The 260884-nt window shown below is 38.6% G+C and overlaps 4 protein-coding genes across 5 annotated transcripts; 2 read left to right on the top strand and 2 right to left on the bottom strand.

Moving 5' to 3' along the window:
* Nucleotides 1-11629: 11629 nt before the first annotated feature.
* On the top strand, nucleotides 11630-79899 carry SMCHD1 (structural maintenance of chromosomes flexible hinge domain containing 1). Its single transcript, XM_036406690.1, has 48 exons — nucleotides 11630-11824; nucleotides 23497-23572; nucleotides 24023-24184; nucleotides 26792-26874; nucleotides 26980-27110; nucleotides 28636-28750; nucleotides 28903-29022; nucleotides 31536-31702; nucleotides 33915-34008; nucleotides 34262-34472; nucleotides 35312-35429; nucleotides 35517-35700; nucleotides 36209-36406; nucleotides 36490-36603; nucleotides 37053-37159; nucleotides 37438-37520; nucleotides 37673-37786; nucleotides 40055-40132; nucleotides 40210-40329; nucleotides 45436-45580; nucleotides 45797-45893; nucleotides 47471-47543; nucleotides 49188-49327; nucleotides 50297-50431; nucleotides 51246-51473; nucleotides 52191-52339; nucleotides 53043-53131; nucleotides 54233-54351; nucleotides 54985-55152; nucleotides 56205-56330; nucleotides 58243-58322; nucleotides 59623-59780; nucleotides 61388-61503; nucleotides 61942-62003; nucleotides 63687-63774; nucleotides 64194-64325; nucleotides 65492-65641; nucleotides 69041-69167; nucleotides 69338-69457; nucleotides 70744-70829; nucleotides 71772-71894; nucleotides 72104-72294; nucleotides 73053-73162; nucleotides 74487-74557; nucleotides 75426-75597; nucleotides 77531-77689; nucleotides 78372-78495; nucleotides 79474-79899. The coding sequence occupies exons 1-48, from the start codon at nucleotides 11645-11647 to the stop codon at nucleotides 79574-79576; spliced, it is 6096 nt and encodes a 2031-aa protein (XP_036262583.1). The 5' UTR covers nucleotides 11630-11644; the 3' UTR covers nucleotides 79577-79899.
* A 17879-nt stretch (nucleotides 79900-97778) lies between these two features.
* EMILIN2 (elastin microfibril interfacer 2) lies at nucleotides 97779-135287 on the top strand. The gene is made up of 8 exons (XM_036378707.2): nucleotides 97779-97906; nucleotides 98009-98131; nucleotides 111698-111870; nucleotides 113671-115605; nucleotides 121160-121492; nucleotides 122106-122144; nucleotides 128368-128505; nucleotides 129087-135287. The coding sequence occupies exons 1-8, from the start codon at nucleotides 97779-97781 to the stop codon at nucleotides 129422-129424; spliced, it is 3207 nt and encodes a 1068-aa protein (XP_036234600.1). The 3' UTR covers nucleotides 129425-135287.
* Nucleotides 135288-137268: 1981 nt separating this feature from the next.
* Nucleotides 137269-181356, bottom strand: LPIN2 (lipin 2). Of its 2 annotated transcripts, none has more exons than XM_036401659.2 (20): nucleotides 181191-181356; nucleotides 167162-167362; nucleotides 164738-164833; nucleotides 161048-161346; nucleotides 156917-157024; nucleotides 152859-152982; nucleotides 151905-152226; nucleotides 151565-151664; nucleotides 150586-150773; nucleotides 149297-149390; nucleotides 148887-148956; nucleotides 148694-148783; nucleotides 147889-147971; nucleotides 146634-146778; nucleotides 145746-145894; nucleotides 145199-145285; nucleotides 143694-143846; nucleotides 142531-142645; nucleotides 141747-141850; nucleotides 137269-141433 (listed from the first exon to the last, which is right to left on the bottom strand). In XM_036401659.2, the coding sequence occupies exons 2-20, from the start codon at nucleotides 167351-167353 to the stop codon at nucleotides 141289-141291; spliced, it is 2664 nt and encodes an 887-aa protein (XP_036257552.1). In that variant the 5' UTR covers nucleotides 167354-167362; nucleotides 181191-181356; the 3' UTR covers nucleotides 137269-141288. The 2 variants fall into 2 exon arrangements, with proteins under 2 accessions (XP_036257552.1, XP_036257544.1); XM_036401651.2 differs by lacking the exon at nucleotides 181191-181356 and adding an exon at nucleotides 172341-172403.
* A 9903-nt stretch (nucleotides 181357-191259) lies between these two features.
* MYOM1 (myomesin 1) lies at nucleotides 191260-259908 on the bottom strand. Its single transcript, XM_036407034.1, has 37 exons — nucleotides 259788-259908; nucleotides 255713-256204; nucleotides 247403-247540; nucleotides 242999-243209; nucleotides 241938-242095; nucleotides 238264-238356; nucleotides 237282-237370; nucleotides 237101-237160; nucleotides 235535-235699; nucleotides 234793-234954; nucleotides 231507-231648; nucleotides 229140-229339; nucleotides 227545-227601; nucleotides 227049-227173; nucleotides 225247-225430; nucleotides 224039-224213; nucleotides 221656-221777; nucleotides 218671-218867; nucleotides 217804-217930; nucleotides 216898-217082; nucleotides 216038-216152; nucleotides 211445-211601; nucleotides 210391-210497; nucleotides 210221-210265; nucleotides 206522-206658; nucleotides 205542-205686; nucleotides 204947-205006; nucleotides 204629-204696; nucleotides 203937-204050; nucleotides 203302-203389; nucleotides 202558-202596; nucleotides 202359-202464; nucleotides 200398-200561; nucleotides 198820-198856; nucleotides 198482-198504; nucleotides 196853-196908; nucleotides 191260-192225 (listed from the first exon to the last, which is right to left on the bottom strand). The coding sequence occupies exons 2-37, from the start codon at nucleotides 256138-256140 to the stop codon at nucleotides 191953-191955; spliced, it is 4752 nt and encodes a 1583-aa protein (XP_036262927.1). The 5' UTR covers nucleotides 256141-256204; nucleotides 259788-259908; the 3' UTR covers nucleotides 191260-191952.
* Nucleotides 259909-260884: the final 976 nt, after the last annotated feature.

Here is a 260884-nt window from a genome sequence, read left to right as displayed (position 1 = left end):
CAGTAGTTTGAAAACCAAGCTTTGTCTTTAGCTGCTCATACTCCCAGAGGAAACTTCAGTGAACTTCTTGAATATATGTACCAGAGAAAGCTCTAAATAGGACATCATATGAATTCTGGCTGTATATCTTATCACTTGTAAGTTTGGTGCATGTTAGATACATCAAAATGGTCTAAAATGTCTGTATTCTTCTTTTTAGGCCAGTTGGACAACCTTTGATGTTTCCTCAGGAAAGTAACAGTAAAATTAGTGCATGGGCAGCTCTGGTCCAAATACTTTAAAGAAAATGGATTAATGCTATGTGAAAGTAGTGTTTTTATCTATTCTGTGTATAATTTTGTGTTAAAAAATAAATAAATAAAACCCAGCATTCATATCTTGGATAGTTTATGGTGGTATTTCCTATTAAAAGCATTGAAGTATTTGAGTGTTGTTTTTATAGGTCAAACATTCAAATATACAAAGATAAAAACAATTTTGCAGTTGTTTAAAGGCATTTAGCAGCTGATAGATAAAGAAAGCTGCTCCTTAATTCTACAATATTTGAATGCAACACGGATCCCTAGGATATACAACCAAACTTGAGTTAGACCCCATCTAAACACAGACTGAATTGTCTAATTCTAGGCTATTTTTGCAGAATGAGTTTAACACTCAGTTGTTCTTAACATAGTGCATGAATCTTCTGGCCCTGGTACAAGTATTTTGTTTCAGATATGATAATGATGACATTATTTAAGATTCTAATTTTCTGTTCTTTTTTATACTCCAGAATTCTAATTTGACAGCTGGAAAAGTCTTCCAACAGCTGGGAAGTTTTTATGCTTTCTTTTGTTGTCCTCTTTTCTCTTACCTCTACAGACTTACTTTTTGTCTTGTGTAACAAATGAGTCTTTACTACATCCCAGCTCCTTCTCTTTAGAAGTTTTGTCCTTTTGTGATGTCTTTAATACTTTTGTTATCTAAAGTGAGGTAGCAATCTAATGGAGCAAAACTGAGCTTTTGAAGAGAGCCACATTCCTTTAAACTATGTGCTTATTTAAGGGCTATGCTCTCTCTTGACTCCCTCATACCTGTTTATCTCTGCTCCTATAACTGACCTTGTGTTTTTAGCATCTGTAGGTTCTTTGCCATGTGCAAGGAACAGTAGTCAGTTGATTAAATGAGAGCAAAATAAATGGCATTTCCAAGGGCTTTATATTAACCATAATGAAAATGGGTCAAAATCAAAATCACGATGCCTTTGCTTAATGCACTGGCCAATATAATATTCTGAAATTAAAGTGGTCCAAATATTTTTTAAAAATCCATGTTAGTAACATTGGCAATGTGGTTTTGTTATTGGTCTGTATGTCAGTTAAGCTAAACTGCCTTTAGAACTACCTCAAATTTGGATCTAGGTTCTGTAAAATACTGTGGGGCTGTGTGTTGTAATCTAACAGATCAACACCAGGCAATGTTTACTAGGTACCATGTCTTCGCAATTTAAAAATTGAGGGAATTTTTTAATCCTTGTTCAACATGTTTTCTCTGTGATATTGAAAGTCAGGCAGTTATTTTTGATTTGTGTTCTGTAATATGGCTTCTGAATTTAGGCAGTAGGCACTAGAACATAATTACTGCTCTTGGTTTTGGTTTTGTTTCTTTATTGGGATATAAAGTCTTAATGAGAAGGTACCACAGCACTTGTACATTTCAGTAGTATGAGTCATTTGTAAATGATGCCTCTTGTATGGATACAGTTGCCTCATTTAGTGATAGTGTACCTTTTGTACAGTTTAATGTGTCAATTTTTGTATTCTTACACTCAATAAACTTTCTTTTGCCTGTTTCTAAAAAAGACTGATCCTTACTGCAAGTGTAGAAATATGACATAAAATCCCAATCATCTGACTTTCCTTGAGGAACTAGATAATCATTTTAGCAGCAGATACTAATTCCCTGGCTCTCCTTGCTGTTGAACATGCATTGTGTAGGGGAAAACTAAAATGCAGAAACATCTTCATGTAAATTTTAGAGGAATAAAAATTGCTTTAACCTTTTTAAAAATAGATGGCTTTTTAAAAATTCTTAGTAACATAGGGCCAAGCTGCTTTGACAATGATTTATGTAGTGTCCTTTTGGCATTAAACTCACCAACCAGCCTTTTGCTATCTTCATGTTGCATAAGTATTTCCTTTCCATGACCACTCTTGCATCTGCTTTATTATTATTATTATTATTTAGCTATAAAAAAATAACATTTGATGCTATAGAAGCATGCTGGAAGTCTGTAGCTTTCTTCTTTTCTCTAGGGTATGTTGTATTTTTCGTATTTATTTTGTTGTCAGAACTCTCATCACCATCAAGAATGTGGTAGTTCTTTTTTAGTCCTTTTTTTAGACTACTTCTTGAGTGCATCATATAGATTCATTCAGGTTGGAAAGGGCTTCTAATTTCATTGAGTTTAACTGTCAGTCTAACAGTGCCCCATCCACCACTCAACCATGTCTCTGAGTGCCACATCCTCATGACTTATAAATGCCTCCACGGCTGGTGATTCAACCGCTTCCTTGAGCAGCCTGCTCCAATGCTTGACAACTCCTGCTGTGAAGAAATTTTTCCTAATAGCCAATTTAAACCTCCTCTGCTGCAACCTGTGCCTGCTCAGGCTTTAACGTTGCAGTGTCTTATATGAGGCTTCTGCAATGCTCTTCATTGATTTTGCCAACATAAAGCATGGCATGCCTATGCAAGCCTTTAGTTCTGAGCTGAGCAACAATTTGTGCTCTGTGGCTCTGTAATACTTCCAATAGTGTGCCTGCTCTGGCCTTTTATGGGAGCTCTTAGCCCTGCTCCAACTTATGTGGTAGAATTAAAAAAACAGCAATATATTTGTTTTATGTTCTTTTTTGAAAGAGTAAGGAAGAAGAAAAAGTCAATAGCTGAAGACATTCCCTTTTCACTAACAGGGGCAACTCCCTCAATGCAATGCTCTAGTAAAAAAGGAAGACTGGCCTCTCATGCTAAATCACTGTAAAGCAATGGAGATTTTGTTAACAAGGGTGTTGCCTATTCATTGCTCATCTACAGGTTATTTGGTATGCAAGTATTTTGAGCACTGCAAACAATCTGAAGAGACTATATATATAATCTTTCCACTCTTCTTCAGGATGCTCTTGTTTGCTTTAATACTGGAAACGTTAATGCGTCCTTCAGAGCCAGTTAACCTTCCTCTTTTGGCAGTAGTACAGAACAGGGAATTTACCTGTTTTTTCAGTACTTCCTGTCTACAGATTTTTGGCTTTGAAAACGTGCTGGTATGATGAAATCATGTATCATCGAGTCTTTTATGCTTGCAAAGCTCTCCACCATATAAGGCTATTGAATCTTCATCAGGATTTTAGATTTTACGTGCTTGTTTGAAGTTTTGATGGTATTCATTCCTTTTTAAGAAATGGAAGAAGCACAGAAGACACAAAGGCCTCAGTGTCCCCCACTTGATGAGGGACACTGTCAATGTCTTAGTCAATATCATATCTAAAGGATGTGCACTGACATCTTCAGCATCTTTAGTCCTCTATCAGGAGATTCACAGAGTTCTATCACTCAGCCTGAGGAAACTCCTAATTTTGCAGGCTTTTTTTTTTTTTTTTTTTTTTTGTAGGACTTGATCTGTTTACAGGATTTTTCTAGACATGACAGATGTCAAGTCTGTTGCCCACTACTGCCCACTGGACAGTGGACCTTTTGTGAACCCTGGCTCATAAAGGTCTACCAGTCCCAGTATTTGCCTGAGGTAGACAGGATCATTTGCTTGTCTACAGGATGGTTGGCTGCACTGTCCCTCCATTACAGAAGCTCTTATCAACAGCTTCATGATAACAAGGAACCTTTGTGATATGTGGTCTGTATTTTGTTGGAAGGGTGTTTCCTCTAGCACCTCATGCATGAGACCACAGTTTTAATTGGCAGTGACCACAATTTTAATTGGCAGTGACCTGATAAGCATTTTAGTCTCAAGAACCCTTTGCACAAGGCAAAGATTTAAAAGAACGTCTGTTACTCTAATTTCACCTCTAAAGCAACATTTATTGTTCTGGCAAGACTCCAAAGCAGAAAGAAAGGTGATGGAATGTGTATAAGTATTTTGAAACAAGCGAGATGTGTGTAATTTTACTTCACTTTTCCTACAAGGATTCAGAATAGTGCATGCCTTTGTATTGTTAGAAGTCATGTGGTTTGGAGAACACTGAACACTAGCACAGTCATGCATGACAACTGGTATGCCCAGCTGAAAGGCATTCGCTATTCTGCCTGGAAAAGAGCATCTGGAGTTACTAGTTCTAATTATCTGGAAGGTCTTGATTAGCAATGGAAATTACATTACATTTGAAATGTAGAGTGGACACCAAATAATGGGGTCTGCTTGACTACTGCTGGGTAGTGACTTACCATCTTCTTCCCCCCTCCCAAGGCTTAGGCCATCACTCATAACAAAGTCATAAGGAAAGCTGCAGAGTTGAATCACACAAGACAAGAAAGGGTTGCATGGTTCAGGCAAGTTTAGGTATTTTAAGAGAAAACCACTCACTTGAAAGATATAGAATTGTAAAGGTATAAACAAGAAATCAAGGAATGACAATTCAGCATTAATGAGGATCTCTTCCAGCAATTGCTGGATGGTTTGACTCTACAGAAGCTACTCCTCAGGTTTTTTATTATGGATTTTGAGAACACAAATACTTGGCCTAGAAGCTCCTTAAATACCATCTGTCTTTTGTGTGTGCTTGTATTGGGGTTTGCATGGCCAGGTTTTGGTAGCAGGGGGGCTACAGGGGTGGCTTCTGTGAGAAGCTCCTGGAGGATTCCTCCAGCAGAGCCAATGTCCAAGGCAGCTCCACTCCAAGGTGGACGTGCTGCTGGCCAAGGCTGGGCCAATCAGAAATGCTGGCAACACCTCTGTGATAACATATTTAAAAAGAAAAAAGTAAAGGTTATTGTACAGCAGAAATTGTAGCCAGAGAAGAGCAGAGTGGGAATATGGGAAAGGAACACCCTGTTAACACCAAGGTCAGTGGAAAAGGAGGGGAAGGAGGTGCTCCAGGTCTGAGATTCCTCTGCAGCCCATGGTGAGAACCATGCTGAAGCAGGCTGTCATCCTGCAGCCCATGAAGGTCCATGGGGATGCCAAGATCCACCTGCAGCCCAGGGAAGAGACCAACACCAGAACAGGTGGATGCCCAAGACAAGGCTGTGAACCCAAGGGAAGCCCATGTTGGAATAGGCTCCTGTCAGGGACCTGTGCAGAGAGGAGCCCACACTGGAGCAGGTTTTGTGGTATGACTAATGACCCTGTGGGGGGCCTACACTGCAGTAGGCTGTGCCTGAAGGACTGCACACTGTGAAAAGGTCACCTACATTCCAGCAGTTTGAAGAGAACTGTTTCCTGTGGAAGGGACCCCACACTGGAGCAGGGGAAGGACTGATCAGCATCAGGAATAATGTGTGGATGAACTGACTGTAACCCCCATTCCCTGTCTCCTTGTGCCCCTGAGGGAGGGAGGTAGAGCTGGGAAGGAGAGAAGTGTGGGAGTAAGGTGTTTTAAGGTTTATTTTACTTCTCATTTTACTTCTTACCTGCTTGGATTTGGTTACTAATAAATTTAATTAATATCCCCAATTGGAGTGTGTTTTGCCTGTGGCTGTATTTGGTGAGTGATCTCTCCCTGGCCTTATCCCAGCCCATGAATTCATTGCGTTTTCTCTCCCCTGCCCAGTTGCAGAGGGGAGTGAGAAACCGGCTTTGGTGGGTGCCTGGCATCTGGCCAGCATCAACCTACCACAGTGCTACAACAAAAACTGTATGATACATGCTTGAAGAATTTCAGCATGGCAAAACACGCCCATAGTGACAAAGACAGGGCAATGGTTACTGTGTGACTATCCCAAAATCCGGAGTATGAGGCAATGCCATGCAGAGACATGTCACAAATAACTAAGCAGTCAACTGGGGTTGCCTGGGCTTTCTTGGAGTCCATGGTGCCACTGCTACCGGAGCTTGCGATAAAATCACTCCTTGAACATTCAGGAGAAAGCAGCCAGGGAAAGGAAAAGGGTAAAAAGAAGAGTGTAAATAAGAGTGTTAAAAGCAAGGTAACAAGGTGATAGGAAGAGAAAAAGGAGGAAACACCCTTCCAAAAAAAAAAAAGGAAATGCTAGTGATGCTCAGCTATAGGACACCTGGAAGACACTCAGCTAAGACTACAGAACAGCAATAGCAAATTGAATGGAAAAGCATAGGGTCTTACATACGAGGCAGGATCTTCTCTGTGAAAATGTATTTATCAAGTTTTCCTATTTCTTACACATTTTACAGGACAGAATGATGTATTTGATCCCAGTTTTTTAAGAGTGTGATTGGAGGGATTTCTTCAGACATGATCTTAAAAATCATGGCAATCATAGCATCTGTTTTATTAGAACAGCAATGCTTGAAGACATAAATCTTATACTGCAACAGCCTTTCAAATTAAAAACTGTTTTCTCCCATTGTGCATTTGCCAGATACGTGTCCTCATGTATTTGTTCAAGAATCATTCATGTTTCTTTGTCTACAGAGGAAGAAAGTTTTTATGGTTGCTATATCCTCAATAATTTCCCATGAGAAAGTTGACTCTGGAACTCACAAGGTGCAGTGGATTGCCATCGAACTTATTTCACGACCACTGAATATTTGGCTGCATTCATTTGCCCTTGTCAGAGGTGAATGACAAGAGCTTCTTGCTGAGAACAGCTTCTTGCTGAGCTTTTCAGTGAAGTTCCCTGCTATTGCCATGGTTTCCCTCAAATAGTTACATGACAATCCTAGGAGAGCTGACATGCTAAATCCTACAAGTATCCATCTAGTGTGGTGTCTTCCTTCCAAATACGTCTTTGGAAAATAGTGCAAAACAGTACAATGATCAGATATGGAATAACTTGTTTTCCAACTTAAACTCTTCCTACTCAGTAATATTTGGATATTTATTCTAAGGTGAAAGTATATGATTTGTATGTCTACCGGGAATAATTTCATTCTTTATTTTTCTAGTCCTTTATCTCTTTTGTATTCATAGGAAGAAAAAATTGTTTTAAACCTCACTAAATTATGCATTCTCATTACATATTTCATAGCTCAATCCAATGTTTTATGAAGAGTAGATCTTCCTGTCAGCTCTGCATGTTTCCTAATATAACTCCATGTTCCTTCTTTCTTTGTGAGATATACTAGAAGTTCCTGATTATCTGTCCTATTTTTATACTTTTAACCATAATACTTTCTTAGTTTGATAATCCCAGTCCTCTTAGGCATGCTTTCCACAACTATTTATAGCCTATCTGTAGTCATCACAGCCTTTATTTCTACTGGATTTTAATGAGCATGTCACTTCGTATTTTTCTTAATGAAGTACACAATGAGCAGTGAAAATTTACATGAGTTTTACTCACAAAGCCCAGCTGACGGACTTAATTTGGACCAAAGGAGATTGTACTAATGGTTTGTTGTACCTCCCCCTTCTTCACCATCTCTCTCTCACTTGCCTTCAATTTTTTAAATTTAATTTAATCTTTTATCACATCAGTCAGGTATTTCAGAACCATGGACTGTGTTTACAGTCCTCTCAACTTGACTAAGTGGATTGTGTTTCACAAATTTTATCACTTTATTTGCTCACTAATTTTTGTCAAGCTACTGAGAAGCAAATAAAAAAAAAATTAATTACCAGATAGGTAACTCACTTCAGTAACTCACTTCTCTATATCTATCTTAGTTTTCAATTTATGATGATAATTCATTGTTTAATTCTATGATTTAGTTTCTGTCTCTCAGATGGCTTGGTTTTCTGAATAGTGATGCTATTGTTTCACACCTCAGTGACTCAAATAATGATCTTCTTTTATTTCACACCTCAGGGGTTCTCACTAAGGTATTTTTTCTAACAGGCCAGGTCAAAGGTCCATAGAATTCTAAATCCAAGATGCCATGTCTTCTTACATGTAAAACCTTTGTTAGCTTAAGGAGGAACAGCATTTTTATTGTATCATTTGGAATTGGCAGCATTGCACCTACAAGGCAAATGTAGGCAGTAGCATCCAGTATCACTCAATAGACTGCAACAAGCTACTAGAGAGGCTGTGCACTTTCTTCTAGTGAAAACACAGCATTTTTCATTATGTGTATACAAAATATTTACTATCTAAAAATGTCCAGTCCTGGAACTTAGTTAATATTTGCCCTCAGTAAAAAAAAAAAAGAAATCAGGAATTTAATTTATTCCTTCAACAAAAAAAAAAAAAATTAAATACACTCAGGATATAACAATAAATACATCCTTGCACACATACACAAAAAAACCCACTTTCCCGAGTATCATCTGAAATATCAAATTCCAAGATGAACAAATTATTGGTTACTCTATTGTTACTATTAATTTTGAAAAACAACATGATATCTGATCTTAAAATATGGTACATGAATATTAATTCCTTTTTCAAGATAAGAAATTCTTTTTCACATGGATTAAAATGATTATTCAGTTGTTCAAGAACAAAAAACTTCATACTGCAAAATGAAAACTTTGCAACTGCAGGCACTCTTTAAACCAGCTTGGAGATAGGCTAATAGCAACTTATTTTCATGTAAATTAAGTGCCTGCATTTCAGGCAGAAACATCCCTTCCTCCTTGCAATATTAATTTTGAAACTAGATTAAATAGTTCATCAAGTTTTTTTTTTCCAAAGCACTTAGCATTCCAAAATGGAAGTACTGTCTCAAGTACACTGTAAAACTAAATTTTGTTTGATGTACTCATAAAGTAACAAGGTTTGACACACTCTTCCAAATTTTATCAAGTCATCATTTAGAGGAGCTCAGAGTCACAGCCTACATAAAAACTCTCAAGAGACTCTTCCTCTCTTAATCAGTCAGGGCAAATGTTCTTCATTCTCACAGAACTCCACACTGCTCAGTTCCACTATGCAATTTGCTTTCTTGTAGTCTAACTGAGCCCAGAGAATGGTGGAGTTACGTCCAGATGATGGCCAGTCACAAGTGGTGCTCTGCAGGGCTCAGTGCTGGGGCCTGTCCTGTTCAGTATCTTCGACAACCCAGGTGATCAAGCAAACCCTCAGTCACTTTGCACCAAGATGTGCAGAACTGTTGATCTGCTGGAGGGGAAGAAGACTCTGCAGAGAGATCTGAACAGGCTGGATCGATGGGCTCGGATCAATGGTCTGAGGTTCAACAAGGCCAAGTGCTGGATCCTGCCCTTGGGTCACAGCAACCCCAGGCAGGGCTAGAGGCTTGGGGAAGAGTCATTGGGAAGCTGCCCAGAGGAAAGGGACCTGGGGGTGCTGGTTGGCAGCAGCTGAACGTGAGCCAGGGTGTGCCCAAGTGGCCAAGAAGGCCAATGGCATCCTGGGCTGTGTCAGCAACAGTGTGGCCGGCAGGACCAAGGAGGGGATCATTCCCTTGTACTGGGCACTGGGGAGGCCACACCTCAAATCCTCTGTTCTGTTTCGGCCCCTCACTAGACAAAGGACATTGAGGGGCTGGAGCATGTCCAGAGAAAGGCAATGGAACCTGTGAAGGATCTGACACACAAGTCTTATGAGAAAAAGCTGAGGATGCTGGGGTTGTTTAGCCTGGAGAAAAGGAGGCTCAGGGAGGCCTTATCTCTACAACCACCTGAAAGGAGGCTGTAGCCATGTGGTGGTCAGTCTCTTCTCCCAAAACACAAGTGGCAGGACAAGAGGATATAGCCTCAAGCTGTGCCAGGAGAGGTTGAGGTTGGACATCAGGAAGATGGAAGACCTTGGAAGCGTTCAAAAGGCAAGATTTTTTTTGTTACTCATTTGTCACCTCTATTGATTTACAAACCTCCCCTACATGCCATCACAATCCTTTCCTCAAAACCAAGACTCCTTGGAACAGAAGCAGCTATGCTTTTGTGAGAGTTGGATGAGTGGACAGTGGGGTAGATTGAGAACTGGGTGACTGGCAGATCCCAGAAGGTCATGATCAGTGGCACAGGGGAGGCATATTTGGAGGCCTGTCATTAGTGTTGTCCCCCAAAACTCAATACTGGGTCCAGTACTGTTTAATTTGTGCATCAATGACTTGGATGAAGAGACAGAGGCCTCCTCAGCAAGTTAACTGGTGACACAAAGCTGGGAGAAGCGGCGGATGCCTATCCCAGAGGGCTGTGCCATCCTCAGAAGGACCTCAACAGGGTGGAGAAATGGACAAAGAACCTTCTGAAGCTCAACCAAGGTACAACACAGGTTCTAGCACGGGAAGAATAACCCCCTGCACCAGCACAAACTGGGGGTCGACCTGCTGGAAAGCAGCTCTGCAAAGAAGGACCTGGTGGTCCTGGTGGACAACAAACTGTCCATGAGCCAGCAGTGCCCTTGTGGCCAAGAAGGGGATCCTGGGGTACGTTAGGAAGAGAGCATCACTACCAGGTCAGGGAAGGTGATCCTACTCCACAAACCCCAATGGGGCCACAACTGGCGTTCTGTGTCCAGTTCTGGGCACCTCAGTACATGATATGGAGCTCCTGCAGTGGATATAGTGGAGGGCAACAAAGACGATTGAGGGACTGGAGCACCTCTCTTATGAGGACAGATCTGGGCCTGTTCAGCCTCAGGAGGAGACAAGTGAGAGATGACCCCACCAACGTGTGCATTGTGTATCTAAAGGGGGGTGCAAGAGGATGGAGCCAGGCTCTCCTCTGTGGTCCCAAGCAGTAGGACAAGAGGCAACTGGCAGGAACTGAGGCACAGGAGGTTCTACCTGAACACGAGGAAGAACCTTACTGTGCCGGTGACTGTACACTGGAACAGATTGTGCAGAGAGGTTGTGGAGTCTCCCCCACTGGAGACACTCAGGAACTATCTGGGCACAATTCTTTGCTCTGGGATGACCCTGTTTGAGCACAGATTTGACCAGGTGACCCACTCTGGTCCCTTCCAACTTGACCGTTCTGAGATTCTGTGATTGTGTAAAACAACACTGTTGGGATCCAGACTGGCCGCTTTGTTTTACGGCAGACGAAGCGGGACTTCACACCTCTGGTCCCTCCCTGGCCGTTGTCCGGTGACAGGAGCGCGCCCGCCGGTGTCAGGAGCGCGCCCGCCGGTCCCCTCGCGCGGCGGCTCCCGCGCCACCGCTCGCAACGGCCGGCGGGCCGCGAACACGGGCGCAGCATGCGCTGCCATGGCCCACCCCGCCTGCGCTTTCTACGGCGACGATGACGATCCCGATCCTGCTCTACCCGGCGGCGGAAGTGGCACGAGGCGGAGGGCGCTAACTCATTCCGAGATCACACCGCCAAAGTGGCGCATTTGTTTCCAGGCCCTTCCCACCCGCCTGCCCCGCGCCCCCTGGCACTACTCCGTATGGCCAGCGCAGTTATCGCCGTCCCCCTCCTTCCCTCACTCCCACCCTCTCCTTCCGGGCTTCCACGGCGCCTGCTTCCCCAGCTTCCGGGCCGGCTCCGCCTCCTCCTTCCCCTGCCGGGACGTATTTTGCCGGGCGGGGGCGCTGGCGGGCCCGGCAGCAGCAGGCGTCGCTGCCGCCATCGCTGCAGGACGGTTTCAGTCTCCTCAGCTCCCCAACATGGCAGCAGCGGCGGGAGGCGGCCGCGCATCTCGCAGGCCGGCGCTGCTGACCCCTCGCGGCAACGGGGACCGCACCGTGTTCCTCTTCGACCGGCGCCGTGAGCAGGCGGACCCCGACGAGAAAGTGCTCAGCTACGGCAAGGACAACTACCGCGCTTTCCGCAGCGCCGTCTGCCAGGTACGCGGCAGGGCGGGCGCGTCGGGCGCGGCGGTGGCGTTGTTTCACTAGTGAGCGTCCGTCCCTGAGGCGCTGGGGCTGGGGGGCGGCCGGGGCGAGGCGGGGGTGTCACAGCCTGCTCGGGGGCCGCCGCGCCCGCCGCCTGCCCGCCAGCTTTGTTGCCGGGATAGATGGGCGGCCATGGCGGAGAGCCCGCGGCGGCCCCGTCGCCGTCGCCTTTCTCCCGCAGCCCGAGAGGCCGGTGCGGGGCGGCGGCGGGAGCAGCCCCTGCCGGCGGGCGGGAAGGCAGCGAGCGGCCCCCGAGCGCCCCCGCTCGGGGAGCGGCGGCGGCGGGCGCGGTGCCGCGCTCCGGAGGGCGTTTGTAGCTGACGCGGTGGTTGGTGCTCGGTCGCAGCGCCGGCTCGGGGGTCTCACAGGCCGCTTCCAACCCAGGTGGTTCTGTGGCTCTGTTTCTGCTGTCCGAAGTGTTGGCGATGAGCGCCGTTTCCCGTCTCCAGCGGTGGCTGCCATTTAAATACCGTGTCTGGCGGCGCCTTTGCCTGTCGCGTGTCCTTTCGGTTCTTTTTCTCTGTCGTAACGCGAAACGAAACTTACTCTGTCTTCACAGCTCGGGAAGGTGGAGATTGTTTTCCGCGTACGGGCTGTTCCAGCAGTTTGCTGGCGCTGCCAGTAGGCATCGCCCGTTTCTGTCATGGTTTCGTTTTCTGAGCGAGTGGTAAATGCCATAAACCTCTTAGCTGCCTGCGTGTTTTACCATGTGAAATGCGCAGGAAAATCAGCTCTGAATTTCTGTACTAATTTAGTCTGATAAAAAATTTAATTTTAATTTCTTTATCCAGTATAATTTGCACTTCGTTTTGAAGCATGTAAATTCTATTTTTTACATATTGATGGGATATAATAAATACCTGTTTTACATTTTAATAAATAGAATTATTTCTAAGTATTATAAAAATGTATCGATTATTTATGAACAATGTAAGTACTACGAAGTATTACTTTTATATGTAATATAACTATATCATTATGAAATATATAATTAATATAATTATATGTGATAATAATTATATATAAGATACAGGCAAAATATTTATTGAGAAAAAAATAACTAAATAAGTAATGTATAAATTGTTCTGTGTCTGGACAGTGTTTCATGTAATGGCTTCCTACTGTGATGGAAGCTTTGAGTTGCCAGTGTCAGCAGGGATAGCTGTCACTTGTGATTGCAGAGTTCTGTGTCCAAAATGGCATAGCCATGGCAGAGTCATCTTCCCTAGAAGTGTCCAAAAAAGGAGTAGAGGTGGCACTTTGTGATATGATATGGTTTAGAGGGTGTGAAGTCTTGGAAGACTGGGAAGTCTTTTCCAGCCTTTTTGATTCTGTACTCATAAATAAAGGGGTTGTGGAGTGTTAGCATATTGCTTTGTCTGATCAGTGCCCGATAAAGACATGAATACACTACAGTGTAACATTCTGAGAAGCTAGACAGTAGGGTGGGTTCATGACCTTCCAAGGGTTTGTATCTCCTGTGAGTAATTTATGAGTGTTAGATAATTTTCTTCTAGAATTGTCTTAATAGATACAACTGCACCTAGCAGATGAGCTCAAGAATACTAAGTATTTTCAGTAGTTGAGGCAAATATGTACCTGATGAACCCACACCTCTTTCTCTTAATTTTGTACTTTATCGACAGGCTGAGTTTAACACTAATTTACAATTTGTTCTAGAATGGAGTCTGTCTTTTCTGGGTTTTTTTACATATACTCCACACTCCAGTGACTTAATGTTTCCGTACGTCGACATGGTGTTCAGTTCACAGAGCTTTTGGCATATTTGCAGTACTAAGCCATCATCACCAGCTGTGACAGATCTCGGGTACAAACATCTTTGGGGATTTTTTTTACCAGAGAAACGTATTGATGTTTTGAAGTTGGTACCTTAATGCTGTTAGGCAGACTTCTCGCATGGGCAGCTGAGCGTTTGAGAAGCCTGATGCTGCAAAGCAGACCTTGCTGTGTTTGAATGTGCTGCCTGTGAAAGTAAAATTTTCAAGTATAGTTTTTTTACTATGTTTAGTATTACAAGCCTTGTCACCAGTCCTGGTGGCTGTTTTGCGTGTTGAGGATAACAGAGTCTGTGCTCTTACAAACTTATGCAGCAAGAACCTCAGCTGATTATTCTCTTAGAGAAAGACCTTCTCCAATAATGTGTTTACTGTTATGAATATGAACAAGGCCAAACTTTCTCTGGAGAAAGAGGTTCTCGTTTATTAAAATAGCTGCAAGGAATGGAGTACCCAGGATAAGCCCAGGCACCCACACAGCAAGCCAAAACCAGAACAGTGCGCTAACCCCAAGTGCACTGGGTTCTCCCCACAAAACAAGTATCCAAAAAGAAGAACCCTGACCCAACCCAGCTCCCCCCATTTATAGCCCCCTTTGAGTCCAGGATTGGTCCATTTTGGATCTGCGCGGTGATTGGTCCATTTCCAGGCTTCTCTTTGGTCTTTAACGCCTTTCATTCTGGACCGAGCATTTCTGCAGGGCTTCGAATGATTCCAATCCTCTTTGACGTCTCCTTGCCCCACCAGACCAATGTTCCACCAAACCCTGGACCCTTCTCCTAGAACATTCTAATCAGCCCCCCCCTTAACATAATACAATTAATATAACATAATTAATACAATATAATTGAACTATACCCTAATTTAACATAACTTAATTTTTCCCTATAACATTTACCATCGGTGAGTGTGGTCAGAGATGCCTCTGTCACTGCTACTTTCAGTGTAATGACTCTTTGCACTTTGGAACTGTCATCATCTAATATGTGGGGCATCTGACTCTGAAAAAATGCTGAGGCAGGTGGATTGGCATGACCTCTAAATGTTGGTACAGTGAAAACTGGACAGGCAGAGGGTTGGGATGTTTGCTATCTCATGTCTCCCACACCAACAATATACAAGTTCTAGGACTTCTGAAAGAACATTTTGGCATCTCAGTGCTCCAAGAGCTTTGTAAACTTGGTTGTACTCCAAAGTTCTCCATTTCTGGCATCTCGAAAGTTGCAACTAATTACTTTTAGGAGAAAGTGATGAATGGGTTCACCGGCTTGGGACAGACTTTCCTAGGTTCGTGGTGCTGAAAACAGCAGGGAAGTGATGAAAGCTCAGGAAGAACAATTCTTTTGTTAAGTGGATTTTGAGTTAGTTCAAACTAAGGTGAAGTGGAATGTTGTAGTCACTTTTAGACAATTAAAGCTGTTAGGCACTGTCAGACTGCTTGATTGGGCAGATACCAAGTATGTAGCAGTGTTGTTTCCACGGGTCTCCTGTCTGGTGGCTCAGCCTCAGTACAGGCTCAGCTTTCAATGGACTTTGATTGGAAATTTGTTGTACGACTGAATGATGTGAGTGTAGCAGCAAAGGTGCTCCCACATGGCCATGGCTGACAAGGATGCCAGAAATATTAAGCTGTTGGAACTATTTATGTTGTGAACGTTTTCCTATGGCACAAGAAAATTCTTCTGGGTAGATGTGTATGTATAGGAGTCAAATCCTACAAAAAAATTATGAAATTAAACCTGATTGTGGTATGCGATGATCCTGAATTGAGAAACTTAAGTACCTGAAGGCATGGTCTTAGGCTGCTACTTCTGAGACTTAGGGATTTTTTTTCATAATGCAGAGAGAAGGTATTTTCCTGTTTGTGGAGCAGAATTGATTCAGCCACTTCAGAGGCTGATTTAGGAGCTTATGCATGTTGTGTCTGTTGTCATATAAAATATTCCTCTATAATAACTAAAATATTCTTAATTAATTTTTGAAATGTTGGGAGGGGGTTTTAAGCAAATTTTTGGTTTTTTACTATCCCATAAGTAGTTTTAATACATGTCTGTGTAGTTGGAAGTGGCTTTATATACTGATAAATTAGCCTTTCATTCTCAGTGTTGCAGGAGGGAAGATTTAGGGAAAAAATCTTATAAGAGGGTGGAGCTTATATGGTCTTCGTTCTTCATCCTTGTAGTGATCAATCCTAAAGTAGAAAGCTCTTAATTAAGAATAATACTAGCTTGAGTATTCAGTTTGTGCCCATGTGGAGCAGTCATATAATTTCAGTCTACAGAATCATGAAGTTTTAAGGTGAATAAGGGCATTAAATGCTGTGTGTTGCTTCTTCTTGGCAGTACTGTTTCTTGTGCTCCTTATTGTTGTCTTCTGTTAGGTCTGTACCCTACTGCTTGTCCTGATGTTTAGAGTATAATTCAAAAATACTTAGTAGCAGTAAGCAAAATGTAGCTAAACTGTTGGCAGCTAATCTGAGATTCCTTGCTCACCTTATCCCGGTGCACAGTGGAACTGGAACCCTTCAGTTTGTTGCTGGGATGGCAGAAATCCTTCAGTCACTTAGAGAGGTTATGCTCCTTTGATAGCAGAAAGGTGTCTGGGCTGGAAACTGCACAGAAGTTTTGCCATGTGTGAAGGGATTTTTAAGAGGCTTTGAGGTGAACTACCAGTCTGAAGACAGTTAATGGTACTAAGATTAGGGTTACTACTTGTATAGGATCCAAAGTCATTGGTAAATGCTTCCTTAGTTCTTCTGAAGCTTCTCATTGTTGTGATCTCCTTGTGTAAAAAAAAAGAAAGCATAGATCTGTAATCTGTATAAAAAGTAATTATCTGTAAATATCAACAATCACAATAAAACAATATTTTTTGCTTTTAGTCTTTTGTTGAGCTTCCTGTTGTATCCTAACCTACTTACTATTTAAATAGATATTTAAATAGATTTTGCCAATCCACCCAAATAAATTCCAATGTCTCAATGAGCCAAGAATCAGAAAAGGATATTCATTAAGATGGTGTGTGGAAAATAAGCATAAGTGTAATATCAAATCAAGACAAGAAATAAGTGAAAATTTTGGTGAATATTTGCTTACAGTGCATAATAAATGAAGTATAATCAAATTATTTGCAATCAAAGAAAAAATATTAGGAACTTCTGCAAGTTTGTATCACCAAAACATCATTCTGATAAATGCTTAATAGAGATACTTCCATTAATGATAAAATCAGTCCATCTTGCAATAATTGTATTTTTGTATTATAAGCCCTATGTTTGTTTAGCAATTTTAGCAATTCTGTGTAACCAGAAACTAAGAATAGATTTATTTTAAACATGCTATGCATATGCAAAGCAAGTTTCTCCTTGATTTTTAAAGACACTGCTGGAAATACTGTAAGATGCAGCAATGCTGTAAATTTTTTTTCAGCACTATCACACTGTATTGCAGAATTCACTCAAATTGTTACTGATGTTTTGATGGGAAGAAGGATGCAGTTTGCCTACCTTTGTGCACTTAGGTACAGCCTTATGTGTATCAGTTGATTTGGAAAGCTGAGTGGCTTGTAGGTTCCTGGTCAAATTCAAGTGTTGGCAACACAGTCACATGAAGAGTACCTGCAGTCTTTAGGATTAGTTATCCAGGTGCAGTTGTTAGATGTGACTAAATATTTTTGGTTTTGAAGAGTGGTTTCTGAATTCTTGTTCATTTAAGAAGTGGTGCCATACAAAGTATTTTGGTAGGAGAAGCTGGCATGAAGTTAATGTTCAAATTTTGGCTGATAGCTGCACTGAGTATTTGTGATTGTGATTTTAGACATGGTAGTTTGTGAAGGTCTTGTGGAAGTTACTGTCTAGACTCAGACTAAGTGTAGTAACATGCTCTTTGTAGAAATTCTGGGGTCCCAAGCTTCTTTCTGCTTGCTAAAAGTTGCATATCTTGTAAAGATGTCTGAGTTAGTGCATCATTCTGGACAAATACACTTGTGACTTCTGTAGAGATGTTGTGTCAAACCATTTGCCTCTTTTTTTCTCTTTTTCCATCAAAATTTTGATAAAACTTTAAGGCACCTCAAAAACCTATTCTATTACTGAATCTTGTGATACATAGCAATGTTCTAAGTGTTTCTGTTAAACTCTTAGTTCTTAACTTCTTAACACCTTTTATTGATTACTTTTCGTAAATATTTAGAAGTGTATCAACTGAACTTCTGAAAGTAGTGAAGCTTTTAAGTATGACTGAGGACAAGGACCTTGAAGTTCTGCAAATGTTATCCTCTGTAATTTGTTCTTTAGATGGAGATGGTGCTGTCAATAAAGGATGGTTGGAAAATATTTTTAGAGTGTTAGTGTTCATTACTAGTTTTTGTCTGCAGATAGTCTCTAAAAACCATTTGACCAGAAGACATGGGCTCCTGTGTATTTCTGTAATATATAATAATAATTTCTGTAATATATAATTTTTGATTTTAGCTCTAAGAAATGCTTAGAAATAATTTCTACCTTTATTTTTAATTTTACCTGCTTTTCTAGAGATTTTTGGATTCCTCTTTGTTGGTGTCCAAATATATTATATATAAGTTTGTGTTGTGACATTAGGGAAGCTTATTGAGATTATGATTAGAGATGACTGTTATCATCCTGCCCTGCTACCATGAGTGCTTAGTCCCAGGTCCTCACTAAGACATCCTCAGCAAGTTGTCATTGTGTTGAGAACTGTCCTAACAGTGGATTGGAAAAGTTTATTTGATTAGCATTCTTAGGAGGCACATACAGTTGTTCTTATATACTTCCAGCAAGGTCTCCACTTAATCTTTTTATATTTTAGTTTTCATATCTGCTACTTCTATTAATTACCTTAATATTATATAGCTGTATGAATAATTGAGAGAGATGATACAAAAGACAGTTCTTGGCTTGAAAATCTGGGATTTGAGAATGAAATAGTTTCCCTTAAATGAGTACTATCATTTCATCCATTTGTTGATGTAAGAGATTTCTCTCCATTTGGACTGATAAATCTTCATTAAGTGGGCTGATTAACCGATAAATGCATGTCTTTCAGATGATAATTTGGTAAATAGCATGGGATATTCAGTTAATCGGTGCAAAATTAGAGAAGGCTACAGCCTTCTCAGTGTTGGGATGTGGCTCTTAGCTTCATATTTTCAGATTCCTGGACAAGTTTTTGTAAAGCAGCTGCTGGATCAATTTGAAATACTTTAAAAGCTATTTTGCCTTTTGCCATGTTGGGTCACTAAGTGTATAACTATGAAGGAGAGCATTGAAAATGACATTATCAAATTTCTTTATGTTTAACTAATACAGTTCAGGTTCCCCTTTAGAGGTTTGCATTGGCAGTACAGTTGTAGTAGTCAGAAAAAATACTTCTTGGATGTGGAAGGTGACTCCATGGATGTTATGTCTCTGTTATCCTTTGGCTGCATCACTAAGGCCTGCAGCCATTTATTCTCATTATTCTCATGTGCTGTCTGCTTGGATTGGTTACGGTCAGAGGATGCAGAATTTTAAGGGTACAGAAGTTGCATATTGTAGGGAACAACTGTTTGTGTTGGAAAGGTTTGGATTCCAAGGGGTTAAACATCTTTTCTGAAGATATTGTAGTCTTGGCTTCACTGTTCTACCTTTGTCATGTTGGAGAGTGTTCTATTCCTTCAGTTTTAAAAGTCAACACCAGGAGGAGCAGAGGAAGTGGGCCAATGACTCTGTCCTTACAGCATGTTATTTCTCCTTCACTTACCGCCTCAAGCCTATTCATGTGACTGCTAGCAGTGGTGGTGCACACACTAAATTAAATATTTGTTCTTTGAGCACCTTTTCCAAGGCAGATAGTAAATCCAGAGGCAAAATCTAAGTTGACTTCCTGTTGAGTGTTTTAGTTGGCTCAGTAGGCAGGTAAGACTTGCTGTGTGTGTGTAGATCAAGTAGCAGTAAAACTTTTGAGCTTTTGTGCTCGTATGTGAAAGAGAAAAGAAACAGAGGCCTGTTTAAAGTGTAAGCTGCTGAGGAGTTATCTATGGTTTGAGGGGTTGTGTTTTTGTTTTGAGGTTTGTCGGGTTTTTTTTGGTTTATGAAGAAAACCTGTGACTGAAGCTGGTACATAAACTGAACCTTGCTTCTTGATTCAGACTTAAAGGTTAAAGATACCACAGTTCATTCACGCTTTCATGTGTCATACCTGTAAAGTGCTCTGCTGAAAGCTTCTTGGGCATGTGACATTGTCTCAAACTCCTTTAGCATTGTATTAATCTCATGTCATAAACATCTACCAGCAGGTTGAGAGCTATTAACTTTATTTATCATTAAACATAGGTGGTGCTCCAGACTGATCCTCCAGTTACAAGGAGGGCATTTTTCTTGTTTGTACAGGCAGCTTTTTTTGCATCTGTGTCATTCCATGGGTTTAAGGATTGATATCCTGCTGTGTGCAAAGCAGGGTAAACTCAGGGGTTTTGTTTTTCTTAATTTGACTTATTGCCTGTTAATACAAACTTGTGATGATTGATTGTGGGGGAAATTAATCACTTAGAGAAGTGATGCATTTCCTTCCCCTCTTCCAAACTCATCTTCTGTCATACACCATTCTTTTCATTCCTAGTTTAATTTGTCCTTGTTCTCCCAATGCACATCTCATGGTCAATCCCAATTCCTTTGGTTAGGCAACAGGTGGTGTGAGACATCAGGGCATGTTCGGGGCTTTATTCTGCTGCTCATACTGTTTGTTTTCCTGTTATGATGAATTGCCATAGGTCTCAGCTCCATGGGAGTAGGAGGACAGAGAGAGGAAATTCTGTGCCCTGATGTGGGTCCTCCATGGCCCTCAGCAGCTTTGGGACCCTCCCTGCCCTGGTGTGGAGAACATCCTTTCAATGGGTCTGTCCTGGGCAGTGTCTCCTGATGCATCTCCTCTGTTGCTTCTCTTTTGTCTCTTCTATGTCTTCCCTGATAAGTTAGAGCAGAAGCACCATGTGCCCTTCTGGTGGAAATTTGGGGGAAGAGTGAGTTATTTCCATGGATTTGAGAGCTATCTGGAACTGGCTATGGCTGTCTCAGGGCAATTGATTGCCTCTTCTCACACTGGTCACCCCTACAGCTCTCTGACATCAAAGCCTGGCAGCGTACGCTCAGCATGCTTCCAAGTGTGGTTTAGCAACTAATTTGATTTTCATTCAACAGCTATGGTTGTTTTCCCAGAATATTAAAATTTTGGTTTGTTGACATAATCTATACTTCTTAGGCTTTTGGTGTAATTTTTCTCTTCTCTATGCACATAACAGTTCATCTTTGTACTATTTTAACTCTTGCGTTTGCATGAAGTGATAATATGTAACCAACAGTTTAGGGATCCTTGCCTTTTCACATGTCTGCCTTTTCTAGGTTGTGGATTTATTTGAAGTTTGTGTCTTTTTTTTTTTCCCAACGTCTCTTCTTTTGTATACAAAAAGATAAAAGCTTTCACTTAGTTGTTTGAACACAGTAACCTCCAAACATGCTTTCACTGTGAATGTGCAGAGGTGTTTCTGAGCATAGTGATTGTACTCTTGCAGATTTTGGTGACAGTGAAAGCTTCATCATGGTTGTGTGTCTGGATTATCATAGAATAACTCACAGATTTATTGTATGAATGTGTTTCTGGGTCTGAATCTTATCAAATTGAGTTGTGTACATCTTCAGTACTTACTTGGAAAAGGGCACCATGCTAGGCTGAAAAAGACATGGCAGTGAAACCGGAATTTCTTACCAACAGAAGATAACATGATATCTCTTACATGCACAAATCTTACTGAGAAATTAAACATTTGACCAAACATTGTCTGTTAGAACTGAATGGAAATTGCCAACTGTACAAGTAAATTGCCCAGTAGGTTCACTTTAATTCAGGAATGACCAGCAGCTTCTCGTTCTGGAAATCAGATCCACATACTGGCACAGCTGTCCAGCTGCTTCACTGCTACCTGGCATAGTGGGAAGAGACAGGGACTAGGATAACCAAGAATGTAGGAGAGAGGGAGGGGGAAGTAAAACAAGTAAGTCTTATATAGAAGTGAAGCATTCAAACTGAGTAATTCCCAAAGTTTACAAAGGATATGGCCAGTCAAACCGTGGCATGGACAAGAAAAAACAGTAATCTGCAGTCCAGACTGCCAAACTTGGTCTGTGTACCTACCTAGTAGTTGGTGAAGTGGAAAGGACCTGCTGCCAGTGGATGCTGAAATGCTGGGTTCGTGCAGGAAATTAAAGCATAGCCTGCCAGGCTGTTTGGGTTGGTTTAATTGAGGCTCTCCCATGGAATGGGGGGGAGGACCAGAAGGATGAGGCTGCCCCTGCTTCCATAGCAGGCTGGTGCCTTGTACATGCACTAGCTGATCCTAACTTTTTGCTGCCTTAAAGTAAATACTGCACTCTTCATAATGGTGTGAGAGGAGAAGAGCCTTTGGGAGAGTGAGAAAACAAGGAAGCTGTAGCTATAGCTGGAGGGAAAGATGCTTGTCTGTGCTTTCAAATGTAAAACTCTACAGTTACTCTCTATTAACCACTGACCTCAAATGCACTGTAGGGTGTTAGCTTTTAAAAATCCATATATTTTAATGCTTACTTTTCTTGCTCTCAGCAGTTTTATAGTTTTTCCTGTACAGATTTGCTATGTGGAATTTTGTGTAATGTGAGAGGTAAAATTGAAGTGATCTGAATTCAGAAGAGTTAAAAATATTACTTCGGGTTCTTAAGTCTGAATATCAGTCTCTGTCATCTGCATTAGTTTCACTTGCACCAAATACTATGAGAAGTTCACCATTTTTTCTAATTTTGCTGATGGATAATAACTGTAACTTTAATGTGGTCACAGGGAGAAAGTAACTGAAATATGGAAAGTAGGCTCTTAATGAAACCATAAGTAGTGTTTAAAAATATTTTCATGAGTCTGAGTAATAGGGATGGAAAGAGAGATGTGGGAAATGATGAGGGCAAGCTGCTACAGAGAATGCTAGAGCTTCCTTCAGGGAAGAATCTGGGTAGAAATGCATAAAGTACTTATCTGAGTTTTCACTGCAAGACTGACTGGGTTGATGGAGTTTGATGAGACCAGGGTTGACTTTTATTTGAGTTTCAAAGACTGGAAAGGCAGGAGAAGGTACAGATATTTATTTTATTATTTTGGGAAAGAGATTAGTGTTGATCATCAGGGTGTAAAAATGAAAGCAAAAGTAGAAGCATTTGAATGCATGTAGAAAGCAAGATAAAAAGTCTAAAGCTACAGTAAACACATTCAGAAGAAGGCATCAAAGTGGCAAAGATTGTTTATGTTCAGAAAAATAAACTTCAGTATTTTAACAGTAAAGAATTTTTCTGAAAGAAATCTTTATTTTTTTTTCAGATGTATGATATAATTGAAGAACAAAGACTTTAATATCCAACGTTAAGAAATATTAGGTTGGTTTGATGTCTTAGGAGTGCAGTCAAATATGGGACACCCTCTAGATCATAACTATTGTTATTGTAGTTTCACAGTCTTGTTCCTCTGCCCTCAAGGGGGTTATCTGTAGGACAGTTCTTCCTCCTTAAAATTCCTGTTGCTCACTAGAGCATATTTTTCTTTTATGCAGGTAAAAGAGCAAACCACCCTAGTATGAACAGATTTGGCTAAATTGAGAAAATAAGTGATCCTAAGTTCAACCGTGTTCTAAGAGATTATGTGATTACTCACCAGTAGCTTGTGACAAAGTAAATAGACTGTGCCTTTTTTTTTTTATGTATCTGAATAGTTTTTGGACTACTTAGTTATCATAACTAAATAACCTTCAATTTTATAGGCATTTGGCATACCTTCTGATGAAAGCTTTGTTATCACCACAACAAATAGGAAGGAAATCTCTGAAGATAACTTCAGTAAGTATCTTAGATGACAAAATAATTACTGTTATTTCTTATATTGGCCATAAAGGTAACATGATAACTGTTTGTGCTCTATGATATACAGTAATTAACTGAAAGTACAAATCTTGTAATAGTTTGCCAAAAATTGTTTAAAAATTATTTTCAAAAGCATGATTTTGATGAGTTCATATGATGACAGTTATACTAAGTATTTTCTTTCACAAAGTCTGTAAATGATAGAAAAAAATTATATGTACATAGCTATCACCTGAGAAAACTTGCATTCTAAAGCTTGGAAATGTGAAAGGATATTAATTTAAATGTAGTTGTTGTTAAATGCTGAACAGGCAACGCCTAGGACAATACACAGATTACCTGCGGCTAAGCCCGTACTTGTTTTGAGAGCAGAAGTTGCCTGATGCAGTGCTCTTCAATGTACTTTGCATTTCATCTTCACTGCAGGCGAGCTTGTTCACGATGGAGTTACTTTATATCTGCTGCAGTCAGTTGATCAAATGTTGCTTTTGGCAACCAAGGAGCGAATTGACTTTCTGCCCCACTATGACACACTCGTCAAAAGTGGCATGTACGAGTACTATGCCAGCGAGGGCCAAAATCCTTTGCGTAAGTACCTGCAAAAGTAATCTTGTGTAAATGATGTTTATATGAATATAATGTGGTTATGAGCAGTTCAACTTAAAATTATAGCTGCTAAAAAATAGTCCTAACTGCAAAACAAAAATTAATGTGTTCTTTATATAAATTTTTCTTCTAAAAATTATTAAAAGTAGCCACCTAAGGATCCAGATTTATAGAGATATCTTCTCAAATACTTGTTCAAGAAGTTTGAGTATTTTAGAAGTAAAATAACTTTAGCCTGAATAATCTTGTGCATGTCATTCAGACAGGTCAGCATTTGTGTTATCAGTTTTTTTGTCTCCTGTACTAAACTGTAGACTTTGTGTTTGAATTTCATGAACGGTTTTTGTGTGAGCTACTATAGAACGTTTTGTGCCCTCCCATCTGGGGTGCTACAGGGCTTAACTTACCAACAAGAGCAAGTATTTCTTTAAAAAGATGCTGCTTTAATCAGTTTTTATCTAAGTGGTGCATGAAATATGTGACCAGCATTTTGTATTGTTTTATTGAATAAATTACTTTCTGTTCATGGCTTCTCTGAAAATTCTGTCTGTGGCTGTGATTACCTTCTAAGTACTATGTAGTTCAAAGGTACAGCAGGTTCAAAATTGCACAGGAAAAAAATCCAAAAAATATCAAGAATCAAGCATCATACCATTCCTGTTGTTTTAAAGCAATATAAAAAATGTTTATAAATAGCAGCTGTTATTTTTAAGGACCAATCTTTCCCCTTTCCTCTTTGTGCACATCATTTGTTCTGTGCCCCAGCAAAAGCACTATTTTGGTTCGGGTTTGGTGGTACTGTTGAGTCAGTGGTACACCCATCCCTGTGCACAGGAATTGCTGTGTAAGGCCACTCAGAGCAAGCGTTCTGTGGAGATCTGTGCTTTATTCCTGCCAGCAGCCAGTAGTGGACCTGTGGCTTTCCAATACAGAGAAACTGACTGGAAAGGCCAAGCTGGGCATGGTCTGTAGCAACCACATCCTGGTGGAATTTGATTATATAGGCAAGTGTAAAGTATTGTAAGGACTCTAAACCTTAGGAAAAGACCTTTCAGTTGTTAAAGGATGTTAAAGGGTGTGGTTCATGGGACACCCGGAAACACCCTTGGGGATAAAGGAGTTGAAGAGTGCTTGCAGTTGCTTAAATGACTTTTCAGAGCACAATAACTATTGATTTCTATGTGGAAGAAATCGGGTGTAGAAGGCAGGAGAATAGCATGGCTGAGTAAAGACCTCCTGGTCAAACTGAAGCACAGGAGAGAATTGCACAGCTGGTGGAAGCAAGCTATAGAATAATAGCAAGCTAGAGAATAATATAGCAATAATAGCTAGCAAGCAAGCTAGAGAATAATGCAGGGATATTGCCTGGGAATATACAGATGAGATCAGGAACGCTAAGGCACAGCCGGAGCAAATTTGGCAAGGGATGAGAGGAAGGTTAATAAGGGTTTTACTGATACATTAGAAAAGGATGACAAAAAAAGTTGCACCCTAAATAAATGAAATGTGAAGTGAGGAGGTCTAGGGGCAGCTGACATGGGGAAGGCTGAAGTACTAAACCAGTACCTAACCAATTCTGAGTGTTGATGAAGGACCATTGTTCTTTGCTATGGAATAGTAAATATGGATCACATAACTGATGCTCAACTACTCTGCAATGAAGAAAGTTGCAAAAAAGTGCAGAACAGTTTTTGTACTTCGATAACAGCTTGAGGGAAAATGCCACGTGCTTCAGTGTTGCTGTGTTACACTGATACTCAAGGGTTTTCTTTTACATGTCTGAAGTATGTGGCCAGTGTAAATTGCACTGTAGCATTCTGAAGAACTCTGCAAGTTGTAGGAAATAAGGTTTCCTTTTTAAAGAGACTGACTGGAAATGTCTGTTCACTAAAGCTGATCAGTCAGATTGAGTTAATCTGAATTTGATGTATTTTTTTCAGATTAAATGCAATTTTCCAGTAAACTTAGGTAGTTTTACTTTAATTAGGTAAGTGCTCCAAGCATTAATGGTTAGAAATGACAAATTTGTGCAAATAGTTTGCCTGACTATTTCTGCAGTGTATTGCCATGGACCTGACAGAAATTTGGCTGTATTTACAGCCAAATCCTTCAACCATTTCTACAATTTTCTTTGTTTTCTATAAAAAATTAACATTGTAGTTTTAAGTGTTTCACAAAATTTCAATTCAGTTTTCTTCAGTTAATTCATTCTTCCCTCAATATTTTAACAATTCAAAGTCCATTTTTATGTACTTTTGACTCACATATGAATCATAAAAATTAATTTCTAATCGTGAAAGGGACAAATCTGTCTTTTGTTAAGGAGATGGTTTATCATTGTTCTTTCTAATAATTGTGATATTGCCATTAAGAGATATGAGAGACTTAGTGATGAAACAAATCATAAAGTACATGTAGAAAAGCTGTTTTGTTTTTTTAAACAAGATGTTATGTGATTTTGATTGTTCTGACTGGGCTTAGGTCTTGTCTGTGTTTAGGTAATGTGTTTTCCTAATTGTTGAAAGAAACTACTATAAGTGCGTGTCTGTTTTCTGAGCACTAATAGGGTTTTTTCGTCAATTTCTTTAGCATTTGCCCTTGCTGAATTGATTGACAATTCTCTATCAGCTACCTCTCAAAATACTGGCATTCGGAGTATACAGATAAAATTGGTAAGATAAAAATACTTCAATGTTTTCAGATGTAGCTTGCATTATCCTTTTTTTTCCTGTTGCTCCTTGTTGATTTGTGCTGTTTGTTTGTCTTTTCCCAAACAGCTGTTTGATGATTCCCAAGGAAAACCAGCTGTTGCTGTGATTGATAATGGAAGTGGAATGACTTCTAAACAGCTTAACAACTGGGCTGTATATAGATTGTCAAAGTTTACAAGACAAGGTGACTTTGAAAGGTTAGCAAGTTCTAAATATTTCTACAACAATTATCAAGCTCTGCAAAGATCCATAAAATATGCTTTTAAGGCATACCTGTATACCAACACTCAGCTAAACCCTGTCATTTTATGATTACGTAAATAGACCCATACTTTTTCTAAGTAGGCAATAGAGAAGCTTTATAACACAAAACTGCTCTTCTATTGTTGTGACACACTGAATACTCTGAATATTTTTTTGTTCTTGAGACCTTTTCTAAACTGTCTTTTGCTTGCCTGCATACAGTTTGGGGCATGCTACGTCCTGCAAGGGGTTTTTGTACCATGTTCATCTCTTACCTGAAAGCCTTTCAGTGGTGCATTAAATGATACATTCAATATCTGTTAAGCTACTGCAAAACAGATGGTTTTAGTTCAAATTTTCTTTTTTTTTATTTAAATTTTAATTCTGTATAATGTATTATAAATTATACCTGGAGATGTCTTATTTTTTGATGCAGGCTACACAAAATAAATGTTTTGCATTTAAAGAAGAAAGTGGAGGTTCTGTGGTGGGTTTTGTTATTTATATGAATTAATTTTACGGTTTTGAGTCTGTTCTTAAGAGATGTTCTACCTGCACAGCCAGGCTTAATCCTAGTGTATAAAATCCCACAAAATCAGTTATGTACAGTTTTTGAGCTTTGGTCACATTTTAAATACCTTAAGCCTAGGATCGTAAATGTGAAGATGATAATTACAGTCTCAGTCATAACTACTTTGTCATATGAGCAGGTAGTGTAAAAAGTAATATGGTTGTGGGAAGTGATAATATAGCTGGGGGAATTGAAAACATCTCCAAATGGAAAGTCAGTGTTTTTAAGCATCTGGAGATATGTGCATAAAAAGTGATTCTGGGTCATTTGTAGAGAAATTCAATGCTTTTTGAAATTGCTGTAAGCAACTTTAGTAAATTTAGTATTCCTAAAATGCCGATTTAAACTGTGGATTACTACCACTTAATGGAAACAGAGGTCTAAATTATAGTAGGATACCATCTGCACCTTATTTTCATTTGGGACTGTTGTGATTTAAAGATAAATGTTTTCCTAAACTAGATAAGGCTGTTCAAGGTGACTTAGAAGACATGGAATTTCACTACTGATAGCATATGTTATCTCTCCAAGTCTGCATTTAATAGTTGGTTGGCATTATTTACCACTTTGACTTAAAAGTATTTTATGAAAGGATGCTGTCAGAAAGATCAGGCTTGCTTTTTAAGCCATTTTTATTTAGTAAGATTTGGTTTGCGAGAAGGGGCAGAAATGTTTTATAAGATGACTTAGGAAAATACTTACTCTGTCATTATCCTTTTAAAAAGAGTACATCAAGAATTTCAGGCACATATGTTTTAAGCTTGCAGTTTTAAAAGGTATAAAGTGAAGGATTTTTTAACAAAATGCCAGGAGGAAGAATTTAGTAGAAGCTTTAGATCAAAAGTATCTTTGGGTTTTTTAATTACTTTTGTCTTGAAAAATTTTATTAAAGACACTTTTATTCTCAGTGATCACTCAGGATACGTGCGCCCTTTGCCAGTGCCTCGTAGTTTAAATAGTGATATCTCATATTTTGGAGTTGGAGGCAAGCAAGCAGTGTTCTTCGTGGGACAGTCTGCCAGAGTAAGTCAATGTCTGACTTTAATTTTATTTTAGAACGTTGGCACACAATCAGATTGTTACTTCCTAATTTTTAATCACAGCATTAAAGTATGTTATGATGTTAATTTTAAGTCTTATTTTGATTTTAAATGCTGTTTCTTTAATAAAATCAGATGATAAGCAAACCTGCAGCATCTCAGGATGTTCATGAACTTGTCCTTTCTAAAGAGGATTTTGAAAAGAAGGAGAAAAACAAAGAAGCAATATATACTGGATTCATTCGAAACAGGAAGGTAAATACCCTTAAGATTCTCACATTTGTAATTGAAAGCCTTTCCCAGGTTAATGTGATTTAACTGTGTAATATTCCTGTAATACTTACCTGGGGATATCTTCACATTAGTGAAACATTTGCACCCTGTAGTGTAAAAGGCAGTAACCAAGAACTTGAAGACACTAAAGACAATTTATGCCTTATTTTTTTATGTGATGCTTTTTCCTCTTTTCAGTTAAGGTTAAATGACAGAAATGCTTTACAGTTTTGCATGTCAGGTTAAGAAAAATACTTTAAAATACTTTTCCAAGCACAGCAAATTTTTTTGTTGTGTATGAAACAAAAATGAATTTTCTCTGAAGCAGTAAGGAATAAATTAGGGAACCAAATTGTACTTGTTTAGAAATATGTACGACTAACCTGCATATGGGAGAGAAGTCCAGCCAGACCAACAAAACCCAATGATTTTATAAATATTCATAAAATATTGTTGTAAAATAAATGAACTGTTTAGCTGAAAGCTAAACTCAACAGTCCTGATGCTTTTCATGAAGAAAAAGAGCCTAAGTAAAAAAGCTGTAAGATAAGGAGGAAGATTTAAAATAACTAGTTTTTGGACATTTTTGGGCAAGGAGAGAGAGGCAAAGATGTAGCTAAGGGTGCAGATGGGAGGAAAAATGGGTGGTGTGTATGATAAGGTAGTCAGACTTGAGCCCATATCTTGTGGATTATATCAGTGTTCTTGATGTTTCATATGGATGAGAAAGGAACAGTAGGTAAATAGGGTTTTATCATGCCAATTCTGGGTCAGTGAGTTGCAACAAAACATGAATTGCCAGTTTTGGTTTTATTCTCTCTACAATATCAGACTCAAAAAGTAGAAACTGAAAATAAAAGCTGACAAAATCTGCTTTATTGTAAAGGGTACAAATGCTTTCCCTCCCTGCCTGATACTAAAGAGAAAGGTTGGATGATACAAAGTAGAAGACAAACTAAGGCACACATACTTCAGCAAGAGAATACTGTGGATACTGTGGCAGAAGTAGAAATTGTAAATGGATTACTAGTGTGAGAAGAATAATTGAGCCTTTGAGCCATTCAGTTAGTGAAGGAAGTTACTTTTGCAAAGAAATTAAGATGTAGTTAATATGAAACAAAAAGAACTTTAGAACATGGCCATAACACTGAAGAGAAGTGATATTAATGGTATCCCTGCTGGTCATCTTTCCTTAATGGGTAATAGGCACCTCTCTTCAATGCAGTCATTTCTCTGGACCATTGAATATTACAAAGAAGTAAATAGTAATTTTCTAGTTGAGATAGATGCTAGGAATGTAGGGGAAGGTGCCATGGTAGTTTGTAATCTGTAGTGGGAATGCAGCCAGATAATTCGGGAGTGATATTTTGGAGGCTCTTTTGGTCTCTAAATTTCTTCCATGCTGTACAAAGTGGCAATTGTTCAGCATAAGTGTGCAGCTTCTAGGTTTGTCAGATCACATGGGGATGAGGACCAAGCAGCTCTGGCTTTTCTTTATTATTGCCAATCCCATCACTAGCATAGAAGAGTCCAGGCTATGCTATGGGCAGGCAAAAGAGATGTAGTCTTCTTTGACGAAAAGTCTCAAAAATTGTTTAATTATCCTTTTAGCTAAGGAGAGCTCTTTGATTCCCTGGGGAAAGTAAGTCTTGATAGAACACCCTTAACTATTTCACCTAACTGGTTAGGTAGGACATGTCTCCTTTCATGCCTTAGTGATATAGGGTTTGTCTGCTTTCCTGCAAAATAAGGCATGTAGCTGCATTTACTACAACATGTCTTCTCAGTTGTAGCAATTGATTGAATTCACTAGAAAGATCTTAATCTTTGTTTTAAAAATAGGGTTTTTTTCTGGATGTACCAAATGTAAGGGATTACTCACTGGTCCAGTGTGAAGCATGACATCAACCACTGTGTCTTCCTGCACTTTAGAGAACTGTCAAAAGAGCAAAGTGCATCCATTCAGGAAAAGACAGTCAGTAGTTTCTGGAATGAGGAATCTCTCTTTCTTTTAGACTACTTGACATTTCATCTGGAATTGAGGATTCACTTTTTTTTCTTTTATAACAAAACTGTTTCTTCTGCTTGAGTTTCTGCTATAGAAAGCAGCCTATCCCTTTAAAAGCCAATAATTTTTTTTGGCTTTGTTTTCTTAAAGTGGACTTAATGTCTTGCACACTTAATGCTTCCACTTGATGGATGAGAACAGGGATATTACACAGCGCTACATTCAGCGTGCTTAAATGCATTTTTAGACGGCACACTTTAAGTGCTGTGGTGAAAGTGAGTTGAAAATGAACTGGATTGGGGTTGTCACATTCTCAGCTTGTTGACTTTAATTTGGAAACCTTTATTTTAAGCTTTAATCCTTTGTGATACTTAGCATCATGTGTTCTGTATTACTTTTCTCTTATGTTTTTTAATCGCTTTCAAGTTGATGGGAGTTCGGAAATTCAGTTTACATCCCTGATCTTATTATTTTACTCTTTTTGCAGCCATCTGATTCTACTCACATCACAAGTGATGATGAAAGATTTCTTCATAATCTAATATTAGAAGAAAGGCATAAAGAGAGTTTCACAGTAGTTGTCATTACAGGTGTACAACCAGATCACATGCAGTACTTGAAAAACTACTTTCCTCTTTGGACAAGGCAGCTGGCGTAAGTTGGTGATTTAAAAGATTTGAATTAAAAGTGGGCTACTAACAAAGTCAAGTAATTATGAACTGCTTCTTTTTTGTACTTTGACATTGGCCTTATTATTTTTAAGGCTGTTAAAACTTCAATTAGCCTCCCTATCTAACCAATTTTACAGAAATGAACACAACTGAATGGGGCACCCCCAACCAAAGATGTGATTTGATGATTAATACATAATCCACTGTAATTTTTACATACATATCCACTGTAATTTTTAGTAACCTGTTAATTTAATGGTGTATTACTAATGTAAGAAGTTGTTTATCTAATTCCTAATACCTTCATCAGTTACTTTGCTCACAGCCGTGCTCCTAACCTTGGTACCTAGCATTGTGTTTACAGTTTTAGGGGATCTTTTGGTTGGTTGACTTTTTTAAACAGCAATAAAAGAAGGTACTGCTCTTCATCCCAGTTCAAGAGGGAGAAGGATATATGACACTATCTGCTCTGTACTGTAATAGTGTTGTCAGTGGGCCTGCAGAGCCTGGAGATACCTGTGAATAGTTTGGGCTTACCTGTTATGATGATGGATCCATCTGTGAATGTAAACTGAAATACAAAGGCCTAGATCAATATTGAAATCTGGCAAACTACACAACTTTGTTTTCAAACTATGATTTTATTTTTGTGATACCTATAATCTGATAATAATAGATGTACTTAAAAAGAGGATTAATATAAGAATTAGGTAATATCTTACTATGTGAAATATCATTCAGTGTTGCACATAAAAACTTGTTGCTGAAACCATTTTTAACATCATGAAAATATAGGGTACATCTACCTGCAGAGGATAATTTAGATCCCTCATTAGCTTCCAGGTGCTCATCCAGTTAACACTCACACATTAGTGTGTGTTAGTTCTTTCCAACCATCTCTTGAAGTGAAAGAGCTGCCTCTGTTTGAGATGGAACCCAGGTGCAATTATTCAGATATATGCCCTGTAGCTGTTACAGTAAAACCACTCACTTAGCCTTCCAGTGCTACACAGTCCTGTGTCACTGTTTCAGCTGTAATGGCCCTTTCCCTCAAACACTTCCCCATTCCCTTCTGCCATGCCTTTTGCCACACATGCAGGGTACCAGTTTCATTCCGCTTTCATGCGCTGCAGCACAGCCCTCATTATTGTGGATGCTTTGAAGTGGAGATGAACCCCTAAAATAACAATGTCTTAAGGCCAGGAGACTGCCTTTTGAAGTCTGGAAGAAATGCACACAAAATACTAGGCAGTTTGGACATACTATAAAATCCTGAGCAATGAGACCAGGAGGAGCTTTTTTCTGGGAACCAAGATTTCTCTTTGGGGAACATTTAGTGTAGTGGAGGTCAAAGACAAGTAGCTATAAACTTGCAGGTGCATTTGACTTTAGTCATGCATTCAGTCCCCTTGACTAGTACAATCTCATTTTTCTCCAGACCATCCCCCAGAGCTTTAAGTATACAGTCTTTGAAGTTGGAAGAATTAGCTAGCTTGCTGAAAAGTTGAAGTAAATGGAGTTAAGTTCCTCAGTTTTCTCAAATTGCATTTCTCTGTGAAATTATTTAATCTATTTGACCACATGGATTTTTTGAAATTTCTTAAATGAGGAAAAATGCCAATTAGAAAGCAACGTTTACAACTGGAAAACTATTTATATTATGCAGATCACGTCCATGACTCCTACCTATATTCAAATTTATGTAAATAATGTAAAGATAGTGATTGTATGTTACATATTTCTGTTACCATTAGATGATTGATATAAAACTGATATCAGAGACAAAGTGTGGAAAGATTTGTGGCTCTAATTCTGATTTCCAGACTGCAGAACAATTTACAGTAGTTTTTTTTTTTTTTTAGTTTACCCTTTAATGTAAAGGATCTGTAGCCATGTAACAATTGTAATTTTTTTCACTTATTCATTTTTTTTCAAATTTGTTTCCAATTATTTTACCCAAAAATTGGTCCTGGTGTGATTGTGCATGACAGAGATGAGAAGAATGAAAAGGAGTCACTCCCTTTAGTAAATCTTTTGTACCAGATATATGTTGTCAAGGAGTTGATTTATAACAGTGCAACAAACCAGTTATATTATAATAAAAATAAAAGCTTATTTAGATTTTTTTAAATTATAATGTGCAGTTTTTAAATTTCACTTGCTGGTTTGTTTTTTTTTTCTGAAATGTATTTCAGACATATCTATCACTATTATATCCATGGACCAAAAGGAAATGAAGCTAATGCTGTAACAAAGGAAATAAGCCCTTTCAACAACATCGATATTCAGGTAAGAGATTTTATACATGTGAGTCAGAAGTCCTCTTTAATGCCAACTTATTTTATATTGTGCCTGTTTCTCTGTAATAATGCATTTTAAAATACAGCATTCAAGATGTGTATGTAGTTTAATTTTTTGAAGTAATTCTGTTTAGCATTGCAGTGTAGAAACGAACTCCTTTGCTAACAGTCAATTGTCAAAGTGCTTATTACTATAAGTCTTTTTGCTTTAAGGAAAATCAACTTGTTTTCCTTTTTTCCAGATTTCAATGTTTGAAAAGGGAAAAGTACCAAAGATTGTCAATCTGAGGGAGATCAAAGATGACATGCAGACATTGTATATAAACACTGCAGCAGATAGTTTTGAGTTCAAGGCACATGTTGAAGAAGAAGGTATAGTTGAAGGCATCATCCGATACCATCCCTTCCTTTATGATAAAGAAACATACCCTGATGATCCATGTTTTCCATCAAGTAAGTGAAATGTTTTGCTGCTTGTCAGTCCTATCATAGACAGTCCTACTACTGTAAATATTTTAATGAAGTAAAACCAGAACAACTTTAGGTTGAAGTGTAAATATTACCTGATTTAGGTTGTGACAGAACAAAAAAGTTCACATTCTTTTGGATGAACAGATCTTGTGAATTGTCTGTTGTGGTAGCTCATTCCTGTAAACTTAATCTTTGGCATACCACCATCTGATTCCAAATTATAAACTCTTATGGAATGTGCTCCAGTTGAAATTTTGCACTTTCTTGATTACATCTTTGCTCCAACAAAGTAATAAAATATGAGCAGTTGATTCAAGAGATTTTAAGAGATACAGATTCAAGAGATTATAGTATTGAAATACTGCAAAGGACAACATATAGTCTGAAGTCTTTAGTTTAAAATTTGTTTTACTCAGTTATGAGTTTTCAAATGCTAGGGGTTTTAAAATTCCTTGTGCCTTTTTTTTTTGACAAAGCAAATCTTGAGTTAATTGGGACAAGATTTCATGATACTAGAAGAACATCAGTTGAAACGAAGGAAAAAGTAACACTCAAAATTTTTAAGTTTTGATTTGGTAACATTTAACTTCCATTTAGAATTTTTCTTTACCTTCCTTAGTTTTTCTGCTTGGTATTTCTAAAACAGGAAAAAAAATGTAATATTGTATGTAATGAGCTTGATATAATGTGCGTTGCTTCTGTGCTGAATGTAATAACAATAGTACTTCTTCATTAAGTTTGCAATGGGTTTTGATATTACATTAGTTTTTTAAGGAAATTTATTCAAGAGACTATCTTTCTTTTTTTTTTTTTTTAACAAGGATTAAATGATGATGATGACGATGACTGTTTTTTAGTAGAAAAAGGTGCCAGAGGAAAAAGGCCTATTTTTGAATGTTTTTGGAATGGAAGATTAATACCATACACAACTGTGGAAGAGTAAGTGGTGATGTGTTTGTACATTCTCTTTCTGTAACGTAAACCTCTCTTTATGAAAAAGGATTGTAATGACTTTCTCCTTTTAAGTTTTGACTGGTGCGCTCCTCCAAAGAAGAGAGGATTGGCACCAATTGAATGCTACAACAGAATTTCTGGTGCATTGTTTACCAATGATAAGTTCCAGGTCAGCACAAACAAACTCACTTTCATGGATCTGGAGCTGAAGCTAAAGGATAAGAATACTTTGTTCACAAGAATCTTCAATGGACAGGTAATTACTGCATTCTGTTAAGTGTTTCTTCTTGGTGAAGTTCAGTGCATGTAATACAGAAACCTTTGCTTACTGGTTATTTGTTCATGTCTCTCTGGTTTAGTGAGCAGTAAAGCTGAATCTTTAAATCTGAAAACTTAAGACTCAGTATTTTTCCTTTTATTTTCTTGAACAATTACTTTATTTAGTTGTTATATGTCAGTATTTGTGGAAAGACCCTCTTCCTAAAGGAATATGGCTGCTGGGGGAAGCACTTTTTTTTGACTTGAAGTGTAGCTTTCCTTGAGTTTTTTAAAGTTTTCAGACTGAAGAATCCTTTTTTTCTTTGCTTCTGTTCCTGTGTTTCTTTTTCTTTTCTGTTTGTTCTTTTTGTGTGTGTGTGACTTTTTGGCTTTTCATTTGAGTACAGTATCTCTGTACTCTTACAACTGTTCGGGCTTCTGATGTGGTCAGATTCAAATTTTATAATACATTGTTAATATGTAATTATTTTGTAATCTCTTTATAGGAGCAGCGAATGAAAATTGACAGAGAATTTGCTCTGTGGCTCAAAGACTGTCATGAAAAATATGACAAACAGATAAAATTCACAGTCTTTAAGGGAATAACTGTACGTACTGATGTATTATCCAAAAGAATGCAGAGCCCTTGGACAATGTATGCTGCAATAGAGTGGGATGGAAAAACATACAAAACTGGACAGCTGGTATGTTAGTTAAACCCTATGAAAGGCAGACACTGTGCATTTGATGCAGAAGTAATGAATTAATTGGTGTCTTCTGCTTATAGGTGAAAACTACTAAGACTCATCCAATATTCTATGGAAGCATTGAGAAATTTTACTTGTATGGGGACCATGATGGGGATATATTTGCCACTGGGGGAGAGGTTCAGATTGCTTTGGTAAGAAGAAATACAGAAAGGATTCTCACAGCTAGTGTGGATATTAAATCTTTAAACATAGTCCCTTGTCTGACCTGATTAAATTACTTTAAATAACAGTAAATACCTTTAATGTAATTTTTTTACAATCAGCAGTCTAGAAATACTCAACTTGAGCTTTAATGTGAATATATTAAAATTATTATTCATTATGAACAGTCTGACTTATTAAGATTTGTGTATGGAATAAAGTATCACAGTTAACATCAACAGTATATTGTGCATCCATTTGTAACTCTTACGGTTTCAGCAAATTTTAAAACAGTATCTTGTAGTTTTACCAGGTAGTATTTGTTAGCATATTGCATTATGTCTGTGTTGACTTGTTTAGTCCCTTGATTGGGAGGTCTTTCTCATCTGACATATTATAAAGTCTGGCCACTTATAACTGCACTGAATTTTTATTTCAGGAACCACAGGCATTGTATGCTGAAACAAAAATTATTCCAATCTCAAAACTTGACAGAACAGTGTCTGACAAAGTTGTTAAAAAATACATAGAGGATGAAATGGCTAGGTAAGCACCAAGTAACAATTACATAATTGTGGAGTTCCTAATTATAGTTTTTGTATTTAATCAGGAATCAAACAAAGTTCAGTTTTATTCCCAAATGGGAAAGCAGTCAGCTGTTTCAGTAGAAACCAAAAAAAAAAAAATAAGCCAAGAAGAAATAGGTTGGGATTTGGTTTTTCTTTCCCTACCACAAAAATAGTTTCACATGTATTTAACTAAAGGTAAATTGCTCTTTATTTTAACTTACTGAAAAAATGTTCACCCTTTTTTTTTTCTTTTAGACTTCCTGATAAATTATCAGTAACATGGCCTGAAGGAGATGAGTTGTTACCAAATGAAACAAGATTTGCTGGTACACCAATAGGTATATTTTTTTCTTCCAAATACTAAAGTATTAAACGCCAATTAAAAAATACATTGTGCACCCTTGTTAAAAAGACAAGCATACAGAAATCTCTGATCACTTTTAATTCACAACATATTTTAAAAGTCTGTCATCTTTCATTTTAAATTCAGGAGCATTAAGAATAGAAATTTTAAATAAAAAAGGAGAAGCAATGCAAAAACTTCCAGGTACAAGCCACGGAGGTTCAAAGAAACTTCTTGTTGAACTCAAAGTTATTTTGCATTGTGAGTATTTCATTATATTTAATTGTATCTTTATTATTTTTAAAGTGCATAATGGATAATAAGGTATTTAATTGTATAATATATGTATATATTTTAAATATATATGTATATATTTAAAATACATATGTATATATTTAAAATACATATTTGAATGTGACAAATGGCTGTCGTAGTTAGACAATATTCCATCAGTTCATGTAGCATTTCAAAGCCACTTTTCATGAAATGACAACTGCCTCAATACCGTGTATTGTCTTAATGCTGTATTTTGATTACATCTTCTGTCACAAGTAAGGAGGGCCTAACAATTCCAGCCTGTTCTACTTAACCTGCATAAGAACATGGGTAAAATGGGTAATGTTTCTGTAGTTCATGTAGCAATTTACATGAGATGCATAAAAGTGGGGAATCAGACTTGTTTAGTAGCTAACATAAATTCGCTTCAGAATTTTTAAAAAATCAAGGGGTTTTTTTGATTTACTGGTTTGTGGTTTCCATTTTGTGTGTACTTCACTTGATGTTCTCACATTGCATTGTTAAGAATTGCGTTCTGCCCAAGTTTTGTTTTGTTTTGAACACAGAATTAGAACACCAAATTCTCTGAAAACTCCAATTCTGCACATGTCAAATGTATTTGAAACTTGTAGAAACCTAAAATCTTCTTTCTTTCCATACACCATAAGCAATTCCTTTATCTGTTAGGAGTTGTAAAAATGGCTTTATGAGCACTGAGGTTATTGTAGTGGTACATGTCAAGGAAACCAAATTAAAGTATCTTAGCTACAGTTTAATGCACGTGTCATGAGGCTACATGTGGTATTTTAATGGCTCTTGTTCATGGGAGCTGGCTGCTGTGCATGACCATTGTCCAGCATAGTGTGCTGGGGCATAAAGAGGTTGGAATTGAACAAAAGCTGTTCATTTAATCTAGATTATCAAATTGTCACCTATCAGCATGTGTGACACACCAGCATTTTGCAAACTTAATGAGATAGGGCATCCTGATCTCAGGAAGTATGGACTTGAGAGAGACCTGGTGTTTCTGTTGTTCTGTTTTGTCAGGGTCATTCCTAGGATCACTGAAAAGTCTGCCTTCAGACCTTTCATGTCTCCTGACCCATTCATTGATGGAAATTTGTACTTTTAACTGTTTCTACTACTTCCTGTGTTAGCTTTTTTTCTCTACTCAGTTGAAGAATCAGTAGTGTAATCCTCATCTTCTTCACCAGAACAGTGAATCCTAAGTGATGATTTGGGCATAGCACACCCAGCAAAACTCAAACACTTAATTGTATAAATGAGAGAAATGTGGTTACACCCATACAAAGGCCAAGAGCAAATATAATGTACAAAAAGTTTCTCTTCTCTTCTGAGGAGTGGAATACTTGGTGAACTGTAGTGTGGTCTACTAAGAGACCTGAGCTATGAGAAACCTGATCTGTTACTGGGGAGTCTTATTATACAAGCTTCAATTCAAAATTAGGGTTTGAATTAGGGTAAAAGAATGATAAAATCTTGTTGACAGCTCTTACTTTATCTTATGTATGCCATTTGGTGTAAGGACAGGGTCTTGAAACTGTTTTGCTTAGCTATAAAACAATTTGTATTTCTACTGCATTTCTTTTTATTCTGTGTAGTCTTATTGTAGTCACATTCTATATTTTGAAGTGTGTTTCAGTGGAAAATAAAAAGTATTACTACCTCTTGACACTTCCAACAGTAAATCTTACTTCTGTATTTATCTTAGGTTATAGAACCAGTCACTAAAACTGCCTCAGAGTTTCAGTGTGTTATATTTTTGTATATGTCTTAATTCTGCAGAGGTTTATAAAGACAGATAAAACAATTTGGAGCAAAACAGGAATTTTTTTTTCCAGTTATGTTTTCTGTCAACTGCACATTTTTATCATTGCTCCCATTTAAGCAGTTTTGCTACAGTCATTTGTCAGTTTGATCCATTGCCAGCATGGAGTGCAGGGTGCTCATAGTTACAGGGAATGTACAACCAAAGAGCTAACAAAATTCAGCTTTACAAACCTGCTTCTTTCAGTGCAATGTGCCTGAGGCTAGCAAGTTTTAATTAAAATGGGATTAGACAGGGAACTCATTTGTTTAGCTGTGATCATTGTGTTTAGTTGTAAAGCTGAATCGATGTTAGTTAGATCCAGAAGTGATAGTAATACTAAATAATAAGTGATGCTAATGCTTGAAAAAGTTAAGAACTATGGTGTAAAATTTAAATACATGAGCTAAGTGTTTGTTTTGCAGCACCTACTGAGAATAAAGAAATAATTTCCCATATCAGTCAGCATGGAGGCAAGTGGCCATACTGGTTTAAAAAAATGGGTAAGTTGCATATTCAGTATCTTCAGTTTATTTGTAATTTTTTTTTTCTTTCTAATTGTACTTTTATATCTGTTTAGAAAATCTTCAGAAACTTGGTAACTACTCCTTGAAACTGCAAGTAGTGTTGAATGAAAGTAATGCAGACACTTACGCAGGAAGGCCTCTGCCATCTAAAGTATTTAAATTTACTATTGTAGGTAAGAATTCCCATCTTTTTTCTTACTTATAGTGTTTCTGTTTGATTCATATTATATCAAAATTTGTCATGTCCTAGTTGAGACGTGGTTTTCAGCACTGAAAAGTAGCATTTGCATGTGAAATTTGAAGAATTTCCAGGAAACAATGGGGTTTGTAGTAGGTTTTGATCTCATGTGTAATGTGTTGGCTCTGTGGCAGGCAGTTTTACATAAAAAATAAAGCTCCTTGATGTGAACTTTCCTAAATGTACATAAAAAAAGCCAAACTTAAACTTCATTAGAATCCCCCCTTTTCCACATGCCATTGACATAAATATTCTTTCATAAAACTAGTATTCATCAGGCCAACTTTCATGCATAAACCACAGAAATGCATTCAAAAACAGGTTATATGTTTAAAATAAACACGTTGAGATTGAAGTCTTTTTTAAATTAATTAATTAAGGAAGAATCCGATGCAAAACTAAATTCTCATTTGGTTGTAATGGATATGTCTCTTTACTGCAATGCTTACTAGAATACTCATTTCAGAAAGGGTCAGTGTGAAAGGAGAGGTGGTGAGGTAGCCTGAGAGGGTTTAGACTTTCCAGAGCTTGATGATGGTGACAGTTATTGTTGAGTGTTTGTGGCTGAGAGAATGGAGAAGGCCAACAAGGCAGATACTGTGGTGGGAGTCTGTTACAGACCACCCAGCCAGGATGCAGAGGCAGATTAAATACATAAACAGCTGGGAGAAGTGTCACAATCACTAGTCCTTGTTCTTACGGGGGACTTCCTCTTTCCCAGATGTATGCTGGAAATATAACACAGCAGGAAATGGTCTAGGAGGTTCCTAGAGTCTGTTGAAGAGAACTTGCTGAGCTGACACAACTGGTGAGGGAGTCAGCTGCGCAGGGAGCCCCATCTCCTTTGTGACTTTCTCTTTGTGAAGAGAGAAGGACTGGTGGGTGGTTGGAGGCTGTCTTGAGCATATCAGTCGTAAAATGGATGTTTACAGTGTTCACTGTTCTTGAAGTAAGGAGAGAACTGTCACCTTGGACTTCCAGAGAGCAGGATTTGGCCTGTTAGGTGAGTGGTTGACAGAGTCCCTTGGGAGGTAGTTCTGAAGGGCAGAGGAATCCAGAAAGGCTGGAAGAAGAAGAGCAAAAAGGAAGTTCACAACCTGAACTTCAGGAAAAAACTCTGGCCTCTTCAAAGATCTGCCTGTTAGAGCTCTATGGAAAGAGGCCCTGGACAGACTGGAGGCCCAAGCAAGTTTGTTAGTATTCACAGTCACTTCCAAGCTCAGGTCTGGTTCATCACACTGAATAGAAAGTCAGACAAAAATTCCTGGAGTCTTACATGGATGAACAAGGAGCTACTGGCAAAACTCAACACAAAGAAGTATACAGAAGGTGGAAATGGAACCAAGTAACTGGGGAGGAATACAGACACCATCCAAGCATGCAGGAGGGATGGGGTTAGGAAAGCCAAAGTCCAATTGGAATTGAAAATGGAATCACTAGCAAGTGATATCAAAGTCAAAAAGATAGACTTCTTTAAATACATAGGTGACAAAAGGATGGCTGAAATAAACATGGGCCCACTGTTGAATGAGGCAGGGAACACAGGATGTGGAAAAGTCTGAGATACTGAAATCGTCTGCCTTAGTATTTACTAGTAAGACAGACCTCAAGAATCCCAGACCCCAAAGACCTTCCCCTGGTGAAAGGTCTGGAACAAGGAGGATACACCCTTGGTGGAAGATGATGAGGCCAGGGAATACCTAAGGAAACCGGTGATACCCAAGTCCATGGGCCATGATGGGACACACTCATGAGCCAGAGAGAGCTGACTGATATCCTTATGAGGCCACTCAATTGAATAATCATGGCAATTGAGAGAACTTCTGATGTTTTGAGGAAAGCATCACTCCCATCTACAGAAATCAGGAAGAGGACACGCAGAGCTACAGGCCAGTCAGCCTCATCTCAGTGGGAAGGTGATGTTTGTGGGAAGGTGATGGAGCAACTAATCCTGAAAACCATTTCCAGGTATGCGAAGGACTAGAAGATCATCAGGAGTAGTTAGCGTGGATTCACCTTCTATGATGAAAGGACTAGCTAGTAGATGTTGTCTACCTAGACTTCAGCAGGGTTCTCATCAGTAAGATCCCATAAGATCCTTACAGAGAAGCTCATGGAGTTTGGACTGGATGAACAGGGTGAGGTGAATTAATGAACAGTGAGCCCAGAGAGTGGTGATCTGTCTAGTTGGAGGGCAGCAAGTAGGGGTTACCCCAGGGGCCAAACCAGGGTTTGAATCCTGCTCAATGTCTTCATTCATGATCTGGATAACAAGAGAGAATGTACCTTTAGCAAGTCTTCCTGTTAACACAAAACTGGGAAGAGTGGCTGATACACATGAGAATTTGCCACCATCCAGAGCGACCTCAACAGGCTGCAGAAATTGGCTGTCTGGAGCCTTAGGAAATCCAGCATGAAGGGCAAAGTCCTGCACCGTGGAAGGACAACCCCCTACCTGCCACCCAGGTATCTGGAAAGCAGCAGGAAAGGACCTGGAGGTCCTCGTGGGCAGCAGGTGGACACAAACCAGCAATGTGCCCTTACAGCAACAAGCAGCAACAACTTCTTGGGCTGCATTAGAAGCTGGTCAAGGGAGGATTGGTGAGGCTAGCTGGGGTACTGTGCCCAGAACTGGACACATTTCATTACAACACACAGACATGGATATTCTGGAGAGAGTCTAGCACAGGCCCCTGAAGCTGAGGAAGGGACTGGAGGGTGCTGAGGCAGTGAAACAATTTTCCCAGAGAAGTGGTAGCCCCACCCCTGGAAGTGTTCAAGACCAGGTAGTATGGGACTCTGAGCAACCTTGTCTAGTGGAAGGTGTTCCTGTCCACAGTGGGGGGGTTGGAACTGGGTGATGTTTAAGGTCCTTTCCAACTCAAAGCATTCTAGGATTCCGTGATCTCTTACCTGAAAAAAGTCTGGGGGAGCAGTGACTGCTTTGCCTGAAGATGACTCATGGGGGTCTTACCAATGTCTATAAATAACTGAAGGGAGTGTAAAGAAGGTGGAGCCAGGCTTTTTCCAGTGGTGCTCAGTGACAGGACCAGAGCCAAGGGGCACACACTGAAACACAGGAGGTTCTCTCCAAACATCAGGAAACAGGGGTTTTTCACTATAAATGTGACGCAGTGGTGGCACAAGTTGCCCAAGAAGTTGTGGAGTTTCCTTTCTTGGTGATATCAAAAGTTGTCTAAAGATGTTCCTGGGCAGCTGACTCTAGGTGGTGCCATTTGAGCCAGAGGCATTGGATAAGATGACCTCCAGAAAACCCTTCTGACCTCAGCCATTCTGTGAACTTTATCTACAAGAGGGACAGGAAGAGGGAAAGAAAAAAAAACTAATTTCTTTGCATTTAATATCAAAATGGTTATTTTTGTCACAATTTTGGGAGGTACAGCTAACATCTGTTTTCAGAAGATCAAAGCGGGGGGAAAAAATCAATGTTTTCTATTTCTTCCACAAAAGAGAGGCTTTGAATGCAAATTCTTGAGGCAGAAAATAGTTCTTTGTATGTAGCATATTTTTCTAATAGTTTCTACGTATTGGCAGAGTATAAAGAGGTGTTCTTGTATGACAGTAAAGGAAAAGAAATGTTTGGCATTACTTCAAAAGAGTAGTTATCTAAACATATGTCTGAAAACATGCCATGGAAGGCTCAAGATGTTTCTGTGAACTTGCAAGTAAAGAAGAGGAAAAAAAAAACTTGTTCTCTGAAGAAAAATGAACCTTTCCTCTTCTTTTATCTCTTTATCAAAGTGAAAAGAGAATCTTACTATTTTCCAATAGTAGTGTCACTTCCCCCAGTATGGCAGCATTCAGTTAAAGATTCCTTCAGCTATAACAACTGAAATGAACAAATCTCAATGGAAAGGAAAAAAACTTTGAAAAACTAATTTAGCTAATAGTGTTTTGCAGAGATAAACAAAACTCTACAACTTTTGTGAAAGTTGTAAAGCTGGTAATGTTTATTACAGCGCTGGACTGAGAAACAAATTATTCTATTTCTCTAACAGAAGGGTGTCACTGAGTGTTTATAGTTGTTCTTGATAAGCTAAAAAATCACCATAAATCCTGGTTAAAACTGAGCTTCCTAAGTCAATCTGCTAGGTTTGTGGTTTTAGTTCAGACATGTTCTTTTGGCAGTTACTCACTTAAATATTGCAGAAGTTATTCTACTGTTACTTTCTCAAATAATTTTACGGTTTTATCATTCACTTAAAATGACAAATAAAGTTGTAGACACTGTGAGGTTGAGGTCTTTCTCTTGTTATAACCGGTAACTAATTTTGGCCAATACAAGATATCTGTCATCTCATGTGCAGAGGAAGCTCCCTGATAATGGACACCCCTAGGTTGTATAGATAGTTGTTAATTTGAGTTTGAAATTTTTTGATAGGATATTAATTTACCATGTAGCTCAGCATGCATTGCTTCTTTTTTCAGAGGTCACTTGGTCAAGACATTTTGTTTCCACAAAATATGATTCTTGATCTACGTGCTCCAGTTGATAGACACTCATCTTATTACCACTGTTTGGTCTTGTTTGCTAGTGCCTAATTGGAGGAAGTGTAGTGGGACCAGGTTTCACAGGAAAGATACACTCACGTTTCTTTTTCTAATACTCATCATTATATATCTTTATTTCTCAAATTTGAGGCAGTTGTAGAACAAAAATGTTCTGTTGCATGAATGATTTATTTTACCAGAATTAAAGCAATTGAATATTTAGGAAAAGCTGTCCACACAGAACTTTTTCACTTTCAGGTGCTGTATTGGTGTTTTGAATACTTTGGGAATTTTGACTATCTTGTTATGTTTCTTATACTGTAGTTTCCCACTGTTACATTTTAACCATTGTTTCTATTTTAGCATAAATTACAAAAAGAACATAAGCATAACTTTGGTTATAACAGTATTCTGAACAGCCTGTTTACTTTGTGTCTGAAAACCTCTTGACTTAATTGCAGCCTTAATCAAGAAAAAGCCAAGGAGCGCACATAATTCTTTCTCAAAATGTATTATTCTTTTCTCTTAGAGGGCAAACCAGAGAAATTTTTGGTGGGTCTCTTGGAGCTTCCTTTTCGAATTGGAGTACCTTTTAGTATTCCTTTGGAATTGCAGGATGAATTTGGTCATACAACACACTTGACAAATCGCATTAGACCAATTCTGGAAGCTAGGTAATTCAGCCATCTTTTTTCTTTGCCCTTTCTTTATATGACAATAATATAATAATACTTTAGGGTTTATCTGAATGATATTCTAGCAATTTCTCACATAAATTAACTGATATTTTTTCCTTTTATTTTCATAAGAATGTCTGCAAGTATCTTGTATATTAAACACTGTGTTTGTTTTTAAACTGGTTCTCTTGTGTTTTCTATATATTTTTCTAGTGGATTAACACTGAAGCATGACGACATACCTGTGGCAACAAAGTGTGTCATTAAGGGTGTTACTGCTAAAGGCTGTGTAAATAGTTGCCAGGGCAAGGTAGGCTAATAAATTTAAACTTTAAGTAGCATATTAAGAGACAGAGAAAATAATGTTTGTGTGAAATGAATTGTTAAGTTTGGTCTGCACTAATGACTACAGATATTTCTTGGGATATTTTTAAATTATCTTTAAGAGCTCTACTTGGAGCAATTTGTATTTCCCATACCTGCACTCTTTTCACAACTGATGGGACCTGGAGCTAGAAAGGTTGAGCAACACATGGATGTGTGGTAGAGTGTACCCAGCACACCAAATCAGCTGTCTTAGTTTGAACTAGTGCTGAGATTGGTTTAGACCAAATCATCCTGGTGACTTTTGCACTGAAAGATGATAGGGAGCTAAAGAAAATGAAATCTTACATTCTCAGTTCAGATGAGAGTAGTAGCAGCTAATATGCAGGGTGTCTGCTCAAGCTTCTTTAATTTTTTTAATAATAAGTTTCCACTGTTCTTGTTGCACTTACACAGTTATGCTTATCCACTTAGACACTTATGTTATCTAAAGCCAACCTGTTACTGATGGATTCTCAGCACCTTGTCAAGCTTCTGCTTTACTGTAAAACCCAAAATGTACATTCCATGTTAAAAAGATTTTTTTCATAAAACAGATCTTAATGCTTTTGATGAATATAGATTTAAATATTTTAAAAATATTTTTTAAATTATTTATAAGGCATATTTACAGAGTATTTTAGCCAGGTCCCTATCCTTTCATTTAGTCTGATAGTCTAGTATATTAATGACAAAGCTAGGAGATGAGGTATCCCATTTTACTGTTGATATTGTTGCTTAGAAAATAGCAAATAATGTTGCTGGTGGAAAGATGTATGAAGAGGAGAAACAGCATATATACCTGCTTATTGAAAATTAAAGGGTGTTCAGTGTAGTAAATTTTGTAGGTGAAGTTCATAATCTAGGGTGAAGGGCAAGAACAATGGCATAAAATGGAGTGGATTATGAGAAATAAAGTGTATAGGAGCAAATGTGCCAGACTTTAGCAAGAGATAAATTTGGTGAGGGGCAAGACCAAGAATCAGTTAGGGAATTTGCAGTATAGAAATAATATTGTACCATAATAATTAAAAAAATTATTCTTATTACTATTTTTCATTTTCTGATTTTAATGTGAAAATTTGTTTTAGTGCTGCAGTTTACAGCAGTTATTTTTCTTACCTCCTTAATCAAAGATAGATGGATGGTGATAGTGATGCCTTGCTAAGGAATAACAAACACAGAACTTGCAGACCTTTATTTTAAAACTGTTTTTTTTTTTTAACTACTGTATTTTTCCCCCATTAAAACAACCTCTAAGCAGGAAATGAAAAGTTATGACCGCCACTTTTCGTAGTTTCAGAATCATGTAGTTTAACATATAAATCCTGAATTGACATCTCTGATTATAATAACATGGAAAAGAGGTTTCAGTATAGGAAAAAAAAAATCTTTATTTTTTGGAGCACTGCAAGACTATTTCTAGGGGCTTCTGAAATTAACATATATACAAATTGACATGATTATGTGAAACTAATACCTGGTTTTATTTAAAGTTAATAATTAAAATATTCTTTTCATTAGAACTTTAATCTCAAGATTACTCTTCCTGGTTTGAAAGAAGATACACAAGTCATTAAAATAAGATTGCAGCCTGGTAAGTATCCTTAAAATATTTAGTGAAATTCTGTTAAATTTTATTCTGACACTATTAACGAAAGCTTCTCCCAAGAAAGTAAAATATTTAGTGAGGCATAAAAAAGGATTCAGGTGATGACTAGAAAGGAAATAAAGCCAAGAGCATCTCATTCTTGGCAGGAGTATCAATGTACTCACAGTACAATCTTATCTACTATTCTAGGGGCTGGAATATTGCTCTGCTTATTTGAGATACATTTTTGTCTTTTAATTACTTTAAATCTTTTTCTAATCTAGCACCACTGAACGAATGAATTTCTTATCTTCTTGTTTTTCTTTAGCATTAAGACTTTTAACCTGTACTAATCAGTATTGACCTGCTCTCTCTGCAGAAAACCTTTTATGAATGAATAAGTGGTCATTCAGTTTCTTAACTGAGCAAAGGGGGATGCTTTGGTAATTGAATTGTGTCTGAAATTTTTATGTTACATGAATTTATCATAATGCAAGACAAGAACATAGAGGTCTGTAAGGACACTGCCCTTACCAGAATTTTATGTTTTCTGGATGTCTTGATTCAGAGAAGTCCCTTATATGAGATCTTGTTATCCCTTGTTACCTGGGTTTTTCTGGATTTGGGATATAAAGTATAGTATGAAAGCTAAGTTTTGGCCTCCCAGATTACCAAACTTCAGGCTTGCCCATCTCATTTTGCAGAGATACTGTCTTCTACTTTGTAAGACCAACAATGCACAGTTTAGTCCATTAATCTTTATCCTTTGAGGAGTTAAGTGTTTATGTAGAAAACAGTGAAATGATTGGACTTGAGACAGACAGACTGTGTTGTGTGTTGCTGTTATTTACCTTGGACTATTATTTACCTTCGTCCTTCATTTTGCTTTCGACAATGTAGAGATGCTTCACTGCCTCTTTCTTCTCACTTGAGTTAAATCCTTGGCTTTGTAAGCTGGTTTTTGAGGAAGGAATAATTAAAGCTATTTCAGTCTCATTCCTCAACTAGTGAGTTTGAAATAGAAGATTTAATAAGTCATGCATAAAGGATGCTTCTGAAAAATTACCATCTTTGTTCTTTCAGAACCTATCTTCTAATAGTAATCTATTACTTCCTTCTCTTTTTAAAAACTTATTTTATAAGTCTATCTCCTGGAACACATAATTATCTGAATAGCTTCACTTTCTTATCTAAGTAATGACAACAAAATTTTCTTTTGCATTTTTTTGCATGCAGATTGTAGCTGTGATAGCTTTGGCAATTAATTGGATATCTCAACATTATTTTTCTTGTGTTTATCATGTCACAAGAAAGCTCGAAGTTTCTTTTTTGATGAATGTGAATCCATATAATATGTAAGCAGAATTATATCATGTGTTTACACCTTGTATATTCTGAATTTCATCGTGTTTCTCTAAGGGTTATCTACTAAGTTCAAAAGATTGGCAGATGGTATGTGTTGAAGGACAGAAAGTCTAGAACATGTCAGTACAAACCAACATATATACCTGAATTGTTTGAAATGGTTTGTTACCACAAATATCTTAGTAGCTTGGCTTTAAAATCTCTGAGATAGCAAAAACTTAAATTTAGTGTCTCACAAGTTATCCAGAATGTAACTATTGTTCTGCAATTGTGCATTTTTTACAGGCCCTCCTCGTCAATTGAAAGTAAAACCAGATTCAGAAATTCTAAAGATTGAAAATGGTACAGCTTTTCCCTTTCAGGTTGAAGTACTGGATGAATCAGGAAATATAACAGCACAGCCAGAGTTGATTGTTCATTGTAAGGTAAACTTCATTTCATAGTGTGCCATAAGGATTTTTATTCTTGCCTTTTAAAGGGTTGGAAGAAGAATCTGTGTTGGAATCTACGTAGAATTTAATATCTTTAGCAATGCTTTTCAAGTTTCTACAGCTTGCTAGCCATAACTGTGACTGTCTTACCTCTTATGTATTACGAGCCATTCAGTAAGTTTTAGAATCAGTGGAACATGACCTTGGAAAAGGAGGAGAAAATTATGTGAGGATGTATAGGTTCAATTTTAAGGCATTTTAGACCATATTTATCATATACAATGTTAAAATTTATACAGAAAAATAACTTCAGAAAGCTTACTTCTGGTATTTATAAGTTGAAAATTCAAGTCTAGTGCCTAATAATAATATTAGAAATTATCATAAGCACCAATATAAGCTCAGAACGGAATGCGTATCTTGCTCTGACTTTAGGAGGTAAAAAAACTTCCCCTTTTGGCCATTTTTTTTGGTCTCAAGAAAGTGACTTCCCCAGTTCTAGTGAAATCCAGCAAGGGGATATAGAAGTGTTTCCCCACTGCAAAATAGGCTGCATTCCATTTGCACTTTATATGGGTCTGTAGACTGGGTCTGCAGTGATATGATGAATGTGATGTTTAAATTCCTTTAATGTGTGATGTTTAGTAAATTACTCCACAAGTTAATTGAATTTATTGCATAATGGCAGAAGAGTCTAATTATTGTGTGTTATTAAAGCAAGTGAGTAGATAGTATACTTTATTTCTATAACTTACTCCTTTCTCCCACACATCTCTTATCACCTGCAGAAAAATACAGGCTCCAGTTGTTTCCAATTGTCTTACAGTTGTTGGAAAACTGAAATATATTGTTTTTTTCTGGAAAGAATTATATATATATTTGGACTTTGCAAATAATCATTTCTGAAATAATCATGGTAGTTCTGTAAAAGAAACTTGATGTTTAATCTTACATTTTCAATAGTTTTTAGGTGCTTCAGACCTTCCTGTGTATTCTGTGGACTGCAGTAATGGAGGAACAAACATTTTAACTGGTCCAGTTATACATGTACAGAATATCAAAAAAGACCAGATACTGAAAGCAAGGTTTGAAGTACTTGTAAGTATTGGTAGGAGTGTTTGGATTAACAAAAGACTGAAAAGTTTATTGTACTATCTTGCCAGCATTTTTTATGAATAAGCTTAGCTCCACCAAAGTTAGTGGTATCATAAACCTCATAATCAGGTGGCTACGCTTTTTTATCACTAGAAAATAATAAAAAGGCAAAGAGTTTTTTCCATTTTTTTATTCACTTCTAATTCTATTTGTTAAATCCATGAGGTGTTTCAGAAATATGCATGTTTTCTGGGATTTTTCTTGCCCTTTTTAATTCCTGGATTGTTTTCACAAACTGCCCTCATTGCATAAACATTTTAGTGTAAGAATAGGTATGGCAATCAATAGTTTTTTGTAGCATTTCAGTTTCAAAGCTCATGAAGTATGAATTTTTTTAAATACTGTTGAACATTCTAGTTCTCTGGCAGTCAGGAGAGTCATGCTGCTTGAGAAAATAAGACCTGTGTGTGTTTTACTCTGGAAAATGTGTGAATAAATACTAGTATGGCAAAGTGAATTATGTGAAGGGATACTTAGGATTGCGCTTAAGAAGTATTTTGTAAATTTTATAACCTACTATTTCTGGAATAGAAAAAAATCTAAACAGCTAGCATCAATTCTAGTATCTGTTAAAAGTTGTAAGTATATTGACATATCTTTTTGATTTACTTTTGACAAATCAAGCTGATTTCATGTTTGGACACCTGGTCATACCTGGTAGTTCTGCGTAGAGCCATAGGCTATTATGGTGTTATGTGTATGCATATCTAAATTTAGTATCTTAATTATTTGTCTTTTTTTTTTTATCTATGAATAGAATTGCAAAGATGTGCCACCAGTGGAAAAGATTATAAAACTTCTTCCTAGCAGTCATGTTGCAAGACTACAGGTCTTAAGTATGAATGGACAAAAAGCTCTTCAGATTAAACATCAGGATGAAATCAGTTGTGTTGCTGGCCAAGTCATGAATAAACTTATATTTCAGATGTATGATGAAGCAGAAAGGGAAATACCCATAACTGCAGCTGCTGCAGAAAAAATCAAGGCAAGTACTTTTGAGTAAACAGCAGCATAATATGGGGGAGAAACACAAAGCTGATACGCTTAAGATCCATAAATGTCAGACTACTAAATAATATTCCTCAAAACTGTATTAATAAACATGGAAACTTAACTCTCCTTTAAATTATTTTTAAACTATTTTTATTAATTAAATGTCAAGTAATGCTTCAGGGTAATGAAAAGCAGATTAGTATTTTCAGTGCTTCTCCTAAATGCATTAAATAATTATCACGTAGTTATAATTCCTCAGATCCAGGTTCTTCCCAACATTTAGGAACTTTAAATAGGCATGTTCCCCATGAAGGCTTGCTTGCCTATCTTATCCCCCTGTCTTATGTGTGTACTTATGTGGAGTCTAAAGCAAACAGAGAGATTCACCAAATATATGACACTTGTATCTTTTCTAATTCAAGTTCAGTGAGGGAAACCTAATGTATGTTTTGATCTGCTTGTGGTTTTTTTTCAAGTAATTGACTGTATTTCAGCAGATAGCATTGGTTACTGCTGGGAAATGTCCAGGCTTCCCATTGAAAGCTGCCATTGCCTGTATGTTACATCAGCATATTTAGAGCATATTTAATATGTTATATATGCATATTTAGCATATGCATTTTGAAGCATATTTATGGCTTCAAGATGCATTATGTAGCTAGTCATTTATAATTTAGCTTTTGATTAACTTATAAAATTTTAATTTTAGGTCAACTGGACACCTAAAATTGACAGAGAGCTGTTGATGCAGGGACTATTACCAGATGTAAAAGTACCAACTTCAGTAAAAGATGCACGTTACTGTCTAATTACTTACCTTGATGAGCATGTGTCTTTGGAAAGTGCATTCACAGTCAGGTTTGTTCATTTGGTATATTTCTTTATTAACCATGTTATTGGCATAGCATATAGATCTCATTACTTTGGGGTAAAACAAAAGTCTTGAGCTGAAATAATGAAGGCGGTTGGCAAATTAACAGGAGAATGTCAACTGGGGAAATGGGAAGGGTTTGTGTAAATTTATTACATGTGAGAACATTATCTGTGTGAAAGACTCCATTGTGATTACTGACTTGCATCCAGCCCTATAATCACTTGTGTAAAAATACATACACTGAAGAAGACTATTGATTTTTTTCTAAAGTTGAAGTAAACATTAGCTCACAGAATAAGGTGACTGAGGAGAAAGAAATATCCCTACAAAGTTAGTTCTTATCTGGTTTCTCAGTCAAAACTGACAGGCTGTAAATTGAACTTTAAAATTACCTGTTTATCGCTCTTAGTGAGTTTAAGACTTGTATCTTATAAAGTTTATGAAGAGGAATCTCATTCTAAATTACTTCAGTGTTTTTCATGTGATTTTAATAGGTTATAATTAATTAATTCACAGCGCTCTGATGCCAGGGGTAAATTTGCAGCAATTAGTCATTTCACAGATCTGCAGTAGGAAAATAAAATACACTGCATGACAAAGCATTAAGATTCTTAAATATATTTATCATGCCTGCTATGATGTTATATTTACTTTATGAGAGAAATAAATCAATTTTCATGTACTCAGACCAGTTCCTGATGAACCCAAACACATTAAATGTAAACTAAAAGGCTCAAACACACTGCAGATGGGTGAAGAACTGCAGAGTGAAATCGGTAAGTTGTTTGCATATTCTTCATTTTCTTTTAAGATATATTTCTTGGCAGTTTGTTAAGACTTATATATGTATAGATGTCATCAAGAGTAAATTACCTTCAACCATTTTAATATAAAAAACAGGTTTACATTCTCATTCACAGAAAGATGTTCAGACTTCTGAATTGCCCTTTTACATTTCTGGAGTTACTCTCTGATGAAATTTGCCTCTTACTTTGTACATCAGGACATTCATCACGCTTAATTAAAATAGCTCATAATTTTTTGTTTAGTTCATGTATTCTGAAATCTCAAAGGCTTAACAGCATTCAGACTGTTGCTAAGGCATGGACTTCAGAGGAAGGCATGTTAGGGATCAGTCTTCTCATTCTTTGGTTTCTGTATGCAGTTGCCACATGACATAGTGAGAAATTAAAAATTCTTTTAGTATTGGAACATTAAAAGCTTGGGTGTGAATAAAGAAAGCACATAGAACAAAAAGAGATAGAAAAAAAAACAGGTTGAAAAAAACTTTCAATTTTAAGATTTTTATTTTCCTTTTAATTTTTGGTAAGAAATAATCTTTTTATTCAAAGAAGGGGGTAGCACAAATATGGGATATAACTAAACATTTGGTTTATACCCACAAGACTGGGTGTTCTTATCAATGTGTATAAAAACCTGAAGAGAGTGTAAAAAAGTTGGAGCCGGGCTTTTCCTAGGCATGATCAGAGACAGTAAATAGAAGCAGTGGGCACCAAGCAAAACACAGGCTGTTCCCCCTGAACATCAGGAAACACCTTTTCACTGTGAGGGTGACTGAGCACTGGCACAGATTGCCCAGAATTTGTGGAGTCTCCCCCCATAGAAATACTCAGCAGCTGCCTGTCTGCAACAGGCTCAAGGTCGCCCTACTTGAGCAGGGGTTTTGAACCAGGTGACATCCAGAAATACCCTCCAACCTCAGCCTGTCATGTAGTGATAGTTATTTGAATTTTTTCTATATTGTGTCTCTATGTTGTGTATGTTTATATTCCATATGTTGTATAATGTTTTGTTAAAGCAGCTGCTGAGGTGATCATCCTAATAATCATTTTAATCATCATCATCTTTTTTAACAGATGTAATGATTACAGATCAGTTTGGAAATCAGGTTCAGACAGTGACATCTGCATGTGTAAATTCCCTAGGAGTTTCTGGGCCTGGACTTGATAAATCAAATTTGAAAATAACTTGGCAGGTATTTATAAGATGTCATATAGTTTACTCCTTTGTGGCATTTGTGTGGTAATTGTCTTAATTCTGTTACATAGAACTGAACCAAAAATGTGGAAAGGTAGTCAAATTACATGCTAGTTGGTTGCTTAAAGCATTAAAATTGTATGATCGTGTTCTAAGGAGCACAGCTGCATCTGTTAAAAACCTTATCACTGCTGCAGCTGTAAAATGTGGAGGCCAGTTAACTCTGTGCTTGAGTGAGGGTTGCTTTGTTTCTAGGTTCATTGTTCTATATGTTTTCTTCTATCTTGCTTTTAGTCTTCTGTATTTTTTTATGTTGGTACAGTTGATTTTAAGATCTTTTGAAGAACCTTGTAGAATGGACTAGTATCTTGCCCTTTTAAAATACACTGGATATAACCCTGAAAAATAGGTTTCTGAGAAATTCTTGAGTTTGAAATGTGTCACTTCTTACTCATGAAGTTCATTTAAATTTAAGAGAAGGAATCGAACTTGTAGTTTAATTTTTAGTCCACTGTCTCAGAGTAAAAATACCAAACAGTTATTTATAGCATAAATGCTATATTGAAAAAATACTAATAAGTTTTAGTTTGCTTTATTTGTTCTTGATAAAATCTTCTTTGTTTCTCAATAGGAAAGTACTCAGACAATGAAAGTAAAAGGTATTCGATACAAACCCTGTTTACTTGGAAGCAAAGAATTGTGCTTTGCTTGGCGTGAGTTTTCTGACTTTATCAGAGTGAATTTGGTAGCAGGATCCCCAGCTAAATTGCAGCTTGTGGATTGGCCAGAGTTAGAAAAGGTAAGTTGGACAATTTTGCTTTGAAAAAAAAAGCATCATGGTCTCTAGTCAGGTATTTTAATTCAATTTTTAATGCAATAGCTATCTACATTAGACTTTTAAAAGTAAACTTATTTTGGAGTAATCTAACTCATATGTGTATGTTTACAACCCTAAGTACTGTAAACTTTATTCTGCCCCATTTGCCTTTCTACAGATAGTGTAACTTTTCTGTGGTGCAGTAATTTTACTGTGGGCTGGATCTTGACACCCATCTTTCACTGCTGTTTTCCAAAGATACAGTCCTTAGTGGTAGTAATGGCTGGCAGCTCATCTCTCTGTCTCTTACCGGGGTTTTTTGATGTTCAGGATGTAGGATGGCAGTCCCAGATTTACTTCAGTTTACAAGTGTTTACTGTCAGAAAGTAAACACTTAGAGACAATGGAATACAAGACTTAATGGAAATGGCTGGAGATTTTTGGTGCTGTCCATCTATTTGCCTTAGGTTTTTAAAATTATTTTTCAGTGTTTACTTTGGCTATTCAAAGAACAATGCTTAACATCTTGCAGAAATCAGAACAGAAAATTGAAAGCAGAAAAAAGAAAATTGTCTGAATAGAGGACAGGAATCAAGATTGGTGTTTTGGGAAAATGGCAAAGGAGGTTACTGAAAAAATTAAACAAAAGGTCCTGGAAGTTGCATAACTATTTTTGTTCTGTTAGGCAGCTGTTTAAGTATATCAGAAAATAAAATTTTTAGGCCATAGCTCTTCCTACAACAAGAACATTGATAAGGCCCTTCAGAATCATGTCCTTCCTTTTAGTCACATCACCCTGAGTAACCCATGCCATTGAATTCAAGTAGTGCATTTTATTCTAAAAAGAGAATATAAACAAACTCTAGAAATACATGCCTGCATGCCATTTAATCATGGTCTAGCTGTTCTGAGAGATAAATAGTATGGGAAAGGTGGACACTGTTGCTCTGGGGATTCCTGAACTGCTGTGAATGTCCAAGATATGTACAATTGATTATCATCATTTGAGTATCATGTATTTGTGTCTCTTCTAGCCTGTTGCGGTGATTAATGGTAGAGAATTGCAGAGGCCCCTTATTGTTCAGTTGTGTGATCAGTGGGGAAATCCAACTCCTGAACCTAATGTCAAAATCAACCTTACAAAGAGTAACAACTTAAAGGTAAGCATTGGCCTTATTGGGTAAACCTTGTTTAACACAAGTTCTGTTGGCATGTCTATGGTATGTTACTTTTCAGGACATTTTTGGAAATTTTAATAAAATATTCTAAGAGCACAAAAGAATAACTAATCTAGTATAAGAACTGTGGCAACAAATATTATAAACTGGTCCCAGGACAAAAATCACAAATACAACAAAATTCAGATAGGACAGGGTCTGAGTACAATTCGAATACATTCCAGATATTCTACAGAACCTTTTTCCAAATTTTGCGTGCACATCACACCACCACATCCCCCATGTTATCAGAGGTAATTTACTGAATGATAGTAATGACAATGGTACAGTCTCAACTGGCAACCAAATAATTTTTATCTGCTGGTTCTTTGATTTTGATTCCTGAATGTGACTTACTGGTCTGTATGTAAAGCTGGTCAACAGGTTTGGGCCCTACTTGATTATCCTGTGAAAAGCAGGATAAATGAAATTAAAGCAGGATAAATGAGATTAAAACAATAAGGATGCAAATCTAGCCCAGATCTAAGTGGTTACTGTCTGTTCCATAAGTGAGGTATGAGTATCAGATGGTTTTCACATCAGTCTGTACAAAGGAAGGACTTTGACAGAATACTCCATTCATTAAAAATTTATTCCTGTGTTTGAACAAAAAAGGAAAGTCAAGCTGTCAAACATTCCTACCTGTCATTACAGAGACTGTTACATTGAATATATATATTATCAACACAGGATATATTCATCCACCTCTGGACATAACATTTTTTCATTCAGGACAGGTCCTGTTCCCTTTTTGTTTTTGCTTGCTGTCCATTTGCGTTCCTCAATTTTCTCAGAATAAACAACAAGCCAAGAATCTTCTTTTGCTCATTCCACCAAAGCTGTGCCACAACCTTAGCTTTTGCCCAATTTAACTATGCTATTATTACTTTTTTAATTGGATATTTTGAAGTAGATTTCTTGATATCCTGAACATTTTTTTTCTGTCTTTTTTTACTCTCTTGCCATAGAAGCCTGCCTCACAGTTTGGAGATTTTTTTCTTTGCACCATCTACTGTTTTTGTGATGTCAGCTGAAGCTCGCTGTGGGTTCTAGTTATTTTATTCTTGAGAGAAGACACAACCTTGGCAGTAGCACTGTGTGATTGTGCTGCCTGGTCAAAGAGACATTGTGGTAGTGTGCTGTGTCTTCTCAGATTTTTTGCCTTCTTCCAGGGAGCACCAGCAGCATGTCTTAGAGTCCACATGTTCTTTAGCTTAGTGGGATGTGTCCAGGACAAAGTGCTCTGAAAGCCAAGGTTGAACATTGTTATAAAAGTGTTTATTACAGCATGCTCTGCCTTGGCATTTCCAATAGGTTGTATGCACAGTCTCCCAAAAGAAATGAGAAGATTTTGGGAATGGAAATTCTCAAATAAGATGTCTCTATATTTCAGATTCCACCCTCTAAGTCTCCAAAGCCTGATACTTTGCAGTTGTAGCATGTGCTCCCATACTCCTTTATCTTACAGATCCAAAACTGAGTAAGAACTGGAGGAACACTGTAACAAGCACTAAATAGTTTGTAGAAAGTTTTTGGATCTGAAAATACACTCAGATTAACATCTCCTGTGGATGATACGATAGCATCAGTAGCAGTTTAAAAAATAACATAAAATATTTGAATATATTAATGAAGAAAAATATCCTAGTTCAGATGAAGTGATAGCTTTTAAAATCTGGTTGAGAATTTGAACCTTCTTTGTTAATATTGTCCTAATAACAGTATATCTTTCCCTAACTTACAGTACAAATTTTAGCTACAGCTCAAATTAACAGACATATGCAGGCAAATGAGATAAACATTTTATCCTAAGACTATTTCTGGGTTGTTGAAAGATGTTTTTTTTTCTTGACAGCTTGTTCCTTCAAACCAGCAGCATAAAACAGATGACACTGGTAGGGCTAACCTAGGAGTTTTTAGTATTCATGCACCGAGGTAAGTAGTGAAAACCAGATGGATTTCATAAAGTACTATTAAGTATTAATCTAGAGCTAAGATTTACTATTCATATGCAGGTGGATGGCCAGATAGTAAGTTCTAAAAATCCAAGTGCTTAACTAAATAAAATTCAGTAGCTGCTTCTTTTGATCTACTGAGAAGCTGCTGCTGTAATTTTCTGAATCTTGTTTTATTGTGCTAGACATTGTTTTAAAGGATTGGGTAGAGTGTCCAAAGGAATTTTAAATAGATGTATTTCATTTTTCCTATTTGCAATTCAACTGCTCAAGTCTCATTTCCAGCAGATATGTGTCCTGTGGCTCCTGCTTCTTCATCTTGTGCTTCTTCATGCTCACTTCATGTATAGCTTCCCTTACACACTTTGGTCCCATATGGCTTTTCAGTTCATCATTTCTGTATCTTCCTCATATTCACAGTTCTGCAACCCACTCCATGTATCCCTGAGGTTTTGGAGCAAGACTGGGTTGGCTTTTGGTTATTTGAAACTAGCAAAAAGTGCTTGTTCTTTGCATTTAAATATGGAGGATTTGACTCATAGTACTCTTGCATTTGGAAATCTAAAACAGCATTGCTTTAAATGCTGTTGATGGTGCTCAGTGTATTTATAATGTCTGTGACTTGGTAGAAGGATGATGAATATTAGTTATCAATTTACTACTGGAGGTTAGAAACAGGTGTGGCATCATACTATTTACAGCATAATCAAAACTGGCTGGGAAGTACAACCTCTGTGCAGTTAAATATTATATACCCAGTTATATTTTTAAAAGACTGGGAATTTTTGAAAAAGCTTTTAAAAATTAAACTTAAAAATTAAACTTTTAAAAATTAACCTTAAACTTAAAAATTTAAGTTTTTAATACTGTAAAGAAAATCAGTTATTTGATAGCATTGAAGACATTATATACTTTCAGTGTACTTTGTTATATGTGAATGCTACTTGGATTCACTCTTTGGAAATCTATCAAAGTGGAATGCTCCTCACCATTTTAACTGCTTTTTGCTTTACTGTCTTCTGCTACTTGAGGCTATAGTTGCTAGTGTCTTACAGGCAATGAAACGTGATTAAAATAATGAAATATTAACACAAAATTAACAAGTTAATATCTTAAGAATGACATTGCATTAACAGTTCCTTTTTTTCTTCTCTTTACTACTACATTACTAGATATTGTTTAGCATGCTTTCCTGTACATTATTCAGACTTGAAGCCAGTCAAAAATTGTCTTTTCAGAAGAGATTTTACATCCATTTTTATGATTTCTGTATATTGCAGGGGAGAGCACATTTTACAGATTAAAGCCTCGTACAACAAGGCCATATTAGATTGTCTTGTAATCAAAATAAATGTCCTGCCTGATCCTGAGAAACCTATCTGCTTGAATGTTAAATATGACAAAAGTCCTTCTTTTCCAGCAGGAGGTACTTTTCCTGGTAAGTATATGGATTTTTGTGGAAACCAATCACTCAAGAGCTTTGAAAAATTGTGGAAAACAATTTTGGTGGTTTGCCTACTGTATTTTTTTTATTTTTGGGTTTTCTGGTCTTTTTTCTCAGTTCTTTGTAACAGCTGTGTCTAAGATGTAACACTTGGACAGAAGAGATACGTAGGTCAACTTTGGAAAGCATTTCAAAAGACCTCTTATTTATTTGTTCTAAATTGCTCCTTTTATCCATCTATAAATGGTAAAACTACAGAATCTCTTTTCTGTCTTACTAAAATATGATCTGAGCCAGTTCGTGTATGTTTTCCGTCATCTGTCTCTGGAATAGTAGCAAAGGAAGTAGCTATGAAATTCTAGGTCAGCTGTGAGCCAAGACAAACCAAAAGTAATCAACAGGAGGACAACACAAAATATTCTTTTCTCCTGCTGTAGTCTCTCACAAAAGAGTTTGGTTCTTGGCTGTCATAACTTGATCAGCCAACATTTTTATGGCAAGAGGTTTTTGTTTTTTAAAATACTCCATACAGTGTTATGACCTTGATTAAAGTCATTAGGAGGAATCCTAAAATGACAGAGTGGTTTCGGTTGGAAGGGACCTGTAAAATTATCTACCTCCAACCTCCCTGCCAAACAGACATTTTTCAAATGTAGTGTGTAGTGTAAATCTGTGAGGTTTTTAGTTAAGAAAGAAAATTAAACAGCTTCTTCAGGACAATATATATAGTATATATGACATTAAATTATTTCATAATAAGTTCTGTATTAACTGCCTCATATTATTAAATAAATAACATCCTAATTATTTGATTTACTGTTGATTTCAGGCATACCTGAGGGCAGGCACTGTAATCTTGGAGGGGGTCATGCCTGAACTTTTCATGCTCATCAAATCATAGTCCTTCCTTAAAGTGCAAAATTCAGTTCTGCACGAACAGTGCAAGTTCATTTACATGCATTAAACCCATTTGCTTTGTTCACGTTTTGAGCTAGAAGAAGGGTAACTTTATTCCAATTTGGATTCCATTTCCTTCAGATCACTGCACTTCCTATGGGACCTACAGGAAAAGTGAAATTTTTCATACTGGGTTATAAAATGGCAGGTAGTTTGACTGCAAAAGCTGTCACCAGAGTGAAATGTCCTCCTATAGCCAACTTCTAACAGATACAACTGTATGATCCTAGTCTGTAAGAAATAAAGCACTTGTGAAGGAAAAGGGAGATTTGGATTTCTTGTCCTTGAAGGAAGGAATCATCTGCTTAACTGCTATTGGGACGCATTCCTGAGAGCAAGAAGCAGCCTGGTGTGCTGTTTTGATAAGAATGATAATTTGAGAAAGGCAGACTTGAAATTTTAGGATTTTTTTTTAAAGCTGTCATAAAGTACATGTTTGGTTTTTCCTAAGGATTGTTACCTGGTCTAGGAGAAAAGGTTTTTCATACCTGATTTGAAATTCTTAGTGGTTTTGGCTCTTTGTGAAATGCTTGTTTTTTAAGTTCTTTTTTCTCTTAAGTATGAGGGAGACACAGAAATAATGAAGTCTGAGCTGCTTAATTCTGAATAAGAATAATCTTCAAAACATGTTTTTTGTCCTACAGATTTTATGGTTAATGTTCTTTCTGAAGATGACACCATTATTAAAAATATTAATCCAGCACGGATTTCTATGAAAATGTGGGAAGCACAGAGCAGCCGGATTAGGACACCAGTTGATGTAAGTCATCAAAATGCATTTTCAAAATGGCTATGAAGATGCCAGCAAAAGACAAACATAGTAGAAGCTGCCTTTCATTTGACTTAGATCTGCATCCTGTTCTAGATTTTAAGTAACAAATATTACAGATCAACCCTATGTGTTTATCAGTATCTGTCCTGTTACAAGTTGTCAGATTGATCATCTGTACCACAGTAATGACAAAAATGTTGCTGTTCTGCAGAAGCTAACTCATAGCAGGGAGGATATTAGAAGTAGTCATGTTGAATTTTGCAAAGAAAAGACTGGGAGAAGTAAGAACATGAAATTAGTGTCTAAAATACAGGCAGTCTCATTGATTCACTGTGGGCTATCAGTACTGCAAATCATTTAAACTTGGTAGCATATTGCAAGTTAAGTACTTTAGTACATTGCATTAAATTTTTTGCATCTTTACAGGTTACAACATTTAGCTGTAGTAAGGTGAAGGATGACAAGGAAGATGGCTTCTTTTACTTCAGGTATAACAGCATTTATTCTATAAATACTCATGGAACTTACTATACAAAATACATAGTTTGAAGTAGAAGAGTTTTATGTTTTGATAATAACAGTCCATCACAGAATTAGTATGATACAGAAGAGGTGAAAGATTCTAGCAAGATACATTGAGATGAAGATTGAATTCTTTCCTAGATGCTTTTGACATTTGTATAATCTGAGAGTAGAGAAGAAAGGAGTCTAATAAAATATATTAGAAAACATTTTGAGATACGCTAGCAATGAGGGAACTAAATCATCAGCTTGTAACTTAGATGGTAACTTTAATTCTTTTCAATATTGCTTTAACTACTGTAGAATTGCAGGCTGGACAAAGCAGATTTAACTCTTTTTTTGCTACCTTCTTTAGCTGTGCATCAATCCTGAGCCATGACCTTGGTCCTGTTAGTAACCATTCCTTGTGATACTTTTTCAGAAATAGTGTCTTAAATGGAAGGTGGTGCCTGAATGCCATGTTATTTCTACATCTATTTCTAGTCTATGGCATTAGCTAAATAGTTATGGTACTGGCTGTTGATTTAAGCCATTACACAGTCTTAAACAACTTCCATAGCAATTGTGTAATTTCTTCTTCTTCTAAAGCCTGTGTCTGTCCAGCCATGAGATCCTTAGCTGATTATTTACTAATTAGTGTTTTAATGTATCCTGACAAGGCTACTGTCAGTCTTAAGCTCAATAAAATGCAGAAAAGAATTGTTACTTCTGTATGTGAAATGTAAAAAAGGAAAAGTCATGGTCTGTTCTAGAAATATTAAAGCTTTGGGATTTCATTTTTTCCAAGCTAAGCATTCCAGGGAATCTTGTATATTGCTACTTCCCAAACAAAATCAGAAGAAATAAATTACTTAGTATTGACAAAACAGTTAAACTGCTGTATGTTGAAAACAAGAATCATTAATCAATTCAGGAATGCCATATGTCATGTTTGGAGAAATACCTGCATCTTGGCTGTTTGCATCTCTTCAAAAGTTTGTAAGCACTTTTAAGTCACTGGTATCCCTTGCTGAATACTGCAGAAGTCCTCTGCATGCCATATGGTCTTCCTTGCTGGGTGAAATTATAGCAGCAGAACCTCAGGTGTCTGGGCTTTTCTTCATGTTTTGGTAGTAGGGGTTCTTTGCCAGTGGTCTACACCTGGAATGCTATAAGGTAGAAGGAAAACTATTTCTCTCTCACTATACTCAGCCTTGACCAGTGATCCAAGTTACACAACTTTGTACCATCTGACTAAGGAGGGAATTAGATACTCTGATTTTATGAAAATTTTATTAAATTGGGAGAGAAATGGTGGTTGTTCTAGATCTAGAGATGTCTATGTTTTGTTCTGGTAGCTGTATGAAAATTCTGAACAGGAAATTAAATGGTGTAGACTTGCAGATTTCTGAATAGGGCCATGACAAACTTCCTGTCATCTAGAAGAGAAACTCTTGCAGGAGACTTCCCTCATTCAAGCTTCCAAAAGCCTTACTCTAATTCTCAAGGACGTTTGATGGCCTTCTTTCTGAAAGAGAAGTATTATGCCTTAGTAGGGCTTTCTGAGTAGTTTGGAGGACTACTCAGAGTTTGAATTGCTTGTGTACTTACATACTTCTGACTATAATATTGTCTCATGTTTGCTTGGGTTTTATTTTTGATTTTTTTAGGGATAAAATGGTTCCAGAGAGGGTAGGCACTTACATGATCCAGTTTACCTTTGCAATGGATAAGACAAATATGCTCAACAGTGAACAGGTTTGTATCTATAATTAATTGCAAGTAGCCAAGAACACGTAATACAGAATCATCTGGGTAAAGTGTTAGGATACTTTTTAGGTTCAGAATGAAAATACTTTCACTCACAATTTTTTTAAAAATTGTATTTTTATTTTTGATAGTTACTGATTTCAAACTGTTGATTATCAAAATATGTTTTCGTTAACTTCTGTAACCAAAAGTAACCAAAAATTTGACGGTATAACAGAGGTGCATAATTTGCAACCTAGCAGAACTGCTTTATGGTTGTGCTAATATATTTCAGGTCTGTCCACAAATTTCACATACATTTGTTTTAGTGGTTTTTGAGCAACCCAGGTGTGCAGGTGATTTGTAGTTAATTATATCAGTCTTTATTTTATTTTGTTTTGTTTTATTTTTCCTTCTTTTTCTGCTAGATTATAATTGAAGTTGTACCTAATGACCCTGTACGCTTGTTACCTGATTCTTTACCAGCTACTCCAGCAGTTTCCAATGTTCGAGCTCTTACCAGCCGTACACTGGTCAAGGATTTATACCTCCATTTAATGGTAACTATACTTCCATAAAAAATCATAATTAAGGAAAAGTAGAAGACTGCTGAAACTATGTTGAATTTTGCTATAAGGCATTGCTACTGTTTCTTTGCAGATTCACTTCATTAAAAAAGATGTTAATCAGTGATTTTTCAGCACGTGACAGGTCCATCTTCTTAGATTTACATACGGATGACCAAAACTGAAATGTTTTGTACTTGCTGTCAGGTATCTCTATTGAAATCCATGTCTTGTTGCCACACAAAAAAATTGTTTCAAGAATAGATTCTAGTGGGAAAACACGTGTACAGCAGATGTTTCTCTCCATGATTTTTATTCCCAGGTACAGTTTCTCTTAGAAATCTTATATTACCAAAAATAAGGTTTCTTGAATTTTGAGTGTTCCCAAGGAAAAGGAAATCACTTACCAGCTACCACAACAGCAAAGCAGATTCAGCTTGTGGAAAAGTAATTTAATTTAATTTCCAGTTAAAAAAGATTTGTGTAATAAGAAACAAAGACCAAAAATCTAAAGCAACACCTACTGCCCCACCCTTCCTAGGCTCAGCTTTGTTCCAAATTCCTGTACTCTCCCCCAAGCAGTGCAGGGGAATGGAGAATAGGGGCCACAGTCAACCCGTAACAGCCCCTCAGCTCTTTCCTGCCAGTGCTTTTTCTTCAGTTTCCCTGTTCTAGTGCAGGTCCCTTCGTGGGCCACAGTCCTTCATGAACTGCTCCACTGTAAGCCCTTGCCACAGGCTGCAGTCCAGGAATTATCAGCCTGGTTTAGCATGGGGTCCTCCGTGGGCTTCCATGCCGGTCTCTGCTTCACCATGGTCCACCATTGATTGGCTACAGGGAAGTACTTGCTCCAGTGTAGTTTCCCTGTGAGCTGTAGGGGAATTTCTGCTCCTCCTACTGTTCCTTCTCTCACCCTCTGCTGTTTTCCCTTTTTTTTTTTACCCATTCTCACCTGCCTGTGCATTTCTACCTATTCTTAAATATAAAGAAACACCATTTTGGCTCAGTGCTCAGTTGGAGCACTGGCCATGTGCAGTCTCTCCTCACAAAGGCTGCCTCTGCAGAGACTGCTAGCACCTTGCCATATAAAACCAGGGCAGTGCAGGAATGGATTATTTAGTTCAGTCCCAAACTATCTTTAATTTCTTTTTTACTCACAGGATGAATACAACAACCACACTGGACTTGATCTAGTTGGCAGAGTAATAGCAAAAATTAAAAGCCCCAATGAAGAAGATATTGAGATCCCGCAGTTTCAGGGGAAAGTCAATACAGTAGAGTTTCCATTGGAGAATGGATCAGCTGAAATTGTAAGTGATTGAAATACACAGCTCCATGAACACTGTATAATAAGGCTAATTTTCCTGCAGTTTTAAAGTTATCTTACATCTCATTGTGTTCTGTAGAGATTTAGTTTATATTGTAGGTTTCCCTTAGAACTAAGTAGATAAATTTTTTCTTCTGTGTTTGGTTGCTGATTTTCAGAAAATCTGAAGGAAGGACCTTCTTTAAAAAGTTTATCCTTTCCAAGTGAGGGAATTGCACAAGTACTTTGTTAGGGACCAGAACATTCAGGAGAATCCAGGAAAAATATTTTCTTCATCTGAATTTCACGTGTGAACAACACTTAACCAGTTTGTAGTTAAACCATTAATATTACTAGTATTTTACATTTTTATTTATAATACTCTCAGACTGTTATATCTTAAAATCATTTAGACTGACTTCTTCATATATTTCTAATTAAATTTTGCTAGGCTCTCCTTTTGTCTAAGTAGTGGGCATATATATACTTTGTAGAAAGGCATTCTACCCTCATTTGAAGAAGATAAAACTACCATTTTTCTTTATGCTTTGTTTCACTCATTAATGCACCTGGCTGTTAGAAATGCTTTCCTTATTTTGGTTTGAATCTCTGACATCATGCATACTCTGAAAATACTGCATATTGTAGTCACATCACTGCAGGCACTTTTTCTACAACAAATGCAGATTGAATTTTTAAAACCTGTAAGTTCCATCTTTCACAGTTGATATAAAATATGATACAAAGACACGGCATAAAATGTGCACCTGCACAAAACCAGGAACTCTTCAAAACACACCAAAGAAAATCCAGCTGAATGTGAAATTTCTTCTGAGTGGAATGGTCACAATCTCTGTCTACATTCTCAAGCCTACACAGGATTTCAGTCAGTAGTATTCCTGTGGTGAAACAGTTGTATATTGATTTTTGTTTTCAACTTGAAATATATAAGAATGGCATAGCAAAATTATACCCCTATTTCACTTGGTTGTCACATATTTTAAAAGTAAGACTTCCACAGAAGTCTTCAAACAGTTAGAAGATGTACCAAAGGAGGATCCAACTTTTTAAGGACATTTTCTCAACTACCTTTTCTAACTCGCTCTTTGGAACCAGCTTTATGACTGACTAACATCAGTGTGGGCCAAGTGGAGACAGACACTGCATAGCAATCCAAACAAATTCTCCAAATACATCTTGGAAATCACCACCATAAGACTACAGTAGAATCCTAAAAACTACAGGTCCTACATAGAAACTTCTTTATAATATATATCTTATTCAGTACATTGACTGCTTTTATGGAGCTATATATGTGAAACTGAATGACACAGCCTAAGTTATTCTCTGTCAATAACAGTCAGGAACAGAAACATCTAGTTAACATGGCCAAATGTTATTAATGTGCCAGATTCTTGTCTACTCTAATCCATACAGAAAAGTGACAAAATATGTATGGAAAACAACCTAGTAAAATAAAATGCAGAGACTGAATAGAGGTATCAGATAAAATTAATATACTGATTGATTTACGGTACACCCTTGGATTTCTCTGGTTTCCATACCTTGTTTCAGGTGTAATTAACTGGTTTGTGAACACACTTTCCTCCAGGCAGATGGGGTTAAGAAAACCTAAAGGTTTTAGCTTTAGGTAAAGGATCAGCTAAAACCAGTGGTCTAACAAAACACTCTGCAATTCTTGTATTTACACCTGTGGTAACAAGGTGTAAATTGAACACTTTTATATGGGTAACAATAACCCCATATACAACCTGTGACAGTTCAGATAAAATTACTAGATAATTTCAAAGACTCCTTGCTAATGCAGAAATAAGTTTTTTTGTTTATCTCCATGTAGTAACCTCCTGTTGCATAATTGTGACCTAAATTCTCCAGTTCCCCATCAGTGACAAACTAGCCAATGTAATGGAGGGGAGAGTGTGATGAGCTTCATGGCGTTTAGGGGGTTGGTGGTTTATTTGGCTTATTTTGCCCTTTACCCCCCCCTCTTTTTTTTCTTTTTTTGTAAGCAGATGGGGTGGTTTTTTTCTACTTAGGTATTCCTGGTTTGGTGGGAGGTGGGGGGTTTTGCATGCTTCTTCCTTTTTATTACGATGATCTAAAGAGGTCCTGCTGCTTTTGACAGTAACTTGTGTTCCCCAGTCATCCATGGGGACGAATTGCATTTCAGTGAACCCAGTATCTTTTCCCCTCTTCAGGCAGATTTCAGTTCACTGACTTCAGACTACTCACAAAACCCATGTGGAAACTGTGCGAGTCTTATGTGGAAAGGATTTGTTGGTTGTGATGCACTGTCCTTTTCATATGACTTGTCATAGGGAGTGGAAGGGACATACTTGTGTTCTTCAAGTATTTTGAAATTGTTCCATCTTGTTTGTAAAGACAGATATGTGTACTTAGCACAAATAATGAAAGTGATAATCTGACATGTTTACCCTTAGTCACAAGTTCAGGAACTTGTTTAATGAAGAAAAATGTTTAGATTTTTGTTGGCATATATTTTCTAAGGAAAAAATATTTCCACTACGGACTTCTCCTGATAAAATATGTAGCTACAATATTTTTGAAAGCTATGAAGACTATCTTTGAAGGTTATATATCTATCTCTTCTTTTAGGCTGCAACCACTTCTCTCTTGATTTGGCCAGTTGAGTAGCAATTCCTACATGTTAAAGGTGGAAACAGTATGAGTTTTATTATAAGAATTATTTGTTTTACGCATGATACCTTTCCCAAAGTAGCAGCACATTTAGATAGTACCTTTACTAATTTTATTTCTGTTTACCTTTATGATTTTATAATATTTCTCACATTTATAAAGAAAGGCAAAGGATTTAGTATGTCTTTTCCATAAGGAATTGATAAGAAGTTAAATGTTTATGATAGTGTTTGGATGTATATTGTTCATTGATTTGGGATTTGCTGTCTGCTTCCATGGTAACAGCAGTAACTTTATCTAAGCACTGGGAATAGTTTGTTCTTCCTTCTCCGTGTTTTTGTTTGGGTCTTTCTTTTTAATGATCTGTTTGCATTTCACATACTGAATGAAGTACACCTGAGGATATCTTGCTTATGAGACAGTGCAGAGGATATTATTTCTAAGCGTGTGTCTCTGAAATAAAATACATAGCAAAAAATACTGAGACTTTTTCAACAGGTAAAATGACAATCTTAATTCCTAAATAATGAAATAGCTATATCTTTGTGTTTTACTTTTGTTTAATTGTTATAAAAGGCTGTCAACTGTATAGATATCATGTGTTATGTAACTCACAAGATTCACATTTACACTTATGTAACTTATGAGATTTACATCTGAAGAATGTTTGGTTTGTGTGTAACCTCAAACATGGGCATAAACTTATGTTTGTTTATTTTCACAGAATTTAGTGCTGGCTGAAGACAGTCCTGGAAGAGATAGCACTGAATATATTCTTGTCTTTGAGCCACATCTGCCAGTTTTGAAAAAACCTTTGGAACCATATTGTCTCTCATTTATGTTTTACAATGGTATGTTTCAAGTGCTCTAAAATACTTGCTTTTTCTTAAAATCAGCTATTTTTAGATCCATAATACGTTTTCAGAACTATGTAATAGCTTAATAGATTTTTGCTAATGCTTAAACCAATTAAGCATGTTGCTGTGTTTTCTTTTAAAAGTGTTTATGTGTATTTCTGTAGATTCCAAGAAGCAGCAGCTGATGGCAACACTGACCAGGGAGAAAGACCAATTATCTAAGTCCATAGATCTTTACAGAAAGATGTTTGATACTACAAATCAGCTAGTAGCTGAAATGAAATGTAAGTTCAATCAAATATGTAGATAATTTTTCTGTAAATTAAACTTCTGTCCCATAATGATTTTCAGAATAGAGAGAAGGGGAGAAAAATCAATATTGAAATCATGAGAGATAGTAATTAGAGGCTAGCAGACAGGGTGTATATCTTGCAGGGAAGCATCTAATTATTTAGCATCTATCTATTTAGCATTAGGATGTTCCTATCTATAAAGGTCTTTGACGTAGAATGTCTTATGTCAGGATTATCTAAAGTAGAAAAGGAACATTGAAGTTGGTGTTCTTTTTATCCGTGACTGCCTTTCACTCCCATCTTTGCATGCTCATACATCTGGAAATTTAACAGTTGCCTAAAAACAGTTTGAGGAGAGTGAACTGTAGATAATCCTCTTTAAAAATGGTAGTCTTATGTTTTCAAAATGTTACTTTTCCACCTCACATTTGACCCTGTGTACATTATTCAGAAGTGTTGTGTCATTGTTTATGTTCTTCAGCAAATGTAATTCTTTATGAATGAGGGAAATGTTTTCTTTGCCTTTTTTTTTGTTTGAATCATCCTGCCTATTGATTGCAAAGTTTGTTTTAATAGTTGCATTTTGAATTTTTATTTTAAATAATCACCAAAAGTAAATAAAGTGGATTGGCATAGAAGATGCTGCTGTTTGTTGTAATTTTAATACTACATATTTCCATTATGAATAGAAAATCCTGAATTGCTGTGAAAGGCATAAAATCTTTGTTTCATACGCATACATCTGTAGAGAGCAAGTTAGCATAAAGTGTAATGCTGTTCTCTTAAGTAACATTTTCAAATACAAACTTGTTGTCAATAGAGGGTAGAAAGCAACTCACCTGTTTACTCATTTGTTTTTGGAATTAGTTCAGATATGAGAGCTGAGGAAGTAGTGTCCAGAAAGTGGTGTCCCATATAAAAGACAAAAGAAGGTAGTGCCAGCCACCACTATTCTCTCCTGTCTTGCCAATTCACCCAGTGGAGAACCATTTACAATGATAATTGAGGATGAAAACTAAAACCAGCTAATGTTCTCAGATTGATATAAGGTCTGGGCCCCTTTGCTTCTTGAAGCTGAAGGTGTGACATCTGCTGAAATTGTTTAGAACCTGGACAAAATCACAAGATCTTTGTGGAAAAATTCTTATATTCTGTGCTGAAATTAAGAAGTAGATAGGGTCAGTTGCAGCTGGCATAATTCTGAAAAGTTATAAGAAATTCTCTAAGTGTTCCATTGCTTCCTATCACTTCCTCACTCTCTTTTGATTTTGTTTCAGGTCAGGTTAAAGAAGCTGAAACACGAGAAGCTCTCCTGAAGAATGAACTGAAAAAGCACCAAATTGAAATACCACAGACAAACACAGTATGACGTGATTCTTACTAAACTCCATTAATATATCTAAAATTGATATCAATAATATTGCTGAATCATACCTGTTACCAAAACAGTGAAAATTTAAACTGTAGAAAAATTCGTGAATCAATGTCAAACTTAAAATACTGTTAAAGAACTAACAAAACCCTTGTCTTTTAGATCCTGGTCTTGTGTTTCTGCTGGTCATGTTTCTGCTAAGGTTACGAGTGTTACTGGTACTGCTAGATGTTAGAGTAGGTTTTTGGATGTTGGTCAATATATATTGGATGTATTCTGGCATAAGTAAGCCAAAGGAAAGCACTTTTTTTTTAGAGAATCAGAGAATTACCTATGTAACTGCCAAAGTTCATGTAAAAATAAGTTTGGAAATATTCAGGGCAATGTACCTCATTACTAATTTCCTTTAAAGATACAATTATGTTTTAAGAAACTTTAAAAAAGTTTTCAAACTACTGACATTTGGGGGAAGAAAGAATTATCTTTAGATCAAATAAGGCCAAGTTATAGTCATTAATCACAAATCAGTAGAATTAAATTGCAGTCACAGTACTGAAGTTCCCCCTGCTGGCTAAATTTTTCAAGCCTGGACATAGTCACTCTCTGAAATGGTTTCTTTTTGTGCATTCATGATTGTCTCTTCCTGCTGTTTTAAACTTTCCTCATATTTGTCTCTAATCAAGCACTGATAGTTCTTTGTGAAATGCTCCTTGAAGTCCTTAAAAATTAAAAAAAGGGGAAAAAAAGTAATTAGAAAGTTTGGTCACAATTGCAGTGATTTTTCCCTTTGCTCTTCTCTGAGATTGTGGTCCCTTGTACGTTAAAAGTCTGTTTCAGGTTATTACTTTCAGGTTAGAAGTTAACTGATGACAGATTACTTCTGCTGCTCAGTCCAATGTTACATGCTTGCCTATTTAAAATTTTCATTCTCAGCTTCAGTATGTGGATTCTCTTCTGAAAAAAAAGATGTTGGAACAAGAAGGAGTAATGAAGCAGCCAAGGAGAACTTGCACCCTCCCAAACTATCCAAAAGGCAACCAGGATATTCTAGGCAAGGTGAGTTTTCTTGCAGGGAGCCTTCTAATGAGTTTTGTTGGTTCCACAGAGTGGTAGTGATGAAAAATTACCCGATGACCAGCTCCCGTAACAGAGCCATCAACAAGGGAATTAAATGTCTGTCTGAAGTTGCAGGATTATTGTGATTACTATGAAAAGGGGACATAGTCTTGGTTTCTGTTTTGACTGTTGTAACTTCTGTGGTACAGATTGCACATTTAGCTCAAATTGAGGATAATGAAGCAGCAAAAGTCATCTCTTGGCACCTGGCAAGTGACATGGACTGTGTAGTCACACTGACCACGGAAGCTGCTCGTTCTATCTTCGATGAAACTCAAGGTCGACAACAAGTGTTACCTCTTGATTCCATTTACAAGAAGACACTTCCAGATTGGAACAGGTAGGGAAAAAACAATGAAAGTTCTGCGTTTGTATTACATACTTCTTCAACTCTTTTTTCTTGTCTAAGTTGATTGTTAAACTTCAGTTAAAGATTTGAAGTATAAAATTTCTGGGCTTATTATTATAGCAACAGTAATGTCTCTTGAAGCATTAGCTGAAATCTCAGCTTTGTCGTCTTTAACGACTGTGTGATGTTCAGGTGTTTCTATTAAATAAGATAATCTTTTTCTTCATGTCTACATGTTTTCTAGAGCAGGAATTTATTTTAAATAATTATAGTGCTTCTAATCAGATTATAACTTTCAAAAATCCAGTTTCAAAATACATTCCTAAAATCATCTGTAGTAATAGAAATTCATTTTACTATATCAGCTGCCTGAATAATAAAGTATAGTAATTCTGCTCCTGAAAATCATTTGCTTATGAATGTGTCTGCTAATATAATAAGAATGCCTTTTAGAAAAGATCTGATGTATAAATGCATTTATAATGTTCAAATTCTCAGTTTTCATAATACAGTGCATTAAAACTTGTCCATAAATTAGTCATATGAATTTGTTGGAAATAATGTCTCATAACAAATCGATATTTCACTAACACACCTTTAATATAACTGGCATTTCAGATAATGGTGGAGTCATTTATCTAACGTGGAAGTGTTAAGATGCATTCAATTCATTTGGAGATTCCTGACTAGAATAAAGACAAATTGCTTTCTTCTTTTCTTCTCCTTCGCTGTCCTCTTTCTTTAACCAGGCCTTTACCTCACTTGAGAAATGGAAGAACCTTCTTCAGACCTATTGGAAATCCTGTATTTGCCAGAGATCTGTTAACATTTCCAGATAACACAGAACACTGTCAAACAGGTAAATGATAAGAAAGAAAGAATTAATAACTTATTTCTTTTAAAGAATGAAATACAGAAACATGACAAATGATAATCCCTTCAATAATCTTCACTGATACGTTTGCAAATACCAGAGTACATTCCTCCTGAGTTCTGTTAGTAAAAATAGGAGGACATTAGCATTAATTATTTTTAAATAAAAGTGAAAATTTCAACCATGACCACTTTCTTCTGCTTGTTTTCTTAGTTTCATTTTGTCTACTTAGATGTATGGCAGGTTTTTTCTTTTTTAAATTCCTGCAACATTATCTTATTCTCAAACTCTTTAGAGCAGGAACTATCACAAGATTAATTTTATTATCTCATATTGCAGAAGTTACTCCTTTTGTTAGGCTTTGTTTCTAGTTTGGTTCTTCTCAGAAATGTGAAATGCATAGATTTAAGTACATGCAGACTGAACTGTACATGACTGTGTATGTTATGCTTAAACAGCTTAATAGTTGTGAGAAATCTTTCAATTTTTACATAGATTTTAGTTTAGCAAACTATTGTCCTCTTGCTCTTTCTAACAATGTAGCAATCCCTACCTTACCTACACTTTTTTTAATGAAGTAGATCTGCTCCTTTATATGGAGAGTTGGCATCTGTAGTTACTTCAGTAAGTTTTGCATTTTATTTAATGACTTCCCACTATTGAAGTATTCCTCTCTACTCTTAATAAAGACCAATTTTTAATCCTGTGCATTTTCAGAAAGTTAGATATTGACAGACTTTTAACTATAAATTCTTCTTCATGCCCATTGGGGAATTGAAAAACCACATTGCATGACATATCCCGTGCATGACTACGTTGTTAGATTTTGTATGGAACAGACTTTTATTAGCAGAAGAGTCTTAATCTCCCTTGGATCATTGCATGTGAATGTTTTTTTCTTTGATAAAGCGTTGAATATGAAGAAAAATATTAAGAAACTGAGAGCAAAATTCAACATTCCAGGAAGATTTTTAAAAAGATAATGTTTATATAATTCCATGAAATTTATTATGTGTATCTTGATCAATGTAAAGTATCAAGAGAGTATTTTATTGAAAAATACACTCAATTATGCCAAAAGGCACTTAAATGTACTATTTTTTTCCCTTATGAATTCACTGATGAAAGCAGAAGATTGCATATCTATCTCAACCTCAAGAGAATTTTTTTGAAACAAAAATTACTTACATGCTGTTTCCCTTGCACTTATCTTAGAAGATGTTATAATGATGCCTCAGAATTGACTTTTCAAAACTCAAGTTATTTTGTTCCAGAGAAATTTCATAGTTCAAAAATTTATATTTTTCAGTGTTTGGTATGCTCTTGGGTGATACTATCATTATAGATAACTTGGATGCTGCCAACCACTACAGAAAAGAGGTTTGTATCAATTTTTTTTTAAGTTTATGATACAGATATATTGCAGAGCTACATATTTAATGCATGAAAAACTTAGAGTAATTTCCTAGTTTACTGCTGTGTTAGCTGTAAGTGTACTTACTGTCTGTGGGTCTCAAAGCACTTAACAGTGAATGAAATCTCTGTTACTGGCACTGACAAAATTACCTCCATTCTACAAATTCCATTATGTGAATGTTTCTATGGCACATGGGACCATGTTTCCAAAGATAAGCATCTTCAGTTCTGATGTGTTAGTGTTAAGCACAGGTTTTTTTGTACTTTCCTAGTCACTCTGTCTCATAAAACACAGGAGTCTAAGGCATATGGTGAAATTTCAGGTCCACTTGAATAAAAACTTGATGTGAAACTTCCTAGATGTCTTTGAGACCCATTTTATTTAGGTTTAATGGTATATGTTTTAGCAGGCAAGAGTCTCTGAGGAGGTGCTGATACTGAGCACTTTTACTTTCAGCTTACGACTTTGCTAGAATCAAAATAACGATTGAGCATAAAAATGTAGAACTGTACTTATTGCCACTGCTTCCTAATACATGTTGATAATCAGCTTTTCCCAGTTATAGATCTGTATTCTGCCTTGAGAGTTCTGGTAAAATGTGAGAACACAAACCCAAAAAAACTGGTCATCATAATTATTGACAATACTGCTTAATTTTAATCTATGCATTCTATTGCTTGAAAGCAAAGTCATAATTTCATAAAATATGTTTTTCATTAGGGAACAAAGTTGCATTGCAGTTGAAAAATACAAAGGTTCACAACAGCATTGATGAATACTTAGATTTTCTGTGGAGTTACTAATTTATTCTCGATTTTTATACCTGTGCAGGTTGTAAAAATTACACACTGCCCTACCTTGCTGACTAGGGAAGGAGACAGGATTCGCAGCAATGGAAAATTTGGAGGCCTGCAGAATAAAGCTCCTCCAATGGACAAACTCAGAGGAATGGTATTTGGAGCACCAATGCCAAAACTTTACTCTACTATCTCTGCACAGATAGGTGGGTTAATGAAATCACAAACATACAAAACTTACAAAATTCTATTGCTTGTCCTATGTTTTTTTATTCTCTGATGTAATACAGAGAGGAAATCTTCAATTTAGCATACAGTTGTTTTAAGGAGTAGGAGCTGTACAGTGTTCTGATTATAAATTTGCCTTTTCTTAAAAGCTTATAGCTATTATATTTCCTGAAATAAAAAATAATAATAATGAGACAATCCCCTTTATTCTTAGTCTTATTAAAGGAGTATAAGCAGTAATAATCATTCAAATAGCCAGCATGAGAAGCTTGAGCTGATTGAATTCTGGCATAACTGAGAAACAAGTTTTAGGTCTTTCTACTCTGGAAATACTATAATCAATTTAGAATTTCTTCTGTGCAAGTGAGCTCTATGAAACAGTGGTAGAAAAATTCATATTCTCAAGAGAAAATATCTCATAAGTTACACTGTTTCCTATGGGATCACTTCCATTTCTTTATGTGTTTGGATTCTTCATTTCAGAATAAAGGTTAGAAATTAAGTTAGAAGATGCAGTTTCTGACATGTAACAACTGACCTGACTGATGAGTAAAACATTGAAAAGTCTTACTTACAAACAAGATTGTTCTTAAATACTTAACTTTAAAAAGAAAGGACATGAAGTTTATCCATGACAGTGAAATGGAGGGGTGTGGGGAGAGAACACACATACCTATTTAAGTAGCCATATATATGAAAAACTACTTAGCACTGACCAATTGAATAGGGGGGGAAATAAGGACTAAAAAGATCTTTTCTCAGCATTTTAGTAAAAATATATTATGCCTAGGGAAAACACAGTAAGCACGTCAATCACAGACTAAAATACACTGGGTTTAGCACACTGTCTGTCAGCATGTTTTCAATTGTTGAGCTCAATTATTACCTAATACAAATGAAATTGAATTTTTTTATAGTTTAGTACTGGCGCAATCATGGTAGAAGTAAAGGGCATGGTTTAATTTCACTTAGATAGATACTAGACATTTAAAGGAAAATCATAGTAAAATTCCATTTAAAGGACAGCATCTCATTACACAGGGCTTGTTTTGAACTTAATTTTACACTTAGCATTAGTTCTGACATGCTCTTTTTGAATGTTTGTAGGATAAAAGTTGCCAGTGTAATAACAGATTAGGCAAGGTACTTGTAAAATAAGTTGTACTAAGAGTCTGCAGACTTTTGTCAGTCTCTGTATGAGAGCTTTCACCCCATAGCAAACTTAAGGTCATTTAGTGTTCAGTTAAGCTTTGTGCAAGATACCTCATACTCACCTGAAAGTAAAATGAATGAGTCCAGGCTAATATGCTTGAACCCTTCCTTTATTACTTGACATATTTATTCAATGCCTGGACATGGAAAAATTTTTTTATCTCATATGTTTAAAGAGGAAAAAGGATTGTCAACAAAATACACTTTCGTTTATCTGAGTCTACTTGATTAGATTTCCATAGTGGGACAGAGTGAAACTCAGTAAATGTTCACTTGGTCCACAAGGTGGAATACAATTCAAGTCAATAATACAAGCTTCTGCTTTGTAGCACTGAAAACACAACATGCTACAAGCACTTAATGTCATCAGAGGTAGAGAATTTCACTTGGAGCACACAGACAAAAAGAAGTGTACAGTGATACCAGTTTCCCACATCATTTTCAGAGCTTGCAGGTACTTCACTGTCATCTAAGATGTGGACTCAAAAAGAAAAGAGGAGTCAAAATATTGGATATGGTTTTCTTTTTACAGTCATTTTAAGAACAGCCACTATAAGTTTGGGTGGTTTTTTAAGTAGTGTTATGAAAGGTATATTTTCTTGTGGATTTATACATTGCCTAGTTTGTATTGGTAGCATTCTAAATCAAAATGGTCATTTACTTATTGTTCTGTGGCTTATTGTTTTATTTCTCAATTAGATCTTCTTCAGCAATACCGTGCAGCAGTGATTAAATTTGATAATGTGAATAAGGACCTGGATTTACATTTGCAGTCACTGAACACTCCAGAAATGCAAAAGAGAAAACAGGAACTTGCTGAACAAGAGAAAAGCCTCAAGCTAGTAAAACAAAAATTGGGTAGGTTATTGTTCTATAATTTTGATGTGCTATAGGAAGAGAACAGTTAACTGCAACCAGATGTATTTTGCTCTTACAAAGTAAGAAGTTCAAACTATGAATGAAAATTGTTAACATTAATTAGTAGCTTAGAGATGTCACATTTTAAGGAAAGAATAGAAAAACTGTATGTGGTAGTATGATGCTGTGGATATTGCCTAAAGCAGTACTGCCCTGTATTGTGTTCAGATAATAAGAATGTGGTCAGTCTGTATCTTGTGAACATGAAACTGTGATCTCACTAATAAGAGATTACTGTGGCTGGCCCCGTGCTACAGAACATTGGCATGGTTTTTGAAATGACTGGAGTAAAGAGCTGAATTGCTTTTGCTAAGGAAACACAATCAAAACATTGTGCTATAAAAAGAAACACCCTGAAGTCTGCAAGGATTGTCTGAGTAACAAATTTTTTTTATGTCAATATCAAATAATATTTTAAAAATCAACATTTACTCTGCAACAGTTATAAATAAATCATTTTAACTGTCATCTTTGAACTCTATTTTAGATATAAGGTAACCATAAAATTCATGACATTTCTAAAGTCTTATTTCAAAGGTTTAACTCTATTGTTATAGCACCCATTTATAACCAGCAGGTTTAATTTTTCTGTTATTGGTTCTTACTTGCAACTTTTTCATAGGTATGACTCCTGCTTTATCAGATAAAGGTGCTGAATCGTTACTTCAGCCTATAATATTAGATATATCTGACACCCCCATTCCTCCCAAAAGAATGAGAAGAGACACAGTGAAAAAATTGTACAGGTAAGTATTTTCTGAGTCTAGTCATTATTTTCCCATAATCTGAATTCAAAACCAAAACTAGTTTATTCTGCCTATTTTTAAATTCATATTTGTGTCTAATAAGCAACAATTAATAGAGTTTGCATAAATCTGATTTTTGAGATAATTTTTAATTTCTTCTACAAGTTTCTGCCTCATTTAAAAGTTAAATCTCATATAGAGATTTCCTTATTAATTCTAATTCTGTTTCTCTTTATAAACTGATTATTATCTTTGTGCATCACATTCCCCATATTTTCTGGTATATCCCACACTGTTACACCCAAAACTATTTGAGATGGCTCGGTCTGTAAACTCTTTTAAGGTCTGCTGTCAAATACTGGATAGATGAACACAGGAATAATTATTCTTATGTAATAGAATCATTCTTACACCATTTTTTCCAAGTAACTCTCTGAGGTGAACTGGTGGTAAAGTGTTTTACCCATGCATCTGTTCTCATTCCCTCTGTGCTGATGAGTGTTTGAACACACACAAACACACACGCACAAATTTAGGAAATCCATATATCTGTATCTTTAAAGTAACATGAAACTGTCTGCTATTTCTCATGTCTCTCCTCATGACTACATCATTGTCTTTGCTGAACTATGGTAATTTTTTCTGAAATTATTTAAATCTTACCCAGTACTGTTCTGTGAATCTCAGAACAAGTGTTCACTATATTGCTATGTCTCCTTATTTTTTATACTTGTTACTGTTTTAATTTTTATCTACATATAGAACTAAAGTGGTTATGTAGTTAAAGTGATATTAGCCTGTTGCTATTCTTCATTTTAAAGAAATAAATACAGTAATAAAAAGCTGTGTACAAATATGGGGGTTATACTGTTTATACTTGTGGGAGCTCTATGTTATATAAATATTATATATAGATATATATATATCTATAAAAAAGAAAAGCTTTGTTTATAAGCCACTGTGCTATGTTTTGTTTAGCTCAGAAGAATGGATTTCCTCTTCTGCAAAGCAGCAGCAACAGCAAGAGCTGCAAGTGGCCCCTTCAGAACTTAATGGAACTCCACGGAAAAGAAAGGCATAGACTGATGAGACTTGCTGGGAAAAGCTGTGTATGGAAAATGTGAATACATTCAGTTAAAGAAAATACTTAGGCGGTATTACCATTACTCTGACAATTTTTATACTGATAGAAGATACAAATGTATTTCAGTTAGTAGGAACAAAAGTGTAAGTATTTAACATTGATAGCCCAAGTTTTGTATAGTTAATTTTCATTTCTAAAAGCTTTCAGAGTTTTTATGTTCGTGTGTGGAAAAAAAAGGTTTTAAATATATTCTTTTTTATTTATGAAAATAAAAGATCTTTGCAATAAAACCGCTTCAGTACAAAGCACTGACAATACAATTGCTTGTGTTGAATAGATTGTGTCATGAAATGAGATTTTAATTTAAAAAGCATCCCAAGCTGTCTTGAGGAAGATAGTCAAAGGTCGCTTTAATGATCTGCATTGCAAAGATTTTAGTGATGAACAGGGCAGAAAAGGATCAAGCATGATTAAAGACAGAACTGCAGCCAGAGTCAGAGCAAGCAGCTGGAAACAGACTTGATTGAAAGAAAAAGATAGGGTGGGAGTAGGAAGCTAACCTTGAACAGTACAGTAATTAGTTGAGGCCCTGTGAATAACATAGGAGACAGTGTTCAGGGGTGTGGACATGTGGGTTCACATCTGTCTCAAAGAATTTCTGCCTCGGAGTGAATGTTGACACCAAATCTACTGACCTGTACTCTCAGCAACATGCATTTTATATACATACTCTGTTTCTGAAAAAGGACTTAAAAAGACATGGTCGTCACCTGCTAGAAGTTTTAGAATGCTGATCATTGGTGCACATCTCTGTGACACTTCTAATAAAATGGAATTTCTCCAAATTAAGGAGAAATAAAGCAGTGTAATTTTTGGTTGAAGGTTTTCCAGAGCTTTATGCTTTAAAGACAGGTTAAACATCAAATTATCCTACTCTTAAAGCAAATAAATATATTCAAGTATAACATGTAACACCAGCAAGAAACTGACCTAGCCCTACCTCAGCCCTTTTTTCTGTTTTTTCTCTCTAAATTTAGACATCAAGACTTGAATCAGGTAGCCATCATGAAGGGTTTGCCATGTAATAATTTGTCCTACCACAAGTTACCTGATTGTGCTTCTTTTAAATGCATTTATTTTAATTCTGACATCTGCCTAGCCTCAGTCTCCGGCCTCTGGATAACCTTGAATCTTATTGGATTAAATATGTATTCCTGCAGAAATTTAATCCAGAATTGGATTAAATACATATTCCTGCAGAAATATGTATTCCTGTTGGAATTCATCTCTTGCCTTTGGTAGTCAGTGTAGGCACTACTAGCATCATGTGATGGATCTCCCTGGTGGAAGAGGCAAACAGAAAATTAAGGATGGTTTCCAGCATTGTGCAATAGCTATCAGAGATTTCAGGAAATTTCAGCAGGGAACTTTCAGGATTTTCCAGCAGAGTGATGGCAAGTTACTACAGTGCAAGTCACTGCTTTGCAAAGCTATTGAGGGCAGCTGATTTGGTCATGACAACAAATTGGAGCTCTGAAGGTAAGTGTCAATTTTTTTCCTCTACCCACTCTTTATTCTGCAACAGAGCAGAGCAGGGACCTCAGCCATGCTGGGCCGTGTGTGTTGTCCTCACTGATTTGATGTGGGGCTGGTGGAAATCCATGCAGGAAACTGGGAGGAAGTGGTTGTGGTTTTGGTCTGGGCCTGCTTTTTGACTAGCACCCAAGGATGCAGAGACTGCTTGTCAGGTGAGTGGGGATGGACACCCCTTGTAGCCCAGGGAGGTAGGTTGGATGACAAGTCCTTTCTGCCAAACCACACTTGTGGTGTTACAGCTCCACCATCAGTATCATGGCCCTGACTCTACATCTCTACAATCCCAGTATCACCAGTACTTCTCTAGCCATGGGACTTGCTCTCCCTCCTCCAGGGCCAGAGTCCCCTTGTCAGCCAGAGCTGCAATTCAGGGAAAGAGCAGTGAGAGGGAAGGAGGAAGGGATGATGCCCAGGGAGCAAAAGGGGGGCAGGGAACCACTGCAGGGTGTTGCTATGTTACTGCTACAGCAGTAGCCTGGGTGAAAAACACACATTCCAAATGTCCATTGAGACATTGTGAGACTGTAGCAGTGTAATTACTGGAAGTTTTCTGCTGAAGCAATCCAGAGTAGGTGCATATTTGATTAAGTTAGCATTATATTGCTATCCTGAACTCCATTTCAGCTAAGCCTTTAAAGAGATTTGCAGTCACCATTGGTGAATGGTTCATTCTTCAGTTGGTCACAATGGGAAAAGAAAGGTAAGTTGCTTGCTTTTTAACAGCAAAGATATCAGCTGTTCTAAAGACTTTTATTATAGTACATTGCTGCAGTTGTGGTGTTATTTTGTGGATATTTAATAAAGCATTATTAAGGAGCTATCATTAAAACATTATCTGCTTCCATACACCAACATTTTCTCCCAATAAATTCTCCTCCCAAATTGTTCTGTTTAGGAGTTTGTTTTTTTTTAAATACTTAGGAAACAAAAGCTATTAAAGTTGCATTTCATGATCACAGAGAAAAGATAGGCAACCATCACAGACCATACCTGCAGTAAGTTCCTTTTCACCTGCCAGAATGCAATACACCATAAGAGATGCCCAAATCACTTTCAATGTTTTCTTTTTTAAAAGTCAGTTTGCTTATTATCTAGGAAGTAGAACATGTCTTACTGATGGTAGCAGTACCAGTATCAGTAAAAAAGCAGCTGTTTGCCTCCCTTTCTGCCTGTGACTCCACAGGGTGTATTCAGGGATTTTGACATTCCTGCCACACCAGATCATCTTCCCACAGGAACAGGCATCATTTCAGGTTCATAAAAAGTACGGACTTGTGGATGTGCATACACATGCCAAGTTATATATGTACATGTGTACATATAGTTCCTCTAGTCTATATTTCCATAGACGAGCTCTTCCACACCCACCGTGACTGTGGAAAAATTCCAAGAGAGCTACTGTGTTGCCTGGATGTGCTTTAGCTGCTCCTATCCTCTATCTCTGCCTCTGTGGCATGTCTTCTCTGCTGTGAAATGGTTCTAAGAGCAGAGAAGCCCTAGCTTTAGCAATGAAAACTGACTTAGAAAAGGTACACATGTAAACTAATTGAATGCAATTTTATTTTAATCCAACCTATATATAAAACTAAGGAAAATTTTCAGTTATTAGAGGCAAAAAAATACAGTATTTTCAATTTGTAAATACATAAATTCCACAAATTTTATAATATATGTTAATGGATTCTTACAACTCTCACTAGCTTTTATAGGACTCAGTATTTATGAGGGCTCTAAAGAAATCCCCACTCACTACTTTGGGGTTATTATTTTACAGTAGTCTTGCTCTTTATGACTACATTATTTAGGCCCTATTTGTATGCATATCATCAAGCACAGGTGAACTTTGCAAGAGAAATAGGGCTGCTAAGACCTTCCTTCAAAAAATTGAAAATATTATGTACAACAGCAAAACTATGTGTTTCACTGTCTTACCTAGGAACAAACTATGAAAGATTTTTTCATCTAATAACACGGCCCAAGAATCTTTGCCTAAATCATATAGTATTCACCCTTTTTAGAAAATGAATGTTACTTTCTAGTTACTGGAAAGACATTTAGTGGGCTGTTGTTTCTTATTATTCACTCCCTCTTTATCCCTCATCCTGCAACTTTGGTAAATCAATTAAACCATATCATGCAGCAAATATTGCAGTGAAGGCTGATTTCAAGAACAGAAAAATTATTTTCCCTTAGTGTACTTAAAAGTTTCAAAGAATGATGAACCAACTAACTGCAGCAACCTCTGATTCATCATTTTTCACACACACAAAATAAATTGGTAGATTAAAAAGTTACTGAATAAAAAACGGAGCTATTGAATTAAAAGTTGCTGCTACTTTGTTTAATGGAAAATGGGAATTATCCCAAAAACTTAAAAGTTAACTTTCCCCAGTAAACAGCTAGTGAAAACAAATGTTTCATATTAAATACAGCTCCTGCTTTTAGCTGTTCTTATAAACAAAACATAGTAGAGAAATGAAATGGCAATGTCATAAAATTAGTTAAAGGCTGCCTTACAAAAAAAGAGAAAGGTGGACTGTCATGTTCCTGCCCTGTCTTACTTCCAGGAGCCTGTCTTTGTAATTAAGGGTCTCTTAGCATGTGCATGCTCCTGCGTGGTGGTATATTAACCTAAACTGATTCAGAAGATGCAGATCAAAGGTCAAGCTCTGCTCTACAAACTGGAAGAGCTGGTTTAGCAAGAGGAAGATTCATGACAGCCTGAGGAATGCAGTGAAAAGAATTCTGAAACAATGGAGGAGGCCATTCTACAAGTTGCTCAAGAGTTTCTTTTCTTCAGAAAAGAAACAGAGTCCTGGGGCAATTCTAGGACAGAGACCGTCCTGGGAAAAGTTAGAAGGGATGGTTGGAAGTCTTCTTCATACTAAGGACTTCTGGCAGATGCAGTCATGAGTAAATTTGGTAATGCATGCCAGAGCTAACCCAGCAGTGACGGGAAGTCAAAGCAGAACTGCTGAAGTGGAAGCACACTGAGGGCTGGGTCACAAGTGAGAGGCCTCACCATGCTGAAATTGAGCCTGCTGCTGTTGCAGGTAATTTTAGAGAGAGCTGCCTTCAGTGTAACAACTTCATCTTGCATCATTCATACCTGAACTGACCTGAGACGTACGACACAGCTGGTGGAGTCAAACTGCTGCAGGAGCATGATGAAAATGGGGACTGCTAAGATCAGTTATTGAGTTGTGGCGTGGTGCTGTTGCAGTGTGGTGTTACACAGACATGTGCAAGCTTGCAATTAATCACATCCTTCACTGGCATTTAACCACCATTTTGAAGTTTGTAAGTGCATTCCAAGTGGAGAGCCCTTGGATGCCAAAGGCAGTTTGTTGTCATGCAGAGTTTGAAAGGATAAAGTCCCTCTGAAAGTGGGTGGTCAGACCAAGACTGATTTATCCAGTTGGTCTCTTGGTCTCTGGCTGGCGATTATATCTTCCTCCAGAACTGAGCCCTTCTAGGAGTCCACGTCAGAGCATCGGAACTGTACAAGATCTGACCATTCTTGTCCTCCTTTCTCTGGAAACAAACACTGGGAGGCCAGCCACAGTGCTGGCAGAGTGCTGTACTTGTCTCATGCTGCTCAAAGTCAAAAGGGTCTTCTTCTCCTTCTTAACTGTTCCTGGAATAAGCTTGTGATGCTGGTAGAGTCTCTCTACCCTACTAATCTTTAGCACCCTCCTGTGCCAAGATAAAACAAGATTCAAAGATAAGCAAGAGTTCCCAGAAAAATCTGAATGGAGGAGTGTGGGCTAGGGAAGGAAGCAATAAGAGCACAAGGAATCAGACATATTTGGCTTTGAAATTTGGGTCTGAAGTTTCACATCTACCAAAAGGAGGCTTGAGAGTTTGTTAGGCCCCTGTTGTTGGGTGCTTCCAAGACTGAAGCAGTTTGGGATTAGACATGAAGCAGCTATGGAGGCTACTGGCACATGACTTGAGAGTCCCTAGGAGACTCAGCTGTGTGATAAGAATTCCCTGCAATTGGATGCTGATGGCACAGGGAAGATGAGCAGAAAGATGGAAACTGCTGAAGCTGCCAAAAATAGAATACCAGGTAAGCGTGCAAGGAGTAGCAGGAGAGTTGACCAGTCTAGCAGGACAGATGGACACATCTATCAACCTTAGAGGGAGAGATTTATGGCAGATTAAGGATGGTCTCACCAGTGCAACTCCTAAAGCCTGTTTCTGTTTCTACACTGACAGGTAGGCATGGATTCAGGATTCTAGTGAACACACATTACAAAACATCTTTGCAGTGGACTTGAAACTTATGCCAAATACCCTGTTCCAGAAGATATAATGGGTCATTTTCCCTCACCATTGTGATCAGGTAATTTCCCTGGGTTGGTGAAAGGTCACAAAACCAGAATTAACTTTAAAAAAATGGTTTGGTGATAAAATATTTTTCTTGTGGGAAAGAAAGCACTCTGAATTTTTTAGGTTTTGTATCATCCTTTGAGGTATTTTGTGGCTCCCAGAGCCATCTAATTTCCAGTTACTCAACCACCCACCAAATCACAGCGTGAGAACATGTCTTCTAGGCTATGCAGGCCCGAGTCATTTTTGATGTTAATATTTCTTAAGTATTAGTATTTTCTAGAAAAATAAGCAGGCTTGAATATACACAGATCTACTTCATAAGCTTCACATATAAATTGCCAAGTACACTGGAGAATAGTTGCTCCATATATATTGATACACTGGTTGTTAAATGCCATAAATACATTTTAAATGTTTATGTTGAATTTTTTCCCTGAACTGCTCTACTTTCTCTGATCTTAGAATTGTAATATATACCACTTCTGGTGTTAAGAAAGATTGGAAACATTATTTTAACCAAATGTGTTGAAGTGCAAATAACAAGTGAACTTTTGAACTCTTGCATTCTCTGAGGATCTGGAGAGGTCTCTGCCAGGCTTGGAGAAAGAGCTGAACATGGATGTTTTGTTAGAATTTTGGCAAATAGAATTATCTGGAATTAGCATGGTTTATTCAGATTCCAGCTTATCACTTCAAACTAGATTTCTCTTAAATAAGAGTTACTCAGTTTCTCTTATGAAAGTTTCCTGTATGTAAGAGGGTAATAGTGACCTGTGTCAAATGCATGATAGCATTATCAAAATAGAGGAATTTGGGGTCAAAGAGTTTGCTGGTTAGCTCTGTTGCCAAGACTGACTGTTCCAGATCCTTATAAAGACATGCTGACACATTGGTGTTATGTGTCAAGGACCTGATGATGTGGAACTTTTTCCATGACACCACTTCAAATGTGAGCCTTTCCTTTGTTGAAAAACTCTCCTGCATGTGCAGAGATTGCATGCAAAAAATAATAATAACAAATATGCCATCGGGGTGGGGGCAGGGGGAAAGGGATGGGGCAAGAACTGGAAAGAAATTTGGTGTCCTTTTCCTGAGTCGGAAAAGCACAAAGCATTCAGTGTTCTGCATAAAAATGCAATTTTTTGCAATACATTTATAATACAGTTAGAACTTTGGGAATCAGAACATTTAATAATTGTTACCTGGTTCTCTTGTTCTCAGTTTTCAGATGTTTCAAAATTACAGCTATCACTTTTAAGTCTGCTTTGTCTTTGGAATGTATTTGCCACATTTTTTATGGACACTAACTGTATATCTGCCTCCACTCTTTCCAGTTCTTCTGATTCCTGGGAAAGAGGGAAATTTGTGAGAACATTCCTCAGGTTTTAGGCAATGCCAGTTATTGCTCTTGGAACACTTTGACAAAGCAACTACACAGAGAGATACAGAGGTAGTAAAATCCTGTTCAAATTTTCACTTAGGTGAAAAATAAATAATGCCATCTCAGAATCCATAACATATAAAACTTTCATCTGCATTATTTCCCCTGTCAGCTTACCTTTTCAAAACCAACTGTCTTCTATGTATAACATATATATTTATTAAAGGTTGAGAAATGTTTGTGAATAGAAAATGTAAGCTTCTTCTCAAAAGAAAAAGGAAAATCAGACTCTAGTATGAAAAAAAGAGCTATTAGATTATCTTCGCCAAAGGATCTAAAACTCTTTGAACATGAAATTCTGGATGTCACTTCATAAGATGTTTTTTTTCCTTCCTAAAATTCAGGTTGTGTCAGCTGGTATAAATTTCTCTAGGATGTAAAATAAAGATGATTAAATAGGATTCATTGCTGTAGGCAGAGAAGCAGTAGACTTCTCTGTGACCTGCTGGCTATTTTGTACTGCTGGACTTGAAGCCATTGGATTTCCACCCTTGGAACACAACATTGTGGCTCTTCCAGTATTCATGTGTGTACATGATGGTGATGGCGAGTAAATTTGATCTGCTCATCATTGACTGTTAAAGTGGCAAAATCTGACTGCTTTGGATGGTATAACTCTCATTTAATAACCTGCACTCAAAGTTAAGTTTTGATAACCAAATGCTTTCTCCCTTTAATATAACAGAATACATATATCAGAAAAATATCCAAGTTTAATATATCAGAAAAAGATCCAAGGTTCCAACAATGACTAGAGAGCAGCTGCATATGGGTCTTTTCTTTTTTAACAGTCTGATCCCTCTACTACACTGGATCAAAGTCTTACTCATAGGCAGAAACCATCATTCATTTAAATGTGTACAATTTTGACTGCTTCAAACATCTGTGTTTGCAGCAGCAGCAGGAACCCACAGAGGCCCTGCACCTTCAAAAGGCCCAAGCCAACCTTGCCCTTAACAGTGGTGAGATTTTGCTGTCAGCGTAAAATGTTTTGTAACCACTTTTTGCCAATTGAAAAACAGGACCAGACCCTAGAGACAGTCTGTAGAAAAGAATTGTCTTGTTCTCACCCCTGGATGTGTGTCCAACCTATGTTGCAATGTTTGGCTGTGGACTTCTGCTTTTTTTTTTTTTTTGTTCCCCCTTTTTTTTTGTTAACTGCTTGAAAACAAGAGTATATCCATGCAAAGGATCTAGGCTTGAATTTTAAGTTAGGTCCTCACATTGAAATTGCTAAAGCTTAGGAAAAAATTATCTACATTTACATGTCTCAGAAGAGTTTTGCAAGTCACAAGAAATGAGTCAGGCATGAAGTGCTGTCTGTAGGTTGAGGGGGCGACTGAAATGCAAATACCCAGTTACCACAGACAGAACTGAGGGGAAAGAAAGAGGCTCACACCAGTAACTTAATCCAGATATATGACCCTTACCAGAGAAAGCTTACACACAAGGAAAATGAAACAAAGTAATTGTAAGGTTGATAAAAGAGTGAAGAACTTTGATTCCATAACTGGATAAAGAATCTAAAAATAAATAAATTAAAGTCATTGCTGCCTTTCAATGTGCCACATAGCAAATAGAGCCTTAAGGTAATCTGTGTTGCGAACTCCAGACAGCAACTCCAGAGGACTGCTGAAAGTCAGAAGCAGTTGGACAAAGACAGTGAATTACTGAAAAGCACTACTAATAAAAAAAAAAAAATAAATGAGAAGACTGTCTTAAAAGTCAGATTTGAAAATGATACCATTATATGTATTTTCCTTTTTGTTTTTGAGTCTGTAGGATGGGTTTGAGTCAAATTTTCAAATTGCTCTCTGCAAAGGAATGCCAGAACTAACTTTCTCTTGCAATACAATCTGAAGTGCTCAAATCATGCTGGAATTCCAGGAACTGGAACTTAAATGAAAAAGCAAAATGTAGATGCTGCAATACTAAAAAAAAATGTAAGGACAAATGAAGCACAGTAGGTAGAGAAATTATTTTTTCTGCCTCAGTTTTAAAAGAGAACACTGATGTAACAAAATACATCCCGTAATCTAACAATGATAAGTCATTCCTTCTCCATCGAGATTTCACTGTTGTAACTTGTAAAGTCCATTGAACTTAGCAGACCTCTCTAGGAATAAAGGTCTTGGGAGCATTCCCATTTTTTCAAGGGAAAAAGGACAACTCATGCATGAGGCAGTGAAGTTTTGGCTGTCTAAGGATACACTCATTGAAGTGGCTCTTTGTGAGTTATCTAAATCTCTCCAGTTATGCACAGCTGATATTTCTAGACATTTGGCTTAATGTTTCTGCTCTGGATATGGATGTCTTCTCCATGAAGGAGAACTGTCCCCATAATTTGTGTTAATCTTCAGCAGTACACAATTTGCAGTGAAATTACAGTTTAATAATTTGCAGTGACTTCCCTGACCTCCAGTTAGGAAATGTCCTACTGTGCTTCAGGCAATTTATTTTCCCCTAGTGCAGTTTAAAAATATGTCTACAGGCACAGCTTCTCTGACATTATTTCTCTATCAATGACAAACTTCAGGGAACAGCAGGAATGAACTGGTGAGATTTGCTAATTGAATGTTTGCCTTCAAGTGGCCTATTGTTAGTAATGCTGGAAACGTGCTCAAACTGAATGTGTAGACTGAGAAGAAGCAAGGCAGCTTCTTAAAGATTGTCCTATTTCTCCAAAATCAAAACTAAAAGGAGCAAAATAGTAGCCAATGTATTTCTAAACAGCAATGACACATTTAAGCTTTTAATTTCTTTCAGAAAGAGAAACACAAAGCAAAAGAAAAGACTAAAAACCCCTCTTCTTTTTCTGCTTTCTTCCTACTCCCTCCCCCTCCATCCTAACCTCAGCTGCCCTATGACAATTAGTGTGGGTGCTGTTATTACTGGAATACAGGGATTTTCATCTGGTACAGTTAAACCACTTCCCAAATTAAAATAGGCTATCTCAGCATATGCACAATAATCTGTATCTACAGAACTTTTGCTGGCTTTAACACTGTTGGTGTAATCGGAGTGGCAAAATTCCCTAGAGAGACCAGGCCTCAGCACAAAGCTTGAGACTGTAACACTGAAGACAACAGAGTTCTGATTTTGTTCATATTTTCTACCATCACTGACAGGTACCTATAAAATAACAGGATTCCTTCCTTAATCATTTCTCATCCTAGAGCAGTAATGACTCCACCATGTTGTTCTGTAAATGGCTAAAGGGAAGAAAGAGAAAAGCCCATCATCAACAGGAGCAGAGAGTACCAACAATTCCTGACAGAGTTCATCCTAAAGTTTAGATTTCATTTAAGCTGTTATAAAAAAATAATTTAAATAACATTCTACAAGCCTGAAATCCTGTGCTTGTTAAAGTAAAAGCAAATGCTGTAAATAATGCCAGATGCCCTGAATTGAGTCCATGACTGAGTTGAAAATATGTTTGAAAATAAGCTCCTATACATAAATTCTTCATATCCTATGTTCACTGAAGTAAATTCTAAAACCATGAGTTCATTTTACCACTACTGCATACAGACTTGTCCAGTGTAAGTACTACTGTCATTTGATCCACCAGTTCTCAGTCCCCCACACAGGGAACACACCAGCAACGTTCATCTTTCACTTCTCCCACAGCCATCATCCCTGTAGCCACTGGTCTTCCAAGACTATATAAAACCACACCCTCTTTTGGCAACAGATATTTCCTTTTAATAATAAAAGACAAATTAAAGAGGATACAAGTCCATGGTTGATCAAGAACACTCGTCTGTACAGCCTGCAGCAGGAAGGATGCTGAAGTGTAAGATGTGTCTGAAAGAATCAGAGGAAATGGTGTCACCATCCTCACCAGGAGGTTTTGATCTCAGGTGGGAAAAGGAAATTCAAGACTAGTCTAATCTCATAGACAACTTTAGGATACTTCTGAAACCTCTGAGATGTTCTAAGTTTTAAATATTTACCAATTTACATAAACACTCAGTTAACTGAAGGATATTATGATACAGAATGGAAATGTCATGGTGAGTGAATTTAAATACATGTTTAAATACTCCTCACTGTCTACCAGTTGTAATTAATTACATGGCTACTGGTCATTAGGAGGCATGTATTTAAACCTAGCCAGTTTCTCCCAGTACTGGAAAGAAAAAATCAACAAGGCCATTATCTGTGGAAAACCTTTCTGTACTTCCCTGTACTCCAAGGACTTTACTACCCAAGTAATGGAATTACTTTAAACCCGCATGTCTGAAAACACAGTATTTGGTGGTTTTAAATAAACTATTGATTCTTGCCTGAGGTTTTCAAGATGAGGTGGCAGAATGAGGCAGAAAATGCACAGAGATGGTATCCAGTCATGTTATCCAGCAGAGGTTTGACTGAAACAAATCTTGGGTGATAAATTCCTAGTTTTCACAGAGGTGAGGGCTGTTGATTCCCACTGACATTGGTGGCAGTGAAGTACTTACCTACTTCGAGTATGTTGCCCTTGGCTCATTTAGATTTCTCAGCTGATCAAACCAGAGCACTGCTGTCACCAGTTTATTTATTTACATAATAAATAGAGAAATCCAACACACATGGATTGCAGTCTGATTAATACACAGTTGGACACACAATTAGGATACAATGCAAAACATTTATCAAGAATAATTTATTGGAAAATCTGTAGAATAAAAAAAGGTAATTATAAAGTAATTTTTTTGAATGTAAAATAAATAAGAATCAGATGAAACGTTGAGAAAGTTTCCTTCATTTTTTTTTCATTGGGAAATAAGCCAGGAGTTATTTTTTCCAAGGAAGCAAGACTGATCTTGTGAATCACAGTATTAGGTCTTACTGACATAAAGAATTTCCGCCTCTTGTTTTCAGCAAGACCTTCTTATTTTAATTTTCAGTGGACTGACTGCATTTTTAATCAATTTCTTTAAATAAACCAACATCTATCATTCCTAAAATGAGATTATAATGTCTGCATAGAAACTTGACCCTATTGTAGTTAGACTCACTTAAATTTCTTGCTTAATTCAAACCCCAGGAACTTCAGCATGAGACTGACTGGTTAAACTGATGAACAAGGAATTCAAGCTTCAGAATCACGTGGTTTTCTATTAAGAGCAATGTAATTGTTTAAAAATCTGCTGACAACTTTGTCCCAAACACTGCAAAGCCATGTGCCACTCCCTTGCTCTCCATTCCAGCTCATCTTTAAAGTATCATGAAAGCTGAAATCTGTCACTTTCAATCAGAGGGCAGCATGCTGAGAAGGGCAGTGCATGCTGTGAAACTCTGAAAGCTGCCCTGTACCACAGGAGGAAAGGACTGCACAGTAATTAATGCCCTCAGTTTTATTCTTTATTCTGAAATATTGTACTACCATCAAAAGTGAAATATCAAAATAAGTATGACAACTCTTCATTTCATAAGAAGCAAGATTCAAATAAACTCTTTACAGCAAGGGTAAACAGTGTATAGTTTAAGGCTCAGCCTTTTAAATACCCTTCAGCAATTTGCCTGCAGGTTTTAGCAGGGCCTGTGCATAGGTAGCAACTGCAGTTTTGTACAAACCAGCTTTGTCCTACTGTATGTGCAGGTTAGAGAAGCAGTAGCTGTAAAAAGAACAAAGGAACTTTGTGCATCTTTTCCCTTGAAGTCACCTGGCAATTTCATCAAATCAAAGATAAGCTGACACAAAAGAAGTCTCTTCCCCCTGCCTCCTCTACCCTCCCACCAACATCCCATCTGCCAAGAAATGCCAATCTCCTCTGATTTTATTCCAGTATTCATTAACTTCTTTGCCCCTTACACGTGTGTCAGCCAGCCTCGGGCTCTTCACTGAAAGGTCTTGTGGAGCAATAAAATGTTCTCTTCTGACTGTCATCCCATATTGGGTGTCCAGACTTGCTCTGCTCACAAAACCATGGTAACCATATCAGTGGATGATATGTCAGTCAGTCCTCTCACATTATATAACAGGTAATATAAGAGAGCACTTACCTTTTGTATGGCAGGAGTGTAGACCTTAATCCCACTCTTTCTTTAGGTGTCACAACCATTCAGTATAAAGCAGACAGGCTGTTCCACAAGTGTGGCATACTTGTTGTTTACCATGCTCCAGCACTAAGGTCATTCTTCCAGGTGAATAAGGTAGTTTGATCTCTTCTGTCCTGCCTTGAAGCCTTGAACAGATGCAGTGTTGTGCTGAGATCTTCTCCCAAGGAATAGTCTTGTTTCTTTTGTTCTCCAGCCAAAACCATACCTGTGACAATAAAGAGCATCAGTTTCAACACAAACATTTGATGCATGCCACAACTAGGCAATGTTTGGGCTCTTTGTAATACGCCAATTTGTTTTTCTGTTTAAATAAATGAAATTAGCACAAATGTTTTTCCCCAACAAGGAAATAACACCAGAGAAGAAAGGCTGGAGTTGCCAGGTTGCCCACCCACGCACTGAAACATCCTCCACACCACACTGCCAGTGCCTAGATAGACAAACATGGCATTTCAGTAAGGAGATGTGGCCAAGCACTGGTTGGAACCACATGGGCTATTTCTCTGCATACTCCAGAGCTCCCAGAACGGTCTCTGCTACAGACCTTTTGTTGTGGAATGAGCAAAACCCTTGTGGTTGTGTAACTGTTATGGCTCTCCAAGGTGGCTCTCCAGTTAAGAGAAAGCCAGAATACTCCACTCTCCCTTCTCTCATTTATTTATTGATTTATCAGTGACTAGTGCTGCTTGGATTTTAAACTAAGTTAAAGTGTTTATAAATAGTAATTTTATTAACATCTGTTACTTACTTTTCATTCAGTCATTAATTTTCATTAAGCATTCACAGCTAAATATGTGTCTGACAGACTTTAGTGAGGTGATTACACATAAAAATTTGGAAATTGAAACCCATCACTTCTTGATGGGGAATATTTTTTTAAAGAAATTGCAAACAAAGCTCACGCTCTGATCTGAGAGTGGAAAAATTGCAAAACACCCATCCTAGATTCAAATTAGGATTTTTATGTTCATGTTAAGATTACTATGTAATGACATATAGGCCAAGTGAAGGGACAGGGCTGTGTCATGTCTCTACAAAACAGTATTTAAAACCCTCTTTCCCCAGTAGAGTACTTTTCCTGGTATATCCAAGCCAGCATGCGTCATACACCTCCATCCAAGCTTTCCTCTTTTAGCCTGCAGTTTCCTACAACTTCCTTTCAAAATTTTCTTTGTTCCCTAATGCCAGTTTCATCTTTCCAGAGGGATGCTGTGACCTGCTTTGACTCATGGACCGAGTTAGCACAGCACCAAATGTACGCCCAGATTACTCACAGCTGTAGGCCTCACATCTGATGGCCAGTGAGAAGTACCTGAAAGACCTTTTGTGCCACAGACAATATTTCCTTTTTTTTTATTAAAGACAAGCATCAAGGCAGTACAAACACCTCTCTGAAAACCATTCAACTCAGGTTATTTTGGCAATGTTTTGAGACAGTAAACCTGTCTCAATTGGTTCTCCAATTGAGATTCTCCAACCAATTCACAAAGCAATTTGTTGCTGAAATCTACAGAAAAGAAAAGCTGATAGATAAGGGATGCAAATTCCCGGTGAAACACCATTTCTACCCCATGCACCACACCATTACAGATACCTTTCTCTCTTGAAGTTCTGCAGTAAATATCTGGTAATGTTTTTGCAAATTATTCTGCCCACCTGCTCTGTGCACTCTTCTCTCTCTGGCAGCCCTTGCACATGGCTCTTGCTGTTTCCCCATCATTATCCCTTTATGAAGTATGAAAGTACGGTTGATCTTGGTGCTAGAAACACAGCCAGACTGCTCAGCAAAGAAACAAGAACTTTAAAACATTTCAAAGGATGTATGGACTCACGTTTCTGAACTGCATCTCCCAAGGATGTGAGCACTGAGCTGGCCAGTCACTGAAGCTCTCAGTGCACTCACAGACTGCGTGCTCCATTTGTAGGGAGGGGTGGAGGGATGCTTTCCATGCACTGTAAGAATCATCTGTCTTGGGATTACTGTGAATTTTGGAGATGAGATGACATAGCACAGAAATACAAAATGTGAACATTTCTGTCTCCTTGGGAACACGATTAACCCTCATACTTACACTGTGAAATAAAACTAGTTACACCCACAGAAAAAATTCAGCCATGCACAGAGCTTGGACCACATCTTCAGCATGCACCTGAGCTGAAAATTCTCCAACCAATTTCTCTACTGGTTACTGTTGAATCAGCTGATATCACACTGATAGGCCCAGTGTGAATATCAGAGGAGCTGAGGTCAACTCTATGTACCCACCCAAGTTCATCCATTTCTTTTCAGCTCAACACTTCTAGCACAAGTCATCCTCTACTGACATTCCTTACTGAGCCATCCACCCAAAATGCAGCCACCCAAAAACTTCTCTCTCTGCACCAGCACTTGTATTCAAGTTCCAACAGAGCTCTAGTTTCAGGGAGAAGATGAGACTGGTCCTGCAGGATTTTTTTTCATTGTTATTGGTTTATTTTAAATGAAACAAACTCCAAAATGCACTGTGCTTTGCAGTGGAAGAAGACTTATATAGCCTTTTAAAGAAATGGCAGCAAATGCTGTGAAAGCCTTGTTTCATAATATTTACAAAGTAGTTGATCCAGACAGTAAAGGGACAGCTATATATCAGAAATCAGGAGAGATTTTCTTGCATAGTTCTCGAATGAACAAACATTGACAGAGTCCTGAAGTTGCAGAAAGCTCCTGACTTATTATCTGTCATATCCATGGGATAAGCAGGGGCTCTAACAACTCTCCTTCTGATGGTGTCCCCATGTTACATTTGGTCAGGCAATTGACTCTGGGGTTCACAGGTAAATTGGGCGCCCTCATGGAAATTAGGTAACATCTGCTTTGTCTTCCTTCACCAAAATGTAAGCTCAGTGTTTAGCATATGGAAATATTCTGTTGTTTCATGCTCATTTTGTTTAAATCAGTCTATTAATTTTTGTACTATGCAGTCATTCTCAAGACAGGCATGACCTCAGCCTTTCATTATTTAATGACTTTCCCTTTGTGGGATAATGTGCAGCTCTTCCATGTTGCTCATCACTTTTGGAAAAGGACAAATTTCATGCGTTCCTTGGCTGAGTGAGGAAGGGGGAAAGGAAGAAAAAGCCTTCTTCATTGCTTTTTAGGAACTGAACTGTAGTCTTGCTCTCTACATGCTTGGGAAACTCCAGATAATTTCTGCCAGCACAAATAATGAAAACCCAATTACATGCTGCCATGAATGCAAACAGTGGCACAGGAAATTGTTTAACCCTTGAGAAGGTTAAAGCATAATTTCTTAAGAGAGTGAGGTGTTATCCTCTTCAAAGCATCTACAGAGCATTAGAAGGGTTTCAAGAGAAATAGGACAGATTTGAAGCAACATCTCATCTTTTTCCATTGCTATTTATTGCCAATGAAGTGTTCCGATGCATCTGTAATGGCACACATTTCTCTAGGGGACAGGAAGCTTTAGTGTATATTTCCAATGAAAGAGTTCCTAAAAACCAGTCTGAATGCATCATTTTGACCTCAGCATTTAAAGCTTATTTCCCTGCAGACTTGCAGAGGGAAGCTGTTGGGTGAGACTCCCAGTAAGACTGGCAGATGAAATTTGCCTGTTTCAGCAGGTCAGGGCAAATGATGAGGTCAGCAGGCTGCTGCCTACAGCAGAAGGAAGAGCCCTGCCCTGCTGCTGGCTCTGCCTGCAGTGAGAGCTAGGAAAGCCTGAGCAGCTGCTGTAGGCCATGGGAGGCCTTGGGAGCAGGGCTGGGGCCAGTAAGGCTCAGCAGGAGCAGCTCACAATGTTCCCAAATCTCCACCCAAACTATTCTCCACCCAAAGATCGCTCTCTCCCTTTGCCCCTTCCCACTGGTGGGAGCAGCCTGCCCTGGCTCAGCCTCCATGCTTTTGTTCAGTGTCACTTGAGCCCAAAAATCCAACTCATAAAAGAGCAGGAGCTGAGGATGATAGGAGGGCATCCATGCGGCCCTGGTCTTGGTGGGATGGCTTCACACGGGCAGGCCACTCAGTCAAGGTGCTTGCGTTGGATTTTAACAGCCAGGTGAAGCTGAATGCCCATTTCTCACTCTGCCCAGTGAACACCTCTCCTTACAATTAAAGGCTTACATCCCTCGCTGAGGTAGCTTCGGCACCCTTCCCATGACAGTGGGTGAAATGAGCCGTCATCGGGCCACGAAAGGAACACCACCACCTCACGGCACGGGTGTCAGGCAGGACCACAGGGCTGCCACAGAGCAGCAAACCAGCCTCAGACACCGGGAGCTCAGCACGTCCGCACCGGCCCCACCTGAAGAGCCCGGTGTCCCCTTCCCCGCGGTTCGCGGGCTGCCCTCTGCCCCAGCAGCCCGGCTCTCTGGGAGCGGGGGGCTCTTCCCCAGGGGCCCGGCCTCTCCTCCCATCAGCTTTCCAGGGGGAAAATCTGGTACGGGGGCTGTCGGCTCGGGCAAGGGCCGGGGAGCGGGGGCTGCCCGAGGAGACCGGGGCGCCACACGGGGCCGGGGGCTGCCGCAGGGCTCCTGCCCGGCCGGGGGCTGGAGCGGGGCGGGGGCCGGGGCCGGGGCCGGCCGGGCGGGCGGAGGGGAGCGGCGCCTTGGCCGGAGGGGGGTGCGGAGCCGCCGTGGAGGGCGGAAACGGGGTGGGGGGATTTGCGTCAGTGAGGGAGCTGAGAGCGGGCGGGACGGACGGAGGGACAGACGGACGGAGGGAGCCGGCGGAGAGGCACCGGCCCGCTGCGCTCGCCCGCCGCCGCTGCCCGTCGCCCCATGGAGCTGTGCCCGGGGCCCGCGCCGCCCTCGGGATGGGCTCTGCCGCTCCTCCTCGCCCTGGGCGCCGCCGGGCTCAGCCACGGCACCCCGCACCTGCCGTACTCGCGGCCGGGCTCCCGCAGCAAGTGAGTACCGCCCGCCCGGGGCGCGCTGCGGGACCGGCCGGGCCGGGCCGGACCGGGCTGCGGAGCCCGGCGTGCCTGACCGACATTGTCCTTCTCCCCCAGGAACTGGTGCGCCTACATAGTGAACAAGAACGTGAGCTGCTCGGTGCTGGACGGGACGGAGAGCTACGTCCAGGCCCAGTACAAGTGCGCCTGGAACCAGTTCCCCTGCGAGCCCACCCTGGTGTAAGTAGCGCAGGGGGCGACCTCGGCAGGGAGAGCGCTTGGTGGGGAGAGCCCTTGCTAAGCCCCGGGGGAGCGCAGGCCACTCCGAAAGGCACAGGGCTGTGGCAGGGGATGCGGAGCGCCCCTGGTCCCCAGCGCGCCCCGAACAAAGCGCTCGCTCATTGCGGACATCGGGCTAATGCCGGAGCTAATTGGAGCCAGATTGAGTTGCTGCTCCGCGCTGCCGAGAGGGAGCTGCGCTGGCACACCTCGTCGGCTCGGAGAGGCGTGCAGGCGGGCGGAAAGCACGCGGGCTGCTTTCCATGGGCACCAGGAGCGCACCTTGGCGCTGCTGGGAGCGCGCCTGGGCCGGAGCTGCCGGCGCACCGCCGCACTCCAAACCGGTTTTATTGCCGCTCCTCCGAGGTGCTGGATCGGCGCGCAAAGGGAGAGCCAGGAACGTGAGCCAGCGCCTTTACAGTCTGCGTGTCCTTGTAATCCAGCAAGGGGAGAGGCCAGGGCAGATTTTATGGGGGGTAATGTAAAGTTACTTGTTTGATTTTAATCTTCGTGCGTGTGACCACGTGGATATCTGTGGAGTGGCTACCTACAGCAAGGTGTGCTATAGCGGGCATTAGGGAACAGATGGCTCTCACCTGCTGGCTAATCACAGGGAAATCTTCTTTCCTCATTTTTCCACTTGAAAGGCACTAATATTTACACATTTCTGTTTGAAAGCTCTAGGCAAATGCACTCTGTGAAACCATTTCAGCATCCCCAAGAGGTTGCTGGAAAGACACGCGTAGATTGTCATAAGCTTAGACTTGGGCTGAGGTGGTGATGAAGAGTGTTTTACAATAAAGCTACAGTAACTAGCTTTTATTTTGGCATGAAACAGTGATGATGAGACAGATACTGCTAGATCCTGGGTACTACTGAAATAGAACTTCAGACACCGATGATGCTGCCACCCTGGGGTCGGTGACAATAGGTGTTGGGTGTTTGGCATTCAAATGTGCTGCTTTCTGTTTGTTTGGGTTGTTATTTTTGTTAAAACCCAGCTTTTCTCTATATAAATACTAGAATTGGAGGGGAAAAAACAAACACAGCAGACAGCTGAGTAACACTGTCTTGTGTAACTTCCCTTGTTTCCCTTTGGAGTCTGGAACTGGCCATTTTGGACTTCTGACTGAGTTTGTGGATGTGTAATGGGGTGTGCCCTCTATCCCGAGAAGTCTCTTAGTGGAGCTACAGAGCCATGAGGAGGGGTTGAAACTGAGCTCTTTAAATACATAAATCACCAAGCATTAAGATAAGGAATTTCAGAGGCGGTAAATTAGGACTTTCATGGACTATCTGCTAGCAGATAGTGAAGAAAGTGCAAAGGCATTGCTTCTAGCTCAGGAAATTCCTGCACCAACAGTGTGAGATTATTGGCAGGAGTGACAAGGGGAAGCCCAGCATGAGCAGGGGGCTGGATTGCACAACCTCCAGAAGTCCCATCCCTTCCAGATTTCTCTGTGGTTCTCTGAAATGGCATTGTCTGTCCTTGTGCTTCTAAACATCTGGAGTTGGCTGCTGTCAGAGGGAGAATGTGGGGCTGAACAGACATTTGGTCTCACCAGATGTGTCCAGTCTCACGGGGTTTTTTTGTTCTTTTGAGAATGGAATTAGATGCTTATCATAAGACTTTGTTTCCTCTGTTTGACTTTCTTTGGTGAACATCGCTGTTATTTTCTTCATAACCATAGTGGCAACTGCAGAACAATTCCTTGTTCTTAACAAAAAATATTCCTTATTATTACCATGAAATATATTTCTTCTGTCATGGCACCAGCTGATTAACACCAAGAAAAGGTGGAATATCAAAATCTTGACATTTTATTGTGTTCAAAACTGTTTATAGGTTGTCATTTTACTTTTGTGTCTGTTGCATATACACTCTCAGTGGCAGAGTAAGGAAGGTGCTCATCCAAAAAGTTTGAAATACGTGCCTCAAATCCTGAAAACTCCTAACTTGATTCCTGTGAAAAATGTTGTTTAATTCAGAAGGAGTAGCTGCCTGAATAACAAAATGTGTTTATATATGTTTGCTAGTTGATGTTCACAAAAATAGGAAAGAGCTGTAAAACAACAAAGAAATGACTGTGAGGACTTTGTGGAAATTATTCTCTTTTTTTTCTCCTTTATACACTTGAACAGAGAACTTGACATGAGCTAAATAGCAGATATTCATGGGAATAAAGTGCAGCCCCTGTGTAGTTTCCTCTCGATACCCATGGTTTTTCTAAGAGCTCATTCAGCTGCAGACAGTGGGGACAGTGAGATCCAAACCAAACAAAGAATTCCTTAACTGTATCATGGATGTGTCTGTTTTATTAGTACTTAAGTCCTATCAGGTCTATTTTTTAATCTACTGTTGGTTTATATTAGTTTAAGACTAGATTTAAAGAGCCCATCTAGTGTAGTCTGGGTTATGTATAACAATTACTTAGATTGCAGTGTACAGGGGAGCATTTCACTGCCTTAAACTTGCAGTGTACTCCTGAATTCCATGTGTTCTTTACAGACAAGGGAGTGTGTGTTGCAGATATGGATTATAGTCAGCCCTGATTTGTCTTTGAATTTTTAATTTTTTTTTAATAGAGAGATCTGGTGATTAAGCCTAAAATCATATGCATGCATGAACCCATTTTATCTACCCTTTAGGCTCATTAAAATATAATTTGTCTGAAGACAAAAACCCTAAAGCCCCCTGTTGGAATGACTACACTTCCATGATTGTTAACTGTAAATTCACTTTGCCTGCAGGGTGTATTTCCTGAAAGGTTAAGTTGAAATTCAGGAAATTATTACACTTCGTTGTTTAACTGTTTTATAGGTACTTGGGCTCAATAGTGCATTTCCTTGCTCAAAAGTTGGTGAATACTTTGGCTGATTAAGGTGTCAGGGATGAATGTGAGTTGAAGTGTGGCTGCTCAAGAGATAGGAAGAGAGTAGAAAGAAAGAGCAGAAATGCCCTTTGAAGTATGTTCCCTTTGAAGTGTGAGAGGCTCCTGATTTATTTTTCTTAAAACTGACTAGCAAAGGAAAGAGAAACTTTGTTATTAATGGGTCACTGGGCTGAAAGGTACAAAAATATTAGTGTTTATACTCACTAGAAAGAGCTTGGATGTTTTGAAATTTAATATTGCTTCATAAATAATTGACCCCTCACCGCTTCTTTTGTCATGAGTTTCCATTCCTAGCTTTCTTATGAATGGTTTGGTAACTTAATTAGCAATAACACCAACTTGTAACTAGTAGCATTATCTATTTCTAAAAGAAAAAACATGTTGTCTTTCTGGTTGGATCCTACACACTCTTTAGGGTTGTGGCTTGCTTGGGACAATCCTCTATTGTCACTATAGGTGGTTCAGGGTAGGATGCTGTCCTAGCAGTTGTTTGTTTTGCCCCTTGTTCTGTAGTGTGTGGGTACACCTGGCTGTACCAGAGGTGCATCAGGTTATGGCCCGGTGCTTTTGGGAAAAGCTACTCCTGCTAGTAAGGTTTTGATTTTAAATTCTGAAGTGAACTGAATTGGCTGAATGTTTTCTGGGACGTTTTCTGTTTCTGGACGTTTTATGTCTTTGCTACAGAACTGCAAACAAGACTTTCCCCTAAGAGGTCATAAACAAAACAAAACAAAAAAAATCTTGGTAAGAGCCTCTGGAGGTCATGCAATCCCCTCATAGCCCCCAGCTAACGCCAGAACCAGCTTCAAACTTAGATAAGGTTGCTCAGGGACTTGGAGGAAGGATGTTTTATCAGATTTCTTAATTCATGTACCAACCCCCATTAATTATGCTGAAGTGAGTGTGTGCTCAGGTCAGGTCATCTGTCTTCAGCATGTGAGGAGTGAATTTCATGATTTAGTGTAAACTTCTCATCTTAACACTAATGATACATGTATACTAAGCAAGCCCATTATTTAATTTAGAAAATGACCCAGAAAATGATGAATGAAGCAATAGGTAAATTAGCAAGACCCTCCAAATCTCTCACTGAGCAATATTTTCCAACTTCTTGTCATTTTATACTTTCAAATTATCATTAATAAGCCCAGTGCCAAACTAGTCACGATTTTATTCATGGCCCAGAAGATTCAAAGCACAAGATTGAAATTACTTTTGAGAATGTTACTAAAAGTTTTCTGCATTCACAAACATCAGAACAAATTACTACTTATGAGCAAAACACTGCTTTTAATCAGCAGTATTTTGCATTTATTAACAATATATTACTGGGTAAAAGTGGAAATTTTATAACTGAAAACCCTCACATGAGACATCCAGTTCAAGTTGAATGGCTTCATCCATCTGGCATCTCCAGAATGACCTGGGTGGAGCACATCAACCCCAGTCTAGGAACATATAGGAAATCCCCATGTAGTTTTCAACCTTCTAGCAGTCCCAGAGTAGTTTTCTCTGGGAGTGTTCTGTTGCTAGAAATCAAGCATGCAGATCAGTGTCAGAGTGCTCAGCACCAGGCAGGAGCAAACCCCAGATATACAAGTCAGCACAGGTTGAGCCTGTGTTTGCCACTGGTTTCCAGCAGTACATATCTTGTAAAAAAAACCTTTCAGGATGCACAAAAAACTTGAAGGGAAAGCGAGAGCTGTTTGATGTTTCCCCTCCAAGTATCTATAAAGGTCTTCAGGACTTTCTTTCCAACTTTGTGTATTTTGTATGAAGCAGAATTTCTTTGTACAGGCTCCAGCTAGCTGACTACATAGGGAGGTTAGCCTAGGGGCTTGTGCATTGAAAACAGTAAGGAAACTTAAAAAACTTTAGTCTCCTGGAGTGCTTGTTTGAAAATTTTTGAGATCCTGCTGGGTGTGGTAAGTTTTCCTGGCTGTCTCCCCAAGCCTGAAATTGTGCATCTCTGTCTCCACACACTGAACGCAGCAGAGTCTTTCTTTGTGAACTGGACAGGGAATTCTCATTTCACACATCATTTGAGTTTGTTGCAATAATGTAAAAAAAAAAAAAAATCCCATGCTGCTCCTCACTTCCCATTAATGTGATAACTCAAAGTTTCATGCTTTTCTGGTTTGAGAAATGTGTGACCTGGAGGTCTGGGGCCTCTTCTGTTAAGCACCAAATTGTTGCCAAAGCAATAAATTTTTATTTGCAGGGAGCTGCTAAGCCATTTAATGTATTTCATCATAAATCACCCAAATAATCAAGGAACATTTTGTACCATTAGACAGTGGGCAGTGCCACTTTTACACATTGGGGATATTATGACTCCCATCTGACTTCATTTTTGCATTTGCATCTCATCTTTCCTTTCCCTTCTGGTTCACTTTTAACTTGGTGTCTTGAAAAGTAACAGCTCTCAAAACAATGCCCTGTTTTATTCTCAAAGTTGGGGTCCCACTTAATCCCACAGGTTAGCTCTTGTCTTCCTGAAAGTATTGGTTATTTGTTTCATCTGGGTATATTTTCAAATAATCTCTCAGCAACAGCTCTTTGTAGGGCATTCTAGAAAACAGCTTATTTCATGGGCAGAGAAGCAGAAGAGATACTGTTGGAGCTCAGTTTTTCAGGCAGCTTTATCAGCAGCAGTGCTCTGCATCCTCACTTCATCTCTCCACTAGTGTAAGGTGAGAAACTTGGTCCCTGCTGTTGGGAGAGGCAGGTGCTGATGTTGTAAACATATAACCTGCTGCAGAGTTGTTCCTGTTCCATCAGTGAACACATCACATTGCCACTCTACAAAACTTCCCTGAAATCCTTTTGAAAGGGCTGTCTTTTCAGGGTTCTCCTATCCCATTCTATTTAAGTGGGATTTTAATAGCTTACTGTTGGTCTGTTACCATGTGTTTGTCTGGCATTTCAACATTGTTAATCCCAAGATTGAAGCTGTGCTTTGAGCTTTGCCACAGGCTATCTCTGGCTTTGAGTTACTGAAATGCATCCTGTGTCCTTCTTTTGCTGCTCAGAAGAAGAGGATGCCTACGTAGTGATAATTTATGAACATTAGGAGTATTAACATTTTAAACTTCTGTGCATTTTCTACTGGACTTTAGTGGTCAGCTTTTTGAAAATAAAATCCTTGGCAGCTAAGAGAGAGTTAGATAGGTAGGTATTTGTATATGTGTGTGTGAAGATTTATGTACAACAAGAAGAAATCACTAGTATGAGCCATGAGGTCATATTTCAGAGTGTGCAGCCCCTTGGTTCTTTCTTCCCACAAAAAACCATTTATCTCCCAAGAGAGAAAATTGTAGTTTGAATCTCATCTTTTTTTGATAGAAGAATTCCAGCTGAGTGGCATAAAATCCATTGTATAAGTAGTGAACAATGGCAATTTTGGAGACTTTGAAATGAAACCATGTGGCGTTGCTTGAGAATAATTGAATGGTTTTGTCTTCTACCAGTTCCTGTAATCTTATGTCCTTCTTACTGAAGAAAACACAAACTCTGCAGTAAAATTCAGCCAGATTCTCTCAGATGTATTGAAACAGTGTTCAGTGTTGAAGACAGCAAAGTACCAGAGACCAGGCTGTTGTGAGCTGACTGGGGCAACACAGTTGGCTGCTTCTTCCCCGGTACCACTAGATGAGATGATAGTTCTATTTAGGGATAGACAAATACAACTTTTTCCTTCCTTGAATGAAGGAGTAATACAATCACCTGTGCCAGGTCCCTGCCCACTTAGCAATTTCTTCCAGATGGAAGGCCATCTTCTCCCTTCGTGCTTAGTGTGAAGCCACCAAGTAAAAATAACCAATGGAAAAAAGTACTGAGTCTCTAAATGCTCATTCCTGTTTTCTGAAACATTCAGTAAAATTACAGTGCCTTCATAGTCAGATACTAAAGCACTCTTTGCAGTGACCTGGATGGGTGATTTCTTGGGTGTGTACACAGCAGGTAATGGTGTTCCTGTGGATGCAAAGTGCTTTGACTCATTCCCTTGCTTTTCTTTAGTTTCTTCCCTGTTTATCCTCTCAGCCAGTAGCAGTTTTTTCTTCAGGATTTAGCTCAGTACAGATCTGGTACAAATGTTGGCCATGCTATACATGACTGCAAAATTTATTAAGAACTCCCTTGTGGGTCTGTGCAAGCCTGGAGAAGCTGAACCTTCATGGTCATTTGCACCAGTGATGCTTGTCATAACTTAATATTTTCCACAGGAGTGCCTCAAAACTTTGTTTCTCCCAGCACAAAAAAAAAAAATTAAAATACTTTCTTCTTGTTTTTCATTATATATCTTTTATTTTGATTATTATGTTATCCAAAGGCCTTTGAGGAACTTCAGTCTGGCTGTCTGTGAGTGGGCCAGTCACTGGACTAGTGTCTAAGGTCAGTGGCATTTTTTTCAAGAAAATGTAATTGCCCAGACCCCAATGCCTGTAAAGACATTTACTAACCTACTTTATATAAATTCTGGAAAGAAAAAATGTCAGGTAAACGAAAAATAACAGTGTAAAGATAAGACTTGCTTAAGTCCTTCTGTAAGAATCAGCTTAGTGTCTCTAATGCCAGATTGAAATGGAAAATTATTTTGGGGTGCAATAGAATTCTTTTTAAATAGACGTTTGCTGCATTGTATAATTGGGATTTATTACAGCCTTGATGGCTTGCTGTCACACAATACTTAGACTTCTGTAGGTTTTATCTGTTTGCATCAAAACATCTTTTTGCTGCTTGCTATAAATGCCTTAGGATAAATTCTTGGGAGAGACACATTTTTTTCAAATTAAACTCATCTGTGGGCTGAAACACAAGCTAGCTGCTGCTGCTGCTGCATAGTGACAAGGTAATCAGAGAACACAAAACAAAGGTGGGATTTGATTCACCCTGACCCAAACTGTCTGCCCTGTATGCAGAGGGGTGAATCTGAGTGTGGGAGCTTAGACGTGCAGTGATGGTGACACAGATGCAGGTCAGTGGTGTCCAGCACACTCCGTAGGTAACAGGATGTAAATGATGACTTTAGGGTGAAATGCAGCTCTGTTTTGACTCTGCTGGGTGTGTGGACTACTGCTGTTGGCTTTCATGGAAATACAGACAACTAAAACCTATCCTTACCTACACATGGAGCACCTGAAATCCAGGTGAGTGCTGAAACGCACGGTGACAGACAGCTGCAAAAACCTACAAAGATTTTGGTGGAACTTGGATTTCTGCCACCATTTGTAGGGAATACAAATAAGCCTGCACGTTTGGGAAGCAGGAAACATGGGATCAACGGGTTCTAGTTCAGTGTTTGTGTAGCATAAACAGCCAATAAGGTTACCTTTATTTTCAGCAGAAGTATTTTCAGCCTACAAAATAAAAAATGTTTAGTCAAAATATGATTGCATTTAATTACATCTTCTAGGTAGTGTTTTTGGATGGTGTCTATATGCCAGTTCTGTGCTCCCATTGCAATACATTGGAGATTTGAATGCCTGGGACTATATAAATATAGTATAACTGTATAAATACAATTACCAGATGATGCAACTTACAAAGAATGTGTCTACATGCAATAAAAATGTTAAATAGTGTAGATTTGGTATCTTCTATTTTATAAAGACAGAAATTTGCAGGCTGCTGAAGTCATGGGAATTGTTCCAACCACTACAGAATTTTGGACCAACCTTGAAGCTGTGTGCTCAGAGTAAACATTTTGTACACTGCTTATGTAGAAACATGCTGATTCTGTGGTCCCTTCCTCGCGGTGAGGAGGTGGTGGCACTTATCTCATTGCATTTCCCAAAAGGTTGAATGTTAATATCCAGTTTCAGAGCTGAGCCATATGTTTTCCCACCAATTTCGTCCAAATGTTTCTGATTTGTTTTATCGCTATTAGGTGACATTCCAAATATCAGTGTTAACTGTTTCCTTCTGTGGTTTAGCACCGTGAGAATACTATAGCTCATTCCCCAGTGAAAATGTCCAGCATTTGCAGCAAACATGGACTTTTAATTAAAGCATTTTCCTATGGAAGTACTTCTCTCTCAAAGAAGAGGAATATTTGAGAGCTGTTGTCACCCTGTACATCTTCATTTCAACTTAAGATAATAAAAGTGCAGGTTTGTATTAATGTTCTGGGTGTGTTTTCTCATTTGATCAGCATGTTGAGTTCATGGTGAAGGTAGTAGGCGTGGGTAGGTACAAGCCTGTTGTGGAAAAACTCCTAAAAACCAGCTGTTCTTATGTTCTCTGTTGCAATGAAAGATTAGAGATGGTTGAAATTTAACCTTTATTTATGCCTTATGAAATAGTTATTTCAGTATTTAGCTCAATTCATCAAGAGATTATGACCATCATCTTGGACTTGAAGTCCACACGAGAATGGAATGACTAGGCACAGTAAATGCTGGTGTGTTATATGCAACTTCTAACCACATAAGAAATTACTATTTTTAAAGAATACTTGTGAAAGTAATTATGTTTATTTACATTTATTTGAATAGCAGAAATCCAGGTCAGCCAGAGGAAGATTTGATGTTTTACTGGTTTTGAATTGCATCGCAGCATATAAAGGTGTAAAAGTGGAGCCTCCATTTTTAAGATAATTAGGAAACTTTTGTGGACCCTTTTGACAAAATTGCCTCACTAGGTAACTCTGTAAAGATTGGCACCTGCCAGATAAACCATGTGGAACTTGATGTTACATTCCAACCAGGTATCTTTATCCAGCTTTATAGAGAAGGAACGTTTTGTCTGTCTGGCTACCTTGAGTGCGTTTTGTGTGTTTTGTATGTTTGTGATTGTGTATTTTAAGTTTGCTGTGACTATGAGTGAGTAATTGGATTCAGAATACTGCAGATTTAAATAAAGACATGTCTAATTTGTATTTTGTGATAGTTCCCAGTCTTGTGTCTTTCACGTGCATAGAATCATAAATTAGAGATGTGGTCCCTAGGAGACAATTATGGTTTATTTTGTTAGAATTGTAACCAACAACATAATTTTGTTCAGTGCTGTTAGACTGCTATATCCTAGCAAAATCCTGAAAGTCTCCGGCTCCTCCACTGAAATTCACTGAGTGAGCAAAGTTCTGACTTTAAAAAGCTTTTGTATGATTGAGAAATCCCTGGGGCTGGATGCATGCTGGTGGCTGTCATTTGTCAGTGCGACTGGATGGTGCTGTCACAGTGACACCATTCCTTGCAACTTGCACAGCAGTTGTGCTTGAAGAATGTCATTGGTAGAGAAGCTGTAACAGTGAAGGTGTGATTTTTAAGAAATTTTTATGTGACTGTATTCAAATTAGAGAAGTGCTATGTAAGTTCCTGTTTCCTAGCCTTACATGTCTAGTATTCCTGGAGGAAATGGGAGTAGATTCATTCTGCTGGACTGGCAGTACAGAGAAGTAGTTCTTAGTAAGTAAATCCCAGTTGAATTTTTGAGCAATCCATCAAGTATAGCTGTCTTCTCACCAGAGTTCAAAGTGTGAATATGAAAGCTGTTCTAGATCCAGATTTTGAAATGTTCTGATTCTAGCTTATTTTGACTCTAGGAGAATTGTGATTTAGGATTCAGGTTAATCTGTATTTGATGTACCATATCTGAAAACAAAACAGTTCCAATTTGTGTTGTTTCAAACTTGAAAGAATTTTTTAGAAGTTGACTGTTTTTCTTTTTTTTTTTTAATTAAATCCTATTTAAGCATTTTTTGCCTATTAGGATCAGGATGCGGTAAAACAAAGAAGAGTGAGAATGTCAAACATGCCTGTTTTTTATTTTTGAGATAGAGTTTGGAAAAGTTTTTAATTTTTAACATTGGAAAAATACTGATTTCTTTTTATTTATTTATATTCCTCTTTTGTATTTGGTTGTTTCTTAATATTTTTCTGACTGTTAAGTCCATCAGAAAGTGTCTATATTGATGAATATGACTACAGAGAAGGTGTTAAAAGAGAATTGTCAGAAATGTGATAGAAAATCCTCACCATGTAATTTGAGTGAAGAAGAGCACAGTTTGCATATAAGTAATTCTTACTCATTTTATAAAATTAGTTTCAGCTATATTCTTAAAACTTTGCTGGGAAAAAAGAGAGATTTGGCATTAGAAAATAACCAAAATACTGTATTTTTCAGGAAGGGGTTTGGCCCTGAAAGTAAAAAGAGGAACACACACAAAGCTAGGAGCAGTTAAGTGTTTTATGGAAATCATACAGAAGTATGTACAACCATTTCCGGCATGGGAAAACTGATCTGGAAGTTCAGAGTTTGCATTTCAGTAATGTGGTGGTTGTGAGAGAGGTTGTAATGACTTTCAAAACCACTTCAAAACACTAAAGTATCTAGCTAATCCTGTTTCTCCTGACTCTGGCAGCTAGCTGGAAGGAAAGGATTCAAACCCAAATTATCTACAGAAGATGTGGGAGATCTTTAGATAAGGGAGAAAGAAAAGGAAGTTCCTGGGTGGCCGGGATATTGTTCTCCCCAGTGGTGCCCTCTACATTGCACTCTTCTATTTAATTTTTAAAGCACTTTGCCATTGGGATTTCTGTACTTTGTAAACAGGATTCAGCAGATGTTTAAGTGAAAACTGTAGAAGAAATGATGAGCTGGAGTGAAGTCTACAGCTGTTTCATATATGGTGTTCAGAAGGTATAAAAGGACTGGAAACCCTGAGTTTGCATGCTCCAGCTTTTCAGCCAGAGTCGGAAAAGCTGACAGCCACAGCAAACCACTGCAGTCATTAGAGCTCATAGGCAGAGATAAAGCACAGACCCTGCCTTCCTCTGCTGATCCACAGAAAAACTGAATCCAGAGAGGCTTATTAGTACAAACTACTCTGGCCCAGAAATAGTTGGAAAAAAATATGATTGTCTCTAGTGAAAGTAGCTTTTACCCCTTAAATGAGAAGTCATAAACCAAGTAACAATGCAAAATAACACCAAGTATTTCCCAAGTGCAGAAATTAGTCAATGTTGTGGCAGAATTGGGAAAGATACATTTGGAAGAGAAACAAATTCATAATTAGTAGTTAATATTTTAAGCACCCCACTGCAAGTTTGTTAACCAGCTTGGCAAAAAGGGACAGCAAATGGCTGTCAATGGGGGACATTATATTAAGATTGTGTATCTGAAATATGCTGAATAAAATTGAATAAAATTTCAGCAACTATTTGCATGCATGGCAGGAGAAGATTTGAAGAGTAACAGTAAGCTTACTCTCACTCTGTGACTTCCAATAGGAAATGTTTCACAGTCTGTAAGATTTACTTCTTTCCATTTGGTAGCTGATTACTGATTTTTTTTTTTTTTTTTTGACCAGTTAGGAATTTTGGATGTTAATAGCATGCCATGTTCAGTGAAATAGGTGACTTTTCTGGGATAGCATGGCTGTTTCTGGTGCTGTTTTGTCCTGTGTTCTCTCTGTCCCAGGATACACTCCCTGTGAGCCCAGCCAGGCTATGGCTGAAACCTATTACAGAGCTCCTGTAGATTCCTTTGCTGCTGTCCTGATTTATTCTGCTGGTATAACTGTTTAGGGACACTTCAGCTGTGAAATGAGCCTGCACACTGTTCTAATCTGAAATAATCTGAAGGACAAAAGATCTGAAAAAGCTTTAGGGAAATGAGTAGCATGATGCTAGTTTAACTGAGAGAAAGGAATTCACATGAGAAATTGGGATGACTTACTGTTTCTGTGTGTTCCAAGAATACCATTTTATAGAGCTCAGGTGGCAAATCCCTGTTTTCCTCATTTTCCTCATGTCTCAATCCAAAATGAGCTGTACCTTAAATTGATTTAGGTTTTATCCAATAGCATAGGCTCTGCTTATGCTCTGCTGGGATACCACAGTGTCTGACCGCAGCTGAACACATGGGATGTGTTTCAAGGCAAGCTATGGAAGAAGTCTATGGTTAAAGAAAGTTGCACAACCAGAATTAGTTTGTAATTTATTAACTTTTGAGTGGTTAATCAGAGAAGCTCAAGGTTGTATGTACATAATGGGCGTACAGGTTTGTCTGCCAGACCCTCTTCAACTTAACTGATGAAGTAGGAAAGAGTTGATTTCTTTGTTGGTTGTAGTGTTTCATCTGATTCCTTCTTTCATGTCCTTGTCTGACTCACACTTCTAGCATTTTGTCCTTCTCAGGAATATCCCTCCCAGCTCTGACTGTGCTGTACATATGGGTTCTGAGGAATGGTTAAGTGGAGACTGTGGAAATACAAATGGGGAAAAGCAGGCAGAAGCATTTTTTGATGTTCAGAAGAGCCCTGGGGGAAGGGTTCCAATGAAAAGTTAGAGGAAAAACATTTTGAATTTGTAGTCTAAGACACTGGTGGTCACGGGTACTGTCAGTGGTGTCTGATGAGTTGTACCTTCACTTGCCGTAGTATTTTATCCCTCTGCTCATACATGAAAGCCCCTATTCCATGGCTCCCTATCATGACTGTGTTGAGTGGAGGCAGCTTTAAAACCCAGACAGAAACATTTTTTCATTTGACGTTTAAAGCAGAAAATGAATAATAGCTGTAAGTATTTGATTTTCATTATAAAAGGTCCCGAAACCTGTTTTATTTTTAACTTTAATCTAACTAGCAGCTTAGGTTATGGATTGTTTAAAATGCTCTCTGTTTTGGCAGATACCGAACGAGTTTCAGACCTCGGTACACAGTTGCATATAAGACAGTGACAGAGCTGGAATGGAGATGTTGTCCTGGCTACAAAGGGGAGGACTGCAGGGAAGGACCTGCAGAAAAGCCAAACACTGCTCGTCGTCCCACACCAGCGAGAGCTGCCGTGAAGAAAGGCACAGGTAACTTTTGTCTGAACTTTGGTATGCACAGTCATGTCTGGTTTCTTCTTTTGTCTTCTAATCATTATGGTTTCTACTGAACTCAACTGCTGTCAGGTACAAAAGCCATGTGAAAGACTCTGTGAGGTGGGGAAATAATAGCCAGGCAATAGCAGGCCTGATACAGAGAATTTCCTGAAGAATAACAGAGGAATGGGCTGCAGAACACTGGCTGGAAATGCCAGCTGGCTACTCGTGGTTCCAGAAAACCTTTAGGTAAAGACTGTGGGTTTTGTAAGAATTTACAGGGTTTTTTTTTTTTTTTGTGTGGTTTCTCCAATGTTCAGGTAAAAAAAAAGGAATATTACTAAAACAAAACAAAACAAAACAACCCCCCCCAAAAAAAACAAAAAACCCACAAAAACCCCCAAAACCACAGATACTAATTTTAATGATGCATGAGTTCCTAGCAGTTTCACAATGTTTTGTTTGAGATTCTAAAGATTTTACAGATTCACATTAGATTACGTGCTTTAATAAGGAGTAAGAGAATTAGTATGGATAAGCCTGAACTTCTGAAAAAATATTTTAAAGAATGAATGATGTTTGTTTGTGTAAGATACTGTCTTCTGAAAGGGCAAGAAGGAATGCTGTTACTGCCATATGCCTTTTCTCCATTCAGAAAAAAATGATAAACAGATGTTTCCTTCCGAAGGACTTTTTCCAACATAATTGGAGATTAGTGTCACATATAACACTTAGTCAGATTTCCACATGTGTTTTCTGTGTGGTGGAATGTATTGAATGACTGAATATATGGTTTCAAACTAGTCCCATAGATTATATGCCTGCTTCAAGAACAAGCTTTTAAAGTATTTTGTTAGCCAACCTAAAATATTAATTCCAAAAGATGATAATAAAACTTGGTGATATCTATACCCTTTTCCTCTCTTCTAGGCAAAATTAAAAATTACTTTTGACTTTTTCTGCAGTTTATCCTTTCTTGACCTCTGATAATGTTTGTTTTCTGGGTTTTTGTTCTGGATTTTCTGCAGTTGTTACACATTTTGTGTGAAACTGAACATCCAGATTTGTACATGGCTTTGTAAATGAGGTCCTACCAATGACAAGATTCAGATTCATTAATTGATTTATGATAGGTAAAAAGTAGATTGCAACTAAAAGTCTTCTCTTTCTGATTTTCATACAAGGAGGATAAGTTATTTTAATCTAATAGTTTTGAATGTGTAAATTTTACAGTTTTATACATGTTTTTATTGCCTACTTAGATATATCCCAAATAATTAGGTATTTGTGAAACAAGTGTGATAACTGGAGTGTCTTGCAGAACCCTGTGTCATGTATGGGATGTACATTTGGATCCCAGGTCAGTAAAACACGGAAGCACAAACCCACTTCATGCACGTAATTGACTGCCACTGAAGTTTTCAGTGGGAATTCAGGAGCAAATTATTGTTATAGGAGATGCAGTGGTTCTAAGGTGATGTGTATGGACCTGTATTGGTCTGTTATATATGCCATAGCTTAGATCCATTGCTGAACAGGAGGGATGGATGCCAGTTTCTTTATGGCCACTGTACCTTGGTAGGAATTGGTCACTGTGCTAAAACTTTTAGTTCTGAGGTAGTTTTGATAACGTATTAATTATAAATGACTGAAAATAAAAACAGAAAAGACAACAAGCATTAGGCGGTTTAAACCATTATTTCATTTTAAAGAAAAGTGAAGTCAACTGCAGCTTATTAAAACAGATACCACTGGGAATATTTATATCCACATTTTGTTATTTCTGGGAAACAGATGCAGAACCAACAGGAGCACCGGCGCCTCCACCATATGAGAAGAGAATGCAGTTTCTTGAGGATGAGTTGTTTAGACTAACACGGTCTGTGATTGAACTCCAGTCCTCCGTGGCAGGTGTGAATGAAAACCTGAAGCTGACTGTACAGGAAGATGCTAGCAAGATGTTGGTCACTTGGCTGAACAACCTTTACGACCGCCCGGAGCCTGACAGTGCAGTTGGTGGTGAAACAGACACTATTCAGCTGCCAGGCCTCCTCAACAATAAAGATCAAAAAGACCCTTTTATTGATTTTGAAATGGAAGATATAAAAGCTGAGCTAGCTGAGGTGAAAGAAGCCTTGAAGATGAGGAATGATGAGCTGGAGGAACTGAATGGAAAAGTAAAAGGCTATGAGGGACAATTAAAACAACTGCAGGAGGCAGCACAAGGACCTACAATAACAATGCCCCGTGACAATATATATCAGGACTATATAGACTCAAAATTTGAGTCCCTCAGGCAAGAAATAATGGAAGGATTTGAGAAGAAAATGGCAGATCTGAAGAACTCCTGTGACTATAAACTAGAGGATATTCAGCAGCAGTACGACGACAGTGAAAATAACTGTGTAGGGATAATGGGTGTTATAAGAGGAAAAGAGAATGACTTGAGGAAAGAAATAGATACTCTCCGCACTCAGATTCCATCAAACAACTCCAGCTGTTGCAAGAAGGGTGAGGGAAATGACTTTGACCAACAGATGAAAGATTTAGATAAGAAGATTGACAGAATTGTGGAAGCACAGAGGATCTTGAATGTCAGAATAGATAATGAAATCATTCGATTGTCAACTCCAGATCTAGAAGATGTGTTGGGTGAGAGGCTGGAGGAGCTGGATGCAAGGATGAATATTACAGAACGAAATGCTGAAGAACACTGTTTTTACGTTGAGGAGACTCTCCGTGGTGCTATTGCTGCTGAGGTGGATGAACTGAGAGACTTGTTTGACCAAAAGCTGCGGGCGCTGGAGGTCAGGCTAGGCGGGACTATTTTGGAGATTGCCAACACCACGGACCCGGATGGAATGTTTGCTAATCCTGGGCCTATCTTGCCCAGCGATGCTGGATTTGCAAATGAGCAGTTTGCAGCAGAGATGAGTTTTGTGAAGGACAAACTGCTGTCGCTTGAACAGCTCTGTGGGCAGAAATGTCAGCCTGCACCGCAAGGCACCGAGGACCTTCAGAAACAGCTAGAAGATTGTAACGACAAGTACAATCACTTGCTCTTGAAAACAGAGAATAATTCTGTTGTCCTGAGGTCTCTAAATAGCTCTCTTAATGAGAAACTCAACTTAATTAAGGGTAACCAGCGTGACATCCAGAAAATGCAGAGAGATGTACGTGTATTCCGATACAATCTAAATGCCATTGATAAGGATATGAAAAATCTTCAAGATGGCCTGAGTAGCTGCAGGGAGCAGCTTCTGGGTGTCAATTCTACATGCAGAAAAACACAAAGAGGTGTCTTCCGAAAAATTGATCAAATGCAGAGGACATTTGCGAATCAAACTGCTCATTCCAGTGAGAATTGTTGTGGTGAAGTGAAAGACAGACTAGAACAATTGAATGACCATGTCCTGAATGATCTTAGCAAGTGCAAAGAAAAGACCCAAGGGGTCCAGGAGGGTGTTTCAGATGTTGAGAGCAGAGTCTCACATATTGAAAAAGTCTGTAGCAAGCTGGACTCTGTTTCAGACAGCTTGCAGAATATAAAAGAAGGTCTGAATAAGCACGTGAGCAGCTTATGGAACTGCATCCGTGAAATGAATGGAACTATAGCATCGCATTCCACTGATATTTCTGGCCTCAAAAACTCTGTCCAACAGTTTCATAGTCAGGTTTCCAAAATCACCGCAGACATTGAAAGCGTGCTGAAATCTCAGCCTGACACAAGTAAGTTTCTTGCTTATTTTTTTTTTACTTTTTGCTTGTTTGTTTGTTTTTTAACTGGCTTTCCTTTCTGAAACTCTTAGAAAAGAACTAAACAAGGGAGGAAAAAATATTACACAATTCCTACTTTATTTTCGCAGTGACTAATTTTGGCTCTTTGCTGCAGAACACCACAGAGTACTTTGAGTGCTTTTAAAAGTATCCTCCAAAAAGAAAAAAAAAACAAAAACAAAAAGAAGTTGTACATGTTTTTATGTTTACTTTGAGCTAGAATAAAGATAGTGGGAAAAGTAGTGTTTTCGAATAGTGATTGTAAAGTGAATTTTTTGTAATAATTGTCTGTATTATGCCAATTCATTTGATTTGATTTTTTTTTGTTTTGTTTTGTTGTTGAAGATTATTCTGTATTCCTCAGGGAAAATTGAAAAGCAAGTAGAGAAAACTGAAGTCAAATTAATTCAAATTTATTATAAGAAAGATTTCTTCTAAGTCGTGTTCTTAGCATGAGTTTATACTTATAATTCAGCACCAACTCTTTGATCTAGAAGTTTCACAAATGAGCTCTGGCATATCTTGGCATGGCAATATAAGACTTCTGCTTCGTAGCTCTCCCAGAAGCTTGCATTCCCACAAGGTCATTGGCAGTACTTGGCACATTCCAGCTGGCAATGTTTTAGCACCTCAGCCAGTTCTGTTAATAGTCCAGCATGCTGGTGCAAATCCACCTGCACTTTGTTTAAAGTTTGCATTAGAGCAGCTGAGAGGCTGGGACACATTCCCTTTGTCCCGGAACACTGGGAAATGGTAACCTCAGCGTGCTGATGAGCCTTGCAATGAAGGTTTAGAGACCTTGCCAAATGCTACTCTGTTCCCTCTGCAGTTCTTGCTCCAAATTCCAGCAGTGGGTTGTTTTCCTGAAAGTTGAAGTTTACAGAAGGAAGCTGAGTTGCTGTTTTCCTGTTTCTCTTAGCATGATGCAAAATCATAGGAATTGGAGACTGTTTTGAAACTGCACTCTTCAGTTGGTTGATGCTTCTGGTTTTAATTCTGTGCACGTATGAGATAAGTAAGAGGCCAATTTCTGTGACTGGGTAAAATTAGAAGAGGTGCTGAGGGAAGAGCCTGTGCGCTTTTGCAGCTGATGGCGGTTGGGAGAGATCAGATGTGAGATTTTTGAGTGTTCTTTCTGGAATGGCCAAGTTGTGCCTCATGAAGGGAAGAATATCCTTCTCACCCCAAGGCAGAGACTTGAAAACCTGCAATAGGTGTGTTTCTTTTGTTTAATTGTTTAAAACCAAATGTATAGCAGTACTTGACACAAAAAGTCTTTCTGAAGTGAGAAGCTTTTGTGTGAAATAAATTCTCTTAACTTTAAAGGAAGAAGTAGAGTGAAGAAGGACTGTAAATTTCAGATAATTCTTTTGCTGTAATTTTGACTTAAATTCATCAGGGTTAGGACCTTTATCCCTAGATCTTGCAGAAACATCCCAGTTTCCATTAAAATGGAACATGGTGTATCTGTGTAATCCTGTTTCTCATCCATCTTCCCCAAAATTAACTATCACTAAGGACCAACATTGGAGAAAGGTCCAAGATACATACAAGTAGTAATCTTTCTGCTGCTGTTTGAAGCAGTTTCTCAAGCGACCTCATGGGTTGCATTTATCAGCCCCTCTTAGAGTGTATTAAAGAATTAAAAGCCTCTGCACACCTAGGTTTCCATAAAATAATGCCTTTTCAGGGCAGACCCCTCCATCCACCACTGGGTGTTAAAAGCCTGTGGAAGGACAGTGCTGCTGGGTGTGGGGTGCAAGCACTCTGAGCATCCCTTGCTGCTCTGGGGTGCCTCTGGCCTCTGAGGGATTCCTGAAGCACACACTGCAGTTCCCAAATGTTTCCAATTACAATAACACTGTCTGGCACAGCAGCCTGAGTAAGTTTTGATGGCAGGAGTTGCAGAAAGATTTTGGCAGAAGAGCCTTTTTTGGAAGTGATTTTGGGAACCCTGTTACGTGAGTTGGGGTATGGCTTTAACTATTTTTACATTTGTGATCTGCAGCCTTGTCTGCCATACCAACATTATTTGACAGGAAGACCTGAACTTGGATCAGTGGAGAGTTTCTTGTGCACAATTTGCCAGCACATCGTAGCATTCAAATGATGTCATTTGACTTCAGAGGGGCTGAAACAGAAACAAGTTGTTGCTAATAAAGTTGTTGAGGGCAGTAAGGCAAGGATGTGTTGCAAGAAATAAAACATAGAATCTTACCAACAAGCAGTCTAAGCCCAGCAAAGTCAAATGACCCTCATCTTAAAAATATGGCTGTAGTATCTTCCATGTTTTTTATTCAGGGGTTTCAAATGCCTCAAGCCAAACTAACAAGCCAGTTTAGCAAATGACTGTGTATCAGATGCAAACTTAGAGACTAGAAAAGTGCTTAATTTGTTGTAATTCCTGGTGAAGGTCGTGAAATGTGAAATGCAGTGGTGACAGCAGGCAGTGGTCTGCTCTAAGCATTCAGGGAACCATGCATGATGTGCTCTCCAAGGTAAAATGATCCAGCGGCTTTCCATCCACATTAAATGGTGCCTTCCCCCAGCTCTGTGTCTGGTAGTCTAAGTTGTTCTCATTGCACTCTGTTCCTCTCTGAGGGTATGTTTGCTCTTCACATGGCATGAAACTGAAAGCCATGCTAAAGTTGGTGGTCTCTATTAAAGTACTGCCTTTTTTATATATATCCATGAAGTTTTCCAGGAATCAAAAGTGGGGTCTTGCAGCCAAATACAGTGCTGGGAGTGCAGTTTGCTTTGGTTGTAGGTATTTGACCTGACCTGCAATTCCTGTGGTAGTTGTCCGAGTAGCAGGGTGTTGAAACCAACAACAAAATGTTTTCTGATGAAGTTGTGGCCTAAGAAACCAAATGTGTGCTCTGCATTACAGCATGGATAAAATGCAACATAAAATTTTTAATGCTGTAGTGTGAATAGTCATACAGTCTAGGAGTCTCTGGGCTCCCCGTGAGCTTGTGCACAGTGCTGCTTTCTAACAGAATTGTTAAATCCCCTGGGTGTCTATAACAAAATTCAAGTGAGGTCTTTTGGGCTTCTTGTGAGAGCAGTCACAGATTCCTTTACTCTCTAGTTAGCTTTATGCACTTCATTTCTGTGTGTTTGGGGGGCTGAGGAGAGCACCAGAGGATGCTGGTATGTGATGTGGTAATCACATTGTCACTCACAGCAGCGGTGACAAGCAGAGCAGCAAGGATGCTGCTGCTGAGAACAGTGTTCCTGTTCCTAGCCGTGTAATGATCTCAGCTCTGTCCTTGCCTTCCCAGATAGATGGGAGGATGATGGGAAGATTGCGTTCATGGCCTGCTCAGCAAAGTTCAAGCAGATCTCTACTCACATATATCTGATTGCTTCCACTTGAAGTTGAGCTTTAGGCCAGTGATTCTGGAGATAGTGTTATGGAGATGGGACAATTCTGAATATTGCAGTATTCATGTTGCATGCAAGGAAGCAGTTTGCTCAGGATATGGGATTTCAGCAGTTGATTGTTATTTAAAGGTCTAGAAAAGCAAGCAGAGAAATGTATTCATTCTCCCAGTGTCATCCCAAATAATTGTCTTAATGAGGCTTAGCATAATTGACTCAAGAAATGACAAGTACATGCATCCCAAGGTAAAGTACTTTGCCAATTTGTTTTTTCAATGAGGTTAATCTGAAGATTTTAGTTGAAGGTCTAAATCAATGTTTCTGTGGACAGAAGTTGTCTTACAAAGCAAATAATTCTGTTAAAAAAAATCACTTTGATATTTTCAGGGTTTTTTGAAATTTTTTTTAAGATTTTTTTTAATTTTAAGGTTTTTATGAAAATAGTTTTAATCTGCATAAAGCAAACATTTCACTGTTTAGGCCTCTGCCTTGTGGACAGAGTTACTGAGTGAGCTTCAGACCAGCTTTGTGGTGCATTGCCTGCATGAGTTTCAGTTCTCCTGATGGTTAAAAGTCAGCCAGCAAAGATCAGGGAAGTTTTTTCCTAGCAGCCATATCTAGCAAATGAATGCAGGTGGTGTGAGACTATGACTTCAGACAGCCTCCCAGTACTCCTGAAGGCTTATGGAGGCTTTTAAGGCTTTTATGAGACTGAAAACAAGAAATGAAATTCACAAGGGTAAAGTGCAGGTGTGGAGTAGTCACAAAACAGCACGTGGGTTGCCAGTGATGCTGTCTGGACCCCAGCCACGTGTTGGAGACAATACCTGCACAAGTTTATTGCAAGTTCTTCCTCAAATGGGCAGAGTAAGGCTCTCCTGGGCTCCCCAGACACACACCAGAGCCAGGGGAAGCCTCACACCACATCTGCTGCTTGGCACAGCCAGGTGGGTTAGCCCTAACCACTGGTGAATTTGCCTGGGCTGATTTTGGAGTGTACTGAATTGAAATGTTTCATTGTGAGCACCACTCAGAGAGGTGGTCTGTGCTGGGAACCTTGGCAAGCATCTCTGGTATGTGACAAGTTGTATCAGATAAATTTTCAATGGGATGTTTGCCCATTTCCACAGAAACTCACATCCATCCCTGCACCTAAAGACATGTTTTAGTCTCAAAATGCAACCAAAGTAACCTATGCTGAAGTTTAATTTAGCATGCAATTCTCTTTACTCTGTGTAAAAGGTGTCATGGCATCTGCTAAACTCTACACATTTGTAAATTTCTGTTCTTAATGTAAATGTAATTCAACTTTACTCTTGGGAGGGCATTGCATCTAGGACTTCATTTTTATGAATAAACCAGAATTCCTATAAAGAGCTTAGATCTTGACCAGATATACAAATGGAACCATGTTAGAGCTGTTCAACCCTGATGTCATATGGGTTGGCTGCCCCAGTGGAAAAGTTTTTTAATGGTATCTCTTCGATTTAAACAATAAAGAATTTTCTGGTAGATTATATCTTTGAGTTCTGCCTTTATTGGCAGAAAATATTAGTCATGGAAGTACTAGGACGTTTAAGCTTGTTGCTTTTTAAGGTAAGGGGAAAAGCCTCTTAAGTCATGTTCATTTACTGATGTTTTTTGCTCTGGGTAATTTTCTTTATGATCATGCTAGAGGGACAGCCTTGTGCTGAGAGTTGTGGGAGTGCAGTGGGTGTGGTGGGCTGGGGAGAACTGAAGTGAGAGGAGAGAGAGGGAGGGACAGGGAGAGCTCACTCTGGAATGAAGGTACTGCTGGGATAAGTGTGATGCTCTGCCTGTTTGGGGCAGAAAAGCCAAGCTGGTGTAACAATTGAATGAATGTTCATAGGTTATTTGATTGCTTCTTGTCCTGTCTCCAGGCTGTCTTCATTCCTTTCCCTGTGCCATACAGGCTACTGTAAGGAGTGGAGTCTGTAGTACTTCAGGAGTGGAATGGTACTTAACCAGTGCAGTCTTGGATCTCAGGGAACAACTGAGTCCTGTTTTATTTTGAAGTATTTGTTATGCAAAACCATGCAAGCTCATGTTCTATTTTAGGCAAATAATTTTGTATTTTTCCTGCTCTTTCATCCTGTCAAAGGGCGACCAGAAGTACCGCAGCATCCATTGCCACCGAGGCCGCCCGTGCAGCCCCAGCCTGGCATTTCCCTGCTGCCATCCTGGCCCAGGATGCACCCCCCGCGACACAGGATCCCCCTCCTCCCACCACAGCCGAGACCTCCCCCACGCCCAGCTCTGCCAGGGTCAGCAGTTGTGCCACTTCTGCCTGGAACAACCGGCATCATCTTGGAGACTGGGGAGGCAGGACCTCCTGGCACGGTTTTGATGTCTGGGAGAGGGCGTCTGAGGAGTGTGGATGGCCAGGCTGGCCAGAGCACCATGCCCATTGCTGAAGGGTACGCTGGAGCACCAGGTGAGAGAACCAAGCTGGTAATTCATCACTCCTGAGTGCAATTGATGTGTCAGGTCTTGCTGGAGAGCTGACACTGAGATCTGGTGTGCTTTACCAGCCCCCTTTTGGCCTTTCATGGACACCCACTGAGGCTGCTGGGAATGGGTTTTCAGCAGAGATGATTTGTGAATTGGCCTCTGCAGCCTCCAGCTGGCTGCAGGAGTAGGGGAAACTCACTCAGTGCCAGTTTTGCTGCCTTTCCAAGGATGCACAAAGCATGAGGTCAACAGAGATGATGTAAAATCCCTGGTAACTACAGCAGTCTTTGCCGCTAGGGAAACTCAATTTCTTTTTGTCTTTCCGGAATGCTTGCAGTGGATTTAATACATTGGAGTAATAGTTTGGTTCTTTTTGCCATGACCACCCCAGTTTAACAATAATTGAGCATTTCATAGGGGACACTATTTAATAGCTGTTTTGGTAGGTTGCTCTTAAGTAAACCAAGAGGGAGTGGAACGGCGTGCTCTAGAAAGCATCCATGAAGAAAGGGCTGCTTTCTAGAGCACTGCAGTGATATTTGGTCATAATGTACTCTGCTGTGTACTGAGTCACACATATTACTTTTCCTTTGTAGGATATCCAAAGCCACCTCATTCTACCACGGATTCACAAGGTAAGGCAGTTGTTTCCTAGAAATATTTCACATGGGTTCTTAATGTTTATTTCAGTCCCTGGAAGGTCATGGCTGAGAGAGAAAAATGTGTTATTTTTTAGTATTTAAGTTTAGCATTGAGGAAAATCTGATCAATTTTTGCTAGACCAAAGCATTAAAACATAACCTGTATCTTTTGAAAACCTAGAGGTAGGGAGAGGAGTTAGGTTTTGAAAAATCATTTTGGGTTCTTGCTACTTACTTCACTGTGTGTTTTTTAAATACAGAGAGTTTGTATTTTCTAGCTAATGTCAGTATGCACCTTTCGTATGCCTTCTAAATTAGAAAATAAAGAGATATTTATGATTATTTTATTATTTCTTTATTAAAACATTAATAAGGCCAAAACTAAGATCTTGAATAACTGCTGGCATCTTACCCTATTGCATGAGGTTGTTCTCCTCTTGGGAGAGCTTCTGGCTTTGTTACAGTCACCAGGGCTCAAGTTCTGACTTCAGTGAAAGCAGAAGTGCTGCCACTTACAGTCACTGATTAAAATGATTCAGAATGCAGTTTTCTTGGTTGGCTGGGGTGCTTTTTTAAAAAATTTGTTAATATCACAATTTATTTAAGAATTTGTATGATGAACAGGTATAAAATTTATGTGGGACATGCTGGTTGGCCTAGATAAATATGTTGATTGGGTGCTGCCAGCAATGCAGTCTCATACTCAAGATATTATCAAACCCTGGGGAATGGTATCCTTGATCAAAGTATTTCCACATCCTCTTCAAAAAAAGTTATTTCATCTAAATTTGTTTGAGGAAATAATGGGCGATAGATGGAAGTAAAACATAAGGGCTTTATGGAATTCAAAAACCTACTGCCCCAGGACTTAATTTGATGGCCATAACAAAATCACAAGTACACTTCATGAAGAATGGTCTGGGGACTGACAAAAAAAGAATTGTAAAGAGTTCATGCTCTCATTGTGATATTTATACCTGCTAATTAAAATTCCATCATAGCCTTAAAGCAATCTTTTTGCATTTGAGGATTGTGGTGGTAAGAACAGGCAGCGATAGATGAGGTTTCTGGAAAAGGATAAGAAGTAAAGAAACATTCGTTTATCTTGATGCCAGCAAAGCCAATATAGATGTCTAGATTTCTGTGATAAATGGATTTCCTGGGGGTTTTCTTCCTATTGAAATTTATAGAGAGCAGTGTTTTAATAAGTTTATGCTAAAACTGTGTGAAACAGTAGGTGGATGTTAGAAGTGTTGAAAAGGCAGGGCAAGGCAGGAGTGCACCCATCTGCTGCTTGGTGGAACATGTTGGTGGAACAGTTACCACCCTGGGATCCAGAGGGAGGTGGGCTTGACCAAGGAGTTCATTTTCCTGATCCATGCCACTGAATACCTATCTAAATACAAGGTATTCCTGCTGATCTGTCCTTAAAATCCCCACAGTGTGCCTTGCAGACCTCAATGGCAGATAGTCAGGAAACAGAGGGATAAGGGTGGTACCAAAAGCTGTTAAGACTTTTGTGGAGTTGGAACATTTACATCCACTGTCCCTAATCTGGACTGGCTGGATTGATGGGCTGAGGACAATTGGATGAGGTTCAACATGACCTCAAATACCGGATAAGTACCAGGTGCTGCACTTTGGCCACAATAACCTGCTGCAGGGGGCAGAGTGGCTGGGAAGCTGCCCAGAGGAAAAGGACCTGAGGATGCTAGTCAGCAGTGGCTGAACATGAGGGAGTGTATGCCCAGGGGGACAAGAAGGCCAATGGCATCCTGGCCTCTATCACAAATAGTGTGGCCAGCAGGACTAGGGAAGTGATTCTTCCCAGCATTTGGCACCGGGGATGCCACACCTCAAGTGCTGTGTCCAGTTCTGGGCCCCTCAATCCAGGAAGGACATTGAGGTGCTGGAGCATGTTCAGAGAAGGGCAGTGAAGATGGTGAAGGGTCTGGAGCACAAATCTGATGAGAAGCAGCTGAGGGAGCTGGGGGTGTTTATCCTGGAGAAGAGGAGGCTCAGGAGTGACCGTACCGCTCTCTACAACCACTGAAAGGAGGCTGGAGCCAGCTGAGAGTTGGCCTCTTCTCCCAGGCAAGCAACAGGACAGGAGGACATGGCCTTAAGCTGCATTAGGGGAGGATTAGGGTGGACATGAAGAAGAGTTTCTTCACAGAAAGGGTGATTAGACTTTGGAATGGAGTGCCCAGGGAGGTGGTGGAGTCACGGTCCCTGGAGGTGTTTAAGGATGTGGCACTCGGTGCCATGGTTGACATGGTGGTGTTCAGTCATAGGTTGGGCTTGATGATCTCAGAGGTTTTTTCCAGTCCAATTGAGTCTGTGATTCTAGTTGTCAGTGTCTGATGAAGAGAGAGCATTCTGGGACAGAATTCAGCAGTTAACAGTGCTGTGGAAATTAACAGCTGGGGAAGGGAAGATTTTTGGCTTATCAGAGGAGGAACTTACTGTGTGAATAGGGCATCAAGGAATCCTTACTGTCTCATTAGCTCTGGACCACTGCTTGTGATGTCTTTGACAGTCTTCACTCAGTGCATTTTGTAGTACTGAAATTCAAATTTGAAAGATGACCAGACCTTCTTGTACTATAATTCCTAATATAAGAAGCTTGTACTCTTAAAATGGCCTTCTGAGTACTCTCTTTCAGTTCTGTTTCTGAATAGCTTCTGTTACATAAAAGCATTGCTCAGGAAGAAGGGCAGATTGAGGGCTCCAATGCTCCAATTCTGTCTTCTGGGACTAAAGTAGCCCACTTTCATGCTTTTCTTGAATGTTGAGGCATGATTTGCATCTTTTCAGTACCAGAGTATTTCTTGATTTTTATTTTTTTTTTATTCCGTAGCTATTAGGAACAGTAGGTAAGTGCTGGAGCAATATTCTCTTGCTGCAGTGTGAAAGGATGGAATTGTAAGAGCAGACAGATATTACTAACAGACTCAGCAGGAAAGTATGTGTGTCTTCATAAAACACCAAGATATCATCCACATCAGAATCACTGTGACTTAGCAGAGCAGCTTCATTGAGCACTGGCTCGTGGAAATCAGTGTGGTGCTGTGCTGCATGGCCAAGCCATAGGCAGGAGGAATGTTTCTGAAAATGACACGTTAAGGTCAAATTGGAGAGCTTAAAAAAATAGGGAAGTGACAAATTGCTTGTATTTTTGTCCTATTTGCTCTAACAGAAATTACACACTTTGCCCTCATTTAGATTTAGGAGTATTGACCATATGTGAGAGGAAATTTGGCAAATCCTCCTTACTCCTGCTGTATCCAAGGGACTCAGGGACTCATAAGTGTCCACTGACATATGAATTATGTACTTAGGCTTTCTTCTGTGTCAGTTCTTGAAGAATCCTCATTCCAGTTGCTGAGCAGTTGTCCACAGCCCCTTCATATTGTTATTTTTTTCTCCTTTCATTTGATAGCAAATGCCTATGCTGTGTGCTGTTTTGTTTTGCTTAATGATCTTTTTTTCCTTTTCTTTCCTTCTGGCCCTTGGGCTCTGTGGGAGGCATGAACTGTGCTTGGAACCAGGAACACAACCAGCAGATAGGTGGAAGTAGATGTAACCTAACAAGGGCCACCCATGCATCTTCTGTGGTTTTTGACTCCCCAGAATGCATTACAGTAGCACAGATTGCCAAGAACAGACTTACCTGCTCCTGCTTACCTGCATGTGTAATATCTCGAGTGAAACCTTCTTGAATGCATCTGAAGTCAAAAGAGCTTTTTCCTCCCCCAAAAGGGGGAGTAAAACTGCGGCTGAAACTTCCGTGAAACGTTGTCTGCCTGGCAGTTTCTTCATCAGAGCTTAGCCTGTGGTTCACAGCTTTAAAATGCTTTAATTTTTTTTTTTTTTCTGATGTTTATACTTCCACAATATTGACTGCTTAAGTGAAAGTAAGTGTCCAAGCCTGGACCTTCCTTCAGGAAGCTGAACTTTGCATGAAGAAAAGTGTTTGCAAGAGGGGACATGTAGGAGAAGGTGGTGCAGCCCTCTGTAAAGTTTTGAAAAAGCAGTGCTGAGGTGTTGGTAGGAATTATGAAAACTTCAAACAGGCAGCACAACTCCATCTAGAAGGTGGGAAGAGGGGAAGAGAGCACAGACACACTGGATCTTTACTGTGTGACCTTATATCACCCCCTGAACTGATCTACAAGATATTTAGACAGGTTTAAGATTTCTCCTTTGAATAGATACATACGGTGTGCTGAACTCAGCTGCAGGTCTGAAGCAATTTCATCAGCTTAGCAACAAATAGTCACTTCTAATAACTACTCTAGCAATTAGTAAAGGAAAATCTTGAAGGAAGCTGTGAAGAGTGAGGGCAGGAATCACTCCTTTATTCAGATGACACCAACCCAAACAGGGCTGTTACTGCTCCAAAGCTGGCAGTGTTTCTGGGCAGGCAACACGTGCTTTGTTCCATTTTGCGGTGTTACTGCAGGGGAAAGAAACCTTTTGTGTGAGCCAACAATTTGAGGTGTGTTTTCAGTTAATTTCAGTCTCAAGGTAAGCTGAGAGTAGCTTTCTGTGTAAGCAGCATTGTGTTAAGGTGGTGGAGCTTTACAGAAGCTGTTTAAGTAACTAGGCTTCCTGCAATTAATTTTGGTACTTTCAAACAACCTCATCTTAGCTTGCAGTTGCACCTGCAGGCACGTTGGCAGGTAGGAGTAATGAAAAAGGGCTTCTGTCTATCTTCTGAGCTTGAGACAAAATGCTGAATAAGAAGATTTCCAAAGATACATGAGGCAGCTGGTTAACAGCCCCTGAGGGAAATCAACGTGGTTATCTGCCAATTCTGAAGGTGCAGGCATGTCTTCCCCTTTGCCTTCTCCTCCCCACCCCCCAGGCTGAGTTATTCAGAAAAACAGTGGATAGCAGAACATTTGTATATCCACATTTTAGGTGAAGTTATGTGACTTTTTAAACTTCAATTTTAAGCAATATCATCTGAATTAGATTGGATTTTAAGAAAAGTGTTTTTACACTGGTCAGGCACTGCAATGGGCTCCCCAGGGAAGTAATCACAGCACCAAGCCTGAGAGAGTTCAAGAAGAGTTTGGACACTGCTCTCAGGCACAAGGTGTGATTGTTGGGGTGTCCTGTGCAGGGCCAGGAGTTGGACTTAGATGGTTCTTGTGGGTCCCTTTCAATTCAGGATTTGATGAATTTAGCATTTGTTGCTGATGGGCATCTCTGATTGAGAGGGAGAGGACAAACATTAATTTTAAGGAAGGCAGAAGGAGCAGGGTGAAACAGCAGCTGTGGACAACTCTAGGGCATTTGTTGTTTAGCTACTTGCCCAGACAAAGCAGCAAGAATTGACTCTGGCAGTGTGTACTGCCTTAAGGAAAATGTTTAAAGGGAAGGTATTTGGAATGGGACTAATAAGTGACTGAGAACTGAACACTTGATATTAAGTCAGTCTGTTAAAAGTAAAAGTTTGTCTTAATTGTCCAAATTATATTTCATCCAACTCAGTCTAACAGCAGTGTTCATCTAGCAGCTGGATAGCCACTATAAAATACCTAAGTGTCTGTTTGATCTGCTGAGAAAAGAATTAAAAATCGTCAAGTGAAAAGTCCCCCAGAAGAGAAGTGATGGAGAGAGACCAAAAGTTCTTTTTGCATTAATACAGAAATGTTATATATTCTTAAAGGCATTTTCACTAGGCTTTGGCAGAAAAAGTGGGAGATCTAAGCTGTGCACAGCTTTTCAACATGACAAGGAAAGCTGGCACGAGCTATAATCTTTGGCATTCCTATGGCCATTGTGATAGTGATGGAGAGTGGAGATGTTGAAAGGCAGCCTCTGTCCTGAGAAAGGTCTTGGACAGAAGCATTACTGAATTGAAGGGTGCTAGGATTTCTACTGCCAGCCTTTGCTAGCCATGTACTATTTCCTTAGAACAGAAAACAAAAACAAACAAACAACAACAACAACAACAAAACAAAACAAAAAACCCCTGTGGCCAAGGCAGGAGCTTCATGTTGCTCAGTACATTTTAAGGTGAGACACCTGGGGCCTGGGCTAGCATATGTGTTCTGCTAATTCTGGCATCCTGCAATTGGCAGGATTAGTCCAAGTGGAGTATGTGCAAGAACAGATGAACAGACAGAGGATTATAAAGCATCATAGGGACATGGCTGTGTTATCATCTTGATGTGATTCTGACTTGTGTTGTTACCCATTTCAGGACCTGCCACTGCTGCTGTGCCCTCTCTGGTGTCATTTTCTGCTGGGCTCACACAGAAGCCTTTCTCCAGTGATGTTGGCGTGGTTCACTTCAACAAAGTGCTTGTGAATGATGGGGACTATTATAACCCCAATACAGGTAACAGCCAAGGAATGCACCCCAGATATGCTGGACAGGCAGGAGCATGGGTTACCAGTGTTCCATGTTACCTTAGGCCTTGCTGGTACATTGAAACCAAGTCCATCTAAACCAGACACATGGGGGTAAAAGCTTCCTGTGGGTGTGGACAGGCACATGCTTTCACAGCTGGTTTTCCATGACTGCCCAGTACTGCTGAGGCCCAGCTCACTTCTACATACACAGCTGGGTGTGCTCCTCAGCCCACCTGAGCCCAGCTGAGCCCAGGTAGCAGAGGTGAGGTTCCTTACTCATCCACTTCACTGTGGCTGGGGCACGGACAGGGGAGGGGAGAGGGAGAGGTTCTTCTATTGTCTCTCCAAGGTCCCTAACTGGGAGCTGCCTCCTTCTCAAGCACAGAGTGCAAGCTGTGCCTTCGCCTCCATGACACTGATCAGTTGGTCACCTGCCCAGGCTGACCTCGTTGGGTGCACGAAGCAGTGGCTGACCCACGTGGCTTTATGTTTGTCACTGTGCTTAGGGCAGTCAGGTGTCCCCGTGTTGAGTGACTGTGGTCAGTGCAGGCTGTCTCTGTTCCGCAGGCATTTTCACGTCGCCGTACGAAGGGCGCTACCTGATCACGGCCGTGCTGGCCCCGGAGAGGGACGAGTACGTGGAAGCGGTGCTGTCCGTCTCCAACGCCAGCGTGGCTCAGCTCCACACTGCTGGCTACAGAAGGGAACTGCTGGAGTATCACAAACCCTACTCGGGGAAACAGACCTGTGGTGGTCCTGGGACGTTCCACCTTGTTCTTCACCTCAAAGCAGGAGACGAAGTGAACGTCGTTGTAACGGGAGGCAAACTGGCCTACACAGACTCTGACGAAATGTACTCCACGTTTAGTGGAGTTCTCCTTTATCCTTCCATTTCTCATGTTTAGGTTTACCTTGAACAGGGGAGAAGGGTAAGATATTCAGAAGAAATTAAGTGTAATAAAATTCAAAGCTTTAATATATTCAGTTTATATATTTGATTTCAGTGATGGGTTTATAGTCTATATGGAAACATTTTCCTTGTCCCTTGTTAACTGAGGTAGCTACAAAACACACATTTCTGTAGCTAAATGAACTCCTTCCCAAGCCCTTTACCTGTACAAGCAGAACAATTGTTTAAACAAGAAGTGTGTTCTCAATAGATACTTCTCCACTGTGCTCCTGCTATTCCCTAGTCAATTGCCTTTGCAATCTTTTCCCTAGTTTTTCAAATTGTTCCTAGTGTATCAAAGTTTACATCTTTGCTCAAGTTTACAGTTGTGGTCAGCTATTTTCATGTTTTCAGTAAAGCAGAGCCGAGAAAGTGAAATTGTAGTGGATATGGTTGATGACTTTTTATTCCTTGTAGTAATGTGCGTTGGCATAATCAGTTTGTTCAGTGCAATTGCAAACTGTGGTGGTGCAAACCAAAATGATATTCACCTGCATCAGTTTTCTTTTTTGCCTTTAAGGGCCAAACACTGTGCTAGGAGACAAGGTGAGTGACTCAGTCAGGTGGAAGCAGCAGCACAGAGAGAAACTTGCCTCAGCTTTCCACTGGGAAGATGTGAACGCAAGGTGCAGTTGCTACTACTGAAAGATTCAGAACAGTTATTGTCTATTTATGGAGTAAAAAAGATGATTGGTTATTCATGACACTCTTGAGATTAAAGCTTGCTGCTGGAAATTAATAAAAGAGGTCACAAAAATCAGACTCAACTTTGCTTAGCTAGAAAAGTGGTGATTTTGAAAAATTTTAAAAATTTTACAAGGCCTGTTTCTGGCAGTCCAGCAGTACTTGCATTAGAAGGGAAGTTTGTGTCTTTGGTGCACTGTAGAAGACAAATCAGAGAAAAAAAAAAGGTTGATAAAGGAAAATAGTTTTATTAGTCAATATTGTCAAATGCACAAACCAACCCTCTGCCAGAGTTGTTGTGACGACCTCCTGCATCAGTGCTTTCGAGTGAGGTTTGTTTTAACACTCAGCATCTGTTTATATGGATAAAGCAGCCTTCTTAGCTTAAACAGGTAAACACATCTGAGGCAGCAGTATTTTATTTTGCACACTAGCCACTTCTCAGTGGAGGTAACAAAAATGATGCTTTGGCTCTTAGGAGTTAGCATTTCGATCACTTCTGTGGCTGAAATCCAGCCATGTTTAACTGAGAGCAGGACTGTATATTCATTTTTCACATGTACATATATTTGTCACTTGTACATTCTTTGTATCGGCTGACCTTTTTAGTAGTCTGTTCATGCCACATAGAGCTGTATTTATCATAGTGGTTTGTGTAGTGTATTTTCCTTATTACAAATGCAGAACAGCTGTTTGTAGCCTCAGAACAAACATTTTTTTTAGGTGAGGGAAGAACTGCCTGCGCTGTAAAGCAGTACATTGTATTTAGCTGAAGATCTTCCCATCTGAGGAGATCAGATGAAGACTTGTGCTTTTGTTACTTAGTTTTGGAACAGATACTCCCTAATAACTGTTTCCAGGCAATGAGTTGAGGCCTTCCCACAACAAACTATCACATCCTGGAAGCTGAACTGCTTTAAGAAGAGCAGGCAAAAAAAGCTTTCTGTCCACAGGGGACCTCTGAGTCAGTCCTAGTGCAGCTAGGGTTGCACTGGGGCACTTGTGAGCACAGGAAGGAAATTGTGGGTGGAGTTTAAAGCACCTGATTTGGGAAGATCTCTTGACACCTGATTTCCAGAAATGACGGTGTTAGAGATAAGCAGGAGCTGGGGCAAGCTGTGTTTGCAGGGGGAAGGCTGTTTCTGACAGAGCAGCTGGCAGGCAGTAGCCAAAGATGTACAGTGAAATTGCACTGATGGAAGGAGCCGCCTCCATCCCGTTTCCCTGCCTGTGTTTCTGGACCTGAGCATTAGCACACAGTCAGCAACTGCACACTCGTTCAAGGGGTGCTTAACTTTCTTTTGTCCTTTCTGTCCCATGCCTTCCTAGGGCTCAGAATGGTAGGGACAGACAGGAAGGGTTGTTTTCTGTGTTTTCAAAAGCCAAGCGTATAATTCGCTTTTTCTTCGTTTTAAAAACATAATTTCTTGTTACGTACAAAAGCCAGAGAAGCACTTTTCCTTTCAGGATATTTTTCACTCTCCTCCAGAAAGCTGTGTTCTCTAAGAAGCTGGCTCCAGACTATGTATGACTCAAGATTATTGTTGCCTGTTCTAAAAATGACTCATGGAAACAAACAAAATGAGCTGAGTGCTTAGGGAGACCTAGCTGGCAAACACAACCTTTTTGTTCCACCTCCCCCCAAGTGAGAAATTTTTAAGAATCATCAGTGCAAGTTTAGTGCTGAGTTGCAAATCAATTATTTAATTATTATCGATCATTTAATTATTACCTAACTGCTCCAGGAGATTCCTAAATCCAGCTCACAGATCTTCACATGCCCAGTTCTGCTAATGGGACAGGGCCATCCTACACCAGAAAGTTTCCCTTTAGACCCAGGATCTGCTGCTGCCTGTGCTGGGACAGTTTAAGCATCAAAATGCAGCGTAACTGGTACTTGTACACTGCTGTAGGGCATTCCCTAAACTGAGTCACAGCAGGGCACAATCTCAGCACCTTATTTTGAGGGCACCTTTAGACTTTTGAGGGACAGCTTCCCATTCATCTCGAGCTGTGTGGGTGGGTAAAGCTATGACCTTTTACAAGGAACCTCTATCTAAGATTCCCACCTTTGTTGAGAGGGATTTGACCTTAATTTGCACTTCCTTGGTAATTGCTGTAATCAGTGTAGGTGGTTTAGTTCCTCCTAATGAGGTTATTTTCCTGGAGCTAACAAGTGGAATATTCACTCACCTGGGAAGACCACAGGGATGTAGCCCATCAACAGGGAAAGGGAGAATAAAACCTGAGTTTGTCTCTGCTCCAGTCAGTGCTTGGATTAAATATTAATAATGCAAGAGCTGGAAGAGACTTGGGCACAAATGCATTCATAGCCCTGACAAGGGTTGGCTCCACACAGAGCAGCCCAGCTTCAAAGAAGGGAGTAAGAGCTCTGCTCCAGAATACCTGAGCCTACTGACAGAGCATTTACATCTGGTGAGAATCAGCAGCAGCACACGGAAAGACCTGCACTGAAAGGAGAATTTCTCACTGTGGGTTTATGATTTGACTGCCACATCCAGGAGAACCCACAAGCTCAAATAGGAAGCATCTGTTAACTGAGAAAGCCTTAAAAAAAATCCAGGAGGTGGGAGCTCTAAGATAGGACTGGTGCCTGTCTCACAGATCACAGTGCTACCTTTTAGAGCTGCATTGTAGGTAGTTTAGTAATGCAGTACATGAGAATTGCAAAGCTCTTAGGCAATACAGTATCTGTTGGGCCCAGTGCTCTAATTTGACATCAAAAGAGGAAGAAACTCAGGAAGAATAAACTCACCTACCAATGCTGTACAGGCAGATGTGTGTCTGACAGTCCCTCAGCCAGGCACGAGGCCCCCTGGTTCCTAGGGACTGCAAATATACAAACCAGATGAGTCTCCAGGGCAGCATCACTTGTGAGACAGGTGAGTTCCCAGAGGCAGGGCTTTAGCAGCCAGAACATCTGAAGCCAAGCCAGCATGCTGACAGCCAGAGAGACTTGCCTCTGGCCAAATGTGGCAAGCCTATCCTAAAACCCCAATGTGACTTATAAATCAGTCATATCCCCAGGAAAGACTGCAGCAAAGCAGGAATGCCAATTTTCACTGCAAAAAGTGTAAAAAAAATTCTACCTCGTTATTTTAATTTGCTATTAAGACCTCTGGAGACAGCAAAGACATTTTTCTACTGTCCACTTTGAGAACACTCAAAGCTATGAGGACTTTCTGTGGTATTCTATCACATTTCCTTTCAGTGTACACCAAACTAGTTGCACCAGGCTAGTTTGTGCTAGTGTCACTGAGACTCTAGTTGGTTTGATGAAACCAGCTGGCCCAAAAAGAAAAATTAAAAATAGTCAAGCAAGCTGTAGGTGGAAAGCATAAGAAAGCAGCTTGAAACAACAAGCCCATCACCACCCCATGCAGCTTTAAAATGTGCTGGGAATGCAAGGTAAAGAGTTCCCCAACTACAACCAGGAGATTCAAATCAGGATTGAACTCTTTCCTGAGAATACAGCATGCATTTGGAAGTGATTGCTTGCTGATTATCTAAGTCCTTGTATTACAGCCCAGTAGTGGCCATGGGTTCTCTCACTAAAACTAGAAATGCATTTACAGTCTCAGCTGGAGATGGGAGGAATCTGCACTCCACTGAGACTTGCTCAGCAGGTACAGGTCAGCTGCTGGTTGCTCCTGGATGATGGCACAGAGTTCAAATCATCCAGCTACCAGGAATACCTGAGGGCAGTCTCCTGTCATCACAAGACAGACTTGTGCTCCAGCCAACATAACCTTTTTGCAATGTACCCTGCAGACTTGGGATGCAGAACAGCAGCTCTGCCAATTTTTTGTATATGGGAGATTTCAAACAACACCCTGTAACATGTTACTGCATAACCAGGTTTTGGCATTTATTTCACTGTCTTGATTGTGAAAAAGGAACATGACTAACATTTTTCAGCAAAAAGAACAGTGCATTTCAAAGTATGCTTCAGGGTGTGCATGTCTATACATATATTCATGCATATATAAAAATAATCTCAAAGGGGGAGAGAAATATCCAGGAACATGAACAAACTGTGACAGAAAACAACTGCAGATTATGTCCAAATAAAGCCTACCTCTTGTGTAATGCCTTGATGCTCCTTTTGCTTTCCAGGGAATACAGCAGCACTGTAAGCCAAAATTTTTTTCTCTTCTCTGCCTCCTTTAGAACTGCAGGTTCTGGCTTCTCAGTCAAGCTTGCATGTAGATTTAAAATGATTTTTCAGTGTCAAGCACTGTGTCACATAGACTTTGTAGTACATAGAAGTTCTGCCAACACAGCTCTTGTCCATCTCAGTTGCTCAGTCACTGTACTGATTCCTGGTATTTCAGTTGCAAGTATTGCAAGGGACCTACAACCATCACCTACTCCAAGTGCCTGACCAATTCAGTGCTGGACAAAAGCTAAAGCATGTTGATCAAAGGCATTGTCCTTTGCCTTTAATGCCTCTTAAACACTGACAGGCTTGGGGATCCTGAGATGGCCCCTCCATTCCTCCAGCATGGCAGGGGCAGAGCCCACAGGGGCAGGATGTGGCATCTGCAGGGCTGAGCCTCCTGCCACTGCTGCAGTGAGTCTGTGCCTGCCTCACAGCAGATGGAGCAAGGGCTGTCCATGCCTGGGAGTGCTGAGCAGCTGCACAGAGCACTCAGGCTGCACTCCCCTCCATCCATGCTGCTGGCATGGGGTGTTTCCCAGTGACTGAGAGTGCGGACAGCCAGCCATTCCCATGGCCCTGGCAGGACCCCCTTCTTTGTGGTGCATCAAAGCAGCTTCAAGTTCAAGAGCATGGGGAATCCAGGGTGGCTTCCAGGGAAAAGGAAGCGTCCAATTCCATGTGGGGAGAGCACCTGGCTGCCTTACACACAAGAGATTCCATGAACACTGTAGTTTGGGGATCTTTGAGGGTTGTTAGTTGTCTGGAATTTGTTTGGTTGTTCATTTTTACCAATCGCTGACCTTTGCATTTGTCCTGGTTCTGGGTTTGGACAGGGTTAAGTTTTGCAGCAGGGGTGAGCAACTGGATATGAATTGTACACTCTGCTGTTCCTATCACTGTTGTTACTGTTCCTTATTTCACTGCTGTTTCTAGTAAATTGTTCTAATCTCAACCTGTGATCTTCAGCTCTGTGTGCCTCCAGCTGTCATTTCCAGCCCTCCACAGGGGAAGAGAGGGAGCTGGAGGAAGGGTGAGAAAGCTCAGTGGTCTGGGGTATTTCAGTGGGAATACAAAATTGGGGAATACCATTCCTAAACCATGCCAACACTGCAGAGCAGAGCTGCTCAGAGCTCCTGTACATCTAGATCTCTCTGCAAGGCCTTGTCCCTTGAGAGTGAACAGCATCTCCCAGCTTGCATTGTCAGCAAACTTGCAAATGGTGCATTCAGCTCCTGCATCCAGCCCATTGATAAATACATTGAACAGAACTGGCCCTGGAATTGAGCTTTGAGGAGCACCACTGGTCACCCATCACCAGCCAGCAGCAGTTCCTTTCCCTTTCACCACAACCCTCTGAGCCCTGCCCTTCAGCCAGTTCTAGGCTGAGCAGCTCATGGTGTTGCTTGTGATCACCAGAGCAGGTACACAGGAAGTATCATCAGAAGTGGGAAATGTAAGATTAGAGGCCAGCAAAGTAGGAAGGTGAATTAAAAAGAGAGGGCAGGGAAAGGTTGGCTAAAAGATACAACCAGAAAGAACAGGAGGTGTACCAGTGCTCAAGCGTGACAGAAACACTAGTGGGGGCTTGATTAACTTAAGGCAAGGGAAAGGAGCAAAAGCAGCAAGGGACTGCTTAGGAAACACATTGCACAGGAGTGGCCATCCCTGCCAGGCAGAAGACCCTGAAAAACCCTTGCTGTGTCCAACAGTGAAAGCTCTGAGCACACACAGCACAGGGGACATGTGCCCAGAAAACCCAGCTGAGCTGGCTCTGTGCTCACCGCTGGCACAAGAGCTCAGCTGGCAACAAGTGGGAGCATGCACACACTTCCCACCAAAACAGTGCAGGACTGCAGGTCCTCAGTGCACCACATGCATGACATAACTCCAGGCACAGTGTTCTGCTCCTGGAAACAGTGATTCTGTTCTTTACACATTGAAACCAGCTGCTCCAAGACAGAAAAATCCATCCACCAAGAACAAGACCACCCTAGTAGGAGTGCATTACAGTAAGATGGATACAAGAGAAACAATGCCAACTCAGAAAAGTTTTTGCAACAGATTCAAACATTTGGCATACATTTGGCACAGGACACACCACCCTTCTGTTGCTTGCAGAGGCAGAGTCACTCACTGCAGCACCAAGGATGCAGTCGGACCCAGGTGTGAAGGATGGGCAGTGAGCAGACTGCTGGGAGGAATGAGTGCAGTGTGTCAGCAGAGTCATGGGGGAAACCTGGCAGGAACACAGGAGGTGATAAAACACCAGCAGTAACACCAATGACACCACAGAAGGACCAAGAGGCACAGCATCACTGACCTTTTCATGCAGATCCATCATAATGTGACTGAACAATCAGGTTTTCTATGTAGGCTGCTAGGTGGTTGCATTTACCAAGAGCAGCAAGAGACCAGAGAAATTAATTTCTATTGAAAGCTTGAGGCCCCTTTTCCAAGACTACCTCACAATATTTGCTTCAAACCATTTAACAACTGCTATGGAAGACAATATTCTTTGCCTTGAAAGGGAAAAGTTAACTTTTATTGAAACAGGATAAAACTCCAAATTAGGGCAGATTTACAAGAGTTCAAACTGCACTTACAACTTTTTCTTCAAGGCAGCTTGTAGATTCCCAAGTCATGCCTCTGTTACCTGGTATTTTATATTACCAAGTGCATGTCTGCTTTTTATTATAGTTGTAACCCAGTATTGGTACTGGCACAGAAGTTAAGCTTGATGACAGCAATGTCTTATCAGCTGTATAAATATTCTGAAAAAAAAAAGTAAATCAAGCCTGAAGGAAAGCAAATATACTGTATCCTGAGAAGACCAACTTGAATTCTATGCTGAACATAAACACAATTTTAATAGCCCCATGTTTAGTCATTCAGCAGTACAATAAAGGAATTGCCAAATACAAAGTAAAGAGAAATTTTACTTTAAGTCTGTTTTTATTGTGATAACATTGTTCCGAACACCAATAAACATTGCACTGAAATGTGGGTTGCTGTACCCAAGACAGTCCAGTCTTAACAAAAACCACTGTATTGGTATGATCACAGATTTGACATTTTAAACACACTACCTTATTAGTGATTGGGTTGCTTAATAATCAAGTATTCCACATCTTCAAGATAAAAAATGAAACAAATGACTGAAGAGAGTTTTCCCACCCTCAAAATAAACCAACATTTTAACTTTCATCTGGAAGTAATTAACACTGTAAAAAAGTCCCAAACAATTCCTTTCTATTTAGCAAATTTTAACTCTGGAAATTAAAATTTCTTCAGGTAAAAGTGACACTTTAAAGGCATCTCAAATTCTCTATCTGTGATGTTTCACTAGGAATTTGCATTACAGTCATTTAAACAACTCATCCATATGACAGCATTTTCTAGAAGACTTGCATGAAATATTAACATGAAATCTCATCTCTTTCACGTTTACCATAAATGGATTCAGAGTTTGCTTCAGAAGTCCCATAATGGAGTTGACACAAGTGTTAAAACTTTTCCAGTTGAAAAGAAAAAAAAGGGTTTTGGAAGGCATATACCGATGACAGAAAGTTAAGACGACATGAGCCAGGATTGCACATGCACTTGTACACTGTTGGGAATGAAAGCCCAATCTTCTGAAGTACAAACATGCTTGGTACAGTAAATAAATTTTAAAAAAATTAAATCCAGAAATGCATACCCTTTAAATTGCTGATCTTTAAATCATTATAGAAACAGGTAATGTCCAAGTCACTAACAAGTTTTGAATTGCAATGTTCCTTATTTACTCCCAGACAGGTGTCATTGACTCAGCCTTTGAGGGGTTCCAACGCTAAGAGGATCTGCATCTTCAACAACACAGTCTTAACAGGGGTGTGTGTGTGCCCACAGCCAGGCACACTTAGAAGTTCCTCTTTCACAGAAAGAATGATGTAGCTTGCGCTAATTTTACACCAGTATAGCACAACTTGTTCTCAAACATTCGTTTCAGGCCACTTCTCTCCACTAAGGTAACAAAGGTCAAGCTAACACATAATTCTTATTTACCCCCGCCACGTTCATGTTGTGGCACAAGCCCACAGCTTGATAGCAACGAGATGTCTGCTCTAGAGTCAGTAAAGTGCCCAGCAGCCCCGAGAACACAGGTACACAACGACAGGCCCCATATTCTGTCCCTAAATGGGGTTAACAAACAATCTGAAACGCTTCAAATACAAGCCAGAGTTAGAAAAACCAAACCCCCTGCCCTGCTCGTATCAGAAAGACTCAGCAACATTTACATTTTATCAAAAAACAAATATCAAACTGTAGCTGTTACAGAGAAAAACAAATCTGTTTTTTTAATTAAGCAACCTTTTGGACACCCCTACAATGCAAAGTGACATTCTAGCAGAATGAGGAGCTCTCAACAAAACTCACACAACCCCCATTTTCATACCAGCTGAAAGTACATGTATTTGGAGATATACCTGATACTGTTTTTCCACACTTCTCATTTACTCAAGACCCCACCTTGAAATCCACAGCTTATCTTTATGACAGTCTGAAAAGTTGAAGGGAATTGAAGGAAAAAAGAAAAGTGAAAAAAGAATATTAACCCAAAAAAACACAGCCAAACCATGGTAACAATCTGTCCCATTTGGGAACTCATCATGGTTTCATGAAGTGCTTTTATGTTTAGAAAAGCTGTGTAATACCAGGGCTACCAAGAGTAGACTTAAGCATGGTAAAGCAAATTTTGACAGCCACAAAAAGACTGTTTTAGGAAAGGCTGCTTCACTTCCTTTATGCAAAATAGAATCTTTAGATATAATATTTAATCTTGTAATTAAAATACTTTATTACGTTGGATTCTTATTTATTAATTTTAAAGTATTTAAGTGACTTAAAAGCTCAAATCACATTGATATTCAAAGCACTTGGTGATCATGAAAATTTTAGTTTCTAATGAAATCTATGGGATAAAGAGTAGGAAAAGTGAAAAAAAAAATACACACAATGATGTTTGCAAGCTTTTAACATTGAAAAAAATACGAGAAAAAAGCAGTAAAATATCCTTTGAGTTGAATCCTGTGAAAGGATTCAACTCTCTACTAAAAGACTGAGTAGATTGGTGACCAAGAACCACAGAAGTTATTTTGTTCTCACAGTACAAAAATGAGGATGCCTTTCAATTCACTGACATGCATGACACACCGTGACAGGTAAGTTTTTTTATCCCACTCTCCTTCTCCTGCTCTGAAAGAGATTCCAGGTTGATTTTGCTTGCCTCCACTCATTATCCAGTGTTTTATAAATAGAGGAATACACTAGAATTTTATAACTGTGGGGGGGATAGTAATTTCATTTTTAAAGTGATTTAAAAATGCCCCCTCCTCCCCCGAGTAGTTCACCAATTGTCCAGAGTTAGCTGATGTTACATCAGAACTGAGGGTTAGGACAGCCTGAAAATTGAGAAAAAATTACTCCTGGAGAGATGTAAAATCCTCTAAATGTATGCTTTTGCAGGTAGTAAAACTGAGTGATCTGGTGTTTAAATGACTGTAGTCCTTAAGCCCTTTGGGCTGGTGGAATGATATATTCTCACATAGTTTGTCCAAAAGAAGTCACATGCACTAATTCAACTTAAAAAGCAGCCACCTTTGCCTTCAAGTACTTTTGGAGAAAGTCAATTAGCTGCTTTTATAGCTGATAAACACCAGAACTGGAATGTAATTTGTTCACAGGCTCTGACTGGAACCTGAGGAATGACCAGCATGATGTTTGCAAATAACCCAAAATTTCTTAAAAAGAAAAAAAAAAAAAAAAAAAAAAAAAAAAAAAAAAAAAAAAAAAAAGGAAAAAAAAGTTTTATTCTGCTCTGCAGCATTTAACCATTCTCACAGCTGGAACCTCACTACTGAGTTGCATTTTCTTCCAGCTACTGAAAACCTGCAATACAGAACTCTGGAGAGACCTGCAGTAGGCTATTAAAAAATTAAATACATAATTATTTTTTAGTATTGCAATTCCCTGAATATAATCTATACATACATTTTACTGGCCTACACAGCTTACACACACATACACATTATATCTGTGCTGAAAAAGGAAATAAAAATGCCAGTTCCCCAACCCTTACAGAAATGCTCCAAGATTTTTCTTGATGAAAATTTAACATGACACAGCACAGCCTGAAAACAACAAAAGCCATACAAGTGTCTGAAGACATCTTTCATTTTAGCAAACTCATGAAATAGTTTTAACATTGTGTGTAAAAAAAAAAAAAAGTAATAAGCAGAATTAGTACGAGTGTGATTTGTACAAGCCCAGTCTTGTGCATGTAACAAAAGGCATATTTACATTTAAAGAGGAATTTCATGTCTTCAGAATCTGCCAGGCTAGCAAGGTCTGTACATTTTCTGTATTCTAGCTGAGAAAGAGCACAGTGGTCTTAGGCTCTGGCTGCTTTCAAAAATGGCCTAAATGCCCATCTGAACATTAAACCACATTTTCATTAATAGGTCTGACATTCTATTTGGCAGTTTCCATACACTTTTTGGCTTCATTTTAGAAAACATACTTAAGACAACATAAAAAGAATAAACTATGTTTACAATAAGGTCTGTATTGATGAAAATGCAAAGTCATATTTAACCTCAGTATCTAGTTGCCCTGAAGCACTTGGGTACCATGACCATCAATGACAGGCCAATCTCAAGTGCCATAGAACAGGTATACAAAAACAAACAATAAACAAACAAACACAAAAACCAACACACCCTCCCACAAAAAAAAAAAAAAAGACAGTAGCTTTGCATTTTCTTTGTTTTAAACCAATGAAATTAAAGTGATTTCTTTAGTAAGACTTACGGTACCAATATATAAATTAGCATCCTCATTAAGAAAGTTCTTCACATTTAAACTGAAGTTGTGTAGCTCAATATGAAATTCCATCTCCTGGTGAGAAGTACTTTTCATGCCAGGTCATCCATGTTAAGGTCAGGAAGAGGCTCCCTCCAGTAGCAAAAAGAGCTGAATTCTGGGCATGGAAATGCAGAACTCTGTTCTTTATTAATCAATGGGAACACATATTCCACAAGCTCGCTTAGCCTGTAATACCTGTATTAAAGGAGAAGAAAGACCATTATTTAACAGTCTAGTTACTGTTCAGCTGCAGTCAAAAGCAGCTTCAGAAGTCCAGACCAGAAAGTTCTAGTCAAATAAGGCCCTACTACCACAAAAGTGATTTTCAACTCTATTTTTCCAATTTTCATTTTGAAAAGTCTCATTCAAGTATCAAAAGCTGTAAGTCCCCAGCAAATAAGATTTTCCACATTTCACATGTAAAAGGAGATCACAGTCATAAATGCAATTATTTTACAATCCCATTTCTAAACACTTTGTTTAGCTGCAATAACAAAAATGGTCTTACGAAGATTTGTTTCCCTTCGTCTGTTCTTGGATCAGTTCACCCTTTGGATTCACAGTAAATATTCTGCAGTCTGGAACTCCCACTTGCATGTAGGCATATACATCCTGCAAAAGCACCAATACAAGTACATGCTTCAACATTTTCTTATTGAGTGTGGTAACAAGCAATTTATCAAAGGAGTGAGAAAAGCTGATCCAAAAAGGCTACAGTAAAACTGCCCCTTAAAAAAAAGCCCTCAAGCAAGAGTAAAGAAACCCCAACCCCCAAAACATACACACACACTATAAAAAAGTATTCCCCCTGCCCCCAAACACTTAATTCTTGTGCCCAAGCCTAGGACCACAAACATGCACAAAGTCTACACCACACCACTCCCTGTGACAATATTCTTCTTACAATACCCCCCTGTCACTTAATTACAGAAGTACTGAACTGCAGAGAAAATAGAGGAACCGTACAACCGGAAAAGGGATTGAAGACTGTAAAGCACTGAATTAATGCCCTTAGGTCACAAAGCAGTCAAAAATACTTTAAAAGAATTCAGAAAGGTGGGACATATTTATTAAAGTGAGACTCCTAATACATCTTTGTAACCTTTCTCATATAAGCAGTTGTAGCAACTTTTACTTAAGGTATCTGCATGTGGCTTTTCCCGACCAAACCCATAAAAGCAGCAGTGTCCCATTTCCATATTCAAATTTTCATAAACACAAAAAGAAAAGCCTGTTTGTTTTGCTTCTCAAGTACATGCATTTTAACCATTCAGTTAGAAAGGTGCACTTACATTGGGCCTGTTTCCAAAAGCAGCATAAAAAGGCTGTTTGCTGGGAGCAAACAAATTCTTGATATCATTCAAACATTCAATTTTGAACTTCTCAGGCTTCTTTTCTATGACTTCCCTAAAATAAAATTTCAACAGTCAAACTCTAAATCATGATTTGATAAAAGGTATCCTCCTTTCCCCATTTATCCAGTATTTATATTCTCATTGCTTCCTGTTGCTAGCACTGGTAGATTGAGAGACAGTGCTAAGTAGGTCTCCAAGAATAATACAAGAAACAACCAAACATTCCCTCTTTTCCGACACCTACAGTAAAAAAACCAGATGAATACTGTGCATAGGCTAAGTATGAATGGAAATGGAATTCCCAGCTGTGAATGCAGCTGTGAACTGCTTTTCTGTAGCTGACTATCTGAATCAGAAGATCTAATCAAGTACACATAAATGTATTTGTTACAACTCCTATCTCTGACAGAAGTGCGTAAGGCCCATGACATTAATGGAAGCTGCTGTCATTGCTACGGGTGACAAAATAAAAAAAAAATAAACAAAAAAGCCCTACAAAACTTAAACAGACAAAATCCCCTCCTCAAACAACCAACCCCAAACACCTGTCCATTATTAGCTCCTCCCATTAAGAATAGGCAGACTATGGCTGGTCCAAAAGATCAGCTTGGTTGAACCATGCCTAAACTCCATACTTTTTTTTAAGCAGCTGTATATGGAGCAATCCCAACACCACAAGATTATTTCACATTACAGCCTATATTCCCCAGATTTTTTTTCTTTTCTTTCTATCTTGTGTAGTAACAGTGCACTGCAAACCTTGAAGATATGCTTCAAAAAGACAAAAATGTACTGATATAAACAGAACCTAAGAGTCATCAGTCATGGACTAGATGAATAAAGAGAAGGGAAAATGAGTTCTTCTTGGACTAGTATGTTGTGTTTTGTAGCCATTTCTAACATGCCCACAGGAACAGAAGTATACATGTGAAATTCAGACAAAACAGAGTTTTTAAATGATCACTAGAGGGACATCAAGTCTCTGTAGCAAATATAGTCCAGAGTGGAACGTTTTGTTACAGCTGTAATGCCAAATACTTTTAATCTTCTCTTTCTCTGAAATGGGGAGGGAACTGATATAGGAAATCCCACATGCTTACCTATGAAAGGCAGAAAACAAACTGCTGGGGGACAGCATGAGAGGGCCCCTGGGGAGAATTGTTCCTTTGTCATTCACCCAGTGCAGGTATCCTCTGGTGATATCTGCCATCCCAATGGCACGGGCAGAACAGTACAGGAACTTGTAGCCATTTCTAGAAAATAAATCATCAACTTAGTTCATACTCCTGCTGAAGTTTCTTTGCAAAGGGAAGTACACAATTATAGCAATGTCCAGAGGCACCAGTTTAGGTACTGAATAGCTGCAGAGCTCTGCACACACACAAGGAAAAGACTTTTCTATTGTTAAAAGAATCTGCAAGGCATGTAGTAGTTTAAATACACAACTTAATCAAAACTGAGAAACAGGAAGTGCAAACATAATAGGGATGGTAAAAGTCAGAGGACACAATTAGGTAGACTAGACAGTGTTTAAATAAGTGCCACACTGGTTTTATTCAGCCTCTTTCAGCCCAGCTGTAGGATGACAGCAATTATTTAAATTATCTGCATCACAAAATAATGGGTGCCAGATCTCCTGTCTTTTTCACGTTGTTGGCAGAATTTGCAGTGCACAGTGAACGATGGGTAACAACAAGCATTCATTAAGCCCCTAAATTCTTCCTGCAGACTTTGTATGTTCATCTGTTACACAGATTTGTATACAGTTACTGCATGCACAAAAGGCTTGAGTGTTTATGTGCATTTTCAAAGACTTGATTCAATTTGGCAAATAATTCCAGAACTGCTCTTCTGTTATGCACTGAATAAACAAAAACACCCACCCCAAGCCACCCAAACAAAACCCAACAAAACAGTAACATTCATGTTACCTCCCATGAAGCACAAGGGGCCACATGAAGGCCAACAATACATCCTAAGACCCCAAATATTTTTTGGAAAAAAGACTACTAAAAAACAAAGACAAAAAGTTGATTATTTTAATTTAATTCTGAAGTTTCTAACAGTTGGTCATCCTCGGTTAGCAAGTTTTATTTCTGGCATCACTGTATTTGAAATAAGTTGTTCCATAACATAAAATCTAACCTAAGGAGCACTCACCTGACTTTGGAAGCAAACTCATTAAACCAGAAAACACTAATGCATTGGAAGGACACTATGTAGTTTAAAATTTATGCCTTATGGTATTTCTGAAAGGCTTAGTGACCAACCTGAGTCAGTGGAAAACAGACATGCATGCTTGAGAAATTATTTCTATTATGGTTCTCTTTAAGTAATGAAAATATTACACACAGTTTTTAAAAGCTACAGTGCAGAACAAAATGTCTGAGAAGGGAGCTAGTAAAAGTGGTGGCTTGCATTCCTGTAAAAGTATAGATCTGTGGAAAGAGCTTAGTTTCATTTGTGTATGACACAAGTTGCTCACTCTAGCATTTCAACCAGTTAATTTTAATAAACTGAGTAATTTTTAACAACTATCCAATTACTTGTACATTAATTCCCATATTCCAGAAAATCCTATTTGTTTCATAGATTGCATACTCACTCGTTTATGGAATGATAGAGTTTTGCAATGCCCTGATGAGTCCAGTCCTTGCCAAACTGAGGGAGGATATGCCCCAAAGCATCAGACCTAAAAGGAGAATCAAAGGTACCTGACACGTGGTACATGAATTTTGTTAAGGACAACGACTAATGAACATACAATTTAGAAAGAATATTTACAGAAATATTTCTGAAGGTTCTAACTATTTAAAAAGAGAATTAATAAATAGTCTAGACAGAGCAATTAGTGGGGTCATACAATACAAGTCAGTTTCCAAGTTAACCTGTGGCTGCTAAACCTGGAGAAGTTGAATAGAGGGAACAATCACATGGTAAATGTTATCATCTTGGCATTATTCTTTTAAAATATATTTTCTAGTTTGCTTTAAAGGCAAGTACAAATTAAAATAAAAAGCAACGTTATTAACAAACATCCTTTAATAGTTGTCTTAAATAAAGCTTCTTTACCTTGTTTTGAAAAGCAGGATAGGATCAATAAAGCAAGATTGAAAAAAAAAAAAAGAAAGAAAATCCCCTAAGATACTTACTTGGTTATTGTTCCATCAATGTCTGATATGATGATTTTATCATTCCAGTTCCAGAGGTATATTGTTCCTGCACAACGGCAAGTCCCTTGATACTGGGTTGTAATACTAAATACAACATCATTAGGGCCATCTCTGAGCTTCAACTTTGCCTGTAGAACAAAAGTAAATGAAAATGTAAGTTGCCCGACCTTTAAAATTTTTATGATTTTGGAATCATAAATGAGCTGCACAAAATGGCTCATATATTCTTCCTTGTCTATCTTGATTAACTCATCAAAAAGTGAACCATGGTTTATCACAGGCACAGTTCTGCTGTCCAAGTCTGTTGCAGCCTGGGTACATGTGTATGTCCACAGTTCTTGTACTGCCTACAGCAGCAGGTATTTCATCCTCTGCCGCTTTAATTCCTGCACTACAGCAGACTTGCAGCACCATCAAACTGAACTCCCAGTTTGCAATGGGACACAACAGTGTTTTCTACTTAGTGGATGCTTTCCTCAAAATTCTTCTCTGATGAAAATCATACATTTAGACAGTAGCAGGACTAACTTTTAAGTTAAGTTAGACCAGTTAGTGAATAAACTGCACACCAATTTAAATGTATGCTATCACACAGACGTGCAGATCCCAGAATATCCAAATTGCAGAAGCAAACAATGCCACTTTTCTGGCAACATCTTAACATAGAAGTTTGATTACAGAACTTAATAAGAAATGACTATTTCTTAATCCAAACAGATTCTTAGGAAAAAAAAACCAACAGAAAAAATATCAGAAATTCCCTGTAGCTGCCTACCCTTGCACAGGAATACATGTTAAATTTCTTTTTAAAGAAATTTTTTTAAGGATTTTGAACCATCCTACGCACAAGACAGGTATGTCACTTACTATCTGGTCTGAAGACAGTCTAAGTGACTTCTTATAAGATGGAACGTTCCCATGGGGTGGATGCTCTGCTGGGGCAGAATCCATTTTCAGGGATTCCTTCAACTCCTGGGATGCTTCATCACTAGAAGAATCATCCTCTGGAGGCCTAACGTGACATCAACCAGAATAAATGTAAGCTACATAAAATCCTTCTTTAACAGAGTAATTTTATCTTATCTTATGCCAGAGTAATTTTTGCTTATGCTGAGGGTTTGCTGCTACCTGATAGCACAAATTAAGGAAGTCTATGGTCTAGTGAATGCCCAGATAAAGCCAGTACATGCCAGTAAGCAAGTAAGACTTGGAATGCCAGTACTGGTGGAGCTCTAAACATGACTATTCCCAGCTGGCTCCATACACAATGGGTTTAGTAGAGACACAGTGTCAGGTGGTCACTAATACTGTGTTGATGAATTAGGCAAACTGCATATGAAAAGAGACACTGAATGGGTAGCAGTGCTTCATTTCTACAAAAAGCTGCCTCAGTTACTATGGCATTTAAACTGTGGGTGTTAGTGGTGTAGCTCACCTTTTAAGGTTATTCACAGACTTACTTTCCTGCTCATTAGAGATTTCAAGATTAAAAGAAGCATTTAGTTTCTCTGAAGTATTAAATCACAATGTATTTAGTTCTTTTAACTTTTAAGAAATGAACATTTACAAGTACCTTTGCAAAATCAAGCAGGAATATGCATATGCATATTAAATACCCTAGAATGGGAGAGTTTTGTGCTTTTAAGCACTGATAGCTATCCACCACAACTTGGGCAACATGTGAACTGTAATGAATACTATTTTATTGTTTCAATTATTTAATGTTACAAAAAATTCCACATGGTTCAAATTATTAATACAATATTAGGCCTTCACAAAAGAAAAAAAAGTATTACAAAGTGTATCAGAAACAATATCACTGTATCTACAGAGCAGTGGCCTATTGATAAAGGTACCACGTATGTATTTGTTCTGTCACTTCTGTTATGATTTAAGAAATAAACACAACAGCATTTAGGAAATAATTGTAGTGTATTTGTAGTTCCTACAATGTTTGCTGTCACATTATTTTGCTGTGTTTGCTATACACATCTGGTTCCTCTTCAGTAGCTTACATGTTTTTTCCCACAGTACATTACTACTGAATTCTTCATTCAAAAAAAAAAAAAAAGGAAAAAAGGCACTATTCAGTCCACAGATAAGTCTTCAGACAGGAACACACCTACTATTAACTTGCTCTTTTATAGTTGCTGGCAGTTCATTTGCTCTTTGCGTCTCAGTTTTCCCCTCTTTTGCCTCTGGTATCTAAAGCAACATGATAATAAAGAATATATTGACATTTTAGGCATTTTAAACAAATCCAAGTTCAAAACAGCTACCAAATTAGTATATAAACTATATTAAGTCTCAGAATTAACATTCTATATAATAATTTCTAAAAGTTATTTTAAAAAAGGATGCTTATGAAGAAATTCTCTATTAAAGCTTTTTCTTATTTCAGGAAACAAAACTCTGTGTGCCAGAAATTGGGAACTGCTAGTTTAACATGAGAAATTTAGCATTAAAAGGAGCTGTCAGCCTTTGAGTTATACATCACTTTTGTGGGGAAGTAAGTTGAGGGCCCATACTCAAGGTTTAGAAAGCTTAATTTAGTCTAAAATGGGGTGTCTCAGCTTAAGTATTATGCAGTGCAGCACCTACTTACTTATTTGTGTGTACATTCCTAAAATATACTGCAGTGACTGAAGAGCAGCTCTGATAACTGCTTATGGCTTAGAAGAAAGAATTTTAAGATTAATGTGCAATAGGTGGATACAATAAATTTTGTTGATGCAACTAAAGCACCAAGCAATGATGCAGTATTTGAGGCTAAATAAACAGATGCAGCTACAGCTGCTGCAGCATGAGCCGGCCATCAGTGACACTAAGCAATATGAGCAGTGTTTTGAGGTACTTCTGACAAATAACTAGTTTTTTATCTTTTAACATCTAACAAAAAAAACCCAAAACCAATAGGCCTCAGCCACCTGCTTAGTCATGCTTTCTTTCTTGCGCCAGAACCACCACCTTCCAGACTTCTTTGGCATCTTTTCTTTGACCCAAGACTCAACAGTAGCCTGAAAAATTAGACGTGTTTTAAATTAGTATAGAAAAACAAAGAGATAATCAGGTGTTACTACATACAGAATTTTCAGAGAAAGTATGCATTTATCTATTTACCTTAGGCAAACTCTTCTGAAACACCTGCAAACTCAGAATCATCGGAGCAGCCAATGCCCAGTTATAATACCTGTTTTAAAACACATTTTTGGTAAGATATTACAAAATCTACAGATCAATAAATATCAGCATGAAAAACTTGCCCTTGTGTTGATGAAAACATGTATTTGCTACCGACCACTAACACTAACATTTTCTGCAAGCAGAGTAATTTTAATATATACGATTCAACATCAGTGGCAATTACAGGAAAGAAATCTCACTTAAGCTAAAGCTGAATTTAATGCAAATCCTTGGTTCAAACAGATTCACACACAAACTGCAATGGAAGTTGAGAAACATGCTCACTTCAGAGACCAGCTCTGAAATGGACTTTTATATAACCTAATTACAAGAGACAGAGAATTTACCTGTTATAAATCCGTATTACCAAATTAGGATTGTCTATGAGCCCAGGATTTTCAGCAAATTCATGATAAGTAATGATATGTTCCATGAACTTTTCTGCAATAGAAAGAGATTTTAATTAGAAAGTAATAACATAAAATCCCAAGATGTCTGATTAGTTTACATCTAGGCAAATCCTTTCTGTCATTTCAGAGTGCTGATCCTGCAGCATCACTAAAGATGTGCTAATTGAGGCCTACCTGTCAAGGGTCCTGTGACTGCCTCCTCCCTACAGAAAAAGCCTTGAATCACTTCAACAGTCACAGTAAAGAGCACTAAGAAATTAGAAAAGGAAGGATAAGGAGGAACTAATTCAGTTCAAAGGCTGGAGAAAGAAAGCCATGCTTGTCTAGGCAAATTTTCTTCCAAAATTATGACTGCAGGTAAGGGGCCTACATACTACACTAGAAAAAAGAGGGGGAAGGGTGATGCCAGCTTTTCAGGTTTGAAAAACTACTATCACTAAGTAGCCTTTTCACAACTAGTTTCTATATATGTTTGCAGAAATCCATGATTCAGTGGAAGATCCCTGCAATCAAGACATCCTTCTTTCCAATCAAATCCAGTACTGCCACCATGTTACCACAAGAACAGTCCTGAGTCTTTATTAATAAGGACCTAAATGTCACTTAAAGTATTAGAGACTGGATGACCATTTAAAAAAGTAATGTTAAAACACTGCAGTATATGTCCATGAAGATTTCATGCTCCTAAAAGCTCCTTCAAAAATACATACAACTTCAATAGTAAATAGACTAAAGTATTAAGAGAAAAAAAAAAACCAGCTAGTAAAAATCTAGAGGTTAACAATCATTTAGGATAGAAGTAGATGAGAAAATATAGTCCAACACAAAGGGGTTTTTTATCACTTCAAAAAAACCTGAAAAATAAGAAAAATTGTCAGGCAATTGGAAAGAAAATGAATTGTGAAGATTTACATGGGACTAAGCAAGGATGGGCAACCAGAAATCAATGTAGTTGGTCAGATAAATAATATATAGTACGAAAAAGGAGACACAAAGATTCTCAAGACATCAAGTGTCCTTGATCAATATGAGGTTCAATTCTGCTATCTCTGCTTGGCAAATGCTTGAAAATTTTAGAAAAATTAAAGACTTTCTATCCCCTTTTCTCAATGTGAGCATAGGTAATAAGCCAAAGTTCTGTAAGGAGGAAATCTGAGCATTCAAGCCACTTCATTTGTTTAGCTACCTGAGCTCTATTCCTGTTTATACTTTAGTCTTTCACATACCTTTAGAAATCTCTCCATTTTCATTGAGACCTCCACAAAGTGAAAGTGTAACATCAGGCAAGTCCATAGCAGAATCAGACATGCACTCTGTACCACTATCAGCAGCAGCACTTCCCACTGACTGGGGTGACTGGGAACCAGAAAGGGTATCTGACTCTGTCCACTGCCTGAAGCCAGGATCAGAATCACTAAAGGAAAGTGAAAAGTATTTTACTTGCAAAAAAATGTAGCTCTTAGGTTACAGAACACACTATACGATTACTCCCCCCAAAAACTCTTGCCTTTAAATTTTTTACATCATTTCACAATATAAATTTAAAACCAACCTAACAAAACCCCAGAAACACACATCCAACACCAACCCTTCATAATATTGGGAGACTGTTTCCAGTTCTCCTAACATCCCCTCAATTTGGCAATAATTGCATTTCTTGCCTAAATTGGATTTGAATGAAAAAAACATCCTCTGTATTCTACTTCTGCAGAATAATACTGTGCCCTTGAATCTTTACCACAAAGTTGTAAAGTAAGAAAAAGGAAAAAAGGGCACAGCTTTTTGTGTTTTCAGAACACTGTCTGTTGCAGAATGTACAATAGAAAAGAAAAATGACCTTTTAAAAAAATCACATTGTCATTTAAGGCTGGAGTCACTAGTTTGATCCAATGAAAAGTTTACAATATGGCTGAACAAGAGTATTTGTACAAAAGCAGTTTAAATGTACTCCCCTCTATGTCTGCAGAACACGCAGGTTCCACAAAGAGGAAAACTCTCAGTAGTCCCCTTCCATGTCATCTTTCAACGTGTTTCTTTGTCAAATTAGAATTTTCACAATGAGGTAAGTACTGAATACTTCACAAAAGCCTAAACCCTGAAGTCCAATTCTTTTTATCAGAACTGGCACATAAATAATACATGTAATGATGCAAGTCATGCAACTACAGAATTACCCAGATTTACAGCATTTTACTTCAAAATTACCTTTTAGGAAAGTAGAGTGCTGCAACTTCAGGTTCCAAAGCCTTTAGGTCATCCAAGTAAATATCATCAGGGCCTTGATGATGACTTCGCTTGTGCACCCCTGTTAATTTTAATACTTAAGATTACTAAGATGAAGTTACCCCGACATGTTAAATACAAATATAATCATGGAAGATTCACACTTATTTGTATGCTTTTTAGTTCCAGAGTTTCATTATAATTTTAAACACATAAAATTTTAAATAGAAAAAACTGAAAAGGCACATTTATACTTTTTCCACTATGACCTCAAGTTTGGTAGATCACACTGAGGGTAAGAAAGAAGAGCTTTATTCCATACCTTTCTTTTTTGAAGGAGAGTCAGTTTTTGCTGTTGGTTTTGTTTCTGGTAAAGGATCCATCAATATTCTGGACTGATGATCACCATCCATTGGCAATGGAAGTTGAGGTTCTATGATTGCAGAAGCAAGAGAGTCTTTAACATCCATCTGCTTTAGGAGAGGATGAGTTCTTGGCTCAGGTTTCAGTACTGTACAGACAGAATCTTTCACATCATCGTCATCTTCAACTTCATCAGAGCTGAGGATAACCCTAAAATGAGTCTTCTCTGATGGAGTAATAGTAGCTGTTCTGCAATGTTCCAGTTTTTCCTTCTTACTTATCTGAAAAACAGAAGTCTAGTCAATCCTTTCACTCCACCTGTTTGTGTTATTCCATTCTAAACATTCAATTTGTACTCATGGTACAAGTTCTCATCACACAAGAAAGCCAGAAAATAACTGTAAAAAGTATTGTAGCAACATAAAACATGTTTTACCATATTAGCAAAATTCCCTGCAAAAGAATTTTCATAGGAACTTATTTACAAGTTCAGTAAAGAAACTGGCATAGAGAAAGCAGTGACTTCATCAAACCACAGCAAGGAGAAAGTTGAAGTGTGGATTTACCAGGGCCTTTGTTAGATACCGAATTTACTCTTATCAAGGCTACAGATCCTCTAGAATGAAACAGAATTTACTCTACAATAAAGAAAATTAACTTCTTAAATTTTTTCCTTCAGGTTCTGACTAAAAATTCAAAAATTTCAGACTTTCACTGCTAGGTTTTCTGGGATTACTTTGTTGAGCAACTTTTGAACTCATCAAAGCTGACTCTCTCTGCCTGCCACAAGGGGCTGCTACTTCCCCATTTCAGCTATATCTGAAATACAGGAGCAGATTTCCAATCCTCTCCTAGCAAAGTCTTAAATATGCCAAAAATCAGTTACAAAGTTAGAGACAATAAAGACATTTACCTTGGTTGACTCTGGGAATCCTCCCCATGTCCATTCCATGTGAGATTCAGATCTGAGTAAGCTCTCAGCAGGCTTAACTTCTAGTTCTGAATCACTTTTAGGGCAGACTTGCTCAGAGAAAGGGCTACCAAATCAATAAGAGTGAAAGAAAAAAAAAAAAAAAAAGAAAAAAGAAAGCCTGTGTTTAAAATGCATTAATGCATTTGTTGTCCAGCTACTGTTGGTAGAGTTTTCAACAGCTTAACAGAGCTTCAATTATTTGGCAACATGGCAAGAAGCCCAGCAGGGTTTTCAAACGGTGAGAAATTAGGTTAAAACCAAAATCACATTAAAGACATTAAAGGACTTACATAGTGATCACACAAAACAGATTCCTCCACTGCATCTGCAGTGCAGGAATAGCTCTCCCTTCAGCCCATGTTCCATTTTTCAAACAGAAGAGGAACAAAACTAAAAAGTTCATCGAAAAGACAGAAAATAGTTTTAAATTCCTTAGCTCTGTAAAAATACAGCATTTCAGCTTGCTATGCAGAGACTTGAATAATAAAAGTCCTGCAAACATAACTCACAAGTGCACAAAACAACATCAATTCCCAGTGCAGGAAAAAACCATTCAGAAGATAACTTTGGAAAGGAAAAGGAGATTACTTGGAAACTTCCTTCAGATGTGTTTGGACGACATGACCTTTAAAATCCATCTTATTTTTCCTACAGTGGTTATTATGAATAAATCAGAAACAGACTTCTAAAATTTACTCCAGTCAAGATTACTTTGTAGCCAGAAGAACACCCTACAAAATGTTAGAAAGGAGCGATTTCAAAATCATTTAGCACTTAGGATGTTAGAGATTAAAGGAAACTCAAGGTTTTGTCTACCCTTCCTTGAATAGGGCAATTATATTCCATATTATAGAAATGCTGCTCTTTTTACACTTTGACATTCATAACATATTATGGTTTGGGTTTATATAAACAAACCTCAGTATTTGAATTTAAACTGTCGGGACCAGAACTGGACACAGCCCTCCATGTGTGGCCTGACCAGCACTAAAAGGAGAGGGATAATCACATCTGTCTCTGCCACTAATGCCCTGTGGATACAGCCCAGGATCCAGTTTGACTTTGTTGCTGCCGCCGTGCTCTGCTGCCTCAGGCTCAGCTTGCTGTCCCCAGGTCAGCAAGGCTGCTCCCAGCCACACAGATCCCAGCTTGTGTTTGGCTTTTTGATGGTGGCATCCCAGCACGCGATTGCACACTTGGCTTTGCAGTTGCTGCGCTTGTAATTTGTGACTGATCTGGGTGCTAGACAATCTCTTTGAGGCTCCCTCTCCCATGAAAGCTTGGGCCAGATGAACTTTTGTGGTCACTTCCAATTTGGGTTGTTCAATGATTTAATATTGAAAATTTTAAAGTAACTCCCTACAGGTATTTAATTTATGGATTTTTTTTTCCATACAAAATTCCTGCGAAGATTAGTTACCTATTTCAGCACCATATACCAAACTTTCTGAAGGTTTGAGGAACCCATGTTTTCTAGTATCATACAGGACTAAACTATGATCATAATTCAGATTGCAAAAATTGACATTACACAGATCACAATCCAGACAGTAAGAATCCCTCATATTGTTCTGAGAGGACATCCTAAAAATCCAAGATATCAGGACATTTAAACATCTCTACAATGGTGAGTTGTCATCTCAGTTGACTTCCAGCCTTCATCACCCATGGACGCAAAAAGAAAACTGGAATCTTTCCCCTCAGTTCTCCATTAACAATGTCATACAGGAATGACACTTTCTGTACTGTTGAAGAGCTTGTTTAAAGTGACACACTGAAGAAAATACATGTACACCTTTGTTTTCAGGAAGAACATGAACTAACTCTCCCTACATGTCAAATAATTTGTTCCACCTACACCACAAGTCACCTGGAAGCTATGCACAATATTAACCTCTTTCTAAGTCTAATTCTTAATATTCAACATTTTCTGCAAAAGACTGAATATTTCAGGGCTTTGGGACTCTAAGTCTATTCTATTTCCCTCAAGGTATGTTTTTCACTGTCACTCTCAGGCAGAAGTGTTTAATCAAAAGGCCCATGCTTGTAATAGTGACCAGCTGTGCCAACATTGCCAACAGGCAGAATACTGATGGTATCAGGTATCAAATAGTTAATAGTTGTACTTTCCATCTTATTACACTGAGTAGGGCAAAGAGAAGCGTCCCCACGGAAAGGACTTGTGCTATTTTCTTCCTTGAGCTCCCTGCAAGGGTTCTGAAGAGCAAGACAACCAACCAAACTACAAGTTAGAAGTTAGTTAGCTTTTTCAGATCTCCAAAAAGGAGGTTATTAACACCAACCATTTCTCTTCCTCTGTACGACAGCTACATGACAAAATCTTTCTTTGATGGCTTAGGAGAAGTAATTTAAAGCAAAATTTCTCCTCCTAGACGGCTTGTGTCAGAGAATCCCTGACCCAACATCTCCCCCAAAGACAAAAAGGAAAATTGCCAATTTCTCTGTTGAACTGCAATCTGGACTGGATAGCTTTTTGTTAAAAACAACCCCAGAACTGTGAAAAGCCCCGATACCTCACATGAGGCACAAACAAGTTATTAAAGATGGGCCCCATAACACATAAATGAGAAGAGATGCATGAACCTCTCCCAGATATAACCTGCTAGTCTGTTAGCTCAGAGTTTTATAAACTGAAAATAAGTACCAGCCTCCGTGCTACAGTCATCTTAGGTGATATAATCCATACAGCAACGTGTCAGTCCTAAGGGTCAAACACTGTGACTGCTTTTCAGTCACAAACCACAAACCTTTGGGGAACATTTCAGGACTGTGTCTCATTAAGTGTAATTGAGGATGTGGTTGTCAGCCCAAAACATAAAAAGGAATGATAATGGGATTTCCTGTCCAACTGCTTCTGTTCATTAAGAAGCTATGCGCTGGGGGAATTAGCCAGCACCAAGCATGGTGTGGTACGTTCTGACTCCACTGAGGCCACAGCCCTGCAAACACCTGAAGCAGAGAGATCATACACATTTTAAAAAATATTGGCTGAAGGTTGAACTTTTCCATTCTGCACCACCTATTGATGCAGAAGGACATGTACCCGTGCACTGAGCAGGTAACAAGCAACAATGGCCATCATAGAAGGCTGACCAGTAATCCTCACTGACCTTGTGAATGTACCTGCTATGAGGCAGATTCCTCCATCAAACTGAAAAGCAGTACAATTAGACACTTGCAAAAGAGTGCAGATGAATCAAGATACTACTTAGCATGCTCTGTGAGACATATATGCCCTCTCCTGTATGTCCAAGGTTCAGGAAAACTACAAAATTTACCTCAAGTACTACCATATATGCACAAAATGCTTTCTTATGAATCTGGAAATTGAGGTTAGCGTGGTGAAATCCAAAGTGTGAGCCTTGAAAAATTACAAACTGAATGCAAGAGGAATAGCATGAACATCAGACTGTACTGAAGAGTGTACTTGAATGTATGTACAGAAGAGCCCTGGCCACTGAAAACTGACTGGGAAGCTGTATTATGCCATTTTTAAGAATCCACAGTCAACTGGTGATGATTTCAGTATCTCTGGACAAAGAAAGATACCAGAACTCTAGCAAATCCCCTGTTCTGAAGTGGAATATGATTCAGCTTCAGGATCTGGCTTTACCTTGAGCAATTAGGATTACTTCACCCAGTAAAATGTACCTTAGCATACCCATCACTTTTGTGTTCTGGCAGATCAAGTATTGCTTATGCCAGGGTGAATCATAGGGAAAATACAAACTTTCCATACCCTTCTCAGCTTGAGGGAATCTTGTTAATTGTATTTCCTCTCTTTAACATTGAAGTAATACATTTTGTAAATTTCCCAAAGTTTCAAATTAGTATCAAGTGTTGCATTTGATATCACAGAAGTTGGGCAAGTTTGATAGTTTTACAGATGAGGGGGAAAATTAGTAAAAAGACATAGTAATTTTTTTTTATATAATTACTCATCATTACACAAATGATGACATTACAAAGTGACTTACTTCTCCAGAGGGGACCAGTCTCCATCAGATAAGGGGTAATGGTCTTTCGAATGATAAATCAAAGATTCTTTTTGTTCTTCGCCCTTTGGTGATGAATTTGAGGATCCTCTGTGGAGACACATAAGACATTATTAAGTCAGCTATAAGAAATCTGTGTTACTAATTCAGTAAAAGAAACTACATAGATGTTATTAAAAAAAATCTAAGAGCAAAAGTAAGGAGTGTATAGCTTAAAGGATTTGTTGTTTGCAAAACAACTTTATGTAACTTTAAAAGTATTTAAAGACTATTATTAATACTTGAAAATACTTCAAATTTTAAAATCTACTACTCCTGAAAGTTAATACTGAAGAAATCACAATAGCATAAATGATACTACACTACATGAGTAACAGTTAGTGATTTTACTCTATACAGGCAGATAATATAATATTAACAAAACACAAAGATGAACATAAACTTTTACACAGTGAACTTTACTATGTGACTTTTACAATCACTGGAAAAGTTGAACTAGAAAGGTTAGTTTTGACAATGTACATTTGACAGATTAAAACAGTAAGAAACCAGGGGTAGGTACTAGCATCACAACTTACCCAAGAGCTTACAGATTAACATCAACTACAACAAGAAGATAAAATAATGCACTTTTCTGAACAGTGGGCTTTGTTTGCTTTGTTTTGCACTGGGAAGTCTACTCAATATCTACATCAAAGACACACACCCAACCAACAGTAAGGCTCACTGAACAGGTATACAACCTATTTCATATAGAAGTCCCCTTGAAATATTACCATCATAAAGTACTTCAGATCTTTTTATAGCTTTCTGAATTAAACTGAATAAATACCTACTCTCAGGACACAACTAACTTGTCTGAGGTTAGATCAAGGGCATCATGGCTATACAGTAGATAAGAAAATAAGGAAGATATGACTGGAATTTGAGTGCAAAATGCAATAGACATTATTTAAAGCCATTATTATGAAAGAAAAAACTATTTTTATTCCAGTGCACAGTTGCACTGGATTTGTTTTGGAATGCTAATGCTCGTTTCTCTTATGGATGGAGGAAAGAAAACATTCTGCTATTATCAAGTGTGTAAATATTTATAATTTGCATGCCTACTCAATTAGACACTAAGCAGTTACAGTGATCTACCTCATTTGCACAAGTCTTTCATTTGGAAGACAGTCTAGGTTATGGTAAATGCTGAAGTCTAAAAATGTTTTCTTAGCTCCACTTCTTATTCTGCAGTAGTATTCTTATGAAACCTGATGATGCTGCCTGACTTAAATGGGAACTGCAGAGACTGTACATCCTTTGTGTTCATAAACTAAGCTAAATTTGACAGAAATGTGTTTCATGCTATCGTTGTCGGCAGTACTAAGTATCTCCAAAGGAGGAAAAAAAAGTATGATTAACAACTAAGTAAACACAAAAAAAATATTAGAGGACCTTAATATCTTTACTTCAGTGGGGAGGGAGGCAGGATGACACATGGGTGGTACTGAACAAATTTTATTCACTGGAAATTAGCAACAAGAAGGATTCATACAAAGGATGCAAAAAATCAAATTTAACTGATAAGTGGATAAACACAAAAGTTAAATATCTAAATGTAGTCAGAGATTATTGAAAATACAAGGGGAAAAATCAGTATGCATCAACTTGTAAGTTCAAGGTGGACTATCAACTTTAAGCTATTTATTTTGCAACATTTATAAATAGCACTACCACATCTCCTAATTGTTGTCCACTTTACATATAGTCTAAATAAATGTATACTATTTCAGAGACAGATAACGACTTTAACCCTTTAACACACTTAGCACTGGAGAAATAACGCCCCCTATTTCTGAGTTGTACATACTGTAATCTCAGTTTTTCTAATATTATTTTATATAAGTCTAGCACTACTAACATATCTAAATCATAGCTGGAAAATACAAAGAACATTGAAAAAAAGCTGATAAAACACTTGGTAATAGATTTTCCCAAGAAACAGGAAACAGCTTGTTTTCTGCTTTATAAAAAACCAAAGAGATAAGACATTATACACTGGCACCTATGACTGAATTTTTGACCTTCCTGTTAAAACATCAGCCTCCCTTTTCCTTTCCTAGTTTCACTTTGAAACCTGAAGCCATGCCTAAGAACAGTTAAGTTTCTAATTTCTTATCTTTCTTCTTCCTTTTCAGAGCCACACATTTATAACTAAAAAAAAAAACCACCCAAGAAACAACCAACCAAAACAACATAACCTCAAACAAAACTACTGATACCACCTTACGCCCCCACAGGGTTTGAAGAGAAAACTTACAAACACTTTTTAACAGCCTTATCTTTAGCTGGGAAGCAAACAAATGCATGCCTGTTGCAAGGCATTTTATTTTTATTTCCTGCCCTGGTAGCTCGCTGAAATGAGTTTATATAAACTTGACTAACTGACAGAGAGCCACAAACCTAATGTATTTGGGCCTTCACCATTACAAAGTTTTTTTTGTTTCAGTTCTGCATTTACTTGCTGCTCACAAGAAAACACCCTTCTTTTACAAAATCTTCTTTTTGCTTTATAACACCCTGTCTGATAATGTACTTCTAGTGCTGTTTCTGCTTACACACATTAAAAAAATGTTTAGAAATAAAATGCCTTGCTAAACTTTCATTATAAAGAATAGACAAAATAAAACCAGAGTAAACTTGATGAAAACACCAGGGTCTGTTCAGCTATGACTAAACATTCAACATTCTGATCAAACACACCATTTTTTATTCACCTCTAGACAAAGATAATTGCTAGAATAGCAATCTGAATCCTAAACACTGCATGAAAGCAGTCGTTATTACAGCCATTACATGACATTCTTAAATACTTCACACATTTGTAATGGCACGTTAAATAAAGAAAAAACAATTATTGGTTTTATATTTTCTCTCTTCCTGTACTTGACAATTATTTTTATTTTTAATAGTTTTTACTATGACAAGTTTATTGTTGTCTTAATAACTGCATGCTAAAGACTAAGCAAAGGTCTTCCTTTATTTAAACTGAAAAAAAAAATTCAATCAAATCCCAAGACTTAAACAGAGCAGTGAATATCTAAATGACAATTCAGTGACATAAATATGACACTAATAAAATAAGGCAAATTAACTAAGAAAGCCACAGACACTCTAAAAAACACTTTAAAATCCAGATTTTGTTTGTTGTGTATTACTGGTCATAGGCATGATAACAGATTCATATTTTTCTGTTACACTAACCTTTTTGTCTGGTGCTTACTAAATTTGAGACTCCTTTGAAGATCCCACTCCATACTTGAAGGAGTTTTTTCAGTTGCTTTTTAGTCTCTTACACCAAAACATTCTTTCTATTCTCAGACCTGATCTTGAATTTATTCAGCCAGTATTGCATTTAACAACAATGCCATCCAGTGAAACACCTAACTTTCTTGAAAACCAAGTCCTGATGAGTAGACTTTTCCTGGATTTGAAGCATTTATATGCTTGATAGCTTTCCTTTATAACCTTAATCTTTCCTACCCTATCTTACCCTATAGACCTCTTCAGCTTATTAGTATGTGCTACCACTTTAGCACAAGCTCCCCTTTACTAAGAATTTATCCCCCTCAAAATACAGGATTGATTTTGTTTCCTCTTTCGCCCTCCCCACCTTATTCACTCACATATAAAGAATTCTCCTTACTAACATGAAGGGACATTCATTTATATAATTTTCAGTTGCCATGGTAAACTTCAGGTTACAGAGAAGCCAAATTCAGATGTGGTGGGCTACAGGCATTCCACTCTGCAGTCTATCTAGAGGCTACCAGACACACTAGAAGATCACTCTGCCTCATTAGAGAAATTCCACTGAAACTTTCTCACTCACAACAAATCATTGCAACACTTCTTCACCAAAATGGGCTTAACTGCATTTCATGCTCATTAAAAAATGGCCCAATTTTAAGGCAAATCTGCGAAGATTTGGAAGATATCTGTTTGGAGTTTGTTTGTTTGTTGGTAGAGCCTACCAAAACTTGTACAATACTTCCATGGAGGAAATAAACAAGTCACCTTTTAAATGTCCAGTGGTACAGTGAAAACAGCCACTACCTAAGAGCTTACCTTAGGGGCTGTACACTTTTCTCATCATCTGAGCTTATTTCCATTTCAAAAATGTCTTCAGTCCCAGCAGAAGAGATCTGATCTTCTTTCCTGCTATCTTGTTTGTATTTCTTTCTTCTTCTTTTTTTCTTTTTCACAGAACCTGGGGTGAATACAGTCTCTGTTTCTCCAGAATGTGGAATTTCTGAGTTTGCACATGTCCTCTCATTTTCTCCTGATTTCAAATGACTGTCAGTGTCTTTAAAAAACTGCTCTTCAGTGGGTATTGGAGATGTTGCCAAATAAGCGGGAACTTTTTCCTAGGGAAAAAAAAAGAAAAAAAGAAAAGGCTATTTTTTTCTGCTTTGTTTTGTGCACACATGGTAGTTGTCAGCTACAGATTAATCTTTGGACCTATATTTAGACACAAAGATGCCCAATGGTATGAAGATGATATCTAGAAAGGAACCAAGTTCATCACAAGAATGATTACAAAAAGTTCAGAAAAATGCATGCTAGTATTCTTACAGTTTTCACACAAAAACAACTGATTTTGCAGCAAGGTAAACACCCAGTCAGTGGAATGTTTTTGAAGTTATCTGCCCTGAGCATGCCAGTTCCAGGCTTATTAAATGTGTTAATAAAAAAAAAAAGGCTAATTAAATCCACTGCTGTTTATTTTGAAACAGATTCATGGGAAGGTACAGGTTGAAAGGGACATCTGGACACCATCTGGTCCAATCTTCTGTTGAAAGCAGGGCCTCAGGTTAGGTTATCCAGGACCTTGTCAGGCCAAAGGCTGAGTATTTCTGGTGAGGGAGTCTATCACTTCTCTAGGCAACCTATTCCTGCTTTTGTACAGAAGGATTTTCCTTATATCTAGCTGATATTTTCTCCATGTCCTTTGCCCCATCTTATGACTAGACAGCTTTGTGAAGAGAGTTCTGTAACTACCTTGTAGGTACTGCAAGACCGTGGTTAGATTCCCCTGAATCCTCTTTAGGCTCAATAGAGTAAGCTCCAGCAATTTTTTTTGCTATTTCAATTTCTCCAGCTCTCCACTGGGCTCTTTCCAACTTTCCATGTGTCTCTTGAACTGGCAAGGCCAGAACTGTGTTCCAGATTTATCTAACACACACCAGGCTGAGTGGGACAACCCTACATCCCTTCACCTGCTGGCAGTGCTATTGCTGATGCTGCCTGGGATGCATTTGCCCTCACTGCAGTCTGGGCATGCTGCTGGCCAGGTGATGCAGAGCTGCATTTCATCCAGTCAGATCCAGCCTGCACTGCTGTGTGTGCCAGCTCACACTCCCAAGCCTTACGTGGGACTGCATGTGCATCTTGGTTAAAGCTTGGTGTGAATCTTGTTGGTCCAGTCTCCCAGCCTGCCAAGCTGGCTCTCTGTGGTGGCTTTTTCTGACCTGTCTACCTCTCCCCTCAGTTCAGTGTTACCCACAAAATTATAAAGGTGCCTTCAGTCATGTCATACATGTCAGACATTATTTATGTAAAGTATCTTTCAAAAAGAAAAAGTCAGCTATAATTTACTCACCTTAAAACCAACATACAACCAGCCCTCAACTAATTACAACCCAGTGCCCTTTGAAGGAAAAGCTTTAGCTATGGACTGCCTGAGGTTTATTTACATTGTAACAAGACACTGAAAAGACACTGACACCTAGTCTGAAAGAAACACACTGTGTAGGGACAAAGACAAGATGGAACAAAGGCAGAAGAGAATGGAATTTGCATAGTGAAGAGAAAAAGATATGGAACTCAATTTCGTGGTAGAGAATAGAAATAATTACAAGATGTCTGTTATTTTACTGGACTCTTGTGCAGAAGGTTAGTCAGGAACACTGAGGAGACACAGCCAGAGCACTGACACTACTTTTGATGTGCTCTAAGTCTTATCTGCTATTTAAAACTAAATTCAAATTTTCATTGAATGAAGAGTTACAGAACAAATTTTGTTCCACTGACTGTAAAGTAGAGTGAAGTAGAGAAAGGAGAACAAAATACAGCCTTATGCAACATTGATGACACCCAGATTTTGCATTGTGAGAAACAATTGAAATCAAAACCATTTGATTTCAATTTTGCATTGAAATCAAATGCCTACACCTAAATTGAAGTTAATATTCTGCAAAATTAGTGATCAGTAACCAAGAATAACAAAATAAATTTTAAAAAAACACTCAGGAAAAGTTAAAAGAAAACTGGCTGGAAAATTGTCCTGATTTACAGGGATAGTAGTATTTATATGGTGAGTGGTATTACTTCTGATTGTCAAGATGTGAAAAATGCAAAGACTGATCCCTTAAAGGACCTTTCTGAATGCCTCCAAAGGGGCAAAAAAGAAATCAATGAGAGGTTTGTGATTTATCCCTTAAGCAGAGCTTCAAGAGGCAAACAAAGATGTTGATCAGTTGCAGGGGAAAAAAATGCCTGAAAGCAGTAAAAACAACTCAGTTTTGCTTTGTAGGAAGTTTTATCTATATTTTCAGCATGAATTACCAGCTTTCAAGAACACATTATACACAGATAAGGCATTCTTGTTATAAATCAAAATGTACTATGCAGGTGCAATAGCTCCTTTAAAACACTCTACTGGGGACAAAGGCAGTGGTTATCACCCTTCCTTTCTGAAAGTCATGAGACTGATCAGTTCTCATCATTGTCTGACACAGCCCAGATCTGTAAAAAACTGCTTTCAGTTTTTATTTTAATCATGGTGTACACATGACACAGAACCCAACCTTCCTCTTGTGAAGATGTTACTAATCCCTACCCCAAGTTCATTTGGTTATTTTTTTCTTCCACTTTAAATTGTATTTAACTCCTTTCAGTATGAGAGCTTCCTCTCATCCCTCAAAGTAAACAAGTAGCACCCTCAACTAAAAACTGGATCAATCTCATTTCCTTGAAAGACTGATTCCTAATAAACAGGAAATTACGCTTTATCTTTTACTTCTCTGAGAAAACTTTTTTTCCTCTCTTTTCTGACTGTTTTTCATTAAACCTTTTGGAACCTTGTATTTAGAACTACTTTTCAGACTTTTCAGACTTGCTGAAAAATGCCAACAGACTCAAAAGCAATGCTCAGGACTGACCAATACTGTGATTGCATATCTCCCATATCCTTGGGAAATCAGAGTAAAAATGAACCATTATTCCTGTTTTTCAGAGGCTCATTAGCTTCCAGTTGCAAAAGATTCTTGCAAAATAAATTCTCAAGTCAAAGAAGTTAGTGTTACCTGGCGAAAGTTTCATAAATAAAATCATGAAAAACTAGGCTAAAATTTGTAAGGCAAATTAAAAATTTGCCCAAAAAACAGACTACCTTTATTAGTAGAAGCACAAGCTGTAATAACTCAAAGCAAAAATCATTGTAAGACACGGCAATAAGTATAACTGCAGTCAACAAGAATGAATTAACTAAAACAAACAAACAAAAAAAAAAACAAACTTCAGCACATCTTCCAAATAATGCTCTAATTAATGAAAATAATTAGGTACTTTATTCTTACTGGCAGCAGAATTGTACAAAGCATCAAGCATCTTGGCAGCATATGAAAGAGATGTTAAGATTCAGTTACAGAAAATCTAGCTTTCACAGAAGTGAGGATATTGACAACACTGTATGAAACACTTTTAACCCATTACTGTGTTATTACTACATTGTAATAAGAAGCAGGAAGTCCTTACATTTTCCTCCTCGGTTTCTTGCACAAAGAAAGCTTCTCCATTGTCACCCAATTTCATATGCAGATCAACAGCATCGCCATTAATTTCTATATCAATCTGTGGAAAGAGACAATTTATTGTAAATAATTCATCGTGGGGAAAGTGCTGACCTCACGGTCCACTTAGCTCTGAGAGTAAATTTTGTTTCACTGTATAAGGGTGCCCCTTTCTCCTCTTTCTGACACAAGTCTGTCATAACAGTCTTTAATTTGTTCACCGGCAAAATACATCATGCTCCAGGCAGAGAGCCTAACACCCACAAGAAAAATAAGAAAAAAGAAATTGATATAAAGATGGAATCTTGTTAATACAATTATTGATATAGTCTTTATTTGATGGAAAAATGACTGAGACTGCTCAGATGTTTAAATCTCAATCTGAATTGGGGCCTGGTATGAATCTGAATCCTGAACACCAGAAGTTCCACCTGGAGGCCTCCTGGAGGCAGGCTTTGTCTGAAAGTGATAGGAGACTTGCCACAATTATTTCTGCAACTCAGGTTAGTGTTTCAGATTTTCCTGCTCATATGGAGGTATGACATAGGGCCACAACCCTTTTCCAATCATAGTGTTTTCATCAGAGAATAATGTTTTTATTGTACTAAAAAGGTACTTTTTAGCCAAGAAAACCCAGTATTGGTAAATAACCAAACATGCACGGGGATTATACCTAAATTGTTAAGATAACCACTTTTCTTCTTCTCCACAATAACAGACTGATTTTGATCTGAAAATCATATATATTTCACTACTGTTTATTTTTAAAATACTTTCTTGTATTTCCAATTCAGCAACATGAGTTTAAAAAAACTCACCTTTTCTTTTTACTGGTTTATATACAAACCTGTCTCAGTTTAGTACCTATACCTCACACTGGTTTCTGGAGACTTCCATATTTACCTGAAGTTGAAGCACAGATACACATACTTTGTGCTCCCACACATCTTGGGACTACAAATTGATCTTGGCCTCATAACATTCCAGAGAAAAATGCATCCACAATGCAGCAACACACTATTGAAAGAGCTGTGTGAACAGTAACTCCCAATATGGAGGAAACAAGGAGCAGCAGTCATTGACACAAGCAAAAGCTGAGAATTACACTGACAGTCTGGTACAACAGGAACCAAAAGTAGATGCTTCTATTCAACAGCTTTTTAGAGGTATCCAGAAGCTAAAAACCTCTCAAATTTGGTTCAGCTACTCAGAAGTGTATACAGACATTTAACAACCTCTAATTTCAGACACTTGTTGTAAGCATATCTCACTTGCCTAGATGTCAGAAGAAGTACAGATATACCACCTCTTTTGTACCCTGTTGAAAACTGTATTGTAATCTGTTACAAAATTGTTAAGGTAAATAAATTCTTTGTCATCAGCAAGCTCATTAAAATAAACACTAACAAGTGGGAAATCAAACAAAAAATAAACACGAAACTTGCTACTCACCTGGGTTACTATGACAAACATACAACTTTAATGCATGTAATTCTAACTATTGACCTTAAACAAAAAAATGCCCTGACCTAATTGCTCATTCAGTTTCATTTTATTCTCTTTTTACAACCAAAATATAGAGATAGGGGTAGCTTCCTACAATAACCATTTACTTCTTAAAAGAGCAGAATATAATCCTGAGGGTTTATGTCTTGTTTAAATCAATTCATCTTTTGGTAGCACACCCACATGCCATACACAGTATTCCTTACTGACAGTAAAGTCCCCCTACAACAGCTCCATTTTCCAGCCAACCCAACCCAACTCACTCTCCTGGCATGATTAACAAAGCCTATGGGAAGGGGATGGAAGGACAATCTGCTTGGGTAGCACCATCTCAGAATGGCTGGATGGGATACTGTACCAGGTTCTCTTTCAAACACGCCCACAAAGGAACAAAGCTTCAGTCTCAGTTTTCACTTGCTTGTGGATGTTAATAACTGCATTTTTTATTGCAAATCAGCCTTGAGCACAGCTACAAGAAGCAATATTTATAACAGGTCACCAACACTTAACATATGCTCTGTTAGTCCTTCAGACATTCCAAAAAGAGTTGCTTACATCAGGGATCAGTCAAATAACATTAAGCATTTCTTTTCCAGCATACTTGGATAAGTAAACAAATAGCCCCATGTAAACATTTTAAAACTGTGAAGTCTATATAGTGATATTTGTCTTTTTGCATAGGCCTAGAGTTGTCACCGTTTTTCTTTCACAGTATTTTTGCAGAGTCCTTAGATAACCACAATGTTTTGCACTCAAAAACCACCACCCTGTACAGCATTTATGAGCAACAGTTCTGGACTAAACCAGCCTGCTAAGTGGGAATGCGGGGGAAGGGAAGGGACTAGTTCTCAAAACTTTGTTTTGGCCCACTTTCTGAACTCACCACTTTCTCTTTAGAGCGCAGTACACCAAGCTTCCCGAAGCGGACATGGAAAGGGGAACACTGGTATGTCCCATCCTGCTGCCGGACCACAATGACATCGATGCATCCCGAAAGGGTTGCCTGATTAATGCCTTTGTACAGCTCCTTCACAGTAACCAGGACTTGTCCTGCAAGTTGCCCCACGTAGTTCATAGTCTGAGACTAAGGGAGAGAAAGACAAAAAAAGTAAGTAAATTTAAAACACAGCAGGTTTTTTAATTTTTAAAAAAACATTTATATAGATGAGCAATGACATTTATCAATTACTCTACTGTAACAAGCTTTATACAAATGTTTTCAAGAATCAACAGAACTTTGAGGCGATCCACATAACACTAAAAGTATCCAGTTATAAAACTTACTCCTAATGCATTATCAACTTGAATCTATGACTAATTAAATACTTCAAATAAAATTCTGAAAGACATCATTTTTAGACCTCAAAGCCTAGATTTAAGTGATGCTTAATAACTCAGATAAGCTAAAAATAAAAATTCATTCTCCAGAGGACTGCCTGTTTAATACAACCAATGCTATATGGAAAATGGAGATAATTGTACATAAGGATGCAAAAAAAAATCTTACAAGTCAGGAAAAGGTATGTAGAACATACTGCATGTAACTCTTCCTTTACAGCTCTGTATTTCAGAAAGAGCTTAGTCATCTTAGAGAAATTATCAAAGTATGTAATGGGAGAAAAGAGATGCATACATTAATAAGATTATGCTACAGTAAACAGGATAAAGAGCACAGAATCACTTACTGAAAATTCTATCTAATCAATTAAAAATACTTAAGTAAATGAATGAATTCTGCAAGTCTTTCAGACTAAGAACACAATTTGAACTAATAAGAAATGGAAGTCCAAAGATTTCTCAGAACATCTGAGCTTGAACAGGAAGAGGAGGGAAAACTGTGAAAATGTTCTGATAGAAACCTAAGTGCAACTCTTCCTCATTCTACCTACCATCTTCTCCCTCCCACCCAAAAGTCTGCTATGAGCTCATTTAAAAAACATCCAAGCAACTGCAGCCTCTGAAGTTAAGGATATTTAAGAGAACAAAGAACCACTGCCAACAAGCAAAACCCATAACACTGAACACATAAAAGAGCCTAAATTATATATATTTTTTTAAAAAAGTATTTTGGGATATTATTTCTAGAAAAACTCTACAATGATTTTTTTTCCTGTTTGCATTTCTATTTTTATTAGTCATTGAACAAGGTTTAGGATTCTTCTTAATACCTCTAAACAAAACCAGGCTGCATTACAACAGTTCTTCCTACTGATAATGTTTAATTGTCTATATAATTAATCAGTTATTCTTTTTTGAGCCTCCAAAGTCTTCCTTACAGTAACACAGGGTATCTTACACTCACCCAAAAGTGACCATTTTTGTGGCATGTCTATACTGACAGAATTGTAAACAGGCAAGAAATCTAAAACTACTTTCACACAGCAGCTATGGAAACATTTTTCTCAATCTCAGGCTTCTCATACATTCCTGAATCATATTAACGTTTTTTAAAAATAATTCCTTCCTCTTCACAAGACTTACAAAGGAAGGTGGAGGGTTTCCAATACAGGTTTAACACTGTTTTGAAATTATCCACAGAATTACTATGCTAGGTAACGTGCTAGAGAATTTTTTCCCTGTAGCCTGTTGATGAAGACAAAAAGAACAGACTGTCATTGAGTGAGTCATGAGATTAGGAGGATGGACTCTCTACCAACATTAGTCATTAATTTTCATCTGTAATTAGCTTCACATACAACTATAAAACTGATTGCTTGATAGTGAAGTAATAGCTCACTCCTGCTAAAGAGGGAAGGTCTCACTTCAACCTTTCCTCATCTGACCCTCTTAATGAGCTGATTTTAGCTCCCTGACACAGCTGGAAAAAGTCTACCATGTTTTGTTGTTGTTTGTTTCAGCAGGTTGGTACTAAGTTAGATCAGCTCATTAAGCAGAACATGACAAACACCTGAGTCATGAGACCCCGAGCAGCACCAGAGAGCTAGGGGGAAAAAAAAAAGTCAGGGAACTGAACATCTTTTCGACAAGTGAGGTATTTGCTGCATCTCATGGAACTGTAACCCAACACAGAGATGTTACAGTATCTCTGCTTTCCTGTTGAAGCAATTAGTCTTCACCTAATATGACAGTCATGTTTAAACTTAATCTCATGAAAAAAGAAAATCTTTAATGCATAATCATTATCATTCATGGCTCTAAGTTGGCCACTTCCAAGAACTGTCTACAGTATCAGCTTAGAAAGAAAAGTTTATTTTGTGTCACCAAGGAGACAGTATTTGTTAAAATAAATGTTTGACACAATCAGGAATAAAAGTCTTTAACAGGATCCCCATTCCATGTATTTCATTTCAGCAAACAGGACTAGAGAAGTGGAGATTAGCAAGAAATTCTCTAAGATTTAAGCAGTGACTTCTTAAAGGATCAAAATTTCACACCTTCTGCTAAGAACTGAGTTCAGATGATAAGTAACCTAGTTTTTCTCACATACATGCTAACTTGACCATAGAAATTTACCACATAACCCACACAAGACCAAAGCATTCACCTATTTTACACATATTCTTGCCTTTCTGTAGCAAAATTATCCTGTAGCAATGTTCTCTCCTCTACAGGTATCGGTTTCATTTCTGTAGCTCATAGCACAGCCACTTTTATGAACATACATGCACTGAATAACCTGAACATTTGAAAGTTCATAACCAGTTCACTCTTACATCTGGAAAAGTCATGAACTTTTGTACCCAGTGAGTATTAAAAACATTGCTTATAAGGAAAGTAGCTTTTTATGATCCAAGCCTCAATGTAAATGTTGTTTTGTACATTGCAAGTAAACCAAAGTAGATAAAGGTAATAAACTAATGCACATTATTGCTTACCAGGCTGCAATTCAGCTTTTAACATAATGGTTCACTTTGCAAGATAAACCTGTTATATAAGAAAGTTCAAAATGTAGCAAGAAACCGATCAAATAGAAATGAAGTGTCACTACATACCTGAGAAACACACCATTTTATCTCAAATGTCAATAGAAGCCCAGCTGGGAGATTTTAACATTTGCAGGGCTAGGAAGGGGTTGGAGTTTTGTTTGGGTTTGTTTGTTTTCCTTAAATGTTATTGTATATTGCTGGAAAACTTGTGCTGAACAAGTACAGAATCAGACTACAGCGAGAAAGGAACAGTGTAAAATGTTACTGTGTTAGTTTTTGCAAATGCAATAGAAATATCCTGATCACAGCATAACCAATAAAACAAAATATTTTCTCGTTAATATTTTTTGTTTCACGTTTAGTAACCATTTCTTAAATATCACTGCCTTGAAAGCAGAGAGCAGTATGCCTTCCTAACCTCCTATAAAAACCTAAAAAGCATGCTGATTGCTAGTTTAGAAATTCAGGACAAAAGCCTGATGGAAAAGACAAACTAAGAAAGGCAAGGCAGTAATACTTCACAATGCTGTTTAGTTTTAATTTTTATTTCTTTTAATATCCAGAATCTATACATTGCCTGATGCAGTGAAATTCCAGAACTCTGCATAAAAACTGAGATTAATGCAGCTCACTACTACTTACTCTTCTCAGACAGCAAATTAAAAGGCTATGAATACCTGAGGTATATGAAAGCAGACACATTCTTTGTGACTTCTGAGGCTCCAGAAAGACTGATTTTTGAATATTTATGCAATGCTACCTAGTTTACAAAAATTCTTACAGCTGAATATATTAATACCACCAAGGTAAGTGCAACTGTAATTGGAATGGGGGAAAGAATCTCTATGCCATATCATGAAAATATTTTTTTCTGGCAATAAGCCATTGCACTGGCAAAAGCTGAAACTGAAACTGCTTTGGTTTTATAACTTTCTTTTACTGAGAGAGCATAAAAGTAAATACAAAATAAAAAATATCTTCTTCAGCAGTTCAATAACTAAAACGACTCCACTTATAAAATACTCAAATCAGTGCAACTAAAATTAACCCTGAATATGCTGTTTGACTTTCTCATGTTATAGCAGTGGCTCTCAAAAATAATAATTAAACACTACTCCACCTCAAAGTATCTGATATGCTTTACATGACAAACAAGACAAAGTTTCAAAACTCATTATCACAACATGCTTACATTAGCATAACCTGAGCAGGAGGTTTTGTGGGTAGGAATTATATCTCTGTACCATTAACAAAGATGCTATTTTAGCTGCCACTAGACCAACATGTTTTCTTCAACATTTTTTTAGTGTTATTCAGTAATATCCATATAGAGATGCAAAATGTAATCAAAAGTCTGTCCACAATAGGTGTTTTCTGTGCATATGGAGAACCGCTTTACTAATGGTAAACTGCATTTTTTGGGTTCTTAAAGCCATCACCTTTTATATAAGTGCACCCATATGAATGTGCCTAGCTCAACAGGAGAAAAAAAAGAGTGCAAGTTACTCAAAGGCAAGGTTTCAGATTGCTCTAGAGAGCTACAACTTTAAAGGGCACGAATTTTAACTATCACTGGAAAAAAAAAGTTACTTAGAAGCAGATCTTAGCTTCCAGTAGCATAGATATTCATACACTCCATTTATTTTGAGATACATTTAGAGGGTTAAAATGTGCCTAATGCCACATGATGTAAACAGCAAAGAAGTTGTATTTGTTTCAAGAGATTAGGCAGAATAATATAAAAAACATGCAGAGCAGTGGTTTACCTCAATTTATCTCACTTTGTCTATATTTGCATACATATAAATTTATGAGGCAAAAGCTTTCCTTAAGCAGAGAAAATCTTCAGCAAGTGTTTTACTAGTTTCTATTTTGTACTCTGAAAAAACTGGGGGGGGAAATGACCCTCCCTGTCAAACAGGACCACTGTAGCATCAGCTCTACTCAACAAAAACATCTTTGTGCCCAAGTAAAGATTTTAATTGGGGGTTTAGGATTGCTCCTAGTACTGCACAGAGCAGTTATGGAACAAAATCAGGAAACAAAGTAAGCCTGTTGAATGCCTAATTAAAGTCTTCCACATACTATTAAATATAGGCAGCCAATTTTTATATATTTTAACTGTGTTATAGGAAATTATATACCCATATTTAGCAATAAATCTGTCGAACTCACCAAGATTCCAGAAGGAACCTTTTCATGGGCAGCAACATCACTTCTATTTGAGTCATCTTCAAGAACATCCTTTTCTGAGTTATGCATCTCAGAAAACAGAAAACTAACTTTCCACAATACAGGTAAATGAAAAAATTACATCCATAAGAAAATGTTGTAGCAGCATTTCTTCTCTTCTCATAGAAGCAGAAGAACTATGTAAACCTTCTGGTCTCTTAGAGGAAACTGCTTGGTATACATTCCCACGCAGAATTACGAGTAAAAAGGAAGTGCTTCTTTAAGAAAGCTCACACAGAAACTCCCTCACCAATAGGCTTTGCTTGAAATGTCCCAGCCCCCTTGCGCCCTCCGAGATAAGTGACAACACGGGCTGACTTTGCCATATGTTTGCACTGATAGGTGATGATCTTGGTTTGCATCACATCACATGACTACAGCTGAAGCTCCCATGAAAACAGGGATTTGGTTAATGATTCCTAAGCAAAGTCTACATTAGCTCACTTGGAGACTTTTCACCCACTGTTGCAACTCCAGCACTGGCAGCAGCACTCCAAGTCGTGGTTCAGCCTAAGTCAAGACTGCCTGCTGACACTCCATGCGCTGCTCCCTCTGCTGATGGCGTCACTGGGGCAGCCAGGCATGTTTGATACAGCAAATTTCACAACGCTTCAGGGTCTGCTATTCACGGACTTTTCTCCCTCCTTCTTGAAATTGAAATTACATAATAATAGCAAAGAGACAACTGACGTGGTGTCAAGTTTATACTAAACCATATAAAACCAATGCACACCAAGATGAGCATTTGTTTTCCTGTGGAAATTTTCTTGCTTTCTTCAAACAGAATTGTAAAGCAGTACAACGTGAGTGTGTGGACAAAACACACAAGCTTTTTAAATAACTAGCTCCATGACTCAGAACAAGAATTGATTTTTTCATCTGAGGAATTCTGAAATTTATCTAAATAAAATAATGGATAGGTGAAACAACCTGAGGGAGAGAAGTAGTAAAGAACCAATTCTGTCCCAGAATGTGAGAGACATTCTCTGAGGACCATCAATATTTCCTCAACATCGACAAGTTCTCACCACCCTAAACCCATGCACCTCCTTCCCACCCTCACTGGGTTACTGTGTGTCTGCTCAGAAGACCCTGGAGGATTACTTCTTGAATTACAAGCTTAAAAAAAATTATCCAGGACTACGATTTATCCCACTACTATTCCTCCTCTAAGTTTTGTAAATTCATGTAAAAGACTTTGATGCAAAGAGAGTGAACCACGTAAGAGGATGCAGCAAAATAGCTTGTAGGTTTCCAAAATGATTAATGAACTACACTCAAGTCCAAAACTGCATCAGTGTCAATGACAAAATCCTAAATTGAGTGTTGGGATTACTATGTCTGCAGTAAGGTTGTAATAAACTGCTACCATCTCTGAGCCCTTTTCTATACATTGAATAAATTCATATTTCATCTGGCTCTTACAGGAAAAACTAATGGGTTTTTTTAGCAAACATGACAAGAATTTTTATAAAATATTGAGAATTACTAGACACACTCAAATTGTCCTTCCTTTTCATCATTCCTTTATCCTGTATCTTCCATTAAAATATAGAATAAAACATACAGTTATGTGCAAAATGGAAGCAAAATTCATAAGCCAGTGCTTCTTTTCCAACACTACTGACCTCATTTTATGTTGAGACTTTTTTCTGTGATATCTCTACTATTTCAATATTGTTCAGTATTTCAGATGGACACTATTTTCTTCAAAGCTTATAAGAATGTTTTACACAACAGCTTTTCTGGAATACAGATAAAATTGTGTCACTGCAGTAAGGTAAGATTTAGGCAGGTAATAAGCTTTGCACATTTTGTGAGCCCTCCTGTCTTTTATTTCTCAATATTAATAAAGGTATGTAAAATATAATTCCTGCTGAGTAAGTTTCAGCACTAGGTTATGTACTTACAAGTTGCACAGGAAAATTAGCTTTTATTTTGAAAAGCAAATACCTCAAATTTGGAAGTGTTACAAGCAATGTTTTCCATGCAACCTTAATGAAGCTCTTAGGTGCAGGTAGGTTTTCCTGTGGGGTAGTCTCAAAGAGCACTTACAAGTTTTCTCTCTAGACTCACAGAAGTTAATAATGCTGACCAAGATCATTCAACATCCTGTGCTCTGTCTTTGACCTGCTCTTTGTGAGTCTACACATTTTATCCTGTTGCTCATTAGTCAAAATCCCTGATGGAAAGCATGATTCCATTTTTAAAACAAGGTTTCTGCAGCAATTGTCATAATAAATTCAATTGCATTTCATTTAGTCTTATAGCATCTCAGAGATGTAGTATTTTTTCACCTATACAATGAAAAATTCAGTACCAATTAGGAATTAAACATGCAGGGAAGTTTAGCACATTTAGAACTTGATCTTTCAGATTTTCCCTGTTTCTTTTACCTCTTTTCACGTTGCCTCAATAAGCTACATTTGCAGTTGCAAATCAGATTTCTTTTTAATGACGATCTGGGATATGTAAAAGTCTGACCACCTTTGAAAATGACATTTAAGCAATTATTGGACTGTACTGTATAGGAACTGTAGAACAAACACCACCAGAAAACAGCTACAGGGCATTCCCCCAACTCTCAGCAGTGCATACCATTCTGAGTTCTGGAAGGAAGGAAGCACAAATCCTACACACATAGATTCTATCAGCACTCTATCCCAACTCACTCAGAGATCAGAGTAAGTATGCCAAGGAAAACGAATGGACCAAATCCTTCACTAATTAACATACCCTAAGAGATACAGCAAGTATGGGACCTTTGTTCATGTTCCAATTGTCTCCTTCACCCCACCTTGTCACACATAATTTTACCTGCTATCGACCAAGAACATACACCACAGTTCTCAAAGTAAGGATGGGGTGTGACAATTTTTAGTCTCACACCCCATCCTGACACTGGAAAAGGTCCTTTCTCCACAAGGCTCGACTCCAGCTCCAAAATTCCAACACTTCTCTATTTTCACACACTTTTACACTGTGCTTATTAGGTGCAAAAAAAAGTGGAGGAGTTGCCCACTTCTCCTACACAGATTACAAAAATCAGACTGGGGCTGAAAACACTCTTCTGTGCCCAAGTTCTTGGTGCCAGCCCTGGTCTGAAGCATCTGCTTACTGAGGCTGGAAATAAAGCTCTGCTCATTCCACATTGTGCTGAAACACACTCAGCACAACATCTCTGATACTTTTAAGTGCAAAAGTCTATCCATGCTGTATATGAGCCTAATTCAAAGGTTATTAACTTTGCTAAATTAAAATAAACTTTGACATGACTAAAAGAAAACATACTGAATTATCTGCCTGAGATGCATCCTGAAAAGGACACACAAATTTTTTAAAAAGAAAACAGCTAGAATTTTTCCTCTAGCAGAGTGGAAAAATAACATCAAGTGTCACTTATTAAAAAAATAATATAATTGCTAAGATTTTCCATACAAAAGCTGAAGGTACTTAAAATACAACATGGAATTACATTTTTAATTTTAGCAAGTTACACGCAACTAAAAAAGAAATTCTGTTCAACAATGTTGAAAAATACTACTAGGCAGTACTACCTGCTTTTACCTGCAATTCCCAGCTCTCAAAAAAATAAAAACAAACAAAAAAATTTACTATCACATGTAACAACAGCAGATATGAGAATTCAAGCAGTTAACAGATGTTAGAGAAACGATATTGATATAAAAGTAATGTATTGTTCACTAAACTGGTGGTTAAAAATAAAATCAAATTCGTTTTGTACCTATGATGCAATATGGTAAATTCAATGCCTTCAAGATCTCCTGTCAGGTGGAATCAAGAGCCATTTAAATCAAAACATTTTGCAGTGCAACTTAACTACTTTTTATCACTGGGAAAAAAATAGCAAGAAAGGAAATCCACAATTTGTTTGGAGTTAGTGCTTTTGTAATTGTGTCAGCAGTTTTATCAGTACGATCTGCAATGAATCATCTGATTTCAGTGTTACAGTATCTGTCCTTGTATTAATTTGAGCATTTTCTTTTTTAAAAAAGTTACCCTTTTTTTCTGTTTACAAAAGAACATCAGTGAGGACAAAGAATACTTTAAGAGTTCATAACTTGAGTTTTACTGGCAAAATCATTAGTTCATTTAAAAACTGAGGTTACACATACACAAAATGTTCTTATGCACGTGGAGACCTCAACTTCTTTCAAGGTACTGGAAAAAGTAACTGGCTAATCCAAGAGTGCAGCCCTTTGCAATCTGCACGAGCATATCCCACACCACCCCCTGCCACGCTCGTTGTATTTCCAGCAACACAGACTCTTGTAAGGCCACATTATCTTTGGCTGAACTTATTTCCAGACATGTAGCACAGAAACCAATGCTTCTGAACAGAAATTCTATCAATCTCCTTTTTGGATGAGATGAAAGAAAGCAGATGAAGCTTTTCCTTTATGTTTCTACAAAACACTAAACATTTCCTTAATAAGCAATCCAGCAATCCCTTATCTTTGTTTCTTCTTTTTAACAACATTCTTTCCAGGTGCTTATCTGCCCCAGGTGCATTTAAATTTTCTTGCAGCCTCCCAGGGTTTAGAAGTCAAAGCAAAAAAACACAGTCGTGTGCACACATGAAATCTAACTATATCTAATCTATCTATTCATGGTAAATAATTTGGTTACATTTAGAATGGATACACAAAGGCTAGTACAAACCTTCAGGCTGACGAGAACAGAAATAATGCTTATTCTGAGAAATACATATATGGAATACTTAAAGAGCTCTAAATATTGCATCTATAAACAAGATACCTTTTTTCCCCACTTGATAAGACACTTGACAAGATTCTCCATATTGCTAAACTCATGAACATATACCAAAATAAAGCAATATCCCTAAATTTAATTTGCATAAGACTTGGCTGTATCACCAACAAGTTGGGTAAGAATGCTAGTCTTACAGAATTCCCACACAGATGTATTTACATGAGATGTTGGGAAGAGAAAAATTAGATACAGCTGAGCAAAGTGGCATAGGCTTACTCTTTGAGCAAAGCCAATCCACTGCATTATTGAGCTGTAATGACCACAGAGGTCACATCTGGCTGAGGGACCTGCTTGCCCCTAGCACACAGCAGCGTCTGCATCGTCTATATATGACACAACACACCGGTGTAGTGGCCTCACAGATCTCTTGTTTGTGTTAACAGGCATACTTTTTCCTTCAGGGAATGAATGGCTTGAAGTCACCACTAAGTACTTTTCTTCTTTAAATCACTGTATTTCAGTTCACATCACAAACTAAATTCTAGTTAGCCAAGGGAGTCAATTACTTCCATTTCTAATGGAATCACAGCTCCAAGTCATTATCCGAAGCACTTATTTGAAAGAATTTTGAAAAAAATCCTTCACACATTTCCTTTAAAAGGATTTTCATAACCATCAATTCAGAAGAAGTGTATTTCCTGAGGAGACAGCTATGCAGTCTAAAAAAAGACAGGTAAACCTAGAGACACAGCCTAAGACCAGCTTAGCTGGCTTCAGCCACATACACCAACAGAACTATGTCACCTAGTACACTGCAGACTTTTCTATTATTACTTTGCACATTTACATTTCTGGTATTGAACTTCAGCACTCCGGATAAAGAAATGGGCCGATTCATCAGCTAAAAATCTCAAATGCTCACTCAGTGCATACAGAAGCAATGAGGAAGTGTCCCTTAGTCCTGGGAAAATAAGTGACTCAGGACAACTTCTGACAACTAATGTCAAATTACAAATTACATTCGTGCAAAGGTGAAAGAAATTGATTAAAATACTTAGCTAGGAAGGGGAAGCTAGCATCTTTCTTTGATAATTCCCTTGGAATAAAAATACAAGGAAAAAAATCTCTACCAAGTGTGCTTAAGCTTTGTCCACAAGCAGAAAGACAATCTGACTTGACTAAGCATGACAGTTTCATATTAAATCAGTCTGCCTGCCCAAACTGAAATGCAAGCATTAATGTAACAACCAAGATGAGAGAGCAGCTAGGCAGATTAAATGCATTTTAAGTGCCACATTCTTTGCAAAAGCACCAACATTTTTTACTATGCTTAAAGTGGATAATTCTATTTTATAACTTAGGAAAAAAACCCTCTGCTTACCTATGTGATAGTGAGATATGTCCAGAGATGACATCTTTGTATTACTGAAGAACCTTAAACTGTAACTGCAACAAGACCATGAAGAACATTCTCCAGATACAAAAGTCACAGGGATACAGTTTGCTACTATGCTATGTTCTCAGAACGTGCCCAGTATGGGATGAAGACATCTAATCTATACACTTCAGACTTGCATTTGATCACAAACACACCACACACTGTTGTGCATATGCCTGAAAGCTTCTTCACTGCGGATATCTGTAACACACAGCACTGAATCTCACACCTTTTGAGACAGTTACATAAGAACGTATTGCTAAATCACGATACAACCAATGATGAAAAGTTATTTCATAAATAATCCAAAGCTATTTTTAAAAAGTCCAGTTTGTTGGAAATTCTAACTTAAGCACAGATTCTGCGTTCACATAGAGACTCTGAGAAACTGTTTTCCTGTATGCTGTGATCTTGCACTTAAAAGATGCAAGACTGGAAAACAAAAAATTGTGATTAAGACTATAATTGTGATCTAGACTATTAACTGTGTAACCATTTTCCAGGAAGAGAAGCAACAACTGCAACTAAATTAACCTCTGGCTTTGACAAAGGTTCCCAAAGTGGCTTTGAACAAAATCCTTTCACCTCTATCTGATCTAGGTTGCAAATTCTCTGAGGCCGAGACCAAGTCACACAGCATGCAATGCAAAAAAGAGCTGCTCGGGGCCTCAAGGTACATACGGAGGTGTCAAGTGCCCTACGTGCAGTTTGGATTTCCCCTTAACTGATCAAGACTTTACACCAGTGGAAGGAAACGCTAGAGGCAGAGAGAAAGGACATAAAATTCACTGCACTGCAAACCTGAAGCATTTTATGTGGAGGTCTTCCAAGTAAACAATAACAAAGAATTACACTAACTTTTGCAACAACCCAAAATATTAAGAACCAAGAAAAAGATGAAGTATTAAGTACCAAGAATAAATTTAAACACCATCTCTGTTACAGGCCACTAAAAAACTCAAACTTTCTGATATGCTTAACTGAAAAGTTATGATACAAGCTTAAAAATTAATACTCTAATTGCTGACGAGAGCCATTCAGCACTACCCTAGTTATTCCTACTGCAACTAAGAATAAGACCAGATAATACAGCATTTCAGTCAAAGTTCCTGGCATCCTGAGATTATTCAGAAACATTTGAACTTCAGCATATCTGTTTAATAGTGTATTATATAACAGTCATATACTTTTACGGAGCACTTTGCTTTACACCATTCAAGTAAAGAGGTCTTCCTTGATTTTTTTAAGGGATGGCAAAACTCTTTACATTCCTGTATGTTCTGGAATGCAAAGGAACTGTAGCAGGGACTAGAAGAAAAGGAACAACTTAGGGCCCTGGCTGGAGCTAGCTGCCTAGTCTGCGTACAAAAAAAGTTGCTAATGTATCCACGAAGTGATAGACATTCCCACACTTAAAAAAAAAAAAAAAAAAAAAGAGAAGGCATTTCGTGACTTACAACTAATGAATACCTATACGTTCTTAAAATGCATGTAACACTACGAATTTTTCTTCTATTTTGCAAACATTAAATGCTCAGTATGCAAAACTGTCCCAAAAATTCTTGTGAAGTAAGAAATCCCAACCAACCAAAGAAAACCAGAATAGACCCCAAGGAGTTGTATTTTAGTGATGCTTGTGGGTTCCTTACAACCTGGGATACTCTATAACAACTAAATTTTATAAGGTTGTCTGTCATCTTCTCTGACAGTATCCTGCACAATACAGTATACGACTAGCAAATACCTTCTTGTAACAACAGTGGTATTTTGTTTGGGGTGGGGAAAAAAGGGAACCAGATGACGGGCGTGTACAAAGTGCAGCCACAACACAGGTATATTTATGACATCATTTTTCTGGATGGAAATGCACAGGTTTATACAGCCTACTGCCCTGCTCTATCAAAAATCATTGATGCCTGCTTACATGTACTCAGTAACCACTTCAGGAGAAAAAAAACGCAGCTCACACCAATTAAACCAGACACACACCTGGCAAGACCCCAAAGAGAGGCACACAAAAAACTGAGGGCAGCGTGGCTCCACTTCAGGCTCCCCACACCAGAGGGACAGACGCGGGAGGCAGCGGCGGAGCGCCCGGCCGGAGCGAGAGTTCAGCGTCCGGGTTTAGGGGAAGGCTCTGGGCAGCCAGGCCAGGCGAGGCACAGCACGGCACGGCACGGCACGTATCCCGGTGTGCCAGAGCGGCACCGCCGAGCGCGCCGGGAACACCGGCGATCCCGCCACCCCCGGGCTGCGCTGGAGCGGCGGCGCCGGCTGCCAGCCCCGCTCTGCCCAGCCGCACACCGGGCAGCCGGGACACGGCAGGGGTGATTCCCCTTCGCTCCGCCGGCCTGGGCTGCGGGGAATTGCGGAGCGCTGGCAGTGCCGGCCGGGCGGCCCCGCTCCGCAGCGACGGTTCCGGGGAGGTTCTCGTGGTTCGCTATGGGGAGCGAGCCCGGGCCGGCAGCCGGGGCAGGGCCTGCGCCGCCCTCCCTTCCCCTCGCTCTCCCTCCTTCTTTCCCTCCCTGCCCGGTGGCCGCCCGGGCTCGCCCCGCACGCCGGCAGGGACACCCCGCGCCGAGCCGAGCCGCCGACAGCGACAGCGGCCCCTTCACGCTTACCTCGAGCGAGGCCCGGCCGGAGCCGGCGCCGGCCGAGGAGGGACGGACGGTGGCTAGACGGAGGGATGGAGCAGGGGAGGGACGGACGGCAGCGGGCAGCCGGGGGAGCCGCGCCCGGGCGGGTGCGAACTGCGCCAAGCGGCGGCCGTTGCTGCAGCGCGTGCACGCCCGCGCGCGCTCCCGCTGGCGGCGGCGGGGGCGCGCCTGGCCCGGGGAGCCACGTGACCTTGGAGCGGCGCCGGGTAGGAGGGGGAAGGGGAGGGAAGGAGGCGCGCGTGCGCGCGGCCCCGTCAGGCGCGGCCCCGGCTGCACGTAGCGCGTCCCGGAGCCTCCCGGCGGGATCCCGCCCGGGCCCTCGGGAGCGGGGATCAGCAGCCGAGCCCGCTCGGGAGCAGCTGCTTATAGCCATGGTCGGAGCCGGGGCTCAGCATTTACCACCCCGTGACAGCGCGGCGGAAAAGACGCGCTGCCCTCACGGTGTTTGCCACTTCATACGTCCCTCGCTGCATCCTTCTTCTGAAAGTTACCGGCCCACCCACAGGAGGAGGGAAATTTTTATTTTTTTCGTATACATATACGTATCCTTATGCATACAGACATACATAAGTCATATATGCGTTCTGCCATAGTATATCTATATCTATATATCTATATCTATATCTATATCTATATCTTTATATCTGTGTCATCTATCTATATCTCATAGTCCCAAGCTGTGCCCGAGGAGATTTCAGATGGACATTAGAAGGATTTTTTCACAGGAAGGGTGGTTAGACGTTGGAATGTCTAACCCGGGGAGGTGGCAGAGTCACCATCCCTGGAGGTGTTTAAGGAAAGACTGGACAGTGGCACTCAGTGCCATCCATGGTCTGGTTGAGACAATGATATTTTGTAGGTTGTAGTCGATCTTGGAGGTCTTTTCCAACATAATTTATTCAGTGATTCTGTTTTATATTTATTTTGTAATGAAAGTGTAGAATTGCAAAATCAGAACATGTCCAGCAGGCTGTGTATGCATTTCAGGACAGCAGCTTCATTTGCCCATTGGTTTTATGATTCACACCACTGCTTGCTGCAGTCGGTTTGGTGATGTGTTATTATTTACCTGAGTCACGCTATTGCCCAGAGGCCCCAGATGATGCCATGACACAATATGTACTAAACCATGGTAAAATTCTCACTTCAAACAACTTGCACCATAAAAAAGGGTAAAGAAAAGGAGAAGCAGCATAATTGGAAATACAATTTGGGTTTCACAAATGTAAATTTTTATCACTATCCATGTTGCTTCTTTATTTTATTCTTCCATTTTTCTACCAACTACTACTTCCTCCACCAGACTGTTGACAAAAGTTTGTTAAAAGTGGGGCTTTGCCCCACTTGGTGTTAGAGCCATTTTAGGTTTTCACATAGGTTTCGTGTTGTTGTCACATAATGAGAAATCAGGCTGGTCAGCAGAGCATTCAGGGCATCTGACAAAAAGGCATCTTAGCATGCAAAGGGATATATAGACAAAATTTATTGTGATAGTCTATGTATCTCATAAAAGATGCCTGACAATCTTTTTTTATCAGTGCTACACAGAGATAAGATCTGTTTATTCATCTGTACCTCCTGGGACAAGCTGCCTAAAAGATTATAGCCAGTGAGTTTGCTTATTTGTAGATAATATATTTAAATCCATTTGAGCATGGAACTAATACAAATCTATCCTTGCATAATGTGCAGGCTAGGTTTTTGAGGAAACTGGTTCATGGAAGAAGGCACAAACACAGAATTACATGGATAGGGTGACTGTATTATGGATATGTAAAAAGGGAGGTCAGATTTCACACCTGCCCATTTAGATTATGTTATTGTCATGTCAGGAATTCTGAGTCAATCTTGGAACACTTTCCAGGACTCAGGATACATGGAAGCAACAAAGAGTAATGGAGCAATTTGCCACCCTTCAGCACTACCATTTTTCAGCTGCAGCAGTTTTCTGAGAGGCCTCCTGTCTGAGTATAACATTGCAATAATAATTACCTAGCCACATTAGCATAACATCTGTCACAAACACACAGTCTGCAGATCATTTCCCTGCTTTGCTGAGTTCCTTATTTGGCATCTTTGTCTCACAGTTTGGGAGGGAAACCTCTCCAGCAATTGCTCTAAGAGAGTATTTTCATTTGTATTTCTGTGATCTTATCTTTGCTGGTCGTAACAAGAAGTTATTTTTTTTATTGGATGGGATTCTCCTTTTCAACACCAGGCAGCCCTGTTCACAGGGAGATAAGAGGAGGCTAAATCTGTTCCATGTCCTCAAATATTGACATTAAGCTAAATGCTATTATAAAAATAAGCCATAAAAATCTTTCCTTGAAAAGGGGTAACAAATGGGTAGTTCATACTTTCCTGTTTCAAACCTGGAATAAGTTCTTCTGAGTAAAGAGCATTTATTTGAAAACACAGTGTCTTTCTTCCCTTTAGGTAACATTTACCATTCCAAAATTATCACCTCTGCACAATCAGGACTACTGAAGCAGGCATCCCTCAGTATTCTCCTTTTGTATTCTTTGCTCTTTTGCACTTACACATAGAAGATTACAATCAAGCTGTAGAATGGTTTTCATTTTCCACAGCTGTATCTATAAGTGGGATTGGTTTCTGTTGTGAATGTTGTGAAGTGGTGTAGCCAGGAGCTCTCTACATCGAGGCACCATTTGTGGTCCTTGTTGAACCAGCTCACTGCTGGTTAATCCAGGGCCTCCAGGGCAAGGTAACCTGCTACCTCACTTGTGTTCATTTTGCCTTTTCACCACAAATGTCACTATTGTTTCTCCCATCCGGGAGAGGGGAGGGTGTGATGAGAGCAGCTGCTTACTGGTGTGGTTATTTTGGTGGAGGGGAGGCAATTTGAAAGTGTTACCCAGTGCCATATGTAAATCAGTGGCTCTCTGGCTCTTCAGCTGGGGATCCTGTCTGGCAGCAGCAGTGTGTGAGAGGGGTAGCCTGCTTAGGGCTACCTGCCCATAAGGCAGAAAAAGAGCTGGCATTAGTGATGAGTTATAGTTCTGTCATTTTGCCTGTTTGTATGCATACAACACTCAGAAGAAACCACTCTCTGGAGCAGTCATTTATTCCATACCCACCATCAGCCCTGCTCATACTACAGCAGACAGGATGATATCTTACCCTGTAAACCTATGAGAATCCTTATCTTTGCCTCTTAGTCACAACCAACACATGTCCCTCAGAAGCATTTTCCATAACATCTCTCAGATCAGAATGACATTATGACAGGATGTTATGATTTACTGAAGTTTAGTTTTATTTTTTATTTCCATTTAAGAAACAAAAAACCCCAAAAAAAAAAAAAAAAAAAAAAAAAAAAAAGAAGGTAAGTTAATAGCAAGGATTCAGGGCTGTAAGGAACTGTATCCTGATGCACCAAAATTTTTAAGCACATCAATAGTCCCAAAAGTTGATGGACTTTTGTGTAGAGTTAACATATTTGGTTAAGCCAGCACACTCAAATCAAGTCTCATATAAGCAATATTTCTCCGTTCTTTGTCAACCATTAGCAAGTGTTTTACAAACCACTTTCTGATAACAGATAATTATAGGATTTCAGGCCTTCTGTTAAGAAGTTCCTTATCCTTGCCAAAATCACAGCCTAATTAAGCAGGAGGTTTTATTCTGGTCCTGTTAGGATAAGTGATGAAATGGTGAATGGAAGTAACTGTGTCAAATTGGATGGCAGAAGATGCAAGATTGGGAAAGAAGGAAGGAAAGGTGTTTCATTTGAAAGCTTGGAGAAGGAGATTGCATGAAAGAGCTCTCCCATAATGAAATGGGAAGTGAGACAAGGGCAAAAGTCAGCAGAAGATTGCACCCAAATCTGGGGCCTTCCTTCTTCTCCATCAGCCCCTTATTGTCTCTCCCACAATGCCTTTATAAGGCTTTACCTTTAGAAGCCCTTGTGAAACTAGAGTTTTTTCTAACGTTTTTCTCTTTACAGCTTTTGTGGCTCTTTTCCCTGGGCAACATTTTGCTTCAATTCTTAAAACTTAATGTCCCTTTAGCAAGACCAAAACACACAAACAATCAAACAAAAAAATGTGGGGAAAGACTTGTTGCAGGCGTCTGTCCCCTATAAGTGCCCTATAAGATTAAATGGGATGTCATTTATGCATTTACCTTATAGTAGCTGTTCAAGGGCAAAGAGCAGAAGTGCAGTCTATGCTAGTTTAAGGATGATCTCAGTTTACATCCAGCTGCTTCAAAGATTATGGCTTAATGTATTACCAAATTATGTCTGTCAGTCTCAGAGCACAGACAGATCTTCCTCAATAATTGGCTAACAAATCCAGAAGAATTCAAGGGCAGCTGGAATCACAGTGCCTTTACTGCAGTGGAAGTCAAAGCCTATTCTTCTCCTCCTTTTTCATCTTCAAAAATCATCCTTTCTGGTTTTAGAAGGTGACTGGATAATATAGCTTATTGCAACACTTTCCCTTGTTAAATATAATTATTATTACATGAGAACATAAATTTCTGAAAGAGTTATGAACTTGAATATAAAGAGTAATGTGTGCTGAAAGGGAACGTGTAGTTGAGAAATAAGAAAATAAAGAGAAGTGCACTTCAGATTAACATGGTATCCAGTGCCTGAGTTTAAATGTAGTCAAATGATTCTGTGTATTTGATAGGAGCTCCTGTTGCTACAGAAATAATTTGCACTCTATCGTTGTGTAGTGCACAGAGACTGAAACAATTTTTCATACTTATAATGGAGAATAGAATATAAATAATACATTTAAAATGCAAGAAAGAAATTATTCAACCACAGTAACACAATAAGCTTTAGCATACTCAACAGTTTTGTTAATATTAATTTTGAATATTTTGTTACATAATTGTGAACCACCACAGCTTAAATAATCGAAATAAAAAAAGGAGGGTAATCTTTTGTATGTTTATCTCATTACTGTGCATAACTACACTATTCTTCTGGATAGCAAATGTATTCCTGTAGAACAATACGGATGTGATTCCATTTCCAGCTTTATGAGGAACAAAAAAGCCCCTAACTCTAGTGCATTTTAGTTTAAAATTTTAAAGCTATTTCCAGTAGGTTTTAATTGAAATATCAGGAAAACAGTGATTTTTCTTGCAGCAAAAAGCTAAGACCTGATTCTGCTACAATGACACCAAAGAGAAATCTGCTATTGGCTTCATGGTGAGAAAAATGGGCTTTGTAATCTGAGATTTGGGACATTTTTAGAACATTCTTCTGAGATCTAGCTAGATTTCTATTAAAGCTAATGCAGAGACCCCTGCGGCATTCTGCAGGAATTGGATCAGGCTCTCAGTGGTACAGTCTGTTCTATTTATAACTTACTCACTGCTGCTGGTGTTCATGGCAGACAGGCTCCCCACCCCAAGGAGCTGTGCGAGGTGATGGATCTTTACAGATGGAAGGCAGCTTGAAATAATTGCCAATGCAAAATGCGTGTGTGAAATTGTGTGAAACAACCTGCAGCTTTGTGCTGCTTTTGAAGGGCCACTCTGTAACTCTGACAGAGTGCAGAATTGCACATCTCTAGATGTTTATCATTTTGCTGTAATAATTGCATAAGAAACTACATGCATTGGGGTGTCCTGCCATGGAGATGCTCCTTACTGCATTTCTCTGAAGGACCTATGTCCTTCACTGCAGGGCTATAATACATAGATTTAGAAAAAGATGTGATGGAGAACTGAATCAAGCTCAATGTCAAACACTACCTAAGTGTAGTTGGATGATTTTAGTTGTAGTTCAGCATGCTTTTAAGTTTCTTCAACACCATTTTGTGTAGATGTCATCATTTTGATTTCTACAATTTTTTTCTCTGTTGCATCCTGCATCGTTCTGTCACTCACTATGGACCATCCAAGTTATTTAAACATTATTTACAGGAACATTATTACCGTACTTGCCTACAAATAAGTGTTCTATCCAGTATTTCAACCAGCCAAAAAATTTCTGTTGGTTTTAAAAAGAGTTGAATAGAATCCTATTGGAATTCTGCTAGAAAGAAATTAATTTCTTCTCATCTGGGATATCAGTGTCCTGACTTCTGTGCATTTACATGCTATTGAGACTCTTCGCTTTCTTATGCTAACAGTTCTGTAAGGATGGATTAGAAACTGGTATTTCTTGTGTTTTCACACAAGAAATGTGTGTTTCTACACACATTTCTATTTCTACATTAGTAATAGATCCAGCACCTAGAAATACCAGTGGAATTCAGTGCCCTTTCATCAATAATCCCTCTGGAAAAAGACAATACGATATGATCGAGTCTTCTTAGAGTTTAAAGCAATATGAATATCTTCCTAGTAATTAAAATATTTTATTTTAATTTCTTAGGTTTTATAACTTCTGGTCACTTTAAAGTGGAACTTATCTTGCATAGCAACAAATTAAATTCTGACCTTTATTTTTATTGGTTTGTTTTTCAGCTTGAACTCTGCTTCTTTCATGGTATCTAAGCATTTGCAAATGAGTCATATTTTCCTATATCCTCAGTACATAAACATGTGAATGAACACAGTAATGAACGTGGATGAGCACAGCAATGATTTAATGCAGAGATTCTTGCCTTGCATTTATTCCTTGCTTACATGACCATGAAGCTACATTCTCTTATAAGAAACCAGTGGATTTGATGATAGGGAGTGGATGAAGGGATAGTCTTGGGCAGAGCCACTGAGGAAGAAGAGCAGTGGGTTTATCAGAAATCTGAGTGCTGTGGCAAAAATTGTGGACGAAAATTAGCATTTGGGGGTAGCTGATACTTCATGGGTTAATGATTTATCCACAGTAACTCATGAAGGCTTTAATGGAGAGGACTGGAAAGCAATCATGTGAGTCTTGGTGATAAGAAATGGCCAGATGTGGTCCTGGTCCACCTGATGAAAAAGATTTGCAGGGAAGAAACTTGGATCAAAAGAAAATTACTTATGCCCCCCTGCATTCATAGGAGATAGTTCTGTTTCTGGAGTTCTTCCACTGTGTCCAGACTGGTCATGGGGAAAAGTAGAGCCCCCATGGCATGAAGAGGACTGTATATATCATTTCCTTGAAAATGTAAGCAGCATCTGCCTCAAGCTGTGATGGCCTATAAATATTGATTAACACATCTGTGTAAATGATACCAATATTCCTTTACACTGTAGTAAATGTGTCAGTTCTAGACAGGATTTGCTGTAATGAACTCTGCTTATAATGGACATTTTTTTAGTAATTAAATTCACATTGACAGTACATGAATCATTATTCAGATACTTAGAAATTCCTGCAGTGCAGTGCAGTTATCTGGTACTGAAACATAAGTGCCCATCTACTATGCATTTAAATTTAAAGTTAGGAAATATTACAAATGCTACACAAAAAACCCTATTAATAAACTTCTGTGTTAAAATATTATGGTTAAGATACCACTCACAAAATCTCAGGTTGAACTTATTATCCTGCTGGTGATAGGATCACATTCTTCATTCAAGTTCAGTGGGGTTTACCCAAGGCTGCTTTTTCTGGTGTTTTCTTTCCCTGCTTATCTAGAATTTCTGTGGGTTGAGGAACCTTTTCTGCTACTCCTGCCTTTCCAGCAGTCTTCTTTGCTGCTTGCTGGTTGCTTTTTGTATCCTTTTCTGTTTCCACAGGGGGTACTTCATTTGGATCAGGTGTCTCTTCTGTAGCAGTAATTTCTTCTACATGTGGCTTAATAAAATCTGATTTAGGAGAAGTAATAAAATTTCTGAGTAATCCTAAGTAACAATATTTACTGTGCTCAGCAACATTTCTTTCACATTGGTTATGACCTTATCATGTTCCTTTCCTCTTTCCCTACCCATATAAAGAGGTTCAGTATCACACACAATATTATTATTTATTATGGAACCAAAACCAAGCCCAAGTCTTTATGTCTCTAATTAAAACTATTTAGAGGTAGATACTGGAAAACATTTACAGGTACAGAAATAATTGTTTCCTGCTTAAGTCACCTAATTTCCAGGACTGCTCAGAACAGTCTACCATACCAGTAAGGCAAGAGAGGAAGGAAATGCTGTAAAATATTTGTTCTTGCCTTAGGAGCAAAAAAGTGGGGGAAATAAAAGTATAAAAATGTTCTGTTAGAAATTATATAACATGTATACACACTATATACAAAGAAAAAATACTTAGGCAAAAATATGTAAAACAAATGTTTTGATATTGTCAGAATTTAAGACTGATTTGGAGCTAAAATGCTGTATATGGGAGAGATGTGAAGAATAAATCCTTGTCCAAATAGCAATTCTACAGGTAGATTCTAAAAGTACAGTAAAATAATATACAAGTAATACATGAGAATGCTGAATCACCAGAGAGCTTTTAATTTTCGACCCTTCCTATAAATGAGACCAAAAATGGTCACTTAAAACTCCAACTTTACCATTCAATATGGACATAAAATAGGGAGAGAATAATTTATTAATCCCAAGTAGTGGCTAAAAGTCAGGGTTTTCTAAAAGGCTTAGGCATTTAGGGTCCCTGAATTAGCAAGGTCTTATTTTTGGTGAAATATTAAACATCTAGCTGCTGAAAAGAGTCTCACTTTGGAAAATAACACCATCTGTGTATGTATACATGCTTACAAAGTCTTTCCTCTGCATCCAGAAATTTAGAAGTATTTATTATGACTTTAAAATCTTCCATCATCCAGGTTAGTCAAGGTGACAACTTGCAGTGGAAGTAGAAAAGGTAGTTTGAAAATATTGATTTAAATCTCTTTCATTTAGGCCTAACCTGGTAATTCATAATTTGCATCTGTTGTTGATTAAGAGCATCTGTACTGTAACCTGGATTGATTGGGACCTATGAAATATTGATTGGAACAGACAATTAACTCTGTAACAATTTAACAATTTTTTTCATTAGAACAGAAGACTCCAACAGTGAAGGCACTCTTACCTTTCTTTCCCCCTTCCTTCTGTTTGCTTGCTGGCATTGCTTTTTTCTTTTTAGATACAGTTTTATTATTTTGATTGTGTCCTTGGACTGTGTCAGTCTGTCCTGACACAGGCATCACAATCACCTGAAGCAAAGCAAGAACAAAACGTGCACAAGCAAGACGTGGATGCATCACAGATTCAGCCTGAAATCCCTATAACTGAATGCCTGGAAGTGATCCCTTTTGAAGCAACTTATTACTCTAACTTTCAGGGACACATACATCTGCCAAAGCAAAGTAAAATAGAATCCAGCCTATTGTCTGGGAGGTGACCCACTTGTATTCCCTGCCTGTTCTGCCAAAAGGAGGGAGGCAGGAGGACAGAATTTTGAAAATGAAGTAGTAGAAATAAACTGTTGTCAAAATCCAATCACTATTAAAAATAATACTGAGTAATAAACATTGGTTATTGCAAAGAGCAGGTCATATTCTTGTTTGCACTCTGGAGGATGGAAGAGCTGTGACTCTGTTGTTTGTATGTTGTATGTCATGGGACAAAGATGGAGCCACCTGCATATCAGACTTGAATTGGCTTCATGTCCTACTAAGCAAAATTGTAACATAATTTTGCATTAGTCCTTCAAACTCAGGAAGCTTGCTCTATTTCAAATTACAGATCTTATCGTGATTATATCTTGAAATTTAAAAATTAATTCTTGTTACTCTTTTGCTGTTTTACTTAGCTGCTGTGACTAGATAATCTGAACTTTTTTTGGTAACAGATGTTGATTTTTCTATCTAACAAAATACTTACATATCACCCTTAAATCACAATTCATGCCCCCGGTGCATTGAAAAGCATAGGACTACTCCTGTGACAGGATTTGCAAAAATACCTTGTTGACTTAAGGTGTGAAGCAGTGAAGGTCTGGACAGAGAGGTGTGAAGAGATGCCATTGTGGTTTTGTTGCAAACAGCAAAGAGAAGATTAACAGGGATCTAAAGGAAGCTGGAGGTAATTACAGTGGTGAAAGCATTAAGACACTAACATACTGTGCATAACTACATGAGCGGTGACTAATAAAACAAGACACAGTGAAACAAGCTTGTGATTGAAGGAAAGAAGTGAATTCAGTTTATTTGTGAACATAGAGCAGAGTTCATACACTTTTATATAGACACACACACACACATATTATCATCCTGGCCTCCTAAGCCTTATTTTCATTTATGTTACAGTACTGTTACCCTGTCTGGGCAGATTAAACAATATTTAGAGCTGTAAATGACACCCATATTAAGGCCTCACTAAATTAACACAGCAATACAAAGGGGCCTTAACAAAGACAAAAGGCAGCACTCATTTCTCTGTGATCTAACATTTATGTAGCTTTACCAAAGCTGGAACAAATGCTAACTCTGCTGCTCAAGTATGCCCCGATCTTTTTGATCTTTCCATCTACCTCATTAGTTGCTTCCACTGAAACAATTCTTGACCCTTCCCTTCCAGATGCTCCAGGAAGAGGATGAAATGGTGAGCATGTGTTTACAGACAGCATGCACTTGGCCTTGCTTAAAATGCTACAATTAGTTTCTGTGAAGTTAGCATTAAGAAAACATTCAGGAAAGGCCCTGTTTTCCCTGGCATAAATAAGTGTATTAGAAGCAAATGTGAAGTGAATGGAAAAATCCAAGGCTGCCTGCTGAAACAGAAAGCCATTTACACACATGGATTATATCAGCCTAACATCCAAAATCTCCTCTGTACTTCTGTCTTCTATACTTAAATTTGTTTTATCCTACTGCTTTTTCTCTTGCTTAGACTCTCTCTCCTCCTCAGGTATGTACACACTTACAGTGACGTCGCTGGTCTCTGTACCGTACTTGTTCTTCACCACAATGCTGTATTTCCCAGAGTCTTGTGTGGACACAGTAGAAATGGAAAAGCTGACATTTTTTCCAGATTCAAACCTCAGGATGCAATTGGCATCTGATACAAATGACTTTTCATTCTTCAGCCATGAGACTTCTGGGGTGGGATCTCCCCAGACAGTGCAAGAAAGATTAAGTGCCTGCAGAAAAAGTACAAAGGAATTATGAGATTATGAGTCAGTGAACATTTGCTGTGTTTTTTGATGCCTGACTCTCCAAATATTCCAGCTTCCCATTTAGCTTCCTGCTTTTAGTAAAGGGATCCATACCATCATCAGTAATCAATAATTTATGTCACTCTTCTCTATCGTAAAGGAAAAGAAGGAACTCAGTTAATTCAAGAATGGATCTTCTTCTCAACTCTCATAATCTTAAGTAGAGGTTTCTCCATGCATATTTTTAATTTAAAATTGGATATTATCTGCCTTTGTGTGTTAGACATGAAATGAGATTTTAATGAACTGTCAGATGATTTTGTTCACGTTAAACTCACTATATATATATATATATATATATATATATATATATCCCATAAGTAAAGAAAGTGTGGCTGCCTTTATAGATAACTAAGAACAAAGTAGCCCTGGAATATTTTGTTTCATTTGAAATCTTTTTAAACTGTGCCCTGACAGCTCTTCTAACAGACTTGAAGAGTTTTATGCACTTCTGTAAAACTATATTTAACTGAAATCAAGACAGGCTTTACTCATTCTTTAGTGTTCATCTAAGTATTTCCCTTGGATGTTAATACTGTTCCTAAGGACTGAATTCAGTCCCATCAGCCTGTAGGAAGTATCTTCACTGCTAGAGAATCATCTTATTGGAGAGGTCACTGGCAGCTTCTTGTACCTTCAGCAGGCTGCTGAGTCTCTTGGGCACACTCTGTACAGGCCTCCCATTTTTCTTGTCAGCTAATTAATTTTTGAGAGATATTGATACATGTAAATGATCCCCTCCTCCAGTCACCGTGCTATGGCAATCTTCTCAAAAATATTTGCAAAAGTGAGTCTCATGTAGAGAGTCAAATGTGAAAAAAGTTCACATGACAATTCAGTGGTACATAGGCCTTTCTCTGGAGCTTTATTTAGGAAGGAATTTATTTCTATATATGCCATTTAAAGGGGAATCTAACTGGACTGGAAATTGAAGAACTTTTACTGCAAAGAAAAGTCTTTGGTGCTTCATTAGGAATGGACCAAGTGATAATAAAGGAGTAGACAAGATTTCACTTGACTGGAATCAAGTATCTCTTCCAACCTTCCCTCCAACTCATTGCTTCTTATCCAGTAGTGTGATAGTGGAAGATGGGACAGAAGAGAAATGCCTAGAAGGCTGTTGAAATGAATGGATACAAAAATTGACACCTCTATAAAAATGAGAGGTGTTGATATCTCTGAGAACAAAAAAAAAAAAAAAAAAACCCCATGTGCCCAACCTGAGAATCAAAATGAGAGCAAAACGGAAGGGGAAATCTTTCCTATATCATCAGCAACATGCAATTCTTGGTACTGAAGGAGGGCAGGTTCCAAGTGAGAGGTGGTTATGGCATGGTGGAAATGGCCTCTATCTGATTTCCTGCAGCACCTACAGCTGGTGACCATGTGGGGCTGTTGACTCCCTTCTCTCATAGCCCACTGGTGTGAATGTGGTTTTGGTTGCCATATCAGTCCATCTTTTTTAAAAACAAGTGGGAAATGAGGTTTTATGTTTCCCCCTCTTCCTTATCACTCTGGATACAAACATGCCCTCAGCCTTAGCCAGGCAATGCATATGGACCCCTTCAGGTGCTCAATATTTCATTATTGTCTTCTGATTCTCAGGCAAGCAAGAGCTGAGCACCAAGTGGCTCCAGCTGCCACTCAACCACAGTGCTAATGAGCTGATGTCCATGTCCACACAGCTCCATTAGTGGCATTACTCAAAGCTGGGGTGTTTGAAGTGCTGTCATACTTCATAATTCAAAGAGATTCAAGCTGCAGCGATGATTCTTTTCTTCTTCTAAACCATTCCTTAAAATAGCTGCATTTTCCTTTACCTTGCATCACTAGCTCCTGTTTGATATGAGTGACTCTCTTAATGTTCCCAACTCTTTCTGTTTATTTTCCAGCTACTAATGTGCAGAGATGCATCTTATAATTCACTATATAGATGGTGAGATCTTGGTTTTCTGGAAGGCAATTCCATACCCAAGGAGAAACAACTGCTCACTGTGACTGCACCTATCTGTTTCAGATTTCTGTTCTTTGGGCAAGAGATTGTCTTTGCTTATGTATATATTTATTACTCAACTGAAACACTTGATTATAATACTGTGTTCAACCTGATTATTATGGTAAAAAAAAGTGTGCCTTGTACTCCTGGGCCCAGGGCACTGAGGAATGTCCACTTGAAGCAACCAGCAGCTGCAAGTCCAGACCCTTTGTGCCCCTCGCTACCTCTTCTGCCTTTTACTGCAGGTTATCATGAGTAGTGTAGTAGAGGTGGCAGCGAGAAGTGTGTCATTGTATTTCTTTGTAATTGAATCTTCTTTCACATTAGCACAGTGTCACAATTGTGGATGGTTTGGGGAGTGGATTGAAGCAGCTCAGTTAAGGAAATCAGCTCCCTTCCTCCAGCCTATCTGTGAGGATCTACACCCCTGGCAGAAGGGTAGAATAGTGAGCTGGTGGGAAGAAGGATGTTACATGTTACTTCTGTGTCTGAAAGTACCTCTCAGAATCCTAAGCCTCTTCACTCATTTACAGGCCTTCATTAAAACAGCCACTTAGGTTAAGTTGCCCAGCTGGACACAAAACTTACGCTAGCATTCTCTGTCAGGTCAGATTCCTCCCTAATGTGAACTGACATTTAGCCTTTTCCAATTATACCACACTGCTGAGGAGCATTTATGTCTATCAGTGGAAGCCTCTTAGGCCATCTGGAATGCTATTTGATTAACACTTGGTAAACACTGGTTCATTCCTTCTCACCCATACCCTTCAGCTCACATATAAAAAGCCAATAAATGGCATTACAGTCACAATGTTAAGTTTAAATTTGAGATATGCATGTGCTTGGAAGTTCAATCTTGGGATACCAATCTGTTCATATGGGTCTGTGGTTATGGTGGCACTAGAATTCACAATCAAAGCTTGCCACACCTCTGCTACCTCATTTGCTGTTTTACAAAATCCTCAATGATTGTGCAATTTGCATGAGTTACACAACAGAGAATTGCATTCTTCTCTCTCCAGCATATATGCAAACAACAGACAGATGAGCCAACACCTCCCAAACCAGCTCTGTTTTCCCTGATCACTCTGTGTCCTTCTCAAAACGATCCTCTACTGAATCAAGAAACGTGAGGTCAAGGATATTTGTCTCGAGTTCTGGGAGTATTTCAGCCATGTATTCAAACGTTACAAATGTCCTTGCTGTCAAGGACAACATGAGTCTGGGTAAGATTTTGCAACTCATTTTTACAGACTCGTTTTATAAACACTGCACATTTTGTGTCAGTGAACTCATACACAATTTCATATCAACTTTCTTTTGTCTGAAAGCTTAAAACTGGTAAAGGTTTACACCCAAGTTTACACCCTGCCAAAGCATCATGAGAATCTCGCCTCCAAGCACTGATTAGCTGAGACTCTGCTAATTCATTCTGTTCCTTTGTGTCTTCTATCTACAGTTACAATGTTCACATGAGTGCTTCTTACTTTACAGCATTTCTCAAACTGCTATATCTGTTAAAGAATTTTATTTTGTAATGTTAACATACTTGATTTTCCCAGAACTGCTGCAGTGTACTATCTTGTTGGCTATATCTCACGTTGTTAAGCGGTTCAGAATAAGATTTTAGATTCTTAACACTTCTGCTGAGCTTGTAATCAAATTCTTTTAACCCAGCTGACCTACTGACAGATAAAGCCAGAAATACCAGGGAGCTGCCTTACTGTCGTTGTCACATTGCAGGTTTTCAGTGACATTCACATGCCCTATTTCACTGTTTGAACACACTGTGAAGAGGAACTGGCTGGTGGCAGAGCAGCAGGAAGTGAAGAGCAGGCACTTCTTGGTCTCAGTACTATTAAACAGCAAGCTGTAGAAGCAGTGTGCTGGGAAAAAGTTGTGAGACTGATAACTCAGTTTCTGGGTCATCTGTTCTGTGCTCAAGCATCAATGTTCCTCTGGGAGTGCCTTACCATAATCTTTCAGCTAAACTCTCCTAATATAATCCAGTATAACACCAGTGACTTATTTTGACTTCCTTCTCCTTTACCCTGAGGAAACAGAGAATTTTTTCTCCTATTGGCTGCATGAGAATTGAGTTATTGTCGTTTACTACTTTTACACCATTTAAAACCCAGCCTCTACAGGTGGCCGGCCTCTACTGGCCACATTGCAAAGAATTTAACTGCAGAAGGCATAGAATGACTGGCTCCCATGTGAAAAAAAGAGTTAAACTTTCCTGATACAAGAAAAAAAATATCAAACTGTGAAACCTGTGCATGAATTTTTAAAGAGCTGGTTATATAAGGAGTTTTAGTCCCAACTCACATTGTCATCTCACTTTTATCTAATTCTTAAGAAAAGACACTGCCCTGAATACATAAACCCATCTGTGCAAGTCCATTGAATTATGTACAGAAGGAAGAGGATGAATAAATAATGTAGCAGATTTTAAAGATGGCATCTTAAAAAAAAAAAAGGGTGAATGTTTTGCCATCATTGAAAGGCATTCAAGCTGTTGGGATGTTTTGTAAAGCTTCAGTTAATTTACTGTACCTTGCCCTCCTGGATGGTGACAACATCGGGCAAACCTCCAAGTACCCGTGCACGATCTGGAAATAAAGAAGATTAATTTTCTTTAGTGTCTCCAAATCAACTGTGTGCCGAATCCTGTTTCTCTTCTAGTTCTTTCCTTTTGTCTTATTTATGTACAACTTGTCTCTGATATCTGTGCTAGCAGAGAACTATCCAGCATTTTTAGCACACCATTTGGACTTTAAAATATGTTTAATTCACAGCAAAAGATGTGTTAATAGTTGGTGTCAATCACTTACACAGACGAATTAAAGTACACGTGCAGTGTCCGGCAGACTTTGATATCAATTGAGTTTTAATTCTGAGTGCACAAAATGATTTATACTTTTGAGATCTGGTGCTCAAAATTTTTACTGTAGTAAACTAAAAACATTGGGTATCCAAAGGGAAATGAATGACACCTGGTAAAGTGCTGGAGACTGGCTTTTAATCTAGATCCAAAGACAGACTTCAGCCTCAGTGGCAACAATGAAGTTCCACCACTTGTGTGTAGCTGTGTGTAAATAAGACTGGTACCTGATTGATCTAGCTTTAAACTCAAGAGTCCCATAGTAGTTTTAGACAAATACAAATAAGCCAATCACATGCAGGCTTCAGTGCACTTCTCCTGGAATACGGATTTTGTTCGTTACATGTCTGGGTGGAGCCTGGCGGAGGAAGGAAACGACTGCACAGAATGTTCCCCTCTAGTGTGCTCTGTAAAAGATGTGCTCTGGAGCCCAGAGATAACAGCCTTAGGAGAGCAGGAAAGGCACTGTGCTGTGACAGTGAACGTGCCAGTGCCTTACAGGCAGTCCAGGGTCAGAAAGAAAGGGCAGGGAAATCACTGACCCCTTTGCGCTGTCTCAGCCAGGACTTGTGGGGGTCACTGTTCATATCCAAGCCCTGCCCTATCTCTCTGCACATTTTTCTCAAATAACTTTTCAAATGCCAGTTCTGCCCTCATTTTTATGCAGGTCCGAAAGTCATTTGAAATGAATTTGAACAGTTCATTTTTCCATGGCTTCTTCTATAAGTAGGGAGGATGATGAGTTTAATAATTCAAGTTGAAGGCTAATAACTTACTCCTTAAGTAGTTAATACACACTTCTGTTTTAGTTGCTCTGTTGGAATTGATATACAGGCAAAAGTGTGAGGAGCTTCTAAGCAATTCAAAAGCTACTGTTGCTTTCTTACCCATTTCTGTAAGTAATGCAGAGCCATTCGACGTTTTAGAGCGTTCAAAATTAGCCCAATTATTTTCTCGATCTTTGAAAACAAAGAGACTTTTGTGCAGAGAACATGCATGAGAGATCCCAGCAATAAAGTTTATTTTTAGAGAAGGCTAACTGATACTGAGAACAGGAGCTTGGATGAGAAAAATCAACCTAACCCATAAGAATAATATGATTAGCTGCAAAGTGCATCAATGTTAAATCAACAAAGGGTCACTTACTTCTCCTTGGTGTAAGGACAAACTCGTTTTAGGATGAGCACATGCATATAAACATGCCTATATGCCCTCTCTTTCCCAACACACAACCTTCCTGGAGAGGAAGAAAAGCTTCATAAACAGTTTCTTGCTATCATTGTCAAAGAAGGCCTACTTACTTTTCTCTGCAATCGCAGCTTGCCTGGAGTTGAAAGAAACAAAGGGAAAGTCCAATTTCAGTTAAGGTTTACTTAGAGTGATTAAAAAATAGATTATCTTTTTAACTGCTTTTAATCCATTAAGGAAAATCTCTCTCATAGCTTGGCAATAGAGCTTTTTCTTTGCTACCTGACTGTTATATAAGAATTGCACCAAAGAAGTCACATGCCAAACTCCTACGGGCTTCTGTATGACTAGGACTTGTTTCATAAGATAAAGTTATCTCCAGCACAAAACAAACAAATACTGTTATTATTTTATGGCTGCCATTACTGTATTTAGATGGCATAATACTTACTTTAGTCTCTGGAACTCAGCAAAGGCTTCATCAAAGGCTTTGTAGAGAGGAAAAAAGTACATTTAGAGAGAAATAATCACACAAGTTTAAACTTAAAATTAATAAATAAATTTAAAATGTAGATGTAATAAATTTAAAATGTAAAATTTAAAATGCATGCATATGTACTGTACAAACATTAAAATGCTGAATGGTTTGACTGATAAAGGCCATCTGGTAAATGGCAGCTATTATATGTACATATGAATGCATAAACACACTTTTTTCTTCCAGAAATCAGGCTTTAAGACAGAGGTCAAGAAAGTAGTAGCTGAAGTAATTTCACAAAAGAGAGAAAGAAATGCACAATACATCACCTAAATGAGGGATTGTGACAGTGACCCTCCAAACTTTTTATATTGTACATCCCTATATAAAATTATTTTGAGCATGCACTCCCTATATATAAATTTATTTATAGATTATGTAGATGTAAACAAGTGAAGTACACTTGGTCATCTTGCACACACACTTCAGAGACCACTGGGTTATGGAATACAAAAGAGATGATTTTCCAAGGTTTTTTCACATCTGCTTGAAGCATCACACTGATGGCTACGAGCAAAGCAAACAACAAATTGTTGTCTCCTTTGTAAATTCAGGCTAAGCTGCCATCATGGGGGAGGTCAACCTCTCCTACTTTGAAAGGGAAGAAGAAAATGTCTTTTCCTAGAAAGTGGAGATACAGTACAGAAGGAGCAGCATGGAGATGATTAAAATGTTATCACCCTTAAACAGAGCTTGCAAACAAAAAGTGAAGTTTTAGGCATGGGAACAGCTGGGAATGGAAAGAGCAGTTTGGAAGGAGTTAATCTGTTCTCTAGGATCTGAGAGGTCTCTCAGAGTAAAAGCTTCCAACAGTCAATCCAAATTTTTCCCCTAACAGTCCTTCCTCATGCTGATGAGAGGTCTTGGCATCTCTGAAGAATGAGGAGTTTTATTACACCCATCAAAGAAATAGGGTAGGAAAGCATCAGAACAAACTCATCCCTCACTTCCTCCTGGAAATATTCCTTGGAAGAGAGACACACAGAAGGCATTCAGTGCTACAACTCATATTTAAAACTGCCAATCAATGCCAGCAACACAAGTGGTTTTGTAAAATAGCTCAGAAACTGGGCTGGCATCTCAGTAGGCAGACTGTAAGTGGGTATTTAGATTAGGAAAAAGTGGTTTGTATTTTATTATTTGAGAGCACAGGTTGGGGAAAACAAATGGTGTGGTCTGGGGAGAACAAATCACATAATCACAGAGTAAGCTGAGTTGGAAGGAACCCACAGGGATCATCAAGTCCAACTCCCAATCCCACCCAGCACCATCCCCTAGAGCTGCATTGTATGCCTGAGAGTATTGTCCAAAAATGCTGCTTAACTCTGTCAGGCTTGTTGACACAGTCCCTACAAAAAAAGCCAGACTGGTGGGTGCACACACAGACCCCAAAGGGTGACAGGTCTGTGGCAAGATGCTGCTGTAGATGCTGCCACACTGCCACAGCACACTGCCCACACAGAAATGATGTTAGCAGAGGGAATGGCCTACCTTGTCCAGAAAGATCCACTGTCTTTTTGTGCGTTGTGTTGCCATCAAAGAGTTCCATTATGTATCTGCCTTTGTCCTGTGGAGTTGGCTCATTGATCTGCAACCAGATCTGCTCCCCGGTGACACCAGTCCTCATCCGGTCCGTGAACTTAATCTGGGTATCGCTGAAAAGCACAAAACAATGTTACCTTTTGGTTTTACTGCAGTATTAAAAGGGTTTGCTCATGTTGAGCCACTGAGCACACCTGGAGTAACGAAATTATTTCCAAGACACTATGGTATGCCACCATATTCTGAAACCTTTGAGGTCAAACCCTTGCTAGAGTTGTGAGCCAGCTGTTGAACCTTTCACTGTTCAAGGTCCAGCTATCCTCAGAGCTTGCAGAAGAATTATGCATCTCAGTCTGCAACCTGAGCCATAGAAAAGCTGTACAAGTCTAAAAACCAGATCTCTGAAGGGTAGCCCAGGCATCCACAAATGTTGCTGGTCTCTTTTTAGCATTTCTGCTTGGGCAAAACAAAAGTATACAGGGCTGTGTCTACAAAAAAAACCCCACTTTTGTCAGAAATGGTGTTTGCCCATCTGGAATGATTTCTGGTGCTCTACTATGTTTGGAATTTAAACACGCTTTGACATAAGCATATCTTCTTCCATTAAAACAACAGAAAACAAAAGAAAAACAAAAAAAACCCAACAGCCCCGTCCCTCACCCCCCAAAATCAATTTCTTAGCTTTCTAGCTAAGCAGTTAATTTCCCTGGATGAGGTAAAAGATATTTGCCAAATAAGCTACTCATTTCCTTGTTATCTTTAAACTGATAACTTTGAATGCGCTGGAGGGAAAAAAAACCACCTAGATTAATTTGACATGCTTCAAGATGAAACAAGTTTCTAAAAATAAATGGAGAAAGAGGGGGGGGGGGGGGGGAAACCCTACAATGCTTCATATTATCTTGCACTTATTTGAAATACTTGGGACTTTTGATGACACCAGGTCAGAATGAGTGCCAAGAAACAAGAAGGCCTCCAATGGCTTTCATTTCTCAGACAGGGTGCTGGTTAACATCAGTGTCAATAATTACAGCAAGCCTGGTACAGCACATTCTGGGTATTCTGTGCCTCATTTACATGAGTTTTACTGAGAAATCAGTAATTCAGGTTCCATCATACAGACTAACTACTACCATGTCCACAGGAAGTGAAACAGCAAAAATAGTAATAATGGATTTGAAGTGATCTAAGTTGTTTACTTCTCTTATTTACTTCTCTAGGTTTTCCAGTGCAAGCTGTTTGTGCGGGCTGAGAACTCAAAGCTGTCTCATAGATTTGGATGTGCAACTCCCATTAATTTTATGGGGAGCTGGGCATTCAAATTCTTTTTTGAAATCTCAGTTCTTCTGTCTATCTTGGTTACGTTTGTAGTGCCTGCAGGAGGGGCTGTCTGGATTTTACTGCCTCAGGCACATGCTGGAATTTGCTTTGCCTCCTAAAAATGAAGCCATGCATTAAGAGGATATGCCTGCTTGTCCCAGATTCACTGAACTGTGGCTTCTAGACAAGCAGACCTCCAGGGCAGGTATCTCTGAACCTGTGGTGCTGGCCTCTTTTGAGGCCTGACGGTCTCTTGGGTTATATTTGCATCACTCCATAAAACTGAGTCAGGGAAAGATGCAGCTCCCGCTGGGGAGGTGGGAAGTGCTCTGAAGCAGCTCCATCCTGCTGGCATCCTGTGGCATGGGACTGTCTTTCATGAGAGAAACAACAGGAGGGCCTGGAACCACCACGCCTGACTCTCATACTGATTTCCTGTGAATGTAATTGACTGAAACAAACTCATATGAGATAAGGACTCATGGGAGAGGAGGGGAAACCTGGGCCTCATCTCTCCTGCAAATCCAGGTTCTTTCTGGATCTATGAAACCAAAATTGCACTGGGTTTTGCAAAGCTCTTGTGTACTTACTTGTGCACCCAGCCTACTCTCAAATCTTCTACATAGTAAGTAACATAGGAGTACAGTCTGATACCCTCAGCTGTGCTCTGGATTTTCAGGTCTGTTGCAGATAAAGCTGAAAGAAGAGCACATGGTTTTATGCAGCCATACAGCCATTCATTGAGTGCCACAATGAGTCATTCATTTGAAAAAAGAATTAAGCGCTTACCAATCCTTCTGCATACTTCATTCATCAGATCTGCAAAAGCTGTGGAAATAAAATCCAGAGACTAAGACTCTGTGTCTGCAGTTCAAGCACAGTCAACAGTAGGACAAGTACTGGCTCTGAAATATTTTCCCCAGCAGGTTTGAAAAACCAGTCTTTGAAAAAGCTACCTTTTCAAGCACATTGGAAATCTGAGTAATGCAGAAATTTAGCCTGTTATTTTACAGTTTCCAGACTTTATTTAAGAGCAGCCTTGATGAATACTGCTGAACAAGACAATGTTATATTTTTTTTTTTTTTTTTGTAAATGACACTGCTCAGCTGGAATGCTAACCCATTTATATACATTCTAATGGATAGAAGTGGAATGTTAAGAACATAGTAATCACAGCAAGTGGAAAGGCCTCTAAGTAATTGACAAAATATAATAAAAATATTTTTAAATTATCTAGTTATGTAATTTTTTTCTGTACTTGTAGGTTTATTTATATAGCCCCCTGAGGAAATCTGTTGTAATTTTGCTTAGTGGTAATCACTGTATGCTCCCAAAATTATACAGAATCCAGAAGCAATAAGCTGTATTCAAATGTTATTTGAACTGAAAAATCTCAATTTTTCTAATCAGATGGTCTTGTATGCATGAGGAACAAAGGCACAGGAAGGCAACATGTGCAGATGCCTGTATTACCCTGAACCCACTTCAGTCCTGGTATTTGCTGGTGTGGCTGAGCACAGCCAGACTCTGACCTGTGTCCTTGAGCTTCAGCTCACTGGAGTCCTTTCCTCTGTCGTCCTTCAGAATGACTTCATATGTGCCAGCATCTTTCTTAGAAAACTGCAATATTGTAATGATAAAACCAGTTTTCAGAACCGGTACTGTAGAAAAATATAGATTTTACTTGTGAACCCAGCAGATATCCTGTCCCTGTCCCCAGCAGGTACCCAGTGCCCCCCAGCTGCCCTACCCCTGGCTGGGGTGCTGGGATGGGCTTTGGCAGGAAGGCCTGGTATGCAGGACCTTGTCCTAGCCCAGATCTGCTGCAAGGCTGGGTATGAACCAGACCCCTCTGGTGACTCTGAAAGCCTGAGTGACAAGCACTTTCCAAATGCTATTCAGAATGGAAATGTGGTCTCAATCTGTTGCTAAATTGACATGCAAAGGAAGTGACAAGCTTATTATCTCTTCTGTCATCATTTCCTGAAAATCTGAACAAGCAGTTACAGACAGACATTTGCTTTAGTGAAAACACAGACGCCTTGTGAGCTTTTCCATTTTTAAAACCCACTTCCTTTTTCAATTGTTCTGCTGGAGTACCAGATTAGATCATATAACTCATCTGAACTCTAATTTCAACTGAAGGCTAGTGAAGACAGTCACTCACCTCTGATATCAGCAGAGTACACACACCATCCTTAAAGTCATGTTCTTCATCTACCATTATCTCCCTGTCATCTTTGTACCACACAATGTGTGTTTCCTTCTTAATATTAGCCACCTAAAATGGATGAAAACCACACTGCAATTATTCACTTCATCTGAGCCAGGGGAGCTCAGTGTTGTAATTTGGGTTAGCTTGTTTCGTGGGTTAGTGTGTTCAGGTCTCTCACAGAGGAACAGCAAGCTTTACAACCTGATTGCAGTGAGTTACTGCAGGCCTCCATTTTAAAATGTGGGAGGCAAGAGGGAAAACAACCGGGATGCAAACAGAGAGAAAAGGAGACCAGGGAATGAGTTGATCCTGCCCAGGGAATTTCTACATGCATAAGCAGGCCAAAAATGAATTAGTCCCTGGATTTACAAAGATTTGTCAATCCTTTTCAGCTGCCTTTCTCTGAGTGGGTGGCTGATAGACCTGAAGAAAGAAATTCAAGCTATTTTCCAACATATTTTGTTGCATGCAATGAGCTGTTGCCTCAGCAGGATTAAGCTTCAGAGGCTCTGTCACTGTCCAACACGCAGCTGGGAGTACAAAAGCAAAGGGCATCTCTTTAGTCCCTTCCCAACCCTCTAGGTAGTGGTAGTTCAGTGTGGTGTGCTCTGAATATTGTACTCAGGGTTTTCCTTTCCCCTTACCTTACATTTCAACATCACATTACACTCATCAGTAACTTCCCATCCCAGTTTATCCACGAAATGAGGACCTGTTTGAAATTACAGAAATATTTTTAAAGGTCACATCAATGGTATTCATGAAGCAAAATGAAAGACGGATGTGTTTTACTTGACAAGAATTCTGTTGTATTTTATTTGGTTTTATTTTTCCTATTTCTGCTTCAGAAGTACCCACGTAACACAACAAAACCAATGTATTTCAAGTGAACATATATAACTATAAACAAACTCTTAACAGACTAACACATATGTAATACTTATAAGTATTTGTATTATCACCTTGTTTCCTGTGCCACTCTTTTCTCTGGAAATCTGCTTCATCCTGTAGCTTCTTGAATACTAGGAATTAAAACCAGTAAGAAATACAAGGTTAAACTTCATGTGCCATTTGTACAATGCTGAATGTCACTGTAACAGTTCAGTCTAACTCTGTCCCTTGGATACCAGTGAGAAGCTGGCCATAGGATCAGGTTTTCACTGGACATTCCAGAGCATCAGAAGCTGATTATGGCTAACTCAACTTCCCTAGATGTGCAATCCCCAATCATGCAGCTCCTGGTAGGAAGGCAAATGAGAGGCATCAGAGTCAGCAGCTGCTTGAGCTCTAACAGGTGCAGCTACTTGTTCCCAGCTGAATGGGCTTTTTATATGGGAAATTTTCATTCCACCCATAGGAAAGCAAACCACGACATGCTGCAGTATTTTACATTTCTGTAACAATTCCTGTTTCTCCCATCACTTTAAAAATTTCAGTTCACACACACGCCCTGTCCTGTAGGAGGCAGGCAAAATTGTGACATAAAAAACCTGGAAGATCCGTTGGTGTTGAAAACTGTGAAAAGCCAGCCCACTGCATAATACAGATTTAGCCTACCATCACCAATGAGGACAAGACTAGATTGATTGGTTGCTTTTCCATCCTGCAGCTGGAACGTGTAAGTGCCTTCATCCTTTTCCTCAAGTTTGTCCATAATCATTTCAACAAGGCCAGTATTCTTGTCCACCTTCATTTTATATTTCTGCAGGAGTGGAAAGTAAATCAACAATTCATACATGTCAGAGACAGAAAATATTTGTGAAGTGTTATAATGGTCTCTTTAGGAGAAACTTTGTTTTCTTTATTTGGAGTCCCACTTCTTCAGATTCCCATTTGTACAGATCACCATCCTATTCTAGACTCACTGTCTCTAGCTCCACCTCCAAATGTACAACCAAATAAATAAATCTGTTTATTTACTGAGGCTGTACAAGCACATGTCATGCCTGTTGCACAGTGAGTACTATATTCTTTTTCATTAGAATAGTTTAGATTTGCATCTCTTCAGAATAATGCTTTCTTTGAGGGTGATTATACTGTACAAGGTTGTGTCTGGAATGCTCCATCTCTACCTTCTATCTGATATCAGTGTTGCAACAAAATCATGCCATGTCCTGTCTTTGGGGTGCAACAAGATCTGCAGCTGGAAACAAACACTTGGGAATTGTTCTGTGATGTAATAAATTCCTTCAAACCACAAACAGAGGTGAGGACAATGGTATTCTAGGGCTATAGATGAAGGAGATGGAGGAGTCTGGGCAATTGCAGTGATCCCTTGAAATCAAAGTTAATAGAACAGGTGGTATTCACAAAAGTGGCAGGAAGGCATATAACTTCCCTTAATAAAATGCATCCAGTAGAATTCATCTGGACCTCAGAACTATGGATAAAATCTTTCTAATCATGCTTTCCATGACCTATGCTATTTCTCATGAAAGTTCATCAGAGTGGAACACTAGTTGGAAGTATACTAGAGACACTAATCATCATTGATACTCATGAAAATGCAAACACATGTAAGCAGTGAAAAGCCTTACCTCTCCATTGAAAATCTCCTTATCATTAAACACAAAATTGGCCTTTGCATTGCCAGACAGTTTTTCAGCTTGCAGCCAGAATCTCACTTCTCCTTTTTCCAAGATTTCCACTGCCAACTCAGAGATAAGTGGAACAGCTACAAGAAGAAAGAAAGGAATGATGCCTATTTTGTCTGTGCCCCAACAACTATTGTCTGCTACAACCAGAAAGCCACTTAATCCTTCCATACTCAAATACTGTATGCAAGGTAACTAGCTCATAACAGATCTTCACATAGACAGAATGCCTCTCCACCCACATATACCCAGAATGACAGATGAGATTTAGTCTTTTGATCCTTCAATCACAAGGTCTGACCAAACTGAAAGTGTTCAAGATTTGATTTATGCTCCATTCTAAAACAAGGCTATTTCAAATGCAAACTGCAAGTATCTGTGCAGCATTATGTGAGTCTGTATGCTGCAAACCCATGTTTAATGAGTTGTCTAATAATATTACTGTAAGACAGTGAAGTGACTCAGAGGGAAAAAAGCAAAACAAAGCACAAAAAATCTCCAAGCACAAAGCAAGATCAGAAAGTCAGCTGCTGAGCAGTATGTTGGGAGATTTTTGAAAACACTCTGATCCTCTCCTGAGTGGAACCTCCATCTCCAGAATTCACTAAATATCCCAACACGTCCTCAGTCTCCCCAGTACATTTTGTTTTCTTATGAGTAACCGAAACCCCCACATATAAACCAAGTGTGTCAACAGGGAAAAAAAATGTAAAAATCATGTACTATACCATAGGTAACTCTTTTTTAGTTAGCTAGTTCCTGTTAGTAACAGTCCTCAGCTTGGTTTCACTTTAACTTTTCTTTAAGACAGCATAATCAGCAACATGAAGCACGAGGTGTTAGACTCTGACATTGGGGCATTTTGCTCATCTCACTGACTTCCGTCATGTTATCTGTCTTGGTGGATGTGCAGATTCTCAGTAAAAATCATACTCTCAGCATTATGTGTGCTGCTGTTTGTGAACTCTCCCCCAGGCTCCACTTTCTCAGTAGTGTAAAGTCTGTGTTGCTAGGGTGTAGCACCTGAGGACAGTGCACAAACACGTTGCAAAACACATGATGATACAGTCATCATGTGTGTGAAGACACTCCCAGGGCAGGCTGGTTTCTTTAGCTCAGTGTATGCAGAGGCTCAGTTGCAGCAGGACAGGACTGGGACCAAAGTAAGTCTGGTTCCTCTCATCCTGCTATTTGCTCCATTCTAAATGACTGGGGTGCCTTCTGGAGCACAGCTGCCACCCCACCCCACTGCCAAACAGACTTAGGGGGTGAGGACCCCTCAGCTCTTCCTTTGCCACACTCACTCCTTCTCCCTCCCATACCCCACACCCACGTGTGTGCTCTCAGTGCCTGAGTGGCACGGGGTCTGCCTCTGATAGAAACAAAGCTCCTGGGAGGTAAGGCAACAATCACCAGGAAACAAAGAGAATTATGGAAAAGGCACATGCTTAACCAGAGAGGGAAATGCCTGGAGCCTGGAAGGGCAGCATTGCCATGAGGGAGTGGGGCAAAGACAACCCCATGGAAGTGTGTCCCTGCTGTGCAAATGGTCCATGTGAGCCTTCCTCACCCAGCACATCACTGTGCGTGTAAGAAACAGAAAGAATCTCAGGGCTTGCATAATTTCTTAAAACAAAGCAACCGAAATGCTGCAGGAAGCAAGTGGGAGTGTGAATAGACTTCAGGCTGCACTGCTTTTGTCTCACTGTCAGCTCTACAGAAATTTTAAACCCCCACTTGGCTTGCCTGTTATTAACTAAGAATATCTTAGTCTAACGTGGAAGGGAGAAAAGTATCTCGGCAGCTGTTCAATAAATGGCTGAAAGGATGCAAAAGGATTCTTTTTTGGAGAAAAGTCTGATCACTGCTCAGCCTAAAGGAACTGGACAAATTCGCCTTAAAGTCTGCCATGAGCAGAAGTCTTATTTAAAATATTTCCATAAGCACTGATAGCTATTTTAGGCATTTTCCAGTGGTTTTACATCCTATTTGTATAGCATTACAAATTACTGGCAGGACTTGACAGGCAGCCCTTGGGCAATTGCTAAATGGAGGAGTTGGAGAGTTTCTTTTTGCCTCGTACCAACATACTGTCGCATCCATATGTGGCTGTGTTCTGTAAGGCTCTTATTCAAGCCATCCATTTTCCCATGGAGTTACTGGCTGCATGTGTTTCTAAGCAGAAGTTCCATTAATTGCTGCTCAGAAGCACAAACAGCTGAATCTCAAACCCTGGTTGTAATATATATTTTCTTGAAGGGTACACCAGGGCCCAGAGTGGCCAAAGCATATGAGACAGTTTCCTCCTTAAGGATACTTTCTGCAGTGATCTCCCTTTTCTGCCTGTGCCTTCTGGGAGCTCATGCACAGTTATATCTGTGCTGTTACCTGACACAGTGCAAAAAAAATTGATCTGATGTGTGCTCTGAGCAGCTTATTTTGTGACATTGGTGGTGAACACAAAGCATGGAAGTGTCCTTAAGAAGGGAAGCGTCAGGGCAAGTAAGGTCATGAGACAGCAGCAAGGTTTTGTGATGACCGACTTGTGGTGTGAAAATATAATTAGGAGAAGATAATTGGGAGGAGCAGGAGTAAACAAAGGTCTGTTTGGGCTGTCATTAAGCTATCAAAAGGTGATACAGTATGTTGAGAAGAGTAGAGCTGATGAGAAAAAGACGAAGAAGGAAATGAGAGAGATGATGTAGGCAAAAAGGCCATTTCTGTAGCCAAGGATTGGCTGGGATGAGAGGTGCAATGTGGGCTGAGTTGGAAGAGGTGCCAGCAGTGCATGCACTCAGCTGAAGATTTTAAAATGCAGGCAAGAGTTTTAGTGCCTGGAATGAAAAAGAAGAGAATATAGTGGGAGATGAGACCAGGTTTAGGTCTCATCTTGTTGTGTGCATTAAGATTCATTATGTAATCCAATATTTCCCCCCCCTTTATTCAAGTAATATTCCAATAAAAATAACCAAGTCATGCTATTACCAGGGTATCATAAATGTCTGTGGAAATGACAAAAATATCATCCCAAGAGTAGAAAGCATGTTCAAATTTTGTCAAATGTTCCAGGAAAGAGGGAGAGAATGAATTTCAGCAGGAAAATTCTGTACATATAGATCATTACAGCTGAGTTTACTACACTTGCCAAATTTGTTAACCCTAAATTTAACTTGTGTTAATTTTGGCTGGAGTAAAATTAGAGAATCTTTCAAATTTTGGTTTTCAAATCAGGTCATGCATGCTGAGTAAGTATTAAAGCCTGTTCTGCAGAAGAAGCAAAGCCAGTATGATAGTTATTTTCCAGCTGTTATACAGACTTATTTTATAGACCAATAGCCTGCAATAGTTTGGGAAGAACATCAATAATATACAAATGTACTGAAAGAGGGAGAGAAAAAAAAGAATTTTAATTTTTTCAATGCAAATCCATGTCACTTGAAATTACTGTAGTAACCTCCTTACCTGATGGTGGCAGGAGGTTTGTAACCATAGACTCACAGAATGGTTTGGGTTGGAAGGGACCTCCAAAGGTCAACTAGTCCAAGCCCCCTGCTATGAGCAAGGACATCTTCAACTAGATCAGGCTTGTGACACCCCACTGCATGCAAAGCTCTCCCCTACAGACATGATTGGTTCACTTACTTGGGAACTGGCGTTCATGGCTCAGAGCAAGCAGGCGTTTCATTTCTGCAAAAGACAGAAAAAAGAAGTAATATGAGGTGTGTGCATGCCTTTTGGATCTGAGAGACACAGCAGCAGGGAATAACAGATGTGAAAGCAAACTAGGCATGCTTAGTAGGCATTGTGTCTACCTTCCTCATCAATTGTGTAGCTTGATGAAACTCCATCAGTGTCTGTGACAATACAAGAGTAAATTCCCAAATCATCTTCTCCAAGATTCTTAAAGGAAAGTTTTGACCTATAAGGGGAAAAAAAAAATCCATTATGATGAAAAGGTAAAATCCATCTGAACCAAACCCTTCCTTTCTGTCTATATTATGAGATATGAATAGCCTTGTGTTAGCTTTTGCTCTGACTGAACAGACAAATGTTTGGCTCTGTCAACTATAAATCAGAGTAAGTCCTACCATGTGTGGTACAAATGGTGATGGCACCAAAAGAAAAAAAGCATGTTGTCAAGGCTTTGATGACCCTGGAAGGATAATGTAGATACAGGTTGACTCAGATTCCATATGGCAGCACCGTGACTGTGGTGGGCCACTGTTTCTTTCAATATGGCTTCTAGGAGAGCACATAGGCCCTCCATGGGCTGAACCTGTGCATCCACCTTGTCTTCCTCGGGGGAAAGCCTGAAGAAACAGAGTAGGCTTGGAGATGTTATATAAGTTACCAAATCAGGCCATGGTGATGCTGACATAAGAAAGCCTTGCTTACTGTAGCAGTTCCAAAGATTGCAGCTGTGTTACAGGGCAAAAGCCTTTTTAAGAAGTGAGATAATTTTATTATTTGGAGATTTAAAATAATAGGAATAGCAGCAGTGGTAGTAGAAATAATAATAATAATAATAATAATAATAATAATAATAATAATAATAATGATGATGATGATGATGATAGTGATATCTGCCTTGACTGACAGATTATAAGGTGACAGGGTTCAGATTTTATCTCCCTGTGCCTAATCATCACTAAAGTGCCTACAGAGGAGGTCTGACTCATTCAGTGCAAGCTACAATTTCCAGATGGTCTGGGTATGGATTTACTGGAGAACAGCATTCTCAGGAAATAACCATCAAGTAACAGAGGCAGTTTTAACTCTTCCTGAGGTCATACATTGAAAGGATGGATTTCTGTGACAGTCTAGCTCTCTCAAATACAAGACTATTGCTACCCCTGAGGGTCTTACTTTCCGCCTTTGGTATCGATGTTCAGTCGAGGATCATCCTCAATTGGTTCATAATTCTTGGACCAAATGAATTTAGAGTCTGGAGACATCTGATCACATTCAAAGTTCAAGGAAATCACTCCATTGTCATCTACATCAACCACCACTTCCTTGGTTCCTTAAAGAGCAGAACAAGGCAATTCCAGTTTCTCAGAGAATTCAGCAAACAAATTTCTATAGATATCATTCAGAGAGTGGATTAAGCAGATCTTTGCCATTTTCTCAGCTGGAACATAAATTGCTGCACTCATTGATATCCCTGGTCTTTGATTTACAAGAATAGTTCTTTTTCTAATCCACAGGTTAAAACTCATCATAAATCATCTGATTTACTTGTGTGAATCTAAGCATACACAAGAGTTGCAGTATTTGCTATGAAAAAGCCTGAAAGGAGTAAAGAAATCAAGACTCTAAATCCACTAAATGTCTGAGCTATTAAATAGCAATATTTTCCATGGTAAGCAGTAGTTAGAGCTTTCATTATACAGCATGGATTTCCTATTCTCTAATAGGGTAAGTGCTATACAGGGAATAACATGCAAATGTGAGCATTTGAAGAGATGAAGAAGAGGAAGCAGTCAAGTTGTCCCAGCAGCACACATTTGTGACTGAGGCACATTTTTGGAGACACTGGCTTCTCTCAGGGAGGTTGGTTTAATTGTTGTACTTGGCATCCAGCCCTGCTGCCGTCTGCACCATTAATCCTGGGCCCACAAAGGGAGGGAATATTTGCAATTAGCTGCTTAAGTTACTCACCCAGTCTTGCCAGTGCCTTCAGTCATTGAGCTGGATAGGTTGACCCAGTTTGTACTTTAAAAGGCCTTGGGGGTGAATCCTGGGTCAGCAACCTGAAGGCACCTCTATTCTGCTCCCTCACACCCCAGTGGAGCTCAGAGAATTTCATCTGGGATTTGGGCAACCCAGTGAACTTGTCATCTGTGGCATTAATGTTCATTTCAACAACTTGTCTGAGAATGTCAGGGAGAGCATGTGCACTGAGAGGGGCTGGAGGACGTCCAGCCTTCTTTTCTGAATAGCTCTGAGCTGGATCTTGCATCTGAATAGGGCACTCATGTCCTATTACTTGGGCCAAGACAATTCTGGGCTGCCCAGAATACTAATGACACACTTTCTCCACAAAGTATTGTACTTGAAAGACAAGAGCCTTATCCCTGACACTGAGATTGAATGCTTTATTTTCAGCATAATTCTTAGTGACCCTCAAGCATAGTAGGAGGTTTCTGTTTCATCGTCCCAAAACTATACTTGTCTTTTCCAGCACTGTGAGCAGCTCCTGTCATGGCAATCTGTGTACAGACAGCTTTCTTAGTCTTCACACTTTGCCATAAGCATTTAATGAAAGATGAGATTAATATTCCCATTTTGGTACTGTTATGTACCAGCCCTTGCAGCAGTGAAGCATGTTAAGTACCAATATGTGATAAATGAAGTCTGAGACCTACAAATATTTTGCTAGGCAACAGTATGTTTGCACTTTTTTGTTATAATTTAATTTATTATATGCAAAATTCATCACTTGAAATTTCATTAGTGTTTAGCTTCTTCTAGGTCCTTTGCCCATGAATCTTTTGATGGCACTTTATGTGACATGGAAAGAATTACAGCCATAAGGGTAATTTGAACAATAGAATCTTTTACATTTGTTTCAAAGCATTCTCATTATGGTAATAATGTATAGCATTTATTTCCAGAAGTGATGATGGAATTTACCTCTAATATTTCTATGGGTAAAAAAAAATATCTAAATTACTGACCACATTTGAAGAACTCACTCCACCTATCCTGCAAAGTGGAGCCAAAGAAGCAGCCATAGTACTAGCAGTCTTAATTTCCCTCCTCTAGAGAGCTTGGTGGTTTCAACATATCATCCAGAGCTTCTCTTAGAGTCACAGTAAGAAATAAAACACTTTCATGTCATTTCACATCTCCATCTCTAAGCATTTTATTGCATTGAAAGGAAAGAAATAACAACATAAAGCTGACATCTTCCACACACTAGAGGTAATGGCATCATTTTGAATACAGGCAGTCAGAGAACTTGAATGGGACAGTTTCCTCATTTTCTGAGGTTCAGGCCTTTCTCAAGTGGCTGATGCAAGCTCATGATCTAATTGTGCTTTGTATCAAGATAAACAAGGACTAAGGGCAGCAATGTGGAAAAGTTGCAGTCTGCTCTTAGATTTTTCTTGTTTCCTGTGAGATCTACATATGCTGAAGTGATTTTGTCAAAAGCCAAAATTATAGATGAAAAGTAGTCTGGATTGGTATTAGTTTACATGGTTGGGATTCTTAATTTAATTTTAGAAGCTAACTGTACAAATTAAACACGGTTTTCAATGAAAAGAAACTGGATGCAAAGTATTGAATAATTATATTTACACATTTCTTTGAATAAAGACTACTGGCACCCTTTGTATGAAAGCAGGTATTTTCATTCAGGATATTATTTGCTTGCATTCTTTGATTAGAAATCTCAGCTGTCTTGCAATTTTACACATTCACCCAAAGTAGCATCCCAGTAGGAACTTTCTAGAGAGACCTGACAATATTTTGTTTCCATCCAAGATGATAATAGAGGCATGATTCATAGGGCAGCACCAAAATATTTGTGGTAATTTTTTTAAAATGGTGTGATTGTTCTCGACATTTTTGTGGTTAGAGTGAGAAAGGTGGAAGTCTGCTCAAGTGGCTGTTTTATTAAATAATTGTTTTTAATAAGTTTTTGTCTTTTCTTAATACCTTTAAGAAGCTTAGTTTGGTGGATTCTGTATCAGCAGATCTCAGCTCAAAAAATGGGTCAAGTAGATTTGTACACATAAGTAATTTTCAGTTTCCCTGAGTGTTCACTGGGCTAAATCCTCACTTTCTGGTGATCCCTCAGACGTCATACCTATGAACTCTCCTTCTCTAATGGTGAGGTCTGTAAACCAAATGTTCTGATCAAGATCACCTCTTTTGAGTGAACACTGTACAATATTTTTTGGCCTTGTTGGTCATCTTCACAAGAGTTTATTTGTAGTTTTTCTCAGTTTTAGTAACATGGTCAATCCTTTATTTAGGACACTTGAAGAGTGTTATCATCACAACGTTTTATCAGAAGTATGATGCACAGATCTTAACCCTCAATGAAAATGGATTAGCAAAGCCAAAAGTTTAGTCTTAATAGTGGCTTAATTCTCTTATTAGAAGCAGCTGCTGTATATAGCTGTTTTCAGGAATAAATTTTTAAGGTTTGCCTTACTCCACTTGCAGGTGATAGAAATAGCCCTGATGCTTCAGCAGCTGATAGATCTGAAATTATGTTTCCTATATTTTTCAAAGATCCTGTTTCGAACCCTTCTTATTCATACAATTACTTACCTTCTTTTTGTCCTTGTATCCCAATCTTACATGCTTTCAACTGACCATCTACTCCTTCCAGCCTCTTTTTCCCATCCCAGCTCAAGAGCAGTCACCCCAGCCTCCCTAGTCTGAGTTTTACATTTCTTTTACACCCCCAGCTTCAGACCTCCTTTTTCAGGCTTTTTTTGACTTACAGCCTCACTGAGGTCTAACTCAACATTTGTTAGAATTTTTGCTGCCCTGGTCATGAGGATTGGGCTGAGCAAGAGAATGTGAAAATTAACCTAGGGGTCAGAAACTGGGAAAGGATCCCAGGGAAATGAAGTCTGCAGATGTAGGAAGGGAATTGTCAGAGGAGATAAGAGGGTGTATGATGGATCCAGGTGGAGTTCTTACATCATACTAACCTTATACTAGATTTGTTTAAAATGTCTGAGATTTCATTTTTGCACCTTGCAGGACCCTGCACTTCTCCAATAGTCTATAGATGAGGAAGCCACAAGTCCATGCTTGGGTTTTCTGCTGGGTGTTTGGTGACAAAAAGGTGTTTGTCTCTGACCAGTCACCTCTGTTACTTGTACAGATAAATAAACCCCAGAGGTTTCCTGAAGTTCCAGGTATGGAGATGCTGCCTTTGCACTGGTTCCTGTGTTTCTTGCTGATCTTATAGACATGGTGGAGCCTGCCTTCAAGGCCTCCAACAAAGAACTGCACTACTGAAAGTGATCTTCAAAATTACTTCACTGTGCTTTTCAAGCCTTTATTTTAAAGACCAAGAGAAAAAAATGTGTTTTCTTTTATCCTTTCCACATTACATAAGAAAAGGGGATTGATGAAGCATAAAAAACTGACTTAATACAGGAAAGGCAAAATTTAGATCTGTAATATTGTTTTGTTGAGCTGATCTTACTTGGTCCTCTACTTGTGCACCTACCTGTAGAGACATGCAAATCTTACAACTTTACTGCATCTTTATATTCCTGAACCTGTAGTTACGATAAGAGAATCTGTTCTGACCTTAAAACATACCAGACAATGAACTCAAGATATGGCCCTCCACTTGTATCTTGCTTCATAAAAAAGCTTGACCTGAGAAGATCAGATTCTTGGCATGTAGCCTGCAGGTAAACACATTGCACAAACAGGAACCTGTGTAAATATGATGACAAAGAGGAAGTCTTTCTAACAAACCTGGTCGTGTTTCTGCTATGACAGCATCTGTGACATCTGATGGCTTCCCAACGCCAGCCTGGTTTGTTGCCCGCACACGAAACACGTAGCTCACACCTTGTGTCAGGCCACCAATCTGGAGAAACCAAATACACATAGTGGTGTGTTGCAAAACACTGATTTTAATTTCACACTTATTAAGATCAGTCTGGGTATTTGACAATTCTATTTCTTTCTTGTTTTGTTTCTTTTCCAGTTTTCTTTTTTTATATATATATATATATATTCAATTCCAGAGTGACATGACTAATCTGTGTGACTTGCTCCTTCCTTGTGTGCATAGTTAATGTTCAGGCAGCGTCATTGCTGTCATTGATTTCTTAGCAAAAGGAGGACTGGTTTTGGAACAGGATGTTTTTAACTCATGTACATTGACCTCTGAAACATCATAGTCTTTTACTGCACATAAATGCTGGCTTTGAAAAATTAAATTATCAGGGTAATAAGCGCCAGCCACACCTATTTAGAAACAAGAAGGAATTTAATAGTACAGATTTAATTGCAGTGCCTTGAGGAATTATACTGAAATTATATCACCTGGGGATACTCCTGTAAAACATATATGAAAGGATCACAATTTAAAATTACTTGTCTTTCAAATATTCTGAAAAGTATAAAAATAGAAAACCTACTTCAGATTTATCTCTAGAACTGTGATACTGCTGATCACTTATTTCAAAGTCATTCCACAAAATTATGTATCATATGTCCTACTGAGTATTCCTTTGGGTGGAGCCATGATCAGCACAGGATGATGCAGTCAAAACTGACTTCCCCAAGGTTATGCTGCTTTGCCAGTATTTGAATCTTCAGCAATTTACCTTCAAGTATTTCTTTTGAAGGGGCTTCTCATTGACACTTCTCCAGCGTTCCTCCTTTGCTTCAGTTTCCTTCATATCAACATAATAACCAACTACGGGAGTACGACCAGAATAAACTGGTTCCTTCCACAGTAAAACCAGAGAGTCTTTCCTAACTTCTGTGCATTTGACATCATGGGGTGGCCCTGAAATGTAAAAGTTGGGGTTGTGGTGTCAAAATAAATCCCAAAAGGACCAGTGCATAGGACTCCAGAACCAAAACCAGACAGAACCCAGAACAGTACACAGAACTTATATAACATTTAGCTCCTCTGTATCATACCTAGACCCAATGTACAAAATACAGCCCATGCCAATTAAAAAGACTAACCCAAAACACAATCTAATTGGTTGAGATTGGTATCTTGATCGAGTATTCATGAGCCCACAAAATGGACAAATAATCCCCAAACTCTGGGAAATAAGTTAATTATTAAGCTAATGTGCTGCTTCAAGGACTGGTACAAAGTCCACTGAAGTCAGCGGAGGTTGTTTTCATTAATTTCAATGAATGCTAAAAGGTCAGGGGTCTGGCCTTGTAGTGATACATTCAGACAAGGATGACAAGGCCCCATTCTTCTCTGCCTTGTACCTTAGACAGGTATTTATGTCTAGTACTTAAACTAGAAAGCAAAGTCCCAGACACAGTAGAGGAAGAAAGAAGGAAAGATAAAGAAACTTAAAGAAGCTGCTCGTAAAATGCTACTAATTAAATAGGGATTATCACTGTAATGGTACGAAATAAAACTGCTGACAATTCAAGCCTGGCCATGAACTTCAGTGTCCCACTGACTCCCGTGCAAAAATGCCTGCATTAGATAACCAGTCCCAGAGCACCCCTGGGCTGTGTCCCACTCGGGATCCTACCAGGCACAGCAATGGTCCACTCTTCGCACTTGAAGGACTTGCTGGGTTTGGAGGGTGCCCCAACCCCTGCCAGGTTAGCAGCAGCCACCTGGAACTGGTACACCATGTTTTCCTTCAGGTTTTCGATCTGCAGGATCAATAAGATGGTACTTATTAACTTTGGATTAGGACTTCAAAAGAAAGTCACAATAATAATTGTTGAAAACATGAGCATGCTTTGAAGTGTGCCTGAAGATGGAAGAATTATTGACATCTTAACATGATAATTATCTTGGCTTTTCCTCTCATCAGTGATGGAGCACACATGAGTGATCTTAGCATACTCAAATTGCAAACTCATTTTCCTATTGATAGACACTTTGGTAGGCAGGGTGTTGTTCAACAATCATCTTAGTCTGTCTCGTGGTATGGAGTAAGTTCACTTAAGGCAAGAGTTGGCCTCACAGTGGGGTGAAACTCAGTCCTGGCATTGCTTTTCATTTCTAAAGTAGCTCAACGAGGTTGTCTCTAAATTGGGTCAAGAACTGATCACAAAAATCAGCTGGCACAGAGCTGGTTTTAGCACTAGCAAGCACTGGGTTATGTCCACCAAACCAGCAGGAATTCCATGTATTGTGAGGGCCTACTTACAAAATATCAGACCATGTCAGTGAATTTACAGATGACCAATGGTTCCAGACTAACAAATAAGTGTACAAACAATTTTGTAGAGAAGTTTAATAGGGCTAAATAAATTTACCATCATGGAATTCAAACCCTCTGAACAGTTATCTGTCCACTGAATCATAATTCATCCCAACCCATCTTTGAGATTTGATTTGAAAACACTGCCTGCTCCCCCAGCAACAACTGGAGTTAACCTCTTACCCTGTATGCCCTCTCAGTAACAGCCTTAATGTTGGCCTCCTTCCATTTCCCAGGAACTCCATCAACCACTTCCCTATAGTTCACGTAGTAGCCGGTGATTTCAGTTCCACCAATGGCTTCGGGTTGTTTCCATCCCAGCACCATCGAGTCACGAACACTCTCGAGCACCACGATGTCGTAAGGTGGGGATGGAGCAGCTGTTTTGGTGTCAACAACACGTGAGTAGGAGGCAGAATCTCAGGCTTGCTTTCACTTACCGTGTTCAGGCAGCTCCTACCCTGCGTTTCCTAATTAGGACAGTATTTATGTGCTCAAGGGAAGTTTCTGGAGCTGGAATAAGAAATGCAGGATGAAAGCTTCCACAAACCAAATGCAAAGTCCAAACTGCATAGGAATTAGTTTTCAGGATCCCCTGTTTTTGAAAAGCGGGCTAATACATAGCAAAAGAATGTGTTGCAATTGCAGCTCTGATGCAAGTGATCAGGACTCACTTTACTCTGTGAAAAATGAGGAACTAAAACTAGCATTGCAGGAAAAGCAAAAAAATTTGAGATGCAATGATTTGTTTTCTTTTGCAGAAAGCAAACCCCTTTTCACAGCACAATATTCATTGTAGTTTCCTTTTTTAAAAAAAAAATTAGTTTCATATTCTTTCCTCTCAAGAATTGCCTTTATGTGTTTCTTTTTTTCTTTTAAATTTATATACTGTGCAAATTTTATCATTGCACCCATCATGTGGTCTTACCTTAATGGAAGGCAGAGTGATCATAGGCACTGCAGTATGACCAGAAACGGAACATGGCTGTTACTGGAACTTACATTAAAAAATATGTGGCATAATCCTTCTTAGATTTTTTTTAAACAATACAGAAATAATTCCGTTCATTCCAAAGCACTTTCTTATATTTCTTCTGTATCTAGTAGGAAAATGCTTGCCCACATCCAATATGTAACGTACCAGTGAAAAGCCTTACTTGTGCCCCCAAAGTCATACTTTGGATGGAAATCCCACATAATATATGTTTCCTTTTGTGTGTAATGTTTTGCATTGGTGTCAGTTAGGCCCAGGTGTCTCACTTCAGAGGCCTAGGGAGGAGCTTTGTTCCCTAGCCAGGTATCAGGACTCAAATGATATTCAAGCCCCACATATCTTGGGCAAAATGGGTGTTTAGGCACTGAAATTTAAAACTTGATTTCGTGCATGTGCCTATAACTTGATAGGTTTTCCTCCTTACAAATCACTATTAGTCAGAGACACTACACAACACTCATTAGCACAGTGTGTCAGCAGGTAAGATGTAGCTTAGGATAAAATCCATGAAGGATCTTCATATTTCCTAACAGAACACAGATTTTCATGCTTACCATCATAAACAGATTTTGTTTCTTTCCCACATATATAACCCAGAGAACCAGGTAACCAGATTCCTAACAAATTACTGAAGTGATTTACAAATAATATATCACCTTGGATACATTAGTATGCAGTCAAACAAGCCACTAAATTACTAACCATATTGATTTTTTTCACTTTCATTAACCACTAAGTTTGTAAAGTGATCTCCAATACCAGTACATGCATAATGATCTTAATGGAGAGTTGAGCACAGAATTAATAGGTTTGATAGAAGACACATCACTGTAGAGCACGTCCACTTGTGGCACAGTTGAACAGAAGTTACATCAGTCTGAAGTGGACCAACCAAAGCAGCAAAATCTATTTATTTCATTACTTCTCACCTGTATCTTTCTTCTTTGTAACTTTTTCCACTGTCAAAAGATCCCCGGGTTGAGACTTACTTGCCTGCTTAGCAGCAACTTTTTGAGGTGCAGATGTGACAGCGTCCTTAACCACTCCTCTCGTGTTACTGTCTCCTGTACTCCCCAATTTGCCACAGCTACTGGGCAGTGTCTCTCTATTAAATTTAGCATTGCATTTTAGCAAAGCATCTGTGTCAAAGATAGGCTGGGAGGCCTCATGCATGCCTTCCCAGCTGGTAGTGCGGTCTGTTAGTCCAGCAGCTTTACCACTCTGTTCAGGACACACACCATGAAGCAATCCTCCCCCTACAATTGCCAGAAAACAGCAAAGACATTTGGATTTAGAACACATTTTTTTCTTTCATTTAGGCAACAGAGTTAAGAAATGCATGCAATGAACAATACAGCTGAAGTATGACAAGTCATTGTGTTTATGCACAAAATGTTAAGCTTGAATTTGAGAAAATTTGAAATGCATAGAATACCTCTCAGCCTGTTCACAAATAATGCATTTTTAAATAATGTCTAGTATTCAGAGCAGAAAAAAAATTGTAAAGTTAATAGTATTACTTTGCTTCAGTTATTTTAGTCTTAGGTCTTCCAGGTCAAGTTTCTGTTCCTATGAAGATGATGTCACAAAATTGCCCTAGGCCACATGTCTCTGCTCTAAGGTTGAGAGGTATGCAGCTTCAATACAAATGAGAGTGAGGGTGCTGCAGACACACAATTCATTCTAGTCCAATGATCTCATTAATCTTTATGGATTAGTTCAGGCAGTGGCAAACAGAAACAATCCATCAGCAAAGGAAGAACACATAGGGTTATAGAAGGTTTACAGAAAACATATTGCACTATTAGGTTTAGTCATGGAAACAAATTTCTTAGGAACTGACTGTATATAGGATGGTGTGGATTAGAGGTGATATACCAGATTACAGAATCAGAATGACATTCCCATTTTCCAGGATACCTATTAAGCGAACTTGGTAGTGCTGTCATACAGTGGTTCAAAAGAAACACCCGAAGAAAACTGGATGGTGAAGGTGAGCAGTCTAAAGAGGGCAGTGAGTGTGAAACTATGTCTGTGAGACTATAGGATCTATGGATAAATTATTATTTGTGAACAGCATTGTGAATCAAAGCAATTAATTATTCACTAATAATTGCTAATAACATATTTACTTAATTAATTACTATTGAAAGAGGCAATGGAAAATAGCTTACCAATGGCTGCTTTCACCTCTATAGGCTCTGATTCCTGTGAAAATTCACTGAGTCCTGCTGCATTAACAGCTCTGACTCTGAAAATGTACTTCTCACCAGTGCTGAGCCCATGGCAAACGAATCTGAAACACACCAGTCAAGGAATACTTAGGAAGTATTATAGAGAAAAGAAAAGTTTTAAGGGGGAAAAGAAAGCATTTCTTCCATGATATTTATTCTGGTTTCTAAAAACCAAGGACAAACCATGACCCCAATCACTAATATGAAGGTCAGAGAATGCAGAATCTGGTCACCTCATTCACACAACAAAGCCTAAACTCATCGCTTTTAAGACACACTGTTTCAAAACTCTTTCCTTATTGAGACTACACAAGTTTCTGTGTTACCACAGGGGCTATCTTATTTCTACCTGTGTATAAAATCCATACTTCCTAGTAAAAAAATGTGAAAATCTGCACAGGTAAGGTCTATATTTGCTTCTTGTGGGATATTTTCATGACACAATTAAAAACCACATGTAACACAGGTTCCCACAAATCCCTTCCAATCATAAATGAAAAATTGCAGAGTTAAAAAAAATTACAGGGCATTGTATAGGAGATAAATGATTTCTGTACTTCACTTTCTTGCTTCAGTACATGACAATAATCCAAGTCAGACAAATTCTTTTATTTGAAGATGTTTACTTGATGATCTAATTGTCACATAAAAAAAACCCCTCATACATTTTCTCTGTCATCCACCCTGAAAACAAAAAATTTCTGAAGACAGGAATCATTTATGTAGGAATAGATTGTGGTATGAAAATTTAATTTTTTTGTTTAAAATCCCATTTCTTTTCACAGGTATTTTAAATGTATTTTATTCCATGTTACTTTGATTTTGTTCTACTTTATAATGTTGTAATAATTGCACTACCAATGCTGATCTCATGCAATGGCATATGAAGCAACTACATTGTGGAAAACAAAATCAAAGTTTTATTTTGGGGTAAGAAAAAAAAAACCTGAATCAAAATTTCCAAAGTGGAATTTTCCCTACCCATTCTATCAGACTCTTGCAAATAATTTGCTTTCACCAGGATGTGTGCAGAATTGCAAAAGAACAAAATATACTGCACAAGGCAGGCTATGAACTACAGAGAATGCTTTAAGATTGACCTAAAAAAAAAATCCAAGAGTTGACAGACAGCCTGTGCCTGTATCATATATTATATCACACTGATTAAAAATGCAGTGATAGAAACCTATGCAGTGTACTTGTATCACAATATATAGTAACTCAGAACAATATTTTTATTTCTACAGTGGTTAAAGGTCGCATATATTTTAAAACAAGCAGAGAGCACAAAACTTCTCTCACTTTCAATATAACTGTGATATAACTCACAAAAATAAATATGAAAGGATGTAATACTGGCACACATAAATATAAACATAATATAAATGCACTAAAGAATATAAAGGACATTGTTGTATCTGTGTTCAGCCAAGTGAGGTTTTAGGTACTTCTGATATACTAAGCATTTACAAGGCCCTTCTAAACAGCAAAGATGGTCCAGGAGTATTTAGCTGAGTTTTACTTATTGTAATAAGGGTTGTCATGGATAGCAAGTACAAATAAGCAGAATCAGTCATAACAAGCAGGGACTACTTCTGTATTGGCATCAATCCCCTTGAGGAAAAAGTTCTGCATTTACTGTTTCAGACTCTGGAGATTACGTACTTATTCAAACAAAACCAAATCTGATTTATCACAGGAATCAACTCAACTCAGGAAGTTTTAAGTCTTGATTATTTTTTCTGACTGGAGACCAAGCTTCATATGGGTAAGAAATGTGGGTTTGTACCCAATATGTAAGAGTGTTAATTAATTACTTGATGATTACAAGTGAAAGAGCAGTCAGAAAGTAATATTTTTAGTGGGATATAGTCCACATGTCCTCCTGACAGTCCAGATACACAGTCCAGAAATGTTTGGAGCAGTATTCCAAAACAAAGCACTTTGCTTCCAAACATTATGCAGCTTAGTTCTCCACATTTGTAACTTCAGTCATTCCTCAATGTCCTGCTTTTCATCAAGCTGCTAGGCTGTACAATGGCTAGAAGTAGCAAGCTGCTTCTCTTTTCTTCATTAGCAATGTCCATATTTCTTCCCCCTTGACTAACTGTTTCTAATACAAGGTTGATTATAATTTCTCTTTGGACAAAACTCACTGTTTGAAATACATTTTTACAACTTAGGAGCTTCACATGCAAGAGAGATTCCAGCCTGCTGCCTACCACAGAGAGATTAGCTCTACTACTACTAATGCCTGGAAAGCACATATAACCAGTAAATCAGACATTGGTGACCATAATTTCCATGGTTTAAGGTTAATTACCTTGTGCCTTTCACTGGATTGTTGTTACATGGTTCCCAACGACCAGATCCTTCCACACTTGACTCAATGTAGTACCCAACCAGCTCCTTGGCATCTGGGGGCTCTGTCCAAGTGACAACAACTGAAGTATCTGTATTCCTAGTTGGCATAATTCGGCCAGGAGCTTTGGGAATATCTTTGGGAGAGAAGCAGAAATAAATTAGTGGCCTGCCAGTTAAAACTTAGAAATAAAATAAACACGAGATTCTATTCTTGATTATACTAGCATGACTAGTACAGATTTAACCTTCAAAAAACTGCTCTGATTTAAATTCAGTAATCTGTCAGGACAGGACAAGACAGAATCAGAAGGCTCAAGCCTTTGGTGGTGGTGTTCCTCACTTCTGTATTGCCTAGGTTTCAGTGTATTTCCTTAAAATCATGTTTAGTTTATCCCCTTGTGATAAATATTTGCACCAGAGATGTGATTTGGAGCTTTCTAAAAGAGAAAATGCGCTAGTGCACATTGAAGATGTTGTGCAGCCCACAGGATAAGCCAGAAACCAAGGCTCCTGTTAAGTAGCAAAGGGTATCTACAGTGTCTTTTAAGAAGTGTCTTTTAAGAAGAGATGTCTTGCTCTCCTTAAAAAATGTAATCCATGGGCATCCAAATGCTGTGAGAAGTCAATATGAAGTGAACAGAGATTATTTGGGAACTGGACTGAAATCTGCATTGCTGTTTGGAAACAAATTGGTGATGTAGGTGTAGCTACTGATGAATTTCTGTATTGAACATTGTGGCTTCTCTTCCAGTGAAAATAGTCTCTGCTTTCAATGTAAGTATTAAATTTTTCACTTTTGTTTAATTTGGCAAACAAGGAAGGTTATACTCTGCTGATGTCTGGGCTTATTTTCAAAAAAGAATCTAAGTAAAACAAAACATTTTTGTACTTCCTTGAGTTTTCATTTTCTTTTGCTATTTGCAGTCTTTGCAGTTCTTGGCATCATTATTTGCAGCTTAATTTCCTTGCCTTGCATCTGTTATTTGACTACATTAAAGGTTGAACAACCCAAACAAAAATTATTTTAGCTAAAGGGAATAAATCACTGACTGCTTTTCATACACTTGAATTATTTTCTGGGCAGCTACCTGCTTGCAGACAAAACAATTATATCACAAACTGGAAAGTTACCATGGAGGTAATTTAATACACTCAACCACAGCTTACCGAGTTTGTCATCCACTACAGTGGCTTCAGTTGCTTCTGAGGGTTCACCAATCCCAGCTGAATTGCAGCAGCGAACTCGGAAGCAGTAGGATTTGCCTTCAGACAAATCAAAAACTGCAAAGCGAGGAGACTTCACAGGGATCTCGGTGTTCACCCTTTGCCAGTCCTCCGTGCCAGCAACACACTGCAGTCAAACCCAGAAACCACGTTTAGAACAGAAGCATCTGAAGGCTGAGCATCTTACACAACAGGACTTTCTCCCTGGACCACCAAATTCATGTCTGCTGTGGAGAACAGGGAGACACATCCCTTCTTTGGGGCTTTCCACAGAATGAGCATATTTCAAAGCTTATTATTCTGCCAGATGTTCACTTTCTGCAGAAAACATACATAAAAGTTTACTGGTTTTAATATACCAGAACTAAACCCTCTCCACTGCAAGGAAGTGATGCTATTAACTGTGCCCAGTCTGGACCACTTTCAAAATGAGTTCTGCAGACATTCAGCATTATGCTAAGAGCAAAACCCTAACATTACCACTTTGCTTCTAGATGGTCTTGTGGCATTCTTGGTGTTTTTTCGGATGGCTTTCAGAATTAATAATGATTTGATCCTCATTTTCCAGAAAAAAAAAATTGCAATTAATTTGTGAATTGTTTTTACTTCCATGGCTAGATCATGATCACTTGTACCACTAATACTAGTGATTAATTTTTGCTTTGATTTACATTAAATATAATTTCAAGTAAATGGTTCTGGTTTCAGAGGGATTCAAAATCTCATCTGACTATGTGACATTAGTGCTGAGTACTCAGTATGCAATCGATTATTAAAAAGCTTTCTTATATGGAAACTCAAAATTCATATATTCACCCTCTCTAAGGCTGTTGCTAAGTGAAACTCATTTATTTAGACCAGATTTTGTATGAGAGATGGAAAACACATAATGGGAAGATATTTATGTCTCCCTTGATGACACCTCTAGACTGATAGGAAAAAACATTGATAAAAAAGTTTATGAGCCAAGAGATGCTAGAAGAAGGGTGATGGTGTGAATAATTTTCTAGGCTAGCAGGCATGCAAAAACACCTCAGGAAAGCAGGTGAAATTAAAACTGATTCTGAAAAATTAATTCAAAATTAAAACTGATTCTGTTCAAATAGACCAGAATGGAAATTTTGTGATCTTTGTTGAGTTGGTGGAGCAAATGTAAAGCTAATGCAGAGGATAAACATGAAAAGACAGCTGGAATAGAAAGTGCTGATGACAAGAAACTCTTGCAAAATTCTTCCATCCAAAATGTTAACAATCTGTCCTGCCAGACAAGCTTAATTTATACAAATTTTATATATATCATTATATATATGATATTATATATTTAATATAATATATGTCTATCACATATATTTATGAGATACTTATATTAAAATAAACCTGCATTTTTACATATATATATATATATATATATACACACATACACATATATATAAAAAGCATGTGACTTTGCTCTGTGCTGTCACATCATAGAAGGAGTTTTATTCTCTCTACTCCAGGTAGGTCAATGACACAATTCAAGAAGAATATTACTGGATGTGACACATTCTTAATCTACTTTCCTATTTCCCATCTTTCTTTTATTCCTAGTCTATCTTAATCTATAGTTGACAGCTATCTTGATGAACTTCCTATCCTTGCCCTAATTTGCAAATCTCAGAAATGAGAGTTAACCAAAGGTCCAGAAGAGATGACAAAACAAATGTAAACTATTGCCACAGCATGATCCTGATTTTGCCCAATTTTACCTTTTCCACAAAGTACATGATACCCTCATGGCCCCGCTGTCCAGGAGGTTTCCAGCTAAGCACAACATAGTTCTTGGTGGCCTCAATAACTTGGAGGTCTGTGGGGGGACCAGGAACAACACCCTCTGAAGGACAGGGAAGAATAGGAAAGGGAACTTGGATTTAGTTATTCTGGTTTTGTCTCAGAATTAGCATCATAATTAAAAATAGGACTATCAATATACCTCAGCACTTAATCTTTTTTTTTTTTAATGTAAAGTTAAAAGTCTTTTAAATATTTGGTTTAAATTTCCTTCTTTTAATTCTAGGCATGATTTTGTTAGGTCCTGAAGAATGAAACTTCACCTCAAAAACAAAGTTGTTGAGTTATTCAAGGTCAAGTGACTCTCAGAACAACAAACTTTGGGTGTGTGCCAAAGTCCACTGAACTCAGGGCTTTCCTAATTACTGAACCAGCTTCACATTAGACATTTGTAGGCAAAAGGGCTGTGTTTACCTGCAGGTTCTTCCTCAGTCACAATAATCTGTCCCGTCCAAGGAGCAGAAGGGTGACCTAAAACAAATGTCAGAGATAACACAATGAGAACAATGAGAAAACTGACTCTTTCTTGGTTCAAAACTAACAATCGCAAGATCCCCATGAGCTCCATTTTTGGTTAATGCCGTGGCTGTTGCTCATGTACCAAGCTAGTTACCCAAGCTAGCTGTAGGTTTACCAGCTTGAATATTGAGAGCAGCTCAGCTTTTAACATATCTAAAAATCCACTGAAACATCTATTCCTTCCTGAAATGTCACTGAAATCTCCTAGGTGACAAGCAGAGGTATTTGGTTCACTCAGCTCATAATTTTCAGAGAATTAGTTTCAGCTTTATTTTCCATCCTCTATTCCTTTGGTTAAACAGTTCACTTGTTAAAGGAACAGCCAAATTCCTGCAGGCTACATCTTGTCTCTTTTTTAACCACTTTCTCTCATATTACCAGCTTGTAAATCATGGGTCACAGTCACAAACAGTAACAGCTCAGCCTGACTCAGCATGTCCACTTGATAAACTTGGGTGTCTCTCTGAGGAACCAATATGTTATCACACTATTGCAGTTATGCAGCTTTCAACCAGGTCAGTGCACTTTCAGAGATAATTTTTGCAAATGCTGTTCTCCACCTTCACATCCTTCACCTTCCATTGGCTGATCTGATTTGGAGATGAAAGAAGAGAAGAAGCAAGTGGGGAGAAAAATTATGAGGGATGAGAGGAGGAGATATAGCAGAAGAGCCCTCTGCCCTCCCCAGGCAGGGTTTCACATGTCTGCCTGAGTGCAATGTTTCTTGGCAATGCCAAGTCTCTTTCCTCTGGCCTTTTGTTTTATCTTGAATGGAAACCTAGATCATCTGGCCGCAGCACTACACACAGTAGCTCATACAAGCGATGGGAGCGCTGTAGCTTTGTGTACAATGCCCCTTCACATTGGACCATTTTAAATTGTAAAACTTCAGAAACATGTAGAAATAGATTTTGAATAGAAGTAGAAATTTATTTTAAGCATATGATTGTGCCATATGCATAGAGAGGTGGGTTTGGAAGCAAAATGTCTGAGACAATGTGAGGCCACAGGAGAAATATCCTTGACTTGTAAATGCTAACCTTGAAGCAGAGAGACTGGGATCTGTTGGGCTGTCCTGGTGCCATTCTGATGTTATTGCAAGACTTGGATTGTCACACAAGAACAGCATTGGCCACCCTTGTCTGTGGCTCAGAGAGAGACTATTCACAGAATCTGTTCAGCTGTTTTGTTGGCTGAACAAAAGCAAGTCTCTCCAGGCAATTAAACTCTCCTGTGCCTTTCCTCCCCTTCCTGCAAGTTTGGAGCATAGCACTGCAGTCAGCCAAAGTAATTTCAGCAGATAGAACACTTAGTGCAAAAAGCACTGAGATTATTTCTTCTTGGCAAAGCTGTCTCCAAAGGATATTTTGGCTTTGCATTGCTCCCTCTGGTGGGACTTTGAAGGCTTATGAGTTGATAGTCTTAATTTTTTTTTTAATGAGTTGAGACTTCTTAAATCTCTCATGCAACCTGTAAAAAGCACATCTTACTTCTAAGCCTAGCTCTGTCTGCAGGATCCAGAGCAGCCACAGGCTCTGACACCCGGGATGGCAGGCTGACACCAGCCTTGTTCACAGCTCGGACTCGGAAAATATAGGAACGGCCTTCGATCAGACCAGTGACAGGAAAACGAGCAAACTTCACGGGATTCTCATTGCACTGGGTCCAGTGGGAGGTGCCAACCTCACACCTGAAAAACACAAACAGCGAGAGCAGTGCTGGGAAGGGAAAGACATGAACTCAGGGTACCCCCACGCCTTTGCAGCTTCACCATCTGTTCGTGCTCATTGCCTGGTCCGCACCAGTTCCTCAGCAGAATTATATACTGGTGACATCAAAGCAGCTGCACCAGGGCGTCAGGCTGAAGCACCAGCTGGGCATGCACTAAATCCCTCACAGCTGCACCCCTTCTTTCCTGAACTGAAAAAGGGATAAGAGCAGACTCACTTCACTGTTTAAACCCTCCAAAGTACGCTTAGGGAGTGTCAGTTTGGCTCACTTGCAGGGACAGGAAATATGCATCCCTTGCAGCTGCCAGAAGGACACTGCTTCGTCCTTCCTGCACAATGCTGCACTGTATATCCACAAGATGCTGGGCTTCATGGGGTGCAGAGTCCCCCACTGTGAGTTCTGGAACCAGCCCAGCACAGAGATAGCTGTGAATGGGGTTAAAGTGGGGCACTCGGTCAGGCCCTGCTTCAGAGACCAGACCACTGGGGCTGCCAAGGGAGCCTGTGATGCGCAGTCCCTACAGTGACAGGGCCCGGTGTGGTGCTGCTGGTCCCACACCTGTGAAGCCTCACACATATCAGGAAGATGGTTTATGGCAGAAGGAAGATATGAGAGTAGCCACTTCACTGAGGGAGGCAGAAGAAGCCTGTGGTGATGGCTTCCCTGTATCCAGCAAGATGGTCAACAGAAACGTGACCTTTCAGCTTGGAAGAGACTATCTGGTGAGATATCTGCCAAAGAGAAGGGTACAGCTCCTACCCAGATTTCTTGGTACATGCAAGAATCTCTCCTGAGAATTGTTACCATCCCACTCAGGGTGGTTTTGTGGTTCTTATGTCTGCTTGGGGTGAGGGATGCCCAAGCTTTGCTTCTACCATTAGCAGACCATTAGCTTCTACCATCCTACAGACCAGTCCTACTGGCTCGCCCACAAGGCAGTTAGGGGCTACCCTGCCTGAATATTTGGGTCCTTAAATACCTTTAGTGGGATCCAACACTGGAGAGCAGTAACACAGCTTTGAATTTGGGAGCAAATGCAGAATAAACCAGGTGAGCACAACAGAAAAAGAAAAATGCCATTTCTCTTGCAGTTACCTCAGTGCTAACATCCCTCAATAGCCTAGTTTTAAAATGAGGTATTCTTGTTCAGAGTCTAGTCCTGGCTTTTGTTTAGGATTTTTCAATGAATGTTAAAGAGCCATAGCTTAGATCTAGCAGAGCATTGTTACAGCAGTGACTGGCACTCAAAAGTTATCAAAACAGTAAATGTAACACTCAAATACAACTTTTGTTGTATTTGAGTGTTACATTCATTTCACAAAGCTATACCTCTTTTTACAGAGATATACTTTATGCATATTCAAAGGCATAATATAATGGCATATATATATATATATATACATATACACACACATATATATATAATGTTTGAGTGTTTTTTACATGCATTTGAATAAGCCCAGAGGAACCTCATATGAGGGACTCTATTACTGAAATTGAAACAAATATTACCAGCACTGAAAATCACTTCAAGTCTCAAAATGCTGACCTAATTTCTAAAATCACAGGCTTCTAGGATCCTGCCACCTCCATGTGTAACACATGGGGGTTTCACATGGATCATTTCCATGAAGCTTGTGAATCTAAGGGCTGCAATTCCAACAGCATTTGGGAAAGAAATTCAAGTCCCTTTGAGATAATATTTTGCTTTCTGGTGCATAGTAACTATTAGGAGAAAGGCAAGAGAGCCTTCATACTGCAGGGGCCACAGCTGCCTGATGCAGAAGAACTACCCAACACTACGAAATCCTGAAGGCTCTCATGCCTCAGAGGAAGCAGTGAGGGCTGAGCCTTGCAGATCAGGCAGAATCCTTTCTATGCAATTAAATGAAGCAAGATGTGATTATTTCCATGAAAGTTAGATCAGGGCCAGCCAATCAAAAACAAAACCAAAAAAACAACAACAACAAAAAAAAACCCAACAAAAAAAAAATCAGTTTTCTTCTGGCCAGCAACAAGAATGAAAATAACAAACTTGTTTTATCTCATGTTTTTCAATGTGCCTTTAGTTTTTTGAGTTGGAATGAGCAGCAATATGAATTCTCCAGTCCAGCACAGCCACTCACCTGTCAATGAAATACCCAAGGATGGGGTTTCCTCCATCGACAGCAGGTTGCTTCCAGGAGACAATGACATAATCTTTGTTGGCATCTAAGCACTGCACATCTAGTGGTGCACCAGGGGCTCCAGGGATTTCAGCATCAGCATCTATGAGGATGGAGAAATATGTTTGCAAATGTGAATCACAGTTCTTTCATAATTATTAATCTTTAAGGATTAAATTGTGTTCCTAGTGATTTTAAAAAAGTATTTTCTTTTATACTGCTAGTGTTTTTCTAGGTTTTGGCTTTCCTTTGTAACATTTACAAATGTTACAGCATACTGCAAATGTAATTCACCTAGACATTTTAAATCTAATAGTACCATGCATTCTGGTTAAGGAGCTGCAAGAGACAGTTGAACTAAAAATTTGGAAGCCAGGCAATAGTTGAATTAAAAGTATTCAGGCACTGGTTATAACAATACTGAATTAAATATCTCCACTTATAGTCCTTCATTGTTTGATTTTGGTTGGCTGTGAACAGCAAAGGTACCAAAACCTTTTGAAGGTTAATTATATTACACATACATTATCACTGTGGAATAGAACCTTCATAAGGATAAGTGTATTGTTCCTTTCAAGTGTTTACCACAAATCTGGGACTGCTAGTGTCACAGGGCCTTGACTCCTGCATCAGCTTCTGGACATGTCTTATCTAAAGCTTTGAAAAATAGAGCATAATGCTGGGTACTGGGGAATTTTTACTGTTTACAAAGAGTGTAATTTATACCATGGTGCAATCTTTGTGTAGAGAAAAATAATCTTTGCAGCAAGATTCTGTTAAAGACTTTCAAATAAGAGATGTTGTTTCTCTGCAGAATAACATCAATTTGTACAATTGAGAGCTTCTTCAAAAGAAGACCTAAGAGTTATATACCTGAATAAAAAAATTTTGCTAGTAAATACTATTCATACATTCTATATAAACCTGAGTTCTCAAAAAGGTTTAATGTTTCAAGGCATTATAGGTTTTTGGTTTACAGTATACAGTAATCCATATTTTTCATGATTTTGACTTTCATGAAAAAATGCTTTATTAGAGAATTTAATATGCTTCATTAAGTAAAACACTAGTCTTCCTAAAAAAAAAGAAAATCCCAGCAACACTTTGCAGAGTTTTCTCTTTTAGCCAGAGTAACATCACATGGGGCTTTTGAAGCTGTGCCAAAGTTGCTGTCTCCAGGTTCTAATTACAGATAACTTGATGCATTTTTTAAAATGGTAACATACAGAGTAAACCATCCAGTTAACATCACAGAATACTAAGAACATTAATAGTAATAACAAAATGTCTTCAGTGACTTCTTTATGACGGGTTTTAATTGCCTGTATTTACTACTGGACAGAACATGAGACAACAGTTTCTTTCCAAGACAGACTGGGAAACAGCTGGGAGAACCAGCACTGCTGATCAGCCTCTAGGAGGCTAGGATTTCATCCCTGATGGCTTGCTGACAAACGATGACCCGTAGCCATGGCAGAGGAGTCACACATGCTCTGGAAGCTCATCTGAACATGTGACATTATGAGCCTCCCTTCCATTGATACACTGATTTCTGTGTGTGACACAAAAAGACAACTGCCCCAGCTTAAATACCAGAGCTGCCATTTAAATAAAAGTTGGCAATGAGGAATACAGTAGCCAACCAAGATTGTGGGGACCATCTAAACAGGAATGCAGAATATAATTAATGTAGATAGAATTTGGTAAACACACCCATTGGCTAGGAAGATACTCTACTGAAAGGGGTGGTGGGTTCAGTCAGGTCACACCTGTGTTGCCAGAAGATGTAACAGGATTGAGGGTGATCATTTATTTATATGGCAGCACAATGTAAAATAAATAAAGACAAGTCCTACTTCTTGTCACAGAAGCTCATTTCAATAAGCTCTTCCTTCAGGTGATGAAAATGTCTGCTTCAGTTGTATTTTCTGGGCAGGTTGTCATCTCACACAGTTTTACTGGACTTGGCAACAAGGAGCCATTCTGGGCATGTTCTCAGAGCCAAGAATTTCCAGAGCCTTTTGAATTAGCATTGCACAGTTCAGCTGCTTTTAGCAGCTGGGACAGATATAGAATCAGCACCACAACGTGATAGCCGTGGCTCCTTTTAAAGAAATAATTTTCAATGGATATTCAATTAAGTTTTTGATGATACAAGCAAAAAACGTTCACAAAAATTACATTTTAATTCTACTCTTCACTGCATTACTTCAGAGAATCACACAGTGGCTGAGGTTGGCAGACAGGTCCAGGTACTGTCTAGTTGAGCCCGTGGCTCAAAGCAGAGTCAGCCAGACTAGGGCTGATTTGACATGGCCCTAGGTTGCCCAGGGCCATGTCAAATCAGGTTTTGGGTGTCTTCAAGGATTGGGACTGCACAGCCTGTCTGGGTAACCTCTTCCAGTGTCTTCTATACTCCTCTCCAACAGGTACACATAGATGAACTCCTCTCATGATCTCTCTTTTCCAGGCTGAACAGTCACAGCTTTCTCAACCTTTCCTCATATAAAAGATGTTCCAAGCCATAAATCACCTTCACATCCCTTCAGTGGCCTCACTTCAGTGAGCCCATGGCTCTTTTGTATGGGGAATCTCAGAACTGGATCTAGCATTCTAGATGAGCCCCACCAGTGCTGAGCAGATGGCAAGGATCCCCTCCTCAGCCTGCTGGCAATGCTTTTCCTAATGCAGCCCTTTGTGACAAAGGCCCATGTTCACCTTGGTCCACCAGGATCCTTCCTGAAAAGCACCTCTGCAGACAGACGCGAGCCTGTTCTGCTGCATGAGATTATACTCCTCCAGCTGCAGATCTTTGCATATCTATTCCACTGTATTTTTTTCCTGCAGTGTGCATTAGAGAGAGCCCCTCCAACTGAGCAGAAAATCTTGATAAAAATAGTGCAGTTTAGTTTGCAGTGGTATGGTTACAAGAAATCATTTGTAAATTATTACGTGCATTTTTCCTCAGCACTCTGAACATAACACCCTAAATTTCCTCCTCAGAACGTCAATGGAGTTTAGAAGTCTTCAGGCAGATGACACCAAAGCCTGACACATGCATGGATTTTTTTCCAGAGATAGCAACTGGAATGTACATTGCTAGAATCTATCAATAGAAAATAATTATTCTGTTGTGATGGGGGGGGGGCGAGAAGGGGCAGGGGTGGGAAGCACCTCAAATATGTGATTTTGCCAAGACGTTTTCCTCAGCTCTGTAGTGAGTTTTGTGCACAAGAGAGTGTCCTACCTCGAACAAAGACATAACCGCTGTACTCTTCATAGTACTCTCCCATCGCCACTCGGAGCGTGTAAAGACCTTCATCTTCCTTGTTTGCATGAGTCAGTGTCAGAGAAGCTCGCTCCCCGCTCCACTGCATCTGGACCCATTTGGATGGTGTAATAAGAACACCTAGGAATCAGAGAACTTCATTATAAGCACCAGCAGGATCTACTGAGGAATAGATTCTGAATAGAGGACATATTGGGATAGATTGGAAATACAAAGGAGACCACTCTTATTACACAACATTCTGTCCTTGAAAACAGGCATAAATAACATCTAATTCTGCCCTTATGACAACTTTGTCTTTGATTTCAAAGCGTTACTTCAGGAAGCAATAGTTTTTTATAATTTATCAGCTGTTACAGAACATTGTGCAACTACTTAAAAGTATTTTGGCGTACAAACAAATAAATAGTAAAAGCTATATGAGCTTTAAAAATGGGCCACATAGATGTTGGCTCTGATAAAAATACTTCCAAATTAGATTTTTTTAAGAAATAAAAAATCCATAGAAGACATTTTCACAGTGATTTGTTAGTTTTCTGTGGTTTCACATCAAAACGCTAAATTATGAAACAATTCTTGAATTGTTGAAAACGAGAAAATATTTTCATTGGAAAACCTGAGAAAGGCATGACCAAATCATAACAATAAGTAAAGATTTACATGAAAGAAGTTTCTATTTCTTCTTGTCAAACATTCTCACCATTTCTGTACCACTCAATGTCTGGTTTGAAGCGCTTGATATCAGGATTGATGACAACTGTGCAGCCCAGACTCATTGTTTCGCCTTCTCTCCCAAAGGCTACATCAAACTTGTCGACAAAGCTGATTTCAAACCTGGAAGCATAGCCATGAGGGGTAACGGCAACTGTACAAGAGAAAAAAAGTATCTGGTTTTCTTTCCTTCTGTGACAAGAGTAGGAAGAAAAATTACTCAGTGATTATGAATACATTCACAGGTAAAGTTCAAGGTATAAATAGGAACAATATGTATATTAAGTCATCATCTTCAGAGGCAATTGCAGCATTGGATAATCCAAGTCCTTTCTATTGCAGAGGATTGACTATTTCTTCATTTGTACAGCTCTAGTTCACACAGCTACTTCATTTTAGCAGGGAGAGGTTTCTACAGAATTTAATTTCAGAATTTTCAAAATTTCTAATCCAATGTTTTATCATAAGGTTTGTTTTATAACTGAAAAATATTTCTATTTGTGATTAATTATTTGTTCAGGTCAAGTTGATCTTTAGTCTATATAGTTCTTTTCTTTCCCCATTTTAACTCCTTGCTGTATCTCAGAGCAGTCATGTGTTCACTCAGCCTTTGTTTTTGGAAGATAATAAGCCTTTGTGGGGGCTACTATTAACATAAAAGGGTAGTCCTTCTTTCTTTCTTGTTTCTACCCTTGTTCCTGAATTTATCTTTTTGGATGCTGTGTCCCCCAAGTGGTGCAGTTTTTCAGACAGAATATCCTAGATGCCTTTCACTTGTACTGCACATACACAGCACAGGTGCTTCCATGTTTGTTTTGAAAACAGCTCAGTTGATAAAAAATAAGGTCACACTTTACTTTTACTCAACTAGCCTACACTGATAACTTTCCCTCTTCCTGTGATCAATGAATATATGCAAATCGTGATCTTTCTTTCCCATAAAGAAGTGATAGAGCCCAAATTTTATTGGAAATATATGGAAGTGTCTGTCAAATGTTTCATAGGTTTCCTCAGGCACCTTCATCCACATGGCATATGTGGGTGGATTGTCTTACCATCATGGAAGCATGGATGCCACATTGTTAAAATGTGAGGTTCTCAGGTAAAACAAACTACAATTTTTACCTTGATACATACCAAAATTGTCTAATTGGGTTCTGGATATTTAATCCTTTCTATGAATTTTCTGTTCATTTTCATAGCTTATGAAACCACATAAGCAGCAGATAACAATTAAGTCGCCCGCTCTGTGTATGGCACATGCTTCCTCATGCCATGTTTTACATATTGCAAAGGAGGAAGTGGTTCTCTCTTTGACAGATTCTATTTCATAGTGGAGTGCAATATTAACAGGGTATTTCTTATATAATCCAACAGACCTAGAAGGCAAGGCCATTTCCCCCCACTAATGAGGCTAACACCATCCCAAATTGTAGAGATCTACACCCTTGTAAATCAGACCTGCTTCTTTTTAAAATAACATTACTAAGTATTCTGCTTAGTCATGATGTCACAACTATAAATGGAAGTGTCAAAGAAACATATTGTGACTTACATGGAGAGAGGGAAAGATTTCTACTGTGCAAAAGACTTGCATCAATTTCTCCTTTGTACCCTACACAGAAAAAGACAAAATAGTCACTACCACGAAGAGGCAAAGGCTCTGTGAGCCACAAAACAAAAACTGGTAATGTGCATTTTAATAAAAACCTTGAAGGAAATATTTTGCAACCTACTCTTTACCACGAGGGAAGCATAAACTGAAACTTCTCCTTTAACATTCATAGCAGAGGCATGATACTGGGCAGTGTCGTCAAATTCACATCTGAAATGATAAAAATGATTAGGCAGAGCACCTAAGCACTCCTTGGCATAGCCTCTCTGGTGTTTCAGATTAAGAAAACCCTCAGAAATCTGGGTAAAATCTATAAAGTAAAACCTTGGGAGACAGACACACTAGACACTGGATTGATTGTACCCAATAGGTTTTTCTCAATGTTAAACCCCAGTGTTTGAAATAAATGTCTCTTTCCAAATATCACTTACAGAATTGAAATTGAGTATACAGCATAAGTAGGAAAAATTATCTGATAATATTCATTGTTAATTTACTGTCTTCTATGAAGAGATGCCTAATATGGAACTTGTAGGAATGGTCGGTTTCATAAAATATTTTCGAAGGGCACCTTCCAGTAAAAAAATCGTCAAATCCAGGTTGTTGTTGATTAGGACTTATGTTTTCAATATTTTTAATGCAAAGGGAGTGCAAAAATTTCCCACTTAGAAGATGAGTACTGTTAAAGATCTTTCTTGTACATATGTAAAGACATCTCTGTTCTGTTCCTCATTTCAGTAAGAATCGTGAACTTTGCTATATTTGAAAAACAGTTAATTCACATATTTTTACATGTTTAATTGTACTCATCAAGCAGATGGAAAAAGTAATCATAGATGTCCCACTTTTCTAACTCTGCCATAAACAGAATATCCAGATAAATAATCCAAATAAATAACTCAGGTAAATTGCATGTCCTCTACTGAGGTAAACCAGAACTGCTTCAACATTTAGAAGACAGCATTCACCACAGTTGATATCTCTGATATTACCTGACTTGATATCTCTTGCATCCCCAAGAGGTATATTCACATTTTGCAGCTCTCATTCTATAGCAACATTTCAGGTAAAGTTGTTTGTTAAATTATTTAATATTTCCTTACTCTGTAATCTCCAGGGAGTGCAGCCCATACCGACTTTGAATAATATACTTGCCAGGGTGAGCCTGTACATCAATGGGCACATTATTCTTGTACCTATGGAAAAGCAAAGAAGCAGTATGTCACAAGGACAAGTCATTCTATACTTTAAAAGGTCAACTGCTTGATATTTAAAGTAGAACATCATTAGAGCATCACCATTTCTCCTTGATAAACTGTAGTCTGACTCCCTGGGAAGACATGACATATCTTTGGAAGTGTAACCTTTCTCTCTTTTTCTTTGACCTGCCCCAGGTAGATTTTATTCTCAAATTGAAAAAGAAATAGTCTTGAGTGGGATGAAAATCAGCTCATACTACCATGAACTTCATGTTGCCACTTGTAAAAGAAAGGAGGAGTCATATGAGCAACACCTCAGAGTTTTGTAAATGGCAAATAAAAATTTTGTAGCCTCCTTACTTACTAGCTATCATAAAAAATTTGTTTGGTTTGCTTATTTGACCTACTTTAAAAACCTTTAGATATACAAAAAAAGTCAGGTAAAAAGTTAACTTTTTTCTTTACTTGCAACTTAACAGGGTTAGACTGGAATACACTATGAGTGTTTTCTGGCACAGGTGTATCTTCAGGTAGGAAAGGTTTACTGTTCAAAATTCCCAGTTGTTCCAGTTTGAAGAAATGAATGAACCAGTGCTGATCATTGGTGAACTAGTACTGCTAATTTCAGAATTAATACAAACACCTTGAGACTCATAGTGGAAGAACAGTGGTGCATGATAAATTCTTCCTCTTCAATTGCTGCATAAAATGTCACTCATTCTGGATAATACACAGTGTAACCAAGTAAATGTTTGTTTGAATCCTCTCTTAAGCAGGCACTGGAAATATGGATAAAACTGGCAATAGAAGTCTAATAAATAAATTGCACTCTGAATTGTATTCAGTACATTTGGCACTGATTTGAGGTCCATAAAGAAAAAATGCTTCCCAAGAGAGTGTCATACTTTACAAAGCTTTCTCTCTTCATAAGGTGTATTATATAAACAAAATGAAATTATAAAAGATGATAGATAAAAGCATCTTTTACTCTGATGTAGCTTAAATAAATCTTTATTCTCACAACAGATAGCCAGACAAAGAAGTTTGCTTTTTCATTTCAGATTTTATATTTTAAACCTTTCATGATTTTCAGTCAGGAAAGGGAACTGGTCTCGTGTCTGTGGCTTGCCCCACTTCACCAAACAAATCAGTAATTAACGATTTTATTTTCACCAAGAATATGATCAGTTAAATATGTCTCAAGATGAAGCTATATCACAATAAATCTGAAGAATGTCTTTCAGCACCATCACTGTTGTACAATAAGGAATATTTCCCTGACTACAAATATTTGGGCATAGTAATACACTGAGGGTTTTCCAAGTGCTTAAGTGAGTAAGAACCATAAACCCTAATGCTTTTTATCCTCATCTTCCTCTCAGTAAAACGCCTATGAAAAGGGACTCAGTGCAGGGCAGTACTCTCTATTCTGCACATCAATCATTTGCAGAGATGCCTGACCTCATTACTCTATTATCCTGGGTTAGGCAATGAATAATACATGAACCCAGCAAGAGTAATACATTCCCCACCACTCTTCACTTCATCTGTGAGCTGGTGCCCCCTAAATTGAACTGCCTGGGAACATCAGGGCATCTTTTTATTACTTCTAGGGTGTAAAATATTTTAGAAAATAGAATAATGCCATCAGTTCTCAATATTTTCCAGGGCATATGAAATTGTGTAAACAGGACTTAGCTCCACAGTATCTTTAAATTTTCTCCAAAGGGCTGGGCAACTTTTGGATCCTATGGCAGCAAAGTTATTTGGTGGAATGGGGTGCTGTGCAGAAACAAACTTTTACTGGGTCATGCCAGCAGCAAGAAGACTTTCACTTCTTTTGTCTTCATTATCAGGTTAGTAAAAAGTAATTGATCCAATTTTTGTTTATTTATATTCATCTATAGAAAGAATAGGACTCATGTTAAAAGGACCACTTGTTATTTCTGGAAATGCAAATTCCAGAGCAGCCAAGTCATTAGCTAATGTGGGACTGTAACCTCTCACTGTCATTAGGCACTGATAATTTATGCTTTCTGCTACTGGTTTCAAATGTCCTGGGCTTTCCATATGCTTTTTTTTCCAGGGGAGTCAGAACAGCTGCATCAGGCAGGTTTTCTTTAGAGAAAGTCCATAAAGCTTTATAGATTTTCAGGCACAGCATGAAAAGGTCTTCATTACTTATAGAAAGAATGACTGTTTGCAATATTCTACTGACATTTTGTTAGAAAGGCTGAATGAAAGCTGACAGATCCAGGTCAGCACTGTTCTATATCTTAGAGCAAAAACACCTGCTGAAAAGGATGTGATCTCTTTTTCTTTTTTTTTTTTTTCATTAGTAGCCTGTGGCAAACTGAAATCCCTTTGGAATTCAGATGTACAGTAAAATGATGTATTAATTTCCACCATCCACATTTAGCACTTAGATGAAAGGCTGGTTCACAGCTGAAGGCTCAGTTTAACCATGCCAGGTTTTGGGGATAAAGTGAATCTCAACCAAAGTGAAAATGACCCAGCTCTTGAATTCTTGGGTAGGATTCATGTTACAGAGCTGGATTACAGCCATGAGCATAGCTGACCATTGCTTATATCCAGCTGAGACCAGATCTGAAGGGTTTGTCTGGAATCCTCTCCAGGTGGAATGTGAACACAGGGCACTTGTAATCCTTACAGGATAGGAAAGATGTGTCCATGCAGAGCCTGGCTGTCAGAGTCCCAGGAGAGGGATCAGTGACTTTGTGGACTCAGCTCTGGCCTATCAATATACCTCTTAATAGCAATTTTTGACAAGCCCTGAGATTAAGGGTTTTAATATCTAAACAAATGTAGTGTCCCTTACACAATTCAAGTAGCAAATTGCAATATATGATTATTACATAACATTATGATATAGTAGATGTTCCCCTTCCAACTCAGCATATTCTGCAAAATTTTCCAATACTTCCAAAGTTTTCATTTTATTTGGATGGTTTCAGATCTACCTGAAGTCACTGACTCCAAACACTGACAATGTGTCTGCTATGAACACATCATCATTACTGAGATTTCACAGCATCATCAGGGGATTTCTATTTCATGGAGATTCACCACTATGACTGCTCAGCTGCCAAAAAGTTTGCTCTTGACCAAAGCCTTCTTTAACGCTTCAGGCATGTTAGTGTCATTTGCAGAACTAAACTCAAGTATTTGGAAAACATTTTCAAAGATAGTATGATAAATTAAACTGTTATTTTTCCTCATCATTGACAGAAGGAATATATTTGATGTCTCTACCAAATAAAAAAAAGTTTGTTTATTTATTCCTAGTGCTGTTACACAAATATTTTAAATATTATCCTATTAGTTGATTTATTATAATAATTATATAATTACTTGTGTTGTTATTATCATTACTTCATTTTAATATTTTGCTCTTTTTCTTTACAATGTGACGTGAAAGGTCTTTGACAGGCCTGCCATCAGTACCTGATTTTTTTCTTAATTTAACTTATATCTTTCCAGAAAAATTACTACATTTACTGAGATAACTTCAGATTCTGGTTAAGTGGTGACATTCAGTGCCAGAGATACAAACTTACCACGTAACACGGGGTTCTGGCCAGCCAGCCACTGAACAATTAAATCTAACATTTTCCTTTTCCCAGATGGTGTGGGATCGAGGCTCAATGATAAACTCAGGAGCATGTAAGAGTTTATCTTGATTCAGCTTTCTATGGAATGCCTGAGTCTCTTCTAGCTGGAAAAGAAACATTTTATTATACACTTGATTATAGCAGCAGTTAGAAGTGCAAATTATTAATACCAAACCAAACCAAACAAAAAACCCCAAAAAACAAAAAAAAAAAAAAAAAGAAAGAAAAAGGCAAAACCCCCTGCAATTTTTATTTAAACATTCAGACACACTTAATGTGTTTATTTCTCCTGGACACAGAAAATAAAGTTTTCATTTTCCAGAAGTTCTCCGTCCAAACTAACTAGATTTGATTTTAAAGGGCTTTTCCTCTCAAAACTATTCTAACTAAAATGATATTCCACATTTAATTACTTATTGTTTTAAATACAGAGTGGGAGGTGAAATAGGCCTGAAATTCAGATGTCTTCTGTACTTGTGCTGTAATGCACAAGATCTAGGCTCTAAAGGCTAGATCAAGAACCCTAGGCACCAGGCTTTAGATCTAAAGGTCTAGACTCTCTATGCCTAGATAATCTCTGACAGAACTACTTTCAAACCTTTTCTCCTGACAGGATCTTTCATCCTCCTAAGGTAACTGCTTCAACTGCTTGACTATCCACAGAGCTGGGAAAAACTCCTAATACGGTATAAATCTTCCTTTCTGCAAAAATAATTATTTCTTTTCTGCCCTAACTTTCAAATATATGGAGAATTCCAGGTCCCTGTATTCATATTATTAAAAGAGGATTTTTATAAACAGGGCAATACCAGTTTTCCTTACAATGGTTTCTCAGTACTGGACAGGTTCAAGAGATTTCCATTGAAAATACTTAGGTTAATTACTACCATTGTTGTGATTGCCCATGGATTATATCAGGGCAGTGGTGTGCTAGGCACTTTACAAACACCAAACAAAAAAAGACTAACTTTTTTTTCCAGCTTAAGTATTAATTTCTAATCCTTTACCGTTTTCTTCATGGCCACACGTTCAGCAGACTCCCGGATCGCCACTTTCCTTGACTTTTTTTCATGATGTTCCTCTTCAGAAGTTGTCTTGGCCACCTTGCTGACACTAACTCCTTCCCCTGTGGCAAAAAGGTTCCTCTTGGCAACATATGCAGCACTTTCCTTAATTCTCTCTTCTTCAGTGTCTGTGATACCACTGATATTCACTTGTCTGAAAGAATTTTTAGAAATTGGAAAATGCTGAGAACATGTTCGACATGTTTCTACTTACTACCACATCAGCCACTACGGTGGCCAACACCCTTCTGCTACACCACTCTCATATGTATTCAAAGCAGAAACATGGAAGGGATTCTGCAGAAAGACTGTCCAAAGTCATGGCCATGTTCAGGGCCTCTCCCTCTAAATATGCCACGCACATTTTCAGTTTAAACATTATCCTGCTGTGGCTTTTTATCTCCATCACTATAAAGACGAGTGTAAGGCACAACCACAGATCTTCAAGGTATTAACTTACAGCTGCAGTATTTGTAACAGCACTGCCAAAGGGGCAACAGATAATTGTAGCTTTATAGCAATCAATATCCTCATTCATGAATTATTAACCCCCCATCCCACCCTATTCAACTGTAGACAGCAAAAAGTTCTCTTTGTTCACAGAAAGTTCCATCCAATATTGCTATATATGCTACATAATTTGTATATGCTATATAAATTCCATTCTGTATTATCTTTCAGGAAGATAACTATGGATTTTCTTGCAGTGTCCTCTTCAGGCTCTGTACAGAGGTGAGACACAAAGAGCTCTCAGTGGGTGCAATCCTGTTTCCACACTCACATGTGGATGCACTTTTGAAACCATACTGGTTTGGCACTGCCAAGACATTACAGCTGCTGTAGTGGTGCATGCACAATGAGAGTTCCTTGACTTAAGAAGCATCATCAATATCCTCCTGCTAAATTTAGTTACTGTAAGGGAACATTAGATAGCACACTGAAAACAAACTCTGTTTAAGTTCTCATTAAGTGCCATCTTGCAAGCACTATAGAAACATCACCTCTGTTGCTAGAGTGCACTAAAGCATAGACTCTCTTTTATCATGAAAAACTTAATACTACAAAGCAAAAAATAGAAGGAAGAAATTTTTTCTCTGTTTTTTTTTTTTAAGATAGCCAATATTATGCATCTGACAGCACATCTCAATACTAAAAAAAATTGAGTTTCAGCTCAGAATCAAGTGTCCAGGCCCCTTACATATGAAGTCAATTGCATGAGATGCAAGACAGTCAAGCAGTGGAATGCTGTTAACTTAATTACATTTAACAGCTGCTGAAAGGACTAAAAATCTTACTTAACAGCAGAGAGCTTTGACCACCCTCAAACTCAGCTTCCTGTGTTTTAGTCTGCTTTAAGAGGATGATCCTTAAGAAATCAGTGGAATGATAGATTCCTTACACTTAGGTACATCAGATGTCTCCACAAATATCACCTGAAGCTGCAGATATATGGAAGAGATTTTTTAAAACAGTTTTGAAAAACTCAGTATAATGAATATGAATATAGCTTCCTACATTCATTTTAAATGAATCCATGGCATTTTTGTTCAAAGGCAAACTGATACTATTCCCTCCTTAATTACATTAGTTAAGATCTCAGCAACTTCACAGTGTGGACTGGTTCCTTAAGACATTAAGCATCTTTTGGGAGCTGATGAATATCCTCTGACTAAAATAGAACTCATCCTAGTCATCTGCAGTTGTAATCCCCAGATGCTTTTGATCAACAGTATTAAATATTTAGCTTTTCTAATAATTCTCCCAGTTATAATCTTCCCAGATCAAAGAGAAACATGTTTCCTTAAATGACAAATGCAAAAACCAGCAAACTGTACCATTTAAGAGTGGATTTTACAGTCAAGTTTTACAGTCAAGTCTCAAGGGTTTCAGTAGAAAATAATTTTCAAACAGATCCAACCAGATCCAACCCCAAATGGCACAGGCAAAATATCATTTTAAGGGTATCTGCCATCTACATTCCTTTGGCATAGGCTTATTAGTGATTGCAAATAGTTCATGAGCCACATTCAGCAACTTCAGCACTTCTGGCATTACATCAAGCTCTGGGTGTTTTACTGTCTAAAATACTGTCTGCCTGTCCACAATTTTCTCTTGCAAGGATTAGCCCAGGTGTTTAAAAGGTGTTTAAAAGGATCAGTTGCTAAGTGAATAATCTGGGCAAACTATTCTTTCTACAGCAGAACCTGAGGGTTCTGAAGCAGAACCAAATAATGGAAATGGTGACACATCGCTGAAGGTCACCCAGCTCCAACAAACCCACAGAGAGATGACCTTTATAAATAACTATTCCTTTTAACAGCTCTCTGCCTATGGGAAACAACACATCAATTTCACTGGGGAATTTGGGAATGACATACAGCATGCACATGCTTCAATGGGCTTCAGCTGTTATCTTTCAAACAAAAATAAATATCTGAGAGGAATGTGGCATGCAACTTCCACAGTCTTGGCATGTGGTCATGAGCATGATTCCAACAGTGAAAAGCCTAAACCAGATACCATTTCATGTCATGTTGAGTTGAGCACTTGACAGTCATCATATGCTCTTTTTAACTAATTTTAAAAAAAAATTTAAAATCCCAAAACAAAATTTAAAATGTTTGGGTCATTTCAGTGGCAGAAAAGCACACACAGCTTTCTGAATTGCCATAAGCAAAAAGTAAGATTGACACACACAAAAAAAAATCCCCAAAAAACCACCACCAACAAAAAAATTTGATAGTACCTTTTAATGTAGATTTCTAAACAGGACCCCAAAATATTTTACAGACACAAATAAATGAAGCTACACACCATCACATTGAGTTAGATATTACTGTATGCATTAAAAAATGAAATAAATGAAGTAATTTCTTAATATTTGTTAAGATGTTAACATGATGTGCTAAGATCACAGAGGCCTGTAAAAAAGCTAAGTACTAATCAACAGTTGTGTTTTTCGACTATTGCCCAATACTATAAATTTTACTTGTGTAGACTCAACATACAATAAAAAGGAAGGATATTTGTGCTTGAGGGCATGGGAGACAGATGATGGTGAGCTCCAAAACTGCTACATAAGTATAAACACTGGCTGAGAGGCAAAAGTAGTGAGAAGCCTTGAGAATATGTTATCTCAAGTTTTGTGTGAGACTGCCGCATTTTTATGTGTTTCTATCACAAAAGATACAGATGAAACTCCAAAGCAATTTTTTTAAAAGGCAGCAGTGTGTTTTTTAATGTTGTTTGGATCAAACAGCACTGAAACCAACACAGGAATGTACAAGGGGTGAGAAAAAATTACTCTGAGACAGTGGGAGGGAGCTAATAAAAAACAAAGCTACTGTTCTCATCACAAAAGCACCACAAATGCTCAAAAGGCCAGAGCAATAACATCCTCCACAGACAAGCTAGAACTCAGGTCACGTGAAACCACAAGTTTGGATATAAAGCAGAACTGCCTTTGGGTGTTGGTGAAGCAGTAGACAGAGAAGCACTGGCTCCCAGAACAACTTGGATGTGTCCCCTGAAAAAAATGCTGTGCTGCAGAGGAAAGACAGGTTGAAGGGAGGTTTCTCTTCAACCGCAGGTGGGCAAGAAAATTTTTTCCTGGCCTCTAACCAGGAATAATTCTCCACACTACACCCCAGTATGTATTAATCTGAACAAATGACTATGCTGGAACTGCTGGAGACTCCTACTAAAATCACTATGCCATACCCCAAAAAAGGGCAGGGGAGCCTCTTTGCTGCTGTTGGTTCTGGCTTCCACATAAAGTTCACATTCAGCTTTACTGAGAACACTGCTGCAGTAAGATGTATTACATCAGTAGTAACCATGCAATAAATACCACCAACACGTGAGATCAGGATGAATCATTACAATGGATTTGAGAAAGCATTTGGTTTTATTCCAGGTTTTCCCTGTGCCAGGACAAGATATTAGCACATTGTTTCATTGTTTCTATGTTTAATGCTTGGTAGGACAGATTTGATTACAGAACAAGTCTTCAAACCAAAAGAATAAGCTGAATAATGTGGACAACATGCTTGCCAGGTTCCCAATAGGCAGGGTTCTAATTATATTTTCATTTCATAGAAAGTGGCCTTGACAATGTGTTCAAAACAAAGTCCAGACACATAGGTTCGTTTGTCCTGGCTCTGGATGAACAATGTCCAATTTTCTGCCAGTCAGTTGACTTCTCTTTTTCTCTTTATCACTCATATGAAGTGCAAACTATCACCATAAGATCCATGAGTTTAAAGATGGATTAATGGATTTGTTATTTTATAATTTGTCAATAAAATGTCAGAAATAAGATACCAAACAAAATGAAAATGAACATACCTTCCTGTGAATATGGGCACTGAGTAGTCTAAGGCTTCATTCTCTTTGTCCTCTGATATCAAACTCTGTTTTGCCCTCTTTGCTTTGGGACTCATCTTATAGGATTGATCTTCTATCATTAAGTTGGAATTTTTCAGTCTGAAATAAAAATTATATTGTTAAAATCAGGAAAAGAGCTGCTAAGAAGCACTCAAAAATGCAATTAAAGTGCTACAACTTTTTGCTGTCTTGTTTTGTAATCAAGAATTTATAATTTTTAATAGCCATAGTTTCAGAGTTATTAAACACATAACTAAGTGTACTTTTGACAACTCCATCATTACAAACTGACCACTTATGCTCCTTGGTATTAAATCTGAATAGATAGAGTAAGCAATATACCTGGTAGCAATGTACTTTTAATAGCTTTAGGGTTGGGACTTGGGAAGATTGTTTAAGTCTCTCTACAGAAATTGTAGGGCACTGCATTGCTCAGAAAGCAGTGTTGCCATTCTCACTGCTCTCCCATACCACTCCAATGGGAAGAGAAGAGTTGCGTGAAGTAGCACCATTTAACATAGCAGAGATAAATGGAGGATGACTGAAAAGGAGGAAGAGCTTCCCCCCCGCCCCGTCCTCACCAGCCTGGGAGGGATTCTGGAGAGCATGAAGCACATTTGAGGCAATCACTTTAGGTTAATTTTTAACATAGTTACAAATTGTGTAAACAAAGCTTGAAACACCTGGTCCTCCTTTGCCAAAGCACCACATATCTAATTGCCACATCTATTGAATGTGCTAATTATTTGTCAGCCTTTAAAAAATCCCCAAAGTGTCTATTCACCTGTCTTGCCACATCACCACAGAAAATCACATGTGAGTCTGCTTCTGGTCTGAGGATTTGTCTACACAGTCTGAGCTCCCTGCTTACATGTGCAGATACAGGAGCAGAATGATGGTTTCTCAGCAAGGCTCGTTAGCCCTGACATGTGCCTCTGTCAGGGATAACCTGCTTCCCACACCCTGGATACCTTACACTGGTTACACATACATCAAAACCCATGCTAACACTGGGCCCCTGGGAATGCTTCACATGCATAATGTAATATAATATTATATCCTTGGGCTAATGTTTTCCTTAGGCTGTATCCCTGCAAAAGTGCCACCACCAACACAAGAAGAGTGCTTAGTTTCCAAAATACATGCTAGTAATCTATCCACTGAGACTGTGTGTGAGATGACAAGGATCACTTTCATTCTCCCATCTTTCCTTCCTTCATTTCTTTGTGTCCATCCCTTTGCCCAGACTGAGTTCTCTCCCTACCCAATTCCTGTTAAATCAGTCTCCCATTCTCTAGCTCTCTGTCTTAATGTAATTCCTCTGTGCTCCCCAGGTGCCACCATCACCAGGCCTGCAGCACTTCTGCCAAGAGACCTTCAGTACAGGGGGTAGAAGAACCATGTACTGCTTCTCCTTCCTCCCTCCTCTCCCTGTAACCTGCTTTCCACACAAAAGAAGGCACAGCCCATGAGGGACTGTGGCACACACTGCAGGACTGGGACCAAGGGTTTTCCATGTCAGGCACCACTGGGTCAGCTCAGGGACAGACCACATCTACAGGAGATAAATGCTGTGGGCTCTGGGTTTTGACACCAGGCACTGCCCAGGACAGCCAGGACTCCCTGATTTAACAGGGAGTACAAGAGAGGCAGATCCAGCTTTAGGGACAAAAATCCAAGCAGAAAACACTTGGGAACAGTCCAGGCAGAGTAAAATAAAAAAGGAAGAGAGAGACAGAGAGACACATTGAAATGGGGTGTGCAATGGCCTTACTCCTGGGCTGGACAATGATGTGGTGCAATCACTATAGCAAGCCACAAATGCACTGGGAGAACTCATCAAATAAGGGATAAAAAACATGAAAGGCAAATTATTTTCATTACTTTTCTTAATTGAACTAGAGTCTGTAAGGAGCTGCAGATCTTTACTTAGCAGGTGACTTTTATTCCTGTCCTATTTAAAAATGGGTCAAACCTGGAATTTTGACTCTGACAGCCATTAGATTTCCTCAGAGCTTTAGGCTGAACCTGTTAGGAGGCCACTTCATTCCTAGTTGTTTTTAGATCATGAAGGATCACACTACCAATTGAACTTCAACTAAAATGTCTAGAAGTTTTTATTTTCATAAATGTAGTTGAAATGTGGTGAAAATTTCAGCTCAGGTATTTACAACACTGTTAAATCCAGACAAACACATTATTCCTAAAGGAGAGATTGGTCTTGCAGTCAGTTTAGTTTTCATTTAAGGTCCAGATTACACATTCATGCAGGGAATTAATGGGAAGCATATATAGCAGTTCCCATCACTCCCTGCTAGGCATTTTGTTGATATCTTCCCTGTATGGCAGTGGGGGTTTCCTATCTTTCCTTTATATCTCTCTAAAACTATTTGAAAAGGCAAATTGCCTTTTCAAATAAATTGTTAATAGATAAATATTCCTTAGGGTGTATATATGTGTATATATTTATATAAATATAAATTTATATTTATAAAAATATAAATTTATAAATAAATTTATAAATAGAATAAATTGCTACAGGTTCTGTTTGTTTGGAGGCTGTTTTTTCACTCAAACACTCCACATGTTTGAAGTTGAATATCTCACCTTCATGACCATACCACAGCACCCAGCTGATGTTTTCAGAGGGATACCTCAAGTCACTCCAAAATGTTCTTTAGAATTACACTGCATAAACCAAGAGATTGGAAAAATAAATTTGAAGCAGCAGAAAATGTTTCTCCTTTCTAAATTCTATCATTTGCTTCTGTTCTGGCAGAGCTAGATGAAGGCTAGGAGAAACATATTCAAATGGAGCTCTTTGCTTGAGAGAATAGGTTAAACACTATTCTGTTATAAGGTTTATTTCCCTGTTTTCCTGTGTTCTTAGTATTTCTTCCTGTGCAACACAAAACAAAATCCTGCCTAAAACCATTATTTAGGTGGCCCAAAGGAGGACTCTGTTTCTTGAACCAGATTCTAAAATCTTGCCCTTTATTTTAAAACGTTCCAACCTTTTACCTGATATGTGGAACAGAATCTCCCCAGAGGAGCAAGAGCAGGGTATCAGTGCTCTCTAGTTTCATAGGGAGGAACAGTACCATGACCTTTTAACATCTTTCAGCCTCATCTGATATGCCCAGCTAGCATATGTATATTTTTTTTCCCAGGTCAGATATTATCTGTACAGGTTTATCAAGTTTGGTGACCTAAGCCTACTGTCCTTACTTCAGGGTGGTTTCCAGCATGTTAAAATGTCAATGCCAGCATTTTCCTGGTTTTTCAATAGAGTTGTAAAAGGCACAGGCATTGTTCTGTAGAGATGTAAGAAACAGATGCTATTAACTTTTCCCTCTAGCCTAAAGAGGAGCTAAAGAAAACATTGTGCAGGGCATCTGCAACTCCCAAACAGATTTTTTGTTCCCTCTTGATGTCTTATCCTCAGACAGAGAATATGTTGGCACTACCCTTGTTTCTGTGCCTGAAGGGGCAAGTCTGCCACACTGCCCAAAGAGAGTCTGCACCCAGTGGATGTAGAAATGTATTCTGGAAGCAGACCACAACACCCTATTCTTTAGTCATGTCACTCCTGCATGAAAAGGCACATATAAGCTCTTTTACACCTCTAAAAAACCATGTATCTTGTCCTAAGCAGAAAGAGAGAGTGGTATACACAATGGTTGCACCAGCTGCACCTGCTGGAAAAGCTCCATTAGCTACAAAGCCTTGTCCAGGCTCTCTTTTTAGCAGCTGTTTTTTTCCTAATATGCAGTATTTTCATTTACTGTAAATAGGAGATGGAGGATTGGCAAACCCAGTTATAGGAAAGGAAAAAGAAATTATTTTCAGCAAAGAACTCTTTAAATTCAGCCTCTAAAAATGAGAAATGTTCTCTGGTGACTTTTAAGTTGCTGACAGGTTTGTCACAAGCCCAGGCAATATTGCTGGCAATATTCCCTGACACAGCTTCCACAACAATTTCATTTGAAGGGGAATTGTTTCCACACAGCAGGTCTCATGAAAACAATTTCCATGCTTGAGTATGACATCTGGAATCCAGCTTCTTAACCCTCACCTATAATAAACCAAAGGATGAGCAGTGCCAAGATCATGGTCTTCTAATGTTTCTGGAAGTGTACTATTTACTCAGCCTTGTCCAGATCCTGGTTACAGTGTTGTTCAGAAGAGCATTAGCTCTCACTGGCAGCCCAATTAATGGCAAGTTGGAAAGGCATTTTTCCTCTCTTTGCTTGGTACACCTGAATTACACCATGTCCTCTTTGCTGCTTTGCCTGACCTGCAAAATACATGCAATGCCTGAGTCACACCAGTAACTTCTGCTTTCCCTCTAAGCAGGTATCTGGCCCTGCTGGTGGCAGATAATCTGTCTGTGACACAATGGGCACAATGGGATTATTGATACTGCTAGACAGGAGACAATACTGCCAGACACATGGAAAAGCAGTGAAAGTTTGAGCAAAGGCAAATCACTGAGCTTCCACAAAAAGGAGTTAAAGGAGTTTAATCCAGCAGCCCTGTTTGACAGCCCTGTCGTTCTATAAGAAGCTTTGGCAGATCTGACTAAAATCTCAGAAGCACACAGAGGATGGAGCACTGCTGTGGAAGAAGGAGCCAGGAGCCAGGTTTCCCACAGGAGCAACCTGCCCATGCTGGCAGCCCCCAAGGGCTGGATGGGGAAGAGGATGTGTGGCCACAACATCGGCTTGTGGGAGACATGCACCCCTCACCTGAACAGAGCCTCAAGGGAAGCAGCACATGTCACTTTTCCTGCCTCTGCTGAAGCCAAAGAAGAAATGCTTGGCTAGAGACAGCCCCATAAGCTGGTGGGGAGGGCTGGGTGTGAAGAGGGAAGCTCTACATGGTGAGATGCCCTTTCTTTTGGGAGCCCAGAGGTTTGCACCTTTGGCCAACTGCAACCAGCAGAGCTGCAAGCTTTCACACTTGCTCTTGATTTTGCCAGTTTTCATTTTGCTCCCTGTACACCTTCAAGCTGTTGTGGTGTGAAGAAGACTTGAAAAGTGGAGGACAGGCCACTTGCACAGGGAAAATTTTTCATCATCTTGAAAAATCAAGCTGTGCCTCCTTCAACTGCCTGTGTTCACACCCTGGGAGTGTTTTCCACTCAAGCGAGGCTTCAATGTCACAGAACTTGGGAGATGAGACCAGGTCAAGGTCTTGCAGGTTACCTAGTTCCTAGTCCTTCTCCACTACTTTCCTCATGATAAATTCCTCACATAGCACTAGCTGCATGTCAACACCAATGCTTCATGAAATCTTTCCTGTACTGTGACTACAAAAAAGGATGAGACCTAAATTTTGCAATAAATATTAATTTAGCAGAAGCTACTTTAGATTAAAAAAAGAAGTAACCTGAATAAAAACTTAATATTTGAGTTTTCCTGTTCGTATTAATGGTGTTTATCTTCAAAACTATATCCATTATGCATAAATCTATATTTGATGCTAATATTCACTGATATGCAATCAACAATTCTTGGCTGAAAAATTTTGTGTGGATTTGGATTTGTGTGTCCATTCTGGTTTCAAGCAAACACTCTACAGTTCAGGTAATTTAGATACAGCATTTCAATTCAACGTTTTCTACTTCTAGAAAATTGAAAGAATTTGAAGTCTCTTTTTTTTTTTCTACACCATTCTTTTCATATGGATGAAAAGAGAAAGTCTTTGATTTTCCTAATTTATTTGAGTAACACTTTTTGTCTCCACATTACCCCTTGAAGTATTTTGGCTTATTGGGAAAGACAGTACCAATTTGGTAAGAATTTCTTCAAATTTGAACTACATTTAATTGTAGAATTGCATTAGTTTTTCCACTTTACCTCTTGCAAATTGCAGGAATAGGGGCTGCAAAAAAGAAATACCAACATAGAGGCTATATTAACCATAAACCCAAGTTAAATACTGAGATTTTCATTCAGAAATATTGTCTCCTGTGTTAATTAAGTTTTGTGTAAGAGAGCTTGGAATCCTGTGTATCTAATCTCCAGAGTCCTTGTCTTAGGCAGCAGCAATGAATTTTCTCCAATACAATAATAGGATCACAGAAATAAAGAAGTTGCAGCTGAGACATTCTTATCTGTGAATTATCTATTGGCAAGTCTTGTAACACAGAGTATTATATATGCAAATATGCTACTTTAAACCAAAAACTTTTACCTCAAGCAAAACCTCAGTAAATGTTTTAAATTCTCTCTCAACTAAGAAATTTCATTTCCTTCAATATTATACTGTTGACATTAGAGTTATTCTTAATGAGAACACACAGGTTTCAGAAGAAACTTGTGTGACAGCTGAAGTGTTTGCAAGGAGGACTCAGAAACAGGTTTTTTTAACAATCATTTTTTATAACTTGAAGTTCTTTTTTTATGAGAACCTTTTCTTCAAGAGAAGGAAGCTTTGAGTTAGCGTCAGCAACAGAGTGCAGGCACAGCTGCATTGCTGCAGAAATTTGGGATATCTTCCCTTATCCAGCACCCTTTGGAAGCACAACCCTCAGTCCCAGCACCTCCAGTTTTCTTCCCTTCACCAGCAGACTATAAATGAGATTCTCACTGCTTTCTCAGTGGTAAATTATCTGAACAAGTAAAAGCGTTTCAACAGCAAAGCCTGGATATGACCCAGTCTAAGACAATCAGCTACAGAATCATAAAATCATTACAACCTCTAAGATCATCAGGTTCAACCAGTAACCCAGCATGGCCAAGGCCACCCTTAAACCATGTCCACAAGTGTGTGTGTCCACACCTTTTTTGAACACTTCCAAGAATTATGATTCCAGCATTTCCCTGGTCAGCCTATTCCAATACCTGACTACCCTTTCAGTGAAGAAATATTTCCTAATATCCAATCTAAACCTTCTCTAGTGCAACTTGAGGCCATTTCCTCTCATCCTGTCTCGTTACCTGGGAGATGAGACCAAGCACTGTGTGGTTACCTTCTCAGACAGCTGTAGAGAGTGATAAGGCCTCCCCTGAGTGTCCCTTTCTCCCAGCCAAATAACTGTATTTCCCTCAGGTGCGCCTCATAAGACTTGTGCTCCAGAACCTTCATGAGCTTTGTTGCCCCTCTTTGGACACATTCCAGCAACTCAATGCCTTTCTTGCAGTAAGGAGTTAAGTCAAGTCATTCACCTTGACTGTAACATCCTGAGGATCAAATTCCTGAACAAACTCTGGCAAATAGAGATCGGACCATGAGTTTTCTGAAAGCCAAGATATCAGTGAAGTCTGAAATCACAAGGTGTTGTTTACTGTGGTACATGTAATCCTTCTTTCATTGGTTTTGGCCAAGATTTCACCATTATCCACAATCCTGGGAGCATATTCAGTTTTCAAAATTTAAATTTTCTGCTGGACAAGTTTTGATCAGCTCTACTAATGATACTCTTAATTTTACATTAATATAACAGCAAGCAGATGTTTTGAGCTATAATTTGTTGATTGTTTCCTCTATTGCTAACAGCTGCTCTAATCTTACTTTAATACTTCTCTAATTTCTGTAAATCTCTGAGATATATGCATACAAATAATATGAGGCTATTATAGCAAAAATATTATGCTAATGTAATTGCTTGAGCAATATTTATTACCTTAAATATTAAAAAAAGCTATACAAGCTGAGCATAACTACTCTTCTCTTGTAAGATGGGACAGGTTTGGAAACAGTATGCCTTAACCAATATACTGTGTGACAATTACAGTTTCTTGAATCACTCAGCACAAAAGGGAAACTATTAGGCCAAAGAAGAATTAATCATATATGGTCACATGAACTCAAATTTTCATGAAGAGCTTTGAGTTCTTGTACTACTCCAACCTCCAGCCAGATAAGAGACAGCCTCAATCCAAAGCTATAGCAACTCTTCACATTAAGTTCACTCTTCACATTAACTCTTCACATTAAGAGCTGTATTAATGTGGCTAAACAACTTGGAAGGAGAAGTAGCTCATGCCTAAGCAGTTTGGAGTCAGCACTCAGCCACATCAGCATTGCCAGTGCTATTCTTATGACAGTCCAAGCATCACACATAGATTAGTTCAACAAACTAAGCTGATCACGGTCATTCCCATTGCCAAAGCCAAGGGAAAACACTGGACCAGGAAAATACATTAATGCCAAGTTATAGAGAAACTTTATGTGGAGGAGGAGAAGAGTTTTGCCATTGTTTTCAATGCGAAGTGGTTGGACATTTTTCTACCAGGATGCTGTTTCGAAGATGGATTATCTTACCCAAAGCTGTAGGCTTCAGATCCCAGCCTGTAGGCTGCAGCCAGCTTGTTGATGGATTCAGATGCATGGCTGTAGGCAGCTGAGCTGGTGCTGAGGGACTCAGAGTCAAGGCTGTAGGCAGCAGACCTCTTGCTTTGCGCGGCAGAGCTGTCGTAGGCTGTGGATCCATGGCTGTAGGCTGCCGACTCCAGGTCGTAGGCTGAAGAGCCATGGCTGTAAGCTGCTGAGGAGTCAAGGCTGAAGCCAGCTGCAGACGAGTGGCGATAGGCTGCGGAGCCCCTGGCGTAAGCTGCGGATCCTTGAGCATACACGGCAGATTTGCTCTTTGTCTCCTTTTGGTACTGGCTCACAGTGGATGACAGCGCTTTGTGGCGGTACGCACGGTCATAGTGCTCGTGGTGTCTTTGGTAGAACGGTAAAGACATCATGGGTGCTGCCTTTGAATTTTGGGTTCCACTGCACTTTTCCGAGTGTAAATAAACAGGATAATGTCTGAAAAAGAACAGGTCAAACATAAGGACTACCGTCAAGGAAACTCCTGAGTTAGCACACAAATAATACCCAACTTCACGCAAACTAACACTGAACTTGAAAAATCAACTGCAATGATTTTAGAGTTATATTTTTGTGATGTGATTTAGACTTTCAGACAGGTTCATATTCAGGTTTCAAGATGCTCACATGTCACCCATCATGACCTTTGCACTCTTGCGTCTGTTCATTTGTAGTTGGCTCCCTGCTACTGCTAACTACTCAAGTTTTATGTGCTCATTTATTACTGCAAACTAATGAAACTCTGTGTGCCTGGCTTCTTCAGAGACAGTATAAATAATTTTGTTCAATTACAATAGAGATAATAAAGTAATAAATTACTTTTAAAGGCATGAGCAAATTCAACAAAGCTATAAAAGCTGAAACAAAAATATATTAACATTTCATTTATTTTTGTAATCCAATTTTCAGATTGAATTTAATCTTCCATTTATTATTACAACAGTGAATAAAAACACTAAGATTGAGAAGGAAGTCAGTTTTTCTCTAAATGTGCATTACAGTGATTGTTTTGTATGTGATATCAGGGTTCAATTTAAAAGGGGTTATTGTGCATTATACTTTTACAGTTGAATCAGGGATTCAGTCTATATGCAATGGGTAAAATAATATCATGCTCCGCAATGCAAATCCTTTTCTTTTAACCTAAATATCATGTTCAAGATTGCCAAGACCCTTCCTCCAGATAATAGGTCCATTTAATTTTAATTTGCATGTCATCAGTGGATTGTCTTGTAGTCACTTGTAGTGCAAATTTTGATCAGGTGAAAGGTAGTTCCCCTCTCAAAATGGGATGAAAGTTGAGTGCAGAAAGTATTTCCCTTGTCTGCTTGTTTGTTTTGAAACCAGCAGTTCTGTCATTATCTTGCTTTTTAATTTTGCTGTTAGAACTTTTTCTACTTTGACATGCAAGTTCACCTCAAACAATCCATATGATAACCTTTCTTTCTTTTTCTTTTAGGCTCACATGGCTACTAGGATTGTCCCTGAAAAGGTCCCTGATTAGGCGACCTTTTGTAGCTCATAGAAATGAGCTACAATAAGGAAATGTTAACAAGGATTTAAAGAAGATCCAAAAACAAGGGTGAGAGGTGTTTGTTATTGTTTTGGGAGGTTTTTTTTAGTATCGATCACAAGAGTAGGAAAATTGTTCTGCTTTGTGATTTCTTCATATTAATGAAAAACCATTCAATGTTTGGACTTAAAATACACTTACAGAACTGGAAGACAATCATGACTTCATGAAAGTCTAGATATCCAATTTGGGCTGTCCTGTGCAGGGTCAGGAGTTGGTCTTTGATGATCCTTGTGGGTCCCTTTCAACTCAGTATATTCTGTGATCCTGTGATTTTTTTCCCCCGGTCTTTATGCCTCCTAGACTTCAATCCTTGGCTTTTTCTTTAGTATTTGGTTCTGATAGCAAGTCAACAAATTTCAAACTATTCTCTTTGACAACTGCAGAGGTATTTGCCCTAACCAAGGCAAATTATGAGAAAGAAACCCAGAAACAACCAGAAACCAAACCCAAAGCCAACAAAAACCAGAAACAAAGAGGAAAATTTTCTTCTATTTCAGGGATCTCACAAGGGAAATGCTCCTTGTAGGATAACTTGATTATTTAGTTGCAGGAAGTCAACAAGGAGGAAATTTATTCAGAAACTTTTTATGTAAAAGAAGTTGCTTATATCCTGACCACAGCAAAACTGTGACTTCAAGGACACCAGATTATACATTTACTTTATTTTTATCTGAGGAAGAAGGAGAAATGGGAAAGAGTGTTAGCCCATTGGTCTCTATGTCAAAAATTTATGCTCCTTTTTAACTCTCTTATTCCTAATGCTGGCTATTTTTTCATATCAGTCTAAAATAATGTAATTATTGCAGTCTAAAATAATGCAATTATTAGAAAAAAGAATGTCTTGCATTCTTTTTTCTAATACCTGTCAGTATTTTGTGTTGTTACTTTTTTAATTTTATTAGCCACCAGTAGTATGTAGTTCCTCTGTATTTCCCTAGTTTCAGAAGACTTTTTTCTTCATTTTTATCCATTGCCTCCCTCTTCTACCTCTGCAGAGCTGGGTTTGGACTTGTAAGTCATTGTGATCACTGCCTAGGAAGGGTTAAGGCATACATAAGAATATTGTCTTGCACACTGAAAGGGAAGGAACATGAGAACATCCTGTTTTCCTTCTACAGAGTACTATGGTTTGCCTTCACCAGATTTATTTGAAGTGTTGGCTGGCTTCACCATTCATACAACAGCCACAATGCTAGCAGGCATTCAGCTCAGGCATTCCCACAGCCTTCCAGGCTTCAAAGTATGGAAGGTGATCCACAAGTATGAAGCACTGCATGTGTTCCCATTAAGAAGTTAAACGAGGAATTTCATTTATATTTTATCAAACCAGAAGAACAAATGAAAATGTACAGAGGAAACATTTTTGTTCCAAACATGAAAGGTCTGGATCTTGCTGTCCTCAGGAGTAAAAGTCTGTGATAGGAGTAAGGACTGTGATAGCAAGGCAGGCACTGAGCACTAAGTCAGCTCTCCTGGTTCAAATCAAAGACCAGCACTGACTCACATCACGTAAAGGGAAACTCCTTTCATAGGTATTTTATCACACCATGAGTTATGTTTTGTATTCCCTCTGAAACATCACGGATTGCTCACAGGCCAGGATAAGTTGGTTACATTAGTCTGATCAGATACAGTAGGGTGGTGCTATCAGAGATGACAAGTAACTCAGAAACTTCCAAGGACTTTGCTCCTATCTGGAGCACTGCCTGATTATCAGACTGACTCCCATCTCTTAAGTTTTATCTATGCTACCTGCACCCACTTGGTCTGTGTGTACCAACCAGCCCCCTGCAGTACACTCCCTCTCAAGATCAGTGTAGCACTTCAGAGCTTTGCCTAAAAGTATTAGTGGCCATAGTCAGATGAATTCACAGTTTTTGGAGCTATATTTTAGCAGCTGTTGAACTGAGTATTTAAAATTACTACTGAGTGGACAAAGTTCTGTACTTGTCCATAGTTCATAGCTACACATTAAAGGAAGTGATTCTGCTGGCATAACCTCTTGTGCTGTTTATCAGTCTGTGTAATTCTTTAAAGATCTGCTCCATCAATCAATGAAAACAGTGAAATAGATTTTAAAAAAAGAAATTCTTGTAAGCAGAGAAAAGATAACATCCTATGCAACGAGAAAATATTTAAGTTATTTAAACATTCTCTAAGCCCACAGGAGAGTACATGACAAACTCCTCCTATATCTCAGTAACCCAGGCTTCATTTGAGAGTACTGTGACAATATGCAAAGATAGCTGAGTGAAAATAAAAGAGCCACTGCACTACTTTCTTTTGTTTCACAGCTGAACGTTCAGATGTCTCCAATTCACATCCACAAATCCCTCAACTGCTGAGCTATGAAGAATAAAGGGAGCTACAATCAGCTTGGCATTACAGATTCAGATTAAAAATAATTGAACACATAAAACCTTCCGGCATAAAAAAACCACTTACCAGAATCCAAATGAATGGCAGCAAATGGAAGAGCTCCCAAGTGGATGAATAGCACAAAAATACAGCAACAATGAAGCCAGCAAAGAAAGGAGGTAGTTAGGACGAGGGGTAAGGACTGGACTTCAAGGTCCAGAACAAAAATAATGCCTGCAGTCAGTGGAATGTCAGAGCCTCAGTCCAGACCTTTTATGGCCAGGGGGATGCTATAAATATAGCATGGAAGAGGGAGAGAGACAGAGACAGATACCGATACCCTGTACTATCTCTGTGCAAAGACATGATGACGGCAGCCTCAAACTAAAGGAGATACAGAGTTCTCCCTTTAAAATATCCTCACTAAAATCTGCATAAAATCAGCATTCCAATTAAAAATTATTTCTAGGATTTCTTTTCCTTAGTTAAATCAGATTTAGGAAGAGAGGAAAAAAAATTGCATCATGAACCAGAAACTAGGAAAGACCAATCCCTATGTTGACCTTTGCTATGGTACAAGAATTTGAACATTTTATTGGTTCTTTTTTCAATGCCAAGCCACAGCACATGTAACATAAATATTTCAGCTTAATGACAGACAATCTATCAAGACTCTCTAAAGCCATATGAGTTACATTTCAACAGAAATGTATTTTCTTTGTTCTGTTGACACAGTTACTTTTTTATCTTCTTCATTAAGATAAAATGCTAAATTAAGAACATGACCTCATGAGGCATTTAAGTAGATATAAACAATGCAGCTCTAAAATCCAACTTTTTGTTTCTAAATTAAACAGTATTACCTCTAGGAATAATTAAATGGGCTTGTCTTCTTTCATTTTGGTCCCAGCATTCTGGCATAAAAATGAGTAATCAGTGTGGCTGAATATTACATCAGAACAAGCTCTGTTGTAATCTAGATCTCATCTGAGATCTAACAGGTGGAATGCAGTGTGACCTCATTGTAAATACAATTTACCTCTGCACTGTAAATTTAGTTTTCAATAAAAGCGATTAGTGCATTTTATTTTGTTAATTTGCATCGACAGAAATATTAACCCTCTCAGTTCTGCTATAGCTTCTTTTCACACTTGACATGCAACACAACCAAGAACTTGCCAGAT

This window comes from Molothrus ater, chromosome 1 (genome assembly GCF_012460135.2).
Source record: "Molothrus ater isolate BHLD 08-10-18 breed brown headed cowbird chromosome 1, BPBGC_Mater_1.1, whole genome shotgun sequence".
In the NCBI taxonomy this organism is placed as follows: Eukaryota; Metazoa; Chordata; class Aves; order Passeriformes; family Icteridae; genus Molothrus; species Molothrus ater.
The sequence above is the reverse complement of the archived record's forward strand: the minus strand, read 5'-3'. Positions and strand labels throughout refer to the sequence as shown.

Excerpts from the sequence above, each read along its gene's own strand:
- MYOM1 (XM_036407034.1), bottom strand. The coding sequence starts at position 256,140 with ATGATGTCTTTACCGTTCTACCAAAGACACCACGAGCACTATGACCGT. Across the intron at positions 231,649-234,792 it reads CGGTTATGTCTTTGTTCGAG|ATGCTGATGCTGAAATCCCT; the intron begins GTAGGACACTCT and ends CCATCCTCATAG. Across the intron at positions 210,498-211,444 it reads ATCGATACCAAAGGCGGAAA|GTCAAAACTTTCCTTTAAGA; the intron begins GTAAGACCCTCA and ends TTCCCCTTATAG.
- EMILIN2 (XM_036378707.2), top strand. The coding sequence starts at position 97,779 with ATGGAGCTGTGCCCGGGGCCCGCGCCGCCCTCGGGATGGGCTCTGCCG. Across the intron at positions 115,606-121,159 it reads GAAATCTCAGCCTGACACAA|GGCGACCAGAAGTACCGCAG; the intron begins GTAAGTTTCTTG and ends ATCCTGTCAAAG. Across the intron at positions 121,493-122,105 it reads AGGGTACGCTGGAGCACCAG|GATATCCAAAGCCACCTCAT; the intron begins GTGAGAGAACCA and ends TTTCCTTTGTAG.
- LPIN2 (XM_036401659.2), bottom strand. The coding sequence starts at position 167,353 with ATGAACTACGTGGGGCAACTTGCAGGACAAGTCCTGGTTACTGTGAAG. Across the intron at positions 147,972-148,693 it reads AAGAAAGCATGACTAAGCAG|ATACCAGAGGCAAAAGAGGG; the intron begins GTGGCTGAGGCC and ends ATGTTGCTTTAG. Across the intron at positions 143,847-145,198 it reads CTCTATCATTCCATAAACGA|AAATGGCTACAAGTTCCTGT; the intron begins GTGAGTATGCAA and ends TTTATTTTCTAG.
- SMCHD1 (XM_036406690.1), top strand. The coding sequence starts at position 11,645 with ATGGCAGCAGCGGCGGGAGGCGGCCGCGCATCTCGCAGGCCGGCGCTG. Across the intron at positions 23,573-24,022 it reads AATCTCTGAAGATAACTTCA|GCGAGCTTGTTCACGATGGA; the intron begins GTAAGTATCTTA and ends TCTTCACTGCAG. Across the intron at positions 31,703-33,914 it reads CTTTGGACAAGGCAGCTGGC|ACATATCTATCACTATTATA; the intron begins GTAAGTTGGTGA and ends AATGTATTTCAG.